At 40.2% G+C, this 220,876-nt stretch overlaps 1 protein-coding gene and 1 non-coding gene across 3 annotated transcripts; both read left to right on the top strand.

Annotated features, from left to right (window-relative positions):
• The first annotated feature begins 46,571 nt into the window (after positions 1-46,571).
• LOC123285391 (U6 spliceosomal RNA) lies at positions 46,572-46,675 on the top strand. Its single transcript, XR_006527141.1, has one exon. It is a non-coding gene; the product is annotated as a U6 spliceosomal RNA (small nuclear RNA).
• Positions 46,676-55,581: 8,906 nt separating this feature from the next.
• On the top strand, positions 55,582-170,123 carry UGGT1 (UDP-glucose glycoprotein glucosyltransferase 1). Of its 2 annotated transcripts, XM_014857606.3 has the most exons (41): positions 55,582-55,827; positions 60,944-61,079; positions 65,541-65,623; positions 67,961-68,091; positions 75,183-75,295; positions 76,911-77,085; positions 78,191-78,287; positions 79,497-79,575; positions 84,649-84,749; positions 85,371-85,470; positions 86,827-86,887; positions 90,858-90,949; positions 92,297-92,447; positions 95,483-95,602; positions 96,859-96,944; positions 100,793-100,928; positions 103,005-103,136; positions 111,628-111,792; positions 120,226-120,346; positions 123,016-123,114; positions 123,891-123,914; positions 124,421-124,515; positions 126,348-126,554; positions 127,322-127,453; positions 128,238-128,368; positions 131,169-131,264; positions 135,438-135,540; positions 136,424-136,503; positions 137,518-137,707; positions 142,002-142,160; positions 142,682-142,767; positions 144,530-144,614; positions 145,759-145,847; positions 146,354-146,458; positions 147,939-148,023; positions 149,305-149,487; positions 150,556-150,716; positions 151,775-151,889; positions 163,432-163,548; positions 163,999-164,167; positions 165,875-170,123. In XM_014857606.3, exons 1-41 carry the CDS (start codon positions 55,770-55,772, stop codon positions 165,898-165,900), a joined length of 4,674 nt encoding a protein of 1,557 aa, XP_014713092.1. In that variant the 5' UTR covers positions 55,582-55,769; the 3' UTR covers positions 165,901-170,123. The 2 variants fall into 2 exon arrangements, with proteins under 2 accessions (XP_014713092.1, XP_014713093.1); XM_014857607.3 differs by lacking the exon at positions 123,891-123,914.
• The last annotated feature ends 50,753 nt before the right edge of the window (positions 170,124-220,876 follow it).

The following is a 220,876-nucleotide window of genomic DNA, read 5'->3' as shown; positions in this document are numbered from 1 at the left end:
AAGGCCCTGTGAGGACACAGCGAGAAGGCGGCCATCTGCAAGCCCAGGAGAGAGCCCGCAGGAGAAACCAACTCTGCGGGCGCTTTGATCTTGGACTTCTATCCAGAACCGTGAGAAATAAACTTCTGCTGTTTAAGCCATGTAGTCTGTGATATTTTGTTATGGCAGCCTGGCAAACTATATAGCATACATACACTATATGTCGTAGGGTATTGTTCTATGAAATTTTAGTTTCAGTTGTGTATATGTATACTGAGTCTCAATGCAAGATGCATTTCTAATATGAGTTGTAGGTCAAAATGTCTGAAAATGGGGGCCAGCCCCGTGGCCAAATGGTTAAGTTTGTGCCCTCTGCTTTGGCGGCCTAGGGTTTCACTGGTTCGAATCCTGGGTGCAGACATGGCACCACTCATCAGGCCATGCTGAGGCAGCATGCCACGTGTCACAACTAGAAGGACCCACATCTAAAATATACAACTATGTACTGGGGGGATTTGGAGAGAAAAAAGAAAAAAAAAATGTCTGAAAAACATGGAGCTAGAAGAAACAAAGTATTTTGCCTCCCAGCCCTGAAACAAGCCAGTTGAACTAGAATTATCTACTATGCAAACCTGGAGAATCTCTGGCCCCATTTTTCCCAGAAGAGGGACTAAGGAAAAGAAATGGCCTCTAAGGCTTTGGGTTCTTGTGGAAACGACTCGAGAACAGTGTTCCGTAGTGGAGTCTGAGGGTAGAACTTTCAGGGTCTGTGAACTTGGATGGGAAAAAGGTACATGTTTATTTTCACTAATGTCTACCTGAAAATGACCATTTCCTTCAGTTATAAATGGAGGTAACAGATTTTAATAATATAAGCAGTACCTATAACTTTGTCATCAATAGAAATCACATACATTTTCGTATCACATTATACAAACTGTCCCTCAAAATACAAATTGCAACCATCACTATATTGAAAGTATCTTGGCTATCAGATTTACTGACAGTGCCTCTTATTGAATACATTCATAAAGAAGCACATGTATTACTATGCACAGACATGTTCTTTTATATATTTCGATAATAACCATGTTTGTACATAATTTGTATCCTTTGGAACCCTACGTATTTTATCTTATGCATTTAAGAACATTTTTCTGAGATGAGTTCATAGGCGTGATGAGACTGTCAAAGGGAGTCTGTGGCAGATAAATGGTTAAGGGAATCTTCTCTTCAGCTATATTTTTATAGTCTTGGGTCCTGCCTCCGCTACACTTGACCTGAGTCGTTTTTTTTTTTTAAACATTTTTTTTTTTCCTTTTTCTCCCCAAAGCCCCCCCGGTACATAGTTGTATATTCTTCGTTGTGGGTCCTTCTAGTTGTGGCATGTGGGACGCTGCCTCAGCGTGGTTTGATGAGCAGTGCCATGTCCGCGCCCAGGATTCGAACCAATGAAACACTGGGCCGCCTGCAGCGGAGCGCGCGAACTTAGCCACTTGGCCACGGGGCCAGCCCCTTGACCTGAGTCTTATCTGTTTCTTTCAGCTTTTCTCCTCTTGGTTGTGACAAGACTCTCTTTCTGACCAGTTTCTTCTAACCGAGGACTGCTTTGATTCTGACTTTGACTTGATGTCTTCTTGAAGGCAGCCTCTCCGTTTCCCACCTCCGCTCTTGCAGTGTAGCCCAAGGGGAGTGGCCCTGCCGTGGGACCTGGGCCAGGAAACCGACTCACAGGGCCATGACTTCAGGACTGCTGAGCACCAGTGTAAAAAGGTGTGTTAGCTACCCAGGACCACAAGGCCACCCAAGGAGCTGATGGCCATTAGAAAAACAGCTAATACCATCAACAGCGCAAAATGGGAACCCTTCAGCTCCAGGCCCCGTGGACCTGTTCCTGCCTCCTGAGCGTGTTTGGCTTATTTTGTGGCTCCTCGACCACATCATTTCATATTTAGACCCCTAGCTCATGACCTGAATTTGTAGCCCTATACAGGGTCCTCTAGACCCAAGGTGTCCACATTTCCATTGCCCACCATCAATGGCCATATGGAGCATGTTCACCTCCCACAGCATGTCGTCGGCCAGTTCACACTAATTAGCATCTTCACTCCCTGTGGTTTCCCCAAGCACACAGCACTCCCATTCTTGCTCTCCCATCTAGCCAACACTGGGGGGATTTCCACATTCTCACAAAGAACAGAATGATAACTTCTGGTGGTGGGCAAGGACCACTACTAAATCTCCTCCAAACCATGCCCTTTGTGGGAGAAATCATCCTAAAGAGATCTTTAGCTCAGCTAAAGCTCAGCTCCTGCACAGCCCCTCTGTCAGTGGCACGCTCTGGCCTCTAGAGGGATCCCCAAGAACGAGGAAGAGGAGGAGGAGCAGCTCTGAGCCTTCAGGGAATGTGGGTCTCAAACCTTGAATCACCACCTGCCCAGGGGAATGGAGCTCAATCTTGGCCACATATCCTGAGTTCCCTGATGTCCTTTGGGTGGGAATGCCCTGCTTGATTTACCCTATGTGGTCTGTCTGCCCACTGCCAGCCTTTATCTATGTGGTTGTCTGTGGTTATGATGCAGACACATTCTTGACCTCCTAGGCTCAGCCGAGCCTCACCATCAGTACCCAAGCACAGGTCTCCCCCGCTACCAAAAAGCAGGGTATTTCCACGAACCTTTCCCAAGCTGACATGCAATGCCAAGAGCGATTACCATTAATTTCTATGGGAAAAATTTTTGTGCACTCCCAGACCCAAAAGATAGCCTACCAAATCATAGGAAATAATGCATAACACCCAAAATAACACTAACTTATGGTAAAAGCAGGAAGGATGTGATAAATGCACAGCCTGTATGAAGTAGAAATAGTGTATGCACAGTGTAGTCTCACTTGCCAGAAGCGGGAAGACAGCGAGCACACGGGAAGGCCTACAGGCGGTGGTGGTGCTGATGGGCTTAGGCTGAGTCGTCGGAGTTTGGGGCAGTGCGAGGTCCAGGAGACGGGGTGCAGGAGAGAGGAAGAGGTCATCTATTAACATTTGATCGTCGTCTGATTCCATGAGGACAGACAGCTCACTGTCTACACCTTCTGTGTCTGCTGCCTCAGTGTCAAAGGTCGAGGTTCGTCCTCTGCTATGGCTGATGTGGAAGGCTTGAAATACGACGGTTTGCTTGACTCCCTAGCCTCTGTGACAGCAGGCTGTAAAACAAACACTGAACGCTATTTTCACAAAAGCAAAAATCCTATTCGGATTTCTTTCAGTTAGAGAAAACAGGTGCTAATACAGGCATTTCATAACAGCGATGTGGTGTAGCACAAACTTTTGGATGGGGGGAACCTGTACTCCAGATTTTGGCAAACAGGTGCAGTCGGCGTATCTAGAAAGCAATCAGTCTGGGGCAAATGTATATATATCCAATCTCATCTAGGCTTCTATCTAAGACCAAATAATGCTCTGTATCATGTTAGTTTTGTTTTCTCCCTTTAAGCTGATTGTTAGAAGCACTTCAACATATTATTTTTCTTTTCTCACCTTTTTATTTAGAAATATTTCAAACATGCAAAAGAACTGAAAGAGTTGCATAACAAACAGCTTTATTCCATCTACCCAGATTCAACATTTTTTTTTTTCTTGTAAGGAAGATTGGCCCTGAACTAACATCTGTTGCTGTTCTTCCCCTTTTTGCTGAGAAAAATTGTTGCTCAGTTAACATCCATGTCCATCTTCCTCTATTTTATATGTGGGACGCCTGCCACAGCATGGCTTGACGAGTGGTGCTAGGTCCGCACCTGGGATCCAAACCTGCGAACCCCAGGCTGCTGAAGCAGAGCACGTGAACTTAAACACGATGCCACCGGGCTGGCCCCCAACAATTTTTAACATTCCCCTTTCTTTGTGCCCTCACCCGTCCCTTCATATGTGTGTGCGATTGTGTTTGCATACACCCACCTTTTCTTCCCTGGACCGTTGGAAAGTAGGCTCAGGCATCAAGATGCTTCATCCTAAAATAATCAGAATGCATCTCCTAAGAATAACCACTTTCTCCATCAAAATGTCAATCCCAGAAAGGCTGCTCTGATGAGCTCCGCATCCCCAAAGGACCCGGGCCCTCTGCTGTTCAGTCGGGAGACTGGCCTTCTGGGCAGTCATGTCAGCAGTGGCGGGCACCAGGTGCCAGGCTGTTGCCTCTGGCTGTGTCCCAGGGCTGGTCACTGGACCTGCCTTTTGTGGTTCAGCCGGGCCTGGCCCTGATTCTGATTAACAAGCCGGAAACTCAGGGGCCAGTCTTCCCAGGCACAAATAACCCGCCAGTCCTGGTACTTAAGCTTTAAAATTTATTCTTTGGAGTAGCAAATACATTCCCATGTTATAAAAGGATGTATAACACCAAATCTCCCTCCCATTGCTGTCGCTCAGCCCTCAGCTCCTCGTCCTGGAGGAAACCAATCTCACTAGCTTCTTGTGTGTCATTCCCAAGATTGCTTATGTGTTTACAACATGTTTATGAGCAAATATGTGTCTATCAATTATTCCCTTTCATTACAGAAATAATAGCATGTTATACACACTGTTCTGCACCTATTTCCATCCACAATTTAAAAATACGTACGTAACTAAAAGATAATCACAATCTTATATTTGAAACTGGTGCCTGAATTCCAATACTCTGTTGTAGTCAAGCTTCAACAGCAGCTTGAAATCTAAGGGCTAGAGCTTTCCACTATTTTAGGAAACAGTCTGGCGGCCACAGAAAGTGATGTTTGCTCAGGGAGCCTCCGTTCTTACAAAGGGGTTTCCCCAGAGACCCTGCGGAGAACTGTCAACAGAAATCCAAACTCCACCTAATCGGAAAGACAATCCTATCTAGCGTAGCCCCGGGCCCTCTAGGACCGGTTTAAACTGACCCCAGTTTATCAACAACAGAATGTTAAAGCTGTTTTTCAGGGGCAGCAGCCAAAACTGCAAGTCGTGTAGCTGGAGCATGGCAGAGGAGAAAATTTTGACCTGAAATAGCACCGGGAACCAAAGATTCTGCACGCCAAAGGACCCAAGAACCAGGACACAATCGGAACTCGAAAGCCGGACTCTCTTCAGAAGGGAGGGGTCCACTGTCTAGGAAGATCCAGTGTTAGAGCCCCTTTCCACACTTTACCGTAAACGTTCAAAGTCTTCCCGTGGAAACCTGCCCCCCAGCGCCTCTGCAACCAACCTGCTCTCCTAACCTCTTAAATTGTGCCCCAAACCCGGGACTGAGGAGGCAGTTTGAGCGCTTTGCCTCGTGTCTCCTTGCCGGTCAATCTCACAATAAAGCCTTTTCTTTTCTGAAAAGCAGGTACCATAAGTATTGGCTTTTTATGTACATCAGGCACCAGACCCCCTTTTGCTTGGTAACACTAGTACCAAACATATTCCTGACTACTACAATATTGACACTCTCTTTTTCCAGCATCATGTGTACCACAGTGACAAGTACCCTTCTTTTTTTTCTTCTTGCATATGATTCAAAATTTCTGTCTTTTTAACATCGACTACATTTTTTTCTTTTTACCTTTTGACTCCCTTCACCCATTTCTTGCACCTCCCACCCCCATCTCCATCAACCACCAATCTGTTCTTTGTATCTAAGAGCTTGGTTGTTTTTAGATTCCACATATAAGAGAGATCATACAGTATTTGTCTTTCTCTGTCTGATTTATTTCACTTAGCGTAATGCCCTCAAGGTCCATCTGTGTTGTTGCAAATGGCAAAATGTCACTCTTTTTATGGCTGAATAATTTTCCATTGTGTCTATATATCACACTTTCTTTATCCATTCATCCAGTGATGAACACTTAGATTGTTTCCATATCTTAGCTATTCTAAATAATGCTGCCATGAACATTGGGGTGCATATGTCTTTTCAAGTTAGTGTTTTCGTTTCCTTGGATAAATACCTGAAAGTGGAATTACTGGATCATATGGTAGTTCTATTTTTAATTTTTTCAGGAATCTCCATACTGTTTTCCATAGTGCTTGCACCAATTTACGTCCCCACCAAAAGTGCACAATGGTTCTCTTTTCTCCACATCCTCACCAAGACTTATTATTTCTTGTCTTTTTAATAATAGCCATTCTAACAAGTGTGTAGTGATGTCTTATCATGGTTTTGATTTGTGTTTTCCTGAAGATTAGTGATGTTGAGCATCTTTTCATGTACCCATTGGTCACCTCTGTGTCTTCTTTGGAAAAAATGTCTATTCAGATCCTCTGCCCATTTTTTAATCAAATTGTTTGGGTTTTTGCTCTTGAGTTCTTTTTATATTCTGGATATTAACCCCTTATCAGATACGTGGTTTGTAAATATTTTCTCCCATTCAACAAGTTGTCTTTTCGTTTTGCTGATGGTTTCCTTTGCTGTGCAGAAGCTTTTTAGTTTGGTGTAGTCCCACTTGTTTATTTTTGCTTTCGTTCCCTTTGCTTTTGGTGTCAAATCCAAAAAATCACTGCTAAGACCAATGCGAAGGAGCCCACTCCTTATGTTTTCATCTAGGAGTTTTATGGTTTCAGTTCTTACATTCAAGTGTATAATCCATTTTGAGTTGATTTTTGCGTATAGTGTAAGATAGAGGTCCAGTTTCATTCTTTTGCATGTGCCTCTCCAGTTTTCCCAACACCATTTATTGAAGAGATCGTCCTTTCCCCACTGTATATTCTTGGCTCCTTTGTCATAAATTAGTGGATCATATATGCATGGGTTTATTTTTGGGCTTTCTATTCCATTCCATTGATCTATGTGTCTGCTTTTATGCCAATACGACACTACTTTAATTACTATAGCTTTGTAATTATAGTTTGAAATCAGGGAGTGTGTTGCCTCCAGTTTTGTACTTCTTTCTCCTGATTGCTTTGACTTTTCAGGGTTTTTGTGGTTCTACGCAAATTGTAGGATTATTTGTTCTATTTCTTTGAAAAGTGCCATTGGAGTTTTGGTAAGGGTTGCATTGAATCTGCAGATTGCTTGGGTGGTATGGACATTTTGACAATATTGTCTTCCCACCCATGAGCATGGAATAGCTTTCCATTTATTTTTGTCTTCTTCAATTTCTTTCACAAATATCTTGTAGTTTTCAATATACAAGTCTTTCACTTCCTTGGTTAAATTTATTCCTACAACTTGTATTCTTTTGTATGCAGTTGTAAGTGGGATTATTTTCTTTATTTCTCTTTCTGATAATTTGTTATTAGTGTATAAAAATACACCAGATTTTTGTGTATTGATTTTGTATCCTACAACTTTACTGAATTTGCTTATTAGGTCTAACAGTTTTTTGATGGAGTCTTTAGGGTTTTCCATACGTAATATCATGTCATTTACAAATACTGACAGTTTTATTTCTTCCTTTCCAATTTAGATGTGTTTTGTATCTTTTTCTTTCCTAATTGTTCTGGCTAGGACTTCCAACATATGTTGAATAGAAGTGGTGAGGGCATCCTTGTCTTGTTCCTGATATGAGAGGAGAGGCTCTCAGCTTCTCACTGTTGAGTATGATATCAGCTGTGGGCTTGTCAAATATGGCCTTTCTTATGTTGAGGTATCTGCCCCCTATAACCACTTTGTTGAGAGTTTTTATCATATATGGAGGTTCAATGTTGTCCAATGCATTTTCTGCCTCTATTGAGAGGATCATATGATTTTTATCCTTCATTTTATTAATGTCGTGAATCACATTGATTGATTTGTGGATGTTGAACCACGCTTGCATCCCTGGAATAAATCCCATTTAATCATGTTGTATGATCCGTTTAATGTATTGTTGAATTCGGTTTGCTAATATTTTGTTGAGGATTTTTGTATCTATATTCATCAGGGATATTGACTTGTAATTTCCTTTTCTTGTGGCATCCTTGTCTGGTTTTGGTATCAGGGGAATGCTGACCTCATAAAATGAGTTTGGGAAGAGTTCCTTCTTCTTCTATTTTTTGAAAGAGTTTGAGAAGGATTCGTATTAATTCCTCCTTGAATGTTTGGCAGAATCCACCAGTGAAGCTGTCTGGTCCTGTACTTTTGTTTGTTGGGAGGTTTTTGATTACTGGTTCAATTTCCTCACTAGCAATTGATCTGTTCAGATTTTCTATTTCATCATGATTCAGTCTTGGTAGGTTGTATGTTTCCAGGAGTTTATAATTTCTTCTACGTTGTCCAATTTATTGGTGTATGGTTGTTCATGGTAGTTTCTTATAATCCCTTGTGTTTCTGTTGTATCAGTTGTAACATCTCCTCTTTCATTTCTGATTTTTAAAATTTGAGTCCTCTCTTTTTTGTTTTTTGGTGAGTTTAGCTAAAGGCTTGTCAATTTTGTTTATCTTTTCAAAGAATTAGCTGTTAGTTTCATTCATCTTCTCTATTGTCTTTTTAGTCTCTATTTCATTTATTTCTGCTCTAATCTTTGTTATTTCCTTCCTTCCACTAATTTTGTGCTTTGTTATTCTTTTTCCAGTTCCTTGAGGTGTAAAGTTAGGTTGTTTATTTGAGACTTTTCTTGTTTCTTTTTTTTTATTATTATTTTTTATTTTTTAAAGATTTTATTTTTTTTCTTTTTCTCCCCAAAGCCCCCCGGTACATAGTTGTGTATTCTTCGTTGTGGGTCCTTCTAGTTGTGGCATGTGGGACGCTGCATCAGCGTGGTTTGATGAGCAGTGCCATGTCCGCGCCCAGGACCCGAACCAACAAAACACTGGGCAGCCTGAAGCGGAGCGAGTGAACTTAACCACTCAGCCACGGGGCCAGCCCCTTTTCTTGTTTCTTAAGGTAGAAATTTATTGCCATGAAGTTTCCTCTTAGAACCACTTTGCTGCATCCCGCAAATTTTGGTATGTCATGTTTCCATTTTTGTTTGTCTCAAGGTATTTTTTGATTACGCCTTCATTTCTTATTTGACCCATTGGTTGTTCAATCTCTACATATTTGTGAATTTTCCAGTTTTCTTTGTGTAAGTAATTTCTAGTTTCATGCCATTGTGCTTGGAAAAGATGCTTGATATGGTTTCGATCTTCCTAAATTTATTAAGACTTGATCTGTGGCCTAACATATGATCTATCCTGAAAAACATTGCATGTGCACTTGACAAGAATGTGTTCTCTTGCTTTTGGATGGAACATTCTGTATGTATCTGTTAAGTCCATCTGGTCTAATGTATCATTTGATGCCAAATATTTCCTTATTTATTTTCTATCTGGATAGACTACCTATTGATGTTAGTGGGGTATTAAAATCCCATAGTATTACTGTATTGCTGTCTACTTCTCCCTTTAGGTCTGTTAATATTTGCTTTATACATTTATGTGTTCCTATGTTGAATGCATAAATAATTATATATGTTGTATCCTCTTGTTTAATTGACCCCTCTGTCATTATGTAATGCCTGTCTTTGTCTCTTTATAGTCTTTGCTTTGAAGTCTGTTTTATCTGATATAAGTATAGCTACTCTAGCATTCCTTTGGTTTCTATTTGCATGAGATTTCTTTTTCCATCTCTTCTGTTTCAGCCTGTGTGTGTCCTTACATGTAAAGTGAGTCTCTTGTAGGCAGCATATAGATGGGTCTTTTTCTTTTTTAAGTCTATTCAGCAACTCCATGTCTTTTAATTGGAGGATGTAATCCATTTATATTTAAAATGCTTATTGATAGATGTGTACTTATTGCCATTTTGTAAATTGTTTACTGGCTGTTTTTGAATTTCCTCTCTGTTCTTTTCTTCTTCTCCTGCTCTCTCCCTTTGTGGTTTGATGACTTTGTTTAGTGGAATACTAATATTCCTTTCTCTACTCTTTTGTGTGTTTGTTATTGTTTTTTGCTTTGTGATTACCCTGAGGCTTATATATAAACACTTACATCTATAACAATGCCCCCAGGCACTGCACAGGCAGCAGACTGTGTCTCATCCTCTGGTCTTTCTGTGAAGAAAGCCTCTTGGCTTGTCCTGGAGCTTCAGCCTGAGGGGCAGGCTTCAGGTTTGGCACACATCTAGTAGACTACATAGCTGCTGTAAGGGAATGTAGGCTGTGTATGCCATTTTGGTGCTCTTTCTCTGCCTTGCTCCAGCTCACCAGTATGTCCCAGAAAAGAGCTTATACACTCATCTGGAGCCCTGATTTTTTGTGACTGCTGCTTAAAGGACACCACCAGATCACCTGGCCAGTGGGGCTTAAGCTTGTGGTCCTGCATGACTGTATATATTTGCATACTTTTAAGAGGTGCTCCCCAAGGGTCCGGCTTCCAAACAGCCTGAATATAGGTTCTGAGATCCCCGCCTTAGCGACACTGACAGGACTTGGCACGTCCTCAGTTACTCAGGGAGCCATTAAAAATATAATAGGGGGCTTGGACGAGCACAGAGGTTTAGAGACAGCCAAGAGCTGGGGCAGAGTTGAATGACATAGTTCATCTCCTACATGAGGCCACTCCTTCAAGACTGGGAGAAGTGGCGGTTTTATCTACTATATAGAAACCACACAGAGAGCCAAGCAAACTGAAAAAAATAGAGGAATACGTTCCAAATGAAAGAACAAGATAAAACCTCAGGAAAAAAACCTTAATAAAACAGAGATAAATAATCTGCCTGATAAAGAGTTCAAAGTAACTGTCATAAAGATGCTCACTGAAGTGAGAAGAAGAATGGATAAGCGTAGTGAGAACTTCAACAAATAGACGGAAAATATAATAAAGGACCAAATAGAAGTCATAGAGCTGAAGAATACAATAACTAAACTGAAAAATACACTAGGGGGATTCAACAACAGGCTAGAAGAAGCAGAAGAAAAGATGAGTCAACTTGAAGACAAGACAGTGGAACTCACCTAATCAAAGCAACAAAAAGAAAAAAAAATGAAAAAAATGAAGATAGCTTAAGGAGCTTATAGGACAACATCAAATCTACTAACATTTGCAACATAGGAGAACTAGAAGGAGAAGAGAGAGAGAAAGGGGAAGAAATCTTGTTTGAAGAAATAATGGCTGAAAACTATCCTAACCTGGGGAAGGAAACAGACATCCAGTTCCAGGAAGCCTAGAGAGTTCCAAAGAAGATGAATTCAGAGAGCCTGACACCAAGACACATTATAATTAAAATGTCAAAAGTTAAAGACAAGCAGAGAATCCTAAAAGCAGCAAGAGAAAAACAACTTGTTAATACAAGGGAACCCGCATAAGACTATCAGCAGATTTTTCAGCAGAAACTTTGCAGGCCAGAAGGGAATGGTATGATATATTCAAAGTGCTGGAAGAAAGAAACTTTCAACCAAAAATACCCTACCCAGCAGAGTTATCATTCAGAATTGAAGGAGAGAGAAAGAGTTTTCCAGACAAGCAAAAGCTAAAGGAATTCATCACCACTAAAGCAACTTACAAGAAATGTTAGACAGACCTCTTTAGGCTGAAATGAAAGGGGAAAATTGGTAATAAGAAAATATCTGAAAGAATAAATGTCACTGGAAAGGTATATATATAGTAAAGGTAGTGGATTAATCACTTCTAAAGCTAGTATGAAGATTAAAAGACACAAGTAGTAAAAATACAATAATTAGTTAAATATACACAAGTAAAATGTGACATCAAAAACATAAAACATAGTGGGGAGAGAAAAAATGTTGAGCTCTAGAACAGCATCAAACTTAAGTTGCTATCAACTTGAAATAGACTGTTACCCCTTCTAGTATGCAACTTAAAGTACTAGAAATAGTAGGCAGCTCCTACACCTGGAGCCTGCTGAAATTATTCAAACCTACCCATCCTAAACCTGCTTAGCTGCTTACTCTACCTTGCCCACTCCTTCCCCTGTGCCACAATAAAGGCTCTTGCTCACATTTTCCCCTTGCTCTCTCTGGCTCCTGACCAACCTGGTGCTTCCTCATGTGGCCCTTCGTGGCATGGCATGCCCCCTCCTCTTGGGAACTATGAGTAACAAACTATCTTTTCAGTGGCAACCATTTCCTGATCTGTTGGTCTTACCATTCCTGAATCATATTTAAATCCTACATTTTGAAACAATCATGCAGTTTGTATAGTTAAGAGAGGGTATGGTAACATCTCTAGTGAATGTTAACCTAGAAGTTATATATTTGTGTAGATGGAGTACAAGGGAGAATTACAATGGTCTGTGTAATACTAGACTAGCTTAAGTTAAATTACTCCCAAGACTAAATGGTGAATGAGATTCAAAGTCAATGAATCAAATGCATGGTGATTTATCAGGTAAACTGATCATTTACAACAGAAAAAGCAGAATTAACCATTTGATTTATTTACTCATAAAAGGGAAATTTAACTATGTCCCCAGTAGTCTTTAGATTTTCCTCCTGTTAAGAGCAGTAAAGAGCAGGGCATCTAATTCCATCTATAAGAGTATGTATCTTACAGATTCAACACAATGTCTAACAAATCCTGGCTGGCTTTTTTCAGAAATTGACAAGCTAAAATTTATAGGGAAATACAAGGGACCAGAATAGCTAAAGCCATCTTCAGAAGAACAAAGCTGGAGGACTTGCATTTCCTGATTTCAAAACTTACTACAAAGCCAGTGTGGTACTGGCATAAGGATAGACATATAGATCAATGGAACAGAATTGAAAATCTAAAAATGTACCCTCACATGTGTGGTCGGTTGATTTCCTAGAAGAGTGCCAAAATAATTCAGTGAAGGAAAAAATAGTCTTTTCAACAAATGGTACTGGGACACTGAATATACACATGCTAAAGAATGAAGGTGGACCCTTTGCTTACATCATACACAAAAATTAATTCCAAGTGAATGTAGAACTAAAACTGTAAAACTTGTAGAAGAAGTAGTCTGACAAACAAGAGTAAGTCCGCATGACTTTGAGTTAGGCAGTCTTCCAAGTTGTCCATCAAAAGAGTGAAAAGATAATCCACAGAATGGGAGAAAATACTTTCAAATTATATATCTGTTAAGGACCTCATACCCAGAATATATAAAAAATCTTATATCTCAATACTAAAAAGACAAATAACCCAATTAAAAAATAGGCAAGGATAGGAACAGATATTTCTCCAAAAAAGATATACAAATGGCCAATAAGAATGTGAAAAGATGCTCAATATCATTAGTCATTAGGGAAATACAAATCAAAAGCACCATGAGATACCACTTCACATCCACTAGGATGGCTACAGTAAAAGGGACAATAACAAATGTTGGTGAGGATGTAGTATAATTGGAATCCTCATATCCTGCTAGTGGGAAGGTAAAATGGTGCAGGCACTTTGTAAAAATTCTGCCAGTTCCTGAAACACAGAGTTATCATATGAACAGAAATTCCACTCATGTATATACCGAGAGAAATGAAAACATACGTCCACACAAAACTTGCATGTGAACTCGCAGCATTATTCATAATAGCCCCAAAATAGAAACAATCTAAATGTCCATCAACTGATAAATGGATAAGTCAAATGTGGTATGTTCATACAATGGAATATTTATTCAGTCATAAAAAGCATTGAAGTACTACATTGGCTATAATGAAGTGCTGCAAACGGATGAAATGCTGCAAATGGATGAACTTCAAAAATATCATTCTAAGTGAAAGAAGTCCCACAAAAGACCACATAGTGTATGATGTCATTTATATGAAATTTCAAAAATAGGCAGCCCTCAGTTCCATGCCATGTAAACCTTTCCAACACGGCTGCTTGTATCACCAACACATGCAAACGGGGAAGGCAGTAGAAAGAGTCCGCTAGCAAGATGATGTCATAATCCCTTGTAACCTAATCACCAGGGTGACCTCCTTTGATGTCCTTAGAACATGACATGCCTTTGTTGCATTCTGTTGGTTAGAAACCAGTTGCTAGGCCAGTCCACATTCAAGGAAATGGAATAACATGAGGGTGTGAATACCCGGAGAGGGGGATCACTGGGGCCATTTTAGAGTCTTCCCAGCACAGTTGTACAAACCTCTAATTTTTTCTTGGATTATCTAGAGTGGCTTCTGTTTTCCCAATGGAATCATGATTAACCCAGCCATCCTGTCAGGATTGCTTCTGCATCCCTTTTGTGAACTAGGAGATTGTTCTCTTGCCTAATCAAAGGTGCAGAGATCATAAAACCCCTGTGGCTTCCATCTCTATGCACTCAAATAATCTTCCCCAACAGACCAGGCTGCTTAGACATACCCTCCACCTCTGATATTATCCAATTCTAAGTGGTGCTGGAGGATTAGACTCAGGCCTTCCCTGAGGCCAGTTTCAACACCAGATACTCTGAGCAGAATGTGAATAAGAAGAATTTTTCTCCTATATCTTATTGTCGAAGGATTTGTGGGAGATTGATGCCTTCCAGGCGTGCTGGATTTTACCCCCCACCCCCACTCCAGTCACAGCATTTATTTCCTGATAACAATAAGGTTAGGGGAAGGCATGACCGTCATCTGAAAAGTAAAGAAAGAAGAAGGAAAAGACTGCCTTTTCAACAAAGGGTACTGGGAAGACCGGATATCCACGTGCAAAATGATGAAGCTGGACCCTTACTTAGCACCATGTACAAAAATTAATTCAAAATGGATCAAAGACCTAAAATTATAAAACTCTTAGAAGAAAACATAGGGCAAATCTTCATGACATTGGATTTGGCGATGATTTCTTGGATAAGACATCAAAGGCACAGGCAATGACAACAAAATAGACAATTTTTAAATGTTGTACATCAAAAGGCAATATCAACAGAATACAAAGGCAACCCAAAGACTAGGAGAAAATATTTGAAAATCATATATCTGATAAGGGATTAATATCCAGAACTCCTAAAACTCAAAAACAACAAAAAATCTCATTCAAAAATGAGCAAAGGACTTGAGTAGACATTTCTCCAAAGAAGGTATAAAAATGGCCCATAAGCTGATGAAAATAGGCTCAATATCACTAATCATTAGGGAAATGCAAATCAAAACCAGAATGAGATACCACCTCATGTTCAATAGGATGACTACTATAAAAAAAACAAAAGCCAATAAACAATGTGTTGGAAAATATGGAGAAATTGGAACCCTTATGAACTGTTGGTAGGAATGTAAATTGGTACAGCTGATGTGGAAAACAGTACGGCAGTTCCTCAAAAAATCAAAACTAGAACTACCAGATAATCCACTAATTACACTTTTGGTTATACCCAAAACATTTGAAAGGGGAGTCTTGAAGAGATATTTGTGCTCCCATATTCACAGGAGCGTTATTCACAATAACTAAAATGTGGAAGCAACCTAAGTGTCCGTTGATGGATGAATGGATGAGCAAAATATGGTATATACATACAGTAGGATATTAGCATTAAAAAGGAAGGAAATTCTGGAATATGCTACAACACAGATAAACCTTGGGAACTTTATGCTAAGTGAAATAAGCCAGTCACAAAAAGACAAATATAGTATGATTCCACTTGTATGAACTACTTAGAATAATCAAAATCATAGAGACAGAAAGTAGAATGGTAGCTGCCAGGGACTGGGGGAGGAGGGAATCGGGAGTTATTGTTTAGTGGGTATAGAGTATGAAAAATAGATAAGGAAACCTGACGTAAAATGGAGTTAAGAAACCATGAAGAGAGAGCTCTCACACACGTACCACTCATTTCAATTTGCATAAACCAGCAGGAACAAGGAAGATTTTCACATCCCTCAGTAACAGCAAACTCTTTGCCACTTCAGCCAATGAGAAACCACCACAACCCTGGATTGTCTTGTTCTCCTCTAAAGAACTTCTGTTCAAAACAACCCTCCCCAATTTCCTCCTAAAAACTAATAAAAGCTGACCATCCCTTTGTCTCCTCGGACTTACCTATGGTTTGCCATAGTTTGCTTGCCCCAAATAGCAGTTCATCTGCTGTTCCCAGATAAACTCATTTTTGCTTAAATAAAATTGCTTTCTGCTCTGTATAAGGTTGACATTACATGGTGTCAAAAGCAGGACCCCAAGGAGACAACCCAAGAGAAACTGATGGTCCCCAGAACTGTGTGTGGTACCCACTTGAGCCCTTGTGCTCTCCGCTTCCATGCGTTGTCCTCTTCCTTTTGGTTCAGTAAGTCTCCTCTTGGATTCGAGACCCCTCTCTTCGGTTGAGCTCTCTGACTTTATTTGCGATCTATTTTTGTGAATGCACCACCCTTCCTGATGAGTACTCTTTTGTTTTCTAAACTCCAATTTTTGAGTTATGGTATTCCGATTCTCTGAGCACGTTTAAGAGGGCCCTCCTTCTAGGATGCTACCTGGTTTCATGTTCAGAAATTATGGTCCCTCCTCATGTGCGTTCTTAACAAAGTGGGCCAACCGAACCAAAGATAATTTAGAACTTCAGTGGCCATTATGGGGAACATTTGATCTCCCCAAACTTGTTTTTCTCAGAACTAGGTTAGAAGACTGTGGCACTAGAGTGAAACAAACTGAATGGGATGCTATTTTAATTGGTACCTTGAGGTTTCCAAGCACAGTCAAGATTTCAAAATTGCCTCTTTAAAGAATACCATTTCTAAATTAACCAAGGCAAATAGGCAATTGAAAGAAGATAAAAAGACATCAGAAGCTTGTTCTTCTCCTTTGCCCTCAACACTAACTTCCTCTTTCCCTACTGTGACAACCCCATGTGCTCTGTACCCTCCACTTCCTCATTCTAATCCTCTCACCTAACTTCCCTTTGTCTCTGAACCTCTCCCCACTTCCTCTTCATTCAAACTTATCAGGACCTGCCCTTTTAAAATTAGGGTCTTCCAAAGATCCTAACGCTAAGCCCTTAATTTCACGTCCCCTGGACTAAGGCTGAACTGTGAGCTGTAGTCAAGGACTTCCCCAGAGTAACTGAAGACCCTCATAGATTTTCCAAAGAATTTAATATAGTTGTCTACACCTACGAACCCAGTTTCTCAGACTTATATCAACTAGTCCATATGCTTATCGGTGAAGGCCAAGCTCAACTCTGGATGAAAACCGCCAATTGGGGATGATCCTGAAAGATCTCTAGAATTACAGATGGGAGACCCTATTATATGACCAGGCTCATGGAATTGCTAAATGACTGCCCTAGGCAATTCCCAGAGTCTTCCCCCAACCTATGGATTAGAACAAGATCCAGGCTTACACTCAAAAACCTCGTCAGCCTATGCACAACTATTATAGCTGACCCCAGATTGTTCTTAAGGAAATTTCTGGTCTACCCATGGATGTCAAATCCACATGGATAGCTTTCAGCTCTATGTTCATTAACGGGCTAAACTGAGGTCTTTCCCTTTTAGTAAAGAGAACTAGAACAGAATGGGTAACTATGTCTCATATGACTTAGTTGATTTAGTAAATTGGTTAGCCCACACTCTAGATGAGTCTACAAAAAAGACCATGAAAATCCTTAATCTCTAACTTCAACAGAGGGAGGGTCCTAAGCAAAATCCTCTTGGCCTCTGTAATTATTGTAAGAAGCCAGAACATTGGTAAAAAGACTGCCATAAACTAAAATGTTCCCAGCATCATCAGTCACCCAACCAATCCTTCCAATGACCTCCCGCTTCTCAATGGTGGCACTTCGAGGAATCACCGGGGCCTTTCCCAATCCTTCCTCTTAACTAGCTTGGAGAAACAACTCTTCAGATTGGGAATAAATCTCTATCAATCTTTATTGACACTGGAGCTACACTCTCAGTGCTCAACCACACTGCTGTTAGACAATGCCTGCCTCGGGGTACCAAAACGGATAAAACAGTGGGGGTCTCTAACAAACCTCCACAGGTTCCTCTTTCTGAAGCCATCCCCTTTTGTCTAGGCCCTTTGAGAAATATCCATCCTTTCCTACTATTTCTACCTGTATCCATCTATTGGGTTGAGACGTCTTAGAAAAATATCATGCAGAGATTTCTTTCTCCCAAAAGGAAGAAATAATTTTAGAATTTGACAGTAACAGCTAAAATAGCCAGTGCAGTGAATCAAATGAATCCTCTTTGACATCCTTTATTTGTACTGTCTCTGACAACACTAAAGTGGATACCAAAAATTCTAACCATTTGCCTCTATTGGATCAGTTGCCACCATCCCTGTTGGCAAAATCATCAACCAATATTGGTAGAATCCATAGTGCGCCTCCTATTAAGATCCAGATTGATCTCTCAAAGCCTCTCCCCAGAATTTATCAATATTTTATAAACAAAGAGTCTTACAGGGAATCATACTGATCATAGAGGATTATAAGGTCCTGGGACTCATAATCCCTTGTACCAGTCCCTGCAATACCCCTATTTTACATTTAAGGAAACCCAATGGCCACACATGGAGATTTGTCCAGAACCTCCGAGGCATAAACAATATTGTTTTCCCTTGTTACCAAACTTCATACTCTACCAGCCTCCATCCCTACCAAAAGCAAATTTTTCACCATAATTGGTTTGTGTAGCACCTTTCTTAGCATCCCTGTGGGTAAGACCAGTCAATATCTCTTTGCCTTTACTTGGGAAGGACAACAATACACCTGGACAGTAATGCTTCAGGGTTTTACTGAAAGTCTTTCTTACTTTTCACAAACCCTAAAAGCTGATTTAGATGATGTAGAATTTCCTGAAGGCTCTGTCCTATTACGATATGTAGATGACTTGCTTTTCTGCTCTCCTTCCCAAGCCTCTTCACCGGAGGACAGCGTCAACCTGTTAACATTTTTAGCCTTAAAGGGACACAAAGTCTCTGAGGAAAAACTGACGTTTGTTCAAACTCAAGTTTGTTATTTAGGACACTTAATCTCAGAACAGGGGCTACACCTAGATCCAGACAGGGTCCACAGCACCCTGAACTTCCAAAGCTCACTCCTTACGTTTTCATCTAGGAGTTTTATGGTTTCAATTCTTACATTCAAGTCTGTAATCCATTTTGAGTTGATTTTTGTGTATGGTGTAAGATAGAGGTCCAATCTCGTTCTTTTGCATGTGGCTATCCAGTTTTCTCAACACTGTTTACTTTCCCAACACCACAACTGTCCTTTCCCCATCATATATTTTTGGTTGCTTTGTCATAAATTAATTGACTATATATGCACAGGTTCATTTCTGGTCTGTCTATTCTGTTCCTTTGATCTATGCATCTGGTTTTTTTTTCTTTTTTTTTTAAAGATTTTATTTTTCCTTTTTCTCCCCAAAGCCCCCTGGTACATAGTTGTATATTTTTAGTTGTGGATCCTTCTAGTTGTGGCATGTGGGATGCTGCCTCAGCATGGCTTGATGAGTGTTGCCCAGGATCAGAACTGGTGAAACCATGGGCCACTGAAGCAGAGCATGTGGACTTAACCACTCAGCCATGGGGCCAGCCCCTATGTATCTGTTTTTATGCCAGTACCATGCTGTTTTCGTTACTATAGCTTTGTAATATGGTTTGAAACCAAGAAGCATGATGCCAGGGCCAGCCCTGTTGCCTAGTGGTTAAGTTTGGCACACTCGATTTCGGCAGCCTGGGTTCTGTTCCCTGGCCTGGACCTACTCATTGGTGGCCATGCTGTGGTGGTGACCCACATACATAGTAGAGGAAGATTGACACAAATGTTAGCTCAGGGTGAATCTTCCTCAGCAAAAAAATTATTTAATTAATTAAAAATAAATAAAAGTAAATTTAAAGAAAAGAAGCATGATGCCTCCAGCTTTGTACTTCTTTCTTAAGATTGCTTTGGCTATTTGGGGGTCTTTTGTGGTTGCATACACATTTTCGGATTGTTTGTTCTATTTCTTTTAAAATGCCATTGACATTTTAATAGTGATTGCACTGAATCTGTAGATTACTTTGGGTAGTAAGGACATTTTAACAATGTTATTCCTTCCAATCCATGAGCATGGGATATCTTTCCATTTATTTGTGTCTTCCTGATTTCTTTCATCAATGTCTTGTAGTTTTCAGTGTATAGGTCTTTCACCTCTTCAAATTTATTCCTATGTATTTTATTCTTTTGGATGCAATTGTAAATGGAATTGTTTTCTTAATTTCTCTTTTTGAAAGTTTGTTGTTAGTGTATGGAAATACAACTGGTTTTTTAATGCTAATTTTATATCCTGCAACTTTACTGAATTTGTTTATTGGTTGTATCAGTTTTTTGGTGGAGTCTTTAGGGTTTTCTATGTATAATATCATGTCATCTGCAAATAGAGACAGTTTTACTTCTTCCTTGCTGTTTCAGATGTCTTTTATTTCATTTTCTTGCCTAATTGCTCCGCCTACAACTTCCAATACTGTATTGAATAAAAGTGGTCAGAGCAGGCATCCCTGTCTTGTTCTTGATCTTAGAGGAAAAGCTTTCAGCTTTTCATTGTTGAGTATAATGTTAGCTGTGGGCTTGTCATATATGACCTTTATTATGTTGAGGTATGTTCCCTCTATACTCACTTTCTTGAGAGTTTTTATCATAAATGGATGTTGAATTTTGTCAAATATTTTTTCTGCATCTATTCAGATGATCATATAAATTTTGTCCTTCATTTTGTTAAGGTGGTGTATAATATTGATTGATTTGCAGATGTTGAACCATCCTTGCACCCAGGGATAAATCTCATTTGATCATAGTGTATGATCCTTTTAATGTATTGTTGAATTCAGTTTGGTAATATTTCATTAAGGATTTTTTCATCTATGTTCATCAGCGATATTGACCTGTAATTTTCTTTTCTTGTGGTGTCTTTGTCTGCTTTTGGTATCAGGGTAATGCTGGCCTTGTAAAATGAGTGAAAGTGTTCCTTTCTCTTCTAGTTTTTGGAAGAGTTTGAGAAAGATTGGTATTAACTCTTCTTTAGAATTTGATCGGATTCACCAGTGAAGCTATCTGGTCCTGAACATTTGTTTCTTGGGAGGTTTAATTACTTATTTAATCTCCTCACTAGTAATTGGTCTGTTCAGATTCTCTATTTCTTCATGATTCAGTCTTAGTAGGTTGTATGTTTCATGGAATTTATCAATTCCTTCTAGGTTGTCCAATTTTTGGTGTATAATTGTTCATAGCAGTTTCTTATGATCTTTTGTATTCTGTGGCATCAGTTATAATGTCTCTTCTTTCATCTCTGGTTTTATTTATTTGAGCCTTCTTCTTTTTTTCCTTGGTGAGTCAAACTATAGGTTTATCTATTTTGTTTATCTTTTCAAAAAAATAGCTCTTAGTTTCTTGATCTTTTCTATTGTCTTTTTAGTTTCTATTTCATTTCTTTCCCCTCTGATCCTTATTATTTCATTCTTCTACTTGCTTTGGGCTTTATTTGTTATTCTTTTTCTGATACCTTGAAGTGTAAAGTTAGATTCTTTATTTAAGATCTTTCTTGTCTCTTTTTTTGCTGAGGAAGATTAGCCCTGAGCTAACATCTGTTGCCAATCTTCCTCTTTTTTTGCTTGAGGAAGATTAGCCTTGAACTAACATCTGTGCCAATCTTCCTCCACTTTATATGTGGGTCACCACTGATGAGTGGTGTAGGTCCACACCTGGGATCTGAACTCAGGAGCCTGGGCCACTGAAGTGGAGTGCGAATTTAATCATTACACCATAGGGATGGCCCCAGGATCTTTCTTGTATCTTAATGTAGCCCTTTATTACTGTGATCGTCCCTCTCAGAACTGCTTTTGCTGCATCCTATAAGTTTTGATATGTTGTATTTCCATTTTCACATTTCTCAAGATATTTTTTGACTTCTCTTTTGATTTCTTCTTTGACCCATTCGTAGTTCAGTAGTGTGTGGTTTAGTCTCCACATACTTGTGAATTTTCCATTTTACTTCTGGTAATTGATTTCTAGTGTCATACTATCATAGAAGGAAAAGATGCTTGATATGATTTTAATCTGCTTAAACTTATTAAGGCTTTTCTGTGGTCACTTAAAGAGGAAATCCACTTTAAAGATAAAGGCAAAGTAGATAGATTAAAAGTAAATGATGGAAAAAGATATACAATCAAAACCTTAAACACTAACAAACAAACAAAATACCTAGTCATATTGGCCATATTATTATAAAAAAATGTACTTCAGGGGCTGGCCATGTGGTGAGTGGTTAAATTCGTGCACTCGGCTTTGGCAGCCCAGGGTTTCACCAGTTTGGATCCTGGGTGTAATGGCACCACTCATCAGGCCATGCTGAGGTGATGTCCCACGTAGCAGAACCAGAAGGATTTTCAGCTATAATATACAACTATGTACTGGGGGGCTTTGGAGAGAAGAAGAAGAAGAAAAAAGAATAAGATTGGCAATAGATGTTAGTTCAGGTGCCAATCTTTAAAAAAAAGTAGTTCAGAACAAAGAATATTAGCAAAGCTAAAGGGGGACATTATATTATGATAAAGTGGTCAATTTGCTGAGAAGATATAACAATGCTAAATGTATATGAACCTAATAATGGAGCTTTAAAATACATGCAGCAAAAGTGAAACAACTAAGAGGAGAAACAGACAAATCCATAATTATAATTGGTAACTTTAACACTGCTATGTCAGTTATTGATAGGAAAAGTGGACAGTAAATTAGTAAGAAGATGGAAGGCCTGAGCAACATCATCATCCAAGCTGACTTATTTGACATTTATAGAAAACTCAATCCAACAAGAGCAGAATACATATTCTTTTCAATTGCATGTGGAACCTTCACCATGCTGGAGCATATTCTGGGCCTTAATAGATTTAAAACAATTGAAATTATACAAATTATGTTTTCAAACCATAATGGAATTAAAGAGAAACAGAAAGAAATTTGGAAAATCCTTAAAAAATTAGGAGTTAAACAACACATTTATAAATAACCCATAAGTCAAAGAGTAAATAAGGAAATTTAGAAAATATTTTGAATTTAATGAAAATAAAAATGCAAAATATAAAAATTTGTGGCGTACAGCTAAAGATGTAGTTAGAAATTTAGAGCATTAAGAAGAAAGGTCTCAGAGATCTCGTCAAGATGGCGGCATAAGCAGACTCTGAACTCATCTCCTCCCACAAACACAACCAGGTTACAAGTATTTTTGGAAAAATTTCCCTCGATAGAAAACTGAAAACTGGGTAAAAAGAACCCCCACAACAAGAGACAGTCCTGACTAAGGTGGAAGAGGCAGAAATTACTTCTAGAGAGAAAAAGAGTCACCTTTAGGAGCAGCAGAGTTTCTCAGCCAGGCAGCCAGGAGACACTCTAAGGTATGCAGCCCTCCCTGGAGGAGTGAGGTCTGGAGCCGGGGTGGAGACTGCGATAAGCATCCTTCAGACTCAGCACAACTGAGATGAGGGTCTTACTATCTGGCTTCACTGGCTATTAACTGCAGTGGAGATAACCCCAGAAAAGCTATTGGACAAAAGCTGAAAATACCCATGTCTTAAAGGGCCCACGCAAAAACTCACCCATCTCAGCAACCTAAAATCACCAGAGGGAAGGCCGACAGTCCTTTGGTGAAACGAGACTCACCTGGTGGGCTCTGGATGCATCTTGGTGGAAAGAGAGACCTCTCCAGAGACTGAGACATTGGTGGCAGCCATTGTGACCTAGTCCAGGCGTGCTGATGCAGACGCCAGTAGATGCCACTGAAATTCTCCCTCTGGCCTGTTAGCCCAGGGGTCTTCCACATCCACTAGAGTGCAGATTTAATCCAGTTCAGCCAGGGCAGGCAGCTCACCCTGGGGTATGGCTCCACCCAACAGCAAGCCCTCAGGCTACTTGTTGGCCTGCACTGACTGAGTGCCTTGATCTGCTACAGGCAGGCAAGTGTGTCTGCCTCAGTAGAGCAGGGCCTGTGTGAGGACCAGGTGAACTGTGGGGAGCATTGGTGTAGAGGTGGGGGCCTCTGCAGTGGGGCATCAGGGTACACTCCAGGGGCTTGGGAATTGTGCACAGACCAGAACTGTGTTGATGTTGTATGTGGTCCTGTTGGGTGGGTGGAGGTGAGGCTTATCAGCAGGAGAAGACCTGTGCTTCACAAGTAGCCATAAAAAGGATCAGCCCCACATTCCAAAACTGGAAACAATTGAGTGCTCCTGTGCATAGGGTCAGCCCCACTCAGCTGCACTGCTAAGAGAACTGACAACAGCCTTGTAGGCCTGAGGCCTATGGCAACTGTAAGCCCCTGAGTCTAGCAACCTGCTACACTGGGTAGCTACCCAATTAACAGGAAAACTACAACAGGAATGTGCTATTAGACCTTGTAGCCAATGGTGCTGAGGCTCCCCAAACCAGATTTACAAACAGCTGGCCAGGGAAGGAAAGACTAGATGCCCTGGGTACCTGCATTAAGAGCAACTCTGCCACAGCAGAAGGAGACAAGTAGCCCACAAAGGGGTCACTCCTGGATCATTTGAACTGGTGATGAGAGAGAAGCACACTGCTGGGGCTCAAAAGGCATCTCTTACATAAGGCCACTTCTCCAAGATCAGGAAACATAGCTGACTCACCTAATACATAGATATAAGGACAGAGAAAGAGGCATAATGAGGAGACAAAAGAAAACATTCCAAGCAAGGGAACAGGACAAAACCCAAGAAAAACAACTAAATGAAACAGAAATAAGCAACCTATGTGACAAAGAGTTCAAACAAAGACTCATAAGGATGCTCACTTATCTTGGGAGAAGACTGGTTGAACACAGTGAGCTCATCAGCAAAGAACTGAAAAATATAAAAAAGAACCAATCAGAAATGAAGAATACAATACAGGAAATGAAAAATTCACTAGATGAACTCAATAGCAGAGTAGAGGATACAGAAGAATGAATCAGCGAGCTAGATGAAAGACTATATAGAACATTCCATCCAAAACCCACAGAATACACATTCCTTTCAAATGCACATGGAACATTCTCCAGGATTGATCACATATTAGGCCACAAAACAAGTCTCAATAAATTTAAGAAGATCGAAATAATACCATGCATCTTTTCTGACCACAAAGGTATGAAATTAGAAATCAACTACAGGAAGAAAACCAGAAAATCCACAAAAATGTGGAGATTAAACAAAATGCTACTGAACAATGATTGGGTCAATGAAAACATCAAAGGAGAAATAAAAAATTCCTAGAGACAAATGAAAACGGAAATACAACATGCCAGAATCTATGGGATACAGCAAAAGTGGTTCTAAGAGGGAAGTTTACAGCAACTCAGGCCCACCTCAACTAAGAAGTAAAATCCCAAATAAACAATCTAACAGTGCATCTAAAGGTACTAGAAAAAGAAGAACAAACAAAGCCCCAAATCAGCAGAAGGAAGTAAATAATAAAAATCAGAGCAGAAATAAATGAAACAGAGACTGAAAAAAAATAGAAAAAATTAATGAAACCAAGAGTTTGTTCTTTGAAAAGATAAACAAAATTGACAAACCCTTAGCTTGACTCACCAAGAAAAAAAGAGAGAAGGCTTAAATAAATTAAATCAGAAATGAAGGAGGAGAAATTACAATGGACACCTCAGAAATACAAAAGGTAATAAGAGAATACTATGAAAAGGTATACACCAACAAATTGGATAATCTAGAAGAAATGGATAAATTCTTAGAAACATACAACCTTCCAAAACTGGACCAAGAAGAAGTTGAGAATTTGAATAGACCAATCACTGGTAAGGAGATCAAAACAGCAATCAAAAACCTCCCCAAAAATAAAAGTCCAGGACCAGATGGCTTCCCTGGTGAATTCTACCAAACATTCAAAGAAGACATAATACTTATCCTTCTCAAACTCTTCCAAAAAGTTGAAGAGGAGGGGTGGCTTCCTAACTCCTTCTACGAAGCCAAATTATCCTGATACCAAAACCAGACAAGGACAACACAAAAAAGAAAATTACAGGCCAATATCACTGATGAACTTTGATGCAAAAATCCTCAACAAAATGCTAGCAAATCGAATACAACAATACATTAAAAAGATCAAACATCATGATCAAGTGGGATTCATTCCAGGGATGCAGGGATGATTCAAAATTCACAACTCTGTCAACGTGATACATTGCATTAACAAAATGAAGAAGAAAAATCACATGATCATCTGAATAGATGCAGAGAAAGCATTTGACAAGATAGAGCATTCATTTATGATAAAACTCTAAATAAAATGGGTATACAAGGAAAATACCTCAACATAATAAAGGTCATATGTGACAAACCCATAGCTAATATCATTCTCAACGGAGGAAAACTGAAAGCTATCCCACTAAGAACAGGAACCAGACAAGGATACCCACTGTCACCTCTCTTATTTAACATAGTATTGGAAGTCCTAGCCAGAGCAATCAGTCAAGAAAAAGAAGTAAAAGGGATCCATATTGGAAAAGAAGAAGTGAAACTGTCACTCTTTGCAGATGACATGATTTTATATATAGAAAACCCTAACGAACACACTCAAAAACTTTTAGAAATAATAAACCAATACGGTCAAGTAGCAGGATACAAAATCAACATACAAAAAGCAGTTGCGTTTCTATATAATAACAACGAAGTAGCATAAAGAGAAATTAAGAATACAATCCCATTTACAATGGCCACAAAAAAATAAAATACCTAGGAATAAACTTAACTAAAGAGGTGAAAGATCTGTACACCGAAAACTATAAAACATTGTTGAAAGAAATCAAAGAAGACACAAAGAAATAGAAAGATATTCCATGCTCTTGGATTGGAAGAATTAACATAGTTAACATGTCCATACTTCCTAAGGCAATCTATAGATTCAACGCAATCCCTATGAAAGTTCCAAGAACATTTTTCACAGAAATAGAAAAAAGAATGCTAAAATTTATATGGAACAGCAAAAAACACCGAATAGCCAAAGGATTCCTGAGAAAAAAGAACAAAGCTTGAGATACCACACTCCCTGACTTCTTTTTTTCTTTTCTTTTTTTTTTTTTTTGAGGAAGATTAGCCCTGAGCTACCTGCTGCCAATCCTACTCTTTTTGCTGAAGAAGACTGGCCCTGAGCTAACACCTGTGCCCATCTTCCTCTACTTTATATGTGGGACACCTACCACAGCATGTCTTGCCAAGCGGTACCATGTCTGCACCCAGGATGCAAACCGGCGAACCCTGGGCTGCTAAAGCAGAATGTGCGCACTTAACCTCTGCGCCTCTGGCCGGCCCCACACTCCCTGATTTCAAAATATACTACAGAGCCATAGTAACCAAAACGGCATGGTACTGGCACAAAAACAGACACACAGATCAATGGAACAGAATCGAGAGCTCAGAAATAAACCCACTCATTTACGGAGAGCTAATATTTGACAAGGGAGCCAAGAGCATACAATGGATAAAGGAGAGTCTCTTCAATAAATGGTGTTGGGAAAACTGGACAGCTACATGCAAAAGAATTAAAGTAAACCATTACCTTACACCATGCACAAAAGTCAGCTCAAAATTGATTAAAGGCTTGAATGTATGAGCTGAAACCATGAAACGTCTAGAAGGAAACATAGGCAGTATGCTCTTTGACATCAGTCTTAGCAGCATATTTTGAAGTACCGTGTCTGACCGGGCAAGGGAAACAAAAGAAAAAATGAACAAATGGGACTACATCAAACTAAAATGCTTCTGCACAGCAAGGGAAACCATCAACAAAACGAAAAGACAACCTACCAATTGGGAGAAGATATTTGCAAATCAGATAAGGGGTTAATATCCAAAATATACAAAGAACTCGTACAGCTCAACAACAAAAAAACCAACAACCCAATTAGAAAATGGGCAAAAGATCTGAACAGGGATTTCTCCAAAGAAGATATATGGATGGCCAACAGGCATATGAAAAGACGTTCAATATCATTAGCTATCAGGGGAATGCAAATCAAAACTACAGTGAGAATCACCTCACTCCGGTCAGAATGGCTATAATTAACAAGACAGGAAACAACAAGTGTTGGAGAGGATGTGGGGAGAAGGGAACCCTCGTACACTGCTGGTGGGAGTGCAAACTTGTGCAGCCACTGTGGAAAACAGTATGGAGTATCCTCAGGAAATTAAGAATGTATCTCCTATATGATCCAGCTATTCTACTGCTGGGTATTTATCCAAAGAGCTTGAAAACGCAAAGGCATAAAGATACATTCACCCCTATGTTCATTGCAGCATTATTCCCAATAGCCAAGACTTGGAAGCAAGCTAGGTCTCCATCAAGGGACGAGTGGATAGAGAAGATGTGGTATTTATACACGATGGACTGCTACTGAGCCATAAGAAACGATGACATCCGGCTATTTGTGACAGCATGGATGGACCTTGAGGGTATTACGCTGAGTGAAATAAGTCAAAGGGAGAAAGTCAAATACCATACGATCTCACTCCTAAGTAGAAGATAAAAACAACGACAAACAAATCCATAGTGGCAGAGATTGGATTGGTGGTTACCAGAGGGCAAGAGGGGGGAGGACAAAAGGGGTGATTAGGCTCACATGTGGGGGGATGGACTATAATTAGTTTTTGGGTGGTGAACATAATGTAATCTACACAGAATTCAAAATATATTACAATGTACACCTGAAATCTATATAATATTATAATCCAACGTTACTGCAATAAAAAGAAATAAAAAAGAAAGAAAGAAAGAAAAGAAAGAAAGAAAGAAAAGAAAGAAAGAAGAAAGGTCTCAAATCAATGTTCTAGGCTTCCCCCTTAAAAAACTAGAAAAAAGAGAAGCAAATCATGCAGAAAGAAGGAAATAAAAACAAGAGCAGATATCAGTGAGAATCAAAACAGAAAATCAGTAGAGAAAGCCAAAGAAGGCAAAAGCTGGTTCTTCAAGAAGAGGAATTAAAATGGGTAAATCTCAAACTAGATGGATTATGAATAAAAGAGAGTCTACACAAACTACTAACACCAAGAATAAGAAAGGTGACATCTTCACAGATGCTGCAGTTATGAAAAGGAGAAAAAAGACATATCATGCATTTTATGCCCCCGAATTTGGTAACTTAGCACAGGGTCAGCATATTATGGCCCATGGACCAACTGAGCCCAGGAACTAAGTATGGTTTTTTACATTTTAAAAGATTGGAAGAGGAAGAAGAAGGAGGAGGAGAGGAAGAAGCAGAAAAGAATATGTTGCAGAGAATATATTTGACTTGCAAAACCTATAAATGTTTACTATTTGGTCTTTTGTAGAAAAGTCTCCTGATACCTTAGATGAAATAGACAAATTCTTTGAAAGATACAAATTACCAATGTTCACAGGAGAAGAAATAGATTACCTAAATAGCCCTGTATGTATTAGGGAATAGGGCTGGGGCTTGGTGAGGCCAGTGAGGCAAAGTGAGAGTGCGAAGTTTAAGGAGCTACTTCCTTTCAGGATCTACCTGATTCAAGAAAGTAAAAGCTCCTTAAATTTTGTGCCACTCTGATAACAGTTTTGTCAATTTCTTATAGAGTTAAATATATATTTACAATATTATTCAGCAATATTACTCCTATATATTTACCCAAATAAACAAAATCAAATGCTCACACTAAATGTATGTGCAAATGCTTATAGTAGCTCTATTCATAATCACCAAAGCAAATCAAATGTTGAAAAGCTGGTGAAGAGATAAACAAATGCTGGCACATCCATTCAATGGAATACTACTCAGTAATAAAAAGGAATGGACTACTGTTTCATGCAACATGTATGAATGTCACATAGATTATACTACGTTAAAGATGCTGAATTCAAAAGGCTACATATGGCCTGATTTCGTTTCTGTGATATTCTGAAAAAGGCAAAATTATAGGGATAGAAACAGAGCAGTAGCTGCCAGAGGCTAGCGATGGCGGGAGGGATTGGTTGACAGTGGGGCATGGGAGAGTTTTGGGAGGTGATGGAACTGCTCTACTTTGTGACTGTAGTGGTCATTACACAAGTGAATGTGTTTGTCAACACACACAGAACTCTTCACTAAAAAGTGTGAATTCTATCAAATATAAATTATAACAATAAAAAATGTGCGAGGAAGTTCTTCATGAACATGTAGAGGATTTCTGGGATATAGTTTTAAGTATTTAAAAAAGAAAAGTGCAAAAGAATATCTAAAATATGTTACCTTTTGGATAACAAAGAAAGGAAAATAAGACCGAAAATAAGTAAGAATACAGAAGTCTTGAATAACACCATCACCAAATTGACTCAATTGACTTTAAAGCATTCTGTCCAACATGAGCAGAATGCACATTCCTCCCAAGTGCACACAGAACGTTCACCATGGTGGAACATATTCTTGTCTATGAAACAAGTCATGATGAATTTTAGTAATTTGAAATCATGCAAAGTATGTTTTCTGACCACACCAGAATTAAATTTTCAATCAATAACAGAAAGATGTGTGGAAAATCCCCAAATATTTGGAAATTAAATTAGTCAAGGAATTTGAGTGAAGTAGTAATGCCAAATGCATTTCCAAATCTATGTAATAGTGATCAACTCAGTTTTCAAGGCTTAGAAGATGGTGTTTGCATGTAAAAGTTTACATGTTAAAATAAAATCTCCCAAAGCAAAAAATCTACGCATAGAAAAAATAATAGAAAGAAATAGATGGAAATTTTAAAATGAAGTATGTTTGTATGATAGACATATAGGCTAATTTTTCTACGTCAGAGTTTTCCAACTTTTCTTTATCTGATGGGTTATATTTTTTAACAATGAAAAGCATTATTATTTCAAGAGAGGTAATCAGAGAACTTGTTAGCAGTTTTCAGGAAACCTTCGCTGACTCTCCTAGCTGGCTGAGTGCCCTTTCTCTGGGGCCCCTCTCTTAGCCTTTCACCTGTTTTATAATCATCTGTGCCTGTTTCTCTCTCTCCACAGCCCGGGCTCCGTGCAGGGGAGGAGCGTTTCTGGCACAGAGTGAGTATTAGTTTGCTGAATGAATGTAAGAACGTTGACTGGATATGCCATCCCTCTTACATCAAGAGACAGGAAACGTATGGGGAATTTTGTGAGACAAAGGCTTTGGAATAGGAACCAGAGGTGTGGGAGTCCCAGAGGCCAGAGACAATGTCCAAGCCAAGCTTAACCTATCCCACAACAACTGCCCCGTGACTAATTTGACTTCAAAACAAGGGATTTTGGTGGCTTGAGTCCTGGACACTAGAAAGTCTATTGTAGGTACCCGCAAAGCTGATACAAGATGGCCTGGGGCCTCAAGGAGGATACTTTGGGTACAAGCTAAAGAATGGACTTTCCCATTCAGGACACCTGTGCCTGCACTCAGAAAGATTAATAAGAGTTCTGGAGTGGAAGAATGAGGATGGAAAAGCTGACTTGGAATGGAAAACTCAACTGGTAGGAGGCCCTTCCATGACCCTCTGGTCAAAGTACTGCTACATTATTTTAACTCTGTGTGACCAAGGGTTTGCGCCGTCAGAAGATCCAGAAACTGTACGTCACCAACACTGCACAGAGCTCAGTGACAGTTACCCAAGGAGAAACTGCAGCTGAGTGACAGACCTACACTGCAGATTCCCCGTGTGTCACCTTCAGGTTTTCTTTTTCACATCTAATGAATTACAAGTACAGATTGGCTGAGATTTGTCTCCTTTTTCATCTTTAGTATTCTTCTGGGTTTACACCTCATGTGAGTCCACTGTGCTGTTGTGTGTACCCAGATTTGTGTATAAACCTTAAAACACCATCTGGAAGAGCAAATGGCTCTTTGAAGTCTATGGAGAAAGCACCAGATGGAAGCTTATGAGACTCTTGTTCCCAAAAGCCCTGCATCTAAAACAACCTCAAGTATGACAAAGACACAATTCATTCAGCAGTCCTAGGCTTTGTTATCAATAAGATGTAAATATGTTAGCATGCATCGCTCTGTTCCTGTGGTCAGCAGAGTGACAGTCCCCAAAGTTGTCCACACCCTCATCCCTGGATCTGTGAATTTTACCTTACAGGGCAAAGGTGATTTTGCTGATGTGATTAAGGGTATGGAGTTTGAGATGAGGAGATTATCCAAGCGGGCACGATCTAATCACAAGTTCTTAAACGTGGAGAACTTTTCTGAGTTGCAGTGGGAGAGGTGCAACAACGGAAGAGTCAGAGAGATGGGAGCACGAGGAAGATTCAACACCCTTGTGCTGGCTCTGAGCAGCAGGGGCCTTTGTGAGCAGACCAGAGAGAGACATCTAGGAACTAAGGGCAGCCAGAGGTGACAGCCATCAAGGAAGTGGGGACCTCAGTCCAACACCCACAGGGAATTGAAGCCTGACTGAATGAGCAAGGAAGTGGGTCCTTCCCTAGAGCCTCTAGAGAGGAATGTGGCTCTGCTGGCACCTTGACTTGAGCCCAGTGACACCATGTTTCTGACCTACGGAACTGTCGAATAATAAGTGTGTTGTGCAAGGGATGTGCATTGGCTATCAGTGGTGTTTCCAACTTTTGCTTACAAAAGCTTTGTTTATTTGTCAATTTATTCACTGGTAAGTAACGATTAGTTTGCCCATTGCCAAATTGGAGGCAGTGGATTTGTAGAGTTTAATTTTAATCTTAACATAAGTCACAGCTGTGAAATGTGGGAGAATCTTATCTGCAATTAGCAAGTATGAGACTTTCCACTGAGTTTTTATTGTGAATGTTCACACATGTCTCAACCAGATATGCACATAGTAGCCTTGTCCTTGAGTGTTCTGGGCTGGAATAAATTTGTGAACAGGCACTAAACAAAGTTATTCCTAATTTTTTGTTTTCGTATTTTTTCTCCTAGATTATGTATATGTATGAATAGAATAATATTGGATATGAACTTTGTAATGTTTTTACATGATCAAGTGTGCAAGTGTGAAGTATTGTTTCATGATGCCTTTGTCAGTTTTATAGATATGTTTAGGACCGTTAGGTCACAGTGTGAAATGTGTTACTCACTATGTGCCATAGTCTAAATGCTGTTCTAGATGGTTTCATTAAAATGCAGCTCTATGGATAAAGCTTATCTCATGATCAACACTCTGGGGTGTCAGACTTTTTCTTTTTTTTTTGCTACAAGATTGCTGATAGAGATGAAACATTGAGGAAAAAAAAGAATTCCCAGTGAGTAGAGTTTGTTTTCAAGTCATCATTGAGCTATCAGCCTCAGGATACCATGTGGGGTAGGGATTCCTCAGAAACCACATGAAACAAGCATGGACTGCTCCCCCTCAACTCTCTATTTCTGGTCAGAGTAATGAGGATACCATTTTCAGCAGCTGCCTTTACTCCTAGCATGGGGGCCACTTGCCCATCCAACTCTAGGTCCTCCTGGGTTGGTGTATTGGAGGCCACTCGTGTGCATAGGCACAGGGCCACACTTCTTTGTGAATAAACATTAAATGAAGTCACTTCTAATTTTTTGTCTTTGTATTTTATACATATATAGGTGTCTCTGTTGCTGCTCCCTAGCCCAAGACAAAATATACAGTGCACCTGACAATGGGAGTAAGAGCTTGGGGATAGGCGAGTGAGATTTTCTAGGAGGCCATCTTATTTGCTGGAAGGCACACGAATCTTCTAAGTGGACTGACTTTAGTAACACTCCCTGTTTTCCAGCAGTTATCTCTCACCTTCCCCAAATTCTAGGAATTGGAGGGATCTGACCCCTCAAGATCTCAGAGAGCCATTGTCCTGACCTCAGTGATTCTCCATCCCCACATATCAGCTGGATGGATCATCTTCCCCTTTGGAGTAGCCTCTGCTTTTCATGATTGGACAAGTTTCCCTTGGGACAGGCAGTCTGCAGACAGTAACATTTTAGTGACCACACAACCTTTACATTATTCTGTCTCACAAACTTGGAGTGTGACTGACTTCTAACTTATCACCTTCCTCATATATGTAGTGTGCCACTATAAACATTTGTTGACTTGTACTCCTTTCCATCTAGAAAACAAACATTTAAAATCCAACTTTGGGAATTGGTGTCAAGATGGTGGCGGTGGCGTAGGCAGAATCTGAACTCACCTCCTCTCATGAACACAAGCAAGTTACACCAATTCTTGGAACAATTACCCCTGAGAGAGAACTGAAAACTGGATAAAAAGAACCCCTGCAACAAGGGACAGTGCTGACTGATGTGGAAGAGGCAGAAATTCCTTTCTGGAGAGAAAAAAGCCACCTTCATGAGCTGCAGAGCTTCACAGCTGGCCAGGAGCAAGCCTAAGGTATGCAGCCTTCCCTGGAGGAGTGGTGGACCTGAGCAGGGGAGCGTTGCCACTATAAGCATCCTTCAGAATCAGCACAACTGAGACAAGTGTCATAATATCCAGCTTTGCTGGCTATTAACTACAATGGGGAATACCCCTAGAAAAGCTATCAGACATAAGTGAAAAAAAGCCAGCTCTTAAAGGGCCCATGCACAAATTCACTGGCTTCAGAAAGCAATCTAAAATCACCAGAAAGAAAGGGGCACAGTCTTTTGGTGAAAAGACATTCACCTGTTAGGCTCTGGGTGCATCTTGGTGAGAAGTGAGACCTCTCCAGGGACAGAGACATTGGTGGTAGCCATTATTGTGACCTCGTACCGGTGTGCTGACACAGACACTGGCAGACGTGATTGGAGTTCTTCCCCTGGCCTGTTAGCCCACAGTCTGCCCCACCCACTAGAGCACCAATTTAATCCAGCTCAGCCAGGGCTTGTAGCCTGAGCTAGGGACTGGCCCCAAGGAACAGCAAGCATTTGGGCAACTTTTCAGCCTGCACAGACTGAGTGCCTGGATCTTCTACAGCCAGGTGAGTGGGTCCACCTCTATGGGGCAGGGCGTGTGTGTGAAGCAGGTGGAGAGTGTGGGGCATTGGTGGAGTGTGTGGGGGCCTCTACAGTGGGGCAACTGGGTCTGCTCCAGGGGGTCAGGATGTGTGCACGGGCCAGGCCTATGTTGATGCTCTGTGTGGTCCTATTGGCTGTGGGGCTTATCAGCTTCGGAAGACTTGTTCTTCTCAAACAACCACTTAGGAGATCAGCCCCACCTTGTGTGCTCAGGAGATCAGCCCTGAAACAATTGTGTGCTCCTGTGCCTGGGGCCAGCACTACTCAGCTGCAATCCTAAGAGAGCTCAACAGCCTTGCAGGCCAGAGGCCTACAGCAATTGTAAGCCCCTGAGCCTAGCAACCAGCCATGCTGGGGGCCTACTCACTAAACAGAAAAACTGCAACAGGAATGTGTTATTAGACCTTGAAGCCAACTGTGCTGGGGCTCCCCATGCTTGATAAAGTGACTGAAGGGTTCATAGCAGCCAAACACAGGTGAGCAATACAGCCAGCCAGCCAGGGGGACAGCCTAGCCTTCCTGTACAGCTGCAACAAGAGCAGCCCTGACACAACAGAAGGACAGACGTAGCCCACACAAGGGTCACTCTTGGAACATTTGGAACTGGTGATGAGAGAGAAGCACACTGCTGGGCATCATAAGGCATCTCTTACATAAGGCTACTTCTCCAAGATCAGGAGATGTAGCTGACCCACCTAGTACATAAACATAAGCACAGAGAAAGAGGCAAAATGAGAAGGCAAAGGAATACATTCCAAGCAAAAGAATAGGACAAAACCCCAGAAAAAGAACTAAATGAAACAGAAATAAACAATATACCTGACAAAGAGTTCAAATGAAAACTCATAAAGATGCTCACTGATCTTGGGAGAAGAATGAATGAACTCAATGAGAATGTCAACAAAGAATTGAGAAGAACCAATCAGAAATGAAGAATAAAATACTGGAAATGAAAAATTCACTAGAGGGACTCAATAGCAGAGTAGATGATACAGAGGAATGGATCTGCAAGCTGGATGAAAGACTAGAGGAAATCACCTAAGCTGATCAGATAAAAGTAAAAAGAATTACAAAGAATGAGAACAGTCTAAGGGAACTCTGGGACAACATTAAGCACACTAACATTCATATTATAGGTGTCCCAGAAGGGGAAGAGAGAGACAAAGTGGCACAGAAACTATTTGAAGAAATAATAGCTGAAAACTTTCCTAACCTAAGGAAGGAAACAGACATCCAGGTACAGGAAGCACAGAGAGCACCAAACAAGATAAACCCAGAGAGGCCCACACCAAGACACATTATAATTAAAATGTTAAAAATTAAAGATAAAGAGAGAATCCTAAAAGCTGCAAAGCAATAAGTAACACACATAGGAAACCCCATAAGGGTATCAGCAGACTTCTCAGCAGAATCCTTGCAGGCTAGAAGGGAGTGGCATGATATATTTAAAGTGCTGAAAGGAAAAAACCCACAGCCAAGAATGCTGTAGCTGGCAAGGTGATCATTCCGAATGGAAGGTGAGATAAAGAGTTTCCCACACAAGGAAAAATTAGAGTTCGTTACCAAGAAGCCAGTCTTACAAGAAATGCTAAAAGGATTTATTTAAGTGGGAAAGAGAAGACAACAAATAGGGATAAGAAAATTATCACACACACAAAAAGGCAATAAAATCAGAGTAAACACAAAAATACAGTAAAAGTAGCAAATCAACTACGTATGAAGATAATATGAAGGTCAAAAGCCTTTTGGCTTTAGTACTTTTGTACTAAAATTACCTGTTTCAATGATAAGAGAGTAATGGATATACAGACACAAAATAAGAAGTCAGATATGATATCAAAACTAAAAAATGTGGGAGGAGGGGAGTAAAAGAGTAAGACTTTTAGAAAGAGGTCAAACTAAAGAGACTATCAACTCAATATAGATTGCTATATATTTAGATTATTATATACGAACTTCATGGTAATCACAAATCAGGAACCTATAATAAATACACAAATAATTAAGAGAAAGGAACAAAACATAATACTAAAGAAAGCCATCAAACCACAAGGGAAGAGAACAAGAGAAGAAGAAGAGGAACAGAGATGAACTACTAAACACTCAGAAAAAAAGTAACAAAATGGCATTAGAACATATTTATCAGTAGCTACTTTAAATGTCAATGGACTAAATGCTCCAATCAAAAGGCATAGGGTGGCCAATTGGATAAAAAAAAACCAAGACCCATATATATGCTGCATACAAGAGACACACTTCAGACCTAAAGAGACTCACAAACTGAAAGTGAAGGGATGGAAAAAGATATTCCATGAAAATGGCAAAGAAAAGAAAGCAGAGGTAGCAATACCTATATCAGACAAAATAGACTTTAAAACAAAAACTGTAACAAGAGACAAAGACGGGCACTACATAATGATAAAGGGAACAATCCAACAAGAGGATATAACACTTGTAAATATCTACACACCCAACATAGGAGCACCTAAATATAAAAAGCAATTATTAACAGACATAAAAGGAGAAATAGACAGTAACACAATAATAGTAGGGGACTTTAACACTCCACTTACACCAATGGATAGATCATCCAAACAGAAGATCAATAAGGAAACATTGGCCTTAAATGACACTTCAGATCAGAAGGACTTATCAGATATATACAGAACAGTCCATCCCAAAACCAAAGGGTACGCATTCCTTTCAAATGCACATGGAACATTCTCCAGGACTGATCACATATTAGGCCACAAAACAAGTCTCAATAAATTTAAGAAGATCGAAATAATACCGTACATCTTTTCTGACCACAAAGGTGTGAAACTAGATATCAACTACAAGAAGAATATCAGAAAAGCCACAAAAATGTGAAGATTAAACAAAATGCTACTGAACTACAACTGGGTCAATGAAGAAATCAAAGGAGAAATAAAAAATTTCTTGGAGACAAATGAAAATGAGAATACAACATGCCAAAATCTATGGAATACAACAAAAGCAGTTTTAAGAGGGATGTTTATAGCAATTCAGGCCTACCTCAACAAACAAGAAAAATCTCAAATAAACAATCTAACAGTGAACCTAAAGGAACTGGAAAAAGAAGAACAAAACTCAAAATCAGCAGAAGGAAGGAAATAGTAAAAATCAGAGAAGAAATAAATGAAATAGAGACTAAAAAACAATAGAAAAACTTCAATGAAACCAAGAGTTTGTTCTTTGAAAAGATAAACATAATTGACAAACCTTTAGCTACACTCACCAAGAAAGGGAGATGGCTCAAATAAATAAAATCAGAAATGAAAGAGGAGAAATTATAATGGACACTTCAAAAAATACAAAAGATTATAAGAGAATACTACAAAAAACTGTATGCCAACAAGTTGGATAATCCAGAAGAAATGGATAAATTCTTAGAATCATACAACCTTCCAAAACCAAATCAAGAAGAAAGAGAGAATTTGAATCACCAGTAAGGAGCTGAAACAGTAATCAAAAACCTCCCCCTAAAACATGTCCAGGACCAGATGGCTTCCCTGCTGAATTCTACCAAACATTCAAAGAAGACATAATACTTATTCTTAAACTTTTCCAAAAAATTGAAGAGGAGGGGAGGTTTCCTAACTCATTCTACGAAGCCAACATTACCCTGATACCAAAACCAGACAGGGACAACACAAAAAAAGAAAATTACAGGCCAATATCACTGATGAGCATCGATGCAAAAATCCTCAACAAAATACTAGCAAATCAAATACAACAATACATTCAAAAGATCATACACCATGATCAAGTGGGATTCATTCCAGGGATGCAGGGATGGCTCAACCTCTGCAAATCAATCAATGTGATACATCTCATTAACAAAATGAAGAACAAAAATCACTTGGTCATCTGAATAGATGCAGAGAAAGCATTTGACAAGATAGAGCATTCATGTATGATAAAAACTCGGAATAAAATGGGTAGAGAAGGAAAGTACCTCAACATGATAAAGGCCATATATGACAAACCCATAGCTAATTTCGTTCTCAATGGAGAAAAACTGAAAGCCATCCCTCTAAGAACAGGAACCAGGCAAGGATGCCCACTTTCACCACTGTTATTTAACATAGTATTGGAAGTCCTAGCCAGAGCAATCAGGTGAGAAAAAGAAATAAAAGGGATCCAAATTGGAAAGAAGAAGTGAAACTGTCACTTTTTGCAGATGACATGATTTTTTATATAGAAAACTCTAAAGAATCCATTAAAAAACTTTTAGAAATAATAAATGAATACAGTAAAGTTGCAGGATACAAAGTCAACATACAAAAATCAGTTGCATTTCTATACACTAACAACGAGATAGCATAAAGAGAAATTAAGAATACAATCCCATTTACAATGGCAACAAAAAGAATAAAATACCTAGGAAAAAACTTAGCCAAAGAGGGGAAGGTCTATACACTGAAAGCTATAAAACACTGTTGAAAAAACTTGAGGAAGACAAAGAAATGAAAAGATATTCTATGTTCTTTATTTGACGACTTACTATAATTAAAATGTCCATACTTCCTACAGCAAGCTACAGATTCAATGCAATCCTTATCAAAGTTCCAGTGACATTTTTCACAGAAATAGAACAAAGAATCCTAAAATTTACATGGAATAGGAAAAGATCCTATTCAGGAATCTTTAGCCAAAGGAATCCTTAGCCAAAGGAATCTTTAGAAAAAAGGACAAAGCTGGAGATATCACACTCCCTGATTTCAAAATATCCTACAAAGCCACAGTAACCAAAACAGCATGGTACTGGCACAAAAACAGACACACAGATCAATGGCACAGAATCAAAGGCCCAGAAATAAACCTGCATATCTATGGACGGCTAATTTTCAACAAGGGAGCCAAGAACACATGAGGAAGAAAGGAGAGCCTCTTCAATAAATGGTGTTGGGAACATCGGACAGCCACATGCAAAAGAATGAAAGTAGATTATTATCTTACACCAGACACAAAAATTAACTCAAAAGGGATTAAAGACTTGAATGTAAGACCTAGAATCATGAAACTTCTAGAAGAAAACATAGGCAGTATGCTCTTTGACATCGGTCTTAGCAGTATGTTTTCAACCACCATGTCTGACCGGGCAAGAGAGACAATAGAAAAAATAAACAAATGGGACTACACCAAACTAAAAAGCTTCTGCACAGCAAAAGAAACCATTAACAAAATGAAAAGACAACCTAACAATTGGGAGAAAATGTCTGTAGACCATACATCTGATAAGGGGTTAATACCCCAAATATACAAAGAACTCATACAGCTCAACAACGACAAAACTAACAACCCAATTAAAAAACGGGCAAAAGTTCTGAACAGACATTTCTCCAAAGAAGACATATGGACGGCCAACAGGCATATGAAAAGATGTTGCACATTATTAACCATCAGGGAAATGCAAATCAAAACTACAATGAGATATCACCTCACTCCCATCAGAATGGCTATAATTATCAAGGCAGGAAACAACAAGTGTTGGAGAGGATGTGGAGATAAAGGAACCTTCATACACTGCTGGTGGGAGTGCAAACTGGTGCAGTCACTATGGGAAACAGTATGGAGATTCCTCAAAAAATTAAGAAAGAAATACCATATGATCCAGCTATCCCACTGCTGGGTATTTATCCCAAGAACATGAAAACATGAATGCATAAAGATACATGCACCCCTATGTTCATTGCAGCATTATTCACAATAGCAAGACTTGGAAGCCACCTAAATGCCCACGGAGGGACGAATGGATAGAGAAGATGTGGTATATACACACAATGGAATACTACCCAGCCATAAGAAACGATAACATCCGGCCATTTGTGACAACATGGATGGACCTTGAGGGTATTATGCTGAGTGAAATAAATCAAAGGGAGAAAATCAAATACTGTATGATCTCCTTCATAAGTAGAAGATAAAAACAACAAACAAACACACAGAAACAGAGATTGGATTGGTGGCTACCAGAGGGGACAGCGGAGGGAGGAGAGCGAAATCGTTGATTAGGCACATGTGTGTGGTGGTGGGTTGTAGTCTTCGGGTGGTGAACATGATTTAATCTACACAGAATTCGAAATATAACAATGCACACCTGAAATTTATATAATACTATAAACAAGTGTTACCACAATAAAAGAAAGAAAAATAAAATCCAACTTTGCTTTCCACAACCAATTTCTTTGGTGATCTCAGATTCTTACAGTTCCTGGCAAGTTTCATATAATACATTCAAGTCTATCCAGAGGCACAGATAGAGCCCCCCCGAGGAGAGAATCCTGTTTTCTGCAGGTTGCTTTGCAGGTTCTACAATATCCCCACCACCAACTTCTTAAAATCCTTCTCGCATTGATATGACTTGGGTTTCCAAGCTCTGGCTCCCTTCAGAGCCTGGCTTCTGGCATTAAGATGCTGTCTGAATGTTGTTCCCCTCTTTCTCTGAGCATAGTCTTTTTTCCTCCTCCCTTTTTCTTTGGTCACTGGTAGTTCAAATGTTCAATTCCTTCTTCTTTTTTTAACCAATGTTACATCACCCTCTAACAATTCAGCAAGGTGGCGGGGCCGCGTGGCACTGGATAGTAGTAGCAAAACAAGTGGTGAGACAGCAAGTGTTGAGAGTTCCGGGGAAAGATGCAGACTAGATTCCCCCAGCAATAAACAGGCGCCTCACCGCGGGAGCATGTGGGCACCACAGTAAATGTGTGCGCATGCTCACCCAGAGAAAGGGGAGTGCGCAAGGGCCAACAAAGGCCTATCACAAAGCAGAGTTGGGGCCAACATAGATCCGGACCATGCCCATGAAGTTCTCTGAAGTGATAAACTGAACAACTGAAAGCCCCCAGGAACTTCAGTTCCTTTTTATAAATAAGTGGAGCCATTATGGGGCCAATCAAGAAAGACTAGAGAATAAGATACTGGACTAAAGACGTAAAGCAAGAATTGATTAGACAAAATAATGCAAATAGCTAAATCTCCCACAGGAAAGACGTGTCAATGTAGTTGTAGATATGTGGTTAGATATTTGTGGTTAACTCATATGGCTATTTTTAGATACTCTGTCTTTATTACGTTTATGAACCTACTTTTGGGCAACTTCGTTTGCCAGAAGTTTCTTCTTTGGGAACTCTGGTAAGGCACTGGTTGGCTTACAAGGTCGGGTGGCCTGGGTCTGACTGTTGGGCCAGCACCCCATTAAGACTTCACTCTCCCATTGGGTCTGCCTGCTCCTGAGCCCCTATTAAGGGAAAAGCACACAGAGTCAACAGTGGCTTTAGTTTTCTGAATGACAAACAGAGTTTAAAACCTGGAGGATGCTATGCTGTGTCTCTCCAGCAGCTCAAGGGTGTTGACTGATCTCATGGCACATTGTTCACCCACAAGCTGACTAAGTGAGAGCAGTGGCAGGGGTGGGGCATCTCCTCAGCTGAGCATGTCCTCAGGGATGAGCGGGGTGCTGTGGCTGGAACCCATCATCCCATGTTGGTTGAGCACTGTCCTGGGGCTAAGAATGCAGCACTGAACTAAATAATGTCCCTGTCCTCCTGGAGTGACATCTAAAGGGGAATGAAGACTATAAACAAATATAGAATGTAAAAAAATGAGGTAGGTGAAGGAGAGAGGAGGTGAGAGTTTGGGGGATGGATTTTAGATGAGGGAGTCAGGAAAGGTCCTCTGAAGATGTGACATGACAGAGAGCTAAGTGAAGAGTAAGGGCAAACCTTGTGGGGAAGGAGGAAAGGGCAATCCAGGAGAGGGGAAAGCCCGGGGGCTGGGCTGTGTGCTCAAGGAATAGGCCTGGTGAGGGTGAGCTCAGCTTGTTATTATTATTATTATTATTTTATTTATTTATTTTTTTTAGGAAGATTAGCCCTGAGCTAACATCTGCTGCCAACCCTCCTCTTTTTTGATGAGGAAGTCTGGCCCTGAGCTAACATCTGTGCCCATCTTCCTCTGCTTTATATGTGGGACGCCTACCATAGCTTGGCTTGACAAGTGGTGCCATGTCCGCACCCAGGATCTGAACCCATAACCCCAGGCCGCCCAAGCGGAACATGCGCACTTAACCGCTACGCCACCGGCCGGCCCCAGCTTGTTATTATTAATTGTTTGATGAGGGGTGGAGTGGTTAGCAGACCGTTTGTAGCTATTGAGCACTTGAAATGACCAAACTGAGATAGGCTATAAATGTAAAGTGCATACTAGATTTCAAACACTTAATTGCCCCCAAAAGTAAAACTTCTTAGCTTTTTTTGTAATTACATGTTTAAATGATAGTGTATTAGATATATTGGGTTAAATAAAATATGTTATTTAATTTCACCTATTTCTTCGTACTTTTTAAATGTGGCTGCTAGGCAATTTAAAATGAGTTATGTGGTTCACATTTCATTTCTATTGGACAGCATTTGTCTATAGACCCGGGTGCTGCTCTTATGTGGTCTGAGTCTTGGACTTCTGGTTTCTGCTCTATAAGGAAAGAATTTGGAAGTCATCTTTCCTGCCCTCATAACAAGAAAAAATGGAATTAATGAAAATTGAGAGAGAATTGAGGTCAGAGGACCAACAGCCACCCCCAAAACTGGAGAGATGGGCAAATGCAGAGAACACAGTTCAGTTTACCTAAGGCAGAAGCCACTGGAACTGGGAGCTGGTAGGGAGACTGAACAGATAATTTGGGTGATTTCCAGAGGCTGAGTCTAGACTCGTTTGAGAGTTAAATACTCCTGGGGGCCCAGAGTAAGGTACAGGGGAGCTCCCACAATTTTATGGGGTTTGCCTTCAGGAACCCCATTGGGTTCTCACAGTGAATATCCTAGAAAAATCCCCTCATATTTGGCCATGGGGAGGGAAAAAGCAACCGTTTTGAAATAAGCCCAGAGAATTCTCCACAACAAAGGCCTCTCACCAAGGAGAAGCCATTAACCATAGCTTTATCTGACTTGGAGGGAGGGAAATTACCCAACTCTATTCCCCTCTAGTCTTCCTGTCTCGTATAAACGGGAAAAGCACTCGTGTAGGTTCCAGCCCAGGGCGCAGGCCTATTAAAAGACCAAGTCCTAATTATAGGATTATAGAGTGCTTTCCCTCCCATCAACCTTACCACCACATCAACAGGGCTCCTGTATAATAACGTAGATTACAGCTGAAAGAATTATAACGCTCTCACTCTATTTAAGAAGCCATTTATAGGGAAACCAAATACAAAAGAGGAGACAAAAACAAGGACACTAGGACAAATTGAGGTCTCTGACGTGGACAGCTATAGCAAACAGTAGCCTAACTCCTACACAGGAAAACAAAACTTCACACCAAGGCCTATTTACCTCAGTTCCTTTTACCCAGTACATCGTGTCTCAGGTTCAAGCAAAAATTACAGGCATATTAAAAGGCAAGAAAAAATTACAATCTGAAGAGACAAAGCATCAGAATCAGACTCACATGTGGCAGAGGTTTTGGAATTATCAGGCTGGGATTTTAAAGTAACTTTGATTAACGTGCTAAAGTCTCTAACAGAAAATTGGACAACATGCAAGAACAAAGGGGTAATGTAATCAGATAGATGGAAACTCTAGAAAAGAGTGAGAAGGTAAACTAGAAGTTAAAAACATGGTAACAGAAACGAAGAATGTCTTTGGGGGGGTCATCAGGAGACAGCCGAGGAAAGAATCAGCGAGCTTGAAGATTTGTCAATAGAAACTTCCCAAAACGAAATGCAAAGAGAAAAAAGAATTTAAAAACTGGAACAGAATATCCAAGAACTGTGGGATAATTACAAAGGGTTTAACATATGCATAATGGGAATACTAGAAAAAGAAAGAGAGAGACGCAGACGAAATATTTGACATAACAATGACTATGAATTTTCCATTATTAATGAAAGAAGCCAAATAGCAAATCCGGGATGCTCAGAGAACATCATGTAGGATAAATAAGAAAAAGTGTGCACTGAGGCATATCGCATTCAAACTGCAGAAGCCAAAGACAAAGAGAGAATCTTGAAAGAACCTAGAGAGAAAAAACACTATCTATGGATGAACAAAGATAAGAATTACATCAGATTTCTTTTCACAAATCATGCAGGCAGGATCACAGTGGAGTGAAATATTCAGTCTTGAAAAACAATCAGCAACATAGAATTTTGTGTACGGTGACATCATCTTTCAAAAGTAAAGGAGAAATAAAGAGTTGCTCAGACAAACAGAAACTGAGGGAATTTGTCTCCAGCAGACTTGCCTTGCAAGAAGCGCTCAAAGAAATTTTTTAGAGAGAAGGAAAATGATATAGTTCAGAAGCTTGGATCTATAGAAAGAAAGGAAGACCATCAGAGAAAGAATAAATGAAGGCAGAAAATAACGTTTATTCATTTTCATTGTGATCTGATCTACTAAATAACTTTCTCCAGAGTCAGAGCAGCAACAGTACTCTGGTTGATTGCTGCATATGGATAAGTAAAATGAATGACAGCCACGCAGCAATGGACAGGAGGGCGGAGCTGGGAGTATTCTGAAGCAGCATGGTGTTATTTGAAAGTGGATGTGGATTAGTTGTAAATGTATGTTACAAACTCTGGGGAATCCACTAAAATTTTTTTGAAAAAGAAGTTTAATTGATATGCTAAGAGAAGACATAAAATTGAACCATATAAAATGCTCATTTAAAACAAGAGATGGCAGAAGAAGAGGGGGAGATTAAGAAAAGAACAAACTCAATGAATAGAAAATAATTTCGAACAGGAAAGGATGAACAAACTGTGCTACATCCATACGTGGAATATTCTTCAGCAATAAAAGGAAATGAGTGCTCAAGCCATGAAAAGACATGGAGTAAACTTAAATGAATAAGCTAATGAAACGCGTCAGTCTGAAGGCTACATACGGTATCATTCCAACTACATGACATTTTGGAAAAGGCAAAACTATAGAGATGGCATCTTAGTCCATTCAGGCTACTGTAAAGAATACCATAGTCTGGTGGCTCATAAACAGCATAAGTTTATTTTTGCTGTTCTGGAGGCTGGGAAGTCCAAGGTCAAGATTCCGGTAGATTTGATGTCTGCTGAGGGCCAGCTTCCTGCTCTAGGGTTGGTTGGCTGTCATCTCTCTGTGTCGTCACAGTGGAAGGTGAGGGAGCTCTCTGGAGTCTTTTATAAAGGCATTAATTCCATTCATGAGAGCTTCTCTCATGACCTAAGCACTTACCAAAGGCCCTACCTCCAAATGTCGTTACACTGGGGATTAGGTTTCAACATATGAATTTGGGGGAGGAACACAAACATTCAGTCTATAGCAGAGACTGAAAAGTTCAGTGGTTGCCCGGGTTTCGGGGGAGAGGTGAGTAGGTGGAGCACAGGGGATTGTCAGAATGGTGAAACCATTCTGGATGAGACTCTAATGGTGGTTATATGTGTTTATGCATTTGTGAAAGCCCATAAAACTGCCCAGTGCTAAGAGCAAACCCTGATGTAAACTACGGACTTTAGTTAATAGTAATATGTGAATATTACTTCCACAATACTGAGTTTTGAGTGTCCTGTATATATCTTAGTTACAAGTCCTTTGTCAGAAATATGGTTTGGAAATTATTCCATTGTATGGATATAACCCTAATGTACCACACTAATGCAAGATGTTAATAATAGGAGAAACCGTATTGGGTGTTGGGGTGCGATGGACATATGGAATTGTATTACTACCTGCTCAATTATTCTGTAAAATTAAAACTGTACTAACAATAAGGTATATTAATTATTTTTAAAAGTCTGAGTCTCATTTTTCCTCACTTTACAATGAGGATAGGATTAAGCTATCTCTTATATTCCTTCCATCTTTAACATTTATGATTTTCTTCTTTTAAATATATGTACTTTAGTGCTTGCTTCCACAGCACATATACTAACATTGGAACAATACAGAGATCAGCGTAGCCCCTGGGCAAGGATGACATGAAAACTGGTGAAGTATCCAATGTTATAAACCAATGTGATCTCAACAAAATAAATAAATTCAAAAAAATATATATATATATACTTTATTTTTTAGAGCAGTTTTAGATTCACAGCAAAATTGAGCAGAAATAGAGGAAGATGGGCACAGATGTTAGCTCAGGGCCAGTCTTCCTCAAAAAAAATAAATAAAGGCCATATGTTATCCAGATCACAGGCATTGGAGATCATCTGAAGCATTATGTCATGATCAAAGGTTTGGGAGACAAACTTCCAACAGGCCTCGTCTGGACGTCTTGGGAAAGCTGTCTCATAAGATGTTGTCTGCTTCAGATTCAGGAAATCTTTACTTTCAGGTCACCGGATGATGTGGAGGTCCAGTTAGAGTTCGGTGCTTTCTTTAGGTGTGTCATGTGAATCCAAGAGTCTGTTCCCTGGAGTTTTGCAGCACAAGGGTTAGTTAACAGTACCCAATAGAGGCCTTTCCAGCGAGACTGGAGAGGTGTCTTTTCCAATAGACGACATCTCCAGGTTGCAGGGTGTGATGCTTAAAATCTTCGTCTCCCTGGAATGCAATGTGAAAAGATTGCTCTAGCAAAACCTGGTTATTTTTAATAGAAGCAATTAGATATTTCCAATATTGGAGTATATCTCCTTTATCAGCTGTGGGTCAAATGAGACAGGAGCCAAGTGCATTGGGCATCCCACGATTATCTTAAAGGGTGAGAGTTTATGAGTTCCAAAGCGGGGTGGATCTGAGATTTAGAAGGACCAATGGCAATGCTTTTGGCCAAGGTATTTGGAGGGTCTCTACAAATTTGGCCAACTGAGTCTTAATAATGCTGTTAGTGTGTTCGACTAAACCAGAGGTCTGAGGGTGGTGAGCACAGAGAAAGTGTAAAACAGGCCAAACAGCACAGACCTGTTGAAGTCCCTGACCAGTAAAATGGGTTCCTCGATCACTATGAAGCTTGAGAGGAGTTCCCCAGGGGGGATAATCTTTTCTGAAAGGGCTTTAGCCACAGGAGAGGCAGCAGCCTGTCTGCAAGGGAAGCTTCAGTCCGGTGAGAAAACGTGCAGACCAGGACTAAAGCATATTTATCTCCACGAGACGGGGGAAGCTGTATGAAATCCACTTGCCAAACCTCAGATGGTCCATTGGGCAGTTTAAAATGTCCGGGGCCAGTATGAACAGGCTTCCCTGGACTGTATTTTGGACAAATGGGATAAGTGAGGTGGGCACTTTTTGCTGCCGTGTTAACATTTCCCCGCCAACGTGGATTCATGAATATGTTCATGAATATTATTGTTTTGTTGGTGGACCAGTGGTTAAATGCGTGCACAATGGTTAGAAGTGGGGATTCTGGAGACTCTGGTAGGACTGGGTTGTTATTTGGTCTGAACTAGAGCTTTCTCTTTTGTCAAACCAACAATTGATGAATTTCAAATCTTGTTTTTCCTTTTCTGAGGCCAACTGTTGGGCTTTTCTAGTTAGTTTTTCTAAGTTATCATTTGAGAAAAGATCCCTTTGGACCACGACAGAGGCCTGGCTGCTGTTGGTTTCTTTAAGGGCTGCATTTCTTGCAGAAATATCAGCAAGGTGATTTCCTTTAGCTTCTAGAGAGTCAATTTTAAGAATGCCCTGGGATCTTGATAATAGCTAAAGCAACAGGTAAAAGTATAGCACCCAATAATTCCTGAACATAGGGGCAATTTTAAATTTTGTTTCCACTAGAAGTAAGGAAGCCACATTGTTTCCACAACATTCCAAAATCATGAGCTACTCTGAAAGCATGTCTATTATCAGTATATATATTGGCAGTTTTGCCCTTGGCTAAAGTACAAGCCCATGTAAGAGCATATAATTCAGCCTGTTGGGCTGAAGAAGCCATAGGTAAAGGTGCTGCCTCAATGATATCAAAAGGAGTTCCAATGGCATACCCAGCAGAGTATTTGCCATTGTCACCTTTTAAATAGGAACCAAGTTGGTGTTACCCAAAGGATTTCCTGCAGATCATCACGAGGAGTCAGGAGGTGATCCGTCAGCATTAGGCAGGAATGAAGGACTTCATCCTTAACGGAGGGGAGAAGAGTAGCAGGGTTAAAGTTATTACAGTGTAAAAAGGTTATGTGAGGAGCCGTTAACAAAAGGAGGTGAGGCAGCTGGCTGAAATATGTTGAGTGTGATGAGAATTCAGGAAGGCTTCTACTGCATGAGGTAAAAAATGGTTAAAGGGGATCCCACAATGATTTTCTTGGTGGTCTTAAAAGGGCAGTGGCAGTAATGGCTCTAAGGTAAGTGGGGTGTCCCCACGCCACAGGGTCCAGTTGCTGGCTATAATACCAGATGAGTCCATGATGGTCTCCATGGTTTTGGGTGAATACCCCAAGGGCATTCCTTTCTTTTCATATACAAAAAGAAAAAAGGGAATCTGACAACTGGGATGTCCAAGAGCAGGTGGTTTCATCAAACTCCTTTAAGGCCTTAAAGGCTATGTCATCCAATTCTTCCCATAAAATTGGGTTGAGGTGGTTGTTCTTTAGTAAAACATACAGAGGTTTGGCCATAAGAGAAATTTGGAATTCAGTTTTGGCCGTGACCAATGAGAAAACCTTGCAGTTGTTGCTTAGTTTTAGGTTTGGGGAAACTGAGGACATCATGAAGCCTGTCTGGATCTGGATGTAGCTCTTGTTCTGATAGCAGATGCTCTAAATATCGAACCTAGGTTTGGGCAAACCGCAATTTCTCCTTGGCAGCTTTATGTCCTTTTAAGGCTGAAAGCTTCAGCAAGTGGAGGCTGTCTTCCCGGGAGGAGGCTTGGGAGGGCAAGCAAAGAAGCAAATCGTCCACATGCTGCAACAAAGCACAACCCCTAGGGAACTTATATTATCCAGATCAGCCTTCAGGATTTGTGGAAAATAAGAAGGGCTCTTAGTAAAACCCAGAGGCATTACTGTCCAGGTGATATGTTTTCCTTCCCAAGTGAAGGCAAGAAGGTGTTGACTGGCTTCCTCAATTGGAGTGCTAAAGAATGCACTGCATAAATCAATTACTGGAAGGTATTTGCTCCAGTGGGAATGGATGTTAGTCACATGGGAGGGTTAGGAACAACAGGTGTTGAGGGATAACAATGGTGTTTACTGCTTAGAGGTCCCAGACAAAGCTCCACCCTTGGCCCTTGGGTTTCCTGGAAGGTAAAATAGGAGTATTACAGGGACTAGTACAAGAGATAATGAGGCCCTCGGCCTTGTAAGCTTCTCTTATGGGCTTTATACCTTGAAGGGCTTCTTTAGTTTTAGGGTGTTGGTTAATTCTGGGGAGAGGTTTTGAGGGATCTATTTGCATCTCGATGGGCGATGCCATGTGAATTTTACCAACAGCAGTTGGAGATTTTGCCGCTGAGGGTGGTTGCTGTCCATGGGGAAGAATGATCAATGTTTCTAGAATCAGCTCTAGTACCACCAGAGACGGAGCAAATAAAAGATGTCGAGGGGTCATTTAATTCATGTAGTTGGCTTTTTTGAATAGCTACTATCAAATTCTAGAATTATTTCCCCCTTTTGGGAAAAAGAAATCCCAGCATGATACTTTTTGAAGAAGTCTCGGCCTAATAAATGAATAGGGGCAGAGAAACTAAGGAGAACAGGATGCGCATCTCTCAGAGGGGTTAAATAAAAGGGAATAGGTTCAGAGGCAGGAACCTGCTGAGGTTTATTAGAAATTCCCACTGTTTGAACTGTTTTAGTACCTTGAGGCAGGGGCTGCTTTACAGTAGCGTGTTGAGCACCAAGAGTGTGGCTCTGGTGTCACTTAGGACAGAAGGAGATTCATTTCCAATCTGGAGAAATGTTTCTCTGAGCCTGTTAAGAGGGAGGATTAGGAAGAAGCCCTGTAGTTCCTCAGAGCCCTGTCACTCAGAATTCGGAGGACATTGGAACGGCTGGTTAGAGGGTTGAATGTGCTTGAAGCAATTAAATTTGTAAGAATCTCTTTTCCAATGTCTGGCTCTTGCAGTAATAACAGAAACTAGGAGGTTTTTGGTTTCATTTAGGGCCTTCATTTGCTGGAGTTGAAGATTAAGAATTTTAGTGGTCTTTCATTTAGGTGACTCATCTAGGGTGGGAGAGAGTTGGTTTGCCAGATTAACTAAATCTGGAGTGGATATAGTTTTCTATTTTATCCTGGTCCTTTTTACTAGAAGGGAAGGGTCCCTGATCGGCCCACTAATAAACATAGAGTTAAAAGCTACCTAGGTAGAACCAACGTCTGAAGGAAGACCAGAATTTTCTTTAAAGACAATCTAAAGTTGATTGTAACAGTTATGAACAGGTTCATCATGTTTCTGTGCACTGCCTGAATTTTGGGAAAGCCCTAGGAATTGCCTGATGAGGTCATCCAGCAATTGCCCAAGCCTAATCATACCATAGGTCTCTAGGTTGTAATTCTAGAGATCTATCAGGATTTTCCCAATTAGCGGTTTGCATCCAATGCTGGGCCTGCTCTTCACCAACAAGCATATGAATAGCTGTTGTAAGTCAGAGAAACCAGGTTGATAAGTTTGAATGACTACATTAAATTCCTCAGCAAATCTGTAAGGATCTTCCGTTACTTTGGGAAAATTTTTGACTGTTGCTCACAGTTCAGCTTTAGTTCAGGAAATATCAGAAATTAAGGGTTTAGCCTCTGGATCCTCAGGAGGCTTAATTTTAAGGGGACAGGTGCCCATAGGTTCAGAGGAAGAGGGAGCGGGGAGATGTTAAGGAAAAAGGACAAGTTCGGCAAGAGTGTTAGTATGGAGGAGCTGAGAGTATAGAGGAAGTGTAGATGGTGTAGAAAGGAGGGAGAAGGTGGCACCAGAGGCAGAACCTGAGCAAGGGGAGCCAGGGGAGAGGAAAATGATGGTGCTGGAGGAGGAGAACATGTGGCTTCAGAAGCCATTTTATCTTTCTTTCTTTGCCTCAGTTAATCTCAAAATTCTATTTTACAAAGAGATAATTTTAGACTCCTGGTAATGTTTGGAAGCCTCAAAATTCCAATCAAAATAAGCATTCCATTCAGTTTTGGAAATTACAGAGAATTTGTTACCACACGAGGTGGGGTGGGGGGGCGGTCATCTGCTTGCAGCAAGACATGCCAATGGTCAAGAGGCAAGGTGGTAGGAGAGAAAAGGCTTTATTACAGCTTGCTAGCAAGGGGGAAGATGGCTGACTAATGTCCGAAAGATCCATCTTACAGAACAGAGACTACAGACAGTTATATAGGGGGCTGGCCTCTGGGTGGGGCAGACATCTGGTCCCAGTTCCTGATAGTCTTTTGTTTACTGGATGTGCATCAGAAACTGGAGCAGCGCCCTATACCCTGATCTTTCACTTGTCATTGATGACGGCTATCGGCATAGGCTCTCTGCCCAGGGTCATCACATTCCTAAGGAACTCAAAGGAACAAAGTCATCAACTTACAGCAGCTGCGAGAGACCATGAAATCTACAGAACATGTCTGGGTTAGTAATCAGAGGTCATTCAGTGTTACAATATAGTTTCTTTTCTACAATATGGCTTCCTTTATATCAACATTATGTTGAGCTGATATCACTATGGTTATCCAATTTGGTTTTAGGAAAAGTAAGTTTGGAGAGTTCAAAAGTTCCTCATAATGGCCGTTGATATTCTAAATTACTTTTGGTTAAATTGGTTCATTTAGTTAGAAATGCATGTGAGGAATGACCATGATTTTAAACATAAAATTGGCCAAAGTCCCATGGGAGGGGTGCCCTCAAAACATTTAGATAACTGATCTCTCATTTCTTAGAGATTTTTCTCTAGAGCAAAAGAATAATTCTTAAATATCCTAAACAGCTCAAACAGCTTAAATAGTTTGTAACTCAAACATCTTGAACAGCTCAAACGTCCTACAGGCTTAATACTGGCCAGTTCCAACAGAACACTCCAACTTCAGTATGACAAATTGAAGGTCAGATCAACGCGGTTCCACAGAACAGCCTGGTTCTCAAGGGAAGTGGACTGAAGGTTGACCAACAAGTTGATCACAGTCACAGTGGTCAAGGGCACAGTCTGCTCCCAGGAGAGTCCGGCTGAAGGCTGGACCAGCACACTTCCAATGAACTGTCCAAAACCAGACTGAAGGCTAACCAGTTTGAGTAGAAAAAGTCTGGTTCTAAAAGGAATCAAACAGAAGGCTAGTGCAGTTCAAAGGAACAGCCTGATTCAGAGTCAGGCTGAAGTGCTACCTGAGCACGTGTGGACACACAAATCCTCAACCAGAAGAAGATGAAGCCTTAAAACAGATCTCGAATAAAGCCTGGAGAGTCTCAAATGCAAAAGGGGTGGGAGCTCGAATTGGGAGGAAGATGTACCCGGAAGTACATGGTGGGTGAGAGAAGCAGGGGCTCGATGGGCTCTTTTTTTTAACCTTAAGAAAATAGACTGTCAGTTACTTCTCCAGCAAAAATGGGTTTATTTGGGATCCACAAAGAATTGCAATTTGGGGTCTGCAACTATAGTAGACCATGCACAAGTCCCCCCACCAGCAAGGGAGGAGGAGCTGTTTTACAGAGGGGAAGAGGAAGTTGGGAGGGCTGCTGTAAACCAAGAGTCCATTGGAGGAACAGAGAGTTCAATGCGTAGTGGCTTTTCGTTGGTTGAGCTGTGACAGGCTCTCATTGGCTGAGATTCTTGCTGGTCAAGAAGAGAAAGTCTTTCTTCTTCCTGTTGGGCTCTGCTACTGAAGTAGGGCACGAGAGCTCCCCTTTTGGCCTCCTGACTCTGCTTTGATGAGGTTTCTGTTTATTAATTTGGCAAATCGATGAACCTAAATTAGCACATTCTTATTACCCAAAGTCCATAGTCTACATTAGGATTCATGCTCGGTGTTGTAGATTCCATGGATTGGACAAATGTGTAACTAAATGTATTCATCACTGCAATATCATACAGAAGAGTTTCACTGTCCTAAAAATCGCTGTGCTCCACCTATTTATCCCTCCCTCCCTCTAACCTAACTGAGATCTTTGTTGGGCTAGAATAGTTCTGTATCTGAATTTTGGTGGTAGTTACACAACTCTACACATGTGATAAAATGACAGAACTATACACACACATTGTACCAACGTCAATTTTCTGGTTTTGTTACAACACAAAATTGGGGTTCTCTTGCCTGGTGCACACACACACACACAAAAAGCCAGTTATTACGACATCAACTTTTGGGAAAAGAAAACAGCTTTATTGTTAGATCACTCTGCAAGGAGACAGGGGCATATGTTCTCAGATCTGTCTTCCCAGTTCAGGGCTTGGGCTAAAATTTATGGGATGAAGGGTAGGGCAGTCTGAAGCGTGGAGATAGATGATTGGAGGTAAGAAGTAAGATAGCTGATGATCTGTGCAAGTGTAATCAAGCTCCATGGCTCTTCATAGGACACGTTCACAAAATGGTGGTGTTAGCATGATCTGAGGATGGAGTTTTTAGCTCTATGTCATCAAAAAGGTCACTTATTGGGCATTTGCACAGGCCCGGTTGATGGATTGGTGGTCTTAACTGGCCTTGGCGTCTCAGTTCCTGAAAAAACACTCTTGATTACTCTGTTGATAAGATGGGGTCAGTTGAACTGGTCCTAGAGGGCCTATGGTTACAGTTTTGATATTGTGCTATAGTTACTGAGATTTAATCACTGGGGCAACCTGGTGAAGGGTACATGGGACTTCTTTGTACTATCTTTGCAACTTCTTGTGATTCTGTAATTACTTCAAAATAAAAAGTTAAAAACATTTTAAAATGTTTTTGTTCAAATAAAATAGCTCTGAATTTTCGGAGAAAGGTTTAGAAAAAGAGAAACTCAACTTCTTGGAAGCTCTGCACTCTCTTAGTTCTATGTTGCAACTAAGCAAACATTAGTGGTGTTCGTGTATCACAGAGCAGAAGACCAAGCTAAAAAAGGAAAAAACTAACTTTGTGATGTGGTGAAATAAAAAACAATTCCTTTTTATGGAAGCATCACCTGAAGTGATTTAAAGTGGTATAGAAAACACAACGGAAAGCTACTAATACAAAAGCTCCCTCAAGAATTTTAAAATGCTCATTTTCATTCCTCAAAACTATGTTAACTTCACTTGTTCCTGCAAGGAACAGAAAACCCACTAGTCAGCTACAGAAGTTCTTAGGGTAGACATGCAGCTATTAGATTAAGGAAGTGTTTGGCATCCCTGTTCTGGCATTCTCAGGGGAAAGACTGTTTGTGTCATATTATCAAAAGTCAGAAGTCAGTCAACATTTTACACTTTTTATGTACTTTTTAATGTATTTGTGTTTTTTTGTTCAGTTTGACTTAATAGTTGAAAATATGCCCTCCAAAAAGGTATTCATTTCTGGGTGGGTAAAACGATCTGCCCAGTGTCACATATTCTAGAACAATTTTACCTAGTTTAACTTATATTTGCCAAAAAAATAAAGAATTCAAAGGACCAAGCAATTCTTACAGATTAAGTTGCCACTGTCAATACAAGATAAGCTAAATCGTGTCGTAAAATTTAAAAAGTCTTCCTTTCTCTACGCTCCCTGGAATGGAAGCTATCAATGTTTAGGGTTTAAAATAAAGTCTAAGATGCTCAGAGACATTAAGTCATTTTGTCCTTTACTGTGCAACGGTGCTTTTAGTGAAAGGATTAAAGGAAGCCGACTCTGAAGCGCCCCAGAGTCCGAACGCTGAAACCCCCCTCTCAACCTTCCGGTAACGCTTTCGGGTCTCGGCTGCCCGCCCTCAACATCCAGCCGAGACCCGGAAGACGCGCGCCGGCCCGCCCACACTGAACGGCTGGAGCAAGGATAGAGGCGGAGCATCCCGGATAGAAGATGGCGGCCATTGGACGCTCTGGGCTGCCCCTGCCACGACTCGGTAGCCGGAAGTCCTCCGGCCCTCTCCGTCAGGAAGCGGAAGTAAAGGGCAGCGGCGGCTGGGCTGTTGCTTTGCCAGGCCGGCTTGTGAGCTGAGCGGCGGTAAAGGCGCGTGTCGGCCGCTCACTGGCGCAGCCGCTGCCGCCGCCGCTGCCGCCGCCCGGCCCCGCCCCGGCGTTCTCGCAGGCGCCGTCGCGGACGAAGCGCGGCCCCGGCATGGGCAGGAAGGGGGACGCGAGCGGCGCGTGTGTCGCGGCTGCGCGGCCGGTGACAGGTACCCCTGGGATGGTGTGGGAGGTCTCGTGGACCGGGAGAGGGTCTGGGGTGCGGGACGACTGTGTGTCCTGGTCACCTTGAGTTTCCACCTCCTCTTCCCTGACTCACTGACTCAGTTTCACGTCCCATGCCTGTCCCCCATTTTCGAATCACCCCCTCCCGCCCCCCATTTTCGAGTCCCCCGAGTTGTCCCTCATTGGTCTTCTGGGCAAATTATCGTTTCTGCGAGGGTGGCCGCGGGCTCTCCTTAGCCATTCTGAGCCTTCATTGAAAAGATTTGAGACCCACGTGCCCAAGGGCAGAGGAGGTGGGGGAAGTGCCCTAACATGAATGTAGACCAAGCCTGACCCTAAGTAGATTGAGAACCAGCAGTTTGCAGGACGCTGATTGGAGAATGACCTGATCTTTTTATAGATTGCTGTTTTCCCTAAAATGAAGTTGGGCGATGCATATTGGTTGCCCTTTTCATTTAATTCGAGGATCTGTCGGCTGGAAATTAGATGGTCCGGTTTCACTTTTATTGCAGGACCTGCCAAAAGAATCAGATCTGCGTACATCGCCAATAAGTTATGGATGTGAACTTGGCCAGAATGTCTAGATTGTTTTGCATTTCTTTCCAGATTTGAGAACTAGCATGTTCTGTTCATTGGAAGACCTGGGGTCTTATGCTTGACTGTGCTGCACTATTTTGGAAACATTGGTCATGCGCCGCCGGCCGATTTTAGTGCGGTGTTTGGAGACGTGTTTAACAGCTCTTTAGCAACACCACAAAACTTGGGGAGATTGTAGCCTTTCCTCTTGGCTTGCTTTGGATAAACTTAGCTGAAACTCACTTTTATCACACTTTTATCACATTTCCAGTATTTTTGCCTTGTACGGCAGCATGGCACTTTTACAAAGTGTGTTTAACTTGGGAATAAGTTGAACTATGAAGAAAATTCTGTTGGACTTTTTCTGCAGTTACCTGTGATCATTTTCATATCAGATATATAGTTTTACTACTTTTACTGGAAATTAGATTTCTGTGGTTAACAACACATGGTTTTGTAATGGGTATAAATGTATATTAAATTTAATTGTTTGAGGAGTAAATGTATTTCTCAAGAAGGGTACTTCCTAATATCATTTATGTTGAAACTAAGATGGCTGTAAACTTGCTGGGTGCAAGTTGTTTTAAGAGTTTGTTAGCTGTTATCTTCAGTTTAAAAATGAAAGAAGAAAAAGTTGGTGACTACTTAGAATTTTATGCCTCTTCTGTTTTCTGTAAAGTGAAAAGCATTTGCCACAATATAACTTTTATTAATATTTCCAATATCTTACTGTAGATCAATGAGGAAGAGATAGTCTTGAATTTAAGGAAACCGGGTCACAGACTAGGTCTTACAGATGATACATTTGGGCCTAGAACTTTTTAAAGAGTGTTTTTTATTTATCCATGCCACAAGCATTATGCCTATGATCATGCAATGCCGCATTGCAGATTCTGACAGCTATTATTTCTCAGACTATTCATCCTTATAAGGAACACTTAAGGACCCCTAGGGTCAGAGTGACGAGAGCTCGTGAAATGAAGGCATCCTTGAACAGAAGGCCACTGTGGTGAGGTTCTGGCCTCTGCTTCTCTGGTATTCCCTGCAGGATCAAGGATGTGGAGTCAGGGTGGGAGAGCCCTTCTTTGAGGTACAGCTTTCCTCCCTTTCTCACCTCTCGTGGTGCTATACGTTGCCCCAAGAACTCTTTTTTTTTTTGAGGAAGATTAGTCCTGAGCTAACACCTGCTGCCGATCCTCCTCTTGCTGAGGAAGGCTGCCCTGAGCTAACATTCGTGCCCATCTTCCTCTACTTTATATGTGGGACGCCTGCCACAGCATGGCTGGCCAAGCGGTGCGTGTCCGCCCCCGGGATCCTATCTAGCAAACCCCGGCCGCCAAAGCGGAACGTGCGAACTTAGCTGCTGTGCCACTGGGCCGGCCCTCTCTGTCTCTCTTTTTAGGGAACAGTGCAAGGGGTCCTCTGGGTGAGTGCTGGTACACAGAGTTTTCATTTTTACCCTTCCTGAGTCGTAGGCTTTTTGTAGTGCCTTTGCCCTTCTCCTTTCTTTCCAGTTGCTTTCATTCATACCTTAATAGTGAAGCCTGTATTTGTTTATTTTATTTTGAGCGCCTTCTGTGTCCCAGGTATTATGCTAGGCATGTGACTGTGACAGACAAAACTCCCTGCTCTTGAACAGCTCACATTTTCAGTCCCCAAAGCCAGCCGCAGAGCAGATCTGCCAGGCTGCTTGGTCAGTTTGCTCTGCTCCAACTTCAGGCCGGCACCCTTGGTTTCAGGTTGAAACTGTTCCTCGGCCGCCTGTGTCCCAAGGACTCTGCCCCAGAACATCCTTGGACTTGTCTCTGTTCTCACGAGAAAGCATTTGCTCAGTCTGGGTCTGCACAGTATGATTTCTCACCCTTTGTAAAGCCAGAGAAGCAGAGGAGAGAGCATGATACTGTAGAACTCTTAAAAAGGGGCAGATGTGGGTTCCAAGCATTGCCATAGATTAGTAGATTTCCTTCTTTTTAAAGTGGGAATGATAGGGTTTCGTCCATTATGCAGCGTGCTTAGGGAATAGCTGCTGTTTGCCGGGTCCCATGCTCTGCACTATGGTGACCAGAGCAGCCTGGCTGCCCCCTCAAGGAGCTGCCGACTCCCGGCTGCTGTGTGGGGACCGGCTAGCGTGGGGTATCAGAGCGCCTGACCCAGCGCTTGCCCCCAGTGACTGCTCGGTTTCCTCAGGGCCTTTTGTCACTCCTGCTCCCATGCCATGCTGTGCCTGCAGTCCTCCTGGGGTCCCTGTGCCGTGGCGTCCAGTTTCTCGTCCAGAATCACCACTTTTGGGGGAATACACATCTGGGCCCATTAGGAAAAATCGTAAACATGGCCATAGCGTAATACTGCTTGCACATAATTATGTTCTATCACCACTTTAGAAACTTAGTGACTTTTGGGGAGGATTTTTTTGATTTTTTCCCCCTAACCACAGAGGATATATTTCCAAGGCATATTTTTGAGGCCGTGTAATAACAATGATGTATTTTTGTGTAATTTAGGAGATAGTTTTTAGTTTCTCTTTCTTATGATAACATATTTTGTAGAAGAGTTCATTTGGTATAGTACTTCGCGCTTTACGAAGTGGTTTCCAGGTTGCCTCTGCGTTTCCACAGTCACCCCTGTGGCAGATACTGTTATCCTATTTCAGAGTCTGGGAGACTGAGGGCCAGAGAAGTTGGTAGGTAACATGCTTATGGTTGAACTGCTAGTAAGTAGCAAACTCTGTGATTGATTCCTGACTCTGAAAGGTCTGTTCACTAACCATGTTCACAGTCATGAGGAGCAGGCTTCTGAGGCTGCAGTCCATGGCCCTGTAGGGAGGGTGTCTGAATAGTCCTAAGAGAGTTCTTGAGTGGTCTGAAATTGTATGTAAAACTTGTGTGCAAGTCCTTGCTTGCTCCTCTGCAGAAAGTGTCAGTAACTTTTGCTGGGTTCTGCAAGGGGCGTACCTCGTCTGCTTCCCTCCCGTCCCCCACGGGCCGGGAACGCTGCTGGCAGGTTTCACCGTGAAACGTCTAGTTTGCTTAGCTTTGGTCTTTGCAAATGTTGATTTTTCAAATACTTATTTATAAATGGGATGTTCGTATTCATTTCTTTTGTTTCCAAAGAAGCTATCAGAGCCTGAACTTAAAACTCTTCTAAAACTAACTTTTCTATTTGGTATAATTTATTTTGCTTTTGACCATTGTTCTTTAGAGATACTGTGTTTTATATGAAGCAGGATGTTGGTGCAGAAGATAATGCTTTTTGTAAAAAGAAGATACTGACTGGTTCCCCCCAGTATGGGCTGTCTCCCCCAACAATAGGGTTTATAGTCAGTATGGAGGAATCGGGGCTGCCTGGGCGAGCCTGCCCAGACTCTGGCATTCAGAAGCACAAGTTTGGTTTGGTGTTGCCGCCATATTCACATCCCCTTTGGTTCCGGTTCAAACGGGTGGGACTTGATGCCGACTTTTATGTAGGTCGGGGGCAGTCTCATTCGAGTTCTGTCAGGTCGACTTCCGGGAGGAGAAAGCAGATCAAAGAAGTTTGCAGCTGGAGACCTTTTTCTGAACTGATCTGAACACAGGGTCTGAGTGTGCTTGGGGAGGCTGCTGCCGGGAGCTCGGGAGACCTCATTGTTTGGCCATGCTGATTTACTAGTGCCCCCAGCTTCCTTATTGTATAGGTGGGGACCCAGTGAGTTCTTGTATTTACTTTTTCCAGAACCTGCCTTTGCGCTCACGTTCAAGACCCATCGTGTTAGCTTCCTGGGGCTGTCGCACGAAAGTGTCACAAACCAGGTGGCTTAGAACAACAGTTTATTGTCTTGGAGTTTTGGAGGCCAGAAGTTCTAAATCCAGGTGTCGCAGGACCATGTTCCCTCTGAAATGTGTAGGGAGGATCTGTCCTTGCCTGTTCTGGCTGCTGGTAGCCACAGGCGTTCCTTGGCTTGCAGTATAATTCCAGTCTCTGCCGCCCTCTTGCCCTGGCGTTCTCCCTGTGTCTCTGTGCATGCCAGTCACTGTGCCCACGTTGCCCCCTTTTTATAACACCTGTCATACTGGATAAGGGCCCACCCTAGTGACCTCATTTTAACTTGATTACCTCCGTGAAGGCCTATTTCCAGTTAAGTTCATGTCCTGAGGTACTGGGGGTTAGGACTTCAATGTATCTTTTTGGGGGACGCTATTCAACCTGTAACACCCATTATTTGTGTTTTTGTCTGTCTCCGTTTTATTTACCCTCATGCTTCATACAGTATGGTTGTGTGCAACCTGCTGTGCTACCAGCTGACTTTTATACCTCTGTGTGGTGTAGACACCCCAGGAAATGAAGTGGAGCCTTTGTAGGAAAGAGTGTAATGAACTGTACACCTTTAGTTATGGGTCAGTCACTCAGCAAATATCTATTGAACTATCTAGGTGCTGTTATATTTTGGAAGCATTTCTTTTTCTGTAATATTCATGTTATTTTGTGTCTCTATTAAGCTTTGGGTTTAAACATTTCCTTGTAGCAAAACTTTGTCTTTTTCCTTTTTAGGGGTTTGCTATAAAATGGGACTTCTGATTGTGCTCACTGGACTGTGGCTATTTTCCTCAGTAAAGGCAGATTCAAAAGCGATTACAACCTCTCTTACGACAAAATGGTTTTCCACTCCATTGTTGTTAGAAGCCAGGTAAGAAGACATGTTTTTCTCTCACGTTTGAGTAAAAATGTAGGCTCTGCTAGTGACTATTTAGGAGCTTTTTAGGAAGTGAGATGATCATCAAATGTATTTCGTAAGAGCCTCTTTCAGTGGCACTGTGCTGTGTGCCATTCAAAAGCTGTTCGAGGGGGCTGGCCCCGTGGCCGAGTGGTTAAGTTCACGTGCTCCGCTGCAGGTGGCCCAGTGTTTCGTTGGTTCAAATCCTGGGCCCGGACATGGCACTGGTCATCAAACCATGCTGAGGCAGCATCCCACATGCCACAACCAGAAGGCCTCACAACAAATAATATACAACTATGTACCGGGGGGCTTTGGGGAGAAAAAGGAAAAAAATAAAATCTTTAAAAAAAAAGCTGTTCGAACACAGAATCTGTCAGTAGGATAGGACTGTCATGATTCCTAGAGGTACTTAGGGACTTCTTGAGACACACAGATTGAATTGGTTAAATTATTATGCTATCTTCCAGGAAAAGTATAAATGTGATAATAAGGGAAGAGAGAATTGTACTTAAAGGGAAATTTCTATTTATTTGAATTACGTTTAAGAGGTATTTAATAAAAGGAAGAGAGGAGAGCTTGGCAAGGTGGGGGAAAGAGCATGTGCTCCTCCTAAGAACTTGGAGGAGACCCCAAGAGAAGAGTGCAGGAGGAAGCTGAGGAAATGACCAGATTTCTCTCTTCTCGGATGGTCCTGTTCTACATTTTAGCATCTCCAAAATCAGGATGCATTTTAAATGTAAAATTAAGTTTCATAAAACAATGATATGTCTTAAAAAATACGATGTAGTCAATGATATCTTGGGAAATTTTGTATTCCAAGTGTACTTTTAGTTAGTGTTTATAACATAAATATAACCAGATCCAGCTTTTTAATGTTTACAGATGCAAACTTATTTTCATTGTATCTCAAGTAATATATAGTTAAGACTTGCAGAGAAGCTTTCTAAAGCCTAAATTTAGGTAGTTGAAGGGCACGCACTTGATAAGTCTTAAAATTTGCTGGTGCTAGAAATTTGAACTGTTGCGTTACTTCACTTCACTTTGTGGTCTACCTTCGTGATCTTCAACCTGGAATTTTGTCGTCTAACATTTTCCCCTTAATCCCCAGAAAATGTGAATGAAGAGTTTTGTTATGTTGATTGTGTGTGGGAGTAGACACTTGTGTCTCCTAAGGAAAAAGGCTCATTTGGTATTGATAAGAGGACCAGGGGGAAAGTGGGCCACGTGGGAGCTGGTCTTGACTTGCTGTGGAGTCTCGCGGCCTTTCCGCTGAGCACACTTTTCTTCTGTCACTTCTCTGTGCCTCCCTTTTCTCAGCAATCAAATGGCAAAACACACTACTCATTGCATGTGTTTCAGAGTGATGTTACAACAACTAACTTGGCGGCTGGGTTGAGCCCCTGACGTGTCAGAACCTTGTTGGATGGAGGGTGGTTGTGGAAGTGAGTGAGTGAAGGTTTGGTGAGATCCTAGACTGCCTGGGCCAGGACTCTAAATAACTGAACTTTTTTTTTCCCTTTTCACCAATCTTATTTTTGATGATTTGTCTGGTGTCAATCTAGGTCCTTGAGATTTACTTTCACTTCCTAAATAATTTTGTACAGTTAACTGTAACAGATGTCTTATGATATTCTGCTTAACATTCATAACTGAATTCCATTCCATTACTCACGCTAACTAGAGTCTTGGTTTTCGTACATTGTCTTAGAAGATTCTTATGGCACATACCTATGGACTGTTGAGAAAGTGTGCTAAAAATTGTCAGCCTTATTTGATCAATTTTTTCAGTTTCTTTGATCTCTATGAAGTGAGTATTGTATACTGTTTCCTTCAGCAACTTCCCCATCATAAACATTTCTCCTTTTAATGACGTCCTGGCCATTTGCCATTTTGGGTCACTATTTTTAGTCCTCTTCTGTGGCTACTTGGAGACAGTTTGCCAAGGTAATGGGACGTGCAGGCAACTCAAAAACGAGCTGTGCTTAAAACCATTCCATGTTCGCCTCCAGAGCTGTCTGGGCCACCATTCTTCCCGTCTAGGTCCATGGCAGACACTGATGGTGGATCGCAGCACTGTCCGTCTCAGTGAGGGAGAAGGGACAGAATCGCTCTCCACGCCGCGAGGCATGCAGCTGCCCGGCCCTTTTGCCTTCCTTGCATCTAGCCCTTAAAGACTAGCCCTTAAAATTCCTGTGTATATTGTTAGATTGGGCCTGTTGCTAATGGAGGGGTTGTGGCTTTGTGGTTGTCCATAAAGTGATATATATTTATTTGAAGTAAAACGGTGAATATGTTTTGAGCAGCTGTAGTTCCTAACAGAAATACTGTGTAAATAAAGTGCTATGATTAAAATTGAAACTGGTAATCATTTATTGAGAACTAGATATTATAATTGCCCAAGAATGCAGCATGATAGAGATATAAATCAAAAAGGTTTGAGTTGAGTTTAAATTCCAGATTTTTCATTAACTGTGCCCTTATGCAAGTTACTAATTTCTGTGAATTGAAGTCTCTTTATTCTAAAGGTGGTCATAAGCCAGTGCGGCCGTGCCAAGCATAGTGCCTGTCGCACAGTAGGCCCTCCTTAAATGCCAGTTCTGTATGGAACGAAGACCAATTCTGATTTCCTGTAACAGCTTTGGAAATCTAAGAAAATTATTTTACCACCAGATTTATGCTATTTGGTGGACATTCAGGTTGTTTCTAGTTTTTTCTTCTGCCATAGATTAAAGACTTTTCTTATGACATTTCAGAACGTTTATGAGCAGAGAGAATGGTATAATGTACTCTCCCTCTGCCTGTCACCCAGTTTTTACAATTACCAACTTAAGACCAATAACTATCGCCACTACCACCCTCCTCTCTTCACCTGCTGGAATATTTTAAAGCAAATCCAAGACGTCATATAAGTTCATCTATAAAACTGTAGACGTTTTACTCAGTGGAATGGGTTTAAAAAGCTAAAAAACAATTTAAAACAAAAAGCATACTGTAAACAAATGGCAGAGTTCCTTTTACCGATATCTTGTATTGTTCTTATCTTCCCTGGATTAGTGAAGTTCATGTACTAATTAATTTTCTTAAAACTGTTTGGAACTTAGACATTGTAAGACTCATTTATGCAGTGAGATGACAAAGAATGTATGTTTCAAGAAGTTTTACTGTAATTATATGAAAAGCGTATATTTATTTGCGTACGGCCTTTACAGGAGGGTCTTAGCTTTCGTGAATCCTTGTGCTCACCACTGCAGCTGTTGAGTGGACTGTCCTCCGCACTTCTGCTAGCTTATTTTGTGAATGCAGCTTAGTTTGTGAATGTGGTGTTTATTTGCATATCATAATCTATGTCTTAGTACCTGTTTTCTTAGACTACAAGCTATTATAAGGTTGGTATGATGTTTATGCCAGTTACTAGAAAGCCTGGAAAAATGCCACACTCAAGGAGGCACTAAATAATTTAATACATTATGATAATGGGTGTTTTCAGAAACCTATTTTTAGAGAAGCTCTGTGTTACCCGGAAATGTTTCTTATTTTTCCCATATTTCTGTGTCTAGCTGTGGAGTAGAGTGAGAGTTGTACACCCCAGTGTTGGCAAGTAATGGGAAAGCCTTCCTTTGGCTAGGTAAGCTGAGATCCAGCTCTGTAGTTTGCTTTAAGACAGTGAAAGATCACTACGTTAGTATCATGACTTGGAGGAGAAGACAAACAATTTCTGTGAATCGTTCAATGAGTACATGCGTTTTCTTTTAGGGATTTTAGACTCTTGAGTGAAGGAAACTTTAGGATAGCCATTATTTTAGATCAGTGGTATAAAGTCAAGAAATAAAGTTAAGATGGCATTAAGTTCTAAGACCTGATTTTATTAGATCAGCGCTAACTTTTTAAACTAAAATTTGGGGATCTTGAAATTTTTGATTTATGGATGTTAAAAGATTGCAACATGCTGTCTTTAGTCTCCTAGAAATTTTTCTAGAGTTCATGTTTTCCTTGGGAGAACCTTAGGCAAAACATACTATTTGTTCTTTGTAAGGTCTTTCAGAAAATAGGTGAGCAGAACTAGTACTAAAATTATCAATTCCTAATTCTGCTTCCACTGTGGGATTTCATAAGCTTTCTTTATCTTGGGGTTTCCCTGTTTGTTACAACATTTTTATTATTTCTGGTTTCTTAAGGAATAACTGATAAGCTATTAAGTGAATAAGCTACTAAGCTAGTTTATTATTTATAGCTAATAAGCTAGTAAGACTTGCTTATCATTAAAAAATATATATTGTACGTGTTTGTTTAAAATATCTACTGTAAATTAAAAGCCAAACTGGACATTTGGAAACTTAAAAACCTATTTTTTTACTCTGTTTGGTAATATAGCTTATATTAGAGGATTTTATTAAGTTATTTTGTTTTTGATATTTCTCCCTTTTCTCCCAGTGAGTTTTTAGCAGAAGACAGCCAAGAGAAGTTTTGGAATTTTGTAGAAGCCAGTGAAAATATTGGATCATCAGATCATCACGGTAAAATTGAAGCAAATGCTTCTTTGACTTTGGTGTCTGGGAAAATATTAAAAAATGGTCTCTTGCAGAGTTATGTGTGGCATGGCAGTTAATGGAAAACTTTTTTTTTTTTAAAGATTTTATTTTTCCTTTTTCTCCCAAAGCCCCCCAGTACATAGTTGTGTATTTTTAGTTGTGGATCCTTTTAGTTGTGGCATGTGGGATGCTGCCTCAGCATGGCCTGATGAGCAGTGCCATGTCCGCGCCCAGGATTTGAACTGGCGAAACCCTGGGCTGCCGAAGCAGAGCGTGCAAACTTAACCACTGGGCCACGGGGCCGGCCCCCAAGGGAAAACATTTTTATCTTTAATGACTAGAGTTGTGATTAGCCAGCAGCGCCAACACAAACTAATAATTATTTTTGAAGCAGTTTATAACTTTGGCTATAAGCACTAACTCTGATTTCTTTCTTCCCCCTTGTTTTTGTTCTTTTGTGTTCTTTTATTAAAAATGTTATGTGACTTTTGCGGAAGTCAAATTCATTTAAACTCTTTTAGTATTAATGACCATCAGATTTGATTCAGTCTTTCTTTTGTTATGAAGTAATTACACAGCTAATTTGTTATCTAAGTTTGTTATCATTGTTAGTGCCATCCAAAATGTTTGCCATTATGCTTTCTAGTTACCCACAACTTGAGTGTGGATGTATCAAATGAATGACAGTGTAGACTGTGTCACTTGTTTACAGTTTGTGATATGCTTTCACAAACATTTTCTAATTCAATATAAACTATGTAGAGTATAAACATTAGTAGGCAAACATGCTGATATGTGAGTAGCTAAAACCTTGAATGTTAGATTGACAGGCGTAAGTCCTTGTTGAAGAGGAAATATGTGAAAATTATGTGACTATCTGTTAATATTTAACTGAATTGATTTTTAACTTTGATTTTTATTAAAATAATACGTATTTTAGAAGTCAAGTCTGAATCTCTTTTTTGTGATACAAGTACGTTAAAGTTTTGAATAAGCATCTGTAAGTTTTAGTTATGTAATTTAGAGTCAGCTAGCATTGTTTATCAAAAAAGTTATTTTGCTTTTAGTTTATTATTTCATAAAACAAATTTATCAAAATGGGTTTTAAAATGAAATTTGATCTTTGAAATTTAATTTCATTTAAAATGAAATTTCTTCAGTATAAATGATAATGTGTTCTTGGTTAAAGTTGAAGGAGTATGAATTCTTGGAAATGGTCATAAAAGTATGTTAAACATTTTATTTGAAATATTTTTCGTAGTCCTACCATCCAAAGATAGTCACCATTAACATTTTGGCAACATTTTGAGGTATTTCTTTCTGATCTCCTTTTTTACTGAAAGCATGCTAATGCCGTAATGAACCTTTTATATTTACATTTTAAAATGTTAATATTTTTCTTAAAAAATTTTTTTTGAATAGATAATATATGATTTAAAAGTCAAAGCAATATAAAAGGCTATACACAGAAAAATCTTGTTCCTTTACTGTCCCCGTTCTTTCCTTCTATTTCTCCCCTGCTTATTATAATCATTTAAATTAATTTGTTTAGCCTTCATTGTTTTTTTATTTTATTTTACAAATACATATGTATTCTTATTTCTTATTCCTTCTTAGAGTAAAACAGATAGCTTACTCTATACATTGTTTTGTCCCTTGTGCTTTTCATTTAACAATGTATCCTGGGAATTTTTTCATACTGATGCATGTGTTTTTTCCCTTAGATAATTTATTCCAATTGTTGGTTTAAATGCTTTCCCCAAACTACAGTTTCATCAGTACCCTTTAATAGCTTGTACTTCCTCCTCACTCTGCTCACTTTTGTTGGTTATTTGAATAGAAAACATGAGCTAAATAAGTCATAGCTTCTGCCTGGGGGGCTCAAACGCTATTTGGAGAGGAGTAGATAGTGAGTAAATAATTTAGTAAATGATGTGATAAAGAGGTAAGCAAAGAAAGATGATGGGAGCAAAGAGATGTTTTTGGTCTAGTAAGGCGTGGGGTGGGGATGGGGGGCGCCTCCTGGAGTAGATGTTCTCTCAGCTGAATTCTTCCTGGCGAAGTAGGTAAGAGTCATCCAGGTAAGTGGAAAATAGCAGTCCAGGGAGGGAACAGTGTGACAAAGGGAAGAAGAAAGGAAGAGTCCCACTGCATTGTGTACTCCAGGGAATTCTAAGCATTTGACAACAGTTCAAGATGGTAAAGTGGTAGAATTTTGTGGTCATATGCTTTGATGACACATAGCTTTATACTTTATGACTTATCTTATTTGGATGTGTCCAGACGTACATGATTATTTTGATTAATATTTTTCCTTGACAGATACTGATTCTTCCTATTATCAAGCTATATTGGAAGCTGCATTTCAGTTTCTGTCACCTCTGCAGCAGAATTTGTTGAAGTTTTGTCTGTCTCTTCGTTCCTATTCAGCTGCAATTCAAGCCTTCCAGCAGGTGAGTTCAGTGCTTACACATAATGCTATTTTAAGGGTTGTACAGTGTGATGATTGGATATGTTGCCATTGTCCTGGCATTGTGTTGCAGAGCTATAACTTTTCTGTCTGAAATGTTCTAGGATTTATGGTTTGTTTATAAAAAATAAGCAAAATTGATGTTAAATCTTCAAATCACAGATTATAAAAAATATAATTTGCATTTATTTTCATTTAAGGAAAAAAAAAAGGGCATCCACACAAAAAAGAGACTACCAGACTTCATTTATACCTTGCGGCCTGGGAGGTGTACTCTCGCTAACCCAATCCACCATGAATCTGATGGCATCCTGTAGATCTAGAGGCAGTTCACAGGAAATACAAGGGACGGGAAACGTGAAGCCATGTCACAGGGATAGTCTGGAAAGTCCAGTATGTGGGAAACTTTGTAGTAAAATGATCTGATTTCTTCAACAAATAAGTTAAAAGGAAAAGAAGAGAGGCAAAGAGGAATTCAAGAGAGACTTAAAACGTGTCAACTTAATGCAATATGTGGATCTTGTTGGATTTTGAGTTGAACAAAATTACATGGTGAAAAAAAGAGCGAGAGAATCAAAGATGTGTGTACAGCGATTGTGTATTTGAGATAAAAGAAATGTTAATTTTAAAACCACTTTTTTATTATAAAACAGGTATAGAAAACTACCCACAAGAAGTATATAGTATAGTTAATTATTATAAAGCAAACACTCTTGTAATTTTCACCCAGGTCAAGAAACAGCCTAGCCAGGCGCCCAGGAAGTCCTTCGTGTGCTCTGTTCCCATCACAGCTGCCTCCCTCCCTCCTCCCACTTTCTCAGCTTCTGTTGGAATCACTTGCTGTGTTTCTTTATCATTTTATTGCCCAATAGTGTGTCTCCACACAATAGAGTTTAGTCTTGCCAGTTTTATAAAATTTGATAATTTTTCAGGGGTAGGTTCTCTTAATTTACAGGTTTTCCCTCCCTCCCTTTCTTTTCTGTTGAATGACTTGAACTGTTTGCCCGATACATTTTTTCGCAGTCTGTATTTTGTTGCTCACACATTCATGATGCAGTTCAACTTCTTCCTCAGTCCTCCGTTCCCTGCAGATTGGCGACTGGATCTAGAGGCTTGATCAGAATTGCGTTTCATCCCTTTGGCAGGTCTGTAGGTGGTATTCTAGTCTTCCATGAGGAGGCACCTCATGTCCGGTTTCTTCTCCTTTTTGCTTTAGCAGCCATTACTGCTCTGTGCTTAATCCATTAATTCTTGGGAGTTGTGAAGTGGTGACTCTTTCTGTCATTTCTTTGTTGTCTGTTCTTGGAAGATGGATATAAGAGGCACGTATCCTCATCTGATGCTGTTTCCTGATACTGTTCACATAGGGAAGGCAGAGTACATGCTTGATTCTTTCCTTTTATTTACCAGAGGTTTCTGAATGAGTTTGATTCACTAGCATCCTTTTACTTTGACCATTTATTTTTGTTTGAACTTTTTTTTTATTGTGGTAAATATATATAAAATAAGTTGATCATCTTATCCATTTTTATGTGTACAGTTCATGGTATTAAGTACATTCATATTGTGCAATCACAGCCACCATCTATCTTCAGAATTCCTTCCATCTTGCAAAGCTGAAACTCTACTCCTCAAATAATAACTCCACATTCTCCTCTTCTCCCCCACAATTTCTGGCAACTACCATTCTACTTTCTACCTCTATGAATTTGCCCATTCTAGATACCTCATATAAGTGGAATCATACAATGTTTATCCTCTTGTGTCTGGCTTAGTTCACGTAGCATAATGTTTTTAAGGTTCATTAATGTTGTTGGTTTATCAGGATTTTGTTTCTTCTTATGGTTGAATAATATTCCATTGGCTGTATTTAACACATTTCGTTTATCCATTCATCTGTTGATGGACATTTGGATTGTTTCGGCCTTTTGGCTGTTGTGAATAATGCTGCTGTGGAACATTGGTATGCTACTATCTGGTTGCATCCCTGCTTTCAGTTCTTTTGCATGTTTACATAGGAGTATGGATCATCTGGTAATCCTGTGTTAAACATTTTGAGGGGCCAGTGCCATGGTGTAGTGGTTGAGTTCATGCACTCCACTTCAGCAGCTCACGGTTCACAGGTTTGGATCCTGGGTGTGGACCTACACACTGCTCATCAAGCCATGCTGTGGCAGTGTCCCATATACAAAATAGAGGAAGATTGGCATGGATGTTAGCTCAGGGAGAATCTTCCTCACCAAAAAGAAAAGTAACATTTTGAGGAACTGACAAGCTCTTTTTCCATAGCAGCTGCACCATTTTATGTTCCCACCAGTAATGCACCAGGACTTCACTTTCTCCATATACTTTCCAACACTTGTTGTTTTCTGTGTTTTTTAGATAATGGCTATCCTCATGGGTGGGAAGTGTATTTTGTGGTTTTGGTTTTCATTTCTCTAGTGACCAATGATGTGGAGCATCTTTTCATGTGCTTATTGGATATCTGTATATCTTCTTTAGAGATATGTCTATTTAAGACCTTTACCCATTTTGGAATTAGATTATTTAGGTTTTTTTGTTGTTGGGTTGTAGGAGTTCATTATACACTCTAGACATTAATCACTTATTAGATATGTGCTTTCCAAATGGTTTTCCCATTTGGTGGGTTGCGTTTCACTCTGTTTATGGCGTCCTTTTTTTTTTTTTTTCCCTGCTTTTTCTCACTAAATCCCCCCAGTACATAGTTGTATATTTTAGTTGTGGGTCCTTCTAGTTGTGGCATGTGGGACACTGCCTCAACGTGGCCTGATGAGCGGTGCCATGTCTGCGCCCAGGATCCGAACCAGCAAAACCCTGGGCCGCTGAAGTGGAGCATGCAAACTTCACCACTTGGCCGTGGGGCTGGCCCCTATAGTGTCCATTGCTACACAAAAGTTTTTAATTTTGATGAAGTCTCATTTATCTAGTTTTCCTTTGTTGCCTGTCCTTTTGGTGTCATATCCAAGAAATCATTGCCAAATTTGATGTGATGAAGCTTTTTCCCTATGTTTTCTTCCAAGAGCTCTATAGTTATAATATTAGCTTTTAAGTTCAGCTCTCTGATCATTTTGAATTAATGTTTGAATGCAGTGTAGAATAAGAGTCCAACGTTGTTCTTTTCCGTGTGCATATCCAGTTTTCCCAGCACCATTTGTTGAAAAACTGTCCTTTCTCCATTTGGTCTTGGCACCCTTGTTCAAAATCAATTGATTATATATGTGAGGATTTATTTCTGGGCTCTCTATTCTATTCTGTTGGTTTGTCTTTCTCTCTTTGTGACAGGACCACACTGTTTTGCTTGCTGTAGCTTTATCCTAAGTTTGGAAATCAGAAAGAATGAGTCTTCTATCCACTTCTTTTGATGCCACCCTAGTAGTCTTTGATTGCTTCCTTGCTATCTGGTATAATAAAAAGTTTCAAGTTCATTTTGTACATCTCCGACCCTAGATTTGTGTTCAACTATTTTGCTAAGAGGCTCATTAAAGTGTTTCTTTTTTGGTGGGGAATGGTATTTTAAGAGCACGATCTAGGCACTAGGGATATTCATTGCTAATGGGTTCGTCTTTGTTCTTATGCCTTTTAAGCAGGCAGAGATAGGAAAAGACTACATATGTCTAAAGACAAAATATATAAAGCTACGTAAAGATGAAATACTTTGTGAGTTCATGCTGATATTTTCAATTCAAATTAAGGACTACTTTGTTACCTGTATATCGCTTTTCTTGCACATTGAGAATCTTAGTTCTCAAGGATATAAGGGATGATCGACTCTCATGATTACTCATTTGTTTTATCCGTGTTGCATATACAGTAGCGTTAAAGACAATAGTCATCCTATTGCCACAATTGTATTTATTGAAAACAGTTAAAAAGTTTTCTTTTGGCCTAGTGATCCCCATTCTCCCTCCCCCCATTTAAAAAAATGAGTGTATTCTACCTAGAGTATAGATGTTTCATATTATATTATATCCCTTTTAACCCTCATTTTGTCTTAGTTCTACAAAAACTTTATATCTATAATGCTCACCACTTGTCCTTTTGCCAAATGTCTGTAGTCAGTGGGCTTTTTTGACACGTGCATATTGGTAGATTCCTCAGAAAGGGCTCATGGGAACAGTATTTCCTCAGTTTTTGATTGATTATTTAACATTCTGGGTATAAAATCCTTGGTTCGTATTTTCTTTCCTTGACTATTTTAAACATATTATTTCATTTCCTTTCAGCATGAATCTTCCTGTAGAAAGTGTGATAATATAATTTTCTTTCCCTTCAAAGTCTCTTGCCCTTTTTGTCTAGAGGCTCAAAGGAGTTTTTCTTTTTCTTTAAAGTCAGAATTTACTAGAATGTAGTTTAGCAGTGATTGTTGTGGGTCAGTATTTTCAGATATGCAGTATGTTCTTTTAATATAGAGTTTCAAACCATTTTTTATTTCAGGAAACTTTTCTTAAAAACTGATTATAATTTGTTCTTTTCTCTTGTTTGGAATTCATATCACCTGTATGTTGAATTTTCTTTGCCTAGCTTCATTATTTCTCACTTTTTCTTGAATCTGTTTTCTTTATTTTTGATTTTTAAATGTTTCTTGTTTTCACCTTCTATTTCTCCTAAGTCATTCCTTATTATGTTTGCTTTTGTGCTCAATCTAGTTTAGTCTTTATTTCTAAAGTATTTTTCTTTTACTTCTAATTTTTCCTTGAGTCCATCACCTCATTTCTGAGTTTCTCTAATTCTGACTTAGGTTATTGCGTATGTCTTGTACAATTTCCTTAATGTATTTTAGTTTGTTTGAAATAACAGGTTACATTTTTATCTGTCTTCTAGCTGTATATTTCTGGCATGGTTTTATTGACTGTACCTGTGCTGTCCAATATGGTAGCCAATAGCCATGTGTAGCTATTTAAATTTAAACCAATTAAAATTAAACGAAATAAAAAATTTAGTTCTTCTGTTGGATTAGCCACATTTCAAGTGCTTGATAGTCACCTGTATCAAGTGGCTACCATATTGACCAGTGCAGATACAGAATGTTTCTCTCTTTGGAGAAATTTCTCTTGTCCAGTGTTCATCTGTAAGAATAAGGGTGTTATTCTGTTCCCTGCCCCCTCTTTCCCAGTAGCTTTGTATAGGATTTGACATTGAGACTTTTTGCTCATTTTGATGTGAAATTTGTTTTTCTTAACTTTTAGAGGTTGACATGGCGCCTTCTTCTGTTGCTTTTATGTAATGTTAAAAAATGCAGTGGCTTGGGCCTGGCCCCATGGTGTAGTGCTTAAGTTCAGTGTGTTCCACTTCAATGACCCGGGTTCATGGGTTTGGACCCCGGGTGTGGACCTACCACCCTTTCCCAGCCATGCTGTGGCAGTGACCTGCATATAAAGTAGAAGAAGATTGGCATAGATGTTAGCTCAGGGCTAAACTTCCTCAGCAAAAAAAATGTGGTGGCTTGGTTTTTGAGATTTCCTGACTGTTTTCTTCTGCACTTTTATTTGGACTTTCTCTTTCATTTTCCGGATATCTCTGTCCTACTCAAGTTTTATTTCACCCTCAGCAGTTTCTCCCTAGAGTGGGGCCCTGTCCTAGAAGGAGGTCTGGCTTATGAGCTTTGAGAGTTCAGACTGCTAGACTGCTCCAATGCCTGTGAACTCTACTCTTGATTCCTTGTGCTCACCTGGTATGAGACTGAACAAAACCCATTGGCCCCCATACTTTCCAGTGAATACCTGGGCTGTTTTGGGGTTTTCTTGTTTTTAGGATCATCAGAATCTCTGTTGTTTCCCTCTTCTTCCTTCTCCATGACCTCTGATAACTGCAGATCTTGTTTAAGTTTTGTATCCTGGGGATTTCCTTTCACCTAGTTTTGTCATCAGTGTGGTTCATTGGTTTCCGTTTTTGCTGTCTGGTTGCTCTGTTTTTATAGGGAACTTGGGGAGATTGAAAAACTATGCTGCCTCTTGCCATCTGTGTGGAATTTTTATTACTTTTTATAAGTGTGATACTGTTATTATGTTTTTTGAAAAAGCTCTATTTTTTATTGAGACACACTGAAACTTTACAAATGAAATGAAATGTTATTTGGAATTTATGTCACAATAATCTAATAGAGTGTGGTAGAAAGGTAGATGGAATAAGATTGGCTGTGAGTTGGGAATTATTGAAGCTGGGTCACGGATACGTGGGGATTTATTATACTATTATTTCTTCTTTTTTGTGTGTTTGTAATTTTTATAATAATTTCCAAAAATTGAAGAATGTAGTGAAAAGTTTTAGTATCAATTTTTCATTGCAAGCTTTCCATTTCTCCCCTTCTTTTCTTGATTATTTGTATTCCATCTCTAGAAAAGGACACTTTAATTTGACTATGTTATGTGAATGACGTGAGTGTGTATACGAGTGCTTATCCTTCTGTCCTTCCTTTCCCATCTCATTATACTCCCTCTTCTCAGTGTGCCTCTCGTGCAGGCTACAGACTGACTCGTTGCATTACGCTTTGGTGTTAATGCATTTCACTGTAAACGGAAACTCACATCTCATTCAGCCCTTCCCTTGATTGTCTTACTGTGCTCCTTACATAATTTTACCTTTCCATCTACACTATTTTTTTTAGGCCCAGTTGTTTTTTTGTATTCTATGTCATTCTTCCTATTTCAGTGAGGGGCTTCATGTTAATTTCATATTGTACTTAATTAGAACTGCTTCCTTATACTTTGGCACTGAAACTTGACATTTGTGAGCTTAGTTTTCTACAAGGTACATGCTGCATTCCTTGGATATCTTTTGATATCTTCTGAGATAGAATTTTAAAGTTCTGTATTTGGGATGATAGTAACACCTGCTTCATGGGGTGATGTTAGGAGGAACTAGATGAAATAATACAAGGAAAGTAGTGACACCTAAAGCTCTCACATTCTGTCACATAATGGGTGTTCAGTAGATGTTAATTTTTGCTTTTATTGATACTGTTTTATCATTTTATTATGTATTTAGAATATTTATGTATTTATCTTGCCTTTGCTTAGAAATTATTGTAAAAATGTCTTGTGTATTATATCACAGATAGCAGCTGATGAACCTCCACCAGAGGGATGTAATTCGTTCTTTTCAGTGCATGGGAAGAAGACTTGTGATTTTGATGCCCTTGAGACCCTTCTCCCAACAGCGTCTGAAAGGTGGATTGTGGGTTTCTTTATAAGTGTCTTGTGCTCATCGTGCTTTCTTCTGTATCAAGTGCACCTTCTGATCTTTCTTAGGGGTTTTGGAGTCTGTAGGTATAGTAGTTTAGAGTACGGATTCTGGAACTAGACTGACTACATTTGAATCCCAGCTCCATCCCTTAAAATAGTTTTGTGAACTTAAGCAGATTACTTTTGTGATCTCATTGCAAAATGGAGATAATAAGAGTACTTAATACTGCTGTTATTATTGAGTAAGGACTATGTCTGAGATTACATAGGCTTTGTCATCAGCTTAGTAAAGGAAACTGTTAAAGCCAGTGCCTGAAGTAATGATATTGATGATAATCTCTCGGGATATTATTAATTTCAGACAAAAGAGACTATTTAAAAGATAATTGCAAGCTTAATTTGAATATTAAATTGGTAATTAATGAGCTGACTCTTTTGCTTAAGGTAGGTTTCCTGTGGTTGACAGATATAATCAGTACTTTTGCTGTCTGCCTGGGGCACTAACCCCTTTGTACCACCTCTGGCTCTGTTATAAATGGGATGGTGGTGGTGTCTCTCAGTGCTGCTCTCCCGGATTGGACGGGTGTTTCAGGTGGGGGGCTTCTTCTGTAGTGAGACTGTCTACCCAACACTTGTTCTCTGCTCCCAGATGGCATGAGTGCTTCCTACTTAGGGTGACAACTGGAAAGCACAGTGCACGTTCCAGCCATCTCGGGCTGTAGGTGTGAGCATTCAAAAATTGCTGCATGGTAAAGGAGTGCTCCCTTGGGGAAAACAAAATTGATTGATTTAAAGAATTGTTTGTTTAATCTGTTACAACAATAATATAGACCTTTATAAAGAAAAGAGTGATAGTGTCTCCTCTTCTGAGAGGTGGTTAAGTGTTTTTAATGGTTTGGCATATATCATTTTAGACTTTTTTCTGTGGTTACAAGTAGGTTTATTTTACAAGAGGCACCTTCCCTTTAGTACGTGTAGGTGTACCTCAGTGGGAGGGGTTGGGAGGTCATAAAGTCTGTGCATTAGGATCTATTCATATCTTGATGCCATTCTGAGAAAATTTTTGGTGGCGGGGAAGTTTTAAAATTTATGAGGAAAACTTGAATGTTCAATCTAATAGTACGAAGATCATAGTGTAAAATGATAGAGGAGGGGCATGCTGTATTGGCAAGTCATATGCTTCCAGTCATCGTCTGCGTGTCTGCATTATTTGTACTTAGGTTTTCAGATAAAAGGATAATTATATTATATTCCTGTGGTAGAATAATTTACTAAAGCTTTAGTACTATGAGATCTGGATGTGTATCCTTTTTCTGTTTTTTTCTCCTTTCTCCAGTAATGGGTAACAATTATTAATCAAAGTCTGTATTTTATAGTTAGTATTTATATAATATCCTTTTATTATTTTTAATTATGAACAAATAAGACCCATATCTGACAATATTCTTACTAAAATTTTTTTAAGGTGGTGATGCTCTTTATATTAAGATGCTTACAATCTTTGCTTGAATTATCATGGCTATAGCTACATTTTGTACTGTTTTTCATGTTTAAAAACTTTTTGAAGTTTACATTCTAAGCTTTTATTATTTCTTTTCAGACCCAAACCTTTATTGTTCAAAGGAGATCACAGATATCCCTCATCTAACCCTGAAAGCCCAGTGGTGATTTTCTACTCTGAGATTGGCTCTGAGGAATTTTATAATTTCCACCGCCAACTTACATCAAAAAGCAGTGCAGGCAAAATCAATTACGTATTCAGACATTATGTATCTGTAAGTATTGACTTATTTATAGCTGCTTTAAATATTAATTTGCCCAGCATGACTAGCACATAAGCTGATAATTTCCCCCCTTACAAAATTATTTGAACTACTTTCTGAGAAGGTAGTGCTTTCATCAGATCTGTTATTCGCACATAGGACGTACTTTGCTTGCCTTTCTGAAGAGATCTAAAACAATCATTTTTAAAAAAATGGCTTAATAAAGTTTACATTCTATTTCAAAATGAATGATGTAAATTATATTTAATTTGGTCCAGATTTAATATGGTCATCATCCTATGGAACTGGGTCTTGAGTTCAGTTCCTTTCCAGCCCTTTTTTTTCTTTTTGGAATCTTTTCATTTAGTGGAAGGGGGAGGATTTCTAAGGAGGTAAAGTGAGGCAGAATTGATGTAAAATTAAGCTTTTAAAACCTAGGTAGCATTTAACATTTAAAATATTCATGTGTAAATATGGTTAGCCTTTAAAGTTTCTGTGTCATCATAAGCTTAGTAAATACTGGATCCTAAGTCTATGCAAATAAAGTAAAAATTTTAAATGGAAATGTGTATGAGCAGAAACAGATTTACCAATATCCAGTTTTGGGCAACTGCCATCCTTCCTCCTGCCCTCCAGGCTCTGTTGCTGGTGTTAAAGATTAAAATGTCTAAAGGGCCATCCTTGTTCAGGATGGTGGTAAGTCTGTGACATTTGGTTAACCCGAACCCTACCTGAAGACAGTTAAATTCAATAGAAATGTACACACACACTCATTTACACACATGGTCCCAACCAAGCACTCTGGGTTTGAAACCTCACCGGTTCTCAACCCTGCTATGTAGGCTCTGGAACAGCTTTTTCTCTTGTTCTGTTTCTTCCCATGGTTTGGTTGTCTTTGCCTTTTCCACTGTTCCTTCATCCGGTGTTGCTTCCACCTTGGAATTCCTGTTCTCATACTTGTGTCGGGCTACAAACCTAGGGGAGGCTAGGATTCCCGTGGAAGTTTGTGTATTTCGAGTGCGTAGCCCTAGGTGTGGCTATGCCACATTAACATGGCTGTGTTCTGTACCATTATACGGTGATGGTGGTGATGGTGGAATACTTGTTCTGCTTCCAGAATCCCAGGAAGGAGCCTGTCTACCTCTCCGGCTATGGTGTGGAATTAGCCATTAAGAGCACTGAGTACAAGGCCAAGGATGATACTCAGGTGAAAGGTGAATTTGTAAATTAAGACCACTGTGTTTTCTTTAAATAGGAGTTAAAGGGGAATTTGTTTTTTTAATGGAAAAGAATAGACTGAGGAGTATGATGAATCCGTGTTTGAATCCAGGTTCTGTTACATCTGAGTTGGGTGATGTTAAGCAGATTAGCCAGGTCCCAATTTTTTTCTCTGTAAGGTACAGATAATGATATATTGCCTCTTCAAGTATTTGTGAGGAGAAAATAAAATGTATATGTGAAGAATTTAGCATAGTTGTTTGCACAGAAAAAGTTCGTTAAGTAGTAGCTGTTGTTATTGGTGACATCTAGGTCACAAACAGCCATTAATTTGTGACCCACTCTGAAATCTTAAACTATCCTATAATTAATGAACAATTTCGTGTTTTCTATTATTTTTTGTACTTGGAACAATTTACTATGGATACTTCATGTTGTAATACTCTAGGGTTTTGAATTTTATTATTTCTATCCCAAGTTTTATCTGTAGTCCTTTTATTTCTTTTGAGCTCATTTTAAAGATAAAAATGATTGGTGTGGCTACATGGAAGGTAGCCTAAATGCCTCATCATTCTGTTTGTAGTAATTATATTTAGGGTTAAGTTGCTTCCTTGCAACTTCTTCAGAACTTTGATATTGAAAAATCCATTGTTCACAATTTTAAAGGTATTAATTTAGAAATTTTCAACATGTAAAATTTTCCAAAGTCTAAGGGAAAAATGTATTCTTACCTTATCCAGGAACACAGGATATATTAAAAACATTTGTTCTGGGGCCAGCCCAGTGACGTAGTGGTTAAGTTTGCATGCTCGACTTTGGTAGCCTAGGGTTCACAGGTTTGGATCCTGGGCGTAGACCTATACACTGCTCATCAAGCCATGCTGTGGTGGCATCTCACATACAAAAAATAGAGAAAGACTGGCACAGATGTTAGCTCAGGGTGAATCTTCCTCAAGCAAGAGGAAGATTGGCAACAGATGTTAGCTCAGGGCCAATCTTCCTTACCAAAAAGAAAGCAAAACAAAAAAAATTTATTCTGTTTGTTACCATGGCAAAATGTTAATTTGAGGTAGTCAACATTTCAAATGGTACTATAATTTCAGGTGTTTCTAATTTTTTTTACATTATTCAAATTTTATGAAGTTGATAAAATTTTTATTTCTAATCTGAGTAAATTTAGTCATGTATTTGCTGTGCTTTTATAGGAACTGAGGTAAACACCACAGTGATTGGTGAAAATGATCCTATTGATGAAGTTCAAGGATTTCTCTTTGGAAAATTACGGTACGTGTATTCCTTTGGGAAATGGTCTTATTCTCTTTAAACTTCCATGCTTCCTTGAATTATAAGCATTGTCTTTCTCATTACTGTCTGAGTTGCAGGCCTCCCAACAGTTCTTTACAAATGTAATCTGATATGAAGAGGTTGCCACTTAGTTTATAATACAGTTTCTGATTTCCAGTCATTCTGAACATTCTTAGTGATACCATAGCTGCCTGCATATGGCTTAAATTGATTTCTTTCTCTGGGCCTTACAGTTCATGGCATAGGGTTACGTGCCATTTTTTGATTCACATAATAGGAGAAATCTAATTGTTTCACTCAATTTTTTTTCTGGAGAAATTCAGTGTATAAGTTGGAAAGATCATAGCTATTTATTTATGCTAAACATAGTCTGAAAAAATGCAAAAGAGGTATAGTAGATTTTATAAATGTTAGGTTGAAATACATTTTCTTAGAATTTGTCTTATATGACAGAGGATAGAAAATTTTTTGAAGGAAATTTCATAACCATTTTGTTAAAGCAGTGTAGAAAATATTTTTCTTTTTTCTTTTTTTGTTGAGGCAATGTTGGTTTATACATTGTATAGGTTTCAGGTGTGCATCGTTATCGTTTGACTTCTGTATACACTACATCATGTTCCCACCAAAAGTCGTTTCCGTCTGTCACTGTGCAAATGATCCCCTTTACCCAGTTTGCCTTCCTCCAACCCTCTTTCTCCTCTGCTAACTACCAGTCTGTTTTCTGTGTCAGTGTGGTTCTTTATTTTCCTCATATAAGTGAGATCATATGGTATTTGTCTTTCTCCCCCAGACTTACTTCACTTAGCATAATACCCTCAAGGTGCATCCATGTTGTTGTGAATGGCATGATTTTGTGTTTTTGTTTTTTTATGGCTGAGTAATATTCCATTGTGTATATACACCACTTCTTTTTTGGGGGGAGACAGATTGGCCCTGAGCTAACATCTGTTGCCAGTCTTCCTCTTTTTGCTGAGGAAGATTGGCTCTGAGCTAACATCTGTGCCCATCTTCCTCTATTTTGTATATGGGATGCCACCACAGCATGGCTTGAGGAGTGGTAAGTAGGTCTGTGCAAGGGATCCAAACCTGTGAACTCCAGGCCGCTGAAGCAGAGCATGCAAACCCAGCCACTACACCACCAGGCCAGCTGCACATCTTCTTTATCCATTCTTCTGTTGATGGGCACTTAGGTTGTTTCCAAGTCTTGGCTGTTGTGAATAATGCTGCAACGAACATATGGGCACATACATCTTTATGCATTCATGTTTTTTAAATTCTTTGGATAAATACCCAGAAGTGGAGTAGCTGGGTCATATGGTATTTCTATTTTAACATTTTTTTGTTTGTGTGAGGAAGATTCACTCTGAGCTAACATCTGTTGCCAGTCCTCCTGTTATTCTGTTTGAGGAAGATGAGCACTGAGCTAACATCTGTGCCAGTCTTCCTCTATTTTATTTTACTTTATTTTATTTTATTTTATTTATTTATTTATTTTTAAAGATTTTATTTTTTTTTCCTTTTTCTCCCCAAAGCCCCCCAGTACATAGTTGTATATTCTTCGTTGTGGGTACTTCTAGTTGTGGCATATGGGACGCTGCCTCAGCGTGGTTTCATGAGCAGTGCCATGTCCGCGCCCAGGATTCGAACCAACGAAACACTGGGCCGCCTGCAGCGGAGCCCGCGAACTTAACCACTCGGCCACGGGGCCAGCCCCTATTTTATTTTTTTTGTGTGTGGGTTGCCTCCACAGCATGGCTGATGAGTGGAGTAGGACCATGCCCAGCATCTGAACCCATGAACCCAGGCTGCTGAAGCAGAGTGTGTGGAATTTCAACCTCTCAGCCCTGGGGCCAGCCCGACTATTTTAATTCTTTGAGGACCCTTCATACTGTTTTCCACAGTGGGTGCACCAGTTTACATTCCCATCAGCAGTGTACGAGGGTTCCTTTTTCTCCACATCCTCTCCAACACTTGATATTTTTTGTTTTTAATAGTAGCCATTCTGATGGGCATGAGATGATATCTCATTGTGGTTTTGATTTGCAGTCCTGTAATAATTAGTGATGCTGAACATCTTTTCATTTGCCTGTTGGCCATCTGTATATCTTCTTTGGAAAAATGTCTGTTCAGATCCTCTGCCCATTTTTTAATTGGGTTGTTTGTCTTTTTGTTGTTGAGTTGTATGAGTTCTTTATATATTTTGGAGATTAACCTCTTATCGGATGTATTGTTTGCAGATATCTTCACCCAGTTGTTAGGTTGTCTTTTCATTTTGTTAATTATTTTTGCCATGCAGAAGTTTTTAGTTTAATGTAGTCCCATTTGTTTATTTTTTCTCTTGTTTCCCCTGCCTAAGGAGACATGTTCAAAAAGCTAATGCTAAGACTGATATCGAAGAATGTACTGCCTGTGTTTTCTTCTACGAATTTTATGGTTTCAGGTCTTACATTCAAGTCTTTAATCCATTTTGAGTTAATTTTTGTGTATGGTGTAAGATAATGGTCTACTTCCATTCTTTTGCATGGGGCTGTCCAGTTTTCCCAACACCATTTACTGAAGAGACTTTCCTTTCTCCATTGTTTGTTCTTGGCTCCCTTGTTGGAGATTAGCTGTCCCTAGATGAGTGGTTTGTTTCTGGGCTCTCAGTTCTGCTCCATTGATCTGTGTGTGTTTTTGTGCCGGTACCATGCTGTTTTGATTACTGTAGCTTTGTAGTCTGCTTTGATATCAGGGAGTGGGATGCCTCCAGAATGGTTGTTTTTTCTCAGGATTGCTTTGGCCATTTGGGGTCTTTTGTTGTTCCATATAAATTTTAGGATCCTTTGTTCTATATCTGTGAAAAATGTCATTGGGATTTTGATGGGGATTGCATTAAATCTATAGATTGCTTTAGATAGTATGGACATTTTGCTTTAATTCTTCCAATTCATGAGCACAGAATATTTTTCTTTTCCTGTGTTGTCTTTGATTTCTTTCAGTAAGGTCTTACAGTTCTTGGTGTACAGGTCTTTCACCTCCTTGGTTAAATTTATTCCTAGATAATTTATTCATTTTGTTGCAATTGTAAATGAGATTTTCTTGGTTTCTCTTTCTGCTAATTTGTTGTTAGGGTATAGAAATGCAACTGATATTTGTATGTTGATTTTGTATGCACAACTTTGCTACATTCATTGATTATTTCTTACAGTTTTTTGGTGGATTCTTTAGGGTTTTCTTTATAAAGAAATCATGTCATCCACAAATAGTGACAGTGTCACTTCTTCCTTTCCAATTTGGGTGCCTTTTATTTCTTTTTCTTACCTAATTACTCTGGCTGGGACTTGGGCTACTATGTTGAATAAGACTGGTGAGAGTGGGCCTCCTTGTCTTATTTCTTTTCTTAGAGGAATAACTTTAGTTTTTCACTGTTGAGTGTGATGTTGGCTGTGGGTTTCTCATTTGTGGCCTTTATTATGTTGAGATACTTTCCTTCTATGCTCATTTTATTCAGAGTTTTTATCATAAATAGCTGTTGAATCTCCCCAAATGCTTTAAAAGGATTGTACACTATGAGTAAGTGGGATGTCTCTCAGGGATGCAAGGATGGTTCAGCCTCCACAAATCAATCAGTATGATACATCACATTAACAAAATGAAGAATAAAAATCATATGATCCTAGAATTTTATAGCTAAAATTTTCCTTAGTAGTTATTTTAAATGTTGCAGTTATTTCTGATATGACTTGATAATTGTTCAGAGCCCTGAATTCTGCTTCATCTGGAAATCTTAATTAGGACATGTACAGTGTGCTTTTTTTTTTAAGCAGGGATCACAGAGAAAGAGTGTGTGTAGGCTCAGCTTCAGATGCTTCAGCTTTAACCCTTGGCCGAGTGAAATGACTAACTAGACTAAGAGTTGGCAGCGATGACTTAGTTCGTGTGGAATTACTGTGGCTCTGTTGAGTTCGTTGTATGCATACGTACATTTCCTCGTGTTTAACGTCGGTTTTGGCCTCATTCCTGTGCAGTCAGTTTCCATTTTTATTGAGCCCAGGTTTCCAGAATCCCTTTCATATTCATGTTTCTTACGTTTGTTTTTGGATAGGATGATGATTTCATGTATTTACAGCACAAAGGGAATATGTGGAATATTGAAGACTTTTGCGGGGGACATTCAGAATAGTTATTTAGCTATCTAAAGTAATTGGACCATTTTTTGATATTCTTATCATGGACAAGAGTTTTAGTAACTGATTAGAAAGGGTTTGGTTGGAAGGTGAAGGGCCTGAGTAAATATTTTACTTTCTGCGTATTGCATTTAAGAAATTTTGAGTTTCTAACATTTAAAAGAATAGAATTTCTTTACCAACCATCTGTCTGTCTGATCTGGATGATATATCTCTGCCTCTGATGACTTCTGTCTTACTGGCTTTAGAAAAAATGCACTATGTTTTAAGATAAAACTAAACAAAACTCAATAATCTTGGTTAACTTGAATTGTATTTGTGTAACTAAAGGATTTATGAGCGTGTAGCTGACACAAATTCATTTTGGGACTGGCAGCAATGTATTTCCAATTTTATTTTGAGAAATTAAACAGATTCAGAAAAGTATGGAGAGCAATATAACATACCCATGTACCCACCAGCTAGAATTGATTGTTGCTATCGTACTTGCTTTTCTGTACTGAAGAACTATCAAGTTTTTCCCCTCCACATATGTCTTCTTTTTCTTGAAAACGGAAACGAGGTGAATAAAACACCAGCAGTGGAATTGAAGTCCCCTTTGTTCCCTGCTCTTAGTCCCGCTCCTCACCCTTCCCCCGATATAGAGACTCACTTTTGTAGTGATTCATTTTTAATCTGTAAATTTTATGGTTTTTAAGTTCAGTTATAGTTTTCTATATTAACTTATTTTTTAAGAATATCAATTATACTTTAATTTTTTTCCTATATTGTAGAAGTTTTCCTATGGCTAAGGGAAAAATCATGAAGATGAAGTTGGAGCCAACTCCTAAGTGTGTTTTGAGAAAGAAAAGAGGCGTGAAAAGGATTGATTTTATGTTTCTTTCAGAGACCTGCACCCTGCCCTGAAGGAGCAGTTGAAAGAACTCAGAAAGCATCTTGTGGAGAGCACCAATGAAATGGCACCTTTAAAAGTCTGGCAATTGCAAGGTAATAGCCACGCAGAGGAATCACTGGCCTACTCTTTTTGACTAAATTTTATAGTATTAAAAAATGTCAGATTTGAATTTAGTTGTATTTATTCATGTAATTTTGAGGGTACCACGGATTTTTACGATAGTGGTTAATTATGATTAATCAGAAAAGAAAGTCATTTTGTAGACAGATAACACTGTGCAGAAGTAATGTGTGTAAATGGCTGTCAGATCTTAGTCTTAGTGTTTATGTTTCTATATGTATACATTTATTGTACGATGTATCTGTCGAATGTTAAAGGCATGTCTGTACAGCAAGATGTATGTGTGCTTTTCTGGTCCAGAGAACTCTTTATCAGTTTTCTCCTAATGTAAGTTACTAAAATCTCTGCTGTGCTTTGTGGTGTGTTGTAAGTTCGGAAGGAGGAACAGCATGCAGGTGGATCAGAGCAGGGCTACAGTGAACACTCTAGGGATCTGTGAAGTGAATAGAACCTGGAATTAAACCATGGGCACGCTCTGAAGTGTGCAGTGTGGAGCATTTTTCAGTACCAAGAAGCTAGCGGGAAATAAATGTGGTTCTGTTTCTCATTACCTTCGATTAATACACTTCAAATTGTGTTTGGCGTTGTTGCAGATCTCAGTTTCCAGACGGCTGCCCGCATCTTGGCTGCTCCTGTTGAGTTAGCTCTGGTGATCATGAAGGACCTTAGTCAAAATTTTCCTACCAAAGCCAGGTAACAGAGAGTACTCAGGCTTTGAGACGTTCTCCTTAGCATATACCTAATTATCTTCATGTTCACATGCAAAATGAAGCAGTTAAAATACGGAAATACTTAGAAAATTAAAGCTCTGTTACTACCAGCACCACACTGCTAATGGTGCTGTCTTTCTGAGAAGGCGTCAAGAACCTGGCATTGTGTGGTCGAAGGGGCCATCCGGGTGGTGTTCTTGGCACTGCCACTTGATGGCTGTGTGAACTGTGCAAATAAACCATCTCTCTTTACCTCGCTTTCCTCAGTAGTAAGATGGAAATAACAGCGCCTACCTTTTGGATTGAATGAGTTAACAAAATCTAACGTATGTGGGCGTAACTAATGCAGGGTCTCTGGACGACAGTGTTTCTTCCTGAAGAACTTCATAGATATCATCTTAATTAATCTGGACGAAATGAGTTATAAAGGTTGACTTGTTTTACAGTGACAGAATAAAATTTTGAATGCAGCTTTTTTGGTAATTGCTTTCTATTGTGTAGTGGTCCTCCACATCTCATAAATGCAAGGCAAAATTGTTTCAGAAGCCAAATTTTTAGAAACGAATACTTAAATGATTGTCAGTCTTTTTCTGAGTCCCTGAATAAGCTGTTTTGACTTTCTTTTTTGGGTGGGGGGCGGTGAGGAAGATTGGCTCTGAGCAAACATCTGTGCCAGTCTTCCTCTATTTTGTGTGGGATGCCACCACAGTGTGGCATGATGAGCAGCGCTAGGTCTGCACCCTGGATCAAACCTGGGAACCCTGGGCTGCTGAAGTGGAGCGCAAGAACTTAACCACTGTGCCACTGGGCTGGCCCTGTTTTGACTTCTGATATGAGATGCTTTGTAAATAAATTTGTTTATTTGATGAGTCTTGGAAAATACTTCTTAGCCAGGACTTACAGATCATATAGTACATTTAGTCCAGCATGCTGTTGAAGATCTATATGCAGGATTCTGCATCCACTATGTGCACTTAAGGAGCATGAGCACTCTGTTGCCTTAATTTATGTAACATTATTCTTTAGTCCATAAGCTGTAGAGATCATATACAGGAATAGGGTTATATATATTCAACTAAGATATTAGAAATACTGTACTTGCATTAAAATGTTGCTATTATTGCTACTTTTCCTTGATGTTGTATCTTGTAATAATAAAAAAATATACATTTGAGAGGAGAAATATATTTATCAATTGTAAAGCTTTCAGATTTTTTCCATTTAGTGTTTTTTTTGTAATTTATTCAGCAATATGTTATTTCATACTTAAATATAGGAAAATTGAAGACATTTATATCAAATATTAAACTAAGCTCTGATAATGTTTTTGTTTCCTTAGAGCAATAACAAAAACAGCTGTGAGTTCAGAACTTAGAACTGAAGTGGAAGAGAATCAGAAGGTATTAACCAATGGAAAATAGTGGCCTTTCTGTTTTACATTGTAGCTTTAAAAATGAGGAAATCTGAGTTAAATCAGTGACATTTAACAGTTTGACTCTTCTTTTGTCAAAGATGGTGGTATTTTGATTCATTTTGTAATCTTTTTTATGTTTTTAATCAAAGTTGAATATGAATATAATTCAAAGTATCAAATGGTCCCACCTGTTTGTTTAGAAAAATGGTGTGCCAACATCTCATTCTCTGTTGTCCCCTTCCTGGAAGCATCTGCTTTCAGCTCTTAGCTGGGTCTTTTGGTGTTTGTCTTCAAACTTGTAGCAAGCTTAAATTGGCACTTTTTTTCAGTTTCAGAGCTTATGTATTGGCCTCCTACTACAGGTGTGAGGTTTCACTTTCTTTCATTGCCCTCCTGCCATGTCTGGCACTACTCCGTGTTGGCACTTTCCCAATCTCTCCACCTTCGCTGAACTTTTGTCATGATTTCTATCCATTTTTGGTCTCCACTCTGGGCTTGTTGTTCTTTGTGTCTAGTGCATACCAGTTATCCTGGGAGCTTCCTTTCACCTCTTTGGTTGGATCTCCTAGTTTGTGGATTCCACGTTGTCTTTGTTTTTGGTTTAGTCCCTTATTTTGGTGCAGCAGTCATGCTTCTTGAGAAAAGTTGCATGCAAAGTAAATTTCAGACTCTGAGAAATCGATTTCTGTTTTTATTGATAGCTTGGGTGGATATAGAATTCTAGATCGGAAGTCATTTCGAAGTTTGAAGTTATTGCTCCTAGGAATTTTGGTTTCCATTGTGGCTGTTGAGAAGTCTGAAGCCTTTGTATAAGATCTGTTTTTCCTTTCTGGAATCATCTAGGATCTTTTCTTTGACCCTAGTAATATGAAATTTCACAACGCTATGCTTTTTTGAAAAGTCTCTGACTGTTGGGTGGTGGGTAGGCTCTTTAAATCTGGAAAATCATTGTCTTTCAATTTGGGACATTTTCTTGAATTATTTCTTTCTTCTAGTTTGTCTTTTCTGTTTTCCTACAACTCTTTATTTATTTATTTTGAAGATGTTTTTGTACCTCCTTGACTAGTTTGACCTAATTTAAAAAAATCTTTTCATTCCTATTTTCCAACTCTTTTGTCTTTTGATTTTAAACTTTCTATGAAGGATTTTTCAACCCCTTTGTTGAGACTTTTCCTTTAGTTGTCAAGTTTTTAATTTCCAAGAGTGGTGGTGGTTCTTGGGTTCTTCTTTTTATGGTGTTCTTGTATCTTTATGAAGATAGCAGTGGTGCGTGTGTGTGTGTCTCCTCTCTGCTCAGTCTGTTTCCTCTTAAGTTGCCTTTCTTTCTGTCTTGCTCTTTTGCCTATAGTGTTAGAGGCTTTCCTTAGGTGCTGGTGACCCGTGGCTAGCTGCTCATGTTGAAGAGTGAGGCAGGAAAGCTGATTGGAAGCCTTAAGGATGAGACTTTTGACTGTAGGCTACACCCGGGTGGCTGTTTCCTAGGGAGCCCCAGTGATGGTATCTTTAAATCTTTGCTCTTGAACTGTTCAATCTCCAGAAAAGATCTTTTAATCTTCTGCCCGGAGGGCGAAGTCTGGCCACCAGAGGGTAGAAGCCCAGGAGGGAGGGGCATGTGATAGCTTCAGCTGGGTCCCCTGTTTTCAGTATGGGATCCCCGCCCTCAGTTGTGTTTTGTTTCCCACAGTTCCCAGATTTTCTGTTTTACTCCTTCCAGCGAGTGAGCCTCCGTGTTTTTGGAGTAGAGGGAGTTGTAACAGAGTCACCTGCTGTGTGAAATCCGCAGGGAGTCTGGGGCTCTTATGTTTGAAGGCTTTCTGTCAGAACTCAGATTTTAGACTAATAATTACCCCTCGTACCTGTGTTCTTTGAGCTGCCGGTTCCTGAGCCTTTTGGGGAGTCCGCAGGTGACCTGGGGTTCTTCTTGGCTTCTCCTGCTGTCGGCCTAGCGCTCAGCTTTCTCAGGATTGCAGAGACAGTCACTGCGCACACATCTTCTTTCCAGCTTCCAAAATTAGTTGCCTTTTTTATTTGTTGTTATGGATTTATAGCTTTAAAAGAGTCTCTTTTTAAAAAATTGACATTTCAAAAGTGTTTCAGGAGGAAAGAAGGAGGAATGATTGTGTTCAGTCTACTCTCTTTACCCCAGATTTTCTTTTTTTTTCCTAAAGATTGGCACCTGAGCTAACAACTGTTGCCAATCTTCTTCTTCTTCTTTTTTTTTCCTGCTTTATCTCCCCAAACCCCCCATACATAGTTGTATATCTTAGTTGCAGGTCCTTCTAGTTGTGGGATGTGGGACGCCGCCTCAACGTGGCCTGACGAGCGGTGCCATGTCCGCACCCAGGATCCAAACCCTGGGCTGCCGCAGCAGAGCGCACAAACTTAACCACTCGGCCATGGAGCTGGTCCCATACCCCAGATTTTCTTAATCTTTATGCATATTAGTTGAATAGCTCTAAGGAATAAATAAACCAAATATCTCAAATATTTACTAATTGAAGAAACTTTGACAGTTTTTATTTACTTTGTTTTTGATTTCCAGAATAACAATATCAAATATTAATTATGGGATTTTTTTTCTCTCCCCAAGGAAGATAAAACATTAAATTATACAGGCTATATATTGATACCTACTGGATTCTTCATTTTTTTGAATAAAATATTTTACTAAAGTATAAAATACAAAAGTATAAAACACATACAAAAATGTGTACAAATCCTACATCTTTAGTGTAATGACTTTTCACAAGTGAACACATATGTGTTACCAGCGTCCAGATCTAGAAGTACCTAGGAGCTGTGCTGAGCTGCTCAGAATCAGCCTTTCTTACAGTCAAAGGGTGCTGTGCTCGCAGCCTGGAAGTGAGTGGACATGGAATTTTTCTCTGCTGTGTAAGAAATTCTAATTCTCATTGATGCAACTCTCCATTGTGTTGCTTGCTGTTTAATCCTGGCAGAGCAAAGAAGCAAAAGCCATGGCTTCCTCATTGTTTTGTTTCGTGTTTTCCCCATGCAATACTAGAACTTAAGTTTATTTCTCTTTGTCCACAGACTGGGGGGGATATAAAGGAGCTCAGCAGTCCCTTGGAGTTCCTTCCTAGGAGGGAAGTTCAGTTCTTTCCCTAGCCCTGAGAGAACTACAGGATTACATTCTGTCCCTAGTATCTGATTAGTTTCTTCCCTTCTCTACTGTGTGGAATTCCTCCCTGTGTGGATTACCTCCCGAATATGTAAATAACTGTCCCCATTTCCTTGGAGAGAAAGAGGAATTGAATGGAGAGGATGTAAGCCAACGGAAACTACAATATGGTCTCAAAGCAGTGTTTCTGATGGGTCAGGCAGCTCTTTAGGGCTGCAAGGGCCACACAGCCACGTGTGTGCCAGGACAGCCACCGTCTCGGAGCACCAGGTCATTGAAGGGCCCCACAGAAGCCCGGTCTTGGAGAGCTAGGTTGCATGTAGGTGCTGTCCTCAGCACAGCAACTAGAAGTTTCTTGGTATGCCTTATTTGATGCTGTGAGGGAGGCGTGGGCTTTTGAAGCCCTTTTAGGTTAGATCCCTGGATTTCATCAGGAAGGCCCACCTGTGTTTGGTGCTGCAACCTCAGTTGGCATCACACACAGGGAAGAGTAACAGAAGTCCTCTTTTATGAAAAGTGACCCTCAGTACTTGGTTTATTTAATGCCCCCCGCCCCGACATTATAGGAAACGGTTGTATAAATCATTGTTGGAAGGAGGGGAGGAAGGAGAGGTGTAGCCCATAAGCCAGCAGTTTCATCACAGTGTAGTAAATGCTGGGAAGGGTCTCTGGGAGAGAGACGTAAAGGAAATGTGAGCCTAGCCTTAGGGTCTCCTATGGTAAATAAGGGGATGTCAGTACTTGTACATATAATAAAGCCAGAAGCATGGAAATTTTTGTTAAGCATTTCTTCCTGCTCCTTTTTTTAACATTTCAGTATTTCAAGGGAACTTTAGGATTACAGCCTGGAGATTCAGCGCTGTTCATCAATGGACTTCATATTGATTTAGATACACAGGATATATTCAGGTATGGATAATGTTTTTCATTCTCTGAAAAGTTTGTATCATGTGTAGCTCCTTGTGATGTGTTCAGATTGGTGTTCCTCCTTGATGTGGCTTGTTGCGAAGCCTGACGGCTTGCAGGCCCGGTGCGTGCGTTCACGTGGGCCCATGTTCTCACTGGGCTGGGCAGGAGGATACTTTGCCATTTTTTATCATAATGTACACATTTAAGGCCTTGGGCATTTAGGGCCCAGTGTTTCTTGAGGACGCCCTTTTAGAGCTATTGTTGTCCTGTTAACCATAGAAATAGAAAAGAGCAGCGTTTTTTGCTTCTGGGAACAGTGTGAAGTAGGTTTATTTGAAATGCTGTCTTTGGTGTCTCAGAAGGTGTTCTGTCTTACATATATTATCTAAATACTTACCTTTTTGTTTTATTAAAATGTGGTTCAGGCCTAAATTGCTCTAAGTTGTCCTCATGAATTTTTGTGGGGAGCAGTGGACAGATTTTATTCTTGGAATTGAAATGGACACAGTTTACACTCTGGCTTCATAAATGTAAACACAAAAGCTGTTACTAATGCTGCAGAAGGAGCGGTTTCCACAGTAAGATGTTTCTCACATTAATTATTTTAATTGAGCTTTTATGTCTACATATTGCTTTACAGAGCTAGTGAAAAATTAGTGAAGGACATTTTAAAAGATTACCCATATTTTTCACTAAAATATATATGTATATCTTGAGTACTTGCTCATTATAAACAGTTTTAAATAATACAGAGATGAAGGAACCTTATAAGAAGTAAATTCTTCATCCCATCTTCTTATTTATTCCTCCTCCCCCAGCAAACCTCTGAGTGGGCTGTGAATTTCTCCAGACCCTTTCCTGTGGTTATATGTGTGTGTACGTGTGTGAATTGATACTGATATTGAAACATACATTAAAGATATATAACCTATTATTTCTTTTCTTTCTTTTTAATAAACTCTTTATTTTGAGATAATTGTAGATTCATATGCGTTTGTAAGAAATAATACAGAGCGATTCCATAGAGTAACACAGAGAGTGTTTTTGAAAACATGCAATGTAAAATCCGGGTTTAGGATGGTTTCATCCTCAAATTGTGTGTTTATATTTAGAGAAGTTTTACACACAGTGTATAGGAATACGTTGACAAGTGTAAGTAAACGTGACCCAAGAGGCAAGTGCTGCCTACTTTGTTCTGCATACTTGACAAGATGGAGCAAGGAGAACAGCTCCCTTGTTTGGTCCCTCAACTGGTTTTACAGGGCATTGAGTTTGAACTGATCAGTTGTTTTCATGGTGAGGATTTTTTTTAAAGCTTTTTCTGTTAAACACCTTTTTTTTTTCCAGTCTGGTTGATGTCTTGAAGAATGAAGCTCGGGTAATGGAGGGTCTGCACAGACTGGGAATAGAAGGCCTTTCTCTGCATAATGTTTTGAAACTGAACACCCAGCCCTCTGAGGCAGACTATGCCGTAGACATCAGGAGTCCTGCTATTTCAGTACGTATTCCGTTAGCGTGTCCGCGGGGCCTTTAGCCAGGTATTTTATTACAGTTTTTGCATTTGTCTTTTATGAGAGTAAGTTATTCCTACCACTCTTTTGTTGACATCAAACAAAGATTTACAACAATTGCTTGTATGTGGCTATGTGTACATTATGAAGTAGGCTCTCAAATGCTCCAGAAGGTTGAGTTATTATGTTTAGTGTGGTTAAGACAGTGATGCTTTTCCACTTTCCTATCCCCCGGAATTCAGCTAAGCGTCTCTTGGGAAAGAGTGTTCGGTTTGTATTTTCTCGGTTGCATACAAGTCTTGTGGGATTTTGTTCAAAAATTTCGATTTTTAGCCAGTAGCCTTCTTTAAAACGACTTTAGCATTTTATATGTGAAGGATTTATATAGATTAATATCTGCTGTATGATGGCTCTGAGCCTTTGTCTCCTCATCTGTAAAAGAGAATGGAGGGAATAGAGCTATCTTGGGCAGTGGTGGTAAAAGTGAGAGCAGTGTGAGGTGTGCTGAGCACACTGTTGGCGCTCCAGTTCTTTTTCTTTGGTTTTTGTACTGCATTTATTTTAGGGGAATTTTTTTTTTATTGCAGTTATATTGGTTTATAACATTGTATAAATTTCAGGTGTACATCATTATATTTCGATTTCTGTGTAGATTACATCATGTTCACCACCCAAAGACTAATTACAATCCATCACCACACACGTGTTCCTAATCACTCCTTTTGTCTTCCCCCCTCCCCTTTTCCCCTCTTGTAACCACCAATCCAATCTCTGTTTCTATGTGTTTGTCGTCGTTTTTATCTTTTACTTAGGAGTGAGGACATATGGTATTTGACTTTCTCCCTCTGACTTATTTCACTCAGCATAATACCCTCAAGGTCTATCCATGTTGTCACAAACTGCTGTATTTCATCATTTCTTATGCCTGGGTAGTTTTCCGTTATGTATAAATACCACATCTTCTTTATCCGTTCGTCCCTTGATGGGCACCTAGGTTGCTTCCAGATCTTGGCTATTGTGAATAATGCTGCGATTAACATAGTGGTGCATGTATCTTTATGTATTCGTGTTTTCATGTTCTTTGCATAAATACCCAGCAGTACTGGATCATATGGTAGATCTATTCTTAATTTTCTGAGGAATCTCCATACTGTTTTCCATAGTGACTGCACTAGTTTGCACTCCCCCCAGCAGTGAACGAGAGTTCCCTTCTCTCCCCCTCCTCTCCAACACTTGTTGTTTCCTGTCTTGTTAATTCTGACAGCTGTGAGGTGATATATCACTGTAGTTTTGATTTACATTTCCCTGATAGTGATGTTAAACATCTTTTCATGTGCCTGTTGGCCATCTGTATATATTCTTTGGAGAAACGTCTGTTCAGATCTTTTGCCCATTTTTTAATTGGGTTGTTAGTTTTGTTGTTGTTGAGATGTATGAGTTTTTTATATATTTTGGATATTAACCAATTATCAGATATATGGTTTGCAAATATCTTCTCCCAGTTGTTAGGTTGTCTTTTCATTTTGTTGATGGTTTCCTTTGCTGTGCAGAAGTTTTTTAGTTTGATGTAGACTCATTTGTTCATTTTATGTATTGTTTTTGAGGGAAATTTTTTTTAAAGAAATAATGTAGAATGTAGATGATCCTTACTTGAGTTCTCACTTGGTGATATAATTGTTATTTTGATGAATACTGTTATGTCATTTGTTTTTCTGTTAAAAATGTTTTTAATTGCAAAGAGTAAAGAGATTAACATAATTAACAACCGTATGACCCATCACTGTACTTACTAAATGTTAACATTTAATCATTTTGTGTCAGATCTATTGTTTTCTTGGAAGAAAAAAATGTTTTGATCAAAGCCCTCTTTATATCTCTTCCCAGTTCCACCCCCTCCTCCCAGCAGATAATTCCTCTTCTGAAGTTGTGCATTCCTCCTGTCCCTTATTTTATCATTTTATTTCCAATTGGATGTTTTAAAAATCTGAAAAATGCCATATCAGTATCCTTCATCAATTTGCTTTATTTTTTTCAAGACTTGCATAGGTTGATACATATAGATCTAGTTTATCAGATCATGTTTTATATTTTACTTTCTTTTAAAAAATCTTTCATACATTCACAGTTTAAAATTTAAGACATACAAAGGGGATATATTGAAAAGTCTCATCACCCAGCTGTTCATTGTTTCTCCCCAGAAGCCACAGGCATTATCAGTTACTTGTGTATCCTTCCAGAAAGGCTCTGTGTTTACACGAGCAAGGTAGCATACACACACTTTCTTACTCTGCCCTTTTTGTATGAATGGTACACAGTGTTTGTTTATCCATTGCTCTCTTTATGGACATTAAGTTCTTTCTGAGTTTTTGCTGCTGTAAGCGGTACTATAATGGCTCTTTCTGTACCTCTGTCAATGTGCATACATATGAGAATTCGTATGGGGTAGATGTCTAGAACTGGAGTACTCATTGGTAGGGTAGTAGTAAAGTCTTCAACTTTATTTGGTCGTCTTCTCTAAAGTGACTGTTCCGGACACCCGCATTGGGTGAGAGTTCCCAGTGCTCTATATCTTTGCCTCTTCTTGGATATTGACACACTTTTAAGATTTTTTTGTTTAATGAGTGTGAAATTTCATTGTGGGTTTAGTTTATATTTCTCAGATTGCTAGTGAAGGTGTACATCTTTCCTTGTGTTAATTGCCTGCTTGAATTTCTTCTGTAAATTTCTTATTCATATTCGTGACTCATTTCTGTTTCTCATATGTTGCTTGTCTTTTTTTATTGATATGTTAGATTGCTATACATATTCTTGACACTAGTCCTTTGTTTTGTAGGTTGCAAATATCTTCTATTCTGTGACTTGTGTTTTAGTCCCTTATTTTTCTATTTGATCTTTAGATTTTTAAAAATGGCCTTTTCCTATGTGATTCTTCTTTAAAAAATTTAAAGCCTTATTGTTGTTTCTGCAGATTTCCTTAATGGTGACTGAAGTGTATGCCCCATGTTGTGTTATTTTTTCTTAGTGGATCAACAACCTGGAGGTTGACAGCAGGTATAATTCATGGCCTTCTAGTCTACAGGAGTTGCTTCGACCCACCTTTCCTGGTGTGATCCGGCAGATCAGGAAGAACTTGCATAACATGGTAAGTAAGACTCCTTGTGTCTGGCTGTGAACTCTTTCTCCCTTGCCTTCTTCCCTACCTTTTTGTCATATCTAGAATGTTCGTATCTCTCCTTTGCTAGCTGCTTCTCCCCGCCATTACCACCATGAAATAGGCTCTTTTTCTAGTCCTGAATTCAAACTGAAAGGGTTTTGATAGTATCGATCATTTGTAGGGCTGTGAGATGTCAATGGATGAGGAAATGCTCCTCACTCTTAGGAGGTTTAGACTCTGTTGTGTTAGTTTTAAGATAGTTCTCCTTTTCACTCAGAAGATGAATACGTTGCTGCTGTTTTTCTTGAATATCTTAAGCCCTAAAATTTAATAGTTCAGTTTATTCCCTTAAATAAGTCTTTCCATTAGCTCCTACTTGTTCTCCTCTCCCTCTTGTTGTTCTCTTTTTTTTTTTTTGAGGAAGATTAGCCCTGAGCTAACTGCTGCCAATCCTCCTCTTTTTGCTGAGGAAGACTGGCCCTGAGCTAACATCCGTGCCCATCTTCCTCTACTTTATACATGAGACGCCTACCACAGCATGGTGTGCCAAGTGATGCCATGTCCGCATCCGGGATCCGAACTGGCGAACCCCGGGCTGCCGAAGTGGAACATGTGCACTTAACTGCTGTACCACCGGGCCGGCCCCTCTGGTTGTTCTTTATTTCACAGCTCTGGAGAGAGAGGAAGAGCAGTCTTAGTTGGTCTTCTTTCCCTCTCATTTCTTCCCTCACAGAGCTCCTAGAGAGAGAGGGCAGGTCGGCCCCCTCAGAGCACGCAGGGAGAGCTGTCCTCTCTGCCTCCTCACTCCTGAAACTGCTCTAAGCACATCATGAGCGTGCGATACACTGCAGCTATGACTGTGCTCTAAAAAGGGGTTCTAAATGAATTCTTAGTTTAGAGATCCTTAGACATGAATACACAGAAGCTGATCTCCATTTTCGAAGGTGAGAGAGTTAATAAAACTTGGATTTTGTTAGATGTAGTAAAAGCATAGGTATTAGCAATCTGGAGTGTGTAATTCCCTTGTCATCAGAATAAGACCATGAGAAGATCACTTCGCCTTTCAGTGCCACGTCCTTTGCACATAAAGGGGGGTGGCTGCTGTTTGTATAATTCCTCCTCTATCTGGTTCAGCAGTAGCTGGAAAAAGATTGCCATGAAGTATAAAGACTAAGGACATTTTTACTGGCCCAGAGCCATTTGAATAAATGTCATTTCCTGTGTTCCTTTCCTTTTCCCCCTAGGTTTTCATAGTTGATCCTGCTCATGAGACCACAGCGGAGTTGATGAACACAGCTGAGATGTTCCTCAGTAATCATATACCACTAAGGTAACAGTTGGATTGATTTGATGATGTATCTGATTTAGCTGAGGTTTGGTTTGTCATTCTTAAATGCAAGGCTAGTGCTACTGAATTATAGAAGAATTAACAGTGGGGATCATGAATGTCGGTTTTATCTTTTGCTCAGTATGAACCTGGTATCTTTTGGGACAGAGAATTTGATTCTCAATGAAAATAGGCTTACTACCATTGAATTATTAATAAATAGCATGTGTAAAAATAGTTTGTGGTCTCAACGTGCTTCTCAGTGAGAGGGAATTTTCCTAGGGGAGTATCCACATCACAAAGCCTTTTCCACTTTCAGCAGAGATAAAGAGCTTTGCCAACAACTTTGTTTGACTGTCAAGGACTAAATATATACACACCTTTTTTTTTTTTTTGAGGAAGATTAGCCCTGAGCTAACATCTGCTGCCAATCCTCCTCTTTTTGCTGAGGAAGACTGGCCCTGAGCTAACATCCATGCCCATCTTCCTCTACTTTATATGTGGACGCCTGCTACAGCATGGCTTGACAAGCAGTGTGCAGGTCTGCACCCGGGATCCGAACTGGCGAACCCTGGGCTGCCAAAGCAGAATGCGCAAACTTAACTGCTGCGCCACTGTGCTGGCCCTATACATACCTTTTTTTTAGATGCAAACAGACAGTTTATTTCACTTGCGTTGCCAAATCTACCAACAGGGTACTTGAACGGCTGGGTTTCCACTGTGCCTTTTAAGAACAATGTTTTAAGGTTTTATATATAGTTGTTAAGATATTCTCACTTGCATTCTGAATAATATCTGATAATTTTACATGTTGACAAAATTTCTTAGAAAACATGAAAATAAAGAAGAAAAGAAGTCTGTAACTAACAAATGTTGTTGTGTATTCTCTACCTAGTGCTGAGCTAAATGCTGTGAATGGTATATGAGCCACATTCCTATCTTCTTGGAAAAAAATACTCTGCATACTTTCAGACACTTTAAGAAGGTGTATGTTTAAGTGCTAGGTTATGGCCTACTAGTTTTAATTGCTTTAGAATTTCAGAGAAACAAAAGATTATAGACTGAGATATTTGGGAAAGACAAAGGTTTCATGGGAAAGTTGAATTTCAGATAGGCTTTGAAGAGAATAGAGGGTTTTCCTTGGTGGTAAAGCAGAGATTTTGAGTTTAATGAAATTTTTCATGTAAAGTGTGAATACCACCTGGTTAGATGGAGGAATAAACTACTGGATTACTGCCAGAGCTATGTTTCAATTAAAAGAGAAATATAAGAACACAGAAGGAGTTGGCTCATGGTACACAGTGGGCACTGATGACATATTTACTGAGTTGCGTTGACGGACACAAAAAGGAAGCGTGGTCTTCAGATTGCAAAGATAGGTGAGAAGAAGGCGCTTAACTCACAGGCAAGAGAGAGGCGTGCTGTGAACAGTTTGGAGAGACCCAAGGCGGGCTGGCTGTTGTTTCACTCTTGGTTGCGGTTCATGTGCTACGCCAAGGTTTTGGGCCAAGGAGAGGAGAGGATAAATCTGAGAGACTCCCTAGTGGTACTTGCTGGGGGACTGGGCCTGGGGGGAACAGGAGAAGTCGGAATTTGGGGCTTAGCTATTAGAAAAACTCTGATGCCCTTTCCAGAAATTGGAAACTTGGGAAGGGGTATTACTTTGTGAGGAGATAATCAGGTTCTAGCCCCCCCTTTTTTATAAGAAGAATATTTAGGTCATTTCTGTCTTAAGTCTACTCATGATTTCTATCATAAGTGGGATTTTAAAAAACAAAGACAATTTTCATCTAAAAACAAACCCTCTTGCCACCCCCATCCATGTGTACAGATATTTTACACATGCCTCCCAAGAGCATGATGTATATGTGTATATTTTCTTCTTCTATTTTTAGGCTATACCTTTTAAAATTTTAATTAATAGACTTTGTATTTTTTAGAGCAATATTGACTGTTTAACTGGTATTGATGCATTATTATTAACTAATGTCCATGATTTACATTAGGGTTCATTGTTTTGCATTGTACATTCTTTGGGTTTTGACAGACGTGTAATGACATATTTCTACCATTACAGTATGGTACAGATTAGTTTTACTGCCCTGAATGTTCCCCGTGCTCAGCCTTATCTGTCCCTCCACCCCACCCTCCCAGCCCCTGGTGACCACTGATCTTTGTACTATCTCCATAGTTTTGCCTTTTCCAGAATCAGACTTATGGCCTTTTTTCCGATTGGATTTTCACTTAGCAGTATGCTTTTAAGGTTTGCCATGTCTTTCTGTGGCTTGATAGCTCATTTCTTTTTATCATTGAATAATGTTCTACTATATGGATGTACCATAGTCCTTTTTTTCCATTCGCCTTGTTGACAAACATCTTGGTTCCTTCCAAGTTTGGAAATTATGAATAAAGCTGCTGTAAACATTTGTGTGCAGATTTTTGTATGGATATAAATTTTCAGCTCATTTGGGCAAATACCAAGGAGTGTGATTTCTTTATCTTATGGTAAAAGTATGTTTAGTTTTGTAAGAAACTGCCACACTTCTTCCAAAGTGGTTGTACTATTTTGCATTCTCACCAGCAATGAATGAGCGTTCCTATTGTTCCACATCCACTCCAGAATTTGGTGGTGTTGCTGTTGTGGATTTTAGCCATTCTAATAGGTATGTAGTGGTATCTTTGTGGCTTTAATTTGAAATTTCCTAATGTCATGTGATGTTGAGCATCTTTTTATATACTATTTGCTAACTGGATTGTCTTGTTTGGTGAAGTACCTTTTCAGATCTTTTGCCCATTTTTAGCTATTTTTTTTTTATTGTTGAGTTTTAGGAGTTCTTTGTATATTTTGGATATCAGTCCTTTATCAGATATGTGTTCACACAAATTTTCTGCCAGTCTTTGGCTTGTCTTCATTCTCTTAACAGTTTCTTTCACAGAGCAGAAGTTCTCAATTTTACTGAAGTCTAGCTTATCAGTCCTTCTTGTCATGAGTTGTACTTTCGGTATTAGATCAAATAAGTCATTGCCAAACCCAAGATCACCTAAATTTTCTCCTATGTTATTTTCTAGGAAGTTTGTAGTTTTGTGTTTTACGTTTATGTTTATGATCCATTTTGAGTTAATTTTTGTGAAGGGTATAAGATCTTTAGAGTCATCATTTTGCATATGGATGTCCAGTTGTTGCAGCATCATTTGTTCAAAAGACTACCTTTTCTCCATTGAATTGCTTTTGCTCCAATATGGAGGCTAGTGGCGTCTATATTGGCCAGTGCAAGGGTTTTTCTTGCTAGTCTGTAGATGTGTGATGGTATCTCTTTGTGATTAGTTCTTTTATTTTAAATTTTAAAATGTAATAAACTTTAACCTTGGTTGTAGCTTTTTGCTGAAGAACAATAGTAAATATTTTTATGCTTTCCACTTACGTATGATTCTCATATTGCTTATGTTAAATCTCAAAATCCCCTCTTTCCGTATGTTTTCACATTCTGAAAATTTTCACTTCTAATTTTTGTTTAAAAACAGAACACAATCTCCATCTAAACCCATAGCAATGCTCTTTATGTCAGTAAAAGCCTCATTTCATGAGGTGGAAACAGCTTGCTTTAACAGTTGAAAAGTCTATGCCACCTTTGGGACACGGCTTTTCTGTTCTGGAAGTGATTGATGCCTTTGCCTGTCGTGTTGGAGTATGATGTGAACTGTGTTTTTCAATAGAGGATCATTTTCCTCTATTAGCTGCAGTATTTGTGGGAGTACGAGGATGCCATTCCTTTTAACTGGTTGCATTTTAACTATTGAACAAAAGCGATAAGTTTCCTTTTCTTCTTTCTGCCCTTCCTTCTCTTCTCCAGGCTTGGTTTAATCTTTGTGGTTAATGACTCTGAAGACATTGATGGGATGCAGGATGCTGGAGTGGCTGTTCTGAGAGCGCATAATTATGTCGCCCAAGAAGCGGATGATTATCATGCCTTCCAAACTCTGATACATGTATGTTTTCATTGCAAATGCCAAATAATTTTTTTAATCTAACTTATTCTGAGAAATAATATGTGGTAGGGAGATTCTCTATTTCTATAAAGAGTAAGATAAATTATTCACACAAACTTTATATGTTTCCTATTTCAGGAGTTGCCTTTACTTTATTGATTCACCACTGTTAGTAATAGATTGCTGAGATTTTAGCTGAGACCAGATTCCTTGGGAGCCTTATGATGTATCTTTGTCTTCTGCCTTTTGGTGATTTCAAATCACTGATTAATGCCTTTTGATACATGTGATGTTCTCTACTTGTTTAAAAAATGTTTGCTTTTTTTTTTCTCTTTAAGACCATCATGATAGTTTAGATAAAGATTCAGTTTAATATTCAAGTCATAAAATTCGTAGTTTTTTCCATTTTAACTGCACACTCTGAAATGCCCTGATTTTTATGTCTTTAAGATACTTGCTCAAGTTTAAACAAAGAACTCTTCTTGTTTTCTTGTTTTTTTCCTTATTTTTGAATATAAAAAATTTTGTAAGTATCAGTTGTTTTGTTTACAGATTAGTGGTAATTATTGAAAAACCATCTTTGAAGCAGTTGATTTTCAGTACTTTTACTTGTAAACATGTCAGTCTTCTGTTTATTATGTTTGTTATGTTTATTATTTAGAGATTCAGTCAGAGGAGTTTTTTTATTGTTAAAACGTTCATTTGTTTATTGGCTAGTATTTATTAAAGACCCACCATTTGCCAGGCCTGGTACTAGCTGCAAGCGATACAAAGAAGAGGAAGACTTCACTTCTGTCCTTCAAGGCCTTATAGTCCAATGGGGGAAGCCTCCACGCGGATGGTCTCAAACACTGTGGGAAGCCCGGCTGCCTATGGCAGCACCAGCACCTCACTCTGCTAGGGACGGCCACGGGCGTTTTGTGGAGTGCGAAGTTGTCTCAGTTGAGTGTAGGAGGAAAAACTGCGTTAGCTGAACAATGGCTGCAAATCAGGTAGTGATTCCAGCTTGTTAGTATGACTTGAGCAGAATATTATGAGAGCAGAATGGCTCACCTGTTCATTGAGGCCATTAGGCTAGGTAACAGGTGTCCAGATTGAAGTGTTAAACTCCAGTGAAAAACACCATCTGATGCACGTTTGGAGATGGTTGTGATGAAGGGTGAAGACAGTGGCAGGGGTGGCCAGTCGATGAGCCATTGCTGTGATCTCTCTGCGAAGTGATGGTGAAGGTAGTTCGCAATAGGACTGTGGAGAATGCAATCAGTTCAAAAGAAGTGGCTGAGGATGGTGTTTTAAAGTCTGCTTGTTAAAGTCCCCCCCCCCCCACCCCGCCCCGGTAGCTATGTGTATGAAGGAAAAGATAAATATGAGTTTTCATTTCTTTTTATTTTTAATTGCAAAAGTAAAAAAAATTCATTGTATGTTTATTGTAAAAAGAAATTCAAATAATATTACAGTATGTTGATTTTGAATCTCTCTGTCTCTCCCCTCCCTAATCCTGCTGCATAGAGGTAACCACTATAGAGCCACTTTAAAGGTCACCTTGTAAACCTTCTGGATGTTTAGCTGTATGTGTACAGACAGTTTTGTTGTTTGTTTTTTTCTTGAGGAAGATTAGCCCCGAGTGAACATCTGCTGCCAATCCTCACATTTTTGCTGAGGAAGATTGTCCCTAAGCTAACATCTGTGCCCATCTTCCTCTACTTATGTCTGTTTTTTAAAAACAGGGAGTATGCCATACATGTTTTGCAACTTTTTCCCCTTGAACATCATGCACATAAGTTCTTATTTCAAGGATTATTTGTAAGTATTCAGATTTTTAAAAAACTAATCAATTTTTGCATTTGAGACTTGGTGTGACTGTGAACTGGTTGTGTCATTTTAAGAATATGTAGTTTCTAATGTAAGAAGACATCTTAAGGAGGTTATATGAAAAAGGGAGAATTGCTAATCTGTCCCATTTGACCTTTAAGAAAAATAGCCATGTTTTCCTCTACATTCAGAAATCTTTGATAGTAAACACTCTGAAATCTAGATTTAAAAGTGTAGTTGGTTACCTGGTTTTTCTTTCTTCAGATATATAACAAAGTAAGAACTGGAGAAAAAGTGAAAGTTGAACACGTGGTCAGTGTCCTGGAGAAGAAATATCCATATGTAGAAGTAAACAGCATTTTGGGGATTGACTCTGCTTATGATCAAAATCGGAAGGTAAAAACTCCTTTGGTGCTTCTCCTTTGACCGCAGCACTGTGCTTTCCTCACCTCCCTTTTTTGGGGTTGTTGTTAATAGAGGTGGTGGTAAATAAAGTATTTAGGTACTTAGCGTTTAAACATTTAGCACTTTTCTGTTTGCAATGTAATGTATATTTCAATTTTGTGAAGATACTATTGATTCATAGCTGGCACATTAACTATTGAGTTGTACGACAGTCTCTGTTTCACAGAGCATTGGCAGTGCTTGTGTGATAGGTGTTCCGGCTAACATCTGTTGGTCTATGCTGCGTGCTTGCCAGGATGCGATGTGTAGCTTCATGTGTGTCATTTATCCAGTTGTTTAGGCTAAAGATGGAATGTATTAAACAGAATGGCAAAGTGTGATAATGAAGACATAGGGAAAAATTTAAAAATTTTTATTTAAAGATAAGTGTTTCTTGTGACAATATTAATTTTTCTGAATCATGGAGGACAGGATATCTTTTCATTTTTTGTGTCATCTTCAGTGTTTTTCATCGAAGTCTTGTAGTTTTCAGTGTCTAAATCTTTCACCTCTTTGGTTAAATTTATTCCTAAATATTTTATTGTTTTTCATGCTGTTGTGAGTGAGATTGTTTTATCTTTTTCAGATATTTTGTTGTTAGTGTATGGAAACGCACCTGATTTCTGTATGTTGATTTTGCATCCTGCAACTTTACTGAATTCATTGATTATTTCTAATAGTTTTTTGGTGGAGTCTTTAGGATTTTGTATATATTAGATCATTTCATTTGCAAACAAAGGCAGTTTTACTTCTTCCTTTCTGATGTGGATGCTTTTTACTTATTTTTCTTGTCTCGAGGCTCTGGCTAGGACTTCCAGTATTATGTTGAATAGCAGTGGTGAGAGTGGGCATCCTTGTGTTGTTCCTGATCTCAGAGGGATGGCTTTCAACCTTTTACCTTTGAGTATGGTGTTAGCTGTGGGCTTGTCATATATAGCTTTTATTATGTTTAGGTATGTTTCTTCTGTATCCAATTTGTTGAGCATATTTATCCTCAAAGGATATTATATTTTGTTAAATGCTTTTTCTGCATCTATTGAGATGATCATATGATTTTTATGTTTTATTCTTTTAATGTGGTGTGTCACATTTATTGATTTGTGTATGTTGAACCGTCCTTGCATCCCAGGGATAAATCAAACTTGATTATAGTATATGATCCTTTTAATGTGCTGGTGAATTTAGTTGATTAATATTTTGTTGAGAATTTTTGCATCTATATTAATCAGGGATATTGGCCTATAGTTTTCTTTTAGTGTCCTTATCTCTCTTTGTTATCAGGGTAATGCTGACCTCATGAAATGTGTTTGGGAGTGTTCTGTCGTCTTCAATTTCTTGCAAGAGTTTGAGAAGGATTGGTATTAATTCTTCTGTAAATGTTGGGTAGAATCTACCAGGGAAACCATGTACTCCTGGGCTTTACTTTGTTGGGAGGTTTTTGATTACGGATTCAAACTCCTTACTCATTATTGGTCTGTTCAGATTTTCTATTTCTTTGTGATTCATTCTTGGTAGATTGTGTTTCTAGGAATTTATCCGTTTCTTCTAGGTTGTCTGATTTTTGTGGTGTATAATTGTTCATAGTAGTCTCTTGTGATCCTTTGTATTTCTGTGTTATCAGTTGTAATATCTTTTGTTTCATTTCTGATTTTGAATTTTTTGTCTTTTTTCTCAGTCCAACTAAAGGTTTGTCAATTTTGTTTCTCTTTTCAAAAAACCAGCTCTTAGTTTCGTTGATCTTTTCTGTTGTTTATCTGGTCTCTATTTCTTTTATTTTTGCTCTGATCTTTATTTCCTTTCTTCTGCTAACTTTGAGCTTGATTTGTTCTTTTGTTTCTAGTGTGTCATGGTGTCAAGTAAGGCTGTTTATCTGAGATCTTTCCGTTTTCTTAAGATAGGTGTTTATTGCTATAAACTACTCTGTTAGAAGTGCTTTTCCTGCATCCTGTAAGTTTTGGTATGTTATGTTTCCGTTTTCCTTTGTTTCAAGATAATTTTTTGGTTCCCCTTTTGATTTCTTCTTGACTGGTTGTTAGGGAGTGTGTTCTGTAATTTCCACATATCTGTGAATTTTCCAGCTTTCTTCCTGTTACTGATTTCTAGAATGTTATATTTGCTTGAGAAGAATGTGTATTCTGCTTCTGTTGAATGGAATGTTATGTATATGTCTGTTCGATCCATTTGGTCTAAAGTATAATTCAGTTCCAATGTTTCCATATTGATTTTCTGACTGGATTATTTATGCATTGTTGACAATGAGGTATTGAATGCCCCTACAAACATTGTGTTTTTGTCTGTTTCTCCCTTGAGATCTGTTAATATTTGCTTAATATATTTCGGTGCCCCAATGTTGGGTGCTTAAATATTTATGATTGTTATATCTTCTCAATAAATTGACTCATTTATCATTATATAATGACCTTTTCTCTCTTGTTCCAGTTTTTGGCTTAAACTCTATTTTGTCTGATGTAAGTATAGCTACCCCTGCTCTCTTTTGGTTTCTACTTGCATAGAATATCTTTTTCCATCCTTTTAATTTTGAGTCTGTGTGTGTCCTTAAAGCTGCAATGAACCTCTTGTAGGCTTATCTGGTTGCATCTTGTAGGCTCATATAGTTCTGTCTTGTTTTTTCATCCGTTCAGCCTTTTGATTGGAGAATTTAATACAGTTACATTTAGAGTAATTATTTATAGGTAAAGGACATACCAATGCCATCTTATTGTTTTCTGGCTGTTTTGTACTTTTCTTGTTCCTTTCTTCATCTCTTGTGGCCTTCCTTTGTAAATTGATGATTTTCCATGATAATATGCTTTGATTCCTTTCTCTTTATCTTTTGTGAATCTACTGTAGATTTTTGCTTTGTGGTTACTATGAGGCTTACATAAAACATCTTGTAGATATAACAGTGTGTTTTACACTAATTACTTAACTTTGATCACATCCAAAAACTGCCCTTTGATTTCCTCCCCTTTGCTTTTCTTTCTTTTTTTTTTCTTGCTGGGAAAGATTCACCCTGAGCTAACATCTGTTGCTAATGGTCCTCTCTTTCTTTTTTTCCCTTCCCCAAAGCCCCAGTACGTAGTTGTATAGTCTAGTTATAAGTCCTTCTGGTTCTTCCATGTGAGCCGCTGACACAGCATGGCCACTGACAGATGAGTGGTGTGGTTCCACGCGCAGGAACTGAACCTAGGCTGCTGAAGTGGAGTGTGGGGAACTTCAACCACTAGGCTCTCAGTGCTGGCTCACCCCTTTTCTGTTTTTGATGTCTAAATTTACCTCTTTTTTATATTGTATATTCATTAAAAAATATTATAGCCAGTTCTTTTTAATACTTTGTCCTTTAACGTTTATACTAGAGTTAAGTGTAACCCATCATCATATTATAGTATTAGAATATTCTGATTTTTGACTATATGCTTACCTTTACCAGTGTGTTGTATGTTTTCGTGTTACTAATTAGCATCCTTTCATTTCAACTTGAACTCTCAGCATTTCTTACAAGGCAGGTTTAGTGGTGGTGAACTCTCTCAGCTTTTGTTGTCTGGGAAAGTTTTTCTCTCTCCTTCATTTCTAAAGGATAACTTTGCCAGGTAGAGTATTCTTGATTGGCAGTTTTTTCCTTTCAGCACTTGGAGTATATCATTCTACTCTCTCCTTGCCTGCTGAGAAATTCACTGGTAGTCTTTCCTGGTAACTTGCAAGCTTCTTTTCTCTTGCGGCTTTTAAGATTCTTTATCTTTGATTTCTGAACAGTTTTATTATAATGTGTCTTAGGGATGATCTCTTTAAGTTGATTTGTTTGGTGACCTATGAGCTTCATGAACTTGGCTGTCTAAATCTCTCCCCAGATTGGGAGAATTTTAGCCATTATATCTTTAAATAAGCTTTCTGCCCCCTTTTCCATCTGTCTCCCTCTGAAACTCCAATAATGTACAAATTATCCGGATACCATTTCTTTCTTTTATTCTTTTTTTGTTCTCCTCTGACTAATTTCAAAGTTTATGTCTTCTCACAGATTTTTTTCCTTTTCTTGATCCATTCTGATGTTAATGCTGTTTTATTTTTCATTTCAGTTGCAGAATTTCTGTTTGATTCTTTTCCATGATTTCTCTCTCTCTGTTAAACTTCTGTTTTTGTTTGTATATTGTTTTCATGATTTTGCTGAATTTTATTTCTGTGTTTTCTTGTAGCTCCTTGAGTTTCCCTAAAACAGCCTTTTTGAACTCTTTGTTGGGTAAATTGCTGATCTCCGTGTCTTTGGGATCAGTTATTGGAAGTTTGTTGTGATCCTTTTTGATGATATACTTTGTTGATTTTTATCTTCCTTACAGTTTTGCATTGGTTTCTTTGCATTTAAGGTAGCAGTCCCTTCTTGCAGTCTTTACTGACTGCCTTTGTGAGAGAAGTACCTTCCCTCAGACCTGCTAGGAATTCTGAGGCTTTCTCAGACTGTCTATGGATGCACCTGCTGCAGGCTTGTTGTTTCTTCTTGTACAGAGGTCTGAAGGCTGTATAACTTCCTTGATTCTACAACACTCTGGCCTGGGTGCTGATAGCCCTCCTTTTCTTTTCCCCAATGTGGCTCTAAAGCTGAAGTTTCTTGTCTCTCTCTGGTCTGCAGATTTGGGCTGGCTTTCTGTGTGTGCTCACTAGCCATCTGGCAAAGCTTACTGTTGCTGCCACTGTTGGGCGCATGTATTGGGAGCTGGCCACAGGGTGGGCGAGTGTGCGGGTGAGGCACACAGAACACTAGGGGTGCCAGGTGCCATTTGGAGAGATGTGTGGATGAGCTCTCCTGGGTGGCTCACAAATGGGCTTCTTGATGCAGTGAGTAGGATCTGCCTCCCTGAAATGCCCTCTGAGAGCGCTGTCTGCTGCCCTCGCAGCTCTTCCCATCCCCAGTCACGCAGCTCACAGTTCAGTATTCTGCATGGGGCCAGAGAAGTGAGACTCTTTGGCAGCAGCCCACATAGCGGGGGAACTCGAGTGCCCCCTCACTTGCTCTTACTTCTCGCTGTGGGAGAAATCCTGGGACCAAAAGATCTCTCTTGCCCTGAGCTGTGCTGTCTTGGGGGAAGGATGATGCAGGGCAAGTCAGACTTCCTCTTACCTTCTCCAGTGTGTCCAGACTCGTACTTTTTTGCTCCATCAGTGTCCTGGAACTTCTCTGCTGGAAACCTAGACTTCCGCAAAGGCTCTCCCGTCCCTGGGTGATTTCTCAAGACAGTTTTTCCCAGGGGTTCCCGGGCTGTGGCTGAGAGGGGCTGGACCCAGTTCTGGGCCAGGGCAGGGTCCAGAGCCAGGGTTGAAGTCTGTATGCCTGTTTCCTGATGCACAGGTGAGTGCCACTTCTCCTGGGTCACTTGTCATGCAGTGCTGGGTCCCAAAGCTCCCACAAAGGCACTTTTGTCCGTAGATGGATGCCAGATTGTTGTTGTGGGAGGGGACACCAATGAGGGACATTTTATCCAGCCATGATGCTGATATCATCCCTATTGTGGTGTTAAATCTCCTTGTTTTCAGGTATATCAAGTCAGGTTTGGAGGTGAAGCTGGTCATGAGAAATACTCAGTTTAAACTGAAAATGCTTCCATTATTGTATTGCAGCCTTCTGCTCAGTTACTTACGTTTTATGGTATTTTAAATAAAGTAATATTGATACAGGCACCTGGTGATTTTTTTCACATTTCATAAACAGCAAAAGTAGTATTCTGTGGAAAAGAATAGGTGAAATAAAAGAAAAAAGGGGCTACTTTGGGAATACCAAAGATTTGAGGAAATTAATGGAATTTTCTCATATTTCACATTTGGAAAATGTTTCATTTTCTCTCATTGTATTGACAAAAAAGTACCTGTTGCCTTTTTTATCATGGATGATTACTATATTGAAAATATTTGCTAGGGTGCCAGCCCAGTGGTATAGTGGTTAAATTCACGTGCTTCACTTCAGCAGCCCTGGATTTGCAGGTTTGGATGCCGGGTGTGGACCTCGTATGGCTCCTTCAGCCACAATGTGGCAGGATCCCACATAAAATAGAGGAAGGTTGCCACAGATGTTAGCTCAACGACAATCTTCCTCAAGCAAAAGGAGGAAGATTGGCAACAGATGTTAGCTCAGGGCCAGTCTTCCTCAGACACACACACACACACACACACACACACACACACACATACACACACACACAAATTGCTTGAAAAATGTTGAATACAGTGGAAAAATTGGGAAAAGGGTGTTTTTACATGTTGTCTTTTATGTGTTGACATCTTGATTTTGCTGAAGAATCAAATGGGAGCGGCACAGACTTCACTCCTCAGTAGTTTCTTAGACTTGGCCACCTTCTGCATCTTTACTGATAGAGGCCCTTCCCGTGTAAACAGACCCTAGTGTTTGTATTTATGCCACTTAGTTTCCCAGCTGTTTGAGTAGACACATACTCTCAAGAGAAGGATGTTGTGAGATTCCCAGTGGTCCTAAGAATCTAATGATTAATAAGATTTTTTAAGTTGCAGAAGCTGTACCCCCATACAAAAAAGCCCGAGGAAATAGATTTCTTTGAAAAGGAGGAAGGAGTACATTTTTTTTTTTTAAAAGGAAGAATGAGTGCATTTTTTTTAAAAAAAAGGAGCAATGAGTGCATTTGGCAAATGTTATTATGTTTATAAATATGTGTACTTTTTGTTATAAATCTGAAGCTGTGATATCTTCTATGGCCGATATTTGAATGAAGTAATTATTTCTAAAACTCAGCAGTACAGTTAAAGTAGAACTTTTAAACTGAACAGAATATACTCTAATAAGTGTATATTTATCTCTTTCGAAGCCAGTAAGATAATGGTACTTAGGAAAAGTTCTGACTTTCACAGGCAAACATTTTGCACTAGGCATATTAACTCTGAGTCTTTATTAATCCCAGTTGTCATTTGTGAGTGGCTCATTTATAAGACTTTGCCTGTAATTAATGTTTTTAAGTTATTTGAATTAACATTTTTGCTGATCATTTGATAGAAATTCTCGCATGCAATTTTTAAGCTTGGCTCTTTGATAATTGGGTTGCATTCTGTTATTTGGTCTGGTGAACTATTTACAAGTTGTAAAATGAAAGGTACATAGTCAAAACACCTCCTTTCCACTCCTGACTTTCACTCAGGTGCCATTTCCAGGGAAAACCAATCTTAGTTACTTCTTATTGTCACTTAGAGTTATAATGTGGGTTTTGTTTAGTTGGGGGAATGGTTTTCAAAGCTCAAAGTATATTAAAATTGAGTTTTTATGAACTTCTCTGAAATAGTTAATGTGGAAGGAACAGAATTAACATGGTAGGAATTTTGGGAATGTAAACTTTACAAGTTTAAACAATGATACAGAGAAATGGCAGAAATCAACCTAGAAGCCCTTTCTGCCTGTGCTGTGTTAAAGTCCATCAGCTAAGTCTGTGCCGTCAGCTGCTACTGTGGCTAGATCTGGGTGGAATCTTGAGTAGCTGCTGATGACTGATGTTAGTTACCCAATTGAATTACTTTTCTGTTTGTGCTATCTTAAAAGGTTATGTATAAAAAATCCTGCTGTTTTCAGAAAATATCAATTGGGAGATGTTTAACAAGAATATTTTAAGGAATTCTTTTACATCTTGAGTAGTAATATAGTTTTTCCTTTGAAAACTTAGTCTTGGGTCTGTGGTTGATATCTGGAGGAAGTACCTCTGTTGACAGTCAGGGAAAAGTTTCCATCTCAGATATATTTGCCATTTTGTGGTCCTGGCAATTCCCTGCCAAGAAAACTCTTTTGTTCTGGAGAAGGAAAAAAGATTGAGCTCAGTATTTTGTAGAGCAAGTTTTGAGCACTGTTTTCCCACCAACCTTGTTTTGTTTTCTATAGGTATAATTTCTTTTTTAGTGACATGGACTTTTAAATTTAGAATTGAGTATAAATATTTCGTCTCAGGCTATCTGCCCAGGAGCACTAATAATTTATGGCAGTCTGTAGTTGTGCTGCCCATTAGGATAGCCTCAGCCGCATGTGGCTTTTAAAATGGAAATTAATTAATTTCAAGTGTTTAGTAGCTACATGTGGTTAGTGGCTACTGCATTGGACAGCAAGGACAGACTGTCTCTGTCATCGCAGAAAGGGCTGTTGTATAATTTTGGCTGTAGTATATGTAATTCAGGTTTGGTATCCTGGGCTGCTTAAAATTGCCCCCAACCCTCACCCCTAAACCATTTCCTAATTTGTAAGGTTTTGCAGTTTTATAAAAACTCAGTAATTTAACTCATTAACCCGGTAGGATATTAACTATGTTTCTTTTGATATTTTTTAAAGAAATTTCTTTAGTGACCATATTTCTGTTGATTTTTTTTTGTTAGAACATGTATGTATGAAAAATATACTTTGTTCATTGTCTCATGAAGGACAAAAGTGTGCTGTTTGTGGCCCCTTGTGTTTCAGGAAGCGAGAAGCTATTATGAGCAGACTGGAGTTGGTCCGCTGCCTGTCGTTCTGTTCAATGGAATGCCCTTGGAAAAGGAACAGCTAGATCCTGATGAACTGGAAACCATCACAATGCACAAAATCCTGGAGACCACAACCTTCTTCCAAAGAGCAGTGTACTTGGTGAGTGGTATTTCAAGGCTGATTTTGAAAGAGAATGGTTTGCTTACCTTTTTGTAGTCTCTGTAGTACGCAATAAAATTCTTTAAGTATCATTGTTTTCTATATGCCACTCATAATTGGTTTCCAGACTCCCAGCAAGTTCTGCTGTAATGCAAGTATTTATGAGACTTTCTGTACATGGGTGTTGAAATAGCTAATTGGTTTAAAAATTTTACCCCAAAAATTCTTAAGAACTTAGCAATTATAAGAGATATTTTTTCTACCTGTAAGGAATTCTGACTTTGGAAAGATTCATATATTTTCTATACATAGTTATTCTTGAGATGTAACTCACATGTCTAAAACTTAACCTTTTAAAGTGGAGTATTCAGTGGTTTTTAGTATGTACACAGAGTTATGCAGCTGTCACCTCTAATTTCAGAACGTTGTCATCACCCCCCCACATTACACCCGCTGCCCAGTAGCAGGCACTCCTCATTTTCCCATACCCTGCCCCTTGGCAAGCACAAATCTGTTTTCTGTCTCTATGGATTTGCCTGTTTGGGGCATTTTGTATAAATGGATTCATACGATATGTGGTCTTTTGTGATTGACTTCTTTCACTTAGCCTAGTGTTTTCAAGGTTTAACCTTGTTGGAGCATGTGTCAGTATTCCTTTTTATGGCCAAATGATAGTCCCTCGAATGGGTATATACCACATTTTGTTTATCCGTTCATCAGTTGATGCATCTTAGGGTTTTCCTACTTTTTGGCTGCTATGAATAATGCTGCTATAAACAATCATATTCAAGCTTTTGTGTAGATATGTGGTCTCAGTTGTCTTGGATATATAACTAGCAGTGGAATTGCCTCTAGAATTATGTAGTAATTCTGTTTTTAACAGTTTGAGGAACTGCCAGATTGTCTTCCAAAGCAGCTGCACTGTTGAACATTTCTACCAGCAATGTATACAGGTTCCACTTTCTCCACATTCTAGCCAGTGATTGGTATTATCTGTCTCTTTGATTATAGCCTGGTGGGTGTGAAGGGGTATCTCATTGTGATTTTGATTTGCATTACTCAAACATGAATGATGTTGATCATTGTTTCCTCTGCTTATTAACCATTTATATTTTCTTTGGAGAAATATCTATTCAAATTATTTGCCCATGTTTAATTGGGTTACTTGTTTTGTTGTTGAGTTGTAAGAGTTCTAGATACTAATCCCTTATTATATGTATGATTCTCAAATATTTTCTCTCATTTTATGCTTTGTCTTTTCACTTTCTAGTGGTGTCCTTTAAAGCACAAATGTTTTTAATTTTGATTGAGTCCAATTTACTTTTCTTCCTTTGTTGCTTGTGCTATTTGTGTCATTTAAGTAAGAAATGTGCTTAATCCTAGGTCATGAAGATTTATACTTACGTTTTCTTCTGAGTATTTTATAGTTTTTCTCTTAATGTTTAGTTCTTTGATCCATTTTCAGTTAATTTTTGTATGTGGTGTGAGGTAGGAGTCTGCCTTTTTTTCCGTATCCAATTTGACATCCAACTGCCTGTCTTTTGGGATATTCATTTGTCCCAGCACCACTCATTGAAAAGAATACTCTTTTCCCATTAAATTGTCATGGCACTTTTGTCAGAAATAAATTGCCCATTAATGTGTAGGTTTATTTTTGGATTGTCTGTTGTTTTCCATCTTTTCTTATGTAAGTACCTCACAGTCTTGATTACTGCTGTAATCGAATGTGAGTTTTCCAACTTTGGGTTTTTCTCTTTTATTTGTTTTTTTTTTTTAAGATTGTTTGGCTCTTCTGTGTCCCTTTCACTTCTACATGAATCTTAAGATTAGCTTGTCAGTTTCTGCAAACAAAAGGGCCATTGGGATTTTGATAGGAATTGCATTGAATCTGTAGATCAACTTGGGGAGTATTGACATCTTAACAGTATTGAATCTCAATTGAATTCTCAATTTAAAAAAATAGCTCTGTAGTATTCCGTTAGTATAAGAGAAATTTTGCCCTACTTGGCACATTTGGCAATGTCTGGACGCATTTTGAGAGGGGATCGCTCTTGGCATCTGGTGGGTAGGAGTCAGGGATGCTGCTAAACATCTTACAATGCACAGGACAGTCCCTCCCCTTCAAAAGAATTATCTGGTCCAAAATATAAGTAGTGCTGAGATTAAAAAACTGCATTAAAAGGATGTACCCTCATTACATTTCTTAGATATGTAAATTAAGTTTTTCCATCAAATTTGGGTACTTTTCAGTCATTATTTCTTCTAATAGTCTTTCTGCCTGTAATGACTTCTAACACGAAACTATTCAGAGTTAGGCCAAATTTGACAGGTTAAGGACATAGTCCTCCACAAGATTGCCTTCACTTCAGACACCAGTCACAAGTTCAGGGGTGCCCAGGCCACCTTCCTTTATGATCATCAATTGGCTGCAAATGCAGGGGTTCCCAATAACCCTCTCAATTTTGATAATTTGCCAGAATGGCTTATAGAACTCAGGACAGTGCTGTCCTTACAATCAGTGTTATTATAGTAAAAGAATACATATCAGAACCAGCCAAAGGGTGAGATGCACAGGCAAAGGTTTAAGAAGGTTCCAAATGTAAAGATTCTATGACTTCTTCTCATGAAGCCAGGATACGTTACTCTCCTGGCCCACTGACAGGTGATAAATGTCAGATGCTGTCAACCAGGGAAGCTCAGTCAAGTTTTGGTGTCCAGAGTTTTTATTGGGGCTTCGTTATATAGACGTGATTGATTGAAGCACTGCTCATGTGATCAGTCTCCAGTCTCCCTACTGTTTCTAGAGGTTGGACTGATAGCATGCTGCTCAAAACCCCAGCCCTCTAATCATGTGGTTGGTCTTTCTGCCTTAGGCAGCCTCCGTTCTGAGTTGTCTTATTAATGTAAACTATGTAAGGGCCCACCGTGAGTCATCTCATTAGTATAAACTATGAAGTGTGGTCTGAGGAGCCCTTGATAAATAACAAAGACATCACTGCTATCACTCAGGAAATTCCAGGATTAAGAGGTTACCTCTCAGGAACCAGAAATCCAGCCAGATTCTTTGTCACACACTGTCTCTTTCTTTCTCTCCTCTCTGGATATATGTATATATTGATACTGTATAATGTTCCACAGGTCTCTTTTTTTCTGTTCCTTAGACTGGATAATCTCGATTGATGTATCTTCAAGTTCACTGATTCTTTTTACTGCCAGCCAAAATCTGCTGTTAACCCCTTCTAGTTAATATTTCATTTCAATTATTGTACTTTTTAACTCTAGTTTTTCTATTTGGTTCTTTTCCATAGTTTTTTCCTCTTTATTGAAATTGTCTATTCGGTGACACATAGGTCTCAAACCCCTCAAAGGGTTTCTTTTAGTTTTTTGAATATATTTAAGTATCTGATTTAAAATCTCTTGTCTAGTAAGTCCAATGCTTGGGCTGTCTCAGGAACAGTATGTACTAACTGCTTTTTTTCCCAAGTGTGGCTGTACTTTTTTGTTTGTTTCGCATGCCTTTGAAGTTTTTGTTGCTAACGCCATGTTAGTCACTACAATGTGGCACTCTAGACCTCAGAGGCTGTGCCCTACCAGCGTTTGTTGTGCAGATGTTGTTTGTTTACTGACTCTCCTGTACTGATTCTTTAGTCTGTGTTTTTTGTCATGTGTAGCCTCTTGAGTCTCTGCTTGTTAGCTTATTGGTCAGCTAATGACAAAACAGAGATTTTCTTAAATTCATGAATCCAAAAAAGTCTCCCAGTTTTCCCTGAGGATGTCTGTTTACATGCTGGGGCACATCTGTAACACTCAACCAGGCTCTTTACAGCTCTGCCTTAGCCTCCTGTTCTTGCTTGCACTGAGTGTCAGCGTTAGTCAGAGGTGAGAGCTTCGGGCCTTCAAAGATGTTTGCTGGGCCTGCACACCCCCCTGGGCACCATGCATAGGACCTTTTAGATTCCGAGGAGTATGTGAGAGCTCTTCAAAACCCCTATGGACATCTCATTCCCCAGCTTTTTCTTTTATATTTTGGGCCAGCTTCATGTTAACCCGACTGTTATCACCACTTCATGCAACTGAGACACTAATCAATTGCCCCGATTGCTTTTGATGACCACCCCCAGGAAAGGCTCTCCACCCACAGTGAGTGAGGTCTGGTTCATCTCAGTGGAGAGAGTGCCTGGGAACTTTCCTCGGCTGCTGCTTCCCACCTTGATTGCAGGGCTGTTGGTTTTCAAGGCTCCTGCGTAGCTGAGGAGAGGGTGGAGAGTAATAGGGCAAGTGAAAATTATTAAAAGTTGAAAAATCACGAAGGTTACTTTTCCTACCAAGGTTCAGCCTTTTCCTGAATAAAAGTCCCTTGGAATTTTGCCAGCCTTTGGTTAATTTCTGGAGTTTTGAAAGTTTGACATTTTTTTCTAGTGTTCTTCATGTTCTTTTGGAAGAAAGGCTTTTTAGAAATCTGTCATTTCTGTTGAATGTCACTCTCAAATACTATTTTAATTATCAAATAATGTTGATACAGTATTAACTCTAAGCAGAAATATATGCTTAAGAAAAATTTCATTGAAGTAAAATATATAAAGCATAAAATTTTACCATTTTGACCATTTTTAAATGCACAATCTGCGACATTAGGTACACTCACAGTATTGTACAACCGTTACCACTGTCCGTCTGCAGAACATTTTCCTCATCCCAAACAGCACCCGTCTACCCATTAAACCACAACTCCTCAGTGCCTTCTCCCAGCCACTGATAACCACTGTTCTACTTTCTGTCTGTGAGTTTGCCCATTCTAGGTACGTCATGTACGTGGCATCATACAGTGTTTGTCATTTTTGTGTCTTGCTTATTTTAAGGTTCATACATATTATAGCATATATTAGAATGTCCTTCCTGTTAAGATTGAATGATGTGTATATACCACATTTTGTTTATTTGTTCATGTGTTGATGAGCACTTGGGTTGTTTCCACCTTTTGGCTATTGTGGATAATGCTGCTGTGAACATTGGTTTACAAATATCTGCTCAAGTGCCTGCTTTCAGTTCTTTTGGGTATATACCTAGAAGTGGAATTGCTGGATCATATGGTAATCCTATGTTTAACATTTTGAGGAACTACTAGAGTGTTTTCCATAGCACCTGTGTCATTTTACATTCCCACCAGCACATGTTCAAAAATTACAATTTCTCCACATCCTCACCAACATCTGTTAGTTTCTAATATTTTGATTATAGCTCTTCTAGTTGGTGTGAAGCGGTGTCCCATTGTGGTTTTTATTTGCATTTCCCTAAGAACTAATGAGACTGAGCGTCTTTTCATGTGCTTAATGACCATTTGTATATCTTCTTTGGAGAAGTGTCTGTTCAAGTACTTTGCCCATTTTTGAATTGAGTTGGTTTTTTTGTTGTGAAGTGTAGAAATTCTTTTTATATTTTGAATATTTATCCCTTATTAGACATATGATTTGCAAACATTTTCATCCCTGCTGTTGGTTTTCTTTTCACTTTCTTGAGGGTGTCCTTTGATGCACAAAAGTTTTCAGTTTTGATGAAGTCCAACTTAACTATTTTTTCGCCTGTGATTTTGGTGTCATATTGAAGAAATCATTGTCAAATCCAATGTCTTGAAGATTTTCCTTAGTGTTTTCTTCTAAGAATTTAATAGTGTTAGCTCTTAAGTTTATGTCTTTGATCTATTTGGCATGAATTTTTGTGTGGGGTGTGAGGTCAGGGTCCTACTTCATTGTTTTGCATGTGGATATCCAGTTTTCCCAGCACCATTTGTTGAAAAGATCAGAAGTATGTTTTTAGAAGAAGTTATTTATTGTGCTCATTGTCAGTGCATTCATACAAAAAAATGGTGTTGGCCAAATTCCATTTCCTGTGCCCCCATGAATAAGGATAGGTCCTAGTACTTTTGTTAGGGAATTTCTTCTTCATGGAACTGCTGCAATGAAACATGAAAACAGAGTTTTTATTTGAATGAGTTTGGCTTGTTTTCCAAAGGTAAAAATAGTCTAGAAGGAATGGTAATTATTATTTCTTTGTTTAGTGAAAAAATAAAAGATAATTCAAACAATTTGGCTTTCCAACTCCATTGAAAACATTTCTTCTTCAACATTTTTGGATGTAAAAAAAGTTTTTGTTTTTCAAATACTAACTTATCTGTTGTTTAAAAGAATAATCATTTTCAAATATTATTCCTTCTTTGAATGCTAGTTTTCTCTACTTCCCTTTGTGTTGCTAGTGAGAAGTTTGGTTTGATCTAGATAAGAAAGTTTTTATTTTAAATATTATGACAAAAGTAATATTTGCTCCTGTACATATTCAGAAAATACTAAATTTGGGGAATATTAAAATATATAAAGTAAAAAGGAAAGTTCTTCCCTTTGTCTCAATCCCTAGAGAAATATTTCTCTGTGTCTCCTTGTATACTGATTTGTGTGTACTTATATGTGCATTTTTAAACTTACCTTTCTAATTGAATATATCTTAGCTTTGCATTTCTCAACATATAACTCTATCTCAACACTTTTAGATTGCCGTATGGTATTCTATTTTAAAGAGTGAACAATTGGGGCTGGCCCTGTGGCTGAGTGGTTAAGTTTGCATGCTCCTTTTCGGTGGCCCAGGGCTTCACCGGATCAGATCTTGGGCACAGACCTAGTACTGCTTGTCAGGCCATGCTGAGGTGGCGTTCCATATAGCAACAACCAGAGGCACTCACAATTAGAATATACAACTATGTACTGGGGGGCTTTGGGGAGAAGAAGAAAGAAAGAAAGACAAAAGAGAGAGAAGAAGATTGGCAACAGATGTTAGCTCAGATGCCAGTCTTTAAAAAAAAAAAGAATGAGCAATGACTTAATCCTGTCATGTTGGACATTGCTTGTAGATTTTCTCTCTTATAAATAGTGCTCAGTGAATATTCTAATATGTATATCTTTGTACTTTTTTTCCTGAGAAATACAAGTTATTGAAATTGTGTCCAAGAGTAATGTACATTTGAAATTTTGAACTGAATTCATTATAAATTTCATATAAAGATATGATATGCAGATGATGTGAAATTGAAAATGTGTATAAAGGTGTAAATGGAGAGAAACTTTCGCCCATTCACTCCTGTTCCCCTGTCACTCTTCTTTGCTTTCTGGAAACGATGACTCTGTGTATGTGTGTGTGTGTGTGTGTGTGTGTGTGTCTGTCTGTGTGCATGTAGATGAGCTGCGTCAAAAGACATGTACATTTAAAATTTTGACAGATGTTGCTAAATTGCCCTCCTTGAGCTAGTTCAGCTTTTGACTGGGGCCAGTTCAGATTTGTGACAGAGACCAAGTTGTGTGCGTGGGCTTACACCTGCACTGAGTGGTCAATTTCTCTAAGTCTTCTGAGGTGGTCGGCTCATATGCTCATGATTAGCTTATAGTCTGAGAATTTGCATGTGAGTTCTCTCTCTTGAGGTAAGTAGCCACAGTCGATGTCTAACTGGAAGTTTTTAGACTTGACTGTGTATATTTGATTCACATCTATCCCTCCTGAAAATCGCTTTATAATATGGCTTTGTATGAAATATTTTAAGTGTGAAAATCTTGAAAGTTTCCATATTTACACTTGGCTCTGAGATCACCTTTATGAAGTACGAGTATTTCTATGATATGAGAGGTATAAAAGAGAAGAATAAACGGTAAGTGATTTCCCCTCCCACTAACAACTGAGACTGGGAAATGTAGGGTTACTTAGATGCCTGAGATTGAAAAAAGCTTTGGATGGATTTTTTTTTTCCCAAGATTTTATTTTTCCTTTTTCTTCCCAAAGCCCCCCAGTACATAGTTGTATATTTTAGTTGTGGGTCCTTCTAGTTGTGGCATGTGGGACACCAGCGAAACCCTGGGCCACCGAAGCGGAGCTCATGAACTTAACCACTCGGCCACGGGGCCGGCCCCACAGGTGGATTTTATTACAAAGTGTATTAACTGTTTGAGAGAAGGCATTTCGCTTTCTTCTTTAGAGAGAAGCTCCCTTTGAGCGGATCTCAGAATGGATTTCTGCCTCTGTTAACTCTTAACTAATTTGTAGAGCTTACTTATTTCTGGGAAAGCACGGTGGTGTGCATTTCATATTTACTTCTCATAAGCTCTGTGACTTTGGGTAAGTTAACCTTTCTCTGTGACAGCTTCCTCATCTTTAAAATGGATGTCGGTAATGTCTGCCTCACATTGTTGAAAGAGTCAGAGATACTGTACATAACATGCCAAGCTGTGCTTGGCAATGACGGGGACCTATGACATGCTGGTAACTTGTGTGTTTATCTATTACCAGTACATAAGAAGATATTATAAAGTTAATGATTTTTTAGTTCCTAATAAATTATTAGTAATCAGATTTGTTTAACACTCATCCTGCCCCGACCCTGTGTCTTATCTCCTGCAGGGTGAACTGTCGCACGATCAGGATGTGGTAGAGTACATCATGAATCAGCCAAATGTCGTTCCACGAATCAATTCGAGGATTCTCACGGCCGAGCGACAGTACCTGGATTTAACAGCAACCAGTAAGGAGCATTTCCGGAGCAACTTTGGGCTTTTTTTGATTTGTTCTTCAGAATCTTTGCATTTACTGAATTGTAGTGTTCAGAAGATAACCCACGATTGTGACACAATTTTATGTTTAAACTCATTGCACCTAAAGTTCATAATATGACCTCCTAAATTCACAGGGGTTTCCTCCAAAAGGAGAGAAATTCTTCCTGGAAAATCCTTTTTAAAAACTTTGAAAAATATTCAGTGCCTTTTAAATGCCAACTGAACAGGCATTAGATAATAAGAATAGACCTGTATTCTTGACTTTCTTACAGTCATAAAACTCTTAAGCAGCTGTCTTTTTGTCATCCTCCTTCTGGAATCAGCAGTAATGTCGACAAATATCTCAGAGTTTTACACTTGAGAACATAAGAATGCCTTTTAAAAAAAAAAGTTTCATTGAGAAATAGTGTACATACCATAAAACTCCACCTTGTAAAGTGTACAATTTTTAGTGTATTGTCAAAGTTATGCAATCATCGCTACTATCTAGTTTAGAACATTATCATCACCCCAAAAAGAAGTGATGTACCTGTTAGTAGTCACTCTCTATTTCCCACTTCTGTCCTCTAGCAAGCGCTAATCTGGTTTCTGTTTCTATGGATTTTTCTATTCTGGATATTTCATTTAATTGGAAATTCTTTGTAACTGGCTTCTTTCATTTAGTATGATATTTTTAAGGTTCATCCATATTGTAGCCTCTCTCAGTGCCTCATTCCTTTTTATGGCTGATTAATATTCCATTGTATAAGTAGTAAACACTTTGCTTGTCGATTATACCTTTTAAGAGGCAGCTGTGTTAAGCCCAGGTGTAATTTGCTCCTTTTGCCTTCCCTTGAGACTCCGAAGGCCACTTTAGCTAACAGCTGGAAATAAGATGGAGCTGTCATCAAGCGCCCAGGGAAGGTCAATGGGGAGGGAAAGACATGCAATGGTGAAGTCAAAACCGTGTATATATTTGTTATTGTAGTTGAACATAATGAATCTATAGATCTATTTATGGTTGTTCCTTTATGGCACCTATCTCTAATCTACTCAAGACTGAATTCCTTTTCTTTTAGGCAGAGGAGAATGTACATATATGCTTGCATTTGAGAGAGAAAGTAGTCAGAAAGTGAGCTAAATTGTTTATTCACAGCTAGGTTTTAGCTTCTTAGCAGAAGTTTTAGTAGAGCAGGGCAAGTCTTTGTCCTGAGTTTTTATCGCTTGCATCATTTTAAATTAAACTATAAAGAGTTATCTTTGGAGTACTCATGAGTAAGGAGCATAAAAATAGTTCGTGTTTCTGGCTGTGTTTCTTCGCTGCGTGTTGTCGTCATCAGCTCTGAAGCAGTGCTAGTCCACGGCGGCAAAGGTGCAGTCTGCTTGGTGAGCAGTTGGAGCTGTCAGTGAAGGAGCAGCTGTCATCCTCCTGACCCAGTGGTCAAAGCTCTGTCATCTTCGCTGCTCTTGGCCTTTGCTGTCCTGTGGCCTTTTTAGAAGGACACTTCGTGCTTTCTCCCATCCCGTACATGATGTCGTGGCGATGTCTGTCTTGTTTACCATTGCTCTCCTTCACTGGAATATTGACTGAAAGGACAGTAGGCCCTCAGTGTGCTGTGTTGTATGAAAGGATAGGTGGATGAGTGGGTGGACAGGTGAATAGGCGGGAGGGTGGGCAAGCAGGCTGTGCTTGGAGGACAGTGAGAGAAGAATGGCATTTGTATTGGGGTGTAATAATGCATAAGATTGGCGAGATTGCTGGAGATACAAGGTTTATGATACCAGGCTGGAGACCGTTTTGTAGGGAGGAAGAAATTACTGGGTAGTTTAGAGCAGAGGAGTGCCTTGATGACGCTGGAGTTGTAACAAGAATGATCTGAGGGGGAAATGATTAATAAGAGCATTGCCCGTGGGCACTAATTGGAGAACATGATTCTGGAAATGACCTTTTGTTTTTGTTAAGGTTAAAAATGTATTGTTTTGGGGCTGGCCCCGTGGCCGAGTGGTTAAGTTCGCACGCTCTGCTGCAGGCGGCCCAGTGTTTCGTTGGTTCGAATCCTGGGCGCGGACATGGCACTGCTCATCGAACCACGCTGAGGCAGCGTCCCACATGCCACAACTAGAAGGACCCACAATGAAGAATATACAACTATGTACCAGGGGCTTTGGGGAGAAAAAAAAAAGGAAAAAAATAAAATCTTTAAAAAAAAATGTTTTGTTAGACATGAAAAAATTAAAATAGAGTTTTCTTATATTTTCTCTCCCACTTATCCCTCCCCCAATAGGATAGGGAACAGCTTACTATGGTGGGTGAACTAAGGAAGGGAGAAATGGAGTTGGGGTTCTCTTTGAGAGCTCATTCTCCAGTTGTGAAGTGACTGGAGTGGGGATAGAATAAATTTAAACCATTAAACTGACATGTACATATATGAGAGTTATGTGAGCCATGTCCATTTTTTATTAACTTTGTGTCTTAAAATGTGATTAATGGGGTAGGGGTTATGCTGTGAACTTGTTCAACAAACATGAAACTCATGCATTTATTCACTCATGCATTTTTGTAAATCTTGTATTATGGTCAAATCAGATTATCAGTTGAATCTTAATATTAGATTGAATTTAGGCATGTTAATTATAAAACTGTTTCTTTTTTTTTCAGATAATTTTTTTGTGGATGATTATGCTAGGTTTACTGTCTTGGATTCTCAAGGAAAGACTGCTGCTATAGCCAATAGTATGAACTATCTGACAAAGAAAGGTAATCCATTTTAGGCTTATTTCGGATTCAGCAATTTTGTTTTTAGTATTTGCAAAAATAATTCAATCTTTAGTGTCTGTTGGGAAAGATTCCATCATTTCCTTTATTAATTATTTCTTATAATGATTTGAATCGAGAAAACACTGGTTTAAAATTTAATTCTTGATATATTTTTGAAAATTCAAATGTTATCTTTATATTTTATATTAAATATTAAAATCAACAGAAAAAAATTGTCATGGTTCAAAATGGAAAAACATTTATGATGTAAAAATGGGTTAATGGATTGAAAATTGATTTGATTTGCCTCTTCAGTGACAACATTGGGTTAATTTTTTTTTAGGGTTTATAAGATAAACTTGGTTCTAGGAATCCTCTAAGTTTTTAAACTGAATTTTATGTAGAGTTATTTATTTAAGTTAAAGTTGTGTGAAATGATATCCTTTTAATGGCAGACAGAAGCTTTTCCCCTCTGGTCACATAGTAAGTGTGTCAAAGCACTGAGTGTCATTTTAGGCAGCTGTACATTTTATCCCACTGTAGTCTTCTCTCAGAATTTCTGTTTTCCCAGATGTATGTAAGTACAGGCAGTTGCTCCATTTGGTTCCTCAAAGAGATTGCTTCTGAGGGGCACTGGACCATTGCTGTATCACTGATGAGACAAAGGAGCAGAGAGCATGTTAGGCATTACTTAAAATTTTGACTCTTATAGTAGGCATGAACTATGGAAATGACATTTTCTTTTCTTCTACTCTTTTTCCTTTACCTTTGTCCAGGAATGTCCTCCAAGGAAATCTATGGTAACTTGAAACTTCAGAATGTTCTATTCCTTTTCTTAATTATCTTATGTGGTTTTAGGCACCATTGTGATTCAGAATTTATTGACACTTTATTTTGATGTTTCTGGAACATGTGGGTAACAGTGGATAATTTACCAGTGCAAATAAACTTTGTATAAGTGTTTGCAAAGAATTATATTTCAGAAAGTTACAAGTTAATGTGAGTAAAGACTGTAACGTTACCCACATGTTCAAAGGCTCTTTTTCATTTTACGTACTGGCAGACGCTCAAACCATAGTAGAATTGATAAGTGCATGCTCCTAGTTTGTAATTAAGCCACATGGGAAGTTGCCCTGCTTCCTTTCTAGTAGAGAAGTTTCACTACTTTTGCTTTGTATCTTTATTAAACTGTCATTTTCTTATTTTTTGCATGGTTTTCAGAAATTATTTGGCTTAACAACAATATTGAAACATAGAATGTGATTTTTTTCCTTCCAACTCCTTAAGTTGTTTTTGTTTTCTACAGATGATTCTTTTATTAGGCCAGTAACTTTTTGGATTGTTGGGGATTTTGATAGCCCTTCTGGAAGGCAATTATTGTATGATGCTATTAAACATCAGGCAAGTATCACAGCTTATTCTGTACTTTGTTCGAGGCTGCCGTTGTCCTCATGGGCATCTGTGTGCTGATAGTACTCTTCTGGGCGGGGAGGTGGGAGTCCTGCTTTCTTAGCACTTGAGGGAAAGGAGCGTTGTTTCTACAGAGGTCTGCCAGCTAGTGAGAAAAGAAAGAAGACTGCTATATTCTGGCTTTATTTAAGGGAATAGATTCTTTTAGAGAAAAAATTAGTGAGATCCTCATCACAGACAAATTTTTATTGCATGACTGTTTGTGTTCTTGCTGCAGAGATGCTACAAAGATCACGTTGTGTATTTATGGGAGAGGCAGGGTCTTTACATTGAAAGAGGCCCAGATGTGGGGGAAATACCCTGCAGACACGTTAGTGTGCATATAATAGAAGTAGATCTAGGCACACAGAGGGGCACACACACAGATGGTCTGAAAGATGCAGCACAGAAATCGTAGAACTTGAGTGAATGGCCCTGGTGAATGGTTGAGAAGAAATTGACTCTTCTGGAGAGTGTCGTTGTCAGAAAATGAGATGTTACAATTCCTTTTCTTGTGCAATTTTCGATTGGATCTTCATCCACGTTTTACACCCCTCTTGTGTCCCCTTGCCACCCTGTGTCCCAAAGAGGCTTACTGAGATACTGAAATAGGTGATTTCTGAGTGCCTTTATTGTCTAAGGAAACAGACTAGATGCTGTGGTCACTTCCAAGTTAAATCAAGGTGAAGGAAAGTGGATAGATATGCGGCAGTCAGATTTATAAATGATCCGAGTGGTGGGAGAGTGGGAGAACAGGGAGGGAGAATTGAATTTTTTAAATAACTATTTTAATTTAAGGGAAGTACAGATTCAGAAGAAGTGCGTGAATCACAGGATAACACAGTGTCACAAAATGAACACACCTGTGTGACCTCCACTCAGGTCAAGAAACAGAGAACGATCAGATTCTTGAAAGCCCTCTCCTGCATGTGGCCCCATCACTACCCCCTTCTGTTCCCCCTTCTCACATTGTAGAATAGGTTTGCCTGTTTTTACTTTATTTGAATGGAATCTTATAATACGTATTTCTTGTGTGTAGTTTCTTTACTCAACATTTTTGAGATTTATCCATGCTATTACAGGTAGTGGTAGTTCTTTTCATTGTGTGGTATTGTATCATGGCTGTACCACAAAGTTTTGTTTGCTTGGTTATTTAATCTGTTTGATGGACGGACAATCGCATTGTTTCTGCTTTGGGGCTTCTGAAGAATGCTGCTATGAATATTCCTGTATGTGTCTTTGGATACACATAAATATGAATTTCTCTTGCTTATGTTCTTGGTATAAGCAGTTTTTTGGGTTTGTGGGTCCCAGATATCTTCTCCCATGTGGATTCTTATCTTTTTACCCAGGGAGAGATTAATTTTTACTAGAAATCTGGAAAGGCCATGTGAATGAAAGAAAGGTTTGAGCAAAGACCTGAAGAGTGGTTGAGACTCAGGGAAGTGAAGATGGGTTGTAGTGGGGTCGCATGCCAATGTGAGGCATGACAAGTACTAGAAGAATACAGAATGCACCGGGGAGACACAGGGCTGTGTATTGGATGGATGCTCTGTTTACAGGGATGGTGAGAATGGAGTTGGAAAGGTAGGCTAGGGGCCAGTTCACGGCGGGGTTCAAATGCCTGACTGCGGCATTTTAATTTTTTCTCTATGCAGAGGAGAACTACCAAAGACTTTTAAGAGAAGTATCATTTGCTGCTTATGGAATATGACTGGTGTTAATGCCACTTTTCAAGTTCAAAATATCTACCATATAACTCTTATTTCCCATTTTGTAAATAGAAATCCAGTAACAATGTTAGAATAAGCATGATCAATAATCCTAGCGACGATGTAACTTATGAGAACACTCAGATCTCCAGAGCAATCTGGACAGCTCTGCAAACGCAGACCTCCAACTCTGCTAAGAACTTCATCACAAAAATGGCTAAGGAGGAGACTGCAGAGGCCCTGGCTGCAGGAGCTGACATTGGGGAGTTCTCTGTTGGGGTAAGTCTCTGTGCGTTGCGTGACGCTGCCTCCTTCTGTTATTTACAACAGAAGTTCGCCCCCAGGGCCTGCCGTGTCCTGTTCCTGATCAGGATTTGTGATTCTAGTTCTGAGTCTCAGAATTTATTTTTAAGTTGGAAGAATCTCTCTAAGAAGAAATAATTCTGCCACATTCCCTTTATTACTTTTAAACTTGGTAGGTTTCAAGATGTGCGTGATATGAGTTTATGTATATTTTAAGCACAAAGCCATTTATTTTGTATAGTTTTTAAAGAATAGACAATATTTGATTTATTTATGGAGCAGAAAACTGAGATTTAAGTCACTCAATGGGTTTGACGCTTCTGTGTTCTTGATGTGTTTTTAATGTTGATTCATTTATATACTATGTACTTTTGACTAAGTGTTTTGTAGTTTTAAAATTTCTTATAAAATGATGAATATACTTGATGTTTCAGTTAGAAAAAAGGCTCTCACTTGAAGTTAGCAAGACTTTAAAATGCAGAATGAAGGTATCATGAACAGTAGTTCGGCAATTGAACAATCACATAAAAGACTCGTTCAAGGAAATAAGCATTATTTGATAAGTGGGATGGTGGGGGAAAATGGGAGGGAGAGTAGAGAATGGAGACATCGTAATGTTAATTATTAAAATTAGTTACTACTTTCCACTAAAAGAGGATTTTATGATTTATTCATTATGATTATACGTTTTTCTGGTTTACTTAATAACAATTACTTTTCCTTAATAACAATTACTTTCCTAGGGCATGGATTTCAGTCTTTTTAAAGAGGTCTTTGAGTCTTCCAAAATGGATTTCATTTTGTCTCATGCCATGTACTGCAGGGATGTTCTGAAGCTGAAGAAGGGACAGAGGGCGGTGATCAGCAATGGAAGGGTGAGGATTTTGTCCTGAGACAAGCTTGCCTTCCAGTTAGATCAGTGAGCAGTCTGACAGCGTTCTCCTGGAGCTAGCACGCTCTTCAGACAGAGCCGCTCTGTCTCCAAAGGTGATTAGGGCTTCTGCAGTGCTGATGATCATTTCTACTCCCCTATTTCAAAGGAAGTTTACTCATTTGACATAAATGTCCTGTGTGAGACCTTCCTGTTGTTTAACTTTGTCCTGCCACTGCGTTAGGTGGTGAGAATGTGGTGGCTCTTGGAATGTGGATCAATAAGGCCTTTGATACATGAAGTGTTCATCCCCCGTGGCGACCGTGTTATAATTTGTGCAGTCTACATGAATTTAATGGGTTCAGACGTAGACTATTTCGTAAATATCTGCAGCCGCTGAAATGAGACTTGGTGGACACACCAAAGTTTAAACTCTTAGCGTTTAGAGTAAAATCTCTGATATCTATCCCTACGTCTCTATTTTGGCTTTATTATTTATATTCAGTGAGAATCAATGAAAACTGTGTTGCTATTTTGTTTACTTCAGAGTCTGCTTACTGTAAAAATATTATAAAGGATACAGGTCTACACTCTATGTCGTCAAGGAATTCATAACTAAATAAGTAACTATGAATTGATGTGGGTTTTATTTTTACTCTCTTCATTAATTTTATTTAGACATGAACAGGTTGAGTCTTTGAAGTGACTGGTTTATAAGATGGCCTGAGGACAGCAGAGGCTGTTCTGGCCTGCTGATCCAGCACTGACCACGCTCCTCTTCTTCGCAGATCATTGGGCCACTGGAGGATAGTGAGCTCTTTAATCAGGACGATTTCCACCTCCTAGAAAATATCATCTTAAAAACTTCGGGACAGAAAATCAAATCTCATATTCAACAGCTTCGGGTGGAAGAAGATGTGTAAGTTTTGCCACACAAGAAATTAATTATGTCAGAGTCCATGTCATAGGGGCTATATTAATTGGACTTTCCTCATGCAGCCTACTCCAAGATGTTTTATTTCCAGCTGTAAAATATAATAATGCTCTTCAAGTATTTGTTTATGCTTCTGTTGAAACAAGTTAATTTATTTTGTAGCCAACTATTTAAAGAACTTAATTAGTTCTCTCCATTTTTTTTTTTAACTTTTGATTGTGGAAAATTTCAAACATATGCAAAAGTAGAGGGGTGAGTTGGAATACTTAAGTAACCTCATTATCTCTTTAATTACCCTTCAGTTTTATTTTGTTTAGGGAAGGAAAGGCAAGTCAAATGCTTCTTTTCCTTTATTTACTAGTTTGGAATAGTGAGTTGTTTCCCTTGCATCTCCAAAGGTGATGATGAGTTAGTTAGCGTTGGTTTTTTATTTTTATTCTTTCAGTGTTATTATTAGCTAATGTATTTTAATAAGTTATTTCTCAATGGAAGAAAATAAATTATTTGGCTGGTCCATATACCTTCTGTGTAACTGGAGCCCATAGTCATATACACATGGTTTCTGCATTGACTATCAAATGAATGTGTGGTTGGACGATGTATTTTTGTGTTTAGGTTTTTAGGGAACCATCCATATCTTTTTCCACAGAGGTTGTACCATTTTACTTTCCCGCCAGTAGTGAGTAAGGGTCCTAATTTCTCCACACCCTTAACACTTGCCGTTTTCTGTTTTTGGAAAATACCCATTCTAATGGGTATGAAGTAGTTTCTCCTTGTGGTTTGATTTGTACTTCCCTAATGATTAGTGATGTTGAGCATCTTTTCATGAGCTTATTGATCATTTGTATATCTTTGGAAAAATATCCAAGTCCTTTGCTCATTTTGAATTGTTTGTTTATTTTTTTGCTGTTGAGTTGTAGGAGTTCCTTATATATTCTGGTTATCAATCCCTTACAGATATATGATATGCAGATATTTTCCCACTTTGTGGATTGCCTTTTCACTCTCTTGATACTGTCCTTTCATGCATAGTTGGAGGATATAAAATTTTAATGTTCTGAGTTTTTCCTTCACCTTTTTCGTATACCATCATGCTGCAGGGTTCAAGATGCAGGTCCTAGTGGAGTGTTGACTTTGATAGCTGCCGAAGTATTCCTTTTGCTAAGTCTTGTGTGATATGGAAAGGAATCTTTTTTGCTCTCAGCCAATACTAGGGCTACCAATACAGAGGTTCCCTCCTACCTCAGTGACTCTTGAGTGGTGCCCCTTGTTCCGGCCTATCAAACACTTCCCTGATGCAGGCCAGGAGGTCCTCCATGCCTTGAAGCCACCATGTCATGGGCATAGACTTGGTGTGGTGTGCCCTTGGATCACTCCTCTCTCTGGAGGCTTTGTGGGGAGCCCCTTGGAGTCTTTGTGGACTATACAATTGCCAGATTATGCACAAAAGACTTGCCCTTCAACAACCAGAGATGGCTCTGGGTCTGTCCTGGGTGAATTTAGGGAAATAAGGTAGTCATGGGGCTGTCAAAAGATTGATGGTAAAACTGTTAGGCTTCTTAGAGTTACCTTGCCTGCCTAGGGTTTTCATTAGTGCCAGCACGGCTCCACCTTGGGGAGGCCCCCCTGTGGCAGCCACAGCTTCGTTTCATGCCCCATACCTGCAGCCAGGAGGCCGTCCTCAGCTTTCTGCAGCTCAGCTGCAGGCTCTTGGATCCTGGTGCTTCAGGAGCCTGTAGGGAGTTCCTTGTTTGTCTCTTCTCCCCAGTCCACACGGCCAGGTTTTGTGGCAGTGTTGACACATCACAGGAAATGGCCTGTATCACATGTATTCAGAGTTAGTATTGAGAAGTACCAAAAGAGGCGATTTGATATAGTTGTTTCCTTCGGTGAGAAAAAGCATAGGCTTGATTCCAGGTCAAATAAGTCCACAAGTGCTCTTTGAGAATTCTTAGAATTTAGTCCTCGGTTCAACGGATTAGAGCATTTTTTTCAGTCTCATGATTTAGTTCAAGATCTTCTTCAGTTAGAAATCCACTTTAGAAGAGGTGGGGAAAGCAGAATTGCTTTCCTAAGTTGTTCACTGCAGTGTTGATTGTAACAGTGAAATAGGAGACAATCTAGATGTTCAACGTATATCCATAATATAATATTATGTAGTCGCTGCAAATATTGAAGGGCCCCATATTTATTAGCCAACAGAAAGATGTTTATAATATACTGTTAAATGAAAAATCAGGTTACCAAATAATATAATCCTACTTTTATATATATATATGTGTGTGTGTGTGTATATATTTAAAATATAGAAGAATCATGAACCAAAATGTTACCAGTGCTTATTTCTTAATAACGGTATTGGGTGTATCTCTGTTTTCTCTTTGAATTTTTTTTCCGGTGAGTTGTTACTCCAGTACTCATAAGAAGTAATAAAGTTCTTCAGAAGAGGATGAGGGAGAATGTAAATAGCACTCACCGACAGTGTGTGTGGGCCAGGCCCTGAGCCAGGTGCTTCCCCTGTTGAGCCAGTGCAGGATTTACAAGAGCCGCGCAAAGTAGGGGTGATCTCCGTTTCACATATGGAAAAGCCAGTACCTTCCCCAAGGTTATGAAACTAATCAGTTACAAAATCAGTACTTTTTCTCATGCCTATTAGTACAAAGTTCATGCTTTCTTTAAACCATCTTGTTCGGCGTTCAGTACTTAGGCTGATTACGTTATGTTCAGCAATTATTGGAAAAACCTTCAGTTAAAGAGATGCTAAATTTTCACCTTCGTCTTTCAGGGCAAGTGACTTGGTAATGAAGGTGGATGCTCTCCTGTCAGCTCAACCAAAAGGAGATGCAAGAATCGAGTACCAGTTTTTTGAAGACAGACACAGGTATAGAATTAACGTTGAATTTGTGCATATTCTTGGACATTAAACTCAAGGTTGGCTTTACCTTGGCTCCTTTATTTTTCCATATAAAATGTGTATATAAGTTCTTATAGGAATGAAAAATTTGTCTCATGTGCAGTTTTAGATATGTTCATATGTAAAATTCATATACTGATTTCAGTTGCATAAAAGTTGACATTTATTTCTAAATAAATCTGCACTAGTTCTGAATGCACCCTTTTAGAAAACAGCATTTAATGAAGCAAGTGAGTTGTAATTTTCTGCTAGTCAAGAATAAACGGAAGTTGTTAGAGCACTTGTCTCCTTCATCTTTTATTGAAAACTGCTTTGTTTTCAATAAAATAAAAGTAAGTTTAGCATTATGAGAAAGTCCTTGCCTTTTGTTTTCCAGTTTTTTATTTTGAAAATTTTCAAACCTAGAGAATAGTTGAAAGACTGTTTCACTGAGCACTCAAATATCTTTAAGCTAGCTTCACCAATTGGGAGTGCTATGCCACGTCTCTCTGTCGTCTGTGTGTGTATGAACGTGTGTGTGTCTGTAGTGTGTATGATGTATATCTATGTTTTGTACAAACGTACCCGCACTCACATTTTTTCTGAACCATTCGAAGGTCGTTGCAGACGTCGTTACACGTCATGCCTGAATCCTTCAGCATGTGTCTCCTGAGTACTGGGAGCTCCTCCGCAGTGCTGTGAGCATACCTCAGCAGTTTAACCTTGACACAGTAATATTAAGTAATGCACAATCCAGGTTCAAATCTCCCCCGTGCCCCAGTAATGGCCCTTTACAACTGTTTTGTTTTTGTTTTGGTTCCGATCACACATTGCAGTTAACTGTTGTGTCTTTTTAGCCACAGTTCCGTGCTTTTTGTTGTTGTTGTTGTTGTCTTTTATGACAGTGGCTTTTTTAAGAGTCCAGGCCAGTTGTCTTGTGGAATGTCCCACAGTCTGGATTGTTTCCTGATGGTTAGACTTAAGACTGACTTGTTTTTAGGAAGAAGCCTGCAGTTGATGGATGTGGCCCCGCCTTATGGGGCAGGAGTATATCCGGATTGCGCCCTGGAGTCACCAGGGCGGCTTTCGACAGGGAAGCCTGCACCCTGCTCCTCGGTCATTCTGATTCAAATGGTCTGTAAGGTTCGACTTTGGTTTAGCTGACCTGTGCTTTCTCACAGCCGGTCCTTGTGGGGATCAAATCCAGGCTGGAATGGAGACCCTCTTCTTTCTCCCTGGCTGCGTGTCCTAATTTCTTCTGTTGCCAGAGGGTGAAGACTTCTGTGGCTCCCTGCTAATACCCCTAGTTGGATTTTGCCCATTAGCACCCATCTTCTCATCACTCTGTGTACTTTCAGGAAGTAACTCATCATCTGGTTACTACTGCAGCAAACGTATTTCCTAACTGACCTGCCATGTTGTTTGCCTTTCATAGCCAGGGTAGTGAGTACTGAGCAAGAACTCTTCCCTTTTCAGAACATCATTTTCCCCAGGAGTTTTATGTAATTAAAATACCCTAATTACAAGTTCTATTGTGATACAAATTATACTTAGAGAAATTCTTCTCATTGGGGTTGTTAGTCAAATGGGTGTTTGTTATGTTTAAATCAGAAGTTTCTTATTTATGCAAGAAGCAAAACGGTCTGAATTATTGGTTATGTATACGCTTGCCCTAAAAATGTGGTCCATGGAACAGCAGCAGGGCATCATCTGGGAGCTTGTGGGAATGCTGGGTCTCTGGCCCCAGCCCAGACCTGCTGAGTCAGCGCCTGCATCGTTACGAGACGCCCCCAGGTGACTCCTGGGATTGGTGCAGCACTGTGTCCTTTGACATTTGCTCTGCTCGCTTCTCGGAAATGTGCCTGATCCCCAAATTTTGTTCCTATGTCTGTCGCTTTTGGCCTTATCCTGGTCTTTTCTCTGACAATACAGTGAGGATACGTAAACATGATGTTGTTCGTTTATATATATGTTCTCAATTTCCACACCAATACCACATAACGTGCGCGTGAAACGATGTTTCAGTCCGTCACGGACTGCATCTACAATGGTGGTCCCATAAGATTAGTGCCCTGGAGCCTTGGTGTGTGTAGCTATACCATCTAGGTTTGTGTAAGTGCCCTCCATGATGTTCGCACAATGACAAAATCGCCTGACAACGCATTTCTCTGAATGTATCCCCATTGTTAAGCAACACGTGACTGTATTGCTCTTTTTTTGGCTTTTGTCCTGCCCTCTTTTTTGTTATAAAGATATTGAGGTGGTTAAAAGACCTCACAGAGTTAGCTTCTGGGTATGCTTGTTCTGGATCACCTAGAACACTGGCTCAGAACATGAACGTGTCGTACAGGACTCTGTCCCAAACCTGCCAGGTTTACAGGTTTTGCCCTGGGCAGGCCTGATGAGATGCTCTTCTCTCTAGAGGACTGTTGGATCTCCTCTCCTTGTTCCCTTTGTGAGAGTTTGTATGATGCTATTCTCTTAGGAGCTTTTCCTTTTGGAATTCTAGAGTAGCACAGAGGTCCATGTTATCCAAGGACGGTAGCTCTCCTGCTTTGCCTTCTGCTTAGAGAGTTTGTTAAAATGCAGATTGCTTGGATGTACCGCACGGTTTCTGATTCAGTAGGTCTGCGGTGGGGCTTGCCAGCTTGTTTCCAACAAATTCCCAGGTGAAGCTGATACTGCTGGTCTGGAGCTATACTTTGAGAACAGCTGTATTAGAGTAAAAAAACTTTTGTTGTATTGGAATAATTATTGATGCCTGGAAATGTTAATATGAAAAATTGAAAGCATCTGCTGCATGCAGTCAGAGCTGTTCCAATGGTTATTTCTAAAGCAGTTAAGATTGGAAACAGCCTTTATCACCATTTAAATTATAGTTACCCAGTTTTATTAGTTATGTTCTATTTTGCACTTTTGTTTTCATCCCACTGGGTAAATGTTCTTGCATAAAAGTAGTGGTTAGCATTGAAATTCCATTAAAATATTGTTCAGAGCAAACAAGGATAAGCATTGATTTAAGCAATTAATATTTTTGGAAAATTGGGTGTATTTTTAAGTCCTTGCAAGTTTATTCCTTTTAAAAATGTATCAGAGGCTCCTGCTCTTCTTAAGTCACCTAAGTCAATGTGACTTCAGAAGGAGGCCATGCAACTGGAAGCTCACCTATGGGAAAATGCAGTTCTCCCCAGAAATCCTAGAGGTACAGACCGAAACCTGACTAGCTGTTGGTTTTCGCTTATTCAGAACAGGCGGAATACGTATAGCTTAATGCTGACAGGATGTGGTGAAGTTCGTTTCTTTGCCTGGTAAATTTGTTTAGTTCTTCAGGAAAAGTGACTGATAATATATATCAGCCACAAAAAATCAGTAATCTCCTATCTAGGACTTTGTTGACGCTAAAGAAATTTACAGGTCTGAAAAAAGCTGGCTGTGCAAGGTTATTTACAGGTTGAAAGCCATCGAAATGTCCAGCAATCAGAAATAGCTTAAGTAAACTGTGGCAAAGTCCCTTCATAAATAGAAGATTATTTCTTATTCAGGGTATTTGATATGTAACAATATGGAAAAATCTTTACGACAAGGTGATGGGAGAAGGAAGGAAATTGTTACAAAATTGCAAATATTCTGTAGATACAGCTGATCTTTAGATAGGCATTTAAGAAGGACTACATAAAAATATGCCACAAAGTGGTTGAGTTGGGATGGTGAGATTTTATGATTATTTTCTCCTTTTTCTCTCTTTTTCAAGTTTTCTATAATGTTCTAATGTTTATTTTATTATTTAAAAAAATCAGTGTGTTTCTTCTCTCTTCATAGCCTTGTTGCCAAGTAATAAAAATTGTCATAATTTTCTGTAACTGTCAAAAACAAATGTCAGAAGCTTTTTGCACTTTTTGGTTAAATGCAATTTCAAGCTAGTTTTCTTCTCTTAACACAAATCTTTCAATCCATTTTGAGTTAACCTGAGTCTTTAGAGGGTTTTGCAGACTTTGAGGAAGACGTGATCACAGTTGATCACCATGTAGCCTTGTTGTTCTAGATCTCAAATTTTTCCTGAAATGCTAAGAGGGCTGATAGGTTATGTTGGATCAAAAAAAACCCGAAAAACTGTTTCCTGTTTTCCTCCAGATTCATGTTTTATCTTTTTGATCTCTGCAGTGCAATTAAGCTGAGGCCGAAGGAAGGGGAGACGTACTTTGATGTCGTGGCTGTCATTGACCCCGTCACCAGGGAAGCACAGAGACTCGCCCCCTTGCTTTTGGTAGGGACGGCTGCAGGTGGTCGCAGGCCCTGTGACTCTGAGTGTCGTTGTTCTCTTCATCATCTTCAAAGGGCCCTGGAAATGCTGCAGGGCACCTTGGGCAGAGCAAAGGCCTTCCTAAAGATGGGTGGTGGCTCTGAAAACAACTTCAGAACCTTTGGTTGGTTATTTCATGTAATTAAGAAAAATAGTTATCGTCCTTATCAGAGCAAAATGTCTTTGAATTAAATTGATTTATGCCATATTTTAATTTATACTGGTGAGGAGGTAAAATGGTAAAAGAATTCTGCTTTATCATTTTCCTTTTTTCTAAGTAGCATTTTTTTGTAGTATGTCCTTTAACTATGTATAAGATATTACAATTTTAAGAAAATTTGTAAAAATTTAGAAGAGCTCTGCCAAAACACAGTTGCCTCAGCATTTTTTTTGAGTAGTGTTTGTTTAAGGGTAAAGTTTTATCAAAGTATAATTAACGAACCTTTTTTGTGGGTATATGTATATGTTTTCTTCTTACTCTAGTACGTAAGCTGCCCTGAGGAACCTTTAGAGTTTTCCTTGTGTAGACAGCTGTCCATTCTCCATCTGTTGCTTTCCTGGGAGCAGTGATTTGCAATAGCCCCCTTCTCAGGTGTTTGTCCAAGTGATATGGACTTGTGATTAGACTGTGCGCTAGAGTTGTGTTTTCCAGAAATTTTTCCAGTGCAGACGTTATGGCGTTTGTTATCTTAGCATCTTTTCTTGAGATATTAAGAAATGTTCTCTCTCTTAACTCAGGGTTAAGTGATAAATTTCTGAAGAGAAAATGTAAATATTTTGCCTCAAATATTAGTCACTTTCTCTATAGGAAAAATTTTATGTTTTGTCGTCTGGTTTGCTCTTTTAGGTTTTAACTCAGCTGATCAACATGAATCTAAGAGTATTTATGAACTGCCAATCTAAGCTTTCCGACATGCCTCTAAAAAGGTAAAACAAACTGTTTAAGAAGTCACCAATTGAAAAAATGATAAACCTGAAAGCTGATGTTGAGCGTTAAGGATCAAATGTGTTTACAGAGGGATGTCATGTCTGAAAAAATCATTTACTTGAATGTGCAGTTTTGCTAAGTTTCTGCTCTAATCAGAAGTTCTAAGAACTTAGTGTGGCCCGGGCGCGATTAGGTGGCATGAACTCAGGCTACTTGCTTTTGTGCTTGTCTGTCTTTTTGTTTTTTCTGGGCAGGATTATATTATTTTCTAGTTTTCAAACATTTGAATCAATGTAACTATTAATTTATCTAGTTCAAACGTGTTTTGGTACAGAAAGACACTTGTCTCTCCTTTTTCATCTTAGAAGAACAGTCATTTCTAGTGGACTATGTCATCAGAAGCCTGCTGAGGCTCATTTGCATGTTTCTTGAGAAGTTGAGCAGGCTTAGCTTTGGAGTGGTCATTTATGAAAAAGTTAGATAAAAAGCAGTTAATAGTAATAGTGTAGCACGTGTTGGGGCTATGAGAGGTTCCTCACTTGCAAATGTACTGTGTTCTGTGAACTGAAATAGTGTTTGAAAGTGACAGCTCTCACCATTGTCTTTGTATAGGAGAAAGGTTTCAATTATGACGTATAGTGGTTTCAGGGCTCGCTTGAGAACCCAGTCACCATTTAGGACTTTGTTTTTAAGAGAAAAACTAATTTTTCTCACCAAAGGGAGACACGCGGTCAGGAAATGCTCGCGACCGCAAGAGCAGCCACCCACAGCAGTACAGGAAAGAATGGCCTCCCCTCTCAATCCTGTCCCTCTTGCTCTTCTCTTGCATCTGCAACAACCACAGAAGGTATAATTAGATCAAGAGATGGTTTTGGAAACACTTTTCTCAGTCTGGAAGGCTACCCCTCCAAATCTAGGTTGTCTTAAGCCAGTTGTTTACCTGTGTGGATCACTGTAAACTCAAGGACTGTGGTTGCATTAAAAAAAACTAACATTTTCCTTTTCAATTTCAGCTTTTACCGTTATGTCTTGGAACCAGAGATTTCTTTCACTTCAGACAATAGCTTTGCCAAGGGTCCAATAGCAAAATTTTTGGATATGCCACAGTCTCCTCTGTTCACTCTGAATTTGAACACACCTGAGAGTTGGATGGTAGAGTCTGTCAGGACACCATATGATCTTGATAATATTTATTTAGAAGAGGTAAGAATATCATTGCTTCCAAGGATCAAATCGTGTGTAAAACCTGTTAAAGATGTAGTGGTGGTAGTCTGTGACTGAGCAGGCTGGATTGCAGTCTGGCTGTGCTTCTGAGACAGCAGTTCTCAGGTATAATTGTATTTTAAAAAAATAGCTTCATTGAGATCTAATTCACATACTATAATCATTGTTTTAAAGTATACAGTTCAGTAGTTTTAGTATATTCACAGAGTTGTGTAACCATCACCACTACCTAATTTTAGAATGTTTTCATCACCCCCGAAAGAAACTTCATACCCATTAGCAGTCACTCCCCATTCTCCTTGGCCCATGGCTACCACTAATCTATTTTCTGTCTCTATGGATTTGCCTATTCTGACATTTCATCTAAATAGAATCATGTATTTTTGTGATTAGCGTCTTTCACTTAAATTATTTTCAAAGTTCATCCATGTTGTAGCATATGTTAGTACTTCATTCCTTCTTAATGCCAGGTAATTTTCCATTGTGTGGCTATACCACCATTTATTTCTCCATTCATCAGTAGACATTTGGGTTGTTCCTACTTTTTGGCTGTTATGAATAATGCTGCTATGAGCATTCGTGTACAAGTTTTTGTGGAAATGCTTTTATTGCTCTTGGGTACATACTTGGGTGTAGAACTGCTGGATCGTATGGTAATTCTGTGTTTAACCTTTTGAGGTATTGCCAAGCTATTTTCCAAAGTGACCTCACCATTTTCCATTCCTGCCCTAATGACAAATGATGTTGAGCATTTTTTCATGTGTTTATCGGCCATTTGTATATCTTCTTTGGAGAGATGTTTGTTCAAATCCTTTGCCTATTTTTTAAAATTGGTTTGTCTTTTTTTGTTGAATTGGAAGAGCTCTTTATATATTCTGGATATTAGTCCCTTATCAGATATATGATTGGCAAATAGTTTCTTGCATTCCGTGAGCTGTCTTTTTACTTTCTGGATAATGTTGTTTGAAGCACAAAAGTTTCTAATCTTGATGAAGTCTAATTTACCTATTTTTTTCAGAGACAGCAGTTCTCAGGTTCTCAGGTTTGTTGCTTGTGCTTTTTGTGTTACATCTAAGAAACCATTGTTTAATCCCGGGTCACAAAGGTTTTACTCCAATGTTTTCTTCTAAGACTTTTCAAAATTTTAAACTCAGATTTAGGCCTTTGATTCATTTTGAGTTAATCTTTGTGTATGGTGTGAGGTGGGGTTTCAGCTTTATTCTTTGAGTGTGGGTATGTAGTTGTCCCAGCACCATTTGTTGAGAAGACTGTTCTTTCCCAGTTGAATGGTCTTGGTGCCCTTGTCGCTGTTCAGTTAAGCCTAAATGTGGGGGCCGTCCCCATGGCTGAGTGGTTAAGTTCGTGCGCTCCACTTCACCCTCCTGGGATTTTGCCAGTTTGGATCCTGGGCACCACTTAGCAGGCCATGCTGAGGCAGTGTCCCACATAGCACACCCAGAGGCACTCACAACTAGAATATACAACTATGCACTGGGGGGCTTTGGGGTGGAGAAGAAGCAGCAAAATAAAAAAAGAAGAACATTGGCAACAGGTGTTAGCTCAGGTGCCAATCTTTAAAAAAGACAAAAAACCCCAAAACCCTAAATGTGAAGGTTTAATTCTGGACTCTCAATTCTATTTCGTTGATCTATGTGTCTGTCCAGACCCACTGTCTTGTTTACTGTAACTTTGTAGTAAGTTTTGAAGTTGGTAAGTGAGTTTTCCAATTTTGTTCTTCTCTTTCAAGATAGTTTAGGCTATTCTGGATTCTTTGCAGTTTGGAATCAGCTTGTTAATATCTGCAGAAAAGGCTGTTGGGATTTTGCTAGGGATTGTATTAAATCCCTAGGTCAATTTGGAGAGTGTTACCATCTTAGTGGTATTAAGTGTTCTGATCCACTAATATGGGATGTCTTTCCATTTATTTATGTCTTGTCTTTCTTTCAAAAGCGTTTTGTAGTTCTTAGTATACAAGCCTGTATAAGATCACATCATCTACAAATAGAGGTAGCTTTACTTCTTTTTTTACAGTCGGGATGCCTTTTGTTTAATTTTCTTGCCTAATTGGGAAATTTTAAAATTAGTAATTCACTCTCTTGTTATAGATCTATTTCAATTTTCTCTCTCATCTCAAGTCAGTTTCTGGAGTTTGTGTCTCTTAGGAATTATCCCTTCTATCTAGCTTCTCCGCCTTGTTGGTATACAGTTATTCATGGCGTTTTCTTAGAGTCTTTTATACTTAAGTTTAGTGGTGATGTCTCCTTTTCCTTGTTGATTTCAGTAAGTTGGCTCTTCTCTCTTTTTTTCCTCATCAGTCTAACTGAAAGTTTGTCAGTTTGTTGATATTTTCGAAGAACCAGCTTTTGGTTTCATTGCTTTTGCTCTATTGTTTTTCTGTTCTCGATTTCATTTATTTCCATATAATTGTGTTTTGAGTCTCTAAGGTCCTTTTCCCCTAATCTGTCTTCCAAGATGGAGAGCTCATAAGTGTAATTTCACTCATCCCTCTCCTTAGTCCTCACTCTCTGTGCCTAGCTCAGAGTGTGTTAACAGAGGAAGTAAAAGACATTGTCTTGGGGCCGGCCCGGTGGCGCAGTGGGTAAGTGCGCACGTTCTGCTTCGGTGGCCCTGGGTTCGCCGGTTCGGATCCCGGGTGTGGACATGGCACCACTTGGCACGTCATGCTATGGTAGGCGTTCCACATATAAAATAGAGGAAGATGGGCACAGATGTTAGCTCAGGGCCAGGCTTATCAGCAAAAAGAGGAAGATTGGCAGCAGATGTTAGCTTGGGGCTAATCTTCCCCCCCAAAAAAATAAATAAAAAAAGACATTGTCTTTACTTTCAAGGAGTTTATAATGTCTCAGAGCCTCCTTCCTTTTTAAGACATTTGTCTCTCTATCTGCCCCAAATATTTCCTGCTTCAATTGAAGCCTGTTTCCTGGTTCTGTCTTCTTGGGAAGTGGGAGACAGGAATCTTGACGATAGTTACCAAAGGACTTCTCAGCCTTTTTTTCATTAGGTGAAATAGTTTCTTTAAGAATAATCCCTTAGGTGCTAAGTTAGGGGCAGGGGGAGAGAGAGAGTACATACACTTGCCTTGCTCCCACCCTAGTCCTATCCATCATACTTTTAATAAGTAGGAAATACAGTCTGTGCCCTTGAGGAACCAGCTTTTGTTGAAGGGATTGTAAAATGGCCCTGAAAAGCACTAAAGAACAGTTCAAGGAAGTATAGAATCGAATGCAAACCAGGTTTCTTCCATATCTTCAGAGTTTTTGCTGCTCTTTCTTAGGCTTCCTCCAGTTTGTCTGCACTCCACTGAAAATACAGAGCCCAGGACTTTGTGGGCATATGGAGGTTTACTTCTAAGCTCTTATTATTGGACTTTCAGAATTTAGTGTTGCAGTAACATGTTCAGCTTCAAATAGTACATTATTAGCAGTAGATAGGGTTCCAAACCAAGTCTGAACAAGCCTGGGATAGAAACTCTTTAAGTAGCTGAAGCCAAGCTGTCCTGAGACCCTATGGTTCTACCGTCTTTTCTGCAAGGAATTAGCAATAGTTTAGGCAGTTGGTGCAGAACATGAATGGTTTATGCCATTATGTAGCCGTTACATTTTGGGGATTTGCGTTTAGAATGGCAATATTTTCAGCTATATTCCAAGGCCAAGATGAATTTGCATTTTTTTCTCTGATGTTTTTCTGCTCTTTCTCATTGTTTCTCTCTATTTCTCATATAAGTTAATCCTTGTGGGGTTGTCTTTATCTGTCTTCTCCACTATTTAGCTTTTAGATCCATACATTCTTTCAGCAGTTTATTGGGTGTGCTTTTCCCCGTATCACCTTCCCGGATCGGAGTCTTATCTTCTTGTCTGTACTTTTGGAATAACCTCCTTATTGTTTTTTCTGTGTCCTTTTTCCTGACTCTCTTTCCAACCCACCTGAGTTTTTAAAATTATATGCAATTGTTAACCGCCAGCACAATCAAGATGTAGAGCATTTCCATCACTCCAGAAAGTTCTCTCATTCCTCTTTGCAGGCAGTGCCCCCTGCCCCAGCCCAGCGCAGTGGCTGGTCTGTTTTCTGTCACTATAGTTTTGCCTTTTCTTGAATATCTTATAAATGTGATCATACAGTATGTAGCCCTTTATGTCTGGCTTCCTTCACTTTGTGTAATGCATTTGCAATTCATCCATGTTGTTGCATATATCGTAGTTGGTTTCTTTTTGTTGCTGCGTAGTCTTCAAGTGATTTGATTTTGAAATTGCAGGTGGACAGCGTGGTGGCTGCTGAATATGAGCTGGAGTACCTCTTACTGGAAGGTCACTGCTATGACATCACCACAGGCCAGCCCCCGAGAGGACTGCAGTTCACTCTGGGAACTTCAGCCAGCCCAGTCATCGTGGACACCATCGTGATGGCCAATCTGGTAAATCACCAGTCCATCAGGAGGGGATACTGAGTCACATTCATTTGGGCACTATTATTTATGATGGGCAATTAGCGTTCTGAACATGAGATTAAAATTCATGGCTGACTGAATTTGGTCAATATAAAAATTAGTTAAACTCGTAGACTGGAATTACGTGTCAGAAGACAACATGCTACAATATTCTGCTCTGCCCAGATGGGCCCCTGGAAATGCGTTGCTTATGAGCTGACAGCGTTTTTCTCTCGTGTGGAGTTTGCAGCTAGCTGTTGGCACGTCGCATGTTGATGCTTCCCTGAAGTGCGGCTAGAGGCAGGCTTCTCGGCCTGAGTGGCCTGTATTCGCTGGTGGTTCTAATGTGTAGATTTTTTTTTTAAGAATTGCACTGATTTGTTAACTATCTAATTTAGAATGCAGGTAAATTATCTAATTTCTAATTTAGAAAAAGAAATAACTGTCCCTCAGAAACAACATTTGATATTTCAGAGAGAACTGAAATTTGTCTTTTCTTCTTGTCCCAGGGCTACTTCCAGTTAAAAGCCAACCCGGGCGCTTGGATCCTCAGGCTAAGGAAGGGGCGCTCGGAGGATATCTATAGGGTCTACAGGTAGGCTTCAGTGGTGCAGAGGCGTTTTTCAGAACATTTTGCAATGAGAATCAGCTCGAATTGAATACTACACCGGCAGTTAGCCAGGCAAAAAGAATTTAATTTAGACTTGTATGTGTGATGAAACAATGCTTTTCCAGGAAATTAAATATAGAAGAATTGTCAAGGTATAGTTGGATAATAAGTGGTATAAATACTAATAAGTGTAGTCAAATTTCACTCTTCAGTCATTCCTTTGTGCTAATGGTATCCCAGAATCAAATCATTCTGTCACTGTGATGAAAACCTAGGCAGGTGAGAAATTGAGTCATTTCAAGAAAGGAGAAAAGACATGAAGAGCAGTCAGGCTTTTCTACCCAGATAGTCTGCTGGCCGCTGAGTGAGTTGCAGAGTCACAGTGCATGTCAGCTTTGGCCTTGGACCCTTGGTGCTGGCACTGGTCTTTTCTGTCTGAGGTCGTATGGAAATAGTCCCAGAGCGTTCCGTCAGCAGCCAGGGTTTTGCTTTAAGGTTTGCTGCAACTGACTATTAGTTTAAGAAAATTAGACTGCCTTTTAAAAAACTGTGTTCTAAATTCTGCTTAACACAATTTAAATTAGTTTTAAGCTATGTGAAAAGACTTTATGTCCATGTATTTAGGGAATGATTTCCATTAGCGTTTATTGAAATCATCCTCCTGCTGTGTCCTCATCTGAGCTCCATGGCGTCCTACCTGACACGTGGAAAGCAATGTGGATTTCTGCATATTTCTTACCTAGGAAATAGAAGACTTTTGTATTCTAATAACATCTTCATTATAAGTAGTAGATTTCCCTCCCAATAATATTTTTGCCAAATATGGTTTTACCAAATTTTAGTCTGTCATAAAAAGTTTATCTGTTGTCCTTCTAAACCCTGTCTCTTTTGCGTGCCCTTTCTTGGCCACTCTTTCCCCCGACCCGTCTCCTTCTGGAATCTGGGCCCTCTTCCTTCCGTGCTTCCCATTGGGCATTCCCAGTGTCTAGTGTCTCCTGCCCCCATCAGAATCTTACCTTTACCTGAGAACTCTGCTGGATGGCAGTGATTCCAGGGAATTCCTGTTTTATCTTGGCTTTCGCAGTTAACACCTTGAAAATTGATGACTGGAAATTTTCGGCATTATGGCTGGTTAGTAGGGAAATGTTATTTAAAATTCTTCCTCTTCCGCCCCGTCCGCCTGCAGATAGAGTTTGTTGTAGTTCTTCCTGTGGAGTGCGGGCACCAGGCTGAACACGGGGCCTAGGCTTGGCGGGTTGTGTGCCTCCTGATGAAGGGGAGGGGAGATGCCTTTCCAAAGCTGCAGCGGGGCCATGTGTTGCTGCTTGCCCGTTAACGAGTAGAGGCGATGGGTCTGGTGACTGGTCAGCGTGGCCCGTGCCCCCAGGCACTCTTTTATTGAAAGCACTGTACTTGGCTCAGACCTTGTGCATACAGACGGTGGTTAAGATCTCATCACAAGCTTGCCAGCACTGGGAGCTTCTCTATGCAAGGTAATTTGAGGGGGACTCAGGAACGGAGTTTGGGCTGTGACTGAGTGGTTTGCTCACTGTGAAGGATAGATTTCGACAAGCGTTGCTGTGGACCTTAAAGGGCTTCCTGCAGGTTGTGAGAAAATACTTTGTTCTGAGAACTTCTTTATGATAAAGATGATGGACTAATATGGGGGATTGATGTCGGACCATTTACTGTGTTTTGAAGGTTGTGATTTGTAATCTCTATCTTACGTTCTCCTGTCTTTTCTAAGCCACGACGGTACAGATTCTCCGCCTGATGCCGATGAAGTTGTTGTTGTCCTCAACAACTTCAGGAGCAAAATTATTAAAGTGAAGGTGAGCAGTATGTTAAGGCAGGCACTCTATTATAGTTGGTGAAAGCAGCAGTAATCTGGTACTCAGTAACTGTTATGTAAAAATAGGTATCTGGAAACCAGCCCCAAACTCTGAGGGGGCGTGAATGTGTTAACTCCAGTAATGATGCTATTATTATGGTAATAATGTCTCAGTATGTGCCTTTACCAGATCGTCATGTTGCACACCTTAAATTTACAGTGTTATTTGTCGCTTATATTTCAGTAAATCTGAGGGGGAAAAAGGAAACCCGCCCCAGACTTTAGTTCACCTTTGGAATTTTCGGTAGTGTTACAGGAATGCTACTTCAAATGCAGCACGTCTTTTGTAAATGAGTGTGTGGCTTTCCTCAACTGAGAGGCTGCACCTTTTGGGTAATCTCAGTGAGCAATGCAAGTCTCATCTGACATAAAATGTTTTCATGGATACTGTGTGGCTTACATAGCTATAATTCACATTATTAGTGATGATGTTATTCTCAGAAAATTGGGGAGAATGCCAGTGAAAATTTCAACAGTAATATATGGCAGCTTCATTTAATTTCTTCTCACTTCTACTTTGTATTCTCAGAATTTTGAGGTTCTTAGTGCCTTAAGTTCAAGTAAAAGGTGTTAGAGGATAAATAATGATTGCACACAGTAAAATTTAAAGCAGGCCACACACACATGATTGAGCAGAAACATGGTCCCAGTGCTGGAGGGCCAGTTCAGCCTGTCCTTGTGTGAGTAAATCCCGAGAGAAGGCTGGGGCGGGAAATGGCTGCTGACAGTCAGAACTCGTGCAGCCGTGCTCTTCCCTAGAACGTGCGGAGAGCTTGGAGCATTGTGTTTCTGTTTTTACTCAGGCTGTATTTCCTGCACAGTTGAATCTGAGTTTCTTTGCCTGTTTTTCAAGCTGGAAACACTTATTGTCTAATTAAAAGAGGTTGCTGTCTCCTCACTTAAGGTTTTAACATGAGACGTGACAATACTTCTGTTGAATTCGTCTAGACTCGGGGTGGGTTGTACCTGCTTGTGGGAGAATTAATTCCCTAATGTTGACAATACTCTCAGTGTACACCCAGTGAAAATCAGTTTAATGCCTGTTAAACCCAATAGGATGAATGAGTCATCACCTATGATTGCAGGTTCAGAAGAAGGCAGACATGGTGAATGAAGACCTGCTGAGTGATGGAACCAATGAGAACGAATCTGGATTTTGGGACTCCTTCAAATGGTAAATTGGCATCATAGGAAAAGTAATAGTTTAAAGGAAAAACTGAGATGAAAGCACCATCCCTCCCTTTTTTGAGTAGAATAATGCTGTCTGTGCCTTTCAGATTCAGCTCTTTACAGCTAAATCAGGCACTTATATTTAGAGTAGATGAGTACTTGCCTCTTGACTGAAAGAGGTTAATGTCCTCTCATGGTGAAGTGACTTCTGTTCCATGCTTCTTGACTCTTGTTGGGTTGTGCCTGCTTTTTGGAGAGTTGATTGATAATTGCTCAGTTTACTTCCCATTGTATGGACTGCATTCTGTGGAAGAGCCTGTGTTCAGTCTGTTCCTGAAGCTACACGATGCATTGTAGGCAGCATCCTCCTCATTATCTATCCTGTGGGGTGGTTTTGCTGGCCTCGTGCTGTCTCCCTCATGTCTACTCCCTCTGCATTGCCCTCCAGAGAAGGAACAGGAATCTGTACCAGCATTTCAAGTATTCTTGTTTTTACCCTTATCATTATAGGGGCTTTACGGGAGGACAGAAGACTGAAGAAGTGAAACAAGATAAAGATGACATAATTAATATTTTCTCCGTTGCATCTGGTCACCTCTATGAGAGATTTCTTCGGTTAGTCATGTTGATCATTTTAGTATATGTGAATGAATTTATCACATTATTATTTAGAGAGGAAAAGTTTTATGGGATTCTGTACGTTGTACTTCTGTGTATTTGAAGCAGTTCTGAAGATTGTGAATAGATTATTCTATATAATTGTATTTGTTTTGATCTGGTTAACCTCAGGAAGTCGAGCTATGTAGTAAATGCATCTTATAGATACTATAAGGCTATAAACCTTTAATATCACTGTGCACACATTATAATAATGGTGTATAATTGGCTATCAAGCATTGTTTAAATCAGAAATTAGGAAGTTAAAATAGAGAATAGAAGTGGAACAGAGCCATGGACCTGCCTTCTAGAAATCTATAGGATTTTAGAGCTAGGAGGGATCTTAGTTCTCACAAAAGAACACCTGTGTTGCATAGACAGCCTGAGACTCAGAGGTGAGGGACACACCTGAGGTCACCCGGCCAGGGCCAGGAGGGGCCACAGGCTTGGGCTGGTTGACACAGTGGTCACCATGGGCAGGGCCTCAGGAATGCCTTGTGGCCAGAGATCAGGAAGGCCATGACGATGCGCCTCTGCCTGAGAGTGACTTTGCTAACGCCCGAGTTCTTTTTACTTCCAACTATCCACTACAAGTCTAGTCAACCATGCATAACGACGTTTCCGTAGCTGCTGTGCCACATGGATGACGGAGGTCCCGTAAGACTAGTACTGTGCAGCCTGGGTGTGTATAGGCTAGACCGTCTTGGTCTGTGTGAGTGCACGCTGTGCTGTTCCCACAACAACAGAATCACCTAATGACGCGTTTCTCAGAACGCGTCTCCGGCGTTGAGCATTGTGTGACTGTATAGCAAATAATCCAAACATCATTTTACTCCTGTTTAGCCCTCCTGTTCCTTGGAAGCAGTATCGCACCTAAAATAGCGTCAGGTGTTAGTAATAACTGAATTTAATTAAGTTCCTTGACTCAAAATTTGTTTTTGTTTGTTTTCAGTGTAGGAAATCCTGTAGGCAGCTGTAGCCGTTTGCCCCCCTTAGCCTCTCCCTGCTCTCCTCCTGGCAGGGCCTCGGGTCCAGGCTGTGGGAGGCGGTGCAGGCACACACAGCTGCTGTGGCTTTACAAGTTTTCTTTTTAGAGTGATGTAGTCAGTCAACCATAACCTCTCCTATTCATTTGTACCCTAATTAATATATCAGTTCGTGAAGCAGTTTATTTAAATATGTTATATGATTAAAACGTTTGCCTTTATCAGTTAGGTGCATGTTTATAGGTGAGAAACCATCCTTCTTTCCCGTTCAGTGATCACTTTATGGGAAGGAATAAGTGAATTTTCCGTCACTAAACGTCTCTCTTTGTCTAATTGAGCCACCAGTTAGCTCTGCCCTGAAGAACGTTTCATGGTCTCATGATTGACTTGACTTGATTTTCCTGAGCTTAAAAGGCATTGGAAGATGATGATTATTTGCTTTTGTTTGGCAGCATAATGATGCTCTCAGTACTGAAGAACACCAAGACGCCTGTGAAATTCTGGTTCTTGAAGAATTATTTGTCCCCCACATTTAAGGTTTGTTCCTCAGGGAAAAGGAAGACCTCTTACCAAGGAGATATGTGCAGTATAGTATGCTTTCTACTACCTCTATTTTATCTGTATAATTTTTAAATTTTCCTTTTATTAGTTTGTCCTAATTCAGTTGCATATTTCTGTGTTGATCATTCTTTCACACTGGCCTGTTTTGGGGGCAACAGTTGTTCTGAAACCAAACACAAAACCGTGGCCTTTTGGAAGCTTGGGTGACATGGGAGGAGAGTGTGTGTCTTGTTCTGATGAAATGCTGTTCTCTTCGTCCGAGCGTGCGTGTCCTAGTGTAGTGTAGAGCACAGTTCCAGTGGGGAGGAGGCTTAGTTCTGTCCCGACAGCTGCCCGTAATCCAAGGAAGGAAGGCTTCATCTGCAAAACGCACAACACGCTTGACGGTGTTCTCCTTTATTTGTGTCAGTATTTGACATCTAAATCGATTTATTTGCATCATTTTTGCTGTTGTTCTGTAGAATTTACTAAACAACTTTCGATGTATTCAGTGATATCTCCCTTGGATAAGAAATTCGCTCCTGGTCCCCTGAAGGCATCTGTATTTCAAATCTGAAAGACTTATTGGCAACAAATTTGTTCAGAGTATTTGGATTTGCACTGTCATTCCCTGGGTGAGACCTAGCCGTGACAAAGGCTTAAAATCAAGCTCAGGGGCCAGCCCTGTGGCCAAGTGGTTAGATTCATGCACTCTGCTTTGGCAGCCCAGGATTTCCCCGGTTTGGATCCCAGGCACAGACATGGCACTGCTCATCAGGCCATGCTGAGGTGGCGTCCCACATAGCACAACCTGAAGGACCTACAACTAGCATATACAGCTATGTACGGGGGCTTTGGGGAGAAGAAGAAGGAAAAAAAAAAGATTGGCAACAGATGTTAGCTCAGGGCCAATCTTTAAAAAAACCTCAAGCTCAAAAAATGTTTTACTGATATCACATTTAGAAAAATAAAGTTCATTTCCTTAAACAGATACACACACGAACACACAAATGTAAGTTAGTTATCTAAAAGCCTTCAGTTAAAGATTTCTGTCATTTCATGCGGTGATCAGAAGTCATAAGAAGTGGGGACAGGACAGAAGTTGGCACGCGTTCTTTTACGTAGTCACACGTGCGTCAGTGCCGTGCTTCCTTACAGACCCTATCACAGCCAGTGTGCTTTACTTGTGCCATAGTCACGACAGTCGACATACATTATGAAGTTGGTTTCTTTAATCAAAATAAATGATTGATTGTTGTTCCCTGTGTCTAAAAATAGGAGTTTATACCTTACATGGCAAACGAGTACAATTTCCAGTATGAGCTTGTTCAGTACAAATGGCCCCGGTGGCTCCATCAGCAGACTGAGAAGCAGCGCATCATCTGGGGTTACAAGATCCTCTTCCTGGACGTGCTCTTCCCGCTGGTTGTCGACAAGTTCCTGTTTGTGGATGCTGATCAGGTGAGCTCCTAAAGGCCAGATTTAAACAGTTTGTCTTAAAGACGTTAGACTTGCTTTTCCTTTGTAAATGATTTTGTTTTTTTCAGTTATGGAAAAATACTTGCTTATTTTACGTTATTTAGAAAATGTGGAAAGGCATCACCCAGATGTGATCACGTTTAGAATTTGCATTTGATGTATTTCATTTTCATATTTTTTTCTATGCCTTTTTTACATAGTTGTGATTACAGCATCTATGCGGTTTTTTATCTTATTTAATTCATTTAATGTACAAACTAAACATTGGAAAACTGAGGTTGAACAGTGCTTGCCATCCTCTCCAATTATTTGTCCAAAAGCTAGGAGTTACTAACATGGATGAGAGAGAGGGAGCTTAAGTAGATAGATCCCCAACTTTGCTAATATGGAACTCTTCAGATATTCTTCCTCCCGTCAGGATGTGACTTAATTAAAGGGAACATACTGTGATTTTAGAGCGTACTAACTCAAAAAGTGTAAATACACTTCTACCCTACAGCCTTGCCCTTGACCCTGAGCTCCCTGAAACCTGAGTTAATCGTCTGAGTGGGAGTGATGGAATGTGTGCAAAAGTCATTCAGACAAAGGCTTCCTCCCCCTCTTTGGGCCTCCCTGCCTCATCTGGCTCGCTTAGGTGACAGCTGGCTCAAGCTGAAGCCTGCTTTCCTGATTCTACCACAACCACACTTAATCCTTGTGCCGGGCATCCTTCCACGTCCATCCATATATTAATTCACATAATCCTCCCAACAACCCTGAGATAGATACTAGCATCATCTCCGTTTTACAGATGTGAAAACTGAGTCGCAGAGAGGCTAAGCAATGTAAATTTGCCTTATTTTCCTCTTTAAATACTTAGAATACTATGTGCCAAGGGCCAGGCTAAGTGTCTTACTTGTTAGTGAGGGCAGTCATCTAATGAGTGGGGAATCCAGGCTCGGACTCAGTCTGCTGCTAGAGCCTCCGTGAGGCCTAGTGTGGCACTCTATTTAAAGGATGCTCCGTCTGCATGGTTGTTCACACAGTGACTTGTGGTCTTCTCTCCTCCAGATTGTACGAACAGATCTGAAAGAGTTAAGAGATTTCAATTTGGACGGTGCCCCTTATGGTTATACTCCTTTCTGTGATAGCCGACGAGAAATGGATGGCTACAGGTTCTGGAAATCAGGATACTGGGCCAGTCATTTAGCTGGGCGAAAGTATCATATCAGGTATCAAAAAAGGGACACTCCTAATGCTGCTATTTGGTTTTGTTTTCATTAAAATTAATTTTGTGTATTTAAAATTGTGAATAAGTAATACATTAATATGGTTCAAAAATAAAAATTATAAGAAATACACAGTGAAAAAAAAATCTTCCCAATCTTGTCTCTCTTCTCCCCAGTTCCCACTCCCACTACAGATAACATCCTCTGTTAATTTACTGTATGTCCTTCCAGAGTTTAATTCTTACATAAACAACTATGACTTCTTTTTTATACAAAATATACTGTGCTATTTACAGTTTTGTGCCTTGGTTTTTTTACTTAATGTCGCTAGTAGATCTTATCAATATGTAGAGAGAGCTTATTTTTTTTATGTCTCCATATTATTCCAATATATGTGTTATTTATGGTCTTTTGCTATGACATTAAATGTTGCAGTGAATGATTATTTTGTATATTTCAAGTATATGTGTAGAATGAATTCCTAGAAGTAGAACTCCTAGGTTAAACAGTATATGCGTTTGTTGCTTTTCTGGTGAACACTATTATCTTCTCCAGGCAAAGTGTGGTTTGGCAGATGTGGAGGGTGGGGGGCTGTAGAAAGCAGCACCAGCAGAGGTAAACGTTGGGCTACGGTGATGGCAGTATTACACTCTGTTCTTGGTCCAAAACAACTCTTAACGCTGTGGGATTGTTTTTCCCTGCAGCATTTAAGACATCATCAAGATGTCTTTGACTAATAGTTATTTATCAGTTACTATAGATTTTATCACCTAATCTGTTGACATTTGTTAGAAATCTTCTTTTGTCAGAGAGTATTTCCTTTGGAAGGCAATTAAAGAAGGAAGAGTGACAAAGTGAGCTTGTGGTGGCAGAATCTGGGTTTTAAAATAATTTCCTTAGCCATCTTTGAATTAGCACATACTGACCCTGAGCTCCACCATAAGGCCTCAACTTTTCAAAGAGCATCCAGAATGTTTGCCTAGTGACCTGTTCCCTTATTCATTGGGGTCGCTTTTTCTGCCGTAATCCCTGGTTATAACAAATGGATCTCCTCTCTCCAGTGCGTTGTATGTCGTGGATCTGAAGAAGTTTAGGAAAATAGCTGCTGGTGACAGACTCAGAGGACAGTATCAAGGTCTGAGTCAGGATCCTAACAGCCTTTCAAATCTTGATCAAGTAAGTTTGGTTAACACTTTCAGGGATGGGTATACAATGTTGTTAGAAAGCGAAGTAGTATTTAGCTCTCAGTTCTCTCCTTTGTTGGTTGGGACAGTGTCTTGTTCATGGAAAGGAATTTTGCGTATGTGTGTATATGATATTTTTCTCTCAAGAGAAGACTTAGTAGTGAAAAGCCTTGTAGGTCTGATGTTCATTTGAGGAGGGAGATGAAGGGAGGATGCTGCCTATTTGAATCTTTACTGTATCTTCTAATTTGGTACCCAAGCTAATCTGATAAATTTGTTTCTTTGCCTGCTAGGGTCAGTTTGTTTCTCTTCTTTAGGAACTAACTCAGGACTCACAGTAGAGAATATAGTATCACAATTGCCCTTTTTCCTATGGGAAACCATGGTGTTTTTAAAGAAGTTTAGCTGAATAACGGTTTATTAATGCTAAACATTTTTCAGGGGTAAGATTGTAGTTTAAGTGTTTTAGATACATAGATTCACGTATTTTGTTTGGCTTAAGTCTACCTTAAACATTTTAAAACGTTTATTGTGATATATAGCACCTGTAAAGAGAAATGTACAACATAAAAATATACAAATATGTATATATTCATATGCATCGATGAATTCCACAAAGCCAGTGCCCATTTACCACCACCCAGTTCAAGAACTAGAACATAACTAGCATCCCAGCAGCCGCCCTTCATCTCCAACAGAAGTACCTGACTTTCATGGTAATCACCCCCTTGCTTTTCTTTGTAGAATTACTAATTAACCATGTATCCTTAAACACTATAGTTTAGTTTTGCCTGTTTTTTTCTCCCTATCTCAGTGGGATCATAAAGATGCACTCTTTTGAGTCTAACTTCTTTTGCTCAATCTTGTTTGCGAGGTTCATCCGCGTTGTGTGTGGTGGTCCTACATTCCGTTGATCTCTTCTACGTTTGGGTTGTTTTCCGTTTTTGTCTCCCGTGGATAATGCTGCTGTGATTGATCATGCGCATGTCTTTGTGCACATGTACACATATTTCAATTGTGTGTACAACCACAAGTGGAATTGCTGGATCATCAGATTTGTATATCTTTATCTTTACTAGATAATTCCAAACCGTTTTCTAAAGTAGTTCTAATTCATACTCCCATCAACAGTGTAAGAATTCTTGTTGTTTCACGTTTTGGCCAATACTTGTTGTCAATCTATTAATTTGGTAGGTGTGAGCTGGCATCCACGTGGCTTCCATTTGGAAAGCACCTTCTGGTCTCTGTGGTTTCTGATAGAAATCAACTGTTAATCTTGAGAATCCTTTGTGACAAGTCACTATCTCTTTTGCTGGTTTCAAGGTTCTTTATCTTTTCACAGTTTGCTTATGGTATATCTGGGTGTGGATCTCTTTTGAGTTTATCCTACTTAGAGTTCATTGAGTTTCTTGGATGTGTACATTAATGTTTTTCGTCAAATTTGGGAAGTTTTCTTTATTTCTTCAGGTACTGTTGCTATCCCTTTCTTTCTCTCTCCCCTCTTGGGACAACCATTATGTGTATGTTGGTATTTTTGATGGTGTCCCACAAGTCTCTGAGATTGTTTATTTTTCTTCATTTGTCTTTCTGTTCCACAGACTAGTTAATGTGAACTGACTTATCTTCACTTGACCTGATTCTGTTTTCTGCCTGCTGAAATCTGTGGTTGAATCCTTCTAGTAAATTTTCATTTCAGTTATATTTTTTAACTCCAGATTTGCTATTTGATTCTTTTGTATACTTTCTATCTTTTTATTAATATTCTCTAATTTTTTTCATTGTGGTCATAATAGTTTATAACATTGTGAAAATTCAGTTGTACATTATTATTTGTCAGACACCATATAAGTATACCCTTTCACCCCTTGTGCCCACCCCCCACCCCCTTCCCCCTGGTAACCACTAAACTGTTCTCTTTGTCTGTAAGTTTGTTTTTGGTCCACAAATAAGTCAAACCATATGGTGTTTGTCTTTCCTTGTCTGGCTTATTTCACTTAACATAATACCCTCAAGGTCCATCCATGTGGTTGTGAATGGGACGATTGTGTCTTTTTTTATGGCTGAGTAGTATTCCATTGTATATATATATATATATATACCATATCTTCTTTATTCCATCATCAGTCAATGGTCTCTTGGGTTGCTTCCTGTCTTGGCTATTGTGAATAATGCTGCACTGAACATAGGGGTGCATAAGCCTCTTTGAATTGCTGATCTCAAGTTCTTTGGATAGATACCCAGTAGTGGGATAGCTGGGTCATAGGGTATTTCTATTTTTAATTTTTTGAGAAATTTCCATACTGTTTTCCATAGTGGTTGCACCAGTTTGCATTCCCACCAGCAGTGTATGAGGCTCCCCTTTGCTCCACAACCTCTCCAATATTTGTTATTTTTTGTCTTGGTGATTATAGCTGTTCTGACAGGCATAAGATGATATCTAAGTGTAATTTTGATTTGTGTTTCCCTGGTGATTAGTGATGTTGAGCATCTTTTCATTTGCCTGTTGGCCATCTATGTATCTTTGGAAAAATGTCTGTGCATATCCTCTGCCCACTTTTTGATTGGATTGTTTGTTTCTTTGTAGTTCAGTTGTGTGAGTTCTTTATATGTTATGAAGATTAACCCCTTGTTGGATATATGATTTTCAAATATTTTCTCCAAGTTGGTGGGTTGTTTTTTTGTTTTGATCCTGGTTTCCCTTGCCTTCCAGAAGCTCTTTAGTCTGATGGAGTCCCACTTGTTTGTTTTTTCTTTTGTTTCCCTTGTCTGAGAAGACATGATATTCAAAAAGATCTTTTCAAGGCTGATGTCAAAGAGTGTACTGCCTATATTTTCTTCCAGAAGTTTTCTGGATTCAGGTCTTACCTTCAAGTCTTTGGTCCATTCTGAGTCTATTTTTGTGCATGGTGAAAAATAATGGTCTACTTTCATTCCTTTGCATGTGGCCGTCCGGTTTTCCCAGCACCATTTATAGAAGAGTCTCCTTTCTTCATTGTATATTCTTGGCTCCTTTGTCAAAGATTAGCTGTTCATAAATGTGTGGTTTTATTTTTGGGCTTTAAGTTCTGTTCCATTGATCTATGTGTCTGTTTTTGTGCCAGTACCAGCTGTTTTGATTGCTATAACTTCCTTGTATATTTTGAAGTCAGGGATTGTGATGCCACCAGCTTTGTTCTTGTTTCTCAGGATTGCTTTAGCTGTTTGAGGTCTTTTGTTGCCCCATATGAATTTTAAGATTCTTTGTTCTATTTCAGTAAAGAATGTCATTGGGATTCTGATTGGGATTGCACTGAATCTGTAGATTGCTTTAGGTAGTATGCACATTTTAACTATGTTTATTCTTCCAATGTGTGTACATGGAATATTTTTCCTTTTTTTATTTTTAAGATTTTATTTTTTTCATTTTTCTCCCCCAAACCCCCCGGTACATAGTTGTATATTCTTAGTTGTGGGTCCTTCTAGTTGTGGCATGTCAGATGGCACCTCAGCATGGTTTGATGAGCAGTGCCATGTTCGCGTCCAGGATTTGAACCGACGAAGCACTGGGCTGCCTGCAGCGGAGTGTCCAAACTTAACCACTCAGCCACGGGGCCAGCCCTTCATTTTTTTATGTCATTATCAATTTCTTTCAGTAATGTCTTATAGTTTTCCTTGTATAGGTCTTTCACCTCCTTGTTTAAATTTATTCCTAGATGTTTTATTCTTTTTGTTACAATTGTAAATGGGGTTGTATTCTAGAGTTCTCTTTCTATTAGTTCGTTATTAGAGTATAGAAATGCCACTGATTTTTTTGTAAGTTGACTTTGTACCCTGCAACTTTGCTGTAGTTGTTGATTATTTCTAATCGTTTTCTGATTGATTCTTGAAGGTTTTCTATATATAAAATCATGTCTTCTGCAAACAGCAAGAGTTTCACTTCTTCATTGCCTATTTGGATTCTTTTTATTTCTTTTCCTTTCCTAATTGCTCTGGCCAAAACCTCCAGTACTGTGTTGAATAAGAGTGATGAGAGTGGACACCCTTGTCTTGTTCCTCTTCTCAGAAGGATGGCTTTCAGTTTTTCACCATTGAGTATGATGTTGGCTGTGGGTTTGTTACATATGGCCTTTATCGTGGTGAGGTACTTTCCTTCTATACCCATTTTATTGAGAGTTTTTATCAAATGGATGTTGGATCTTGTCAGATGCTTTCTCTGTGTCTATTGAGATAATCATGTGGTTTTTTTCCCCTCATTTTATTAATGTGGTATATCACATTGATTGATTTTTGGATGTTGAGCCATCCCTGTGTCCCTGGTATTACCTTCACTAGGTCATGGTGTATGATCTCTGATGTATTGCTGTATTTGGTTTGCCAATCTTTTGTTGAGGATTTTTGCATTTATTTTCATGAGCTATATTGGCCTGTAATTTTCCTTCTTTGTGTTGTCCTTGTCTGACTTTGGTATCAGGGTGATGTTGGCCTTGTAGAATGTGTTAGGAATTTTTCTGTCTTCCTCAATTTTGTGTTAGGAATTTTTCTGTCTTCCTCAATTTTTTGGAATAGTTTGAGAAGGATAGGTAATAAATCTTCTTTGAATGGTTGGTAGAATTCTCCAGAGAAGCTGTCTGGTCCTGGACTTTGAGTTTTTAGAGGTTTTTGATTACTGTTTCAATCTCTTTACTTGTAATTGATCTATTCAGATTCTCTATTTATTCTTGATTCACTTTTGGGAGGTTGTAAGAGTCAGGAATTTATCTGTTTCTTCTAGACTGTCCAGTTTGTTGGCATATAGTTTTTTCATAATATTCTCTTAGTCTTTTATTTCTGTGGTATTTGTTGTAATTTCTCCTCTTTCATTTCTGATTTTATTTATCCAAGCCTTCTCTCTTTTTCTCTTAGTCTGGCTAAGAGTTTGTCAATTTTTTTTGTCTTCTCAAAGAACAAGCTCCTTGATTCTTTCTACATTCTTTTTTTGTTTCAATTTCATTTATTTCTGCTTTAATTTTTATTATTTCCCTCCTGCTGAGTTTGGGCTTTATTTGTTCTTCTTTTTCTAATTCTGTTAGGTGTAGTTTAAGATTGCTTATTTGAGCTTTTTCTTGTTTGTTAACATGGGCCTGTATTGCTATAAATTTCCCTCTTAGGACCAGTTTTGCTGCATCCCATATGAGTTAGTGTGATGTATTTTCGTTCTCATTTGTCTCCAGATATGTTTTGATTTCTCCTTTTGTTTCTTCGATGATCTGTTGGTTATTCAGTAGCATGTTGTTAGTCTCCACATTTTTGTTCCTTTCCCAGCTTTTTTCCTGTAGTTAATTTCTAGTTTCATTGTGTTATGGTTGGAAAAGATACTAGATATGATTTCTGTCTTCTTAAATTTATTGAGGCTTGCCTTGTTTCCCAACATATGGTCTGTCCTTGAGAATGTTCCATGTGCACTTGAGAAGAACGTATATTCTGTTTTTGGATGGAGTGTTTTATATATATATATATATCTATTCAGTCCATCTGGTCTAATTTTTCATTTAATTCCACTGTTTGTTCATTTTCTGTCTGGTTGATCGATCCATTGATGTGATTGGAATGTTGAGGTCCCCTACTATTAGTGTGTTGTTAATATCTCCTTTTAGGTTTAATAGTTGCTTTATATACTTTGGTGCTCCTGTGTTGGGTACATATATGTTTATAAGTGTAATGGCTTTGGTGGAGTGTCCCTTTTACCATTATATACTACCCCTCTATGTCTCTCTTTACCTGTTTTATCTTGAAGTCTACTTGGTCTGTTATAAGTATGGCAACACCTGCTTTCTTTTGTTTCCCATTAGCTTGGAGTATTGTCGTCCATCCCTTCACTCTAAGCCTGTGTTTGTCTTTGGAGCTGAGATGTGTTTCTTGGAGGCAGCGTATTTTTGGATCTTGAGTTTTAATCCATCCTGCCACTCTATGTCTTTTGATTGGAGAATTCAATCCAGTTACATTCAGAGTGATTATTGGTATATGAGTGCTTACTGCTGCCATCTCGTTGCCTGTTTTCTGGTTCTTCTGCATTTCCTTTGTTTCTCATACTGTTTATTTGGACTACCAATTTGATTGGGTAGTTTTTTTATGATGGTTCATTTTCTCCTTGTTTATCCTATATGTCCCTGTTCTAATTATTTGTTTACTGGTTGCCATTAGGTTTGTATAAAAAACCTGACAGATGCGATAGTCCATTTTCTGATAGCCTCTTATTTCCTTAGACTATGCCAATTCCGTCCCTTTCCTCTTCCCTTCTAAGTTATTTATCATATCTTATTCCATCTTGTGTTGTGAGTTTATCATTAAAATGATTATTTTTATTTTGGTGTTTTCCTTCTCTTTATCCTTAATGTTAAAGTTAAGTGTTTACTAACCTGATCTGATAGAGAACCACCATTTTCTGACTATTGCCTACCTATTCATCTCCTTGCTCAGGGCTTGGTAGCCCTTTTCCTATTTCCTTTTTTTTTTTTTCAAGTTATAAGGGCCTTCTTGAGGATTTCTTTTGGGGGGGATCTTGTGGCAATCAACTCCCTTAGCTTTTGTTTATCTGGGAAAGTTTTTATTTCTCCATTATATCTGAAGGATATCTTCACCAGATAGAGTATTCTTGGCTGAAAGTTTTTGTCTTTCAGGATTTTGAATATATCATTCCACTCTCTCCTAGCCTGTAAGGTTTCTGCTGAGAAATCTGCTGAAAGCCCATTAGGGGTTCCTTAGGTTATTTTTTTCCGCCTTGCTGCCCTTAGTATTTTTTCTTTGTCATTGACTTTTGCCACCTTTACTACTGTATGCTTTGGAGAAAGTCCTTTTACGTTGATATAATTAGGAGAACTGCTGGCTTCATTCACTTGTATTTCCAGCTCTTTACCCAGGTTTGGGAAGTTCTCAGCTATTATTTCTTTGAACAAACTTTCTGCTCCGTTCTCCTTCTCTTCCCCCCTCTGAAATACCTGTAATCCGTATGTTGCATTTCCTAATTGATTCAGATATTTCTCTGAGAGTTTCTTCATTTCTTTTGAGTCTTAGTTCCCTCTTCTCTGTCTGTATCAGGTCTATATTACTGTCCTCTAAGTTGCTAATTCTGGCCTCCATAATGTCAGCTCTGTTGTTTAGGGAATCCAGAATTTTCTTTATCTTGCCCACTGTGTTTTTCATCTCCAACAATTCTGATTGGTTTTTCTTTATAGTTTCAGTCTCTTTTGTGAAGAAGCTCCTGAATTTGTTGATTTGTCTTTCTGTGTTTTCTAGTAACTCGCTGAGTTTCTTTATGATGTCCATTTTGAATTCTTTGTCATTTAGGTTATGAATTTCTTTTTTTCAGGATTGGTTTCTGGATACTTCTCACTTTCCTTCTGGTCTGGAGATTTAGTTTACTTTTTCATACTGCTTTATAGTGTGGATTTTTGCCTCCTCATAGTGTTATTATCTGGTTGCAGCTTCCACCTGCCACCACTGGGTGGGGATCAGGCACTGTGTATTCTGGGCCCAGCACAGTCAGGGCCTCCGTAACTCCACCCACTGACTCCTTTTCTCACTGTGCAATGCTCTGACTGATGGCAGATCTGGAGCACTGGGCAGGGGGAGGGTTGCTTTCTTTCAACTGCGCTTCCCCAGCCACTAGCATTGCGATTAATTTTGTTCATTGTTGTACTCAGCTACCTTGCTAATCTATGTACACTGTTGGATTTTCTATATACATCATCATATCTACAAATAAAAACAATTTTACTTCTTTTCCAATTTTACATTTTTACGTCTGTTTCTTGCTTTGTCTACTTGCTAGGCGTTCCATATTGTTGAAAAGAAATGTTGATAGTAGACATTCTTGATTCAAAGGAAGGTTTTCAACATTTCACCACTAAGTGTGATGTTTGCTGTAGATGTTTTGTAGATACCTCATTCAGATTAAAGAAGTTCATTTTATTCCTGGTTTGCTACTTTAAAAAAAAATCTTTTGTGTTAAATTTTATACATTTTTTACGTCTGCTGAGATACGGTTTTTCTCTTTTATTCTGTAAATTTAATTATGTATCTAAATATAATTTCTGAATTGCACCATGTAATATATCCCAACTTGGTCATGATTTATTATCCTTTTTTATGTATTCCTGGATTCTTTGTGCTAGTATTTAAGAATTCTGCATTTATGTTTTTGTGTGACATTGTCTTGTAATATGTCTGTCAGGTTTTGACATCAAGGCTGTGTTGACTTAATAAAATGAGTTTGGTTTTGTTCTTTTTCATTTACCTGTAATTGGTTTGTGTAAGATGGACCTTCTTTCTTTCTTAAATGTTTGGTTGAATTCGCTCATGATGTCACACAATGTTTTCTTTGCATTTAAATTATGACTCCAATTTCTTTAATAGTTGTGGGACTGTTGACATTTTCTGTAACTTCTTTTATCAATAGTTTTGTTCAGTTGTATCTAAATTTCCTAACATATTATCATTGTGTTATCCTTTCATTTTCTTTTCAGTTTGAAGATATACTTTATATACTGTGATATGTTTAGATGTTATTGAGAAATGTATATTCAGAGCTGGAGTGTTTTCATCACACCAGTTATCTTTGTAAAGTCCATGGTAGGACCTGTAGTGGTGTCTTCTCTCTCTCTCTTCTTCTTTAATTTGAATTCCTGACAGTGTGTATTTGTGCTTTCTCTTTTTTCCATTGTTCAGCTCACCAGGAATTAATCAGTTTTATTAGTCTTTTCAAAGAAGCAGCTTTTAGCATTTTTTTGTACTGTCTATGTGTGTTTCTTTTCTATTTTACCAACTTATGTTTTTTATTTCTTACCTTTCACTTTTTAAATTTAATTTGTTGATATTTTTGCAATTTCTTGAGATAGGCATTTAGTTCATGATTTTTAGTCTTTTCTAACATATGCATTTAAAATTATCAAATTCAGGAAGATTTTGTCTACATTCCACATGTTTTATGTGTAGCATTTTCCTTACCCTTTGGTTCAATATATTTCTAGTTTCCATTGTGATTCTTTTGTTGACTCATAAGTTATTTCCAAGTGATTCCGAATACATGGGGATTTTCCAGTTACATTTTTTGTTATTTCTAGGTTAGTAGTTCTGTGGTCTGAGAATGTATTCTGTGCGATTTCAGGTATTTGAAGTTTGTTGAGATTTATTTTTTGACCCAAATATGATTAGTTTTGGTAAACATTTTATCTGGTTTTATATTTGGCAGATGTTACGTGTAATATTTTTCTACGTATGTCTATTAGGTCAAGTTTAGCAATGTGTTCTTATGTGTTTCTTGTCTATTTTTTCTGTTAGTTACTTAGAGTATTGTGTTTAAAATCTTTCTTTCCATGTTGTGAAATCTTTCCTGTCTTTGGTTTTGTCAAGTTTTGCTTTATGTATTTTGAGACTATCATTAAATGCCAAAAAACCTTAGAAGTTCTATATATTTCTGACAAATTAACCTTTTACTATATCTGGTAATGTCTTTTTACTTTCTTTTTGGGCCTTAAAGTGTGCTTCATCTTATCTTAGTGCAAATACGCCAGTGTTCCTTTCAATTGTTACATGGTATATTTCTTGTATCCTTCTATATTTCAGTCTTTCTCTGTCGTTATATTTTACTTCTGTTTCTTATAAATAGCTTATATCTGTTTGTTTTTTCATTTGGTGTGACAGTCATTTAATTAGAACATTGGTCCATTTGTGGTTAATGTAATCACTAGTGAGCTTAGCTTTTCTACAGAATTCCTCTTTTTATTCCATGTGTTCTTTGTTTCTTTTTTTTCTCCTTAGTCAGTTTCTTTCAGATTCAGTTTTTTATAATTCCATTTTCTCTCTATTAGCTTAAACTATATACTTTTTCACAGTTCTTTTAATGATCATTGCAGAGATTACAGTATGAATTTCTTACTTTGCGAAGGCTACTATTAATCAGTATAATTTACCCACCTACCAGACAGTGCAAAAACATCGGAACAGTGCTTCTCAAATTTGGGCATACATGAAAGAACACCTGGAGAACTTACTAAAGCATTAGTTCCTGGGCCCCATCCCCACAGCCTGAGTTAGTAGGTATACAGTTGGGCCTAAGAATCTGCATTCCCAATAACCTCTTTGCTGCAAGTCTGAATACCACATTCTGGTAGCACTGCCATAGAACTTGTTAACTGCATTTGTCCTCAACCTAAATGCCTTGTTGCCGTGTATTTTAGATCTCTCTCTATTTTAATCCCAGAAGAAGATATTATTCTTGTGTAATACAGTCGGTATCTGTTTAGATTTAGATTTTCTGACATAGTTACCCTTTCAGTTACTCTGCATTCTTTCTTGTATTTCTGGGCTTCCATAGAGGATCAGTTTCCTTCTGCCTGAAGAATATCCTTTAGTTTTCCTTAATGAGATCACTGGGAACAAATTTTCAGTTTTTGTTGTCTGAAAGTGTCTTTATTTTATCTTTATTGTTATTTTTTATTGTGATAAAATATACATAACATAAAATTCACCACTTTAACCACTTTTAAGTGTACAGTTCAATGGCATTAAATATATTCACAATGTTGTGCAACTGTTTATCTCCAGAACTTTTTCATCATTTCAAAGTGAAACTCTTTACCCATTAAACAATAACTTCCCCTTCTCTCCTCCCCTAGCCATTGTTAACCTTTATACTATTTTCTGTCTGTATGAGTTTACCTATTCTAGTTACTTTTAGAACCATGCAGTATTTTTCCTTTTGTGTCTGGCTTATTTCACTTAGCATAATGTTTTCAGGGTTCATCCAAGTTACAGTATGTATCAGGATTTCCTTCCTATTAAATCGAATTATATTCCATTATTCCATTGTATGTATATACCATATTTTGTTTATCCATTCATCTCTTGATGGACATTTGGCTTATTCCCATCTTTTGAGTATTGTGAGCAGTGCCTCTATGAACATTGGTGTGCAAGTATCTGTTTGAGATCCTTCTCTCAGTTCTTTTATGTACATACCCAGAAGTGGAATTGCTACATCATACTGGTTGTTTGTGTCTTAGGACAATGGAACATTTTATTGTGTGAAACTCAATAGTTTTCCTGAGAAAAAAACTTCAAGGCGTAGATTGCAGTTGGCTAGAAAACATGTGGGCTTCATTACTTGGGATCAAGCCTCAGTGGACAAGGGGGATTCAGAGTGTACTTTACGCAAAACTGTAAAGTATAAGAAGCACACTCTATGCTTAGCTTGCCTTTGAAAAGGTATTTTTCTTAGATTTGCCCTCATGAGGGAAGTACAAGTGCAAGCTATTTGTGAGTTTTAAGCTAAAGTTTTTCAGGTGCCTATTATTCCTAGATGTTTTGTGGTTCCTCTAAACTTTGTGGTTTGTAAGAACACCATAAATATGTATTTTAGCTTCTCTAATAAGGCTTTTGACAAAGACCTTTTCAGATCTAAGAATTTGAGATTGGCGTGTGATATGTAATATGCGGTGAACATGACTAATTTGCTTCGTGTTTATTTAAATTTCCTCCAGAACTTTTGATTGTTGTGTTTTATTTTCTTTATCAAACAGGATTTGCCCAATAACATGATCCATCAAGTGCCAATTAAATCACTCCCTCAAGAATGGCTTTGGTGTGAAACATGGTGTGATGATGCCTCTAAGAAAAGGGCAAAAACAATTGACCTGGTAAGCTGTCTGTGGTTCTTTCCTGCCTCGTGTCCAGTGTGCTGTGTGACTGGTTGGTCATCGGTGCACAGATTCTCATTCGGGCTTTCTCTGCAGTCGTGTAGCATGGGGCCTGCAGAACGTCTGACAGTAACTCCAGCAGATCTCTTCTCAGCTACAGCAGGAAGCCAGACCGTCTAGCGTCTGCTGGGGCTGTTCTCATCCACTGCAACACTCCTTGTCTTCCAGCTCATCTCTGTGCCTTTCCCAAGTGGACTCTCTGTCCTGCTTTCCAGTAGCTCCCTGCAACTTCTTTAACCATGTTCCTTCTGCTAATCTGTCATTTGGTTCCTTAGTGTTGTTCTTTTTGTCCAGTTAGGACTTGTAACCCAAGTGCAGAAACACCTTTGAATTCTGTATAATGGACCCTTTCTTCAGCTCAGCTAAAGTATGTTATTTTGGTTTTCACAGTGTAATAATCCAATGACCAAAGAGCCCAAGCTGGAAGCAGCTGTTCGAATTGTCCCCGAGTGGCAGGACTACGACCAGGAGATCAAGCAGCTGCAGATGCGCTTCCAGAAGGAGAAGGAGACAGGAGCACTGCATAAGGAGAAGACGGTACCAGAGCCCAGCCGTGAGGGTGAGTGCAGACACCTGCCTTTCGGTCAGTTCTTCGTCCCGTTCCTCATCTCTGTTTGTTGCAAAATGACAGGATAATGCATAAAAGGGAAAGAAGAATCACTTATCAGTCCTTCCATCCTGACCTCAGCCACTGTTTATTTCTCACTTTCCTTTTTCAGTTGGCCTTCTAAACAGCATTTATTTATTTGATCTTTACTGAAGAAGGTTGTCCCTGAACTGACATCTGCGCCCATCTTCCTCTATGTTGTATATGGGACGCCGCCACAGCATGGCTGATGAGTGCTGTGGGTCTATGCCTGGGATCCAAACCCATGAATGCTGGTCTGCTGAAAGAGCATGCAAACTTCACCACCAGGCCAGCCCCCTAGATAGTATTTATTAATGCAATTGCTGATCTTTTTTTCGGGGGTGGTTTTTTGGTTTTTTTTTTTGGTTTTAATTGTGATTATTATTGTTGAGGTTCATGAGTTTTGTGATACATAAGTGAAACCTGACATTGTTTGGGGGATCTCTTGTCAGATTCCTTGGTTTTTCGTTAACTCTGTCCAGGCACTAGTGAATGAACACATTTAGGGTCAAGACAAAGTCCATGTTGATTGGGAAAAACATACTCTTTCCATCAAGCACATCGGGGTGGGGTGGAGTGTTTGGATTTAAATACAAAGTCTTCATCTGATGGTTTTCCTGTCCTGTGAAGGAGAGGTGGCCAGTTGAACATGGTCATTAGAATAGGAAAATGACCTTTTGTAAACTATTAACGAGATGGACTCTGCCTTTTACCATTTATTCAGCTCAAAACCAATTCTAAAAAAGCAGTTACAGAACATAGATCTTGAGTGACTCAGCTAAACATCCTGAAGGCTATACCATGATATGAAACGTCACAGCTAGAGGCTGGATATTTACCGTAGAAGTAATTCACATTGATGAGCACATCCTCAAGAACTTCCATAGATAAATGGGCAGAGTGTAGACATACTGTTCCCATAAGAGGAAAACGCAGATGATAAATGAATTCGAGGAAACGGTAATCAACTCGAAGGACTTTCCTCAGTATATACGACATAGGAAAAATAAACGTTGCTAATGCCATTTGTGGGGGAGATGGTGAGGGGACTGCTCTGGATCTGCCTTGCTGAAGCCTTTTGTATTAGAATATTCCTTGTTAAAAAGCAGTAAATCAGGCATTGGGAGCCATTAAAATATTTGTGCCCTCAATAATTCCTCCCTTGAGAATTTACCTTAAAGAATTAATTCAACACAACAAAAAAGTTATCTACATAGAGAAATTTCTTTTGCTATTATTTATAAATCAAAGCATTAAAAACAGCTTAAACATCCAAGACTAGAGAATAGTAAATGAGCTACACTGCTCCATAGGAAAATGTTTATATGTTATTAAGTGAGAAACGAAGCATCTTGACTAAAAATGTGTGCATTTTTCCTTAGAGTAAATATTGTGCCTGTGAAAATGATGCAGATGGAGTAGGGATGTGCAGGTAGTTTGTGGTTTTGAAAATAAAAATTTCGTTTTTGCTTTCAAAATATAATACAAACATATCAAACCGAAACTCTTAAAAATTGTAAAAGAGAAAATGGAGGTGGGTGCACAAATAATACATTACAGTACCAGAAAATGCCCAGTCTGTATTTGTATAACTGGAGGATAATTCATTTTATTTTTCATTGTTCTCCTTTTCTATAGGACCTCAGAAACGTGAAGAATTATGATCTCCAGAGGACGATAGGAAATTACACCATTTGAAAAACACTTTTTATATTAAATGCTAGTTTTTTCTGATCTGTCTATACAACTGCTGATGAACTGGCCGGGCAGGTGTGCCACGCCTTTTGATTCTGAGCGTTGATTTTGACTTCTGCACGTCGGTGGGCTCTGGATCTTTGGAGTCAAGGCTCTCTTGGATTTGTCCCTCAGAGGAAGACAAGGGCTGATGCTTTGGAACTCTGTGGGGGCAGTCTTCTAACCAGAGGGGAGAATGGTGAAGGGAATTGGATGGAAACAAGTGCTGGGGTGTGCCACCAAGAGCACAAGTGTGCCGCACTGTCACGGGAAGCTAACCAGCCAGGGCCGCCGTGTCCTTCCTTACCTCAGTTTCCCTGCAGTGGAGCCCAGTCTGCAGCCTGCGCTGTGGGGCAGGTCCCGTCCGGAGCCGCATCGGCAGAAGTTTTGTCCGAGGTCCACACTGCTCGAGGTTTATGCCAGTGTGCTCCTGTGCCCTTCCGGCCTTCTCTTCCCCGACATCAGGGTCATTATTGAATTGAAACCCAACCAGCAATCATGTGTCTTCAGGGTTGGCGCAGGGCAAATTAATTTCGGGACAGGCTGGGGGTGGGTGGGGGTAGGGAAAATATCAGGAGAAGCAGGCTCCGGGGGTTGTGGGGAGGTGAGGAAGACCAGAAATTGGCTGTTCTCTTTTATAAACCATCAGTACCATTGTGACTAATTTGAAATGAAAACATTATTCTTATTCCCCACCAAGCCCAGTGAACTTTTTAGCTAATTGTTTTATAAACAAGTTTTGTATTTGTGAAAGTCTTTGCTTTTTCTTCCCGCTTTCTAAAGATACTGTCTCTTACTGACTTCCTTACTGGATACAGCCATAGCGAGTCTCTGGGAGCCGTGCTGGGGCTCTGGGCTCCCTCAGGACAGGCACACGTCCTTCCCCGTCTCCTCTGGAGGATGTTTCTCCCTCAGACCAGGGCAGTTGGCTTTGACTTTTCTCCGCAAAAGGCCCCCAGGTCTGAGACCAGGAGAGATTTGGCTGTGTGAGTCCTGCTTTTCTGTACACCCTTGCGTATTGCTTTTAGTTTAAGGCTGTGGGTTGCAGAAACTGCCAGCACTCTGCCCATTCTGACTCCACGTAGTTGATCTGGAAGCAGCGTTGCTTTTTGTGTCCTTCCTTCGGCAGCCCAGCACGGCCCTTCCAGAGCAGCCTTTGCTGGTGAGTGGGCCGTGCTGGGAGGCCCCCCACAGGAGGCTTCCAGAGTGCTGCTGGCCTCGTGGGTGTGCCGCTCCAGGTCCGTCCTCCGCCGTAAGCAGCTTTTGTCTCTCATGTTTTGCCTGCTTTTTAAAAATAGGAGGAGGGGGCGCGAATGGAGAGCTAAGTCCTGACTCTTCTCAGCCAGGTCACGTATTGACTTGCAGTCTCTTAAAAATCAAAGTCTTACGACAAATATCAAGTAATTTATTTTTGCTGTATCCACATGCACAAGTTTGCTCAGGAGTCTCTCAGGCATTCGGAAGGAGCTTTTGAGTTTGTTTTTATAATTCCGTTAAAAATTGGGGAAAGGGGCAGCCCAAAAGATTTTTAGAAAATTGATACAAGACTGGAAGATCCCTCCGAGTCATTGCTGTTGACAAAGGCTGTAGCAGGAGTCCCCTGCTCAGAGCAGCCGCAGGGGTGGATCAGTGGCAGTAAAAAGAGTGGTTCGGCTTCCTCTGAGGGTTCCCGGAGCCTGCCGAGAGGCCCGTGTTTGCTGTCTGCAGCCACAGGCAGAGTGGTGCATTTTTCTAGTTTATTCTCTGAGAGGTTGAGCAGGAAATACTAAAGTCATGGGATATGCTTTTAAAATGCTGGTTCCTTGGGACATGGAACAAGCCACTTCCTCTGTGTCTTTCCATCAGGTCTCTTAGGCATATTCCATATGAGAAAGTGCAGTGTGAAACCTCTTCTCTGTGTAGTGCTTATCCTCATTTCCCCTTGTTTGTCCCACCCTAAACATCAGTCTTATTAATATTGAATCTAAATATGCAAGGCCCAGCTTGCTCCTGAAGTGGCCTAGAGCCCGCCTCTCCTGCCAGTGACTGTGGTTCATGAGACGCAAGCACCTTTCACAGTGAGCCTCTGGTGCCCGAGGGAATGGTGTTTCCACAAAAATCTGGTCTTGGTTAGCACTGTCTGTTGCCTCCACTGTGTGAGAGCAGATTGTGACTGAAAAGATAGGTAGGAGAGAGTTTTTTCCAAGGAATAAGAATTAGTTGCATGAAATGTTCAAGCTTCTGGAAACTTCACAGTGAGTTGTTTTTAACCGTGTAATGGATTTTTTTCTCTCAATATGCCCTACTGGAAAATTTTCTTTCTGAATCAGTGCCAGAGTGATATGAAATAATGTGACATGTCAGAGTGACACGCCACAGTGTAAGTTGTTGTGTTCTGTGAACAGTGGTATTTGATTGAGCTCAAACCCAAGCACAGAGCCTGCTGCTGGGCGTGTGGAGCATGCCTGTGTTTTGTTTTAAAATTGTCCTCAATACTCACCGCACTGAGAAGGATGTGCCGACTGTCAGACGCGGCATTTCCAATGGAAACATGCAGATGTTCGCTGCCTACCAAGTGCATGTGCATCCTGGAGGGCCCACGTGTGGGGTGAGCTCAGCTGTTGGAAGAGCAAAGATTGTACATCTATTAAGAAATAGTTTCCAAGAATGGAGCTTAATTTACTCTGCTGTCCTTAAGTCCTCATATTATGAACTGCGTGAATGAACAACTTTTATCTGGTCCAGGACCGAGAGTCCCTGAGTGAAGGGCTGAAAGCTAGAGGTGGCAGTGCAGTTTTCAGAAAAGAGGGACTGGCCCAGGCGATAGGGAGCAAAGGAATCCCAGTTTCCTTTTGCTGGGATTTATCCTTTACTGGCACCATAATTGGAAGAGGTCAGACACCACCCTCATAGCAGTGAGTGTAAATGATTCCGCTTCCCCCACATCTCCTGTGTGAGTCAATTTGGGTACTTGAAAGCAGTCCTTTTCTAAAATTGCCATGAATGATTAAAAGAAATAATTCAACTTAAGAGTTACAGGAAATATCTACTACATTTTCTGAATAAAATGCTATTACTATGGTATCAAATTTCATGGAAATGTAAATGTTTTGGTAAAGCCACCTAACAGAAACTTTGTCTTGGTAACAACAAATGGAGGGTGCATTGTGTGTGTAATTTTAATAATTAGGTTTTTTAAGTATTTGATTTTATGGGGACACTTTTGTGGGATGGTAAATCAAAAATATAGCTGTCATGTGTCTAGTTGGGTGGGATAACATTTTTTATTTAAGCTCATGTTTTCCCTGCCTTGATGTAGTGAGGAAAGATCTTAATCAGGACTTTGGTAATTACCTGATTGAATTCAAGCAAAGTAGACTTCATTAACTCGGGTCGTTACTGATATTTCAAAGTATCTGGAGGATATCAATTTCTCTTTCATTATTTGGTCTTTGATTTCTCAATTTAATACAGAAACGACACTTCTGAGTGGCATTGAGTCAGTGCACCGAGTAGAGGCTCTCTCCCCCTTAGGGTCTCACTGAGTACTGATAATTTATAAAAACAAACCGCAAAATCGGTTTCAGGAAGCTGCATTCTCCCCAGAAGTAGTGCATAAAGTTTCAACTCCATGGTAATGATTTTGCAAGCAAGAGGCCATCTGAGACTTTCCCAGTTACCTAGCAACACAGAAGCCAAACGTGGAAGATTTGCTAAGACACAAGTTAGGGCAGGAGCTAAGGCCTTCGTCCCACTGTAATTTATACATTGCCTTACTTGTCACCAGTTAGATTTCCAGAGAAATGGGCATGATTCCTTTCCAAAATAAAAGAAAATACATTAACCTAAGGTCAACAATTTGAGAAAAAGATTATCAAATACCATGTTTTCCAACCAGTTATCCTTGGTAATAATGGAAAAATGTTCGAATTTTTAAGGAAACTATGTACTTAAAAACAAGAACACCTTCTTTATAACTGTTCTGTTTTACTTCAGTCCTTCTCCATTCAATGCAGCCTAGGTCCAGGTGCTGCCTCTCGCTTGGAAACAAGCTTTGGGGCTCTTAATGTCCATAGAGCCCTCTGCACCTGAAGTGAACTGAGAATGAATTTCTGGGTACTGTAATGAAAACAAGGTCTGGTCAACAAATAAACTTTTTCTTCTCTTCTTTAAACTGTCTGGCCAGTCATTCAGCTTTTATGTTTAGGAAGGGTGGATTGCTAGAGCTCCTTCACCTGACAGAGCAGTCAGGCCTGGACAGGAAGAAGAGCTTTGCCTGAACATCTGGTCTGGTGATGGGTCGGGGTCCAGATGCAGCCAGTTCTCTGGATTCTCAGGACAGCACCCATGCCTCTTCTAGGTCCCTAACCTTGGAGAACTGCCCCAGGCAGGATCTGGCAGGCAAGCTGCCCCAGAAGGGCTAACCCCAACAGGAAGGGTGGCGAGTGCTTTGTTCGTGTTGCAAATTCTCTGAGCTAGATTTGAAGTTGAAGATAGGGTTCCTGCTGTTCAGGTGCTCATTGGACGCTGCAGGCTAGTGTAGTGAGTGCTCTTGCTGAGGTGGAGGTTGGGGAAGGGGACCTCGTGGCTGAGAACACAGCAGAGGGCACCGAGGGTGGAGGAGAAGAGGGATTTGTTGGTCGGGGAAAGCTTCCACAGGAGATGACTGAAGCCTGAGGGCAAGTAGGAGTTATCCATGTCGGCTGAGGGAGGTGGGGACAGAGGGAGGACAGGAGCCAGGACCTCTCATTTAGACAGTTGCAAGTGAATCTGGGTGATCACAGTCATAGCCAGGAGAGAGGTTCCAGAGAGAGGGTCTGAGTTTGATCCTGGGGCCACAAGAAAGCCCCTGAGGGGTTTTAAGCTTGGTGCTGACATGAAATTGGGTTTCTCTTGTCATGAACTTTTTATTGATGTGTAGCACATGTAGACAAGTACACAAACATACACCTTGATAGATTTTCAAAGTGAACATACTTGTGTAACCATCACCCAGACAGAGGCATAAAAGGAAGTTGGGTTTTATTTTAAGTAACATTGAAGTATTTGATTACAGTCTGGCTTCCAGTTATGGCAAGAGCATCAGACTAACCCTCCTACTGATAATTATACACACTGTTGAAATGCACTGGAAAGTCACTAGAGACAGGCAAAAACTGGAAGGGACTCAACCACTGAAAGAAGAGAGGCACATGGGATGAGATCCACATTTAAGTGACTATTCCTTATGTGGCCCACAGGGAATAAAACAAAAAGTGGAGGTTTACTAAGGTGAAGAGGCAAGTCAGAGTTTGGGACTGCCTGAGCAGCTGGAAATTGAAGGGGGAGCTCCCAGAAAGGGGGAAACCACAGAGCCTTGAATTTGCTTTATGTATTCCTCTCAAATCCTTGGCTGACTCTTAAATTGTGCATGAACAGGCAGGATTCCAAGAGGCCCGATGGAAAGCAGCAGCTGGGAGCCTGGAAGGCTCAGCAGAGATTGAGCAGATGTCTGGTGCTGGGGAAAGTCTGAGATTTATATCTCACCAAAACTTTCCATTCAAAACCTAGAGGGTCATAGTTTAGGGTTAGAACCACTTTTCAGAATGCAGGTCTGGGCCTTGGACTAAAGCAGAACTAGAATAGACTCAACTCTACCTAAAGCCTAAAATCAAGTCTTCAAAAAATTGAAGTGATCTGCTAGTCACTTAACTGTCTCCTAAAACAAAAATCAACAGTTTTCATGGAAAAAATAACTGAATCCAGAGTTTCTACAGTATATTGTTCAGAATGTCCAGTAAACAATCACAAATCAGGAGACATAAGAAAAACAAATATATGACACGTAACCAAGAAAAAAAAAAAGAGAGAAACACCCACAGACAACCAAGATGTTGAAATTATTGAATAAAAATTTAAAAATCATGATAAATAGGTTAAAGAATCTATAGAAAAGGATAGATACAAAGGATGAAGAGGGGAATTTTAGGAGAGAGATGACATTTTTAAAAACTAATGTATGGGCTCAAAAGAAGATCAAACACTGCAGGAGAAAGGATCAGTGAACTTGAAGGCAGGTTAATAGAAATTACCCAAATTGAAGAGCAAAGAGGGAAAGATTAACAAATAAATGAACAGAGATGCAATAACCTGTGAGGCAGTATCAGGCAGTATAACAAATATGTTAAGTGGAGTTGTAGAAGAAGAGGAGAAAGTACTTGGAGAAAAAAACATATTTGGAGAAATGTTGGCCAAAAATTTTCAAAGTGTGATTAAAATATCAACTCATGGATTCAAGGAGCTCAGAGACTCCCTGTAATATAGTTTCTAAAAAATGCTGTCTGGATCCGGTTTTGAGGCCCTGGCTCTAGAGACCAGTCAGTTATCTTGAGCAGCCCATTAAGCCTACACCTTGAACCACCCTTCTAGGACTCTAGCATTCTGGGCACTATGCAACCACCCTAATCACCTGAGCCCAGATAGCAGACACCAGGGATGGATCCTGTGCCCAAGAACCCACTGAAAATATTCAAATTAACTACTCTTACTAGTTTTAAGCCTTCTTACCCTGCCTCACTCATTCATTCCTGGCCAAACCACATTAAAGGCTTTTGCCCACAGTTCCTACATCACCTTCTTCCTTGTGACCAACTCTAGTGCCTCCCCTGAGTGGTCAGGTGACGTATGAGTATAACAAAACTGTAAAACTTGAACTGTTGAATTCGGTTTCTCTCTCTCAACCTGTGTCTGACCTCACCATGTGTCACCCTACCCCCAAAAAGGAGGATAAATATAAAGAAGGCCACACCTTGGCACATCATAGTCAAATGGTGAAAACCAAAGATAAAATCTTTTAAAAAGTAGCCAGGAAAACAAAAAAAGACACGTGATACACAGGAACAATAAGAATGATAGCTGACTTTTCATCAGGAAGAAAGGGAACAGATGACAGTGGAATACCATTTTTAAAGTGCTGAAAGATGGAAAAGCTGTCTTAACATTCTGTATGCAAGGGAGATAGTCTTCAAAAATGAAGATGAAATAAAATCATTTCAGAGTAACAATGCTGAAAGAATTCATTGCCAATAGACCTGGACTGTAAAAAATGGTAAAAGTTCTCCAGGCTGAAAGGGAAATGATGCCAGGGAGAAATTCAGATCTACAGAAAGGAACAAAGAGCACTGGAAATAGTAAATATGTAAGTAAATATACTGTTTTTTCCTCTAAGAAACTTTTGATTACTTAAAGGAAAAATGATAGCTCTATATTGTGGAGTTTATAATATGTAGAAGTAAAATATATGACAGTTGCACAAAGCAAGGGAGTTATAAGGTTCTTACATTATATGTGAATTGGTATGATAGTAATGCAAAATAAACTGATAAGCTGAGGAAGCATATTGTTTACATACATATTGGAACAACCATTTAAAAAAATTAATTATAGCCCAAAATAAAAAAATTAAAAGATAGAATGGAATGGTTAAAATTTTTTAATTAAAAAAACCCCATAAAACTTGATCAACCCTGTAGAGGCAGGAAAGGAGGAACAAAGGAACAAGTACAGACAAGATAAATAGTAAACAAATGGCTAAATAGTAGAATTTAAATGGAAAAAAATTTTGATATTTGCATTATATATTACTGATTTTAAACACTCTAAATAAAAGGCTGAGATTTTCAGATTGTATTTTAAAAAGTAGTTTACAAGAGATGCACATTAAATAGAAATAGGTTGAAATTAAGAAACATACCACACAAACATTTAATAATAAGAAAACTGGTGTGGCTATGTTAATATCAGACAGAGTGAACTTTAAGACAATGCATATTACCAGAGGAAAAAGAAGAACATTCTATAATGATCAAAGTCAATTAATCAAGAAGATGTTAACAATCCAAAATATGTATGCACCTAATGACATTACTTAGAAATACATGGAGCAGGAGTGACAGCATGCAAAACGGCAAACTATACAGATCTGGGGGCAGCCACTCCACCGAGTCAACCACTAAGCTGGAAAAAGCAACTGGAATCAACTATTTTGGAACTCTGGAACATGTTTGGACACTTAAAGCAACCAGAGGAGCACTTCAAGAAGGAAGAGGCTTCTGATCTTTTGTAAGTGAATGCCATACATGAACCAGCTACCACTCCCTGTTCCTCAGCACCATCTTGGCCGTGGGGACAGCAGCCTGCATTCGTGGAGCAGCTGGCGGGTGCCAGGCTGGGCGGTGGTGACCTTGTCCTTGAAATATTTAGATTTGTGCATTTGGGCTGGTCTAGTGATGCCTGAGGAACTGGCACAGATGCTTGCCTTGGTTTGGCTCTTGGTAGCAATCAATGGCTTACGCTGGTGTCATTTATCAGAAGAGTTAAAGAGCCAGGACCGTTTGTTCTCCTTGTTGGAGACAGACATTGAAAGAAATTGTTCTCAGGTCACTGCTGGACTGCAGAGATAAGGGAACAGAAACTCCAGGGACCACACCACAAGAAGAATGCAGACTTTGTAAAAATAGTTTGGAAAAGTCACAAGCAGATGGTTCCACCCTCAACAAGCAAAAATCCTCAATCCCTGAGAACTATGAGAATTAGATTTCCAGAATTAACATGTTAAATACCCAGAATGTCCGTTTCTCAACAAAAAGTTAAAACTCACAAGCAAACAGGAAAGCAGGGCCCAGTCACAGGGAAAAAGAATTTGACAGAAACTATTCCCTGGAAAGCCAAGACATTGGAGTTATTAGACAAAATCATTGAATCAACTGATTTAATATGCTCAGCGAGCTAAAGAAGCCTTGGACAACGAACTAATGGAAATCAGGAAAATGACATATGAACAAAATTAAAAATATTTAAAAAGAGAAATTATAAAAATGAATCGTATTCTGGAGCTGAAAGATAAACTGACATGAAACATTCACTAGAAGGGTTCAACAGCAAATTTGAGCGAGCAGAAGAAAAGGATCAGAGAATTGAAGATTAAGACAATTGAAATAATGCAGTCTGAGGAGCAGAAAGAAAAACGAACAGAGTCTGAGGGCCCTATGCACACCATCAAGTGTACCAGCGTATGCATCAGAGGAGTCCTAGAAGGAGCAGAGAGAGAACTGCAGAAGTATTTGAGGAAATAATGGCCCAAACTTCCCAAATCTGTTGAAGGACATGAATCTACATATCCAAGAAGCTTAATGAACTCAAAGCAGGGTAAATTCAAAGATATCCACACCAAGACACATCGTCAGATTTTTGAAACCCAAAGACAGAATTTTGAAAGCGGCAAGAGAGAAGCAACTCATCACATACAAGGGCTCCTCATAAGATTAACAGCTAAATTCTCATCAGAAACCATGGAAGCCAGAAGGCAGTGAGAGGACACATTTATGTCCTTAAAAAAATAAAATAAAACAACTCTTGATCAAGAATTTCACATCTCGGGGGGCTGGCCCCGTGGCCGAGTGGTTAAGTTCGTGCGCTCCGCTGCAGGTGGCCCAGTGTTTCGTTGGTTCAAATCCTGGGCGCGGACATGGCACTGCTCATCAAACCACGCTGAGGCAGCGTCCCACATACCACAACTAGAAGAACCCACAACGAAGAATATACAACTATGTACTGGGGGGCTTTGGGGAGAAAAAGGAAAAAATAAAATCTTTAAAAAAAGAATTTCACATCTGGCAAAACTATCTTTAAAGAATGAAAGAGAAAGTAAGATATTTATAGATTTAAAAAAAGCCAAAGCAGTTCATTACTAGTAGACCTGCCCTACAAGAAATGCTAAAGGGAATATTTTAGGCTGAAATGAAAAGACACTAGATGGTAACTCAAAGCCATAAGAAGAAACATTGGTGAAGGAAACTACATAAATTGTAATCCCCAAGGTAACCACTAGGAAAATAATTTTCAAATATATAGAAAAGGAAAGAAATTGGGAATCAAAATGGTACACTTCAAAAATTCCAAGGAATACCCAAAAAATTCAGTCATCGAGAAATTGAGGACCAAAATGTATGACATACAGAAAACAAATAGCCAAATGGCAGAAGTGAATCATTCCTTATCAGTATTGACTTCCAATGTAAATGATTTAAACTCTTCTGTTAAAAGGCAGAGATGGGCAGATCAGGGGGAAAAACACAATGTATCTATATGTTGTCAACAAGAGACTCATTGTAGATAAAAAGACACACAGAAATTTAAAATAAAAGGATAGAAAAAGATATTCCATGCAAATAGAACTGAAAGAAAGCTGGAGTGACTATGTTTTTGTCTGATAAAATAGACTTATGGGTCAGCCCAAGTGGCCTAGTGGTTAAGTTTGACCCCCGGGCACAGACCTACACCACTCATCAGTGGCCATGCTGTGCTGGGGGCTCACATACAAAAAGAGGAAGATTGGCAACAGATGTTAGCTCAGGGCAAATCTCCCTCAGCAAAAATAATAATGATAATAAAATAAAATAGACTTCAATTCAAAAAAATATTCAAGAGACAAAGAAGGACATTTTATATTGATAAAAGTTCAATCCAACAAGATACAACAATGATAAATTTGTATGCACCTAACAACAGAGCCCCGAAATATATGAAGCAAAAATGGACAGAACTGAAGGGAGAAATATAGTTCTACAATAATAGTTGGACACTTCAATACCCATTTTCAAAAATGGATAAATCAAAGAGACAGAAGATTCATAAGAGTACAGAGGTCTTGAACAACACTATAAACCAATGAGACCTAACAGATATAAACAGAACGCTTCATGCAACAGTAGAATATGTATTCCTATCAAGTGCACATGGAACACTCTGTGGGACACGTGATATGTTAGGCTACAAAACAATTCTTAATGAATTTTAAAAGATTGAAACCATATGATGTCTTCTGATCACAGTGGAATGAAACTAGATGTCAATAATAGAAGGGAAACTAGAAATTTCACAACAATAAAAGTCACAAAAATTAAACAACACACTCTTAAACAACCAATGGGTCAAAGAAAAAAATCACAAGGGAAATTTTTTTTAAATCTTGAAATGGATAAAAACAAAAACAAACATTCCAAAAGTTATAGGATGCAGTGCTAAGAGAGAATTTATAGCAGTAAATGCCTACATTAGAAAGGAAGAAAATCTCAAATTAGCAACCTAACTGTAAATCTCAAGAAATGAGAAAGAGAAGAGCACACTAAGCCCAAGCAAGCAGAGGGAAGGAAATAATAAAAATTAAAGCAAAGATAAATGAATTAGGGAGTAGAAAAGTGACAGAGGAAATCAATGACACCAAAAGTTGGTTCTTTGGAAATATCAACAAAGTTCACGAGCCCTTAGATAGATTGATAAAGGGTGGGGGGGGTCTCAATCAAAATCAGAAATGAAAGTGGGGACATTACTACTGATTTTACAGAAATAAAGTGGATTATGAGAGAATACTATGAACAATCGTATGCCAACAAATTGAATAACCTAGACTGAAAGGACAAATTCCTGTAAGCAAACAAATTACCAAAATTGACTCAAGAAGAAATAGAAAATCAGACCAGACTATAACAAGTAAGGAGATTGAATCAGTAATCAAAAATGTCCCAACAAAGAAAAGCCCAGGACCAGACAGCTTCTCTGATCAACTCTACCAAACATTTAAGATGAATTAAAACCAATTCTTCTCAAGCTCTTCCCAAAAGATGAAGAGGAGTGAATGCTTCCTAACTCATCCTACAAGACTAGCATTACCCTGGCAGCAAAGCCAGACAAAGACACTACAAGAAAACTAGAGGCCAATAACCCTCATGAAGATAGATGCAAAAGTCCTCAGCAAAATACTACCAAATAGAATTACAGCATATTAAAAGGATTATATACCATGAGCAAGTGGGATTTATCCCCAGAGCAAGTGTGGTTAGATGTATGAAAATTACTCCTTGTAATATACCACCATAACAGAATGAAGGAAAAAATGCCGCATCATCACCTCAATTGATCCAAAAAAAAGAGCATTTGATAAAATCCAACAGCGTTTCATGATAGAAACACTCAATAAACTAGGAATAGAAGAGCATGTTCTCTCCATGATAAAGCCCTTATATGAAAAACCCACAGATGCTATCACACTCAATGGCGAAAAACTCAGTGTTCCCCCTAAGATCAGAAGCAAGATGAGGATGCCTGCCTTTACCCTTGTTCAACATAGTACTGCAGTTCTAGCCAGCACAATGAGGCACGAAAAGTATCAGTTATCCAAACTTAAAAAGAAGGGAGAGTTATCGCTGTTTGCGGACGACATAATATGTAGAAAACCCCAAGGAATCCACAAAAAAGTTGAATTTAACAATGTTGCAGGATACAAAATTGACACACAAAAATCAGTAGTATTTCTATACATTAGCAATGAAAAATTGAAAAAAGAAATTAAGAAAACAATTTCATTTACATGGCATCAAAAATAATAAAATTCTCAGGAATAAACTTGACCAAGGAGGAGAAAAACTGTACACCGAAAACTACAAAACGTTACTGATAGAAATTAAGGAAAACCTAAATAAATGTAAGGACAGACTGCCTTCATGGATTGGAAGACAATATTGTTAAAACGACAGTGGTTCCCAAATTCATCTACAGATTCAATGAAATCCCTATCAAAATCCCATTGGCATTTTCTGCAGTAGAAAAACAACCTGACATTCATGCAGAATGTCAAGGAACCCTGAAAAGCCAAAGCAGTCTTGATAAAGAAAAACAAAGTTGGAGAACTCACCTTTCCCAATTTTAAAAGTTACTGCAAAGCTGCAGTTATCAAAACTGTGGCACTAGCGTGAGGATAGAGAGAGAGACTGATGGAATAGAATAGAGAGCCTAGAAATAAACCCTCTCATGTATGGTTAGTCAATTTTGTGTGTGTGTGTGTGAAGATTGGCACCTGAGCTAACAACTGTCGCCAATCTTTTTGGTTTTTTTCTGCTTTTTCTTCCCAAATCCCCCCAGTACATGGTTGTATATTTTAGTTGTGGGTCCTTCTAGTTGTGGCATGTGGGATGTCGCCTCGGCATGGGCCCATGAAAGGTGCCGTGTCCGTGCCCAGGATCTGAACTGGTGAAACCCTGGGCTGCCAAAGTGGAGCAGGTGAACCCAACCACTCGGCCACAGGCTGGCCCCAAGTTACTTGATTTTTTTTTTTATTGAGTTATTGATAGGTTACAATCTTGTGAAATTTCAGTTGTACATTAATGTTTGTCAGTCATGTTGTAGGTGCACCACTTCACCCTTTGCGCCCACCCCCCACCCCACCTTTCCCCTGGTATCCACTAAACTGTTCTTAGTCCATAATTTTAAATTCCTCATATGAGTGTAGTCATACACAGATTATCCTTCTCTCGCTGGCTTATTTCACTCAACATAATTCTCTCAAGGTCCATCCATGTTATTGCAAATAGAATGATTTTGTTCTGTTTTGCAGCTGAGTAGTATTCCATTGTATATATGTACCACATCTTCTTTATCCATTCGTCTGTTGATGGGCACTTAGGTTGCTTCCACGTCTTGGCTATTGTAAACAGTGCTGCAATAAACATTGGGGTGCAGAGGACTTTTGGGATTGCTGACTTCAGGCTCTTTGGATAAATACCCAGTAGTGGGATGGCTGGATCGTATGGTAGTTCTATTTTTAATTTTTTTTTTTAAAGATTTTATTTTTTCCTTTTTCTCCCAAAGCCCCCCGGTACATAGTTGTGTATTCTTCGTTGTGGGTTCTTCTAGTTGTGGCATGTGGGACGCCGCCCCAGCGTGGTCCGATGAGCAGCGCCATGTCCGCGCCCAGGATTCGAACCAACGAAACACTGGGCCTCCTGCTGCGGAGCGTGCGAACTTAACCACTCGGCCACGGGGCCAGCCCCTCTATTTTTAATTTTTTGAGGACTCTCCATACTGTTTTCCATAGTGGCTGCACCAGTTTGCATTCCCACCAGCAGTGTATGAGGGTTCCTTTTTCTCCGCAACCTCTCCAACATTTGTTGCTATTAGTTTTAGATATTTTTGTCATTCTAACGGGTGTAAGGTGATATCTTAGTGTAGTTTTGATTTGCATTTCCCTGATGATCAGCGATGATGAGCATCTTTTCATGTGCCTATTGGCCATCAGTATATCTTCTTTGGAGAAATGTCTGTTCATGTCTCCAGCCCATTTTTTGATTGGGTTGTTTGATGTTTTGTGGTTGAGTTGTGAGAGTTCTTTATATATTATGGATATTAAGCCCTTGTCAGATATATGACTTGCAAATATTTTTTCCCAGTTAGTGGGTTGTTTTTTTGTTTCAATCCTGTTTTCATTTGCCTTGAAGAAGCTCTTTAATCTGATGAAGTCCCATTTGTTTATTCTTTCTATTGTTTCCCTTCTCTGAGAAGGCATGGTGTCCGAAAAGATCCTTTTAATACTGATGTCAAAGAGTGTACTGCCTACGTTTTCTTCCAGAAGCCTTATGGTTTCAGGTCTCACCTTTAGGTCTTTGATCCATTTTGAGTTTATTTTGGTGAATGGTGAAAAAGAATGGTCAATTTTCATTCTTTTACATGTGGCTTTCCAGTTTTCCCAGCACCATTTGTTGAAAAGACTTTCTTTTCTCCATTGTATGCCCTCAGCTCCTTTGTCGAAGATTAGCTGTCCATAGATGTGTGGTTTTATTTCTGGGCTTTCAATTCTGTTCCATTGATCTGTGCACCTGTTTTTGTACCAGTACCATGCTGTTTTGATTACTGTAGCTTTGTAGTATGTTTTGAAGTCAGGGATTGTGATGCCTCCCTTTTTGTTCTTTTTTCTCAGGATTGCTTTAGCAATTCGGGGTCTTTTGTTGCCCCATATGAATTTTAGGATTCTTTGTTCTAATTCTGTAAAGAATGTCATTGGGATTCTGATTGGGATGGCGTTGAATCTGTAGATTGTTTTAGGTAGAACGGACATTTTAACTATGTTTATTCTTCCAATCCATGTACATGGAATGTCTTTCCATCTCCTTATGTCGTCATCCAATTCTCTCAGAAAGGCCTTGTAATTTTCATTATATAGGTCCTTCACTTCCTTAGTTAAATTTACCCCGAGGTATTTTATTCTTTTTGTTGCGATTGTGAATGGTATTGTGTTCTTGAGTTCTTTTTCTGTTGGTTCATTACTGGAGTATAGAAATGCTACTGATTTATGCAAATTGATTTTATACCCTGCAACTTTGCTGTAGTTGTCGATTACTTCTAACAGTTTTCTAATGGATTCTTTGGGGTTTTCTATATATAAGATCATGTTGTCTGCAAACAGCGAGAGTTTCACTTCTTCCCTCCCTATTTGGATTCCTTTTATTCCTTTTTCTTGCCTGATTGCTCTGGCCAGGACCTCCAGTACTATGTTAAATAAGAGTGGTGATAGAGGGCATCCTTGTCTCGTTCCTGTTTTCAGGGGGATGGTGTTCAGTTTTTGCCCATTGAGTATGATGTTGGCTATGGTTTGTCGTATATGGCCTTTATTATGTTGAGGTAGTTTCCTTCTATGCCTATTTTGTTCAGAGTTTTTATCATAAATGGCTGTTGGATCTTGTCAAATGCCTTCTCTGCATCTATTGAGATGATCAGGTGGTTTTTATTCCTCAGTTTGTTGATGTGGTGTATCACGTTGATTGATTTGCGGATGTTGAACCATCCCTGTGTCCCTGGTATGAATCCCACCTGATCCTGATGTATGATTCTTTTGATGAATTGCTGAATTCTGGTTGCCAAAATTTTGTTTAGAATTTTTGCATCTGTGTTCATCAGTGATATTGGCCTGTAGTTCTCTTTTTTCATGGTGTACTTGTCAGGTTTTGGTATCAGCGTGATGTTGGCCTCATAGAATGTGTTAGGAAGTGTTCCATCTTCCCTAATTTTTTGGAATAGCTTGAAAAGGATAGGTATTAAATCCTCTCTGAAAGTTTGGTAGACTTCCCCAGGAAAGCCATCTGGTCCTGGGGTTTTATTCTTTGGGATGTTTTGATTGCTCTTTCAATCTCTTTCCTTGTGATTGGTCTGTTCAAATTGTCTGCCTCTTCTTGAGTGAGCTTTGGGAGATTGTAGGAGTCCAAGAATTTATCCATTTCCTCTAGGTTATCCATTCTGTTGGCATATAGTTTTTCGTAGTATTCTCTTATAATCTGTTGTATTTCTGCAGAGTCTGTTGCTATTTCTCCTCGCTCATTTCTGATTTTTGTTTATTTGAGCTTTCTCCCTTTTTTTCTTTGTAAGTGCGGCTAGTGGTTTGTCAATTTTATTTATCTTCTCAAAAAACCAGCTCTTTGTCTCATTGATCCTTTCTACTGCCTTTTTCGTTTCAATAGCATTTATTTCTGCTCTGATTTTTATTATTTCTCTCCTTCTGCTGACTTTGGGCTTCATTTGTTCTTTTTTCTCTAGTTCAGTTAGGTGTGCTTTAAGGTTGCTTATTTGGGATTTTTCTTGTTTGTTAAGATGTGCCTGTATTGCGATGAATTTTCCTCTTAATACAGCTTTTGCTGCATCCCATATGAGTTGGTATGGCATGCTATCATTTTCATTTGTTTCCAGGTATTTTTTTATTTCTTCTTTAATTTCTTCAATGATCCATTGCTTGTTCAGTAGTGTGTTGTTTAGTCTCCACATCTTTGTGCCTTTCTCAGCTTTTTTCTTGTAATTAATTTCTAGCCTTATAGCACTATGATCTGAGAAGATGCTTGTTATTATTTCAATTTTTTTAAATTTGTAGAGGCTTGCCTTGTTTCCCAACATATGGTCTATCCTAGAGAATGTTCCATGTGCACTTGAGAAGAATGTGTATTCAGCTCTTTCATGGTGAAGTGATCTATATATGTCTATTAAGTCCAATTGTTTTAGTTTTTCATTTAGCTCCACTATTTCCTTGTTGATTTTCTGTCTGGATGATCTGTCCATTGATGTGAGTGGGGTGTTGAGGTCCCCTACTATTATTGTGTTGTTTTTAACATCTTCCTTTAGGTCTGTTAATAGTTGCTTTATGAATCTTGGTGCTCTTGTGTTGGGTGCATAGATATTTATAAGCATTATTTCTTCCTGATAAATTGTCCCTTTGATCATTATATATTGTCCCTCTGTGTCTCTCTTTACCTGTCTTATTTTGAAATCCACTTGGTCTTATATGAGAATTGCAACACCTGCCTTGTTTCCCTTGCTATTTGCTTGAAGTATTGTCCTCCACCCCTTCACCCTGAGTCTGTGTTTATCCTTGGGGCTGAGGTGTGTTTCCTGGAGGCAACAAATTGTTGGATCGTGTTCTTCAATCCATTTTGCCACTCTGTGTCTTTTTATTGGAGAGTTCAATCCGTTCACATTGAGAGTGATTATTGATGCATGTGGACTTAGTGCTATTAATCTGTCGCTCATTATCTTGTTTTCCTGTGTTTCTTTTCCTGTTTGCTTTAGACTACCCATTTAATACTGCAATTTCTTATGCTGGGTTTCTTAGATTTTTCCTTATTTATGATTTGTGACTCTGTTCTGTACTTTATTTTAGTGTCTACCTTGAAGTTTGTATTTAGAATCTCGTGTATAATATAGTCTATTCTCTGGTGGTCTCTTACTTACTTGACCAATACTGATTTAGACCCTTTGCTCTTCCCCTCCTAAATAATTATTTTCATTTTTTTATTCCAACTCGTCTTATTAATTGGTAGTTAGAGTGCTAAGATCGTCCTTGTTTTGGTAGTTTCCTTACCTTTACCCTAATGCTATAATTGAATATTTCCTATCCTGTTCTGGTTCTATCCATCGGTCTCCCTAGTCTGTGGATTGTGTCCCCTTTCTCCCTTTTTTCTTTTTTCAGGTATGAGAGCCTTCTTGAGGATTTCTTGTAATGGAGGGCTTTTGGTTACAAATTCCCTTAACTTTTGTTTGTCTGGAAAAGATTTAATTTCTCCCTCATATCTGAAGGAAATTCTTGCTGGATAGAGTATTCTTGGCTGAAGATTTTTATCCTTTAAAGCTTTGAATATGTCATTCCATTCTCTCCTAGCTTGTAGGGTTTCTGTAGAGAAATCTGCTGCAAGTCTGATAGGGGATCCTTTATAGGTTATTCTCTTTTTTTTCCTTACTTCCCTGAGTATTCTTTCCTTATCGTTCCTTTTTGCCAACTTTACTACTATGTGCCTTGCAGTAGGTCTTTTTACATTGACAAATCTAGGAGATCTAAAACCCTCCTCTACACAGATTTCTCCGTTGATCCTTAGATTTGGGAAGTTCTCTTCAATAATTTCGTTAAGCACACTTTCTGCTTCATTTTCCTTTTCCATATTCTCGGGAATTCCTATGATCCTTATGTTCTTACTCCTCATTGAATCCATTATCTCTCGGAGATTTTCCTCATTTTTTTTAATTCTTAGTTCTCTTTCTTCCTCTGTCGGGCGCCATTCAGCCTGTCTATCTTCAATTATGCTAATTTTCTCCTCTATGTTGTCTACACGGGCATTCAGGGAATCTGTATTCTGTTTTATCTGGTCCATTGTGTTTTTCATCTCAAGAAATTCTGTTTGAGTCTTCTTTATGATTTCAATCTCTTTTGTGAAGTAACTCCAGAACTCGGCTCGTTTCTCTATCTTTCTCTCTACCTCATTGAGTTTTTTGATTATAGCTGCTCTGAATTCATTATCACTTAGTTTACCTAATTCCAAGTCCTCAGGACTTAATTCTGTATTTTTATTGTTTTCCTTCTGGTCTGGGGCTTTTATAAATTGCTGGATGGTAGAGGAGCGGTTTTTTCTCATGGTGGTAGAATTCAGTTGCAGTTACAGCCTGTCGCCACGAGATGGGGGTCGAGAGCCGCGTGTTAGCTCTCCGCCTTGGGGCAAGATGGCTGCGCCCACTGGCTTTGTTAGGGGGGAGGGGCTGTTACTCACACGTGCCGGTCTGGGTTCAGATCAGTTTTGTTCTCTGGTCTCCCAAGGCCCTTGATTTATAGGGTCCCCGCGGAGGGAAGCTTTCCCCCCGTCAGCGGGTCTCCACTGAATCAGCGGCAGGAGTCCTGGATGATCCCCCTGTCGCGCGGCCCCTCCCCCACTCCCTCCCGACCCACGCCGCAGCGATCGCAGACTCTAGGGGAGGGAGTGATGTTCTCTCCTACCGTTCCAGCGCCTCCGAGGGTGTAAAGCTAGGTTTATGATCTCCGCCTTCTTGGTATTGTAGGTCTCTAACGAGCTGGCATTATGTTTATTCTCTGAAATTCAGTTCTGCCAATCTTTTGTTGTATTTTGGAGGGGAGAGAATCCTGGGTCAGCTCACCCCGCCATTTTGCTCCGCCCCCTCTTGATTTTTTTTTTAAGATTTTATTTTTTTCCTTTTTCTCCCCAAAGCCCCCCCAGTACATAGTTGTATATTCTTCATTGTGGGCCCTTCTAGTTGTGGCATGTGGGATGCTGCCTCAACGTGGTTTGATAAGCAGTGCCATGTCCATGCCCAGGATTCGAACCAACGAAACACTGGGCTGCCTGCAGCAGAGTGTGCGAACTTAACCACTAAGCCACAGGGCCAGCCCCCCCAAGTTAGTTGATTTTTGACAAGAGTGCCAAAACAATTCAATGGGGTAAAGGCATTGTTTCCAAAAAATGGTGCTGAGACAACTCTGTAGCCTTGCAAAAGAATGAAGTTGAGCCCAACCAAGTTAGCAATGTCTTCTCAATTATGACACCAAAAGCACAGATAACAAAAGAAAAAATAAATAAATTGGACTTCATCAAAATTTTACAAGTTTGTGCATCAAAGAACACTATCAAGAGAGTGAAAAGACGAGGCACAGAACAGGAATAGTATTTGTAAATCATACATCTGGTAAGGGATTAATATCCAGAATATATAGAGACTCCTACAACTCAACAGAAAAAAACAAGCAAATGATTAAAAATTGTAAAACAAACAAACAAACAAACAAAAACTCAATTAAAAAATGGACAAAATTCTTTTTTTTTTTTTTTTAAAGATTGGCACCTGAACTAACAACTGTTGCCAATCTTCATTTTTTTCCTGCTTTTTCTCCCCAAAACCCCCCAGTACATAGTTGTATATTTTAGTTGTGGGTCCTTCTAGTTGTGGCACGTGGGATGCCACCTCAACGTGGCCTAATGAGCGGTGCCATGTCCGCACCCAGGATCCAAACCAGTGAAACCCTGGGCCACCAAAGTGGAGCGCACAGACTTAACCACTCGGTCATGGGTCTGGCCCCAAAATTCTTGAATACACATTTCTCCAAATAAGATATACAAATGGTCAATAAGCACATGAAAACATCCTCAAATATCCTAATTAATCATTAGGAAATTGCAAATCAAGTCCTCAATTTAAAAATCTCCAACTATAATTCTATAGTAACCTATTTCTACTGGGAGTTGTCAATTATTGCTCCATGTATTTTTGTTGCATTGTTTATTGTAGTAAGATGGACATAACATAAAATTTACCATTTTAACCATTTTTAAGTGTAAAATTCAGTAGCATTAAGTACATTCACAGTATTGTGCAACCATCACCACTATTCATTTCCAGAACTTTTTCATCATTCCATTCTGCTCCCCAGTAAACATTTCCCCATTGCCCCTCCCCCCAGCTCCTGGTAACCTCCATTCTGCTTTCTGTCTCTACCATTTTGACTCTTTTAGATATCTCATACAAGTGGAATCACACAGTATTCATCCTTTTTTGTATGACCTCTTTCACTTAGCATAATGTCCTCAATGTTCGTCCATGTTGTAGCATGTCTGAGTCATCTCAAGCTGCCATAACTAAATACCATAGATTGGATGTCTTAAACAACAGAAATTTATTTCTCACAGCTCTGGAGGCTAAAAGTCTTGAGATCAGAGTGCCAGCATGGTCAAGGTCTGGTGAGGGACCTCTTCCTGGCTTGCAGATGGCCACTGTCTTGTTGTATCCTCACATGGCAGAGAGAGAGCTCTCGTGTCTCTTTCTATTATAAGGGCACTAATCCCATGATGAGGTCCCCACCCTCATGGCCTCATCTAAACTTAATTATCTCCCAAAGACCCTTTCTCCAAATCCACCACAGTGTGGGTAGGCCTTCAACATTTGGATTTAGAAGGTGGGGACACAATTCAGCCCACAGCATAGCATGGATCTGAATTAAATTTCCTTTGAAAGATGCATAATGTTCCATTTTATGTATATACAACATTTTGTTTATCCATTCATCTGCCAATACAGTTTTTGATTGTCTCTGTCTTTTGGATGTTATGAATTGTGCTGCTAGGAACATTGGAATACAAGTACCTGGCTGAGTGCCTGCTTTCAGTTCTTTTGAGTAAATATCTAGGAGTGGAATTGCTGGATCATATAGTCAATCTATGTTTAACTTTTTAAAGAACTGCCATACTATTTTCCACAGGAGATGCACCATTTTACATTCCCACTAGCAATGTACAAGGGTTCCAGTTTCTCCACATCTTCACCAATGCTTATTTTCCTTTTTTAAAAATAACCATCCTAATGGATGTGAAGTGGTATCTCATTGTGGTTCTGATTTGTATTTCCCTAATGATGAGTGATTTTGAGTATCTCTTCATGTACTTATTGACCATTTGAATATCTTCCTTGGAAAAATGCCTTTGCCTATTTTTTTCATTTTTTTAACTTGAGTTCATACTAGTTTGCATCAATATGAGATTTCAGTTGTACATTATTTCTTGACTGTCACCACATAAGTGCTCCCCTTCACCCCCTGTGCCCACTTCCCACCCCCTTCCCCTGGTAACCATTGAACTGTTTTCTTTGTCCATGTGTTTGTTCATATTTCACATATGAGTGAAATCACATGGTGTTTATCTTTCTCTGTCTGGCTTATTTCGCTTAGCATAATTCCCTCCAGCTCCTTCCATGTTGTTGCAAATGGGATGAATTTGTCTTTTTTTCCCGCTGAGCAGTATTCCATTGTATGTATATACCACATCTTCTTTATCCAATCATCACTTGCTGGGCGCTTGGATAGTTTCCATGTCTTGGCTATTGTGACTAGTGCTGTGATGAACATGGGGGTGCATATGTTACTTTGAATTGTTGATTTCAAGTTGTTTGGGTAGATACCCAGTAGTGGGATGGCTGGATCGTATGGTATTTCTACTTTTAGTTTTTTGAGGAATCTCCATACTGTTTTCCATAGCGGCTGCACCAGTTTGCATTCCCACCAGCAGTAGATGAGGGTTCCCTCCTCTCCACACCCTTGCCAACATTTGTTATTTTTAGCCTTAATGATTATAGCCATTTTAACAAGCGTAAGGTGGTATCTTAGTGTAGTTTTGATTTGCATTTCCCTGATGATTAGTGATGTTGAACATCTTTTCATGTGTTTATTGGCCATCTCTATATCTTCTTTGGAAAAATATCTGTTCATCTCCTCTGCCTATTTTTTGATCGGGTTGTTTGTTTACTTATTGTTCAGTTGTGTGAGTTCCTTATATATTATGGAGATTAACCCCTTGTCAGATATATGATTTGCAAATATTTTCTCCCAATTTGTGGGTTATCTCTATTTTGATTCTAGTTTCTTTTGCCTTGCAGAAGCTCTTTAGTCTGATGAACTCCCACTTGTTTATTTTTTCTTTTGTTTCCCTTGTCTGAAAAGACAAGGTATTTGAGAAGATCCTTTAAGTAAAGTGTCAAAATGTGTAATGATGTCAAAAAGTGTGCTACCTATATTATCTTCCATGAGTTTTATGGTTTCAGGAATTATCTTCAAGTCTTTGATCCATTTTGAGTTTGTTTTTGTGTATGGCATGAGATAATGGTCTACCTTCATTCTTTTGCATGTGGCTGTCCAGTTTTCCCAACACCATTTATTGAAGAGACTTTCTTTTCTCCATTGTATGTTCTTGGCACCTTTGTCGAAGATCAGCTGTCCATAGACGTGAAGTTTTATTTCTGGTCTTTCAGTTCTGTTCCATTGATCTGTGCACCTGTTTTTGTACCAGTACCATGCCGTTTTGGTCACTATGGCTTTGTAGTACATTTTGGAGTCAGGGATTGTGATACCTCCAGCTTTGTTCTTTTTTCTCAGGATTGCTTTAGCAATTTGGGGTCTTTGGTTGCCCCATATGAATTTTAGGATTCTTTGCTCTATTTCCGTGAAGAATGTCATTGGGATTCTGATTAGGGTTGCATTGAATCTGTAGATTGCTTTGGGTAGTCTGGACATTTTAACTATGTTTATTCTTCAAACCCATGTGCATGGAATCTGTTTCCATCTCTTTATTTCATTATCAATTTCTTTCAGTAATGTCTTGGAGTTTTTATTGTATAAGTCCTTCACCTCCTTGGTTAAATTTATTCCTAGGGGGGCCGGCCCAGTGGCTGAGTGGTTAGGTTGGTGCACTCCACTGTGGCAGCCCAGGGTTTTACTGGTTTGGATCCTGGGCACAGACATGACATCACTTGTTAGACCACAGTGAGGTGGCGTCCCATATGCCACAAATAGAAGGACCCACAACTAAAATATACAACTATGTACTGGGGGGATTTGGGGAGAAAAAGCAGAAAGAAAAAAAAAGAAGATTGGCAGCAGTTGTTAGCTCAGGTGCCAATCTTTTAAAAGAAATTTATTCCTAGGTACTTTATTCTTTTAGTTGCGATTGTAAATGGGATTGTGTTCTTGAGTTCTCTTTCTGTAAGTTCATTATCAGAGTACAGAAAAGCAACTGATTTTTGTAAGCTGATTTTGTACCCTGAAACTTTACTGTGGTTGTTAATTATTTCTTATTAGTTTTCTGATGGATTCTTTGGGATTTTCTATATATAAGATCATGTCATCTGCAAACAGTGAGAGTTTCACTTCTTCACTCCCTATTTGGATTCCTTTCATTCCTTTCTCTTGCCTAATTGCTCTGGGCAAAACCTCCCGTAAGAGTGGTGATAGAGGGCATCCTTGTCTCATTCCTGTTCTCAGGGGGATGGTGTTCAGTTTTTGCCCACTGAGTACGATGTTTGTTGTGGGTTGTCATATATGGCCTTTATTATATTAAGATAATTTCCTTCTATCCCCATTTCTTCAAGAGTTTTCATCATAAATGGCTGTTGGATCTTATCAAATGCTTTCTATCTATTAAGATGATCATGTGGTTTTTATTCCTCATTTTGTTAATGTGATGTATCACTTTGATTGATTTGCAGACGTTGAACCATCCCTGTGTCCCTGGTATAAATCCCACTTGATCGTGATGTATGATCCTTTTGATGTATTGCTGAATTCAGGTTGCCAAAATTGTGTTGAGGATTTCTGCATCTATGCTCATCAGTGATATTGGCCTGCAGTTTTCCTTTTTTGTGTTGTCCTTGTCAGGCTTTGGTATCAGAGTGATGTTGGCCTCATAGAATGCATTAGGAAGTGTTCTATCTTCCTTAATTTTTTGGACTAGCTTGAGATGGATAGGTATTAAATCTTCTCTGAAAGTTTGGTAGAATTCCACAGGGAAGCTGTCAGGTCCTGGGGTTTTATTCTTTGGGATGCTTTTGATTGTTCTTTCAATCTCTTTCCTTGTGATTGGTCTGTTCAAATTGTCTGCTTCTTCTTGATTCAGCTGTGGAGGTTGTAAGAGTCTAAGAATTTATCCATTTCCTCTAGATTATCCATTTTGTCGGCATATAGTTTTTTGTAGTATTCTCTTATAATAGGTTATATTTCTGTGGTGTCTGTTGTTATTTCTCCTTTTTCATTTCTAATTTTGTTTATCCGAGCTTTCTCTCTTTTTTTCTTTGTAAGTCAGGCTAGGGGTTTGTCAATTTTATTTATCTTCTCAAAGAACCAGCTCTTTGTTTCATTGATCCTTTCTACTGCCTTTTTTGTTTCAATAGCATTTATTTCTGCTCTGATTTTTATTATTTCTCTCCTTCTACTGACTTTTGGCTTTGTTTGTTCTTCTTTCTCTAATTCAGTTAGGTGTAATTTGAGATTGCTTATTTGGGATTTTTCTTGTTTGCTAAGGTGCGCTTGTATTGTGATGAATTTCCCTCTTAATACGGCTTTTGCTGCATCCCATATGAGTTGGTATGGTATGTTATCATTTGCATTTGCCTCCAGATACTTTTTGATTTCTCATTTAATTTCTTCAAGGATCCATAGCTTGTTCAATAGCATGTTGTTTAGTCTCCACATCTTTCTCCCTTTCTCAGCTCTTTTCTTGTAATTAATTTCTAGCTTTATATCATTGTGATCAGAAATGCTTGTTGTTATTTCAATTTTCTTACATTTATTGAGGCTTGCCTTGTTTCCCAACATATGGTCTATCCTTGAGAATGTTCCATGCACACTTGAGAAGAATGTATATTCTGCTATTTTTGGATAGAGTGTTCTATATATGTCTATTAAGTCCAACTGGTTTAGCTTTTCATTTAATTCCACTGTTTTCTTGTTGGTTTTCTGTCTGGATGATCTGTCCATTGATGTGAATGAGGTGTTGAGGTCCCCTACTATTATTGTGTTATTATTAATATCTTCTTTTAGGTTTGTTAATACTTGCTTTATGAACTTTGATGCTCCTGTGTTGGGTGCATAGATATTTATAAGTGTTATTTCTTCTTGATGGAGTGTCCCTTTGATCATTGTATACTGCCCCTCTTTGTCTCTCTTTACCTGTCTTGTCTTGAAGTCTACTTTGTCTGATATAAGTATCGCAACATCTGCTTTCTTTTGTTTGCCATTAGCTTGGAGTATCCTCTTCCATCCCTTCACTCTGAGTCTGTGTTCGTCCTTGGAGCTGAGATCTGTTTCCTGCAGGCAGCATATTGCTGCATCTTGTTCTTTAATCCATCTCGCCACTCTGTCTCTTTTTATTGGAGAGTTCAGTCTATTTACATTGAGGGTGATTATTGATGCATGAGGGCTTAATGCTGTCATTTTATCACTCATTTTCCAGTTTTCCTGCATTTCCTTTGTTTCTTGTCCTGTGTGTTTTGGTCTACCCATTGATTTATGTAGTTTTTTATGATGTGTTTCTTTGTTTTCTCCTTATTTATTATTTGTGTCTCTGTTCTGCTTTTTTGTTTAGTGGTTACCCTGTGGTTTGTATTCAGAATCTCGTGTATAAGATAGTCCATTTTCTGATGGTCTATTTCCTTAGTCTAAAATGATTCAGTCCCTTTCCTCTTCCTCCCCTAAGTTGTTTTTCTCACATCTTATTCCATCTTTTATTGTGAGTTTGTGGTTAAAATGATAGGATTATCTTTTATTTTTGGTGTTTTCCTTCCCTTTAGCTTAATGCGATACTTGAATATTTGCTACCCTATTCTGAGTCTGTCTACCTGTTTATCTCCTTATTCTGTGTTTTGTGACTCCTCTCTCCCCGTTTTTTCCCTCAGGTATGAGGGCCTTCTTGAGGATTTCTTGTAGGGAGGGGTCTTTTGGCTACGAAGTCCCTTAGCTTCTGTTTGTCTGGGAAAGATTTTATTTCTCCCTCATATCTGAAGGATATTTTTGCAGGGTAGAGTATTCTTGGCTGAAGATTTTTGTATTTTAAAGAGAAATCTGTTGAAAGCCTGATAGGGGTTCCTTTGTAACTTATTTTCTTCTGCCTTGTTGCCCTGAGTATTCTTTCTTTGTCATTTGTTTTTGCCAGTTTTACTTTTGCATTGACTTATCTAGGAGATCTGGAAGCTTCTTCCACACAGATTTCCCTCTTTCCCTAGGTTTGGGAAGTTCTCTGCTATTATTTCTTTGAACATGCTTTCTGCTCCATTCTCCTTCTCTTTTCCTTCTTGAATACCTATAATTCTTATGTTGCATTTCCTAATTGAGTCAGATATTTCTCGGAGACTTTCTTCATTTCTTTTTAGTCTCAGTTCTCTCTCCTCTTCTATCAGGAGCATTTCAACATGTCTATCTTCGATTATGCTGATACGCTCCTCTATGATGTCCACTTGAGCATTCAGGGAATCTGTATTTTGTTTTATCTCTTCCATTGTGTCTTTCATCTTTAATATTTCTGATTGATTCTTCTTTATAGTTTCAATCTCTTCTGTGAAGTAGCTCCTGAACTCATTGAATTGTTTCTCTGCATTCTCTTTTACCTCGTTGAGTGTTTTGATGATAGCTATTTTGAATTCATTGTCATTTAGATTACATACTTCTGTGTCCTCAGGATTGAATTCTGGGTGCTTGTTGTTTTCTATCTGGTCTGAAGATTTGATGTAGTGTCTGATATTGCTAGAGGAGGTGTGTCAGCTCTTACGCATTCTGGTATTATTTGGTTGCAGTTACCGCCTTTCAACACTAGATGTTGGTTGAGAGCCATGTATTCTGAGCCCTCACCCTTCAGCCAAGATCCCAGGCAGTGGAGTGGGCACGGGGCAGGTCGGAGGAGGGCACTTTCTCCTTCATGCTCTCTGGGCTTTCTTGCTCTGTTCTCGCTATCTGGTCTCCTGGGATGTTGGCTTGATGAGGTCACCCCCCATGAAAGCTCTCCCCCTGGTAGAGAACTTCCCTCTAGGCTTCATGGGCCTCAGAGGTCCTTGATGTTCCCATGAATGAACATCCCCTCCCCTTTTCCTTCCCTCACAGAGCCTCCCACGGTCGTGGATCCCAGTCTTTAGGGGAGGGAGCGAAGTTCTTTCTTACCCCACTCCAGCCCCTCTGAGGGAGGCTCCAGCCTCTCCGCGCTCTGTTGTATGGCTGTGCTTGTCTCTCCGACATTTTTGTGTTGTGTTAGGATGTCCTCTGTTGGAGTAAGGATGCTCCTTTTCATTGTATGTTGGAGGGGAGAAAGTCCCAGGCAAGTTCACTCCACTGTGATGCTGATGTCACTCTTGCCTATTTTTTAAATTGTGTGGTTTTTAAATTATTGAATTGAAAGCGTTCTTTATATAATCTAGATACAAGGCTCTCATCAGATGTACGATTTGAAAATATTTTCTCCCATTCTGTGGCTTGTTCCTTCACTTTTGACAGTGTTTTTTGAAGCAAAAAATTTTTAATTTTGATGTCAAATTTATCTATTTTTTCTTTTGTTGCTCACAGATTTTGTCATACCTAAGAATCCATTGCCAAACCTAAGGACATGGAAATTTACTTCTATACTTTCCTCTAGGAGTTTTATAGTTTGTAGTTCTTACCTTTAGGTCTTTTATCCATTTTGAGTTAATTTTTATTTATAGTGTGAGGTAAGGGTTTAACTTCATTATTTTGCATGTGGCTTTCCAATCGTCCCAGCACCATTTGTTGATAAGACTATTCATTCCCCCTTTGAATAGTCTTGACACCTTTGTTTAAGATCAGTTGACTATATAGGTGAAGGTTTATATCTGGACTCTATTCTATTCCATTGATCTATATGTCTGTCTTTATGGCAGTACCACACTCTTTTGATTACTGTAGCTGTATAGTAAGTTCTGAAAAGAAGTGTGAGTCCTCCTACTTTGTCCTTTTTCAAGATTGTTTTGGGTATTCTGGGTCCCATGAAAGTCAATATGAATTTTAGAATTAGCTTGTCAGTTTCTGGGGGGAAAAAGGGGGCTGGAATTCTGATAGGGATAGTGTTGAATCTGTAGATTAATTTCTGGGATATTGCTATCTTGACAATATTAGTTCTTTAAATCCACGAACATGGGATGTCTTTCCACTTATTTAGACTTTAATTTGTCTCTTTTTTTTGAGGAAGATTAGCCCTGAGCTAACTACTACCAATCCTCCTCTTTTTGCTGAGGAAGACTGGCCCTGAGCTAACATCCATGCCCATCTTCCTCTACTTTATATGTGGGGCGCCTACCACAGCATGGCTTTTGCCAAGGAGTGCCATGTCTGCACCTGGGATCCAAACTGGCAAACCCTGGGCCACTGAGAAGTGGAACATGTGAACTTAACCACTGCGCCACCAGGTTGGCCCCCTAGATCTTTAATTTCTTTTAACAATATTTTGCAGTTTTTAGCGTTATGCACTTCTTTTGTTAAATTTATTCCTAAGTATTTTTTCTTCTGGATGCTATTGTAAATGAAATTATTTTCTTAACTTCAATTTGGAATTGTTCATTGCAAATGTCTAGAAATACAATAGATTTTGCATTTTGAGCTTGTATCCTGCAACTTTGCTGAACTTGTTTAGTAGTATAATAGTTTTTAGTGGATTTCTTTAGGACTGTCTATATATAAGATCATGTCATCTGTGAATAGATATAGTTTTACTTCTTCCTTTCCAATCTGGATGTCTATATTTATTTTTCTTGCCTAATATCCCTGGCTAGAACTTCCAGAACAATTTTGAATAGAATTCATGGTAGTCGACATCCTTGTCTTGTTCCTGATCTTAATGAGGAAAACATTCTGTCTTTCAACATTACGTATGATGGTAGCTGTTGGTTTTTCACAACTCCTACTTGACCATGAAGTATAATTCATTTTATACATTGCTGGGTTCAGTTTGCTAGTATTTTGTTGAAGATTTTTCCATCAAAATTCATAATTAATATTGGTCTGTAGTTTTTTCTCTTGCAATGTCTTTGTTTGCTTTTGGTATCAGAGTGATAGTGGCCTCATATTGAATGGGAGTTAGCAGTATTTATTGTGAGTAAATAAATCCACATTTACACTGCCCTTACCAAATAACATGAAATATATTTCTAATAAAACTTAAAAGAACATTGACAATTCAGCAAAACAAGGGAAGAATGTAATAAAATTTTCCAATCACACAAGTAATACTTATTATTGTATAAAATCTGATGGATAGAGAAAAGAAAGAAGAAAAAATTGTATTACTTATAACATTTTCACATATATGCATATATATTTATATATATATCAAAAGTAGGACTATACTGTATGTGCTACTTTTTAAAATAGTTTTACTTTTAGCAGTCTTATACATGAAAGGAGTTGTATCTCTTAGTATGTTTTAAGGTGCACATGAAAGATCCTCCTCAGGCTGGCACACCTAATAAGAAAATGTATTAGCTCACACATCAGAAGTCAGAGGGAGCACAGCATTCCAGCTGACTGAGTCAGGTGTTCAAAGACGTCATTAAGGTCCCAGCTTCTTCCTGTCTCTCCCCTTTGCCAGCGACAGCATCAGCTTTGTACTAAGACAGCCACGCATAGCAATTGGTGCTGCCTGTTTCCTTGTTCATGTGGTGGGAGACCCTAGCTTCCTACAGTGGCAACCCTATCTTTCACATCAGGACGAAACTTTCCAGCAGACTAGGCAAGCTTCTCCTTCCCCACTGCCAGTCACTGGGTGTCAGTCTGGCCCACGCCTTGAGCTGAGGTCCATCTCCCAGCCTCCCCGGCTGCTGCGCCAGCGGGACTGGGCTAGGTGGGAAGCGGCTTTTGGCAGGTCCATCGCAGTGTCCACCACAAAAGTTTAAAAAAATCAAATGGTGCTTAAAAATGTAATGAAGAGCCAGCCCTGATGGCCTGTGGTTAAAGTTCAGCATGCTCCACTTTGGTGGCCCAGGGTTGGTTCCCTGGGCCTGGAACTACACCACTTGTCTGTCAGCGGCTGTGCTGTGGTGGCGGCTCACACAGAAGAACCAGAAGAACTTACAATTCTATACAACTATGTACTGGGGCTTTGGCAGGGGGTGGAGGGAGGGAAAAAAGGAGGAAGATTGGCGACAGATGTTAACTTAGGGTGACTATTCCCCTGCAAAAAAACCACCCAAAATGTAATGGAAAATCAGCAGGTTGCTGACCCATTTTGCTCCATCCAGAGGCAAATATTTTTTAACTCTTCAAGCTATGTTTTTCAATATTCTCCTTCAAATTTATGGAGAATATACTGTTACTTCTTGATCCTCGTGGTAGTTGAGGACGTAACTCTCCTACAGCCACGCCTCCTGCCTGCCCACTTCCCCTCCTGCATCACTGAATATAGTAGTGCTGTGGACTGAATTGTGTCCCCCAAAATTCGTGCGTTGAAACCCTAACCCCAAACATGACTGTATCTGGAGACAGGGACTTAAGGAGGTAATTAAGGTTAAAGGAGGTCGTAAGAGCGGGTTCTAAACCAAGGTGACTGGTGTCCTTAGAAGGATACTAGGGATATGCACACACAGAAAAGGCCATGTGAGGGCACAGCGAGAAGGCGGCCGTCTGCAAGCCAGGAAGAAGGTTCTCACCAGAATCCAGCCTTGCCAGCACCTTGATCTTGGACTTCTAGCCTCCAGAACTGTGAGGAAATAAAGTGCTATTGTTTAAGGCCCCAGTCTGTGGCGTTTTGTTACGGAAGCCCCAGCAGACGAATGCGGTCCTTCCACTGTTTGGCTGAGGAGTCATCGTGACCATGTAAATGTTGACTACCGAGACAAGCTAGGTAGGATAATTTTTTTCCACGCTGAAATAACTTACTTTATTTTAACTGAAGTTAATTCTCTCTCTCTCATTTGTTTAGTTTTCTATGCATTATTTTTTCCCCAAGTGGTCCACCAGGTCTATCAAATGCCTTTCTATCATCCTCCTGAATACACGTCTACCTGAAGTCGTCTGCACATGTGATGTTTGCCCCACAGCCCTCCATCCTCAAGTCTGGTCTCCATCCTGGCGGATGGGGCTCAAGCCCAGAGCCATCCCCAGTCTCCATCACTGAGACTCCCCTTTGCCTCTCTGCTGTGGGAGCCTGCATCCTGGACTCCCGGGCTGCCTCTCTTGGATGCCCACCTTGTTTTGCCAAAGGACGTCTGTCCTAAGAAAGAGTATACGGAGGTTTTTTGAGTCCTTACATGCCTAAAGATGTTTTAACTCTGCTCTGACACTTGATAGCGTTTGGCTGAATATGGAGTTTGAGGCTGGGCGTAACTTACCTAATTTTGTTGAACATTTTTTAATTGTTTCCACTTTTTCGTATTATAAATGCTTCACTGAGTGCTAATTTTTTTAAACAGCGAAACAGCGTCTCCAGGATAAATTCCTAAAATGGTCAAAAGATCACACATTTTTAAGGTTTAAAATCAATATATGTTGCAAAATGCCTTCCGGAACCAGCAGGCTCTGAGTGTGCCTGTTCTTGCTCATCTTCATCGGCCCTGGATATCAGTACTTTAAAACATTGTTTACTACTTTGGTGAGGGACATGAGGTTTTAGAGAGGGGGCTCTGGTGGCTGTGGGAGGCAGATGGCCGGGTCCTCCTCCACCCTCCCTGCCAACAGCGAGACCCATTCAGCCAGCTGCCGGGAGGCCGGCGTGGCGGGGCAGAGGCCAGTCTCTCGGGGACGAGGGGGCGGGTCAGTGAGCTGACCTGTCTCCCGCGCTCCCAGAGCTTCTTGGGGCTGGGCAAGGGTAAGCGCCCGAGGCACCCTCCCCCCGCCCCCAAGGTCCGTCCCCAGCCCTGCTCTGCTTCCTGCCCGGAAGCCCCTGTGCAAGTGTTAACGCCCCTATGAGTATGGGAACAAGACTGAGCTCTCAACACCCAGGCGTTCCAGTAGTAGGTTGACCTCTCCCCGCCCGGGCTGCTGAGTCGTCGCGGGGCCAGCTCTCAGCGGCTCCGATCCTGCGCCTCCCAGCCTTCGTGTAGACGGACGCTTTCACTCCTCCCGGGCACACCCTTGGGAGTGGAAAGTCTGCATCAGGTGGAAGGTGTGTGTCTAACTTTTTAAAAAACTGCCAAACTGGATTCCGAAATGATCTTACCCTTTCTCAAGTCCACCAGCAGGGTGTAAACTTCCCGTTTCACTGTATCTTTGGTAACACGCGGTCCGGCCAATCTTTCTAACTTTTAGCCATTCTAGTGAGTGTGTAGTGAGCTCGCTCGCTGAGGTTTTACTCTGCATTTCCCTAATACTAGTGATGAGGAGTATTTTTTCAAATGCTTGTCTGCCATCTGTATATCTTCTTTGGTGAAGTGTCTGTGCAAATATTTTGCCTTTTTAAAACATTCGGCTGTTCGTATTCTTATTAAATTCTAAGAGTTGTTTATGGATTCTACACACAAGCCCTTTGTCAAATATATGTTTTGCAAATATTTTGTCCTCATTTGTGGCTTGCCTTTTCATTTTCATAACTTTTCTTTTAGCTTTTAAAAGACTTTTAACTTTAAAATAACTATAGACTCAAAGGAATTTGCAAAAATAGTACAGAAAGTTCCCTTTGCCTCTCCCCGCCCCGCCCTGCAGCCCCCTTGGTGAGGTGTGGTTAAGGTTAGGCGGTCGGACCGCCAGGGGTTTGTTTTCCAGTCAGGGAACCACACCACCCATCTGCTGCTTGTCATGTTGTGGCGGCTGCTTGTTGCTGTGACGCTGAAAGCAATGCCGCCGGGATTTCAAATACCAGCTGTCACCCAGGGTGGACAGGCTTCAGCGGAGCTTCCAGACTAAGGCACACTAGGAAGAAGGACCTGGCCACCCACCTCCAAAAATATTGGCCCTGAAAACCCTGTGAATAGCAGCAGAGGACTGTGTGATACAGTGCCGGAAGGTGAGAGGATGGCACAAAAGACCCGGCAGGGTTCCATTCAGCTGTACACAGGGTCACTAGGAGTCGGAAACCACTCAATGGCGCTAACACCTTCCCCTAAGGGTACCATGTTATTTAACCGCAGTACACTCCTGAAATCAGAAAACTGACATGATACAATACTGTTAATTAGACTACAGTCCTAATTCCGTTTTCACCAGTTTTTATGCATACTTGTGTGTGTGTGTGTAGTTCTATGCAATTTGATCTCATATATGGGTTTATATAACCACCAACACAATTAAGATACGGAACTGTTCCTTCACCACGAACAAATCCCCCGTCCTATCTTTTGGAGTTGCTCTCACCTCCAGCACCCCCGCCCCTGTGCTGTAGTAACCATTAACCTGTACTTCATTTCTATAGTTTAGTCATTTCCAAAACGTTATACAGTGTCATAAGGAAAATGGAATCATATAGTATGTAACCTTTTGATATTATTTTTCCACTAAGCGTAATTCCCCTGAGATCCATCTAGCTTGTTGTAGCAATAGTTTGTTACTTTTCACTGCTGTATAGCATTCCATTGTGTGGCTACACCAGAGACTTTTTTAACCATTCACCCATTGAGGGAAATTTTGGTTGTTTTCAGGTTTTGGCTATTATGAAGAAAGTTGGATGACCATTTGTGTATAGGTTTGTGTGAACGAAAGTTTTCATTTCTCTGGGATAAATGTCCAAGGGTGCAATTGCTAGGCTGGTTTGTAAGAACATGTTTAGGCTTATTAAAAACTCAACAAACTATTTTCCAGACTGACCATACCATTTTACATTCCCATCAGAAATGCACGAGAGATCCAGTTTCTTTGCTTGTTTACTAGCATTTGGCATTGTCACTATTTTTTATTTTAGCCTTTCCAATAGACATGTAGTGATACTGTGGTCTTAACCTGCATTTCCCTGATGGCTAGTCATGTTGAACATCTTTTCATGTGACTAGCTTCCATCTGTGTCCCCCTTCAGTAAAATGGCCATTTATATTGTTTGTCCATTTTATAATTGGATTATTTGTGCATTTCCTTGTTTGTTTTTTACTGTTGAATTTTGAGAGTTCTTTATATATTCTAGATACAAGTCTTTTGTAACATATGTGGTTTGCAAATGTTTTCTCTCAGTCTTTAGTTTGTCTTTTCATCCTCTTAACAGCTTCTTTATGGAGCAAAAGCTTTCATTTTGTTGATGCTCAATTTACCCGTTTTTTTGGTGTGATTTTAGTGTCATGTCTAAGAACTCTGTGCTTAGCTCTAGGTCCTGAAGATTCTCTCCTGTTTCTTCCTAAGTTCTTTTTTACAGTTTTACGTTTTATGTTGAAACCCATAGTCCATTTAGAATTAACCTTTTTCTGAGGTGTGAGACAGGTCGAGGTTTGTGTTTTTGCTGATGAATGTCCAATTGTTCTAGCACCATCTGTCCTTCCTCCGTTGAACTGCGTTTGTACCTTTGTCAGAAATGACTCGGAAGAATTTGTGTGAGTCTATTTCTGGGTTCCATATTTCTGGAACAGTCTATGTTGTTCTCCTGCTCTTTGAGACTATACTTCTGCCAGTACCACACAGTCTTGATTACTATAGCCATACAGTTCGTTTTAACATCCAGTAGAGTGGTTCTTCCACCCATTTCTTTTTCAAAATGGTTTTAGCTATTCCATTTCTTTTACTTTTCCATATAAATTTTAGGGTGATCTTCTCTATAGCTACAAAAAAATGCTTTCTGGCAAAATGACAGAATTGAGTTAATCCTGTATGTCAATTTGGGGAGAATTGACGTTCTTACTATATGAATCATCTAATCCACGGACATGGAAATCTCTCCATTTATTTAAAGCTTCTTTGACTTCTGTCATCAATGTTTTGTAATTTTCAGCATAAAAGTCCTATATATGTTTGCTACATTTATAGCTAAATATTTAATTTTGTGAAGAGATTGTAAATAGTTTCGTGTTGTTAACTTTGTTTTCACCTTGCTGCTAGTATACAGACACATGATTGATTTGTGTATGTTTAGCTTGTTTTCTGCAACCTTGCCAAACCCACTTATTATGTTAGTTCTGGGAACTATATTTTTAATAGATGCTTTAGGATTTTCTATGTAGACAATCATGCTGTCTGCAAATTGTGACAGTTTTACTTCTTCCTTTCTCATATGGTGTCTTTTATTTCCTTTTTTGCTGTATTGTTCTGGCTAAGACTTCCAGCACTGTGTTGCATAAGATTTATGAGAGCAGATATCCTCGCCTTGTTCCTGATCTTAAGGGGAAAGTACTCAGTCTTTTACTGTCAAATATGATGTTAGCTATAGAGCTTTTTGTAAATGCTTTGTATCAAGTTGAGGAAGTTCCTCTTTGTTTCTAGTTTTCTGAGAGTTTTTATCATGATCCGGTGTTGAATTTTATAAAATTCTTTTTCTGCATCAATTGATATGATCATGTAAGTTTTCTTTTTTAGCCTGTTGATTTGGTGGATTATATCGATTGATTTTCAAATATTGAACCAGGCTTGCATCCCTGGAATAAATCCCCCTTGATCACAGTGCATAGTTATTTAAAAATATTGCTCAATTCAACTTGCTAATATTTTGCTGAGAAATTTTGTATCTAAGTTCATGAGAGATACTAGTTTATAGTTTTTCTAATAGTCTTTGTCTGGTTTTGGTTTCAGGGCCTCAAAAAATGAGTTGGGAAGTGTTCCCTCCTCTTCTTTTATCTGGAAGAGATTGTATAGAATTGGTGTTAATTCTTTAAATATTTGATAAACTTCTCCAATTCTCTATTAAGGCATAGAGAAATTTGGGGGGAAGCTTTTATTTTATTTTATTTTTTTGAGGAAGATTAGCCCTGAGCTGACTACTGCCACCAATCCTCCTCTTTTTGCTGAGGAAGCCTGGCCCTGAGCTAACATCCGTGCCCATCTTCCTCTACTTTGTATGTGGGACACCTACCACAGCATGGCTTGTCAAATGGTGCCATGTCTGCACCCGGGATCCAAACTGGCAAACCCCAGGCTGCTGAGAAGCAGAACTTGTGAACTTAACTGCTGTGCCACTGGGCTGGCCCTGGGAAGATTTTAAATTATATATTCAATTTCTTTAATAGATATAGACTTATTCAGGTTATCTATTTCATCTTGGGTGTGTTTTGATAGTTTGTGACTTTCTAGGAATTGTCACATTTCATCTAAGTTGTTGAATTTATGTGCGTAGAGTTTTTTGTAAGTCCCTTTGCATCCTTCTAACAGCTGCAGCATCTTATAGCCCCTCTTTTATTCCTGACATTGATAACTTGTATCTTTTTTCTTTTTCTATTTATCTATTTTATTCAAGATTTATGAGTTTTACTGATGTTTTCAAGGCCAGCCTTTTATTTCATTGATGTTCTCTATTTTTTCCCCCTATTTTCAATTTCATTGATTTCTGCTCTTATTTTTTATTATTTCCTTCCTTATTCTTGCCTTTGGTGTATTTTGCTTTTCTTTTCCTAGTTTCTTGAGATGGGAACTTACATAATGAATATGAACCTTTCCTCTTTTCTAAGGTAAGTGTTAAGAACTATAAATTTTCCTCTCAGCACTGCTTTAGCTGTATCCCACCAATTTTGATATGTTGTGTTTTCATTTTCATTCAGTTCTGTGTTTTTTGTTTTATTTGAGGCTTCTTTTTTGACTCATGGATTATTTAGAAGTGTGTTGTTTAGTGCCCAAGTGTTTGGAACTTTTCCTGTTGTCTTTAGTTATTGATGGCTAGTTTAATTCCATCATGGTCAGGGAGTATACTCTGTATGATTTCAATTCTTTTAAATTTGTGAAGGTTTGCTTTATGTCCCAGGATGTGGATTATCTTGGTGGATTATCTTGGCTGGAATGTTCTATAAATGTCAATGAAATCTTGTTTGACAGTGTTGCTCAGTTCTTTCATATCTTTACTGATTTTCTGTCTAGTTGTTCTGTCCATTCTGAGAGTCGGCTGTCGAAGTCCTTGACTGCGTTTGTGGGTTTGTCTGCTTCTTTCAGCTCTATCGGTTTTTGCTGCATGTATTTCGATGTTGATTTCGTTGTTTGGTGCACACATGTTTAGGATCATTATGTCTTCCTGGTGGATTGATTCTTTCATCATATGAAAGATTCCTCTTTGTCTCTGGTAATTTTTTTTCTCTGAAGTTTACTTGATGTGATATTAACATAGAGCCATGCTTGCTTTTTTAAAAAATTAATGTTTGTGTCTTTTTCCATCCTTTATCTTTCAACTTACCTACGTTGTTATGTTTGCCAATCCACTTTGCTAATCTCTGTCTTTTAACTGGTGTAGTTTAACTTACACTATAATAATTACATTTAAAATAATTATTGATTTATTAGGGCTTAAGTCTGCCATGCTGTTGTTTGTTTTGTGTTTGTCTCCTGTGTTTCTGTTTTCTTGACTTTCTGTGGATTATCTGAGCATTTTTTAGGATTCCATCTTGATTTCTTTGCATGCATATGATTTTAAAGCTTAGTTTATAGTCAAGAGGTTTGGCTTAAAGGAGGTGATTATTATGTACATATTCAAATAAGAGATTTAGTGATCATCAGTATTTCCAATATTTCAATATTGCCAATATTTTTCTGATGTTTCTTGTTCCTCTGTTCCTTTTTTCATGCTTTCCTCTGGTTACTAGAACATTTTGGGGGGCCTACATTATGATTTCTCTATGCTTTTTTTGAGCATGTCCTTATGTATGCTTTTGTAGCATTTCTAGGTGTGACAGTATACATACACAACTTATCACAGACAGCTGGTACCGACATTTCACTCCTACAAGAAAAGTATAGAAACCTTACTTCCACTTGGGTCCGTTTACCTTCCCCACTTTTAAAATATGCTTGTCTTAAGTATTTCCTCTACACGTCTTGAGCATCACATTGCACTATATTATAATTTTTACTTCAACCATCAAACCCAATTTTACAAACTTATGAGAAGACGGATAACATTATATTTACTCCTATTTTTTTTTTTACCCATTTCACTTTTCTTTCTTTTCTCTTTCTTTCTTCCTTCCTTTCTTCCTTTCCTGCCTTCCTCCTTTCTTTCCTTCCTTTTTTTCCCCTGTTTTCCCTCCCCAAATCCCCCCAGTACATAGTTGTACATACTTTGGTTGTGGGTCCTTCTGGTTGTGGCACATGGGACGCTGCTTCACCGTGGCCTGGCGAGCAGTGCCATGTCCATGCCCAGGATCTGAACCAGTGAAACCCTGGGCCGCCAAAGTAGAGCACATGAATTTAACCACTCAGCCCAGGGCCGGTCCCCTTTCTTTCTTTTTCTTATGTCCCAAGACTCCTTCTGTTATTTCCTTTCTGTTTGGAGACTGTCTTTAGCCATTTTTCAGGAGTAGATCTGCTCATGACAAATTCTCTTAGTGTTTCTCTGCCTAAGACTTACTTGATTTCTCCTCATTTCTAGAGGACACTTTCACTAAATATAGTTTGGCATTGACAGTTCTTTTCCTTCAGCACCTGAGAAATGTTGTGCCATTTCCTGTTGTCTCTTGGGATTCGGGTAAGAAATTTGCTGTCACTTGAGTTGTTTCCCACAGGTAATGTGTTATTTCTTTCTAGCTGCTTTCAGGATTTTTTGTCTTTAGTTTTACGAAGTTTGATTGATATATCTTGGCGTGAATTTCTCTAGGTTTACCCTGTTTGTGGTTCACTCACCTTCTTAAATGAATAGGTTTATGCTTTTCACCAAATTTTGGCAATATTCAGCCATTATTTCTTCAAAATTTTTTCTGTTCCATATTTTCTCCTCTCCTTCTGGGACTTCAATAATACAAATTTTAGATCTTTTGCTATTGTCCCACAGGTCTCTGAGGCTCTGTTCACTTTGCCCCCCCCATCTGTTTTCTCTTTGTTGGTCAGATTGGATAAATTTTATTGATTTGTCTTCACTAGTCTTTCATGTCTCATCTCCAATCTATTGAGCCTATCCAGTGAGTTTTTAATTTAATTTTGATTATTTAATTTTTTAATTCTTTTTTTATTTTTAGGAAGATTAGCCCTGAGCTAACATCTGCCACCAATCCTCCTCTTTTTGCTAAGGAAAACTGGCCCTGAGCTAGCATCTGTGCCCATCTTCCTCTACTTTATACATGGGACGCCTACCACAGCATGGCTTGATACACAGTGCGTAGGTCTGCACCCGGGATCCGAACCAGTGAACCCTGGGCCACTGAAGCTGAACGTGTGAACTTAACCGCTGTGCCACCGGCCGGCCCCTAATTTTTTAATTCTATAATTTCTATTTAGTTCCTTTTATATCTTCTATTTCTTTGCTGAGATTTTCTTCTTTTATCTGTTTCAAGAGTATTTGTAATTGCTCATTGAGGCATTCTTGTGATGGCTGCTTCAAAATCCCTGTCAGATAATTCCAACACCTGAGTCAAGCCAGTGTTGCCACTTCTCAATAGTCTCTTCCCCTTCCAGTTGTGATTTTCCTGATTCTTGGTATGATGAGTGATTTTTTATTGTATCCTGGACATTGTGGCTATTATGTTTGAGACTCTGGATGCCATTTAAGTAGTCTATTTTAGCAAACAGCCATGCCTTTTAAGTTAGTATGCTGGTCCTAGCCTACTTTTGTGGACTGTGGTTCTAATGATAATTTCGTTTCTGAGTCCTTGCAATGCTATTCTGGTCTGCTTTGTTTGTGTGCTATTCAAAGTCTACTCTGAAAATCTGGGTCTCAAACCTTTTGGTGTATTCATTCTGGCCAGTTTCTCATGTGGGTCAATCAGCTGTCTGCCCAGAATATCCTATGCAGGCTTAGAGAATTCCTCTCTCCAGCTCTCTTCTCTCCAAAATCCTCCCACCATTCCGTCGTTTGGAGGGTGAGGGGCACTGCCTGCCACTGCTGGGTGGGGAGAAGTCCAGACTTCCCACTTGTTCTCAACGGATGCTAACCACAGGGAGGAAAGCTGCTGGGCTGTGGGCGGAAGTCCAGACTCCCTTCTTGGCTAACATGGCTGGCATGGGGGAAGAAAGTGCCCCCAGGTCATCTGCTTTTGCTGTGTTGCCACAGGCTGTCTGCTACCAGTGCGTGGGAGGCTACAGTCCCGAGTCACACTGGTTTCTGCTGGGCCTACGCCTGTAGGGAGGAAGGCTTCACCCGGGCTACTTGCTGCTGCTGGGTGGGGGACGTGTCTCTATTCATTCTTCACTGACTGCATGTTGGCAGGGCAGGCAAGTGCTGCCCTAGGCTGTCTGCCACCATTGAGTAGCCAGTCTGCCTTCCATCTGTCACAGTCCTTGTTTTGGGCTGAAAGTTTGTGTCCTACCCAATGTGATGGTATTTGGATGTGGGGCTTTTGGGAGGTGATAAGATTTCGATGAGGTCATGAGGGTGGAGCCCCCATGATGGGATTAGTGCCCTTGGAAGACCAGGAAGAGACTCCAGAGCTCACTCTCTCTCCATGAGCACGCGCCAAGGAGAGACCGTGCGAGTACACATCAAGAAGGCAGCTGTCTGCAAATCAGGAAGCAGGTTCTCACCAGACACTGAATCTGCCAGCACCGTCATCTTGGACCTCCAGCCTCCAGAACTGTGAGAAGTAAATGTCCGCTGTTTAAGCCCCTGTCTCTGGCATTCTGTTACTGCAGCCCGAGCCCACCATGTCCTCTTAGGACTGTTGGTTGTACGAGGTCCAGGGTTTTGGTTGTACTTAGTGGAAGGAACAGGGAGGAATGGCATCTACATCATCCTGTCTGGAACCCTGTTGCAGCTTGTTTGAAAAAGCAGAAGCTTTTGATTTTTACAAAATCTGATTTATAGATTTTTTTCCTGTTATAGTTCACGGTCTTTGTGTCATATTTAAGGCTTTTTGCCAACCCCAAGATTACTGTATTAGTTATCTATTGCTGCATAATAAATTACCCCCAAACTCAGCAGCTTAAAACAGCAAACCTTGCTTATTTTCACATGCGTCAGGAATTTGGAATCAGCTGGCTGGGCTGCTGTGGCTCAGTTTCCCCTGAGGCTGCGGTCCTCCTGAGGCTTGAGGTAAGCTCACTCACGCAACTGATGGCAGGCCTTCCCTGCCTTGCCGCATGAGCCTCTCCTCACCATGTGGCAGCAGGCTGCCCTCTACCAGGGCTGCCTCGGGGCCCAGCAGCCGGCTTCCCTCAGAGTGAGTACTGAGAGAGGGAGAGAACCCAAGACGGAAGCAGCCGTCTTTTAATAGCCTAATCTTGCAAGTTTCATCCCATCTCTTCTGCCATATTCTGTTTGCTAGAGGTGAGTCACTAAGCCTGCCCCACGTTCAGGGGGAGTGAAATTAAGCCCCACATCTTGAAAGAAGGAATATCACAGAATTTGTGACCATCTCCTTAAAACCACCACAGTCACTAAATTTTCCCTCCTATGTTTTCTTCTAGAAGTTTTATACTTTTAGCTCTTATACTAACACCATGATCCATTCCAAGTTGATTGTTGTATGTGGTGTGAGGTAAGGATTGAGGAGTTTTGTTTTTTTTTTTGCATTTGGCTATTTGTTGAAAAGATGATCTTTTCTGCATTGAACTGCCTTCACACCTTTGTTGATCATTAATCAGCCATATACATATATGTGTCTATTTGTGCACTCTATTTTGTTCCATTTATCTGCATGTCTATATTCACATCCATATCACACTGTGTTTATTTCTGTGGCTTTCTAATAAGTCTTGAAATCAAGTACTGTGAGTCCTTTTTCAGAGTTATTTTGGCTATTTTAGGCTATTCACACTTCCATATAAATTTTAGAATCAACTTGTCAATGTCTACAAAAAGCTTGCTGGGATTTTCATTGGGATTACGTTAATCTTTGATTCTCCTTGGGAGAACTGACATCCTAACAATATTGAGTGTTCCAACCAACGAACACAGTTTCTCTCTCTATTTATTTACGTCTTTAATTTATCTCAGCTATGTTTTGTAGTTTATAGTGTATGGGTCTTGCACATCTTTTGTCATGTCAGTGGGGACTGGAGACACCAAAGAGCCAAGGCCAGAGAGCCACTGAGGACGGAGGTTTGGGCTGTAAAGATTCTTTCCCTCTCTGGTCTAGCCCAGGCGCAGCAACAGTCACGAGGGAAAGGCTGGATGGCTGAAGGAACGAAAGAATGAACAGATGACAGCATTTCTGGGGCCAAGGTTCACAAGTCTGTGTCTGATGACCCCTTTAGTTTGGATTAATAGAACAATACCCAGCTGCCCTCCGGGGGGGTCAATCCATCTACATAGTGATTGTTAGTGACTGGGAGCTTCGAGCTCAGTGAGATCACAGAGATCCTCCTTCCTGACTCCCAGGCTTGGGCTGTGAACTCCCCGGGGAAGTCACCTTTCTAGGGCGTGACAAATAAACAACAAGCAATAGGATATATTGGAGTATATGAGGAAGCCATTTGGTGTAAAACTACTTTGGCCTGAACTTGTTTTTCCAAAGGGGCCTGACCGGCCGTTCAGCATGCATTGTGTATCTTCTTTAAGTATTCGCTATGTCCCAAAGACAGAAACAACGCCCTGAAAGACAAGGATGTATCTTCCCGCATATCGGCATTTCCTTAAGGATAAGCATCTCCCTAGACTAAGAATTGATTGCTGACCTGCTGCGCTTACCTTGTGACCACCCACCTTGAGACCACTGACCCACTGTGTTCACGGAGTTGCTGTGCCAGCAAAGCAGTCTCGTGACTTTTGTAAAAGGGACATTCCAGTCGTCCGTGATACATGCCCTTTGATACACATGTGCCCCCTCTGTCCACCCTGCTTCTTTGGAGTGCTCCAATCCTCTGTGAAAGGACTCTCCCGGGCTATATGGTCCTCAGGTATGGCTCATAATAAACTCACCCCAATTTTGATTCATAGCTGGGTTATGGGTTATTTGCGTTATTAGAGATGCTAGCCCCGCTCAGTGTGGGAGGACTGTGCCAGGCACCTCACAGCTGTTAACTCATTTAATCTTCGTGACAACTCTCTGAGGTAGATGCTTTTCCATCCCCATCTTTGACAGATGATGAATCTGAGCTGCAGAGATTAAGGAGCTGGCTCACAATTACACAACCAGTAGGTAGCAGGTGTTTAACACATGTTTGTTGCACCTGGATATGAATAAAAACATGGGCCAAACACATAGAAAATGTGCCATAGCACCCCCGTACTGTGCACACCATACCCCAGGTACCCGCACTGCATTCCTCTTAAGGGTTACATAGGTTTTATACAAAGAAGGGCGTGTAAAACGCATCTGTTCGGTTTAGAGGTTCATAAGACAACAATATGCCCACCAGGGGCGAGCAGGAGGACCGGGCAGGTGCTGTGGAGGCCCCTGCCCCCGCCCCCTCCCCCTGCCAGAGGGTATCGTGTTCCTAAAATTTGTAATAATCATTCCCTTACTTTTCATCAGAGGTTTCGCTCCTGGGTATGTAATTTAAAGCAACATACTAGGTTGAGCGGTGAGAAACTGAATACAGGTGATTTCACGTGGTTTAACCCTTGCATTTTCAATGGGGACAATAGTGTCCCAAAGGAGGTGAAAAGTAGTTCTTGTCTGGGGGGAAGTGGAAAAAACTTGGATATTACTGTGGTTTGTGGTGACCCAAAGAGCCACAATCTATGAACAGATACACAGGGTAACTGTGGAGTTAAAATCTCATGGGAGGGTGGCATTTTAGGGAAAAAAATCTAAAAAGGCTCTTTTGGGAGGTGATCATGAAAAATAAGTTGAGAAACACTGGTTTAGCCTAACACGATCTAGTTTCCCTGGCTTTGAACACTGTATAAATGGGATTCCATGTGCACGTCAGGGGTGTAGACGCTAGGTTTGGGTTCATGCATGTGCGTGCGGCCCATCCCTCCACCCTGCTGCCTCCTGGCCGCTGTGGGAACATGCCCGTCTGCTCACCTGCTGGCTTCTCTGCCAGCGACCATCGGACCGTGGTCAGGGTTTTTGTTACAACACGACTACTGCAAACAACACCGCTGCAAACAACACTGCTACAAACAGTCTTGTACACGGGCCTGGCGCAAGGTGCTCACAATTCTCTGAGAGTATACACGAAGGAGCAGGACCCTGGGCCACAGGCCGGCTCCTTTGTCAGATATCCACCTTTAGAAGATGCCAGGCTGTGTTCCAAAGTGATCGCTCCATTTCGTATTCCCACCAGCTGTGTATGGGAGCTCTTACTTCCTAAGTCTTTCCTAACATTCTATATTGACAGAGATTTTAATTTTTGCTAATCTAGTGAGTGTGGAATTGCATATCATTGTTTTAGTTTATGTTTCCTTGGAAAGAAATGAGGTTGGGCATTCCTCACACGTGCACTGGCCCTCCCGGGTCCTTTCCTAGGAAGCAGGAAGTCTAGGTTTTAAGCCGTTGAGTTGTCTTTCTCTTCTTGGTTCACAGACTTGTTTTTTTAAAAAATATATTCTGGGTATGAATCATTCTTCAACCATATGTATACAAACATCTTTTTACTCCCCGAGTTTGTTGCTTTCTTTTCATTTTCTTTATGGTGTCCTTTAAAGACCAGAACTTCTTAATTTTAACGTACACAATTTTTAAATATCAATCTTTTCCCTTTTGGTTTATGCTCTTTTTTTGTCTTAAGGAATCTTTCCCAGGGCCAGCCCTGCGGCTGAGTGGTTAAGTCCGTGGCTCCCATTATGCTGCCCTGGTTTCCAGTCCAGACCCTGCTGTGGCCCCAGCCCCCACGGCCAGGCCGCGCTGAGGCGGCTCCCACACGGCAGAGCCGGAAGCACCTACGACTACAATACACAGCTGTGTACTGGGGGAGAAGAAAAAAATCTTTCCCGAAAGAATGAAATCTTGCCGCTTGTGACCACATGGATGGACTTGGCATGATGCTGAGTGAAAGGTCAGAGAAAGCAGAATACGTTGTGATTTCATTTCTATGTGGAATGTAGAAATCAAGTGGAACAAACAAAAGAAAACAGAAACAGATTTATAGATGCAGGAAACGCACTGGCGGTTCCCAGAGAAGGGAGGGGTTGGGAGCGAGAAATAGGTAATGGGGAGGTGGAGGCACGAACGTCCAGCATAAAGTCGCTGAGGCCCGCGGATGTAACGCACAGCACAGGGAGGACATCAGTGATGCTGTCCTAACTTTGTCTGGTGACAGACAGTGACTACACTTGTCACGGCGATCGTTTTGTAATGTATACAAATATCAGATCTCTACGATGTACACCTGAAACTAATACGCTGTTGTATGTCAATAGTACTTCAAAAATAAAAGATCTTGCCCTACCCCAAGGCCCTAAAGATCCCCCTTTGTACGCCCGTTCAAGTTTCCCGGTGTGCCTCCTATATGGATGCTCCGAGATGCTCTCACCCTCCAAGCGTTCGCGCCCCAAGCTCACTCCGGGTGAGCTCGGACCGCAGGCTCCGGGGGGCCGAGAGGGCGGGGCGTGCGGAGGCGCAACCGCGGCGGCCGGGCGCCGGCAGGGAGGGGACCGCGGCGGCCGGCAGGTGGCGCCCGCGGCCCGCGCTCCTGCACTGCCCGCCGCGGCCCGAGAGCGCCCTGCGGCTGCTTCCTCCTGCGTCGTCTTGGGCTCCGCCCCCCGTTCCTAGCTTCCAAAGGGCCTGCTCTCGGGCTCTCATGATGATGAGATCATCTTGGAGTTGGGAGGGGCCTGCTTCCTTCGGAGAGCCTTCTCTGCAGTCCCCGCCACTCCCTATTGCCGCGTGCTCAGCTCTGCTCCCTCCTGTACTCAACTCGCCGGGCACCCAGAGGCATTTGAGTTTGAGCCCTCCTTTTTCAGACTTTAGTCTTATTAGATGGAGAGGAATGCAGGGCTTTGTGAGTCAATCATTGCTTTAAAAAGTTTATTCTGGTGATACCTATATGGTTTGGAAAATCTGAAAAGTGCAGAAAAACAAGAAAAATAGCCTATCTTTTCATTTAAAAAATAAATTCTGTGACCACTGTGTATTTTTTCTTGTCCTTTTCTGTGTAGTCCGTTCTTTTAAACGCCTTCACGTAGCTGGGCTCGCGGCCCGGGCCCCAGCCCTGGAGGGCTCCCGGACTGCGGAAGCCGCGCAGGCCAGGGGTCCAGCCCCGGCTCGTGGGGACCGCACGACGGCCCATCGCTGGCCCGAGTCCGGTCTCGGTTTCCGTGTCAAGAGGCCCAGGACAGCCAGCCGCGCCCCACCGTCGGGCCCCACCCGGCCCGCGCACTCTCCTGCGGGGTGGTGGCCTGCGAGTGCCCGGTGACATCCCCGCTCACAAGCGGGGCCCGGGAGCACCGAGCCGCGCCCGTGCTCCATGCGGGCGACGACCCTGGCGCCGGGGCCGGCCCTGCTTCCAGACCTTTCCTGATTCTTGCGGGCCCCGGGCTTGGGTGCCGGGCCAGAAGCGCGGAGCTGCGGGGCTCAGATCCGAGGGTTGCAGAGCCCTCTGCTGGACGCCGGGGCGGCGGCTCCAGGCGACACTGCTGCTCTGCTCACGCCCGTCCCCTCGCCAAGGTGGGTTTCGGTGCCACGAGGAGCCGGCGCGGGCAGGCGGCGAGGTCCGGGAAGCCGGGCGGCGCCCGCGAGCCCGCATAGCCCGGTGGTAACTGATGGCAGGTATTTGAGAATGAGAATAAAAACTGTTCTCTTTCAATTTACATGCAATGCTTTCAGACGGCTCCTGAGTTATTAGCGTATACATGCTCGTTAAGCGTTTGGACCTAACTGCTTAATAAACGGGCCTCCTCGGCGTTTCTGAGACGCCCGGGCCCTGGGATCCCGGAGTTGGGGAACCTCTGGTTTGAAGAGCTGGGCCTCCGGAAATCGCCGTCGCCCTCAGGAGGGGCGGCGGCAGGTGTGTGGTTTGGCAGTTCCCTCTGGACAAGCAGGACACCAGAAGGGCCTGGATATCAGGGGGAAGGGCAGGGGTGGAGGCCCAAGCTGCCCTGTCCGCTGCACCACTGACCGGCAGTGTTTCTTCTCTGAAAGCAAAACTCTGAAGAGGAATTCAGGTGTGGTTTCATCTACACCCAGCTGGCCCGATCAGCTGAAGTTTAGAGAACAGTGGGAGAAACAGCTGCCATGGGTTTGTCGAAGGCTTGGCACAGAGGCGTGTTAGCACATGGGGAGCTGGAGCATGCTGGTTCTGGGGCAGCTGGTGACAGCCCTGCACACCTCGGGACCCTGTGTCCACAGCAAGAAAAAGTCAGGTCTTCCTGGGGTTGGACATCTGGTGGCTTGGAAGGCAATCTGGCAGCATCTGTTAATACTCAAACTATGTTTACCCTCGGGTGCAGCAGCCCCGCAGGGCAACGACAGCAGGTGAAGCTGTGTGCACAGGGAAGGCACCAGTGCCCCACAGTGGGAGCAAAGTGATGGCCGTCTCTGGGGCATGGCTGAGTACATCACGGTCATCCACGTGGGGACCATTCGGCAGCCGTGAGAAAGACCCGGGGATGCCTAAGAGACCTCACAGGGATTCTTACGAGATGCCTTGAGAAAATGAAGATGCGGAAAAGTGTGTGAAACAGGACCCCACTTTGTAACGTGAACAAACCAAAGCCCTCTGTCCATAGGTGTGCGTGTGCACTAACATGCTGACCGTCACTGCGTGTGAGGACGGAGGGAGACGTGGAGATCACAGGGAATGCGAGTCAGGCTGTTAGTACAGGACACTGGAGACAAGATGTGGGTGGGGGTGGGCAGGTGTGGAGCCAAGCGAAGAAGGACAAGAAAAAGGATTACAATGGGCTACAACAAACCCCTTCTTACGCATTTCTGTGGAGGGTTAGACGTGTACGTTTGTGCACACACATATATGCATGCTTTTATGTCATTAAAGGTGTGTTTGCCTAGGAACGCCTAGGCCGAGTGGGCTGATAAGCCCGTCTGCTGCAGACATAGCGCATGAAACCACCACATACTATGCTCTCAGTCTGCGGGCTGGGCACTTGGGAAGGGCTCAGCTCAGTGTCCACGTGGTGTTGGCTGTCAGCGGGGGCCACTGTCATCTGAAGGTTCGGTGGGCTGGAGGGCCCCCCCGGGGCAGTGAGCCTGTAGGGCTGCTGGCTGGCCGTGCAGCGCTGCCTGGTGGCTGGGGCCTTGGCTGCTTTCTGAGTGGGCGTCTCCAGGGGCCTCCTTGAGTGTCTTCATGGCGACCTCCAGGGCACTCCCAGGTGAACCGCTGTAGCAGGAAAGCAGCCAGAGAGAAGAGTGAACGGATGTGTGTGTCTGTGTTCCAACAAACTGTATTTAGGAAAACAGGCTGTGGGCCAGATTTAGCCCCTGGGCTGTAGTTTGCCAGCCCCTGACCCACGGCCTGGTAGGCCATGCTTAATGCTGTGGCTTTTCCCTTGAGAGACTGGAGCCACTGAGGGTCTCGAGCAGAGAACTCACCTGGCATGGCTCAGTTTTGACAGGGCCACTCTGGCTGCTGTGTAGAGGACACATGAATGGTCCCCAGGGAGGTCGGCCTCCAGGGAGCAGGCTCCCCATGGTCCAGGGGTCAGGGTGGTGGTGACAGGGAGTGGGGTTGGGTCCTGGATGTGCTCTGAAGCCAGACACAGATCGGCTGATTGGTTAATTTACTTACATAGAAAGAAACACAAATCAGACGCTCATTGGCACCCGGCCCTGTGTGGCTGTCCTGAGCTCGGGCTGATGGCCAGGGAGCTTGGGGGCTGAGGGTGGAGCTGGCCACTCTGGAGGGTGACGGGGCGGCAGTGGCTGGAGATGGAGTGCCTCCGCAGGAGTGGGGGCCAGTGCTGCCCACACAGCAGTGAACGTGTGCGGAGGGCCCGGCTCGGGAGCCTGAGCGCTGGGGATGGCCCCCGGAAGCCGCCTCACGGGGAGTGTGTGGAAACACTGGGGTCCTGGAAGCGGGGCGGCCTGCGTGCAGGGCCAGAGCACAGCGGCAGGGCTGTCCAGCGTGCATGGGCCACGACGGGCCGATCCCTGACCTTTGGGCTCTGTTCTGTAAAAAGAAACATGTAAACACATAAATAAAAATGAAGTTGTGGGTTTTTTGACTCAAACTAGTGATTCACGTTCTGCAAGTGTTGGTCAGAGTTTAAACAAAACTGCAGATCTGGCATTTTTTTCCCCAACTTTTTCTGAAATTTTTCTAATATGTACAAAAGTTGAAAAAGTGGTTAAACTGCCACCCATGCACTCACTGCCTAGCTTCAACACTTAGCTTGTGCTCTAGCCGGGACATACCTGCAGCCGCCCTGTCTCCACCTTCAAGCTCTCTGCCTCCTCATCTGCCTCTGAGCCTCCACTGGAAAGCCCCCGGCGGCCGGCTCCCTCTGAGTCCATAATCGTGGCCTGGTCTTCGCTTATTTCCACAGTAGGTTTGTAGCTTCCTTCTGGGTGAAATTTATTAAGTAAATTTACCTTTTAAAACCAGAGAAGAAACAGTGGTCCCCAAATTGGACCCAGGGCCTGGAAGAGGAGCAGATGCTGTGGGTGGTGTGGGGGGAAAGGGACTTGACTGGGGCTGGCAGTGCTGGAGGGACCCCACTCTGCCAGGCCAGCGGGCAGGAGGGACGGCCCGGCCGCGAGGAGCGTGGAGCTGCGTGAATGAGGCGGCTCTGGGACAAGCTGCTCACTGCATTCCAGCCCCGCCTGCCGCCCAGGGCCGACCTCAGGCCGCGGGCACTCTCTCAGTCGGCACGGGCCGCCATAACAAAATGCCACAGACTGGGCGGCTTACACAACAGACATTATTTCTCACAGCTCTGGGGGCTGGACGGCCAAGACCAAGGTGTCGGCAGGGTTTGTTTCCCCCGAGGCCTCTCTCTGTGGCTTGTAGAGGGCCGTCTTCTCACTGTGTCCTCACGTGGGTGCACATCCCCCGTGTCACCTCCTCTTCTTATAAGGACACCAGTCCTATTGGGTCAGGGCCCCATCCTCATGACCTCATTTAACATAAAGTACCTCCTTAAAGGCCCTATTTCCAAATACGGTCACTTTGGGGGTTAGGGTTTCAACATATGGATTTCAGGGGGGACACGATTCAGTCTGTAACAGGCACCAAGGGTGGAGAGCTGCCTCCTGTTAGAGGGGAGGGTTGGGGACACTGTCCCAAGGTGTCCAGGAGTAATCTCAGTTGGAGGGCTTATCACTCACTGGGCTGTTCCCTGCCACATCCTACTTAACCGTCATAGTCCCACTGTCTGGAGTGGCTGCTCTCTCTGGTCCTGAGCAGAGGTGACACGCTGTGGACAGGTGTTCTCAATTTAAGTTCACAGTGGGCTTCCTGGTGACAGTGGACCCTGAGGTTGTGTGTGTATGTTGTGGGTTGTGTGTCTGTGCCTTTTGCATTTTCCATGGAGAAGATAAACAACTTTCACTTCATCCCCTGAGGCATCGAGGTCCAAAGGACGATAAGGACCGACCCTTGCTCCAGGTGGCTGGGGGCCTGGGCCTTGGTCCAGTGGCTCCGTGCAAAGCTCTGGAGGGAGCGAGGCTGTGCAGTGGTCCTTCAGAAGGCGGTGTGGCTGGACAGAATCTCCTCACGCCCGTAGTGCAGAGATGGCAGAAATTTGCCTGGATGTGACATACAAGGCCGTGGGAAATCCATTATCTTATTTGATCCTCACAACAATTGGGGGCCAGGCAGGCGTTACATCTAATCAACTCATATTTCAGAGGCGAAAACTGCAGCTCGCAGAACTAGAATTGGCCCAGGGTCATTCCCCCGGAGCCAAGACCCTCTGGCTCCTGGTCCTGCTGCTCCATGTTCTGCAGTGCACGTGCGCTCCAAATAAGCTAACTTGTTTGTTTTGCTGGCTGGCGGGTTCTGCGTATGTCTCAAGGCATGAGTTAGAACTCTATTCGTATCTGGTAAGTCTCTTTGCATCGGTCCGCTTCTCACCAGAGGCCAAAGCTCAGTCGCCTAGACTGTTATGCCTGTGTAATTGCTGATTTGAAGCACCGGGTCTCGACCTCGGCAGCCCGTGGGGAGTGGCGTGGGGGCTACTTCCTGGCTGAAGCCTGGGTGCTGGGCTCCCACTCAGGCGCAGCCTGGCCGGGCATCCTCCTTTTATAAGCTCACTGGGAGACTCTGCTGGACAGTGGGAAGCGAGGCCTGCTGCTTTAGAGAGGGTTTGACGCTGAAGCGAAAACAGCAGGTAATTGGTGAGTTTGCCACTTGCTCTTTCTTCATATATCAGTTGTGATTAGGTTCAGCTACGAGGAACAAAGTCCTGAACAATGGGCTTATACAAGACAGAAGTTTACTTCGGTCTCAAGTAAAAGAAATCTGGAAGGAGACAGTTTTAGGGCCAGTAAGGTGTCCTCATGATGGCTCAGCCTCCTTCCATCTTGTGGCTTCCATTCCCAAGATCACCTCATTGTCTAAGACGGGTTGCCAGCACGCCAACCATCACAGGTGTGTTCTAGGCAGCAGGATAGAGGAAGGCGGGGTGAAGCGCACGTCCTATCCTTTTTAAGGAGGCTTCCTGGAAGTCTTATATAACATTTATGCTTACATTTATTTGGCCAAAAAGACACAAAAAACACTAATAGACTTTATCAAAATTGAGAACTTGTCTTCATCAAAAGAGCTCATTAGGAGAGTGAACAGTAAACCAAAGACTGGGAGAAGATATTCAGAATACACACATTTGACAAAGGATTCCTGTCAAGAATACTTAAAGAATTCCCACAAATCAATAAGAAAAAGACAACCCAATTAAAAAAAAAAATGAGTGAAAGACACATTTCCTGAAAGAGGAAATTCAAATAGCCCATAAGCATATGCCAGGTACTCAACGTCATTACTTATCTGAGTAAGACAAATGAAAAATCACGGACACCACTGTCCAACTGCTAGAAGAGTGAAGTTGGAAAGATTGACATCAACAAAGGTTGGCAAGGATGTGGAGCCGTGGACACTGTCACCACTGCCTGGGGGGGAAATGAGTTCAAAGACTTTGAAAAACTGGAAGTTTGTTATAAAGCTAAAACGTACTTTTATATGGCCTGGAAATTCCACTCTTTGGTATTTACCCAAGAGAAGTAAAAACATATGTCCACATAAATAAGTTAATAGCAACTGTATTCATAAGTGGCTCAAAATTCGGAACAAACCAATGTCCAACAATGACAGAATGGACAAAGAAATTACGGTGAATTCGTATGACGCAGATATGAGAATGGGCAAGGCTCCTCGCTGTGGGCCGTGCTCTCGCCAGGCCCAGCTCGTCACACACGCGGCCCCTCTCCGAGGCTCGGGGCCTGGCCTGCAAGCCTGCAGCAGCGCCTCGGCGGGCAGGGCTGGAGTGAAGCAAATGCAGAGTTGGAGGGGCGCAGGCGGCAGCAGCCAGGGGCACCTCCTCCAGGGAGACTGGACTCAACTGGTCAGTGTTTGTGCGGAGTCACATGGAACACACATGGTGTATAACACGTGTAGCATGTAACACATGGTGTAAGCCACACACAACATGCAATATATAGTGTGTGTGCATGCATGACACACAACACACAACATGTGTCAACACGGTGTATAACATGTATACCATGTAATATATAGCACGTGTCACCATGGGTATTATGGTATGTAACACACACAGCACATAATATGTATTGTGTGTAACATACAGCATGCAATACATAACACATATAGCATGTAACACATAATACAGTACATGCTACATAATACACAGTGTCTAGCATGCATAGTGACTAACATACTATGCAACATACACCACAGATAGCATGTAACAGCATCTATGATGTATAGCATGTAACAGAGCACATACTATGTATAGCATGTAGCACAGAGCATGAAGCACATGGCATATTCCACGCACAGCATGTAACTGACACAGCACATGCATGCATATGGCATGTAATGTGCACAGCATGGACCCCATGGCTGTGGTGTGCCCTTCCACGAGGCACATCTCCCCTGGGTGGGCTGGCCTAAGGTGGGAGTAGCTTTTTCCAGTGGGTCTCACCAGGCTTGTTTTGCCCCACCCCTCCCCCTCTAGCCTTTATTTCCATCCTGGGGCCTGGCCTGAATAGCTGGGATGAGGAAGGGGGCCTTTTGTAATGGGGCCACGAGCAGAGAACGGTCCAGGAGGCTCTTTTCGGTACCAGCCCCCGGAGCCATGTGAGATGGTCACTCTTGGCAGTGCCAGTCCTCTGGCTGCCTGCAGGCCTGCCCCAGGCTGAGAGTGAGGGTACCGGCTTCCCTGCCCGCATTCCACTGTGGCTCGCTCGAGGGGAAGCAGCGTGGGGAGATGACTTCCGGTGGCTGCCCTGGAATCAAGGTCTCCATGTTTGTGTCCCGGGAAGCAGACCCAGAGCAAGGATTCCATTGCAAATGGTGTGCTAAGGAGGGGACCCCAAGAAAGCTTCCCCCTTCCTCCCTATAAGGAGGGGATCCCAAGAAGGTGTGTCAGGAGGGCCTGGGCCAGGGCTTGCCGCGGGCGCCGTCCCAGGTAGAGTTTGTTGATAGAAGGGGAGTAGCAAGGACTTGCAGTGGTCATTGTTCTGGCCTCACATCAAATTTCTCAGCCACTGGGCCTGACGTCCTTCTGCACGGAGGCTCGGTCAGGCGCTCAAAGGACATGTTGATGCCTGTCCTGGGTCGGGAACAACCCTGTCCAAAGGCAGCGTGGTTAAAATCCAACTCTAGATGGGGAGCTTCTGCTTCCGGGAGCGAGGAGCAGACCCACACACTCCTCCTGCTAAGCCAAGCTCAAAACCCTGGATGTTTTATAGACTTACGTAGAGTACATGTTATATATTCATCTATCGATATCTATCTGTCATACATATTATATGTAACATATATATTATATCTCTCTCTCTATCTATCATCTATCTATCTGTCTAGACTCTAAAAGGCAGAGAAAAGAAAATGGACCAGCTAGGGACCTCGAGACCCAAGGAAAGGATGGTAGCGAGTCCCTGGGTTTTCTTTTGGTCTCACGTGTCCCGGACCTGGAGGAGAAGCGGCCGGCAGCCAGCACCGCCAGTGGGCACAGACAGAAAGGCCCCGAGAGAGCCGCTCTCTTAGCCGAAGGAGCGGGAGGGGGCAGCCCAGCAGAACAGAAAACTCCCAGGCAATAACCCCTCTACCAGCCAAGCACCCCAGGAAAATCTGTGGCCCCACGCCACCCCAGGCCAGGCGGGGAGCCTCGACTGTACTAGGCTCCCACATCCCCGTGAGGAATGCCAGAGGAGGCCAAGTAGGGAGCCAGGACTTTTGTCCCTACTGGCTGGCGATCAGCCCCCCGAGTGTCAGTGACGAGGAGCTCCCCACTTCGGGTGTCAAGAGGCCAGTGGAGCTGGCTTTCCCCCTACACTGGGGGCTCTGGAGAAGGGGACGACACATGTGTAGGGGAGGCCGGGCCACACTGGAGAACATCACGATGACTTTATGGTTCATCCAGCAAAATGACATGAAACAAATGCTCAAAGCCCCAGGGCCCCGGGCCTGCGTCTCAGCCTGGGCGCTCTTGGGCCCGGCTGCCTGCCTGGCCGGGAGCCGGAAGCCTGACCTGCAGCCTGAGCTCTGCGCCT

The sequence above is a fragment of the Equus asinus genome, chromosome 4 (assembly GCF_041296235.1).
Source record: "Equus asinus isolate D_3611 breed Donkey chromosome 4, EquAss-T2T_v2, whole genome shotgun sequence".
Taxonomy (NCBI): domain Eukaryota; kingdom Metazoa; phylum Chordata; class Mammalia; order Perissodactyla; family Equidae; genus Equus; species Equus asinus.
The sequence above is the reverse complement of the archived record's forward strand: the minus strand, read 5'-3'. Positions and strand labels throughout refer to the sequence as shown.

What these genes read in the sequence shown, in the direction of transcription:
- UGGT1 (XM_014857606.3), top strand. Translation starts at nt 55,770, where the DNA reads ATGGGCAGGAAGGGGGACGCGAGCGGCGCGTGTGTCGCGGCTGCGCGG. An exon ending in CCTGGATTTAACAGCAACCA is followed by an intron (nt 120,347 to 123,015) that starts GTAAGGAGCATT and finishes TTTTTTTTTCAG; the next exon opens with ATAATTTTTTTGTGGATGAT. An exon ending in GCAAAATTATTAAAGTGAAG is followed by an intron (nt 144,615 to 145,758) that starts GTGAGCAGTATG and finishes CTATGATTGCAG; the next exon opens with GTTCAGAAGAAGGCAGACAT.